General features: G+C 47.3%; 1 protein-coding gene across 1 annotated transcript; it reads right to left on the bottom strand.

Moving 5' to 3' along the window:
* Positions 1-54,274: 54,274 nt before the first annotated feature.
* Positions 54,275-271,290, bottom strand: XKR5 (XK related 5). The gene is made up of 7 exons (XM_085610441.1): positions 271,082-271,290; positions 183,009-183,192; positions 121,322-121,509; positions 97,774-97,983; positions 88,133-88,302; positions 60,961-61,072; positions 54,275-59,312 (listed from the first exon to the last, which is right to left on the bottom strand). Exons 1-7 carry the CDS (start codon positions 271,137-271,139, stop codon positions 58,090-58,092), a joined length of 2,145 nt encoding a protein of 714 aa, XP_085466567.1. The 5' UTR covers positions 271,140-271,290; the 3' UTR covers positions 54,275-58,089.
* Positions 271,291-288,358: the final 17,068 nt, after the last annotated feature.

The raw sequence follows: 288,358 nt of genomic DNA, 5'->3' as shown, positions 1-288,358 counted from the left end.
CGCGGCCTGCCACCACCTCGAGGTGCTGTCTGCAGCGGCGGCTGGCAAACTAGGCAGTCCGGCCTCACTCGCCTTCCTTCCCTGCACACACGGAGGGGGGGGGGGGGAGGGGAGAGGCACTTCACGCCGGATGGCTCACCAGCAGCCTCTGTAGTGCGGGGTGGGCTCGCTCTTCCGCCCCCAGGGCTCTTCTCACGCCCCGCGGGCTGTCGGGCATTTCCTCACAGGGGGTGCCCTAGATACGGGCAACACACATTCTCCCTTGTCACCACCATCACAAACGGCGGCTGCACACACGGGCAAGTCCCGCTCGTCGCCAGTGTTATGTTCTGGGCCTTAGGCCCACATGTCAGAGAAAGGACGACACAGACACAGCGTATATGGTACTGTGAACTAGCCACGAGCACGTGCACTCGGGCCCTTTTATTCGCGGGGTCACCTGACTGGTGACGTCCGTGTTGGATGGGTGAGGAGGTGTGTGTGTGGGCCAGCCCTCGGGGGAGTGGCTGGCAGAAACACTAGACTGTGTCCAGCAGGACACAACAGGCAGTAACCTCAGACTGAAAATCCCAACAAGCACAGTTATGCAATGTACTATTAGTGCCGCCCCCCCCCCCTCACTTAGCAGTAATTGGTCGCGCTGCACAAAATAATCACACAGCTGCCAACGTTTCAGATTGCTATGTGTGGCATTTTCATAATTTCATTGTAATTATGAGGGACATTTCAACAACTATGAGTGACACTTTCTGGCGAGCAAAATCATGCAGTGAACATGAGGGAAACTACATATGAATATCAGTAATTACACTCGTTTGAGTAACGAGAACCTCTACAAAGATCTTAAAACTACTACAAAGCAAGCGCAATGGAAGGGCAGTAAGAGACTGTGTGTCTGCAGTTCATTCTCAGTAGAAAAATGCAGGCAGGCACTGATGCTACTCTGAGGAGCGAAGTTCATAGCATAGCAAGTGCAACTAAGAGATTATACCGTAAACCAGGCTTCTCTGAGACGGGTCAATCTGAAAGAGAAACTAACTTTGTTTTTCATTTCTGTTCGAGAACTGACTAGAGAAAATGCTGAACATTTAACACAGCAGACACGATGGTAAATGCATACATCTGCTAAGGCGCCACTTTCAATACTGGGAGCCAGGGGCCCAGTCGCACTCCGAGGGTAGAGGGGGTGTAGTTATGCCCCTGCCAAACCCTAAATAGTCCCTGGATATTAGTGCACATTGTTATTACAGCCCTTCTTTCACCCTGTGTTATACAATTTGAAAATAATGACATGCATAGTTATAGTGCTGCAAGAGGCTGGGACTTCGTAGCACTTCAAATACATGTCACTAATCTACAATGCATTAACCAGGGATCAATTCTGTGTCAATGATGTTACAAACACACAGCTGCAGTGATTACATTAACCAGCTGACCTGCTACACTAGGAACCCAACCGCCGTCTCAGTGCACCATAATTCTGATCTGCAACATTCTCTGTTCGTCCAGTACTGGAAGCCATACACATCTCTGCGGGGATACTTCTGTCTTGACATGCTACGCCCTCTACTGATCTGGTAGGGGAATGGGGCTCAGTACAGGTCGGAGCTGGTTCACCACCTGCTACTTGAGTTTTGTTTCCAACCTCGGTCCAGACATGAGCGCCACCTGCTGTTCCAGAACTGGGGCCAACCCATACCCCTCACTGTCCGTTATCTCCCTCTTATAATGCTCCGGTGGTGCTAACATGCATAGGCCACTGCTACTTATAGCACTCGTAGCTTGCGTTTCTGAGTTGAAAAAACCCAGCATTTTACAGCATGTAACATGGTGCGAAATGCCACCTTTATGTTATCCGACCCTTAAATGCAAGTACTGAGACCCAGCACAGTTTTGTCATTGTCAAAACTCCTCACTCGGACGCCCTGTAAGTAGAGCTGTCAGTGCATCTAAATCCTCAGATGTGTCCTGTGAGTACTGGGGCTCAGCAGGGCATTGTCAATGCGCCTCACAATCCTCACCTGCACTTAAACGAGCCGAGGATTTGTCAAATGCAGAAAAAGCAGAAGTTGACACCATTGGCCAGGTGACAGTCCCCCGCCGCTTTTGCCTCACTTCCTCTTTCTCTGGATGTGACAGCACTAGTACGGTCACATCTGGTAATCTCGAGCCCCCATGGCGTGCCACAGTGACAGCCAGTAGCAACCACTGCTGAGAGGGCAGGCCCCCACCTTCGGTAATTGGCAGCAGTGTGTCAAAGCCGCGCGGCACCGCAGTAATTAATATGCAGCCTGGAGCCAGGCACGACACAGGCTGGGCAGATTTGTTACATTGTAACGCTCTCAGCCACTCCAGAGCTGAGAGCAGACAATCTAACTATTTGGGCACTTACTGAGCCCAGCAAGCAGCTACTGGCAGCATCTCGGAGCAGCAGAGCCGGTGCACAGGCTCCGCCAGTGGCGCATGCTAGGGAACGGCAATAAATGCGTGACAATGCATTTCAGTGCGGTACACCACACTGAAATGCGTGACACCTGATGCGTGATACTTGACAGGCATGTAATCAGTCCACTCAAATTTTCTGGAAAAGTTTGCTGCAGGTTTATTTCATACAAGAAGAATGCCAACGTGGTGGGTTAACTTATGGACGATCCAAGGGCAGGCAGCGGTGACTAACCTAATTTGCCCTGCCCACCTGATGAGCCAAACTGCAGTGGCCAACCCAATCGGTGCTACCATTTATGTAGGGATTATCCCCCTTACATCAATGAACCACCAATCCATAACTTTACTCATGCCTTTTAGGGGCAGAGCGTTGCAAGGCCAGACCCCGATTGCTCAGGCTTACAACCGCCCGAAGGACTAGCGGGGTGCCGATGTTTTTATCCAGGGTCCTGCCGTTAAGACTCCTGGGGTTTCGCATAAGGCACCACTCTGTGCTCCTGGAAGGGTACCCCTTTGTACCAATCAGCCTCCGAATCGCCCTATAACTCCGCCAGCAACACAAATCCATACATTAATAGGTTCTATTCCTTTGCCCGCTGACACGCAGGGTAAGCGGTTGGGAGGGTGACAGCATGTCCAGAGGGGAACAGAGGATGGGTAATGGGTGGGGGCAGGTGTAAACTCCTGTCCACAGCTCACTGAGCACCGGAAATGACGCCGCAGAGGCAGCAGACATAGGCGGGACTCCCGTGGGAAGGGGTACCGGCAGCTGGTCCCCGGCGATGTGCCTAATGAGGCACTAAGTGGTCCGCCCTCTTACAAGGCCCACTGCGTGCCCCACAGGAAGCCGCATAGTGCTGATATCAGCAACCCCCGCTTAGCAGTAATTGGTCGCGCTGCACAAAATAATAAGTCCACACAAATTCTCTTAGAAAACAGTTTGCTGCACATTTATTTCATACAGGAAGTATGCCAACGTGGTGGGTTAATTTACGGGCGATCCAAGGGCAGGCAGCGGTGGCTAACCTAATCTGCCCTGCCAGCCTGATGAGCCATACTGCACTGTGGCCAACCAAATCGGAGCTACCATTTATGTGGGGATTATCCTCCTTACATCAATGGCCCACCAGTCCATAACTTTACTCATGCCTTTTAGAGGCGGAGCGTTGCAAGACCAGCCCCAGTTGCTCAGGCTTACAACCGCCCAAAGGACTAGCGGGACGCCAACGTTTTCATCCAGGGTCCTGCCATAAAGACTCCTGCGGTTTGGCATACGGAACAACTCTGTGCTCCTGAAACTGTACCCCTTTGTTCCAATCAGCCTCCGAATCGCCCTGTAACTCCGCCAACGCCCAGGATGAGACCAGCATCATATCTGCCCCCCCCCCACTATGGCATGCTCCATAACCACCTGCAACCTGCTTTTAGTCCTTCTCGGTAGACTATTTTCTTATCTACCTCTGACAAGTGTGCCCCGTCCCTATCAGAGTACCATGTGGTGTTACAAGAAAGAGGCCATGCCTAATTTACCAAGCCCTTCTTATTTTATATTGAATTTGAGTTGAACCATGCCCGCCTGTTCAGTGGGCTTGTCCATGGCTTTATTTTCCTTTCTGTAGGAATGCGATGGCCTCCCCAGAAGGGGGATCTACTGTTTTCTTCTTTAACCACAGCTTTATTAGCCCTTCAAGTTATTGCAGGCTCCATAAACTCCTGCAACCTGCAGTTACTAGTACTTCTATCTGGGCCATTTCCCTATCTACCTCTGATAGGTGTGCCCTGTCCCTATCGGGGTACCGTGTGGTGTTTGCACAAAAGAGGCCATGCCTATTTTACCAAGCCCTTCAACTTGATTTGAATTGAACCAAGCCCACCTGCTTGGTGGGCTTATACATGGCTTAATTTACCCTTTTGTAGGACTGTTCAATGGCGTACCCGGAAGTTGGGAACTACTGTTCTCTTCTTTAGCCACAGCTTTGTTTCCCCTTCAAGTTATTGCTTGGGGCCAACCAATACCCTTATCTCTACCCACTGACCTCCAATTGTATGGGAGCGCAGTGCCAACAGGAGATAGGACCCCAAGAACATTACAAAACTACTGCTCTCTTCGTAACCACAGTCATGTGTCATATAATCCATTGTGCACTGTGTGTAAGAATATGCATTTACATTTAGCGGTTGACTAAGCCCTTGTTCACCCCCCCCCCCAACCCCCTACATGGCGAGTCCCAAATCTGAGGGTTCAGACTAATATCCATCTGCTGAACCAGCAGGTGCATTATGGACCTTCGGAGAGGGTCACTGGGCGAAGACAGGGTAGAGTCTTGTGACCAATGGTACTCTTCCCTGCTTGAACTAGCGCCTTGGCATGACCCTCTCACCCATCTGAAACATATGACATTTATCGAATTTAAGCTTTGTCATGCCTTCCTAGGATGGCAGGTGGACCTCCCCACCTAACCAAGACAAAGGTGGATCTAACCACGGTGGGGTGTCCTGAGGTCCCCTAAGGGTACTCCAAATATACTGCACCAACACATGTCCTTCTTGCCTGGACCACACATCAGTCTGACTGCGAACTTCAGATGCTGTGTTGCCATGCTGGTGACCCCATAAAGCATAAATGGCCTATAGCCAGCTTTTGCTGCAGGTATGCCAGGTGCCGAAAAAGAGGCCAATGCTTTTAGATTGTGAGGACATGGAGTTAATTATATGAGCATATTTACCTGCACCTTCTTAGATAGGAGCGCAGTATGTGCTCTGGAATTTTCAGCAGTGATGCTCCAAACCCATATTTCTCGACACTATTGGAGCCACGGCACACTTTCTGGCATGACAAACTAAGGCAACCCACCTGGCTGACTGGCCGCTGATGTTTTTAATTTTTAAAATCAGGATCTGTTCGCCATGCTCTCATGTTTACCCGGTGCTCACCTTCTATAGGACTGGCCCCCACTCTACACAGATTCCTGCACTATACCCTTCTGCCCCTGTATGGGTGAATAGAACGCCTCTAGCATTGCAATTCCCACCTCCCTAACATCTTAGTGTGATTGGGGGGAAGGGGTCTGTACCCCTAGATTCTGCTTCAACTACATGGCCTTATTGCCTGCAAGCCCCTCCTCGTCTGACAGCGATCTTTACCTGCAAATTTTGCCTGCCCTCTCCTAAATTATAGAAATGTGAATTGCTTTAATGCACTTTGTCAGCCATTGTCTTCCAAACAAGTGTTCACCACACCTTGAGAACCCTGCCCTCTTTCCAGGCACCCACTCTTACACCACCTGGCTGTACCAGCCATAGGGCAGGCAGTCTCTAACTTTAAGCGAAGCGTCCTCTGGTACACACTGGTTTTGCTGAGAGCACATTCCCGTTAACTGGCCACTAGGTTTTTACCTCACCTGTTTTTTTGATGCAACTCTATTGAACCAATATTGCGTCATAATCCAGGACCAGTTGGTACTTGTCTTTTGTGCAGCACCAAGTCAGTCCCTTGCTTGGTTAAACTGTATCAAAATCCTGCAGTTTTTTTCCTCTTTCTATTACTTCTCCAACTGCACCGATATGTCCAGGCCTGTCCTCCAATTCGACTTCTATAGCGGAGATATCTAACTTGATCGGCTAGCTGGGATACCTTAAGTGGTAAATTGTAATCAACCCATGATGTTGTAACAGCCAGGGTCGTGGCTGCATGAAAACCCATCATGTGCCCATAGTTTCACCTTGTGACACCTCTGCTAGCTCTGCTTACCCTTCTGCCCGGGTACAACGGGAGGAAACTTAAATCCACCATTAATGCATTGTAGGGGGAGGAGTGCCACAGGCCTGTACTGGATTCCTGCACCCATGGCAGTACCAATACCAACCGTACCTCTAGAGGTGGCTGACCGACCTGGTTGAAATGGCACGACCACATCCTCCCCTTAGCCTCCATGCCGCTCATCTGCTCCTGAAAATGCACTATTGCACCGCCAGACAGGTCAAACAGTCAGGAGGCCAGAGAACCAGCTCCTTAAGGGGTGTGGGGGAGTGATAAAAGGCCCCAAACTCACTGGACAGCGTGTCCAGTGGGGAAGTGACTGAGCAATTTGTGGCAGGACGCGCTACTACATTCGGGTCCCAGCAATCGGCAGTTGGAGCTCGAGGTACCACAAGGCAATCGGTCATGACGGCTCCATGACACTCCACCCCCGCAGCCTGGCAAGACATGGATGCAACAAACCTTGTTGCGATTTCTAGATTTCTACCAGCCCCGCGTGCCCTGGAAACACCCGGACGCATCACTCACTCGTGGCAAGTTGAGGACTGATGGGCAGCCGTCCATCTCATTGAATGCGAACGGAGGTGCCCACTATCACACTAGGAAACTGCAACCACCACACCCCAAGGGGGGGGGGAAGAGGCCCAGACCCCCCAGGATTCCCGACGCATCCGGGCCACCGCCGGGCTCGGGCACAACACAACACCAAACGGCCAGACATGGACACAGCATGTCCGGCGGGGAACAAAGAGGATGGGCAATAGGTGGGGGCAGGTATAAATACTTGTTCCCAGCCCACTGTGCACCGGGAATGATGCAGCAGAGGTACCGGACATAAGCGGGACTCCCATGGGAAGGGGTCCCGGCAGCTGCTCCTTGGGGATGTGCCTAATGCGGCACTAAAAGGGCCGCCCTCCTACAGGGCCCCCAACATGCGCCGCAGGCAGCCACAATGTATAGCGCTTACTCCAATTAGTATGGCATCACAGCACATTTTCAAGCTGGGGACGGGTTCCCTTTCTTGTGGATGTGGGATTGCCATGAATTGATTGTATATGGTGGGTTTGGTTGTGTGAAGTTACTAGAGAGCTTGTTCAGTGCTTAATTTAGATGTGAGTTGAATAAGGTACAGTGAAAAAAAAAGGGAGTTAATTCTTGGATAAACCTTGTAGTGTCAGATATGTGTACCGAAACATTTTTCAGTTACACATGGAATGCATAGTATGTCGATGCCGGAACGGCATTGCTGAATGTCAGGGAGCGGCCAGGAAATACAAGAGGCCAAGCCTCTCGAGGGTGTCATGATGCCTTGCTGCAAGAATGCAAGTCGGTAGGTAAACTCCTTTTATGGAAGATAAGAAAACAGCAGGACCATCGCACAGCTCTCAGCTCGGTACCCATTTTACGAGCGCCGCGCTTCATCTTTTACTTTCCTGCTTGTTTTGTGTTACTGTCTATTCCATGCTCCACCCTGCCCACTGCGTGTATTTTCATTACTATTGGATGAATACAAACCTAATCACGTGAGTAAAACCCTTCGCAGGACGGCGATTAGTACGGCAGACGCATTCGGCGATGTTTGAATCGGGGATAAAAAGATTCAATTAGTAAGCAACTCTTAATTGACTCGAACATAGGCATGGACTTACTAAATACGAAGGGTAGCATGCTCGGTTAACATTCACTTCTATTTCAGAGAGCACTCAGCACTCTTTATAATGTGCACCTAATAAATTCATCATGAATGTAATGTCGTGACCCTGACGCGATACGCCTAGCGCGTACGCCTCAGGTCACGTGACTATAGTTAATAAAAAACGGTCATGCACGTACGTACGCCACTAGGGCTATGACGGCGGACCTTACACCAACACATCTCCTGGTCTGCTTGTCTTTGTGTCCCAGCCCAGGCCCCTAGTCACGGCTTCCCGGCGGTCGCGTCCCCGTGTACCAACGGCGGGAGCCGGAGAACACCACATAAACTGACGACGAGGGTGGGGGCGTGCCTTCGCCGACGTGTGGTGCGCTGGTGTGGCGGCCGCGAGCGCTACTCTTGGCTCGCGGCGCTCGTGCCCCAGTGCACGGCGCGGAGTGCTGTTTCCTGCGCACCTCGTGGTGCGCCTGGTGTGCGGTGCAGTCGCGTTGCCCTGTGGAAGCTCTGCAGAGATCGCGCACGAGGCGCGTGAAGCGTCGGTCTGCCAGCCACGTGGTCTAGGCCTCGAAGGGTGCCGGTCGTGGCGCCCCAACGCGTTTGAGCCCTGCAGGTGCCTGCTGATCATGATGCCAAGGGGAGGCAGCTCCTAAGAAGCCCTGTGAGGAGCTGTGGCCCCAATCACTGGGAACACTGGGGGAAAAAGCCCACCTCACAGTGCAGAGGTCTAGCCCTCAATAACCTTACACCGGAGGGAGACCTATGAGTCAGGGGCAGGCCTAGTGAACAGTGGAGAATCCCAAGCACACGCGCATACGGAGAAAGGGGGAGCGCCCCAGACAAGGGGAAGGCCCACGAGGACTGTAGGCAAAGCAGGCAGTATACACACACGCAGAGGCCAGGGAGGACCACGCACAGCGCTGAGCATTAGCCATGGCCACGATACCACCAATAGAACTCTTCATAGTAGAGGGATCACATTCGTCGATTGCGGCCAAGTGGAAGGACTGGGAAGATCGCCTGCGAATATTCTTCGAGGCCACCAAGGTCCATAGGGATAAGAAAAGAGCAATGATTATACACCTGGGTGGAAAAGACATTCACAGCATCGTCAAAACGCTAGCGGAGGCCACTCCCAGAACACACCTGACACGGATAGCCGCCCTTAATGTACACATTTTAACCGATGGCCAACCAAGACTATGAGAGGTTCATCTTCCGACAAGCGCGCCAGCTTCCGGAAGAATCGCTAGATACGTATCACGCCCGCCTGAAGAAGCTTGCAGCCACGTGCGGCTTCCGGGATGAGACCGAAGAAATCAGGGGGCAGATCATCCAGGGCTGTGCATCAGCCAAGCTGCGAGAGCGCATACTAGAAGAGTCGGTCAAGCCGTTGGCGGAAATCCTGACGATGGGTCGGACCAAAGAGCTGTCGAAAGTGCGGGCGGCGCACATGGAAGCCGCTCTTCAAGCACCGGTAAAAACCGAACCGGTGAACGCGGTGTCGACCAGACCCACACAGATGTGGGGCAAGAAAGGAGCGGGAACGCCCTCCCCAGGTCAGTCGAAGTCGTGTGGGTACTGCGGAGGATCGCCGCACTCAGCAGCAGAGTGTCCTGCGAAAGGTAGAAGGTGCTCGGGGTGCAGAAGATTCAATATCTTCGAAAAAGTATGCCGGTCAAAAAAGTACCGCAAGCCCCTACAAGTGGGAAACACTCTCAAGGAGGAAGAACCAGCTCCCAGCGACATGGATGACGATGAGGAGGAAGAGAGAGTGGTGCACAAAATCCACATGATTGGCACCACCACACGCAAGGCAAGACGCCTACCACAATGCAGTATCCGAGTAGGGTCTCAGGAGGTCATCGCAGTTGTGGATACAGGCGCCACCATTAACATCATGGCCGTAGCCCTACACGGCACCATGAACCCGAAGCCGGCCTTACACCCCTCAACGATAACAGTGTTTGCGTATGGCCAAGATGCTCCTTTGAAAATACGCAGACAGTTCCGGACGGTAATCTCCCACGGCCCACAGTCGGTTACCACCAACGTCTACGTCACAGAAGATGGCCAGGGGATGCTGCTGGGGTGCCGAGCGGCCGAAGACCTGGGAGTCGTGACATTTGCCTTCGGAGTGCACCAGGAGTCCCTGCAGCACATCTTGGGCGAATTCGAGGAAGTCTTCCAGGGGATCGGGAAGTTCCGTGGAAAAGAAATCCACCTCCACATCGACCCAACGGTCCAGCCTGTCGCCCTGCGACATCGGCAGATAGCGTTTCATCTGAGGCCACTGGTGGAGGAGGAGCTCAGGAAGCGGGAATTATCGAAAAAGTGTCCGGTCCCACACCGTGGGTATCCCCCATCGTCGTCGCCCGGAAGCCCACACAGCCGGGCGCGGTGAGAATCTGTGTCAACATGAGACTTCCCAACGTCGCGATCAAGCGGGAACGCCACATTACTCCCACGATAGACGATCTCATCGGAGAAATGGCAGGAGCCCGTTGGTTTTCAAAACTGGACCTGAGATCCGGATATCACCAACTGGTGCTAGACGAAGCCTCCCGCAACATCATCACATTTTCTACACATGTGGATCTCCGGAGGTACACCAGGTTAAGTTTTGGAGTATCCAGTGCCGCAGAGGTATTCCAAAATGTGATACAGGAATTAATTGCAGGCGTCCCGGGGGTCATCAATGTCAGCGATGACCTCATGATACACGCCAAAACCATCCAAGAGCACAATGAGCGACTGCTTCAATAACTACGCCGGGTACGGGATGCAGGCCTCACCCATCACCGAGAGAAATGCGAGCTTCTATGCCAAAAACTGCAATTCTTTGGCTATACCTTCTCCACGGAAGGGGTCAACCCGGACCCTGAGAAAGTTCGGGACATTAAAGAAGCTGTCGCTCCCACCAACGTCACGGAAGTCCGCAGCTTCCTTGGGATGGTCAATTACTGTGGAAGATTCATCCAGGACTTGGCCACCCTGACGGCACCGCTGAGGGAGCTGACCAAGGAGTCCATCACCTGGAAGTGGGGCGGTGAACAAGCCCAGGCCTTCAAGAAAATCAAGGAGTCTCTCTCTGAAGCCACCACCCTAGCGTTCTTTGACCCCACGAAGTTAACACTGGTCGCCGTGCATGCTGGTCCGGTCGGCCTTGAAGCCGTCCTCCTGCAAAGAAGGAATCCTCAAGAAGAGTGGGCCCCGTGGCATTCGCCAGCAGGTCCCTTACCGCAACTGAACAGAGATACTCACAAACAGAAAAGGAAGCCATCGCTATCCACTGGGGGTGCCGCCACTTCCATTTGTACTTATACGGAAAACCGTTCGTAATAGCAACAGACCACAAGCCGCTGGTGGCGCTCTTTTCAGGAACCTCAACCAAGCCGCCGGCACAAATTGAGAAGTGGATGCTACAACTCCAGAACTATAACTTTAAAATAGAGTATCAGCCCGGGTCCAAGAATCCGGCCGGCTACCTGTCCCGCCATCCTCGGAAAGTCACGGCCCAGGAAATGGAGGATGCCGCTGACACTGAAGAATATGTTAGGTGTTTGTAAATAAAGGGACCCCCTCTAGAGGCGTATGAGGTCTAGGAGTAAGAGGGGAAAGATAAACAACTACATGAAGAATAACTTCTCTCAAACCTATATTACTTTTACCCAAGAATGAATCTGCGCATGGGTTGGTCACTGCTTATAGTGCATACATAGTTTACAATTTAATACATGAATACATAGTCTTTTTTTATTTTTTGTAAAAATATTCCTTTTATTTTATTTGTTGATTTTCAAATATTGTCATTATGTGACCGTTATACATCAGTCTCCATTATTTTCTAAGACAGTACAAATCATTTCATATTTGAATAAACACAATTTTTATAGAAAACGTTTTTTATATCTAATACATATGAAAAGCAACACCCTACTCAAAAAAGCAATCAATTCTCAGACACACTCATGACTCTAAGGTTGTTGCCATCTAAAACCAAATATTGGAGATGTCTTTATATCTTGATGCTCCCTGTACCCATTGAGTATATGTGTTATGTGTGATTGAGAGTGAGTTAGAGTCATGAGTGTGTCTGAGAATTGATTGCTTTTTTGAGTAGGGTGTTGCTTTTCATATGTATTAGATATAAAAAACGTTTTCTATAAAAATTGTGTTTATTCAAATATGAAATGATTTGTACTGTCTTAGAAAATAATGGAGACTGATGTATAACGGTCACATAATGACAATATTTGAAAATCAACAAATAAAATAAAAGGAATATTTTTACAAAAAATAAAAAAGACTATGTATTCATGTATTAAATTGTAAACTATGTATGCACTATAAGCAGTGACCAACCCATGCGCAGATTCATTCTTGGGTAAAAGTAATATAGGTCTGAGAGGAGTTATTCTTCATATAGAATATGTTAGGTGTGTCACCGCTCGATCATGCCCTATACCCATCTCCATGACAAGCCTACGGGAAGCCACAGATCACGATGAGTGTCTGCAGCGCGCCAAGGGAGCCATCCGGAGCAGTAGCTGGCACAAAGCTAAGGAGGAGTGGAAGAGTTTAACAGCCACGGCACAACGAATAATGGACAGGTTGTACCATGTCCGGGACGAGCTCACCGAGGATGATAAAGGGTGCCTGTTAAGAGGACATAGGTTAGTAATTCCGACATCTCTAACACAGAGGGTGGTGGAACTTGCCCATGTAGGACATCAGGGCATGGTTAAAACAAAATTGCGGCTTTGCACAAAAGTTTGGTTCCCACTAATGGACGACATGGTAGAGGCCACTGTCCGTGCTTGCCCATCGTGCCAGGTCACCGGGGAGGCACCCCCACCTGCACCTGTCATCGTGGAACCTCGGCCGATGGTCCCATGGTCCAGAGTGAGTGTAGACTTTGGCAGTCTTCCAGATGGACGCCATACCCTGGTTGCTATCGATGACCATTCTAAATATCCTGAAGTGGAGATACTGTCAGCACTCAGCGCTACTGAAGTTATACCAAAACTCGAGAAGATCAAGGCTGCCCATTGACTCATGCAAGAGATAAGAACTGACAATGGATCTCCTTTCAAAGTCAAGAATTTGCATCATACCTGCAAGTGCTGGGTATCCATCATCGCCGGATCACTCCACGCTGGCCGCAAGCGAATGGGGAAGCTGAAAGATTTATGCGTACACTTAACAAAGTCATACGCATTGCACATGACAAGGCTCAATCTGTAGAATTGGCCATATCCACCTTTCTCCGGAGTCATCGCCAGACACCCCACACGACCACTGGTGTGGCTCCAGCGCATCTACTAATGGGAAGAGTAGTCACTGACACTATCCCTCATCACCCCGAGTGGCAACCGGAAACTCCCGAGGACAGTATCATTGATGCCCGGCGACGGAAAGCACACGCTCATGTTAGTCTCCGGCGGAGGGCCGCCCTACCAAACATCCGCCGAGGGGACGCTGTACTGCTCAAGAACCGAGCTCAGGGAAGCAAATTTCGCTTGAGTTTTGAAAAGGAACCCTGGACGGTGGTGTCCGTCAGGGGAACGTGCTTCACTGCCACTTGCGGGAGAGAGAGAATAAGCAGAAACGTGCCGCATTTTAAAAAGTATCACCCGCAGCGAGCAGAAGTAGTCCTTGACCATGTAGGAGACAACCTCAACACAAGGCGGGTGGAAGACGTCAAAACTGGTGGCGGAGAAATGGAACCAGCCATGGAGGACACGGGAGAATCGGACATCCTCCGGTCGTCTCCGCAGAGAGCGTCGTATGGTACAGCGGTGAGTCCTGGGCTACAGCCTCACAAGGCTGTGACTCCTGTCGAGGGGCAAGGTGGAGATACTGGAGACTCACAAAGCCGGGGTACGTCGCAGTACAGCCTGAGGAACAATCCTGAGCCATCCTGTCGTTTAAAAGACTACCTCACGTAAGATTGTTCCATGTTATATTATTTGGAGTTTTGGAATGCTCTGTTAACGGTGAACGCTGGGCGGGGAGTCCAGTGTAAGGAAGGTTGCAGCTATGTTTTGGTTTTCATGTTTGTTGGGGAGGAATGTAATGTCGTGACCGTGACGCGATACGCCTAGCGCGTACGCCTCAGGTCACGTGACTATAGTTAATAAGAAACGGTCACGCACGTACGTACGCCACTAGGGCTACGACGGCGGACCTTACACCAACACATCTCCTGGTCTGCTTGTCTTTGTGTCCCAGCCCAGGCCCCTAGTCGCGGCCTCCCGGCGGTCGCGTCCCCGTCTACCAACGGCGGGAGCCGGAGAACACCACACATGAACACCTTTGTGGGATGGCGGACTTACAAAAACAAAAAGCTCAGTTAACATTCAGTTTTAATACTGAGACCACCCAGCATTCTTTAATATGTGCATGCAAACACATTAATTACAGTCACCGTGAGCACCTTCACGGAATGGCCATTAAAATGGGGAGCGCGTTCGGCGTTGTTTGAAGTGGAAATTTGATGATTCCATAGTAAAAACAATAAGGATTTAAAATACGGGCATGAGTAGCATGAGGGAAAAGAACAGTCACCATTCACCTTCAGTTTTTAAGCGCACTCACAATTTTTCATTATGTGCATACTAACACGGCCATCACAGTTTCCACTTTAAAAGAGCTCTTGAATAGGAGAATCTCGGCTCCAGGCATGTTTAACTTTACAAGATATGCATTTGAGTTGAAACAACACAAGTGGGAGCGCAGCAACTAGTTTACAAATACTCACCCTGAGATAATTGTATTTGAAATTATTAGAATTTCAAGCATTAGAGCAGTTATACCATATTACGGAGCACAAATATCAGATCTAAATAGTCATGTTTAGAGGAATGATTCACTCATTGTTTCATAAATATAATTTGCAGTTTCCCATTGATACATAACAGGATGTTTGTACAAGGAGTACAATAATAAAATTGTACAATAACAAATTATACTGAGCATGTAAGGCGCTTTCTAACTTCCACGAGACGTTTGTGGAGGATTCTAGAAGAGCTCACTACCATGCCACGAATCAGTGGAAATTCTGCTGTGGTGCTTGCATTGAACATTGTGTTTTTTTATCTGCTTTTGGTACAGTTTTCTGTCCTAATTAGTGTTACACATATAGCGTTGCCAGCACTTTTTGCCTTAAATGTGTAGCACTACGTGTATGCACTGACAACTACACCCTCTCATTCCTCCATCACATTACCTATCTCCTCTTTATACTACTTACTAACACATACAACCTTGCTATACCTCCTCACACTATACACTAATCCACCTTTCCCATTCCCTCTCTCTCCATATACCCCTTTCACTTATCAATCGGGGTTTAATAAAGCGCGCTACTCACCGGTGAGGGTCTCAAGGCGTGGGGGTGGGAGGGTGCCGCTCCAGATCAGTCAAAGAGCCAGGTCTTGAGGCTCTTCCTGAAGTTGTGCAGAGTGTGGGGAAGCATCTGATGTTGACTGGGAGCTCGTTCCAGGTCTTTGCTGCAACGTAGGAGAAGGCTCTTCCGCCTGCTCTGGTTCTGCAGATGTGTGGGGTGTCTGCCAGGGCGAGGTCGGAGAAGCAGAGGTTCCTTTTGGGTACGTGGAAGGAGACTCTTTCGTTGAGGTATTTGAGTCCAATGTTGTGGAGGGATTTATAGGCGTGGGTGAGTAGCTTGAAGGTTACTCTCTTCTCGATGGGGAGCCAGTGGAGGTCTCGTAGGTGTTGGGTCATGTGCTTGTGTCGTGGGGTTCCGAGGACGAGTCTGGCTGAGGTGTTCTGGATGGTTTGGAGCTTGTGTAGCAGGGTTTTGTTGATTCCGGCGTAGAGGGCGTTACCATAGTCCAGTCTGCTGGTTATGAGTGCGTGGGTGACGGTCTTTCTGCATTCGGGGGGATTCACTTGAAGGTCTTGCAGAGGGAGTTGAAGCAGGTGGAGGCGACGGCGTTGATCTGGCGGGTCAGGGTGAGGGAGGAGTCTAGAATGATGCCGAGGTTCTGGGCATGGACCGTCGGGATGGGTGGGTTTCCGAGGGCAGGGGGCCACCAGGAGCTGTCCCATGTGGTGGGGGAGGGTCCGAGGACGGGAACCTCTGTCTTCTCGGAGTTCAGTTTTAGGCAGCTGTCGCTCATCCAGGCTACAACGTCTTTCATTCCTTCTTGGAAGCTGAGTCTGGTGTCTTCGGGGTTCTTTGTGAGAGAGAGGATGAGCTGCCTTGTTAGACCTAGACATCTATTTCACAGCGTTTGTGTATAGCTATTGAAATATATAATTTCTTCTACAGGAAACAAGAATGGGGAAAAAGCTTAGTTTATTATCTAGATTATGTATCTTCACTTAAAAAAATGTCCATTACCAGCATATTTGAAACTTTACAAGACAAAGTCTTAAGAGACCAAATTATTATGTATGTCACTAATGAAGTTCAAGAGAGGTTATGAGTTTATGGGGAAGGAGAATTAAAATATGTGAAAGCTGTGGTACGCAAAGCTGAAGTTTCAAGCAAGTGTACAACAGCTATTGTAAATGACGAAGGCAAAGATGTTGTTAGCAAAGGCGCAAGGAAATGATACAAGCAGAAAGTGTGTCCAAACAAACTTTAAGGAAAGACAAATATGTACACATAGCTTATTAAAATAATTACCCGATTTTAAACTAGAAATGTTAATTTTGTGGTATCAGAGGTAATTTTGCCAGGGTCTGTAAGCGTAACCTGGGCAAAGTGAAAGTAGTAAAATAATGTGAATCATCTTCTGACTATTTGCTCAGTATTGGTAATGAAAAAGTGTAAGAATTTAGGGGCTGATTACAAATGGTCTCCCCACCATCGTAACCAACTTTTCTGCCCGCCATATTATGATGGCGATTGACGTGTGGCAGTCGTTAAGTCCGACCTCCACATATCCGCCGGGCTCGTAGTCCCTACAATGCTGGCGGTGCCTACCAGGAATTACGATGTCCCTTTCAATCATAGCGGGCCCCCTTCCCCTTGGTTGTGGGTGTTGGGAGGCACCTATGGTGCCCCCCTAAATATCCCTGTTCCATGTGGCAGGCACTGCATGGTGCCTGCTATGTAGAGCAAGAATATGTGCAGTGTCCCGTTTTTACATTGTGGCGGGTGCTGCAGCCAGCAACACCTGCCGCAATGTAAAGTATAGGCATTGCGACCGCTGTGGTGGCGGTCACATTGTAATGCCTACTATGTCAGGTGGGCCCAATCCCTGGTACGAAGGTGTTCATCAGCCCCTTAGTACAATGTCTAGGAGCAAACATGTTAGTAAGATCAAATTGGGAGGTGTGGAAATGTGGAAATGTTGATTGTTTCGGATTCAGGGTCCCAGTATACCATTGTTGATACAGATACCTGGAAAGACAAATGTGTAAAAGTTTTAGGTAAAAACTTGTTACCACCAGATGTAAGACCTGAAAGTTTCAATGGTGACCCTATACCTATGATGAGGTATAGAAGAGTTTCCTTTGAGTTCAAAAACAGACGAGCATATGGGAAGTTATATGTTGCAGAATAAGGTCCTTGGGTGGATTACAGTATACAGTATGTTCATGGAATTAAAAATAAAACAGCAGATTGTCTGAGGCAGATTACCTTTACCGGTGGAAGAGAGCCATGTAGAAACGTCTGAGGATTTAAATTTGGCTTGTCTGCACAATGAAGTGGGGAAGAGGATTTTGAAGAATGGGACAAGAAGAGTTTGGAAGATCAAATTTTGATGAAGGTGTGTGAGCATGTAAAGGGTGGTTGGCCTATTAAGTGCTCTGGGACTAAGAATTACTTGTATTAAGAATATTTGGGAAGTGAGACGCGTACTTTCATTGGAAGATTCTAAACTAGAGAGAGAGAGTTGTACCTCCAGTGAATTTGACAGAAAAGATTTAGAAGATCTGTCATGAAGTACACCTGGGCATTGTGAAGTGCAAGAAACGAGTGAAATATTTTATTGGTGGGCAGGGTTGGATAAGAAGTGAAAATTCTCGTAAGGTCATGTGTTGAGTGTGAGGTGGCTTATAAATCACAGACTATGTTAAGACCACCTTTTTACCCTGTTGAGTGTCCTAAGATGGTTTAGGAAACAGTGGGGATTGATATAATAGGTCCTGTGGTACAGAAAGATGGCAGAAAGGTAATTGTAGAGGGACTTATAGATACTTTTTTCGCAAAAAAGGCCTGAAATTAAATTTGTGGAGTCTGCTGATGGTTTTCTACTCCTGCAATTTTTGGATTAATTGTTCTATAGGGAAGGTCTTCCTAGAATTATTATTTCTGCTAATGGTCTGCAATTTACTGTTGTGGAGTTTACTTTTTTAAAAAAGAAATGGTATTGATAATAAATTTACCAGAGTATATCATCCTAAGGTTAATGGTGAAATTGAAAGATTTAACAGAGTCATCAAGGGAACACTACAGTTAGTGACAAGTAGGAATTTTAACTGGAAGAAAGAAGTGGAAAAAAATTGTTTTGGCATCTAGTAGTCGATTGTAGTACAATGGGTATCACCCATTTTCCATCATGAGAAGGAGGACTCCTTTTACTAAGGAAAGTTGGGTGTTGGAGACCAAAATTGTTCAATGGTCCCCTGAAGTAGTGAAAAACAATATAATTGGTGTGCAGTTTATTATAAGAAGGAATTTGATAGAAGGAGGACCGTGAAGGAAAGCTCTGTGTCCTCATCAGATGCAATGAGCTTTCATCTGAATGTAACTTGCCCAAACTACTTATGAAACATCTCCTTCCAACCTATTGGCTAACGCTACCTGTCCTCATCTCGCTACACCAAGGATTGCTGGATTTCACATGGCTTTGTCTGCTCTGCACCATCAAGCAACACTAACCAGCTTTAACAGATTCTATTTTGCTTTGCCATGGACCACCTCTGAAACATCATCTTCAGACTCTAAGAATGCCACCATCATGTTTCTTTACACGAGAACTAAACCATGAAGAACATACCGTGTACGGTCCTGTTCTCCACTGCCACATGGCATATCTCCAAAAATATTCAGATTCAAATATTGTTGAAATTCTTTGGTTAATACGATTTCCTTTACAGGTTGTGTAGTTGGGTATCACAAGATACCAGCATTCTTTTAGTGCCAATCTCAGGTACAAAATCATGTACCAGTGTTTTCCTTTTAGGTTTTTTCAGTGTGGTCTAGAGGGGGGTATATGTGTACTTAGGCGTACTTTGAAAGGCAAAAGTATTGGGTCTCCAATTGATCGGTCTATAACCATATTTGCACAATGGAAACTATCTCATCACTTCCCTTTTTCTTGGTTCCATCTAGTGAGCCTATTTTAAGGTGGTCAAAAAGGAAGAAAGTGTTTTTTCAATCATTGAAAGTATGCCGATCAAATCTTACAGATGAAATGGAAGCATCTCTGCTAGAACATTGTTAGGACCAAGAGAGGCAGGATGTTTTTGGAAATCTACCAGACTTAAAGGATCACGATGAGGATAATGTCACTGCAAGGTTGAACGAGTATTAATTCTATGTTAAAAAACATAACAAGACTATATAAGCAATATAGCCCTAAGGTATCCACAGTTCTAGAGAGACATAATTTTGTAATGGGCATTCAATGGGATGGTATATCTCTTGAAGTACAAGTTACTTACCTTCGGTAACGATGTATCTGGTAGAGACAATTCTAGCAGCAGAATCCTTAACGTAGAATTATCCCCAGGCGTGAGACTGGATCCGGAAAGCTTTCTTGCTCAGCATCACTGCGCGCCTGGGGGGGGGGGGGCGGTACCATGCGACTCCGCCCCTACATCCTCCGCGGGCGTGACATCAGCGAGGTCACATAAGGCACAAGCATGTGAAAGCACCGTGACAGAAAGAGAGAGAGAGAGAGAGAGAGAGAGACTGCAACCACAACCACAAGGGGAAGGGCCACAAGCCCGGAACAGAGGAGCAACAGCAATCCATCCCCAGACTACACTGCCAAGGATGGCCATACCCCCTGAAAGGAGTAGGAGGGCAAAGGACAGGTAATCCATCCGCAGACTACAGTGCCAAGGAGGGCTATAACCTCTGAAAAGTGTGGGAAGTCAAAGGACAGGTAAAAGAACCCCTAACGAGGAAGACTGGGTGGGGATCAGAAACTCTAACAACAGAGGGAAGGAGCAAAAGTAGGCCTTCACGCTGGAGAGAAACCAGCTGGAGGGATGCCTGACCGGAAGAAAACGAAGTGGACACCCACAGAAGACAAGTCACCCAGAAGGAGGCGACTGCAGAAACCCAAGCAGAGGGTCCTCGCAGAACGGGGAAAAAGGGCGGGTCGTGTAGGAATCTGCAGCTAGAATCGTCTCTACCAAATACATCGTTACCGAAGGTAAGTAACTTGTACATCTGATAGAGACTACTAGCCGCAGATTCCTTAACGTAAAATAGATACCCTAGCCATACCCAGAAGGGCGGAGGAGGGCCTGCGAGAGAGCCTCCCCACTAGGAGAGACACAGGGCCCCAGTAGGGGACATATCACAGGGACAAGAAGGGAAAGGCCAGGAAAACCTAAGCCCAACCAAGGGAGAACTGCCCAATACCCTGTAGGGGCAGACAGCGGCCGAAAACCTCAAGGAATACAAGGGCCACCTCAACCCCTAGGGAGAAGAGGGAGAACCGGAGGCAGGGCCCACCTGAAGAAACACATACACAGGCACAGAAGAGCTGCACACCCTCAGCCGCAACAGCAGACAAGGCAGGGACGGCTGCACCGCCAAAAGTGCAGACGGAAGAAGAAAGGCACAAGAGAATACATCAAAGGCCACAACGGCGTAGCAGAACAAACAGGCCTGCACTGGCATGCACAGCCAGCAGCAGACAACACCACGGAACGCTGCACCCAGGACAAGCTAGACGCCGGCCGAAGGCAGAGGCCAGGAAGGGCCAAGAAGGGCCTGGACACACCTCAGGGGTGGGGCCGGCACACACCAACCCACGAATGAAGAGGAACCAGACAGAAAGAAAGATGGGGACGGACCAAGCCGTCCACCCGAACACAAAAAACGGGGAAACCATTCCCCTCCCCGGAACACCAGACAGAGGACCAAGGGGGACAGAAGTTCAAAACCGCAACAACGTAATGCCGCAGACAGCAGGCCGGACTAGGCCAGCGACACAGTGATCCAGGAGAAGGACGGACCATGGCGCAATGCAAGCCACTCTAAAACTATCAGCAAGAAGATCGCACCAGCGACATACCGTGACGCCACGGAGAGCAGAAGCCCGAAGGACGACCACACCTCCCCAGCACAGGATAAAGCTATACAATAGCTACCATTACCCCACATAGGGCATGTTACGTCCCAGAACATGGGAACTTTCTTAGGAAAAATCTTCCGCAGCAGAGGACAAACAGAAAGACCTGTGGAGAAAACCGCAGACGGCTTGCCAATCAGCCAATAAAGAATACACAGAAGGCCTAATCTCAGGACCTACACGGCTTACCAACAGCCAAAACCACAAGTCAAAAAAGGGCCGGACTACCAGCCAACAGCATCAAGGTCCTAACAAAACAACCACACAGAACACACAACCGGGCTACTCGCTACAAGGCCCCAGGAAAACATCAGAAGAACACCTCCCAAAACACACACCGACTTACAGGTCACTGAGGGGAAGGAGGAGGAGGAGGAGGAGAGGGAGGACGAAGCCCCGCAAGAAACCTCTGAATGTCAGAATCCGCAGGGGCGTGGAACAAAAGAGTGCCATCAAAGGGAAGGTCCACCAGCCGTTCCCTAACATTTTCCGGGAACACACTATCCCGTAGCCAGGCATGTCGACAAAGGGCCACCGATGAAGCCATGGCACGACCAAGCACCTCCGAAATGTCCAGAGGCGAGCGAAGAATAAATGCCGCCAGCTCCCGGCCATCCAACACATGGTGCCTCAGATCAACACAGGCACACGACTGAGAAGTGGCAGACCTAAGGGACCCTAGCCAATACACAAAGAGTGTTAAGGGCCCGCAAAGACGCACTGGTGGAGGCGAAGATATTGCGCCCCCAGGGATCTAACCAGCGGGCCTCCTGCGACGCGGGAGACAACACCGACGGCAGGGATTGAAAGGCAGTCTGTAAAAGAGGGCCCCTGGTAGAGGGGTGGAGGGAAAGGCAGACAGGATCATGTGACGCAGGACGGTGGCGGTGCTGAAGTTGCTGGGGCACCAGGTCCCCTGTGGCGGGCCGCCCCCAAGCCCCCAAAAGAGAAGTGTGGAGCGAAGCCTTGAAGGGAAGAAGCAGCTCCCGACCACCAGAACACTGATGGAGGACCTCCAGAAGATGATCCGTGGGGAAATGGGCAGCTGGATCGCCCATGCGCAAGATTCCCGCAGCCGTGGAAACAGCTCGAGCGAAGGCAGCACTCGCCTCCATAGGGCACCGCGGCGAGGAAAGCAGTTCCTCTGTGGGCGACGGCTGAAAGCTTAGGTGGCCGTCCCCCAGTCCAACCGGAGGAAGGAAAGGCCAAGCCCGAAAAGGGGGAATGGGGACCGAGGAATGGGGAACCTGAGGCGCCTCCAGCGAAGACTGCGGGCGCGGCGACGGCGAAGAGCCGTCCTTAGAAGATGCCGGAGAAAAAGCCACGACTCGGCGACCCGTCTCCGACCCGTCTCCGTAGAAGATGAAACCAACAGAGCTGAACCAAACCTCCTACGGTTCAGAAAATCCCTCAAAACTCTTCTTTTCCCTTGACTCGTCAGCAGCCTCTCTTTGCCCCCTCCTTAGGAGTCTGAGGTTTCAGCGCTGGGATACTCAAGGGTGACTACGCGCTCTATAAAAACCTTAAATAAATAAATAAATAAATAAATAAATAAACAACCGCCGAAGAAGAGGGGGTGTCCGAAGACGAATCAACGACCAGACGCCGGCCCCGGCGCCGTAGAGTCCGCGACCGGCGTCAGGTCAACGTCGAATGGCGCCGAAGGAGACGCCGGAATGACCTCCGCCACAACACGCGCGCAGGAGACCGAGGCTGGGTCGGAGCCAGGGCGGCTAAGGAACGGCGCCGAAAAGGCATCGACTCGACCTCTGACAAGGCAGCCGCCTGCGTGGAGGGACGAGGGGGGCCCGGGGACACGCCCCGACACCTAGCTGGCCCCGCCAGGGCCAGCAGCCGCCGGCGCCTGAGCAGTGTCACCTCGGACAAGGCCGCCGCCTGCCCCGAGGACTGAGGGGGACTCGAGGACACGCCCAAGCCCCGGCAACCTCCCACGACACCACAGGGACCCCCATGGGGGTTTGTGGCGAGGCAGAGGCGCCGTGGTCCGAAGGAGGGAACCCCGAAGGGCCGCACCCCGGCGGCACCACATCCTCCGAACCTGGATCCGAATCTGTCGGCGCTGGAGCCGCCGCAGAAGTCCCCGCACATGGCAAGGGATCCGCAGACATCCCAGGAAGAGAAGGAGGAGAAGGAAGAGCCAACGAGGCCTGCAAGGCCGCCGCATAGGCCTCCATCTGGGCTCTCGTCTCCCCCGCACCGGGAAACGGTGGATACGGTGGCGATGCGTGGGGCCGCACCACCCGCGGAGAACCCACACCCCCAACAGGCCGGGGACCAGGCCTTGGGGACAAACTGCGACACTTACCAACAGGTGAGCGACGCCTTTGCGGCCTGGGAGAAGGACAATGTCGGAGACGGAGGTTCTTGAAGCCGTCCGAGGGGGACGGACACGACGACGATGTTGACCTGGACATGCGTGCCGAAAGGAGTTTCATCCGGCGCTCCCGCCTTCATTTGCTGACACGCCTCACAGTCTGTGGAGTCGTGGTGCTCCCCCAAACACCACATGCAGATGGGGTGAGGATCCGTCGCCGACATCTGGCACGCACAAGACGAGCACGTCTTGAAGCCCGAAGGCATTCGCACACTGTTCCCAAGAAAAACGCTCAGAAGCGGAAAAAGAAGGCCTGAAACAGGCCAGGAACACGATCCGGATCCGCGTTGCACGCGGAAAAGAAGAAAACTGACGTCAGCGCACCGGGGTGGGGCTTATGTCACCTCGCTGACGTCACACCCGCGGAGGACGTCGGACGGAGTTGCGTGGTACGGCCCCCGGCACGCAGAGATGCTGTGCAAGAAAGCTTTCCGGGTCCAGTCTCACGCCTGGGGATAATTCTACGTTAAGGAATCTGCGGTCAGTTGTCTCTATCAGATTATTATGTCTAAGCACTATAAAAACTAGCCTTGACACAACTTTGGGAGAATACTGATGAGTAAATCAGAGATCAGCTCATGTTGAGGAATAAAATGATAGTAATAGAGAAGAGCTGTGGCTTCGAGGAGACCCTAAGTTACAAGAAATTATGTTAATTGCCAAACAGTTAGAGCATTTATCAAAATTTGCGGAATAAGTGAGCAAAAAAGAAAGCCTTAGTTGAATGCATCCAAACTATTGATCTGGGTCTAAATCATGGGTACTCACAAACTTTCTCTCGGGGGCCAAATTTACAGTGTGGTTTGTGGCTGAGGGCCGCAACGTGGGGGAGGGGTCATTGGGGGAGGGGGCGGGGCTAGAGTAACAAAAAAAAACTGTGACCATGAGGTGGAACAAAGGCCCCTGCAGCGGACGCCTTCGTCCACTGAGCCACCGGACCCGGCATACACATCTCTCTCTCTCTCTGTCCCCCTCTCTCTCTCTATCTGCCTCTCTCTATCTCTCCCTCCCTCTCTGCCTCCCTCCCTCTCTCTGTCTCCCTCCCTCTGTCTCCCTCCCTCTTTCTCCCTCCCCCTCTGTCTCCCTCCCTCTCCGACTCCCTCTCTCTCCGACTCCCTCTCTCTCCATCCCCCTCTCTCTCTCGGTCTGTCTCTATCTCTGTCTGTCTCTGCCTCTGTCTGTCTCTGCCTCTATGTGTCTCTGCCTCTATGTGTCTCTATGTGTCTCTGCCTCTATCTTTGTCTCTCTCTCTCTGTCTCTATCGCTGTCTATCTCTACCTCTATCCCTCTCTGCCTCTATCTGTCTCTGTCAGTCTGTCCCTGTCTCTGCCTCTATCTAGCTCTGTCTGCCCCTGTCTCTATCTGTCTCTGCCTCTATCTGCCCTTGTCTCTGCCCTCTGTCACCTCACCCGACTCTCACACCCTGCTGTCCTCTGTCATTCTTTGTCCGCTAACCCCCCACCCCCCTTGTGTGGCAGCTTGAGGCAGCTTCCCTTCCTGGGCACACACACAGCCCCACCGGAGTACTTCACGGGTCATTAAGAGACCATTTGCATGATAACGAGGCTTTGTTGTATTTCACCTCTTCTTAGTCCAAGCGGAGCTGCAGGGGCGCTATCACTTGAATCACCCGGCCCCCACAGAGCAGAGTCTGTTTGCTGACACTGTAAAAAAAAAACAAACACAAAAACACCGGTACGATGTTTGCAAGGTCCGCGGGCCGCCAAGAAAGGCTTGCCGGGCCGCTGGCGGCCCGCGGGCCGTACTATGAATACCCGTGGTCTAAATCAACAAACAAATCTAGGAATCTACAGCAATTCAGAGGGATTTTCTTCAAGTGTGGAAACTCTGGACAGATGGCCAACAGCAAACAATGCCCTGCCATTAAGTGTGTTTGCAAGCTATTTGGGGAAAGGGACATTTTGGCAAGTGACTGTGAATGGGGTAGCTAACAATGGTGAAGGTAACCTCTGACGTGTCTTCTGTGAGTGGGGTTGGCACAAAAATGATGATGTATTCTGAAACATATGTCATGCTGATATCAGATACTGTTTATTAAAAACAATTTGAAGGCAAAGCATATTAAGTGAGCCTTATGTGAACCCCTGTGACTATGGTGGCAAAACGAGAGATAGGCTTGGTTATTTATTGCACGTTTAAAGTTTAGAGGAAATAAAGCTCAATGGAAGGTATACGTATAGGTGAAACGGTCACAAGTTGGCCACATCAAAAAACTGTTATAAAGTCACACTACAAGTCAACAGTATCTGCTCGGTACAAAATAAATTGACCACAAAATTTCCTGAAGTTTTTACAGAAATACTGGATATATGCAGATGTATATGTATCAAATCAGCCTCAAAGAAGGTGCAGTTATTTCTTGTAAAGTGTGGAATATTCCTTATTGTGTTAGAGATGCCCTCAAGACAGAACTGGATCACCTGTGTACAGAGCATGTCATGGAGCACGTTGAAGCTACTGAGTGGCTGACACAGGTTGTGAGCGTGCAAATAGCCAAAGTTCAGATAAGGCTTTGTGTAGATTTGGAAAACTCAAATAAGAGTTGTCGGGGACAATAATATTCCTTAGCCTCACACAGTTGAAATTAGGTTTATGCTGTCAGTGGCAATAACTTTACCACACTTGATCTCACACCCATAACATCAACCGGTTATGTTGACCGATGAATCAAATAATTTAACTTTGTTTATTATGTATTATGGCACTTTTCAGTTTAGGAATTGGACAAAGATTTGGCCGTTACAAAAGTGTCTATGAGAAAGTTTAACAAGGCAATTATTTGCCAGGATCTAATAAGGCAGAGAGAATCAAAGATTTGTCAGTGCAAAACAAATTTGTTTTTAGAGGCTCACAATTAGTGCCACCCGATAGTCTGAGGGCATGCCTCACTGAATTTGCACACAAAGGATATCTGGGACTGCGCAAAACAAAGGAAATGTTGAAGAGCAGTTATTAGTGGGCATGTATGTTTCTTCAGATTAACGTGCAAAGTGAGGGAGCGTTTAGAGTGCTATTGAAGTGATAAGATTAAGAAGGTGCAGACTTGGGGTGAGATTGCATTGAACTTTCTGGGCCATTTGCCTCTTGGTATGGTTCCCATTTAGCTATTAGTGTTAATGGAAATACACTTTAGGGGGCCTGAAATAGCCATTGGTAAGTGAAATCACCATGTGATCTGTGATCACATTTCTAGAGGTGTTTCATAGGGAGAGTAATCTGAAAATTAATTTGACCAACATTAACGTCCAGCTGGCCTATACGGAGATGGAAACCTTTATTAAGAAAAGGGATGTTGTACAAAAAATAATGCTCCCTCCATCACCCTCAAACAAATGGGACAGTGGTAGGATTTTACAGGACGTTAAATGAATGCATACAGATGCCAAAAAGTGTTGGAAATAACGGGAAAATTGGTATTTGGAACAGGGTGGAAGCTTACGTGTTCAAATCGCATGCTACCATGGGGGTAACGCCTTTTTTAAATTCTTTGGAAAAGAAGACCATATATGGTAATTTGTTTGTTATCGAGTGTGATTATGGTACGGAGAGTGACTGAGGCGAAATTAAAGGTTTAGAGATGCATGTTTGAGGAAAGAAGCTACTGAACAATAGAAAAGAAAGGTGAATAATGATGTGAGGAGAGGAGGCTGATATAAAAGTCATTGGAAAGGACTTGATCATTGTGAAATCACATGTTAATAAATGGGGCGTTTCCAAATTCAGCAAACCCTTCAAAGTTATTAAATTGTTTCCATTCGGAACTTCAATCATATTTCAGTAATTAGGACTGGTACCATTGTTTTGTTCTTTTGTTTTCCAATGCTTTAAAAATAAAATCTTTTTTCTGGTGGGTATCGTTCACTGTGTTGTGTGCGAGTCTTGTTTGATTCTGTTCCTCTCCTGTTTTTCCTCTGCTACGTTGTCAGGGGTGGTATCTTGGTTAGAGGATTAGATGATCTCAGGAACTTTAAGTGTTCTACATTTTAATGTTTGGTTCAATATTTAGGTTTAGCTTTGCCCTAATGAGTTTGTGTTTTGTTCAGATGGCTGATGGATGGAGCTTCTTTTGGGAGTGAATTGGAGCTACTGTATCATCAGAACAAGGAGTCACCATAGACAAGCCCATAGCTCTAATATTCCTACTGTTAAGAACACAAGGATAAAAGGAACACTCAAACCCAACAAATGTGCTAACATGATGCAAATGAAAGCAATTGCTACTACAAGTAGTAGCACCCAACCCTGCCTATCTTGCATAATTTCATGCTGGGGTGAAACACGCTTTGTAGACATATGACTTGATCATGCTAAATAACCTAGATCTACTTATTTTGAAGGAAACACCGCAACAAACACAATTAAAAATGCAGGTTGGGGCGTGGCTTGGACGCCCATTTAGATGGAGAGCGTCTCGCTTCCTACCTAACTTTGCAGAAATTTGACTTTGAAAGACATTGGTGAGCGTTTGAATGCACTGCTTGTTGTTTTAGGTTAATTTCAGCTTATCGTGACATTTTCTTCAAGTAACAGACGCCATTTTGTCTCACTCTCAGTGCGCTGATTAACCCTTTCAGAGGGCGCTGCTTTTCCCTCAGGAAGCATTTGGTTGTAATTCTGAAAGAGGCAAACGGAGTTCTTAATTTAATGGAAGCTGCTTTAGTATTCTCCTCTGTGAAACGTCAGGCATTGTAGTTGACTATTTCTGTGAACAGCTGCCATTTTGTCTCCCTCTCAGCACGCTGCCTAACCCCTTCATAGTGCACTGCTTTCCCCTCAGGAAGGCTTTTATCACTAAATACTATCACTTTTAGTAAAGCTCTTATACCCAAGTTTACCTTGATGATCCATTTTATGGGGAGCGTACGTTACTGTAACCCTCCAAATATATATTCCACTGCCTTTTTGCTGGATCGTTGCCATTTTCTGTCGAGAAATACATCCACATTATCTATGGCAGAACCAGAGATCAACATGGCTTACCCAATGCCTATGGTGGTGACTCCTAAGTTTCAAATTACTACCATCTTTGCCTTACTCTTCAAATAAACGATCCAAGAAAGAAACTCCTTCTACAGTAAAACCATCTCCCTTATCTATGAAACTAATACAGGAAGAAATACGAGTACTGAAACCTTTCATGGAGGATACTGCCAAGTCACTTCACAACCTAGAAGACAAATGGTTATTTTTTGGACAAAACTTGTTTCAGATTTAGACCAACGGGTCAGTGATATCTAAGATTCCGCATCTGCAATTCACAAAATGCAACTGGAAATAAACTATTTAAAGAGACAGTCAGAAGATCTTGAAACTAGAAACAACCTCTGAATTTATGGTTTGCTGGAAAATGTGGAGGGCAGTGACCCTCTCCAATTCTTCAAAGCATTTATCACTAACGTTCTAGATCCTCCGGTGTCTACTTCGCTCAACATACTGCATGCTTATAGACTGGGGTCTAAAACTACTTAAAAACCCAGAGGTGTCATCATCTTGTTTTTGGAACACACCGACTTCATCAATGTTCTTAAAGCAGTAAAAAGGATAAGCAAAAAATATGGTCCACACATAAGCTTTATTTTTCACAGGATGTTGCAAGGATTACGTTAAAAAAAAACAAAAAACGTGTGTCTAGATCTTCACCCATGCCTCTAACGCTTGTTATGGCCTCTTCACCCATGCCATTTCAAAGTGAACTATAAGGACATCACAACAATGTACAATGATCCTGCGAAATCAATATCTTTTCTGCATCAATGTACAGTAGATTCAATGGGATAACTAAAAAGCTAACTGCTCCTCTATTCTTCTACATCGGGTTTGCATATATGTTGTCTTATATGTCTTACATCTTTGATTACCATTTTCTTGCCTTTACAGTATCTCTCCATGCCATGACGTATTTCCCTGATGGTCTTATCGTTTGGAGTTCTCTCGTGTTACTCTCGTCTTTCATGGTCTACCCGCACCTTATAGACATGGATCCTTTATCCTAGGTATGTCTTACAGTCAACAGTTTAATGACTTGTACTGTCTTTTTCTTGATTACTTACTTTTCTCAACTATTTCTCTCCTTTTTCTTACTTTCTTACACTACACTCTTTTTTGCATTGTGTATATTTCAGAAGATTTCTTTTACTTTCCAAGATGAGTATTTCATATTCTAATCCAATGTTTGTTCATTGGAAGCACTACTTTATATATCATCAATTCTGTATTGATACCATTCAGAGTAACTTCCTGGAATGTTAAAGGTTTAAACAACCCAATTAAACAACAAAGAATTATCTTGCATTTATCCAAGTTGCACATAGACTGCTCTGCTTCAGGATACACATTTAACTGATAGGGAAGCCTTGAAATGAAAACTGGGTTGGTAATATATTTTCCTCACCTGCAGTAAAGAAGAAAAATTGTACTTTAATTCATAAGAAACAATGTTATCACCATTTCCCAATCTGTAGTGACAGAGGGTAGATGGAATGTAGTTGATTTCTTAATAGACTGAATTCCTCTCTCAATTTGTAATGTATATGGCCCTTCAGTAGTAAACAACTCTCTTCGGATTGATATTACTTAATAACTCATGAATATCTCTGCTGACTATTTTCTTGGGAGGTGATTGCAATCAACTTGCTGATCCAATTTTAGATAGACTTTCCAAAGTTACTTGAATTCCTTCCAAAATGCACAAAGCTTTTTGTTCAGCCATAATGCAAGGAGCTTTGACTGATTCTTGGATAATAGCCAACCCAACTACAAGGGAATACACTTCTTCCCACCACATGGCACTCAATCTAGAATTAAATCACTAGCTCGAAACATGACAAATGCTGAAATTGGTTCTATTTTGATTTCCAATCACGCTCCCACTATTGCCGACTCTGATTTATTATCAATTTGCCATCACCCAAAATGGAGATTCAATAATAATTTCCTTCTTTTAGACCCTTTATTTAATACATAATTTACCAATTTTATCAATGAATTCTTCACTCTTAATGACTCAGGATATCCCAACGCAAACATCATGGGCCTCTTTTACAGTTTCAGCAAGATGATACATCATTCATTATGTTCAAGGTAAAAGGTAAAAAGCTGAAAATGCCTCGAAATCCCTATTTAAACACAGAAGATGTTTGGTTGGAGTGAGGGGATCTTCCCTATTGGCGCGTGTTGCCCTCACACACCCATAAGGGTATCATTCTTCATCATAGGACATAGCACTTTACATAAGATTGTCACGCTTTGTTACCTTGTCTTGACAATCTACACCCACCTGCTTTTAATCTCTCCAAGGGGACACCTGATTAAATATATCTCTAGGTGCCCCCTGAGGTAGTTTTAAATCACTTTTTTCACTACACTCACCACTGAGTCCCCAAACACCTGCGCGCATCATCACTGCTAAAACAAAAGATATCCGCTAAAGATCCCTCTCGCAGGGCCCATTGTCGTACTTTAGAATTTGGGACCGCGTAGGAGGCAGGGCCCTACCCCTGTCTATCCCGGTATTAGTGAACCGCGAATGGTTGATGCGGTATGTACAAGTGCTTTTTGTAATGTTTTAGCTATGAATGCACTGTGTATACGCTATTATACATCACTACGTGGGTTCCATTTTAGAAGCGGTGGCCATCTTATGGTTGCCCTCACATAGGCTACATAGCATGAAGCAAATACGGGCCTTTTAGAGCACATGTGCCTTTCTTTGACTTTTCTGTGACCTGGGCAGCTTGGCTCCGCTGCCCCAGGTCAGTCCGGTCTCACGAGCTCCCCGTCCTCTGGCCACCTGTGATTAGCATCAGGGCTTGACACACCATAAAGTCTTTTCATCCTACACGAGCCTCCAGCTAATCTCTTTTTCACCTGACTGTTCCTGCTTTATGGCTTGTTTTCCAAACAGGAGATGCTCATGTTTATTGGGGCCTATCGATATCCGATGTGGGATCTGAGCCTTGCTGGGTAAATAATTACGGGCTGGCTTAACTGGAATGTGGGATGGTCATCATGACTCTGCCTTTTTCGTTTGTAATGTATACATGTAATGGCCATATCGTAAACTAAGGAATGTATGCCTGAAGCAGGATATTCTGTATTTAAGAAGAAGCCCGTTTCTGTGATTTTCAGCAGTCTCCTGAGAACATACACGCTGTTGTACTTCTAGGACGCCTGTAATTGGTCTGCAGCCAATAAACTGATCTTTGACTTCACCCAGAAGACTCTGTGTTTCTGTAGGTCTGAAACAGGAAGAACCCGAAGTCATAGGGTGTGTTCCCCTGCACCGCTGGGCTTAAAATACCCAGTACTTCAGTTTGGCGCCCAACTCGGCGCGATTTCAGCGGTACCGGTCCAAGCCAGAGGTTCGTGAGGAGCTTCGTGTGGAAATTCTGGAGGAAGGCCGCCACTTCATCGACCCCTGCATGTCGACGTGGTCCGAAAGTCTTTTCTGCGAGGTTCTCCGCATCCCGACAGCTACGAAGGACTGCTGCCCTGATTAATCGCCCTGTTTTGGACCCTTGACGATTTTTTGGTAGAGCGAAACAATCAAGAGAGTCTTCTGGTGACGCCATCGATCATCAATATTCAGTTAAGTATAAGTGGAGCGTCTCCTAGTTTGAATTTGGTATCCTTCGGGATAATTTTGATTTGGTGCTTGCAAGTCCCAAAGCCAGAGGACTCGTGTATTCACGAGACTATCGTATTCGATAATCCTTTGACGTTTGAAACTAGACTAGTGAGCGAAGATGCCTGGTTCTAGTGTATTTTGTAGATTGTTTTGTTTGGGTTGCGGAAGGGATTTCCAGTTAGAGGATTCATGTCCGGTTCCTCCAATTGGAACTCCAACTTATGAGCTTTATGTAAAACATGGCGTGGGCCCCATTGCATATAATGAAATATGGATCCGATACACCAGAAAGGACGGTGTTTTCAAATGGCCCCAAAATGGTAGTTTCGATACAGATATCTTAGATAATTTGGAAGTTAAATTGTTTAAAAAGAAAGCCCGGCCGGCGATGTTTGATTCTTTCCGCCTATGGCGAAAGGAAGCCAAACAGAAGGAAATTAAGCTAGCGAAAAGAAATAAGAGAGAGAGAGGTATGTCAGTGATGCAAGCAGCTGTGCAATTTAAAGATAATGAGGAGGAACAAATGAAGGAACAGTTACATAGACAGCGCAAACTAGGGATTGATAAATGTTACCCTGTTTTGTCACCCCTTGTGCAAGATGAGACAAAAGAGAATGAGAAAGATTCCCTAATGTCCCATTTGCTAAGTTCGCCACCCCCATATGCGCAAAATGCCACCGCACCTCTACAGCTTGTAAATGCGCAGCCTCCAGTACATATGCCGCAAGCCTTCCCGCAGCAGCCAGCTCCTCTTCAGCCGGCTCCTATCCCTGCAGTGCAGCCCTCTCAAGGGCCGCCAGTTTTGCTACCTGTTGCCCCTGCGCTTCCTGCGACTTTGCCTAGCACGCCAGCGGCCTCCTCTGGCGCTCCTTCTTGCACTACCCCGATACCTGTATCTGAATCCGTTTTTCTTCCCTCTGTCTATCCCCCTGTTTTCGCCTCAACTTCTCCTTCAGCACGACAACGACTAGCTAATGTAGTTACTAGTTTAATGTCGCCTCTCTTTGGGTCATCTAGTGCGACTCCTGATTTACAGCGTAAGCAATTGCGCAGTCAGCTGCCTGATCCTGAAGAGAAAAAGACATTAGATCATATGTCGCGTAGGTGGATTATTTTTTCATCACTCTATGATGTGGAATCAGTTGTTGACGTGTTTCATCAATGGGATGCCCCGAAACAGAGGTATGTGTTCGAGAAAATGTGTGAAATCCTCTGTGAGGAATTGGATGATCATGGTAGAGATCCAAGCCCGCAGGAGTTGTGTCAAGTGAGATTCGATTTTGGAAAAGGTACGATTGTGGGCCCCGATGTCAATAGAGCAGTTGCGATCTTATTATCCTTGAGGAATGATGATTGTCAACAGTCGTTGTTTGCACAAGATTTCCCTGTGGGGAGAAAGGGAAAAGCGCGACAATACCCTATGAGAGAAGTCCCTCCGGTATGGAAGGAAGCTGTTGCGGCTGATGCCGCTCATGGTATTGCTGCTATGCCAGCACATTTTCAGCGTGTTTGGGTGCATGTCCCTTGGAAACGATCTGAAGTAATAGCGCTTTAAACAGACATTGCCTGATCCCCGTAAAAACGCTGCAGGATATTATAAGGAGTTATCACAAACTGCAGGATCATGTATCATGAATTTAGCTGACATTGATATGTTGTTTGGAAATGTTGTTCCACAGCCTTTGTGGGGGTCAATTCGCAATGTAGATCACGATGCAGAACTAGGTGCTACATGGGCTAATATTATTGCCGCAGACACTAGACAAATTGGTGGTGCAAAACCTGAGCCTTTGGTAGCAGAGCTCCCTGGTCGAATTATTACCTACATGAAAACTATAATGCCCGCGATGCGCGTAAATTGGGATAAACTATCCGCATGTAAGCAGAAGAAAGATGAGACAGTGTCTGATTTCTTTACCAGGTTTGAAGAAACGTTTATCGACCACAGTGGTCAAGACATGAGCACTGAAGGTGGCCAACGGTTATTTGTTGATAAATTTGTGCAGAATCTACTTCCTGAGTTGTGTAAGAAATTAAAAGACTCAGAAAGTTCTTGGGCTGTTTCCTCTTCAGCGCAAATACTGGCTACTGCACAGTATTATGAGAATAGAGACAAAGATGAGAAGGATAGAACAGATAAGAAAACGAAAGAACTAAAGACAAAGGTCCTTTTTCAGCAGGCCTATCCGCCACGTGGAGGACAGAGTAATTATAGGCAAACACAAGGTATCTATCAGCAACCCCAACAATTTCAGAATAGTCAGCAAATGAATGGGTATTATCAACCACGAATCCCTGTAGGGCCCAACCAATGTTCATATTGCAAAGAGGAAGGTCATTTTAAATATAGTTGCCCTAAATTAATGCAGCGTAACAGTAATGCGTACGGCACAAGAGGTAGAGGTGGTCAGCAAGCTCCTAGAGGCAGAGGGCGTGGAAATGTTCTCCAGAACGCGCGTCCTCTTCCGCCTCAAAATACCATAAATAGCTTTGATCAGCAAGCCAACGCGACTGATAATACAGCTCAGTACTACAATATTGATTATTATGCGGAAGACGACAATGTAGAAGATAATGATTACTAGGACAGCCATAGACAGAGAGAGGGAGTTGTTTCAGTGCCAGTGGATCAGAGTGGACCCTATGTTAAAGTAACTACAGCAAATGTAACGGAGCCCTTTCTGCTGGATACTGGTGCTGCAAAAAGTTCAATCATGCATTCAAAACTCCCTGGCGCGCCTTTGTCTGGCAAAATGAATGTCTCAGTAGGTTTTTCTGGCGCCCCAGTTAGGAACCCGATTTCTAGTCCTATGTCACTTTCTGTTGGACCTTGTGAGCTAAAAGCACCCCTCATTCTAACAACAGGTTGTGGTGAAAATTTACTACGATTAGATTTGCTAAAAAGATTGCATGCGACGCTATATTGTTCCCCCTCAGGAGTACAACTTACATTAGGCAAGAAAGTGATTTCCCCGATGTATTTGTCTAAAAACGCAATGCCACCTGAATTGTCATCCCTTCCGGATGTCCTTTGGGCTACTGGTCCCAATGATGTGGGTCTTTTGGAAATACCGCCATATGTGGTCACTTTAAAAGCCAATGTCAGATTGCCACGCATTCCCCAGTACAAGATCCCCAATGAAGGTCAGAAAGCATTGTTAGCAATTGTCGGTGATTTGATTAAAAAGGGTGTAATTGAAGAGACAAGAGGCAACGTTTGCAATAGTCCTGTTTTACCTGTCTTAAAACGAACGGACCCTTCACAGCCACCTGTTTACAGATTTGTGATTGATCTTAGAGAGGTTAATAAGATTGTTGTGCCACAGTTTCCAGTTGTCCCTGATATAACTGCCTTATTAACCATGATTCCAGCCTCCGCTGCATGGTTCTCAGTGATCGATCTGAAGAATGCTTTCTTTAGCATCCCAATTGCAGAGGAGAGCAGAGACATTTTTGGCTTTAGTTTAGGAGGTCGAAGCTTCAGCTTTAAACGCGCTCCCCAGGGCTACTGTGAAAGTCCATCAATATACAGTCAGGCTTTAAAAGCGCAGCTTGATGCACTTGTTTTACCAAGTGGCGCTATCCTCATTCAGTACGTTGACGATTTACTAATCGCCGCGGATACTGAAAAGATTTGCAAAAACGCTACCTTGTCATTGTTGCGTCATTTGTCTGCCTTCCATCACAAAGTGTCTCTCTCAAAGCTGCAATATTGTCGACAAGAAGTGACCTACTTAGGTCATCTCTTATCGAAGGAGGGAAGGAAACTGACCCCAGAAAGAATTCAAGCCATTGCACAGTTGAGTGTGCCAAGAACACAAAGAGAAGTGCGTGCTTTCTTGGGCATTACTTCATACTGTAGGCATTGGATTCACAATTTTTCCTTGTTGGCAAAACCTTTGTTAGCATTAACATGCAAAGATACACCGAATCCTATTCCATAGTCTGAAGAGTGTCAGAAAAGTTTTTGGGAATTGCGTAATGCATTGTGTTCAGCTCCTGTGTTGGGTACCCCTGACTACAGCAAGCCTTTTACATTGTATGTTCATGAGAAAGATGGTAGCGCATTATCAGTGTTAACACAGCCTTTTGGCGACTGACCGCGTCCATGCGCGTATTTTTCGTCAACCTTGGACCCGGTAGCGAGGGCATTGCCAAGTTGTCTGAGAGCCACAGCCGCTGCAGCTATGTCTATTCGACAGTCTGCTGGCCTAGTAATGGATAATACATTGATTGTTATGGTTCCACATGCTGTGGACACATTGTTAAACAGGACCAAGACACAGCACTTAACTAGTGCGCGATTATCTGGTTATGAGCTGACACTGTTAGCAAACCATATACACATAAAGAGATGTAACACGTTGAATCCAGCTACACTATTACCAATCCCAGCAGACCTAGATGAGATTGAGCAACATGATTGTCTGTTCAGAACAGAAGAAGAGACGAAAGGGAGAGTAGATCTTAAAGATACTCCCCTGACTGAGTGTGATGGTACTTTATGGGTGGATGGTTTGTGTTTCAAGCTTCCGAATGGTGATACGACTGCTGCATATGCTATCACGACTTTGCACACGATTGTTGAAACTGCACGTGTGCCACAAAATTCGGCTCAAGCAGCAGAATTGATTGCCCTTACGAGAGCATGCGTGTTGTCTGAAGGAATGAAAGTGAACATATATACGGATAGCCAGTACGCCTTTGGCGTGGCTCATAGTTTTGGGCGATTGTGGAAGGAATGTGGGTTCCTGACTTCGCATGGAGCTAAGATTCTGAATGGCAAGTTGGTGAATGATCTCCTTGAGTCGCTGACCCTACCATCACAAGTTGCGATTATGAAATGCAGTGCGCACAAGAAAATCACTGATGATGTTGGTCGTGGTAACGCGTTTGCTGATGAAGTCGCGAAAGAAACAGCAAAAGATGTAAAGACTCAAATGTATGTTGCAGGCCCTGCCAGATGGGTTGGTGATGTTGGAATGTGTGAAAACACAATAGAGAGTGTGAAGTCCCTTAAAGCTGAAGCCACAGAGAAAGAGTTAAGCAAGTGGAGAGAAAGTATGGGTAAGTTGGATGAGAATGGTTGTTGGATTGATTTGTCAGAACATAGGCGATGGTTGTTACCTGATGCATATGTGCTTCCAGTGGTTACTATGGCACATGGAATGGCACACATCAGTACGAAAGGAATCTGTAAGTTGTTGGCTCCAGTATGGCAGAATGCTGGAATTCCTAAGTGTGCAGAGAATGTGGTCAAGAATTGTATGGTATGCTTGAAGTACAACCCTGGTAGGGGAACCCCAACTCCAGCTGGTCATTTTGCGCCTCCATCATATCCATTTGAAGTTTTGCAGTTGGATTTTATCCACATGGAAAGATGCAACAACCTGAAATATGTATTGGTGGTTGTTTGCGCTTTCTCAAAATGGATAGAGGCCTATCCTCTAAAAGATAACACTGCTCTGTCCACAGCCAAAGCCCTTGTGAAGGAATTTTTCCCTAGGTTTGGAATGCCAAGAATGGTGTGGAGTGATAATGGGAGTGAGTTTGTGGGCCAAGTGATGAAGAATGTGTGTGAGGGACTAGGTATAAAGCAGAAATTTCACGCTGCAAATCACCCCCAATCAGCTGGATTAGTAGAGCGCTACAATGGCGCTCTAAAACTCAAACTGGCCAAAATCCAAGCGAGCTCAGGTCTTAAATGGCCTGACGCTCTGCCTCTAGCACTCCTGTCCACCAGAATGACCGTGCATTCACGAGTGGGACTTAGTCCCTACGAGGTCGTTTTTGGCCGCCCGGCTAATGTATGGGGTGTGCCAAGACCGACGAAATTCAGTGAAATCGAGCATCCAGTACTGCTTGATTACTTGTATGATTTGACGGTTAAACTGCGTGTTTTACACCAACAGGTGCACGATACTCTTCCCCAGGCCTCTGAGGCTCCAGGACACCCTATCGACCCAGGCACGTGGGTCTTGGTGAAAAACTTTCAGCGCAAGAGCAATGATGAGCCTCGTTGGATCGGCCCTCATCTCGTGCTCCTATCCACAAGATCAGCTGTTCGAGTAAAGGGGAAAAAGAACTGGATCCACGGCGCCCACGTGAAGAGGATCCCTTTGCCTCTGCCGTATGACCAGTGGGTCCAGGAGGGTATCGCTGACTCTGAAACAGACACTGTACCTCGTTTTGTGCCGTTCAGTGATGCACGCATAAAAGGCACAACTTCAGCACAGGAAAGTGACGATATCTTGCAAGAAGCTGTGCCACCGTCAATTCGATTGGACACCACAGAGCCTGAACTCTTGTTCCAAGATCAAACAGTACCTGGCCGTCTCCATTACAATCTAAGACCAAGGCCTATGGACAAATAAATATTATTTTTCTTTTACCTTTTAATTTTTTGATAACCAGAGCTTTCCCATCTGAAGGACTTTCTTGATTTTTGTTTTTCGAACCACCATCCGGGTTCAGCCGCAGGGTCGCGGTGCCAAGACTTTGGGGTACAGGCCGAAGACGTTAGGTCGACGGTTCTGGTTGGTCTAGGGCGGCGTACTCCTTAGCAGAAGATACTCACCCGCCGCGAGCGGCACGATTAGAGGATGGAGTTTTTTAAGATGGAGAGACTCACTGAGGAAATGAACTTTAAAGCAAGAATGTGTAAAATAATGAAGAGCAAACGTTTTTTATTTTTATGCCTGTTTGTATTATGTAGTATGGTAGTGTTTACTGTAGGATTTGTATTCTTCTGCTCTCAAGAGCCCATTGCACCCACTGTACAGCCTATACCTCCTCCTACTGTCTCCTCACACTCTTTTCACCCACTGCCTGAACATGAACAAGCTAGACGGTCCGAATTTGTAAACAACTCATTTATCCAGCTCCTGCACCAGCACTAGTTATGAATACAACCAATTGCTGGGTGTGTGGTTTAATGCCACATACCATTAATAAGGGTATTCCCTATCTAGGTCGGTTCTGTTTGCAAGGTAATGGTCAGAGAGCTCAACTGGGAAGAAGTGACTGTACTGAAACGTACACTTTTCCGTCACAGTTTTCCCCTGCGTTTTGGGCTGCCAAGGGTACATATTTTATCTGCAATGACCGAGCATATACATGGTTGCCCCCTGATTTCTCGGGCACATGCTTTATTGCAAATCTGCTACCGCCAACATTTACTGCTGCCTCCGACTATCACAAGACCAGAGTTGTGAGAGGCGTGATTAGTAAGGAGGATACTGCCGGTCAGGAAGCGGGAGATTTCTTTTTGGGTTTCCTGCCGTTTTGGGGACCTATGGTCAATAGTAGGAACCTGAGACAACTGACTCGTGTGGTTGAATCCACTGTTAATGTTACGGCTGGTGCCCTTGGTAATTTGACAGCTGAGCTCCAAGCGGATCGCCTCATGACTTTGCAGAACCGCATGGTTCTAGACGTCATACTTGCAGACCGCGGTGGGGTATGTAAGGTTATCCAATCTAGTTGTTGCATTTTCATACCAGACAATGCTCCAACAGTTTATCAAGCCATCTCCAAACTACATAAAATATCTGAGTCCATACACGTGGACAAAGGAGATTGGTCACTGGTGGGGTGGTTCTGGGAACTGATATCTGCCTGGGGTTGGAAAGTTCTGATGGTCATTGGAATGATCTTAGCCATCCTTTTCCTGTTCTGTCTGTGCGTACAGTGTGCTCCTGCGATATGTGGCCTCTGTGCTACATTATGTGTAAGGAAACCTGTATCGAGGGACGAGCTAAGTAATAGGATGATGCTACAGCAACATCTCCATGACTTCGTGAATATTGACCTAGACTCGGATTGAAATGAGTATAGTTATTGCCTATGTAAGGGCAAAAGGAGGGTCTGTCGTACTTTAGAATTTGGGACCGCGTAGGAGGCAGGGCCCTACCCCTGTCTATCCCGGTATTAGTAAACCGCGAATGGTTAATGCGGTATGTACAAGTGCTTTTTGTAACGTTTTAGCTATGAATGCACTGTGTATACGCTATTATACATCACTACGTGGGTTCCATTTTAGAAGCGGTGGCCATCTTATGGTTGCCCTCACATAGGCTACATAGCATGAAGCAAATACGGGCCTTTTAGAGCACATGTGCCTTTCTTTGACTTTTCTGTGACCTGGGCAGCTTGGCTCCGCTGCCCCAGGTCAGTCCGGTCTCACGAGCTCCCCGTCCTCTGGCCACCTGTGATTCGCATCAGGGCTTGACACACCATAAAGTCTTTTCATCCTACACGAGCCTCCAGCTAATCTCTTTTTCACCTGACTGTTCCTGCTTTATGGCTTGTTTTCCAAACAGGAGATGATCATGTTTATTGGGGCCTATCGATATCCGATGTGGGATCTGAGCCTTGCTGGGTAAATAATTACGGGCTGGCTTAACTGGAATGTGGGATGGTCATTATGACTCTGCCTTTTTCGTTTGTAATGTATACATGTAATGGCCATATCGTAAACTAAGGAATGTATGCCTGAAGCAGGATATTCTGTATTTAAGAAGAAGCCCGTTTCTGTGATTTTCAGCAGTCTCCTGAGAACATACACGCTGTTGTACTTCTAGGACGCCTGTAATTGGTCTGCAGCCAATAAACTGATCTTTGACTTCACCCAGAAGACTCTGTGTTTCTGTAGGTCTGAAACAGGAAGAACCCGAAGTCATAGGGTGTGTTCCCCTGCACCGCTGGGCTTAAAATACCCAGTACTTCACCATGGGGCAATGCAGTGCTGGCCCCATGAGGAACTAAGCCCGATGATGAAGCATGACACCAACATGGTGTGGGAGGGCAACACCTTCCAATAAGGAGGATCCCCTCACTCCAACAAACCATCTTCTATAAAGGAACAGCTACCCATTTGTGTTTATATATTTATCTTTATTTGGGAGCATGGGTGCTAGACCAAGAAATGCTCTTTCTCCCTTTCTCTTGCATTAATGATCTAAAGCCCTATTGACAGAATTCAGAAAGCTGGAGCACACATGCTATCATTCCAAATCTTCTGAATCTCTTCAAAATCTTATAAAAGTGAAATTTCAATGTAATAAGTTATCCACTGAACAAGTTCTTCAACATTACTCTGACAAAGTGCCAGATATAGTGGAGGCCAAAATAAGACAGGTAAACATTTAGCTAATTATGTCCAGAATCATAGGATTTTTGGTAAAGTATCAAATCAAAGATAAGAGTACAGTCTCCCGGTCCCAAGGTCCTGAACTAGATCATATGACTTATTTACACAGTAGCACAAAAGAAAAATTACAACCTTTTTGCATAAGCACATTTCTCAATACATCCTGCATGCTGTGTGATTTTCAGAGCTGCAGCAGAAGCTTCTGTTTCGAAGTGTTGAAATGGTAATACTGTGGGATATACTCACCTTTCTCATCAAAAAATAACTACTACAACGAGAAAACTACATGCTATTATGTTATTTTCAACTTACAGTCAAAAAACACACAGACGTAAATCACTTAAAAAACATTTCTTCTTTATATTAGGTCTTATAAATTGGAACAGCATAAATGAAATACTTGCACATACAATCTGGCGCTTGAACTACATTTCAATTCTACACAGATACAGTATTGAATACATAGCTGTATGTAAGAAAGTACCAAATTATATTTTTATAACAAAAAGAATTGTCCAATGTAAACCATACACATGAAAATGCATTTGTAAAACGAATTTAACAACAGTTTTGCGAAAGGCAATTTTACTTTGTTGGCCAAAGTACTTTGTCCGTTCAACTAAAGAAACAACACCTTCAACAAAAGTTATGTATTTTGCTTCTACCTTTAATCAGGATGCCTTCCGGTGCCAAAAATAAACTATTTCCGTTGAGGCCAAACTCTGTAGCTCCTCATAATAACCCATGTTAGGGCATAGCAGCTAAATGGCACCATCCAAACATCTTTTTAGCCAGCAGCACTTTATACCCTGAAACTTATATTTTCTACTTTTATGAATGGGCCTACAATCTCAGTGTTCAGAGTGCTGCAAACTACAAATCCAGGACTGATTAAAGGTGTTTCACAGAATATAGGGCAGCTATGTAAAAGACTTATATGAATGTAAACATCATAACAGCAGCATCAAACCAAAGCAATTAATGAGCGATTAAATATGAAAAAGAAATACTGGTTTTTGCACACCTGGCTTAGAAATGCAGCTCCTTTTAGGAGAAAATATAGTGGTTTTTAAAATCCAACTAATTGTCAAGTCACTTGCATTCTATCATGGGCTTTTTTATTACACTCTTTAAAAGTTCAGAGTAAGGAAAGCCCCAATGCCCTCCTACATAGTAGATTATTGGTCAGTAAACATTATTTATTCCCTGCGCATACTTCTGAGATGTCTCCACATGGAAAAAGTGGTGTTCTACTATGTTATAACATTTGTCTTTTAAACAAGCACTGAACATTCAAATAGGTCTAGCTATTTTTAAAGCCAGTCGCATTCAGATTTTCATGCTCCTCTAAAGCTCCAAATGAGCACTATCCTTATGCAGTACCTAAGGCAGTTACTTGACGTCCCTCATATTCGACACAAATTCTTTCCGTAGCAGAATTTAGTACCTATGCCATTATTTGAAATCCCTTTGACAAAACATTCACCTTTTTCTGAAATCTGCCACCTTAGGGCAGGCATAAAATATAGCACTGCAAAAGTGAAAATAAGTTAGGTATGGAAGATTATGTATGTTAGGGATGCTTAGTAGGTAGGATTAGGTTATGGTAGGTAGGAAATTGAGTGTGTGTATGAAAGCTGTTACTTCTTGGTAGCCTCCTTTTTTTCTTACAAGACTAAAGACCACTATTAGTCTGCGCTTCGAACCCTTTGCATATTCCCCGAAGGTGAACTACTAATTGCAAACAAAACGCTGCTGAACAGATGGCTAACTAGGTGTTCACTGTCATAACATGACTATGCCCAAGGATTTCTCTAGTATTTCTTTTTAAACTGGTAAGAAGACAAGAATATCAGTGGAATTCTCATTTCAACACCTTTTCAAATTTTTTATCAGAAATGTAAGTGTACACTGCAGGGGGAAACTGCAGCAGCAGTAAGCTATCTAGGAGCATTGGATTCAAAGATTGTCCTAAGGGGATGTCAAACCCTTTATTAAGAGTGTTCGAGTAGAAAGTAATCATTAAATTCATCACACAATTTTTGTTAACAAAAGAAATGACAGATAAATAAAGGAAGACCAATTATCCATGTTTACTAAATGTAGCATTTTTCAGGAAAAAGCAGGGGTACCAGTTATTTTCTGAAATGCTAAAACAAAATGCCTTTCACAAAGTTCAATTCTAAGCATCCAGGCCGAAATAAGCAATGTGGTGGAGAGAAGTTGGTTTCAAAACATACCGAAAGCTCTGCCAAGTATCAAATGTAGGTTGCAGTTATTCCCGAAGGCGAACGTTGTTTAGAAAGCATCTATGGCTCAGCAGAACTCTGTTTAGACAACATCTACGGTTGAGCAGAAACAAATACCTCCATTGCTTATGTTTGACCATTGCTGCACTCTTTATACGTTCTGGTCAAAAACAGAAATCCTAAATGTTTTTCAAACTGGGACCACTTGCTCCGAGCCTTGAAGCGATTTCCTCTGATTCCCCCTTTTGGGTCTCGCCTAGGCAGCGCGCATGCGCTGCTCTAGGAGATGACCTTTAGAAATTGGTCAGCTCCCTCTTTTCAAGCACTCGTGCTTATGCTGGCATCCACCTTGCGGGAGCGAGCAGCGACGCGCATGCTAATAGAAAACAAATGGCCTGCATGCCGCTGCTCGCTCTTGCGGATGCCAGCACAAGCGCTTCACTAGGCTTGTCATCTCGCCATCCCGGCGCTTGGTGTCTTTTACGCCATCACTTTTGCCGCATCCCACCTCATGGCTCACCTCAGGGAACATGCAGCGCTGGAACCTATCAGCAAATACAATGAAAAAATGTGAGCAAACAGACGGTTCTGCACTACATCTACCATGATGCATCTGGAGAGAACTCTCCTGCAGAGTTGATATTAAGTGTGCAACACATCTGTTGAAGAATTTCATGGTAGTCCAGCTCCCCACTGGTTCTCTATAACCGCACAGGATTCAAGCCTGCTAGCTGAAATCGCAACTCGTGAATGTCTCCAGTTTGAAGTACTTGTTCTGATCTGGACAGCTTACAAGGTGCATCAGTCGCTCGTCACTACCGCTGCACTGCAAAAAGGGAAGATTTTTGCTTCGATCAAAACACTGATGCTCTGCGTATGTCTTCCATGATCCAGCCATAAAATAAACAAAGCTCCTGACATTCAGAAAAGCCTGTGACAAGCTTGTTTTTGTTTGTGGCATGTCTGCGCCTGACCAGACAGCTGAGCAGCAGCAAAGGCTGGATTACAAACGTTAAGTGACTGAACATGTGATAATATTTGCATCTGGGACAAGATTACTTTGATTTCAGTCAAGCAATGTTAGACTCTAGATTGCATAGGTTCAAATGTGCCCTGACGTTTGCACCACGGGATATGGTCAAAATCGGCGTAAATTCACTCCAAATGCCTGAGAAAGAATGCAGTGCAATATGTAATAAACAGGACATGAAAATGTCAGTGCGAAATTGCACCGCTGCAAACCACATAATCCCGCTCAAAGTATGCTGCACCATACACCGCGCTTTGCAAATGTTATCAGTCTGCCACTAAGAAACACACTGGCTCCCCCGGCACTGAGTAATTGACTGCCAGCTCACTGCTTCCTGTACAGTCGTGGAGCGTTCGCTTGATTACTCCCAAGCGTTCAGTCCCTGGAGCAGGACTTCACTGTCCACGTGAAAAACGAAGCGCTTGATGCACCATCCCGCCTTTAGGAGCTATTGGAGTGAGGAACACAGAGCAGCACCGCGGCCTGTCAGCAGGTGGGACTTGAAATATAAACCACATTCAGTGCAGGAGCTATCAGGATGAGAGGCTGGTAGCAAAGCTACCTAACATCAGCAGGGGCGTGAAATATGAAACGCTTGTAGCGCGTCTCATTCAGGAGCTACCAAAGTGAGTAGCGCCGAGAACCACCGCGGCCTGATACCAGCTGGGACTTAAAATATGACGCGTGCAGTATTTGGGATTTGCCAGAGTGAGCAGCAAAGGGCTGCGGTGTCGGCCTGTCGCCAGATGAGACTTGAAATATAAAGCGCCTGGTTCAGTTTCCTTAATTCAGGAGCTACCAGAGTGAGCACCAATGCGTGGCAATGCTGCCGGATATGAGCTGGGGCGTGGATGGGTCCTTGGGGCTGCTGCCAGTGCCACCCATGGAGATCTGACCTCAGAGACTCACTTGGCGCCCTTACAGAGCACTCAAGTGCTTTACAGAGAGTTGCTTGCTCTCGTTAAAGAACTATCAATGCTATAAGTCTCTGCGTCAGCTTAAGATCCTGTGATTCTGGACACTTCACGTAATCGCATAATCGTCCCATGCCTTCAAAAGAAAATGAATGTGAACGTGTGTAATCTAACTGGTGCTCATGTATATTGCTCAAATACCTTCAGGTCGAACTTGCGCTGTACAAAACTGCGAAAGGCACCAAAGGTTTTGTTTGATCTTCTTAATGGTGTGATCTGCGCGCTGGGACTTTTTCTCCCCACTGCTATCTCTAATCTGGACATCTGTGTTTTGGTCGTCAACACAAAGGAGTAGAAGCGGGGCACTCCGAAGATTACATTATTCTCACTCACAAACACTGTACGCTGCACAAAGCCTGCAATTACATCAAGCGCTGCTGTGTTGTTCCACATTTGGTTTCTATTGATAAGACCCCTCAGGACAACAGGGCTGTGCTTATAAACAAACACAGCTTTTCAATGCTTGCTTTCTTTAAACCGCTATTGGTGCTATTAGTCTCGGCGTCAGCTTAAGATCCTGTGATTCTGGACACATCACGTAATCTTCCTATGCCTTTAAAAAAAAATGAATGTGACCATGTGTAATGTAACTGGCGCTCGTGTATAGTGCTCCAATACATTCAGGTCAAATTTGAACTATACAAAACTGTGACAGGCAGCGAAGGTTTTGTTTGTTCTTGGTAATGGTGGGACCTGCGTGCGGGGACTTTTTCTCCCCACTGCCATTTCTACTCTGGACATCTGTGTTAGGGTCGACACAAAGGAGCAGAAGTGGGACACTCTGAAGATTACATAATTCTCACCCACAGTCCACTGCACAAAGCCGCCATTACATCAAGCGCTGTTGTTTTGTTACATGTTTGTTTTATACTGATAAAACCCCTCAGGATAACAGGCTTAGCTTATAAACAAATGCAGCTTTTCAATGCTTGCTCTCTTTAAACCACTATCGGTGCTATTAGTCTCAGCGTCACCTTACCATCCTGTGTTTCTGGACATATCACGTAATCTTCCCGTGCCTTAAATAGAAAATGAATTTAACTGGTGGTCATGTAGCGAGACTCTAGTTCCTTCAGGTCGAGTTTGCGCTATACAAAACTGCAAGAAAGAAAAACAGGCATTGGCATAGCAAATAGGTCTCGCCTTTGGGACCTTATAAGTATTTAGTTATATAGCACAATATCCTTGGAGCAACTACATCAACTGTTGCATGGCTAAACACTTATAAGGTCCCAAAGGCGAGACCTACTGGCTATGCCAATGCTTGTTCCTTTTGAAGGCAGGGCCATGGGCATAGCCATCAATGGTACAGCAAGTGCAGTGGCATCAGTGCCCAGCAGCCTGAGAGGCTTACTGAATTCCAAACACTGCTGAATTTTGCTACTAAACAGCAGTCAGGGGCCCATTTCCTTTTCTTACACTAGAGACCATAGCACCCTTGCTAAGCCACTGGGTAGAGTGACACGGTGCAGAGTTGACCTATGAAAGGGCAGTATTGTCCATAGAGATGAAAGTTCACAGATGACTGTGAAGAAAGAAATCAAGCTGATTTCCGTTCAATCGTGAAGGCTGTCTGACTTAGAAAAGGTGCAGGTAAGGAGAAGATGTGCTCCCAGGAACTCACTACAGGCAACTGTTTTGAGGTGCTCTGAAGAAGAGTGGGATTTCTCAAACATAAACCTATTGGATCACATTGAAATGTATTTCCTTTCATAAGGAAGAGTGGAGTCTTAGGAAGAGTACACAATGCAAATCCCTTTTTGTTTTTCATTCCCAGTAGTATAGATGGAAACAGCACTCCCACATCCCGTGGACGTCGACAGTTTACCTTTGGATTTACGAATAAAAAAATGTTCATAGTTAAATAAAGTGTTAAAATCAGAGGCCATTAATTTGAAACACTGGCTGGTTCAATGTCATATTAGAAACCTAAGAATCAGTCAGTGGTACGAAATATTGTGTGACAGTTTCTGTTTTTAAGTAACCCACTGAACGTTGATGCCTAATATGTGATCTTTTTGCCTGGAAATGACAAATTTCCCAAATAAGATGTTTACATTTTCAAATTACTGAATTGGTCGTTATCAATTAGGAAATGTTTACAAGGAATCAAGCTATCATATAAACTATTTTAAAGTGTCATGCAATTGCATTGTTAACCATCTCATTTAGAAGGGAAACTGAATTAAATAACTTGGGGCATGATTTAGATTTTAGCGGACAGGTTACAAACGTAACGGATACCCCATCCTCACTATTACAATTGCCATAGGATATAATGCACTTGTAATAAGGTGGACGGGATAATCATCACATTTGTGACGGAGTGTTCCTTCTTCCGATATCTAAATTGGGCCCTTAATCCCTACATGCTTTGGAAGTCAGGAAGATAAGTCCCTCTATTGAGTTTCCTCTGCCACCCTTTGCATTGATGGGGGGAGGTGGGTGTGTGTGTGTGTGTGTGTGTGTGTGTGTTAGAAGTGTGGAACTTGGCATAAAACAGCATCCAGCTGTATCAAATGCAGAGCTTCATACCGAAGCACAAGCATCTATGAGGAAGTATAAACAGATGCTGCTCACGCGTTGCGACATGTTGGTGTAGCAGTGCTTGAGATGACCGATGTTGAATGATTCACATAGTCAGCTTAGAGTGGAAACTAAACGCGAGCAGCATGATGAGAAAGCAGCACTGCACTGGTTCCACAGCTCTAATCAGAGCCAGGGATGTATCCCAGAGCACCACACACTGCTTGTGGCATGCAGTGCAGGTGGGCTCTAAGCATGGAACACAGCCTGCAGCAAACACAAATGTATTCAGGATCTGCCAGAGCCTGACCGGCAAGATGTCAGTGCCTGTCACATGGGAGAGGGATGAGTGTCGGGTAAAACTGTATGTCAAGACGGAGGCAAGGATTATGCCTTTTCTTTATTTTGCAGAATCAGCAGCTGATATAACAATGAAACAACTCCAGCGAGTCATCAGTGAAGCATGACATAAATAACATACAAGTGCAGCCAATCAGAAACGTAAGAGACACATAAAAGAACTTTCTGCTACCCAACAGTCCTCTTCTCTAGATGCTCAGCAGCAGAGATAAATGCCTCTTAATTGATTGGTGTGTTTAACTTTTGGTTTGATTTTCTTGATATAAAGTGATCTTACTACCTTGCCTTTTGTTGTGACTTTACTGTTGCCATTTCTTTTCCTAAGCCACATCTTCCTTACTGCTGAGGCAGGATGGGTGCTGGAGGGCTTGGTGATGAGTGGAATGCTGAATGCTTGGTGATGTCATAGAATGACAATGCGCTGAGTGTCAGTTGGAGTGAGCAGCAGGGAGGCTGCTCCTGGAGGCGTTATCTGTTATCATCTAACTACTTACCTGGAACTTACCTTGAAACTAAGCTTAAATAAACCATCTATCTAATGTACACCTTGGCTAATGGACTTTGTATTACACCTTCCTCCTCAGCTCCAAGCCGTAAGCTCTTCTCTCAGCACTAACAGGCAGCTTTCACGTCCATTGTGCCTGACTCCCCACCGCTACAGCTGAGTTTGGCTTCATCCTTGTTTTCCCTTGGGTGATTTAGTCCACTTAATTCACCCAAATTGAAGCATCGAGTCTGCGCTGAGCCACTTTTGCTTCCGCTTGGCCACCCAGACTCCGTTCCCCTGATACCTGGAGCGTGACCTCCCTCAGAGCAGCGGGTGCCATTTTGTAATCTACAGGCCACGGAGGGATGGTTTGTTTTATAGAGTAGGTGTTACCCAATCTATAGGCTTGTATGAACTATGTTCTCAGCAGGAACCACAAAGGTATAAGGGCTTTGCTTTGAGAAAGAGCAATTGGCCCAGAACCCCTACTATTGGGCATAGGCTTTTGAGGAGTCTGCTGCCTGGGATGTTGCTCTCCCCATCCATTCTTCTACTACATCGTTAGGCGGCGGCCTCCATAGACCAAAGCGGTAGACCAAGTGCCTTCCTCTCTATCTACTGGTAAGTGTAGGCAGAGCATCTTAGGGTCATCTCACACTGTGAACAGTCATTACCCCCAGTGTCTCTGGTGCAATTTAGCCTGGTCTTGACTGCCAGAACACGTTTTAGTGTATTGCAGGGTAAGGTTGTGGAGGAAGAGCGTAACTACTCTGTGGATAACCCCTGTCTGTCTAAGGCTACTGGTGCCTCTGCACAGGCCATAGGGCTACCTCCACTGCCTTGAAACCTATCAGGGACAATTTCAAGGCTATCTAGGCGCTTTCGAATATTCTGCCTGTACAACGGGATGGAGGTCTGATGCCCCCTTGTGAGGGTTGCGGGCTAAAGGTACCAAGTCTCATAGACTTTAAAGTCTTGACTAAATCTAAGCACTCTGTGCATTCCAAGCAAGGACGGCTTTAGGGCGGTGCGGCCAGTGCAGCCGCACCAGGCGCTGACTTTGGTGGGGACACTGTATAAAAATAACTTATAAGTTTAAAAGCAATATAACTTCATTGTGCGTCCAGCAGTTTTCAGGCAACAATGAAAACGTCAAGATAACTCTGGTGATTGATGTTACTGCTGGTGACAGATGGAATTCTGTCTAGTGGTAGTTTTGACTCATCATAAAGTAGCACAGAGGGTTAATGTGGATGCTGCAAAGAACTTGTAGCAGGCAGATCACAAAACTGAGCGTGAGTGACTATGAGTAGCACTTTAAATAAAATTAAATGTATGTCTGAGGGGGAAATGGAGAGGCAAGGAGCACTGTTGGAGAGTGGCAGCGAGGGAATTCATTCAGAATGAGGTAAGGGGTGTGCCAAAAAAGCCTGACGCACCAGGTGCCACCAGGGCTGAAGCCAGCCCTGATTCCAAGGTATGACAAGTTACAAGCAACCTCTGTAGCTAAATCTAAAGATATGCATCCATATAAGATAGGTTCATGAGAACCAGATTTGAATGGCGTGGAGTCCTCTACGGTCGAGATTCAGACTGATGAATATTTAGATAAAGGATGCTTACATTTGCAAGGTGCTGATACTTTGGGATCCGACGAAGGCTTCGGAAATATTGGCAACCCCCTCCATCAGAATTATATCATAAAGGACGGTTGGATGATGGAGCAGATGATGGGGGAGAATTTTCTAGGGACAAAGTCTAAAATGCCCTCTTGGAAATGATTGCACCTGGAGACTTGGTGCACCCCAGTTCTGCTGACTGCACCTCCTCTATTAAGGTGGCACTATATGTGAAGTCTTGTCTCAGGAACATCCTGGGCAGGGATGTTAGGAATAAACTTCAAGCAGAATGTTCAAGACTATCTTTACCAGGTAAGGTAGCAGTGACCCCTGAAGTAGCCCTGAAAATGTCTACATTTATAGAGAATGTTCTAGAGACCCAAGAAGGGTATTAGTAGGGCATGGTGTGGCTGCCAAGAGCAGCTCCTCGATCTGGAAGGTGCCTTTACAAAGATCATAAGTCAAGCCATTTCAGCTAAGGATGAAAGACAAATAATAAACCCTGAGATACAGGGCAGAGGACCATCGCTTCCTTTTAAATTCAAATTGCGCCTTTACCGCAGAAAGGTGATATTGCATCATCTATACCGTCAATCTCAAACCGAGCGACATACCGTCCTCCGAAGGTGGTCTTGTAGTGGATGGGCTTCTTTTCAGAGACCTCATTCATTAAGGAGTTGGGTAAATTTGTGAACACTTCCACAGCCCTGGATAAAGACCAGCTCTTCAATCAGGGTGTTTTCGGGAAGGCTGGTCGATTTTGGGGAATACTTGGTTCGCTCTTTCCAGCACCCCTGTCGCTTTTAAAGGGCAGGCTTTAGGAGAAGAAATGTCTGGGACGATCACAGAAGATGTGACTTCTTCCATTCCCAGGTAAAGAACAGCAGAGACCAGTTCCCAAGAGGGAACTGCAGAGGAGCCAACCGCTGTGGCTACACTGGGAATTACAGGTGAGAAATTATCCATATTCGAAATGCTGGAGTGTTAGTCTGAGCAGGATTGTTGATCATTGGTGAAAACTGATGAAAGATGCATGGGTTGAGCAGGCAATGCAAGGTTTTTTGCTGGAGTTCATTGGTTTGCCAAACCAGTCCTGGTGGGCGATGTTTACGAGGATTGCTACCATCGGAGGATGTCATCTCAAAGGAAGTGTCTCAACTCCATCAGAGAGGAGCTATTCAGGAGACTCTGTCTCATCCAAAAGGTTTTCTCAGCAATATTTTTGTGGTAGACAAAAAAGGAGGAGGCCACAGAGTGGTAATAAAGCTAAGGGAATGCAACTCCTCGTTAAAGTATCAACTTTCCAAAATAAAGGTGACTCAGCTCTTCAAAAAAATATTTCGTCAAGATGGTTCGTTTCGACTTGACAAATGTTTCCTTAACCATACCAATTTTCAAGCCTCATCACAGAGTCCTGCAGTTTCACTTATGGATTCGGACCTACAAGTTCACACCTCTCCCGTTCTGACTCCCTTCCTCCCCATGGTGCTTCACCAAACTGATAAAGCAGGCGACTGAAGCTTTCAGAGCCAAAGTGATCTTTCAATGACAGTCAGCTGCTTATAGGAGCCTGGGTTCCTGATCAATGTTCAGAAATCACAGTTGTCTCCAACCTGACAGCTGATCTTCTTGGGGCTCCAGACTGACTCAGGGAGATTATCTCTTTGTTTCACCAATGTTTACATTGGGGTAAAAAAGAAGGAGCTATGGAAGGTCTTAGCACAGTCAGTCTTCTCTGAGACACACTGTGGGGATAGTAGGGCTCCATTCAGACTCAGTGTAGACCATCTTTCCCAGTCTCCTTCACTTTCGAGCCTTCCAGTGGTTGAAGATATCTCTTCTAAACAAAGGTATTTCTTACAGCGACATGGTTCTCCTGTTAGAAGGCACCAAACAGGAGTTGCTTTGGGCTTACTCACATTGAGGTGAGGACCAACTGAGCAATTAACGATTATCTCACAGAGTTGTTGATATAATTTGACAACAGAAGGCTGGGGCCCCAGGTGTGGAAAGCTCTCCAAAGGAGGAAAATGGTAATCAAAGTAGATGGAAATGCATTTCAATTGTCTGAGCATCTAGAGGGGTTACTTAACAGTGAAATCCCTGACAAAAGACTGGTCGAAATGTTGTGTCATCCTAAAGGCAAAATTTCATCAATCGAGAAGTTAAACAAATTAAGGGGCACAAAGTCCAAGATGCTGGCCAACGAATGTTGGCACTAATGCCTTCACTGCAAATTTGCAGTCAGAGTAGAGCATTTGTCGGGCAACACCAATCTAGTTGCAGTTTGGAACTCCAGGTTCTTGTTAAACTAGCTGCTGAAGACCAAGATCTTCTTGACTCTAAAATATCATTAATTGCTACCTACATCGGTTTGTCTCCCGCAGATGTTTCATGTGGAAGCCAGATCTGGGAGCGAAAGTGACAGATGCCTTCCTCTAGCACTGGTCAGGAGCACTGTAGTATGCCTTTCTGCCCTTCACCATACTCCCAAGGGTAAAAGCTCAAGTTCACAGACAAGCAGCAGAGCTGGTCCTGATTGCAAGGGTTTGGTGATCACAAGAAAGTTTTTCAATTCTGATTGAACTCTGGTGCGACTGCTCAGTCCCCCTGCCGAGAGTTGGGGACCTGTTCACAAAATCCTCAGGGCATTATTAATCCCTTGATACTGGAGGGTAGGCTGAGTCTGGCAAGACTTGTTCTGGACATTCCCAGGAAACAATCCGCCAGGAAGGGACTAGAATCCCTGCACTGGCTCCCTATCGAAAAACGCATTAGCTTCAAATCACTCTGCATGGTACACAAGTCACTGCATCTCCCTTACCCGTCAAGATTTAAAAAAATGTTCAAATGGCACTCCCCCAGTAGACCCCTGCGATCCTTGCTCCAAATGCAACTGGTGGTACCACGAACCAAAAAGAGGAATTGTGGGGACAAAGCTTTCTCGGCGACAGCGAGTAGACTTTGGAACTCCCTTACCCTTGCTCTAAGGTCTATTCTTCTTCTGTTTCCGTTCAGAAAAGCTCTAAAGACCTGGCTTTTCTCAGCTGAGCATTTATCAGGATTTCTTTTTCTTTTTTCCATCCCTCTTCTGGACAGTAGGATGGTAGGGCTCCAGCGCCTTGATGCCCTAGGGTAAATGTTGCGCTTTACAAATTACAATAAAAATTACAAAATTACAAATGACAACGTCTGGTTGTCTGAAGGATGTCCGAGACTGATGGCAAACGTCGGGTCTTTCAGACAAGGAATCAGCATTCATTTAGGACACTTGGTGGACTGCACTCGCAAACACTACAACTCTTTATGGGGATGCTGGCATTGTTTCTGTCAGAACTGACAGAATCAGACATGGCATACAGATCCTTATGTAACTTTATATCTGCCCTTTAGGTAGGGCATACTCCAATAACTGTGTCCTTATTGGTAAACAGCCATTGGTATTTAAGCTTCTGAAGGACGTTAGGTGCACAGCAGCCCCACCATCAAGCTCCAGTACACATTGGGATGCTAACAGTGTGCAGAGATTCCTGCAACAGTGGCCCTCGATTGAGGATTTGTCCTGAAAACAATGATCTGCCAAGTTGGCGGTGCTTCTTCACTTGACCTCATATAGGAGAGTGTCAGATGTCAGCATCCTGGACATCTCTAGAATGATTTTTACTCCGAAGGAGTGACTTTCAACACTGGGGAAAGAACAAAGACTTCTTCTAGGTCAATCCCTTACTTGTGCTTTCCCGCACAATGAATCCTTTGTGTTGTCAATGCTTGAAGAAATATGCTTCCCACTCTCGCGGGTACAGCCCTGGTAATGCATATCAGCAGTCGCCAGCCACCTCGTCCCGGTGGATAGGATGGATCATGCCTGAGGCAGGTATCGATATTCCTGCTCTTGATGCGCACTAAGTTAGAGGGGCTATGGCTTTGAAGTCTTTAACGACTGTTATCCACTGGCGGTGGGTAAGAAATGAGTGGACTGGATCTCTGAGTCTGTTTTCAAGTGCGTTTACTTTAAGCCTGCATCAGCAACAGCCTAATTGGTTATTAGTAAGCTTTAAAAAGGCACAATCCTTGCCTCAGGTCCCAATATAAAATGTAATAGCTTTCACATTTAAAGTTTTCAGTTCTATTAAGGACACAGAGGTGAGTATCATCCCACCATGGGGTTCTTGCACTTGTTACAGGTTCATTCTCTCGCATGGCATAACAGGATGGGTGATATGTTTTGCTTTGTCGAACATGGTGATTGTAATGACTTGTTAAACAGTGAATTTTCAGTTACTAATAGTATGGTGATACTGGTTCATAAGGTTCAGCAAATGTGTTCTGCTGTAGGTATGGACAACAAAAAGGAGTAACTTGAGTCGTCAATTCACTGTTCAGCTGTTTTGCAGTTAAAAGAGGGCGACTGGGTAGCAGAAGTTTCCTTTCCGTGCCTCATTACGTCCTGATTGGCTGCAATGCTATTTTGCTTTGTGTCATGCGTCACAGAAGTCTCATGAGACTTGCAGTTTTTGTTTTACACCTGCGGTGCGAGCATAGCAACAAGAGTGGTAATCAGGAGAAAGGAACTGAGGTGGACGATGGGGAGTGAGAGCCAATTGGGAATGAACAGGAAAGCCAGGGGGAATTGGAGATATGGGTAGGGAGGGCTACTTCACCAATGCAACCTTCGGCAGAATGTCATGGGCTTGCAGGAGAGTCCGGCCGGCCAATTGCAAAGTATGAAAGCTTAATTAGAGCCCGTGGCTGATAGGAGCTGCTCCAAGTCCACCCCTCTCAGTAATATATATTGTATAGTACTATTGGAGTATATTTGTAACACGAGGTCACTAGCAATCTAGAGCTGTTTGTAAACAAGACCTAAAAAGACTATTTTACAGTACAGAAGAAAAAACCAAAAGCAAATAAATACATTTTCAGTTTTACAAAGCTTCAAATTGCCGCTCATGTTAAAAGTGAGTGAAAAGCCCCTTGAGGGGATTAAAGTTTATTTCAAAAGTAAATGAACTCCTTAAAGATACTTTTCACACACTAAAATGCCAGGATTTACATACTAGGATCTATTCTTGGGGAATTCCCCTGTTTAAGGCTACAATTTATGGGAATTGCTATAAAATTTGCATGAATACTTGTGGCTATATCTTGGAGATACTGGAAAAATTAAGACCTTAAATCTACAATACAAAATCCCATAAATTCCCCCCAAACAAAAAAAATGTTAATGCTGATCAGTGCATCAGAGTAGTTATACGCGATGGACATTGGTGCAATAGGGCCAGAACTATACTGCAGTTTCAGTTTCAGGATGTCCACTAAACATTTGAGTGAGTTCCATTTCTATTCATTGGACATAAATATATGTTTTGGGGACATCCTGATATCTGGCATGGATCCAGCCCTAAAGGTCGTCTAATGGGAACAGCTGTTTCGGACTGAAAGTTATCACGGCACAAGTACTAAATATCTGTGGACAAATATTAACTCTGCTAAGTGCATTGATAAAGTCTGGATTGACAGCTAAGTATGAGCAACAAAAAACTGCTTCATTAATAAATATTATACAGGTTTGAATACCTTAGTTACAATAGTACGGACAAATCTCATTATCATCATAAAAAAAACTCTATAAACGCATGCTAACTATATTTTATGAACTCACACTTGCATTATATTTTGAGGTTTCCCTCTTTAAGGCACTATTATTATTGCAGACGAAAGACTTCAGTTTGTACCCCATAGATCAGTACAGTTAATGTCTTCGAGAGCTTTGGTCATAAAGAACTGAATGAGACGTGTGAGCTGGGGCAACTGTGACTCGAGTTGTGGAAGTTTTCACATTTGGTTAGTTGCAGAATTTAAAATACATATGTTAACAAACTATTAGTGTGAGAGTACGTTCGTAGAAATCTGCAGCTCTTAACTCTTTATGTAGTGGTAAAACCTCTGAAGGATAGTCGCGCGCTGCAAAGACCATACATTACCTGATGCCGCGGCACTCTCATCTAGCTCAAAAGACTGGGCGAGGCATGAAGTGATCACACCGGCTTCATATAGCCGGATGTTTTGCTAGTCTGGGCTGTTTAGCATCATTCATCAAATAAATGATGAAAGCGTGTGTTATTGACGGGCAGAGCACATTTGCTTGACGCGCCTGCGCAACTGAGACTCAGGAAGCTCCACCCATAGTAGTAAATTCATCTGTTAAGGCCTAGGTGGAACCTAACACCCTACTGCAAAATGTAAAGAAAACCGGGTTCACTTTAGAAGGGAGATATTTTGGCGGTCTATTTTTTTGAATAGATGTTTTTTTGAATATGTTTTGCAGTCTAGGTTTTCAAAAACAGGAGAAACACCAGTGCGTTGACACTGCATGTTTGGGCACTAAGTTGCATTTATGAAAGCAATGGGACTTCAAGTACAAGGTGAAGCATGTAGTAAGGCCTGACATCGTCCCCATCAAGCTGGGGTGGCTGGGCGCTCCCCTACAATAGGCTAATGGTTCCTTCCTCCTCCGTTAAGTGGACCCAGTGACATAGACAGATATACAGCCTCCTTAAAAGACACTGGGTATGGCCAAGGTTTGTTCAGAGAACAATAAATAGAGCCAAGGAAAGGTGTGTACCCACCCCTCTCTCCCCCGGTGATGTGGACTAGGAAATAACATTGTTAGGTAATGAATAAATGCGGAAACCCCTGAATAAACCCACGCTCCCCTCGAGCAAACAAGATGAACTGCCAAGTACCTTGTGCTCCTCTAAGAGAGCGGCCTTGCCCATTTCCAGGTGGAGTACAACCAACACCGAAGCACACGGCGTGCAGGCCAAGCACCATCACAATGACTCCTCTCCCTGCACCGGGCACAGGGACGTTACAATGTGTGTACACCAGGATATTCTGCAATCGCTACGGACGATCCGCACAAAGATGTGTATGTGTGCGTTTAGCTAACACATGCAGACTTTTTGTACGTGAGAAATGCCCTGAAAGTACATGTCCATTGATATACCTGTGTGTGGATAGCTGCAGAATTCTTGCGTGACCCTTGGCCATGTCGGAAGAAGATTTACTCATGTTGGAGTAGGAGTAAATCCATGTCCAGGATGGGAATTGGGAGGGATTCTTCCAAAGGAGGAAATATTTCCCCATTGAGAGAAAAAAAAAAACAATGGGCAAATATGCATGTGCTCCTGAAAAGTGGAATTCACGAAACGATTTAAAGAGTTCTGCTCAGAAAAGTGTAACAATCTCAGCTTTTCAGGATTACTTGTGGGAGCGCTTGTGAACCCCACAAAAAAGTGGGGGAAAAATCTACATGAGTAGATTCATGATTACTTTAGTGATTTGGGTCCAAGGTTATCATGAAGGTGTTTGGAATGTGCGGGGTGCCTCGGCATTATGCACAGCAGGATATAACCTGATAGGGACGCATTCAATCAAGTCAAAAACATTTGAGTGAAGTCTCTGCAAGGCACTTTAGCACAATTCTTCATAGCATAGTGCTCATTTTGCATCTTTCAACTCTTCCAGCTCTATGAGCTTTTTCCGAGCTTTCAGTTCACATGTCCCAAACTTCTTCACCACCTGTTCTGGTTTAGGAGTGGACGTGAAGCATGGCTCCTCCTCCTGCTTTATCCTACTCTGCACGGAAGCCGCCAGACTCCCAAGGACCTTGAGATGGCTGTACTGCACCCCCACAACACCCTCCTTCTCCATCAGTTCGGAGGCGTCAGTGGACACATCACACTGGCTGCTCAAGTCTAAGGCAGCACTTCTTCTAAAGTTGCTGTTTGATGTCCCACACACGATCGGGCTGATGCCAGATACCGGGAAGAGGACTTCTTGGATCTCCTCACTTCCCGCTCCAAGTGCGCTCTCATCCTCCAGTCTCAGCGCACCTTTGTTTACCTTCTGATATGTATCTCGCTGAACACCTGAGGGCAACGCACCTTCCATATCCGCGCTAAAGTACAAGGTGGAATTGTTACAGGTCTCCATTCTTTTAGTGTAGAGTCCAACCATCTCCTGTCCTCTTGAAGATGAGCCATCTGTAGGTGTGGTGACAATATCTTGGGATCCATCCTCTTTCTGGATGTCACTATGAGTCCTTGGACCACTGACGCAGACCTCAGCCGCTTTAACACATGAGTTCTGTTCTTCATTTACAGTCGGCAAGGCTTTGATATAGTTTGTACCTTCATGATCACTTTCTATAGTGATGTAATCCGAGGTTTCCCAGAGATCTCTCTTTTTAAAACTGTCATCCATATTCCCGGCCAAGTACCTTCGACCTGTGGCAGCTACAGGCCCCGGCGCACCTGGGACTCTTCCTTCGGGAGACCCAGCATTAGATGTCAGCCATTCACAAGGAAACAGATCATCAATGCCCCCGTCCCCAAACGCAGCATAGATCTTCGGCAAATTCCCAGTTTTTAAGGCAAGCTTTAACAGCAGCCAGTGGTGGTGGCCTCCATACATTTCGAACCAGGTTGTGTGCCCGTCGATGTTGGGATCTGCCGCTCCAGCGTTGGTGTGATTAATGTGCGTTTCATCCAATGTTTCAATGCCACCCTCAGAGGTCTCATTCTTTGGTTTACGCTGAAAAAACGACGTGTCAGCTGTTTCTTTCCAAGTTTGAGGTTGGCACAGCTTGCTTTTGAAATTCTGATAGATCTGAGTGGATTTGGGATGCAAGAGACTATAATATATCATCAAGGCCGCCGCACCTGCAAAAAATGAGAATTTGTGTTACTTGACACCTGTAGACTATTTCGTAGGAAATAGTTTTAAAACTTGCAATAGTACGATTTGCATTTCTGATAGTAATGATAAAACATATTAAAAAAGGAGTCTGTGTGAACATTCCATACCAAGTTATTTGGATGGAATTCCTTTGGATAAACTGATACATAGGAAAGGAAGCAGAGTTGTAAAATAATTGTTTGACTTACCTACAACATACTACATCATTTTTTCTCCTTCACTTTAAAAAGCTACATACTTGTGAGTAGTGCAGCAGTTTTGTAAAATCCAAGTAGCTTAAATATTGGACTATCCAAACCTGGAAGAAAGACCCATGGGTCCTGTGAATTATATCACATTGTTGACTGAGTACTAGAAAGCACATGCACCAGTGACACTGATGAATCGGTGCAATATGGACACTTCCTGGTTTTCGGAAGTTGTGGTTCCCGAACACGGATTATTTTTTGAGGTACACAAAATAAAGAGAAAGAAAAATGCTCATTGGCGCTCAGAGTGTGTTAGGGAGTCATTCAGACCAATGCATTCAGTAGTGACCTTATTTTAATATATTTTTTAAAGGGTATGATGGATTTTTTTAAAATAAAGCTCATGCTTATTCAAGGGGTTGTACTCGCACTAGGCAAACCCAACACACGTTAGAAAGCAACATCTGACTTAGCTGGTTGCCAGAAAGCAACTGGTATGACCACCGCCAAAAAGAATGGAAATGAACATTGTATTTTTGCCAGGGTCTAATTTAAGAAAAAAAAAACATTCACTGCACTTTTATACCAAATGCTATCGCTGCATGACTACTGCCTAATAAACCGTAACGAAAGGGATAACATTTGTGGATTGATAGAACTCCTCACTGCAAACGTGCTCGTAGGGATGGTGAAATAGGTTCAACTTCTTGGCAATTTTAAATCAGGGTTTAGGTCCTAAGATGGCACAGAAGCGGTCCTTGTGGACATAAGTGATTGAAAAGAGGAAATTCACCTCCCCCTGCCATGGCGAATCTTTCAGTGGTCTTTTAAATTAATGACTATGAAGTACCCTTGTGGAGCCAGGACACAGACGGAGTAGATCTCTAGGGGGAAGGGGAAATTCTATATACAGGATTTTATAACAATTAAGTTACAAGCCAATGAACATGGGGACAGCTTTGAATACTTTAGTTACTGTTTGAAAAGGAACTGTGATGGCGCGCAGGGGGCGGTAGGATAGATACAGAGGCTGAGCAAAGGCTGCATGAATAACTAGGACTGAAACGCAAAGCGGAAAGACAGGCAAGAGTAAGAGACACTGCAGGTGGACACCCCACCACACGCCTCCACCAATGAGAAACAACCGAGACCTACACCTGACCCATGCCCGGCCGTGCCCCACTGGGGCACCTGCAGGAAAATAGCACAGAGGTGTTGCATATGTTGTGCATGCACAGATTCGTTTTGGCACAAAGCAGTCCCCCCACCCCCAGCTATGCCACATATACAATTATGTCAATCCTCTCTAAAATTCATCCAGATTTACCATGCAGCTCAATTCCTTCCAGATTCAGTTTACAAGGCTCTCTGCTGTAGGTTTACTTAGTGAACAAAATCAAAGAATGAACCCAACAAGCCTCACCAATAAGGAATCCAGCCATGACAACCAGGGTCATCCAAACACTACTCCATAGCGCCTCTTGCAGGAAGTCTGTGGCCAGCAACAGAAGGATGAGGTTCTCCAAGAGCATGACCTGTGGGATCAAAGGGAAACGTCTCCAGTAACGAGGCGGTGACACGTGCATACTTACACAACCATTGCATGGAGATCATAAACTAAAGCCCAAAAGGTAATGCAACAATATGACAAACCCACTGCTGACCAACCAAGCCATTTTCATTCTCATATCCAGGTCCCTACAGAGAGCAGTAGGTGGTGTGGCCGGCTGGACATATAGGAGCTGTGTGAGTGTACTAGATGCCGTGTAGAACAGAGCACAGGGAAACCCATGAGTAACGAGGCCCTGGAAGACGCTGAAATTGTAGCTCCTCCAGGAAGGCAGCCAATGCAGACAGCAGCAATCTAACCGATGCCAAATCGAGAACTGCTGTTGTCCGATTTGCAAACCTTGCCTATTCCACAGTGTAGGAGTGAGTGGAACTTTCCAGTAGGCGCAGTTAGGTGCGAACAGGTCCCAAAGAAACAGGAGAGGAGCGGGAAGGCACTGCCTGCAGGACAGTTCTGTGGTGCTATGCCGGTCAAGCCTAGTATTGGTGGCAGGGTATTGACATCTCTTCTGCAAGGGGCCCAGCTGCCACAGGCCACTACCTGAGGGGGTCGGCCTTGACCTGAGGAGCCCAATAAATTGACGTTCAGGCACTCGACCTCGTTGATGTCCCGGGGGACAATATCCAGATGCTTATCAAGTCAGGATAGCCATCTTTGTGAGGCACAGAGAAGAACAGCCGGTTGCTGATGTCTTTAGTAGGCAGCAAGGAAGCAATGTGTAGCGAATCAAAACTAACACCCTTGTGGTGTGGTGTGTCAGGTGGCATTCTCTTTTATTGACAAAGAGAATAAGCTCTCCTACCCTCATACTTTAAAGGCAGTAATTTCAGGCATAAGCTGACACATATGAGAACGCAAGAGGGCCACGGGGTAGGGGTTAATCTCACATGATACAGTTACGGCCACACTGGCTGCACCAGCACCCACAGAAAGAATGGGATACTCCATGTTTACCTCTTTAGGGAGAGAGGCTGTGCCTGTGCCTATGGTGGAATGATTGTTACCTATGTGAGCAGCTTGAGCAGAAGAAGAGAGAGGTGTAACATGAACATTTAAGTATTCCATGTACAAGAATCTGTTCAATGATTTCTAGAAAGCCGTGTGAAGAGTGAGGTGTGACATTGTTTGAGCAATGTTTGATTTGCTTTTCTGTATCTGAGGTTATTTGTAATAAAACTTCCAGAGTATGGCACCGAGCTAGCTTTGTATGTGCAATTCCTTATTAAGCAAGACAGTGGCTACAACATTTCTGAGAATCACAACCGGTGTGAGAAGTTGGCCTGGTATATGCTGTCCACTAATTGAAGTGGGCACCTTGCACCAGTCCAAGCAACCCTTATGGTGATTTAAGAGGTCAAAGATACCCTTAGAAAGCTATCCAAGTAGTAGCTGTGGAGAGCAGCCTTCAGGCTTAGTCTTGCGGACTCCTAAGACTCCAGCAACACACGAGGTGGGTTCCTACGTTCCTTGAGGTTGAGCTGCCCTCTCACCGAGTTTGAGGCCAGTATCCCTCGTGGGGACCGAATAACCCGAACCCCTGTGAACCGCCTACTTTTGCAAGTGCATATGCTTGTTGCCGTTCCGCAAGTAAGAGCATTGGGCTATCGATAGCCCCAACCTCAGCGCACATTTCATACAAAGGACTTCGGCCTCCTCGCACTCTGTGCCCTGCAAGCTGTGACTTTGTGAAACTGCTAGAGGTCCCCTTGGTCCCCTTGGGACTCCTCTTGCAGGAATGTTAAGCAGCTTGTTTTACCAGAATGCAACCTTATAGTATTGGTTAAATGAAAGGAGAACCACACAGTAGTTATAAAAATATGTATTTATTATTATAACACACCTTAAATACCTCAAAGTATCTGCTACACGCAGATAAACACAAAGCACATAATATTGTAGCACAGAAACAATCGTAAGTAGCACTAATACACAGTGGGCTCCAGGGGGAGACCGAACCATATACTAAAATAGTGGTATAAGAACCACGACTCGAGTCAAGGCAGTCTCTGGAGGGTGTAGAATTGCTGGGACCCCGAAGGAACCAACCAAGGTGAGTAAGTAGGGACCCCACAGAGGACGGGTGCAGTGTGAGAACACGACCGCCTGCTACATACAATTCAATGGGAGAGTCGTGGTTGCAGTTTTAAAGTTTAAGGACCCTTTCCAGTGGATTATGAGGAAACTCTTTGGAACATAGAAGGTTGGAGAGCCACCCCACCCGTGGATACCGAAGTACCAGAGTTACCTACATCGTTCTCAATGGGAGTCTTCAAAGAAATGCCACTGCTGGAAAGAAGAAAAGTGTCCGGTGAAACCCACAGGAAGATTACTGATGGAGGGAACCTGAAAGCAGAGGGGAAAGAGTCTGGGTCACTCAGAAGTGATCAGGGGCTCGGTAGATGAATGCCCACGATGTCGGGTGCTTCAGGTGTGAAGATGGAGGCCTTGACTCTACAGCTGCAGGGACCAGGAGACGTCAAGGACGACCAGGAGCTGGATACGAGCTGTCCCACGAAGGATGTCGAGTGCTTAGGGGTCGGCGGGCGCACCAACAAGCCTTGGCAGCAGCAACCCACGAAGAAGGTCAAGGAAGGTTACAGTCTGGCACAGCAAGGACCAGAGGACTCACCACAGCAAGAAGAGTCAGGGCAGGCCAGGATCAACCAGGGGAGCCCAAGAAAAGCAGTGTTGTCCCTCAAGTGGACCCACAGGCTGAAGGCACAGGAGTCGCAAGGGGACCTCTAGAACTTTCACAAAGTCACAGCTTGCAGGGCACAGAGTGCGAGGAGGCAGAGATCCTATGTATGAAATGTGCGCTGAGGTTGGGGCTAACGATAGCCCAAAGCACTTATTTGCGGAACGGCAATAAGCATATGCACTTGCAAAAGTAGGCAGTGCACAGGGGTCCTTCACCCCAAGGGAGATACTTCAGTTGTCCTTGATCCTCCACAGGTCCTACATGGAGCCTGTATGGTGCACGGGCACAGACGATGCTTTGGACGGAGAAGGAGAAGAAGTCGGGCCCAGTCGAAGTCTAGAGTGTCCAGACGGTCGAAGGTCAGTGGTTTCTTGATCAGAATCTTGTCCACTTAGAATCTAGGGTCTTACAGCCAGGAGAGGGTTGGACAGATTCAGGGGACCCTCCCAGGGGAGGGTCAGGACAGTGGGGAGGTTACTCCTATGTCCATTGTCCAGATCGCGCCAGAGCAGGAGCCAACAGATCCCATGACTGGTTTGAACTGGACTATGCGCAGGGACACCAAATGTGCCCCTCATGCAGACTTTCAGGCACTTTGGAAGTGCACCCACCCAGCCCCAATACACTAAATCCTGTCTGGGAGGTGGTCACACCTCCCTGTGACAGGATGCCTATTGTGCTGCCTTCCTCTGCTCGAGCTTGGTTCAGCAGTAGGAGGGCAGAAATGTGTCTCTGGTCGGCAGCAACCATTTTGTGCTGTACGGGTCGAGAAGGCTGGTACCGGGAAGACCAGGGACCCCACGAAGCTTGCTTCAGAAGGGTGGAATCAACCCTCTCACACCGGTTACCGGTGTGGAGATATGATTTCAAGGTGTTTGATACCAAACATTACATGGTTTGTTGCAGCCATTTTCGAGATAGCATTTTACGCATATAATGCACCTCTACCTTTATGTCGGACTGCATCACTGACAGCCCGGGAGAATGGTCTCCGAAGGCTGCAGGTGTGCTTTGCTCATGCAGAGGCACCTTCTCACGCATAACCCAGCACCCTGCCTTCAGGTTTGTCAAAGCCTGCTACAGGGGTGACTTATAGGTTTTAAGTGCAGTGACCTATAGATTACGTAAACCTATATCTAAAGTAAGTGGTGCATGCACCATCTTACACAGACTGCAATGGCAGGCCTGTAGTTCCATTTTGCATGGCCTCTCATGGGTGGCATAATACATGCATCAGCCCATGGGAGGCCTCTGGGGTACCTATGCCCTGGGTACATGTGTACCATATACTAGGGACTGACAAGGGTACCCCAGTATCCAATCTGGAGTGTACCTAAGTACATGACAAAACATTTTAGGGAGAAAGCAGATAGACTGGGGTCCTGATTAGCAGGATCCCAGTCAGACTAGTCAAAAACAGTATAACATCAGCAAAAAGTGGGGGTAACCATAAGAAGCAGATCCTACTTTTCTACAACCGGAAGAGAGACAGTATCAGCCAGATTAAAACAGCCTGCTGAAGTGCGATCCTCGTGCCAACTGTTTGTGCAGAGATCGTAATTATAAGGGGTTCGATGTTCACCGCACCCGGTAATTACCTGTTGCGATAAAGTTCATATCCTTTGTTAAATTCAAGCAAGATTGATCTACTGAAATTTAACGGGAAAAGATCCATTACTTTCTAGGAAATGTAGACTTTTGTGTGCTAAGCATCAAAATCTGCATGTTAATCCCCAAAAATACACAACAGTTGCAGTTTATCTCACCTGATAATTTTCAAACCCCGGATGTCAATTTTATCTGTGCATTAATGCAGACTATCCCTACAGGCACTCATAATCACGCCCAATTATTTTTTTTCATAGAAGAGCTGCATTCTTATAGCACATATTAAACATGAAGACAATTATGCGAGCCTGCTCCAGTGCATGTTAATGTCAAACCAGACCCACACAACTAGGAGTGCCACCAAATGGGGGCAAGGATGTACATGGCACAAGTGGGGAAAACACAGTTACACAAGTGTTAATAAATCACTATTTCATTATATTTCCCAATGGTGAACTGATTCTGCAGATCAAGGTACCTTCTTCCTGTTCTTGTTGTAGGAAAGAGTATCCTTCAGGAAGAGGGAGGTTCATGAGTCTGATGAGGAGGCGATCCAGGCCGCTGTCAGGATAAGTTATGGGAGTATATACTGTAAATTGGCGTTCCTGAATTATATGTAGTTCGCCAGATTACCACACAAGAAGGATTGACAACTGCAACGCTGTTTGAAGTATAACTTCTGAAAGTCAGCATTGTAGGGGGGCGTGGCCAAGCCGGCGGCTAAGATGGCCGCTTGCTAGAGAAGCTCTGGAGATCGGCCAGGCCCATCGGCGATTTCCCCCTCACAATGTCAGCAATTCAGCACTGAAGTCGACGCAGCAGACAGCGGAAATGGCGCTGCATCAGATAATGCAGTCGCCGATCGCCAGTCTCCATTCCAGCCGGAGAAATATTGTTCCGTGAGCAGCAGGGGATCGGCCTGCGTCACCACACCCGGCGCCCTCGGCGAGCCGGCATGGAAGAACATCCTGCGGAAGTGCGGCAGTGCCGCGCGAAATAATCAGAGGGCGATCTGGTGAGTCGCGTCTGCGCTGGTGGCAATTCCCCTCCCCCCCCTATCTGCCTGCGCCCGCTATCAACTGCCTGGCCGACGGCCCTGCCCCGTGCCCCAGCGTGCGAATGCCAGACGTGGATGGGGATAGGGCCCACACGCGGCGGCCATCGGGGGCTTGGGCGCTGGCCGGGCGCTGTTGCGGCCGAGGCGCACGCGGCAGAGCGAAGCGGACGGACAACCTGCACGGCTTCCCCAGTGAATGCGGGGCCCCGTCCGGACGACGTGGGTTCGCCTCGGGCGCTTTAGCGCGTAATTACAATGCGCTCCTTCACTGCCCACATAGCGCCTTTGATTGAAGGCATCCAGCGCTGCTAAGCCACCCAGTGCCCATACACGGAGCATTTACAGCCGACCTGTCCAGCTGACCACCACTCCTCTTCAGTAGCGTGTACAGCCCCCTGAGTGGACACCGCCATTTACTCACCCTTGCGGCCACACTCAGCATCTAACCGGCATGCTACATGCTTGTACAGGCCTACCATCTTGGGAGCCTACAGTGTTTGAGGGAATAGCAGATTGTATTTGTTGAATGAGGTGCCTACAGACTATTGCCCAAGCCTGCCCCTCCTCACCAGTGGCGCCATCACAGCAGAATGGGATGAAGGGATCCCAGGCAAAGAACCCTCCCCTCTGAAAAAATGGCTGAGGGAACATCGTCACACACCTCGGAGATGGCCGATAACGCGCATACCGCGGAACCCCCTGCACCCTCAGAGGCGTCTGTTGCATCCCTGCTGCTTGAGATGAAGGCTGGATTTAGGGCGCTGGACTCCCGCTTCGACACCCTTGACAGGACCATCGCGTCTCTGGGTGCCATAATACAGGTACAAGATAGGCGCCTAGACGTGGTGGAAGCTCGCATATCCGACATAGAAGATGGGACAGCCCAGTCCCTGAAAAGGCTAGAACGGGTGGAATGCCTGCTCAAAGAAGTAGCTATCAAAAACGAGGACTTGGCAGCACGCGGGCGCCGCAACAACGTCCGCATCATGGGGGTTCTGGAGACGACATCTACCGGCCGGATGGACCTCTTTGTGGAGAAACTGCTCACAGACTTGTTTGGCGGCGAGGCCTTCACACCTGGCTTTGTGGTTGAGAGAGCCCACAGATCACTGGGCCCTAGGACTAACCCAGGCCTCCCCCTCGACCCATCATAGCCGCCTCCTGAACTTTAGGGACCGAGACACTGCATTGCGACTGGCGAGGGAACGCGGTGTAGTTGAATGGCAAGGGTCAAAACTTTCCTTCTATCCAGACTTTACACCGATGGTCCACGAGGCCCGCCGCAAGTTTCAGGGGGTGAAGGCTACGCTACGCAACCTTGGACTCAAATCTGGCATGCTATACCCAGCGAGACTCAGAGTGGATGTTGGCGGCAGATCTCGAATATTCGACACTCCATCGGAAGCACAGGACTTTTGCCGTACACATAAGCAGTGGAGCACACAGAACACGATGGAGGGAGCACTCGCTTCCCCACCTCACAGCGGCTCGGATGCAAGTGCAGAGCTCTTTTCGAACACTGGCACTGGGTGATGACTTTGATTGACCTCGCACTATCAAATTATTCCATAGGGGAAATTATTATGTTTTGTATTTTTCAAAGATATGACAATTGGCTGGATCGATCCTGTGCTGCCACCCCCCGGTGTATCCACTGATTTGGTTCATTTTCACCTTGGGGCCCACTTCTTGGACCTCATTTGCTAACCCGGTGGTCCCTATGACACCCGGGAGGGAATGTTTGCTGAGGGATGGCCTCCTTGGGGTTGGAAGGCAGCTGGGTGGGGGGGGGGGAGGGGAGGGGAAGGGACCGTATGTTACATTTGTTGTTGTTCACACTTTAGTTCAGCATTGCAAGCCAAGTTTTAGAATCACCGTAGTTCTGACAGGAGAGTTCATATCCTTTGCTTAGATGACACGGTTAGGTAATATACAGGGGCCCTCGGCCATCACCCTGATGTCCTGGAATGTCAGAGGCCTCAACGACACCCGCAAGAGGAGGCAGGTGCTTCATTATCTTCTCCGACACAAGGTCGACATAGCATATAGTTACAACAGACACATCTCCCCCCCCCCCCCCCCCCCCACGGACTCGGCTCGCTTTGGTGCCAGCTGGGGCGCACATAGGTTATTCGCTAATTATAGCAACTACGCTAGAGGCACTGCAATATTGATTCATAGGAGAATCCCCTGCACCTCTATAGATGTAACCCGGGACCCGGTGGGTAGGTATGTGATAGTCACGGGCACCCTGCATGGTCACAGGGTCACCTTGGTCAACGTTTATGCTCCAAATGTAGATGCCCCTGAGTTTTTCCACGACTTGAACGCCCAGATCGCAAAACATGCACCTCATGCGCTGCTTTTGGGAGGGGACCTCAACTTGTTAATAGACCCCACGCTTGACAGCACTTCTAATGCACCTGACACTAAACCGCGGGCGAGGCGGGCCATGAGGGACCTCTGTGATCAATATACACTGATTGACGTGTGGCGACACTATAATCCCACCTCCACCAAATACACCAATCACTCTGGCCCACACGGCACTTGGACCAGGATTGACTATTGGCTGATCTCTCCCATAGTTACGGATTGGTTTCACTCCCACATTACGCTCCCTATCACATATTCAGATCACTCCCTGATAGCTTTACATTTGAAACTTCCACGTCCGGAAGGGTATGAGAGATAATGGCGTTTCCCAAGCCGGGCCCCCCAAGATGGCTTGTTCAAGGCAGAAATGTGTGACGCAATAGAGGACTATTTTGAGCTCAATACAGGCTCGGTGGACACCAGGGCGGTATTATGGGAGGGCTTCAAGGCCGTCATCAGAGGGGTATGCATCTCCAAACAGGCAGGAGTATTTAGTTATCGCCGTAACACGATGGCCCGTATCGAACGAGATATACCCACATTAGACTCCCAAACATCGAACTCCCCTGACCCAGATGACTAGGCGAAGAGACTCGCCCTTTTGTCCGAATATAGAGATACGGTCGACCGGGAGATCCTGTACCTAGGAAAGTACCACACTGCATGACGATACGGAGAGGGGAAGCATCCGGGAAGGGTGCTAGCGCATACGCTGAGGCCGCCTTACAGCAAAACTTACATTACTGAACTACACTCTACTACCGGTGCTACTCTTACCTCGACATCTGCTATTCGGGACGAGTTCCTGGACTATTATACCACGCTGTACTCTTCCAGGGTGGAACCTGACAGCACTGCCCAGACTGCATACCTAGATAATAGACTTTATGGCGGAACCAATATCACTTGCAGATGTTACCCTGGCCATAGATACCTTACGGGGCTCCACTGCTCCGGGGACGGATGGTTTCACAGGTGACTTTTACAAGGAATTCAAGGACCTCCTGGCCCCTCAGCTAATTGAGGTCTATGCGGAAGCGTTAGAGAAACAAACTCTCCCTCTCACACTGCGTGAAGCCGTAATAATACTTCTTCCGAAACCCGGCAAAGATCACAAACAATGCGGCTCGTATCGGCCGCTGTCCTTATTAAATCTGAACTATAAAATCTTGGCGAAAGTACTCACAAACAGACTGTCACAGCTGATGGAGTACATTATCTCCCCGGTACAATCTGGCTTTGTCCCACGCCGCTCAACATCCCTGAATCTCCATACACTGTTTGCTGTGTTACACAGAAAACGGCCTGGCGTTCCAGCGGCGGCAGTATTACTCAACGCAGAGAAAGCGTTTGATTCCCTGAAATGGCCTTTCCTCGTTGAAGAGATGCAGCGCATGGGACTGCCTCATAGCTTCATTGCCACTGTCTCCCTGCTTTATAGTAGCCCCTCGGCACGCCTCCGTTTGAATGGCAACCTTTCAAGATCATTTCGGCTCCATCAAGGAAATAGGCAGGGCTGCCCCTTATCCCCGCTCTTATTCATCCTTGTCATGGACCCACCAATCAGGTATTTTCAAGAGAACCACTTACAAAGAGGACTGCAGTTTAATATGGGCCCACTCCTGGCTTCCCTATATGCGGACGACACTATCCTCTATGTCCGGGTACCGCACCTCAACCTGTCGCCTCTCATCCGGGAAATCATCCGTTTTGGTAGATTCTCGGGACTGGGAATAAACTGGCACAAGTCCATCATATTCCCCCTAACCGCGAGCACGGTCCAATAGGACTGCGAATTCCCCCTCGAGTGGTGCCACGATTCGGTGAAATATCTCAGAATACATATTCACCTTGACACCACTCACATCGTCCGCTTAAATTATGGACAGACCATCCAAAACCTAGAGGATCACATCGACAGATGGCTGAGATTGCCCTTGTCTCTGGCAGGCCGAGTGGCTATATTGAAAATGGTGGTCCTTCACAAATTTTTGTATCTCTTTAACAATATCCCAATACCCCTCTCGGACGGCTTCTTTCGTACTTTGCAAACGCTCATGACCCGCCTGGTCTGGGGCGAGAAAAGGCCACGCGTTCGCTGTTCCACACCGACCTTACCGTATGACAGAGGCGGGTTCAATGTCCCTTATTTCCAATTGTATTATTTGGTAGCGCAATGCCGCTATGCGTTCGCTTGGTTTCATCCAGATGCGCGTATTCCGTTTCTACGGCCAGAGGCTGACCTGGTTCTCCCTGACAAATTGTACGAAGTACTACCGGGGGGCTTCCCGCGAGATAGGCGCGACATCCAGACAGTGTCCACCACCTCCTGGGCGTGGGGAAAATTGAGGAAGCGCCCCGACGCCACGATCCTATATTCTTCTACCCTGCCATTACCTAACACCAGATGGTTCCCAATCACTGGGGAGGGACTAGTACAGCGTACACTGACCACATTAGACATTGTCCGGATGGGCGATCTCTTCCCGGGGGTCATATCTTCTCAATAGACGAAGACGCTAGGTTCGCAGACTGCAGCTTCATGACACGTTTTTTTATGAGCTGAATGAGATCCGCGCTGCGGGCTGCGCTCCCCACATACCCGGTTGAGCCCGACTCTCCCCCCCCACTCACTCTAGTGTTAGAGAACCCAAATGGTGCACGCCTCATTTCCAAAATGTACAAAGCCTGTGCCAAAATGCAACTTGTGGACGATTCAAAACTTCGACAGGCCTGAGAAGCGGACACAGGAGGGCCTATAATGGATGATCAATGGGTAAAATGTTGCGAAGCCACCAAGGAAATTTCACTCAACAGCCGCCATAAGCTGCTGCATTTTTTATTTCTTCGCCGCGCCTATTGTACACCAGCCATGGCGCATAGGATAGACGCCACTAGGCCTCACACATGTTCAAAATGCACTGCCCCACACGCCGACTTTCTGCATCTGACGTGGTCCTGCCCCCGCTTGCAGACCTACTGGTTGGCTGTACACAGGACGCTAGGGAAAATGATCGGCCTTCCACTTGATTCTCTCCCTGAAATTGCGCTTTTAGGATACACGGTTCAGATCCCCAAAACAGTAAGAAGACGGGCATCGCTGGGACTACTTCCGGCTAAAAGGGAAATTGCCATCCATTGGGGCGGGTAAACCGCTCCTAAGTTACAAGACTGGCTAAATAGTTTAGTGTATTGCAACACCAATGCTGAAACATACGCCAGTCTTATGCCATCAATATCACGTCCCAAAGACATATGGGGGCCGCTGAGGAACTATTTAGACGCCGCTAAGCAGGCTTCCAACACGCAGGCAGATAACGGCATAGTGCCGGAGGGAGTGGGCTGTGGGGGAGGTTCTTAAGCCCCGGAGCCTTTTCCGCACATAATACTCCGGGGGATGTGCAGTCGAATAGCTTCCCTTGGGATGTACGGCTGGCTGTAGTGTCTATAAACTTGAAACGGGGTTGGGGGAGGGGGTGGGGGGCGAGTCGGGGACAGGGTGAAGTAACATACGTGACCACTGTGCAGACTGCTATCGAAACCTCTACTGTTATGAAACTGTCAGGAGCAATATGCTTTGATGGAAAAGTGATTATTTGCAATACTATGTAACTCATATTCTTTATTTGAAAAATAAAGTGTTTATAAAAAAAGTCAGCATTGTAGAAAGAGGTGTGTCCCTTCTTGGGGGGACAATCTTACTTGAAATTAGTAATTTTTTAACAGTTTACTGGGACCCTAGGTATTGGAGTTTCATTTACAAAATGGATAAGCAACATTTTCTTTATTATTGAATACAAATGTTTTACCCCCACATACAACAGCTATGCTGGCAGCTAGTTTTAGAATCACAAGCGTCAAATATACATTTCTAGCTTTAGCGGGCGATTTTAATAATATGTGCGATATTCAAAACCTGGAGTCTAGGTGTTATGTTTTTTAAACAACTATTTAAGGTGTTACGTGTGCCTCAAGCAACCAATTCATTATTATCTTTATGGATCATGGAAGGATTAGTTTACTTACCTGTAATCCTAGTTCTTTTTTCCGGCTCCTTCTATGAGGATCCTGGAGCTTGAGCTCTTCAGTTTTTTGACTGAAAGTGATTTAATTGATATTTTCTCAGAAAACTCGACATTTTCTGACTCCTAAAGGCTTATTCTACTGGTTTTTTGGTCTTACCATAATTTTTTTCCAGTCAGAATGCCTGCCTTATTCAGGAAACGTCCTTCCTGTGGCAATAAGATGGCAGTGGCAGATTCACACTCTGTGTGTATTGTGTGTCTTCCATCCTCACACAATCCTGACCAGTGTCCCCACTGCCAGAAATTTTCCAGGCGGACTCTACGTGACAGAGAACGCATAAAACTTCATGCCCAGCTGGAGAAGGACAGAAACCATCATGGAGGTGGCCATGGAGTCTTCAAACCACCTGAGTCCAGAAAGAAGAAGGTAACAGGAGATTCGCCGTCGAAGAGACCCAGACACTCTTCAGCGTCGAGGGACGAATCACCATCTCGAAGTCGAGATTCTCCGCCGCATGCAAGTAAGTCGGCGTTGAGGCACAGCACTTCGGGCTCGAAGGCTGTGGGTCCTGAGAGACCTGAAAAGTCTCCGTCGACGTCGAGGCTTCCGTCGACGTCGAGGCACTCTCCGCCACCCTCGAGGGGGTCGGTGTCGAGAGTCACAACGGCGAACATCTCGCCGCAAGTCGGCTTGTCGACGTCGAGAGCTTCGTCGAAGTCCCATCACTCGACGTCAAGAAGATCGACGCCAACTCGGCGCCAGGGGAGATCGACGTCGAGATCACCAGGCTGACGGCAAAAGTCGACGTCGAGGTCTCCACATCGCCATAGGCGATCGGCGTCGAGATCCCCAAGCCGACGGCGAAGGTCGACGTCGAGGTCTCCACATCGCTGTAGGCGATCGACGTCGAGAGCGGGACGGCGTTCCCATAGCAGATCCCCTCGATCGACGCCGATGGTGATGCAGACTTCATCGACGTCGAGGCATTCGACGTCGAGGAAAAAAAGTGCAGCGGCCACAGAGGAGACGTCATCTGGGGACCACTCATCATCCCCAGGACTGCATATTGTGCAAATTTCACTGGAGAAATCTCCCAAAGCTGGAGAGAAGTACGGTCTGTTGCCTCAATGGCTGGAAGGTGTCGGGACAGGTGACTGCAGAAGTTCGGGCTCGGACTACTCTCACACTTACTCGCCTTCTAGGATCTCTCCTCAGAGAAGGAAGTCTCCCCTCAGAAGACCAAGATCACCGTCCACGCACCGATCACGGTCCAGGGGTCGTCCGTCTCCCCCAGCTCTCATCACGACCGTCCCCATAAGAGAAGACGCACAAGATCGCCCACATGGTCTTCCTCCACGAGGTCCTAGGTCCGGGACTATTCTCCGACCTTCTCCTCGACTCCTCCATCGCGGGTGTCTCCCATCGATGACATCACGACCTTCTCAGATGTCCTGGGTAGAGGTGCGAAGAAACTAAACATCACTTTGCATACCCCTGTAGTTCCCACATCTATCATCTTCGACACCTTACACCATCGGTGCCAGGACTCTTGGAACCAGCTTGGAACCAGCTATGGCCACATTCCTCACCCCTGCAACGGTGGGCATCCAGGATTGCCAAAAAGTATAAGGCCCCAGCCGAGGATCCCTTATTTCTCAGAGCTGATCCACCAGCGGACTCCGTCATTGTGGCAGCAGCTATGAGGTCTCATTCGGCGTTTGGGTCATCTTCTGTCCCCCCAGATTAGGACAGTAAGCAGATGGACTCCTATGGCAGGAAAATGTGCAATACGTCGGCTTCTTCCATGAAGATTGCAAGTGCCTAAGCCCTTCTCGGGCGATATGACAGGTCTCTTTGGGACTCCCTGTCAAGGTTCACTGAAAAGCTCCCCAAAGAGGACTGGCAGGACTTCAGCGAAATTCTGCTAGAAGGTGGGCTAGCAGCCAATCAAGTTATAAGTGTGGCAGCGGACGCTTCAGATCTCGCCGCTCATGGTTACTCCCAAGGCGTCTGTTCCCGTCGCTCAGACTGGCTGCGCCTCACAGGCCTCAAGCCTGATGCACAGAAAAAGATTCTGAATATTCCATTTAACGGCTCCTCCTTGTTCAGGGCTCATGCCGATGAGAAAATGAATAAAATGAAGACAGAGCTGGATACTGTCAAGGCTGTAGGTCTGGAGAAGCGCAAAGAATACCGGAAGCGCTTTCGTCAGGGCGACAAACGTTCCTTCCAGCAGAGGGTTCAAACCCCTCAATGGTCCTCCCAGAACCAGCAGAGGCCTCAATTCCAGCAGAGGGGTCGTGGCAGAGGAAGAGGGAATAACAAGCAGCAACAGTCCACCACTAAGCAGCTTCCCAAACAGTGAGGCATTGCTTCCTCCGCACCCGTTCGCCACTCCGGTAGAAGGGAGTATCGTTTTTCACCTGGAAGAGTGGGAAACCATAACAAGAGACAAATGGGTGCTGAATATTGTGCAGCATGGTTACTTGCTGAGGTTCAAGTCACCCCCTCCGCAAGTGCCCCCGCAATTGAAGCGCCTTCCTCAACTTCAAATTTGGCTTTTACAGGATGAAGTATCTATCCTCCTCTCCAAGAGGGCCATAGAGGAGGTCCCACCTCTCCAAAGAAACCCGGGGGTATACTCCCGCAACTTCCTAGTCCAAAAGCGAGGAGTAACCAAAGAGTATAGACCTATCCTCGACCCGCGCCTGCTGAACAGGTTTATCAGAAAGGAAAAATTCCGAATGCTAGCCCTGCTTCAAATCTTTCCGCACCTTCACCAGGGAGACTGGATGTGTGCCATCGACCTGCAGGGCGCCTACTTTGACATTCCTGTCTCAGTGAAACATCGCAAATTTCTCAGGTTTCAGGTCTCTTGTCACCACTACCAGTATCTAGTGCTTCTGTTCGGCCTCAAATCCGCCCAACGGACATTCTCCATGGCGGTGGTGGTTGCCTTCCTCCGCAGGTGGAAGATCTTAGTCTATCCATACCTAGACGACTGGCTCCTGAAAAGTTCCACAACTGTGCTACTCCAGAGCCATCTCTCATACTGCATCAACCTGCTGCATTCCTTGGGGCAGCAAGTCAACTACAAGAAGTCGGTCCTCAACCCCACTCAACGGATACACTATCTGGGTGCCTCCCTGGACTCCGCAGAGGCAAGCGTGTGTCCTTCGGAGGAGAGGTTGTCATCAATGCTTCTCAAGTGCCACACTCTTCTCGACACTGCACTTCCCACAGCCAGGCAAGTGTCTTCACTACTGGGATCATTGGCCTCGTTCATCTACATTGTGCCCAATGCACGCCTTCACATGCGGCCTCTACAACAGGCACTCGAAGATCAATGGTCTCAGAGGTCAGGTCGCTGGGAAGATCGTGTCTCTCTCCACCAAGCTGCCAGGGACACCATCAAATAGTGGATGAAACGTTCTCACCTGCTGCAAGGGGTCCCTTTTCATCAGACGCCTCCAACACAGACAGTGGTCACAGATGCCTCAATACAAGGCTGGGGAGCTCATATGGGCCAGCTTCAGGTACAAGGTCTCTGGTCCGAGAAGTTATCACATCAACTTCTTGAAGCTGCGGGTCGGTCCATCTGGCGCTCAAATCCTTGTATCCGTCTCTTCAATCCAGCGACATTCAGATTCAGACAGACAACACAACATCGATGTTCTATCTGAACAAGCAAGGAGGCACCAGGTCACGAGTCCTGTCTCTGGAATCCCAATCTATTTGGCAGTGGCTGCTGGGCAGAGGTCTCTCAATCGTCGCAGTCCACCTTCCAGGAACCCTGAACGTGCAGGCAGACGGCCTCAGCAGAGACTTCGTAGAAGCGCACGACTGGGTGCTCAACGAAGACGTCCCTCAGGAGGTCTTTCGGCAATGGGGAGTGCCGGACATCGATCTGTTCGAAGACGCGGCAAACATGAAATGCCCCGTCTTCGCGTCCAGATTCCCCCAGCAGGGATCAAGGGGGAATGCACTTTTGATCAGCTGGTCGCAGACATTGCTGTACGCTTTTCCTCCGCTCCCTCTAATCTCGGCGGTCATACAGAAGTTCTACAGGACCAACACCAGAATGATCCTGATAGCGCCTGAGTGGCCACGCCAGTGGTGGTACCCGGATCTCCTCCAACTGTCAGAGGTTCCACACCGGAGGCTGCCCTGCCGCCCGGACTTACTGACCAAGAACGAGGGGAGAGTGTTTCATCCCAACCTCCCCTCCCTCCGGTTGACTGCATGGCTCCTGAAGTCATCCAGTACGGACATCTAGACCTTTCAGCTGACTGTATGGACATTCTTAGAGAAGCAAAGAGGCCCTCCACCAGCAAGTCTTATGCTTTCAAGTGGAAGAGATTTTACCTTTGGTGTAGGGACAACGCTCTTGATCCGACTCAAGGTCAAGAGCAAGTGATTCTTCCATACTTACTGCACTTGGCAAGGTCAGGCCTGAAGCACCCCTCTACCAGGATCCACTTAGCTGCTATCACAGCTTATAGAAAGTCTCCTACACAGACCTCATTCTTTCAACTGCCTGTAGTCAAAGATTTCCTAGAGGGGCTTAAGAAAGTGTTTCTACCACTGAGGTCCCCTTCACCTCCCTGGGAGCTTAACATTGTCCTCACCAAATTGATGGGTGCTCCTTTCGAGCCTATTCATAAGGCATCTTTGCAGCATTTGACCTGAAAGGCTGCTTTCTTAGTAGCCATCACTTCAGCCCGCAGGGTAAGTGAGATTCAGGCCCTGTGCTGCAAGGAGCCTTACACGGTTTTCCACGCCAATAGAGTGGTGCTGCGGACTCATCCGAGTTTCCTGCCCAAGGTGGTCTCGGATTTCCACATCAATCAGATTATCACGTTGCCCACTTTCTTTCCTCAGCCAACCACTCCCCCGGAGAGAGCTTTACATTCTCTAGACCTCCGGAGGGTATTGAAGTTTTACCTTGATAAATCCCTTCCACCAAGGAAGTCGGACCGGCGCTTTGTCAATTATGGTTCAACAAATACCGGGCTGGCTGCTTCCAAAAGATCTATTTCTAGATGGATCGTCTCCTGTATAGCCTTGCCATACCATCTAGCCAACAAGGTTCTGCAGGGCAGACCACGAGCACACTCTACCAGAGGGAAAGCTTTTACTACAGCTCTCCTTCGCAAAATTCCTATTTTTGAGATTTGCAAGGCAGCTACATGGCGCTCGATACATACCTTTACACGCCATTACTGCCTAGATTCAGATGCACAGGCTGATGCCCAGGTGGGGCAGGCCTCTTTGAGAAATTGCATAACTGCTGTTTGATTTTGATGTTACTTCATGTTCTATATGCTCTGTTGCTCGTCTGCGAGACTTTGGGTATGGGCTTGCTACTCTATTCATAGATTATGACTATTGATGAGTATCCCCTGGAGTAGAAGGATTAGTTACTTACCTGTAATCCTAGTTCTCATCCAGAGGTATACTCATCAAAGTCATAAGCGACCCACCCACCTCCCCGGACGAGCATTCTCTTCAAGTTATTGTTTATTGATTGCAGATCTACTCAGGTCAGGTGCATATGCACCGTCAAAAAGAACTGACCTAACTGCCACCTGTGGTGCATCATGGGAGCAAGGGGTCTCCTGCAGGTTTTAAAGGCACGGTACCTCTATTCTAATGTCTTAAAGGCAAGGTGTCAGTTTTTCTTTGTTTCTTAGTACTCTGCTGGAGCCTACAGGCAAATGCCTGCAATTACAAGTTTGCTTTATGGCAATAATGCATTATTGTATGACAATTGTTTAGTGCTTCCATTTTTCCTTATGGGTTAGGAAGGTAGGGGTACTACAATACAAAACTATGTAATTTCAGCATTTTTGCCATGTTGGAAACATTTTAGGCTGCATGTATATGTTTTCACATATGCGTATATATATGTATATATATGTATTTTCTATATGCTCCGGGATCCAGCACATGGGCGGGGATTATTCATAGATTATGACTTTGATGAGTATACCCCTGGATGAGAACTGAGTTTATCTAAGACTAAACATTCTTTTCATCACAGACCATTTCATTGGTCTCTCCGACATCACCCTCCACTCTAACAAACTGACAAGAATGAAGCGTTATCATCTGCTACTACTAAAACTGCCTCTTTCTAGGTTTATTCTTTTGATATGGGTAGAATTTGGTGGACTACTCTTGACATCTAGTGACGTGTGAAGTTCTTCTTTTACCCTCTATGCAGAGGTCTGTAGACAAGTTCGCAACTTTGCAAAAGTTTATGTTTTGCCACATCTGTGTATAAAATGTGCCTTTTACAACACTATGCCTCGCATAAATCCTTATTTAACTCCACTAAACTGTTGCGTGTGGCAGGGCGTTCATATGATAATGCATGTTGCATGCAAGACAGGTCTGATTGCATATAAACATGACTGCATCTAATATGAACAAATGTGTGTACTAAGCATAAGGCTTTGAAAAGCAGACTCATCACTTGAATGGTAATGGTAACAATAGGTTCTTGATTGCCATATTTTCTGTACAGAATATTCCACATTTTTGACAACGTTCAAGCTAGCACACCAGAGTAGTGGAATGATTTTCTTTTCTCTACTGGGTATGACAGCCTGCAAGAAGATGATCGTGAAAGGAAGAAAACAGAAGTTAACCTTGCACTGTCTCCCGATAACCTTGCACTGGCTCCCGATCCAATCGAGGGTCAGGTTCAAAACCTTATGTCTAGCTCACAGAGCCATCCAGCCCTGTTAAAAACCATGGGCACTCCCTATGTCCCCAATATATCTCTCAGGTCCTCATCAGACCACCTCATGAACACCTTAAGGATCAAGGGCCATATGTAGGAAGCCCAATACCGGTCGGTAACGGCCGATTTTCGGTAAATATCCCGTTACCGACCGGTATTCAGGCTTTTGGTATGTAAATACCGAATCCTGAAATGATATGTAGGGGGAGTGTGTGGTTGTTGTGGGGATTCGTTATTTACCACCAACTAAAAGTTGGTGGTAAATGACGAATAGCTGGAAAAAAGCATTTTTTTGCACTTTGAAGTGTGCAATGTTGTAGACATACATGCCCTTAGGGCATGTATGTGTGCCACATGTGCACACATGCAGGAATCAGGGGTGCAACAGGGTGTCACTGTGACACCCTGCCACCCTTGATTGTGCTCCCCCCATTACCGAATCGGTATTTACCGATTCGGTAATGGTAACTGGCTTCCCATTGATTCCTATGGGCCTCCTGGCCCATAGGAATCAATGGGAAGCCAGTTACCATTACCGAATCGGTAAATACCGATTCTAAATTACCGACCCCTTCCGAATCGGTAAATATTACCGATGGATTACCTACATATCATTTACCACTTCATAAATACTGAATCGGTAAAATTCGGTATTTATGAAGTGGTAAATGTTAGGCTACCTACATATGGCCCAAAGAGAGCTAAATGGGGAGGGAGATCCTTTTCATACCTTGCTCCAAAACTCTGGAATTCTACGACTAAGGAATTTGCTGGGAAGCTCCTGGGCAGCCAAGCGCTTTACAAATTCTATAAATAAAATAAATACATGAACTGGTTGTTGAAGCGATGCTGAAGAACTGTATTCCGACTGCTGACTCTGTGTCAGCATAAAATATGCAGGGACATTACATATGGATGCATGTTAGACAGCTGTCAGCGTTTAGAATATTACGTAGGGAACAGACTAGTAGAATAGGGATGTGTGATTAAATAAGATCGGGATTTACCTATCATTCTCCTTGATTTGCATATCATCGGCTGAGTTTAGTTTATAACAATCTGATCATTTTGATCAAACACTGCATAAAATATAATCAAATATTAAAATGAAATCATTGATGTGTTGACACTGATTTTGGGGTACAAGGCCAATGGTTCCACTTTATCATCACTTGAAAATAAGAGATTCTCAGAAATATTTGTATGACTCCTGGCGCTCCCTGTCTAAAAGGGCATAATACCCCGAGTTGGAAGTGAGAGACACCTGCCAGTTCCTCTTTTCTTTAAACAGGGCACATTTCCTTTTGGATCCAAGGGGAATCAACTGGATGTTAACCCAATAATATTGTGGACAACATGACAAAGCAGGTCTCCATAAGATATACTTTAAAAAAACTGCCTCGTTTTAAGTTTGGTGGCCTAGCAACCGCAAAAATGAACAATGTCTGCTGCTTTGACATATATTTTATGGGAAACATCGGTTACATCGCGGTGTTTACACCGCAATACCTTTACAACGCAGGTATTGCAACGCAAGTCATTACAATGAGTTGCGCTGGATGGTGCTCTAAGATAAGGAATAGTAAGATTTACTATTCCAACACCTTCCCTACTGTATCGTAGGCTGGAGTTGGGATAGTAAATCATACTATTCCGAAGTCCAGTGCCCTCCAGAGCAAGTCGTTGTAACGACTTGCGTTGTAATGCCTGGGTTGTAAAGGTATCGCGGTGTAAACACCGCGATGTAACGTTGTATTTTCATATTTTACCCCCTCAAATGCCTCCCACATGCATGCCTAAAGTCACTGTGGTAGAGGCATGAAAAACATACCCCTAGCAGCAAGTCGACAATGTCAGAACTGTTATCATGTATCCGAGTCAGGGAGAATTTCCCAAAAGGTGGGGGCGGTTCTGACTTGTATAACAAATGGCTCTGATGTGCTGAGCACTTCTCCCTAGAAAGTGGAGGACATCTGAACTTTTTTCATTTCGGGACCACCATGGCTTCAATGATGGCCGGGGACAGAAGAGACTGTGTTAGATATAGTTGAAAGAGCAATCCTTCATGGAGCAAATACTGCTCAGCCCTTTTTCATGGAGCCAGGTCTACCAAGCAAAATTGTTCCCTGTGCTAGTTAGTGCTCCACACAGGTAACAACACAAATGACCACCCTCTAAATGGCACTGTGATTCCGAGAGGATGGACAGTTTTTGGAAGAAGCGAATTTAACACACATCTTTCTTGTTCTTCTCCTGTACAATGCCATTGTACATAGGAACGCACCGCAAACAGTAAGATTGGAGAGAGCAATTCAAACATTTCCAACTTGGCTGGGTTCAATTAGAGTGAAAAATAATCTGGCTATTTTGCAAAAATTCAGATCAGAAAAACGTGGCATGTGTGAAAGTAAATAAGATATTGTAATCTAATTATTCTATCTTTTTCATTGTGTGCTACCTTGTGCCCTGACCTGCTCCTGTCAGGCTGTAATATCTACAAATGAATGGGTACAGATCCCGCCACATGTAACAAGGTATGTCCTTGTTATATGTGGCGGGATCTGTACACATTCTTTTGTGGATAAATGTGAAAGTAACCCATGAATCCTTGCAAACTGCAGAGAGTACAAATCACTGCCCCCCCCCCCTAAAAAACACCAGTGAAATAAAAAAGCCACTCTTCAGAAAGTTCTTTTATTTCAGAAACTATATCAATCTCTCTGCACCTTTTTTTTTTAAATTAAGTTTACTGGAGTAACAGAAAAATACCGAAAAGGATGCACTTCCTAGGAAACAAGCAATCTCCGCAAACAAGCAAGCATACACTAGAAGGAGTCAGACCAAATGAACATGAAAATGAAACAAGGAGCACTTTGAGCACTGAACCTTAGTAAATCCTCGGGGTGCTCAGTGCACGACAGATCCGTAAGCCTTTATTTGACTTGGTCCCCTACGCTCATGCTAAACACCTTAATGGGAACAGACACTACTTTCATTTCCGTGCTGTTTGTCCTGTGCATTAGCTCACTGCAGATCCTTCTTTCCAAAAGCATCGCTTATGCTTTAATCGCTTGTGAAACAGTAAATCACAGCTCAAGGCGCTGGAGTCAGCAAACTGCACAGCAAAGATCTCAGAGGGGCCTGGAGTCTGCTGGGAATGACTGCAATCAACACAGCGACTGCCTCTATTATGCACCAGAAGAAAACTATGGAGGGCTTGGTTACTATCCAGGAAACTCTTTGCATCTTAGACATGGTGGGTGAGGAGTAGGGGAAGAACCAAAAAAGAAGGGTGCCACCCATTTTGTTCAATACAAGTCTGCTGGGTGGAATTGGGTTGAGGCTTGATTTGTAGTGTTGGTTGGAGGCTGGGAACAATTAGATGTACGTCTCATTGCAAGAAAACCCTCAGGCGACCGCCCAAGAGCCCGAATGGCCAAAAAGGCCTGATGAAGCTCGACCGGAGCAAAAAGAAATGGATAATTGGAAGTTCTGAAAGCCATATGAGACTGTGCTGTAGGGCTATGAATCAGCGCTCATAAATGGCAGATGTCCACTGGCATTTATTCTCGTCTGCAATCCTCAGGTCATCTTGAGAGCAGTCTCAACACGCCGGCTGTGTGAGATGTGGTAAGCACTAGGGTCCTGAATTTGAGGATAATTAGGCATTTGCTCCCAATCCAGTCAGCCCCAGGCGTTGAATAATTTATTCTAGTGCACCAAGAGACTACATCATTTGTAGATAATATCTTGAAAATGTAACACCACTTCAATGTTTTCCAAACACAAACTTCCAATGGTTCCATGTTTTAAGAAGTTACGCTCTGGAGGTAGAGCATTCTCTGTATACAGCCTCTAGGTACCAAGGCGGCAGAAGATCACCGGCTGAAACGATGCTACAATGCCAGGTACAGCAAAGCCTATTCGATAGTAAGCGGCACACCTAAAAACTATGTATAGAATCAATGGCTGGAACACAGTAATTCCCTAGAACATATCTTTATGTGGTGTCTGTTTTGAGAAGCCTGTCCAACCATCACCTGCTTTTTAAGTGGGCGGGTTTCAGCGCACAAGGCCTTGTATAGACAGTGTTGGTATCAAGCTGTTGACGCTTCCTCTTCTCTAAGACCGCTTTGCCGAGCATGGCAGCAGGAGGCGAGTGACTGGTCTGTGCTGCTGTCCCCACTCTGGTTCTCCTCCAGAATGTGGCTTTCTCTGCCAGTGTTGCTCCCTAATTTATCATTTTATTTTGCACATCCTTGTTTGCTTTTGCTTGGACCCAGGTCCTCGTGCATACCTCTGTCTCCTGAATGGGTGGTTCTCTGGTGTCAGACCTTCGCCTGGTGAGTCACAATATTTTTACCGCTTTTTCAGCTAGACTAAGCCGACTCTTCATTATTCCACTTTGTTTTCTATTAATGGGTTTATCAGACTTTGCCAGTCGGTGATTTAATCCTTTTTCATCCCGAATCAGTAAGTTGTGCTTATTATGACATAACTTACCAAAAACATAACTGGAATTTATCTGTCTATAGATTTTTATTAATCCACTATTATTTATCTTACCCAGATGCTCCATCTGCCTCATATATTCATCATCATCATACTTTATTTCGGCTGGGATGGCATAAATGTTTTCCACATTCACAGTTTTGCACCAACATACAGTGTATGAAGCTACAAAAGTGAACTGTGGATGGATAACGGCATAGCTTAATAAAAAAGACAGATGGACAAATAGATAAAATGCATATGAATACCAATATTGCAGTTAAAATTTCGATGTATAAATACTAAGAGGACCGAGCACCTGGAGGATATCCTGGTTAAACCGTGTCTGCCTGGTTCTCATTAGCGCCTCTTAAGGTAGCATATGTCTGTTGTCCAACATTTTATAAGAGCACTATGAGGGAAATATCCAAGTAGAAATTGTGTTAGACCCGTCGTAGTTCTCCCGGTCCACAGACCATAAAAAGTGCAAATGCATACAGTATAGTGAAATTAAGGTGCTTACAGTTTCACATCAAAAGTTCTATTACATAAATAAGCTGTGCAAGGTTAAAACTAAGGGATGAAAAAGTTAAAATCAATAAGCTCAGTAAATATCTGCCTAAGATACTCAGCAATTTTCAGAAAGGATCTTCGGATAGCCCACAACTTGCCTAAGAATTTGGCAGCGGCGCATACTATCAGCAGGCTGGTATCAGATTTTAAAATGTGCAGTTCTACTCTATGACAATGAGTACCGAGGCTCTTACAGAGAGGGGCTAACCATCTCAACATTGGGGCTCTACAAAGTGGACAAGCGAATAGTATGTGGGCTATTGACTAGGCAGCTAAGGGACATCCTGGGAGACATTCGCCAGGAGGCTGTAAGGGAATTCACCGGAATGGAGCAGAATCTAAATTGCATGTAGAGCTTTCTCTCCAACGGAACTGTAATGGCCTCTAATATAGCTCATATTTTCTTGTCATTTTGAACTAAAGAAAATCCGATGTAAGACAGCCCCATTATTGATAACTTAAAGAAGACTGGGCCACCCAGTCCCAGTATTGTTTTGTAATTAGGACCTTACTGGGAAGTAGTGCAGGGTCCCTAACATCCCATAGTCCCTTAAGCCCTATTGAGGTAAGCAGGCTTTTCAATTTGTTAAACCAGCCAATTTTCTTAAAGCGGTCGAGGGCAATTACCTCAGATAGAGCAGCGCCATACGGGAGCAACTAAGGAGTACTCCTAAGACGCAACCAAAACAGAAGGAGGCGGAGCTTGGCCTTCTCAGTGATAAGAGGTTCTGCCCATATCCAGCCTAAGAGAATGCAGAGGGGTGCTTTGTGGGAGTGAGACCAAGGCTCTCAAGAATTTGTTCTCAGTGATCGGGAGACCATTCAAGGTTTCATACCCCCACAGTTCAGCACCATCATAAATGTGAAGCAGAGCAATAGGTCTGCTAGAGGAGGTCCTATACTCCTTTATCAGAGCCTCTGTGATCTGTCGGTGTTGCAAGGTTCGCTTTACTATATGGGGGTTCCATGAATGATCATCGGAGAGGGTGATCCCCAAGTACTCAAAGGTATTCACTCTCCCCAGGGCAACCCCCACTCCAGTGTGAGCTTCCCATTAAAGATTTTTTGGGGATTGATCATTAACAAGGTAGCTTTCGAAGTGTTAATCTCCAGCCCACGTATAGTACAAAAGGCCTCAAAGCGAGCAAGGAGCATCTGTAGACCACTCGGGGTTTTGGACACCGACAGCGTATCGTCGGCAAATAAAAGTATTACTACATAAGAACACCCCCAAAGGTAGGAGCGTCTGCAAGAATTTTAGAGAGGTATTGAACGACTCCATTGATGAAGAGCGAAAAGAGTGTGGGGGCGAGTACTCAGCCCTGCCCAACCCTTTTGTTGACTTGACTCGGGTCTGTTGACTGTCCTTGGCTGCCCCAACGGACTCTTACATAATTGGTCTCATGGAGACAGATGACTAGTGATAAGATGTCAGATGGAAGTCACATCTCGTTTAAGACTGACCAAAGCTCATGCTTTGGGACCAGGTCAAAGGCAGACCGTAAATCGATAAAAGCAACATAAAGGCTTCCCTGACCTATGACCACAGTTTTCCATACCAATAAAAGGAAGCAAAATGCCTGATCAGTAGTACTGATATTTTGCCTGATTCCAGCCTGGAAGGGGGACAGAATGTTAAAGTCACTACACCAGGCCGGTATTTTCATGAGAAGAGCGCGAGCAAACACCTTCTGAACACAGTCTATCAAACTGATAGGCCTGTAGTTTGTAGGCGAGGATCGACTTTTTCTTCTAGATTTGGATTACCTCAGCTCCCTTCCAAGAAGGTGGAATAGGGGCGCCCGCTGCAATAACATTTGCAAGATCTAGAATATAGGTAGTCCAGTTCTCAACGTCGTTAAGGAAAACATGTACCAGAAAGCCATCAGGTCCCGCTGCCCTGGCCCTTCTGATGGAATTTATACTGGACCTGATTTCAGCTCCTGTAAAGAAATCAGCAGAATATAGATGCCGATGGTCAAGAGTATAGGCTATACCATCGGGATTATGGAGCTCGGAGTATAATGTAGATAAATGATCTTGCCAGGCTGCGATGGAGATGTTGTTAGTCGGAGACAAGGGCATGGTGGAGTCCCCTTAGTGACTAATAGCTAAAATTGTTTTGAATCGTGTCTATTACAGGCGTCCCTGAATCAACAACAAATCGGTTCTCCTCACATTCCCTCTTTGCTCTGGGCCGAGCTGCCTTATAGGCATTTCCTACTTCTCTCAACTCGATCAAGTTATTTGCCCTAATAGAAACTACTAGTTGGTGTCTAAGGCTGCTGCACTCCTTGTTGTACCAGGCAAACTGTGACCTAGTCTTCCTAGTGGTATTCTTAGAACGTGACAGTTCTCTAAAGCGGGAGGCCAACAGACTAAAAAGGTGGCTATGGCATCTCGTGACTTTGCCCAGCATCCCGTGTTTGCAGCTAGATATCTTAGTGATGCTGTCAAGAACGTTTGATTTGATTACTTCGAGTATGTCTCATTAAGAGATATCCGAGCCCAATTGATTCGTCTGTTGTCATTGGAAGGACATACCAACCAACGGGACTGGTTGAATTCGTACACTTATCCCAAGATTATACCAGGGAAAGCTCTAAGGCATTATGGTCGCTCTCTGTGGTGGTCCCCGCCACCATATCATCCATCATATTAGCATGTGCTCCACATTAATTGTGTCACACCTTTGTTCCAAAGTTAGTCTTCTTCACAAGTGGACGTGACTTCTATAGTTCCCAAGTCCCTTGGATACTTCCACTCATGACTTCTTTCTCATTCTGTAGGGCTGCTTCATTCAAAATATTGGTTATACCTTTTACGTCATAAAATGAGTTTCAAACGATGACGGCGCTATAACTTTGGACTATCGTAACTTCTACCGGATTATTACAGCTGGAAGGATAGACCTAAACTGAGGAACACTTCACATGCACACTTGCAAGAATTTTGACAGCCATTTATTTTATATGCGGCTCAAATGAATTACACTATTTCCTGCACATTTGACTTACACCATCATTGTGTAATTTCAGCTTTCATATCTGCAGCAACTTTCGTAAGATATGAATAGATCTAATGGTCTTCAACACAAAAAGTATTTTTAAAATTAGAACATAAATATGCTGTTACATTGTACTTTGTCTGTATCAATGTGATAAAAAGATTACCACTGAACATTTTTTTTAGAAAACACACTTGGCCCGTATGACCTATAAAGTGTTATGCAGTCAAAAGACTGCATGACACTTTATAGGTCATACGGGCCAAGTTTGTTTATCTCTGAATTATTAAGCAACTTACTACTTACGATACTCGAAGGAGCCCTTGTGCCAGATGATGTATAGAGTGCAATAAATAAGCCAATGTTTGAAAATGAAAATCACAAGTGTCTCAAAACAACATACATGGTATCCATATAGAGAAAACACCAATGCGGACTTACGGAGTAAAACATGAGGACTCTGCATCTGGATGCGCCGTCGCGGAGGTTTATGTAACAGAAAATATACACTGCGCCCACGAGGATATTGAAAATCTTCCAGTAACAGGCCTTATGAATAATATCCGTCTGCTGAGATGCGAGCCAGAAGGACATCACCAACCAGTGAAGACCTGCCAGAAAGAATGGGAGAAAGGGGCACGTGAAAAGCAGCACACGCACACACGGATCTGCGGGACTGGAAACCATGTATGAGAGGAGAGGCAAAATGCAAGCTAAGCAGCGAATTGAATAACCAGTTAGGAGGAAGACAATCGGAAGAACGTGACATGCACTGAGAATTGTGAATTTAAGGAAGCATGGTTTAATCAAACATCATTCTAGATCATCTTTTTCAGCACGTGCGTGGGTTGCAATGATCTGGCATTTCAGGTGCACCAGTGACAAATTACATAAAAAATGTTTTGTTTGTATATTAACTACTGGATTTCAGGATACAATAAATCAAGCAAAAGACATATCCACTGTATGAATGCCTAAAGTTAACAAAGCTTACCAGGCACAAGAGACAACTATTTTGAAAGAAATAAAAAATAAAGTTAGGCACACTTCATATTGCACAACTTTATGTCCAATAGCATTTAATAGCAAGTCATACTGAGTAAAACATTCATGTTTCAAGAGCACCTTAACATGGTAATAATCTGATAGGAACTGCTTCTTAAGGACATTTCACCACAACTATTCAAATATCTCCACATCACAGGAGCAGACACCACTCCACCTGCTTGCTATATGGGGGTGCAATCCCCTGGGGGCTCCCTCCAGCTATGAAGGTAGTCCTTGCAACCAAGAGGGAGGCTGAGGCGACCATGGGATTGAGTGGACAAATCACCCGGAAGACCCCGCCCACCCCCTCTTTGGGGTGGCATGGGCCTGCACCAGGTGGTGGGATTACAGGGGTTTCAACACTAGGCCATTATCGGTATCTCCCGACTGGAAGATGTGCTCAAGGGGAATTAATAAAAAACTGTTGCCAACCTGCAGGAGGAGTTCCAACTCCACAAGACTCAATTCAATAAATCTCTTCATCTCTGCCATGCCCTCACACCATACTTAGCCCGTCTGGAGGAGATTCCAGAGTTCAATCCTCCAGAAGGTAAAATACTGCTGACACACATTACAGATCACAAGATCTCTGCCGTATACCGGTCCTTAGTCAATAATGCTCCAGATACGTATGGGCCCGCGACCTGGGTCCCATGGACTGGAAGGATGCGCTGGCCTCTGCCAGAGAGGCGGCCATTGCTTGCCAGTACCACCTCATTCGGCTGTGGCACCTACATAGAGTGTACTATACAAGGGAGCGGCTCTGGAAGAGGGGGATGATTGCATCCGCAGTCTGTGCTACCGGGAGGACAGAGGTGACATTTTGGATAGGTGTTTTTGACTGTTGGGGAGGGGTATGGGAGTTCTGGAGCTGGCATTGCCACAGACCCCAAGGTGCGCCTTGCTTCATATATCAGACGACATAGTTGGAAAAAGGTAAGTGCGGGTACTGCTGTGGCTGGGCCTGGTAATGCCCAAACGGGACATCATGCATCCTTAAAAGAAGCCAGTGCTCCTACACTGGAGCTGTGGAAGTCAGGTTTGGACCACTGCTTGAGTTTGGAACACCCTATTTATATAGCGCCACGTTGCCCCCAGAAGTATAAAAAAAATCTGGGAGAAATGGGTTACTCACTGCAGGACTTAGAGGCGTGCCCCGGGTGACGCTCGAGGCATAGATCAGAACCTTCATTGTATGACTGCATTTTCTGGGGTGGAGGAGGAGTTGGGCCGGGGGTAGGCGTGGGCAGATGTGGAACACTGACTAAGGTGTTTCACCCATGATGTGGTGTTATAAGAGGGTGTTTTGTTAGTATTTTTGGTTTGAAAACCCATTTTAACTGATGAAAATGTTGTCATTATAGGTCACGGAGCAATACCTGTCGATGTCCATGATCTGTTTGCATACCAATTTATATGCAACTGCGGTTGTTGATGGACGGATATATATGTATGGGTTTGTTTGTTTAAAAAAACCTAATAAAAAGCTAAGGTGTTTCACCCATGATGTGGTGTTGTGAGAGGGTGTTTTGTTAGTATTTTTGGTTTGAACACCCATTGTAACGGATGAAAATGTTGTCATTATAGGTCACGGGGCGATACCTGTTGATGTCCATGATCTGTTTACATACCAATTTATATGCGACTGCAGTCGTTGAAGGCTGGATATATATGTATGGGTTTGTTTGTCTGAAAAAACCTAATAAAAAGCATTTGAAAGAAAACATATCTCCACATCACTGGGAAAGACGATGAGTGGAGTAACTTTGTTTTTTTAATCGGATGGGACAGAGAATAAAAATCCATATTCTCTCGCTCTTGGTCCACAATGTATGGAGTGGTGGCTACCTGTCCAATCAAAGTCCTTTGTCATTGGCATAAAACATTAAATTAATGTAATTGTAAGTGCAAAAACAGTGCAAAGATTGATATGCAGTACCTACACTTTGGCCTACCCAATTTTACTGATTTTTACCAGTACTCACATTCTTTGGGGGGAAGCGGGGGTTCCAGATGTCTATGGTTACACCATTACAGCTTTTAGATCTTGTCTCCAATGTTCACAATGATAGCCAAGATGTATAAAGCAAGACTCCGGACTACTAAAGATACATTAATGACTATTCTACAATGTATTGCCATGAGACAATTGTCCAAATACGTAAATAGGAATCCTGTGTGGTATTCATTAATGCTGATATAACATGTTTCGTTCAAGAAGCAGTGGATTAAAAACATTTTCTGTGGTTTAATTAAAATAAACTTACACGAACTATGGGTTTTTGCCTAATGTACCAGTGCTATAAATTGGGTTATTAATAGTTAAGGGTGTGATGCCTGCACACGTAACAGGTCCACAACTTTCCCTTACTGGGAAACAAGCATCCCATTGTAGTGCTTGACTCTGTGGGTAAAAGACACACAATTGATGGATGGAATGCAGAACAAATCAAAACATTCACCCCCAGTCAAGAGATCTGGGTTAAATCCATCATTCTTTTGCTCACCATGCCACCCCAGTTTAGACCTGGCCATATGCAAATCAGTCTTGACCCTGTGCCTCATGGGAACAGTCCCACCCAAACTGCCAAGCCAGGTCCTCCCTGGACCGGAAACAAGCATCCTATGACCAGTTTCGGGGTTTCACCCCTCTTCAGCCAGGACAGCTTGAATCCAGTGGCATAGTGAGCCCGGGACCTACGTCTAGGCATACCCAGCGCACTTAGGGCGAGAAAGCAAAAGACACAGGGCCCGATTCACAGAACTAACTTAAGACAAAATCCTAAACTTACTACTTTTGGTATTCACAGAAGTTAGGATTTTGTCTTAAGTTTGTCTTAAGACAAACTTAAGACAGACTTAAGACAGTCTTAAGACAGACTTAAGTTAGGATTTTGTCTTAAGTTTGTCTTAAGTCTGTCTTAAGACTGTCTTAAGTCTGTCTTAAGTCTGTCTTAAGTCTGTCTTAAGACTGTCTTAAGTCTGTCTTAAGACTGTCTTAAGTTTGTCTTAGGACAAACTTAAGACAAAATCCTAACTTAAGTTAGTTCTGTGAATCGGCCCCACACAATTGATGACTCTGTGGGTAGCAATTCAGAGCAGTCCAAGGCCTACTTAATGGAGGAGGTCTCAGTTAGTAATCACCATTCACTGGCATGCAATATTAACACTCAATAAATGATTGTCCAAACAGTGTTTTTCTTTGAAAAAGGAAAAGCACACTTATTACACACACAACTAAATACTGCACAATTAATTTCAAATATACTCATCAGGCACATAGAAATACCTTTGATGTCATACTTAAATCACATTTGACACCAAATATCACAGTACCTCCCCACCACCTATACCAGATAAAACATCATTATATAGGGGGTACCACTTTGGTGTCTCAAACAAGGCCATCGTGAGATACCAGTAGCACCCAGACACCTTCAGAGTAGCTCACAGTCTTAAGTTAATTTCTAAATAAGCACAGGGTCACATTTTCCTGTTAAGTTAAAGAAAGGCTGTGTTTATTTTACAGTATTATCATCAGGCTGCAGATAGCAGGGCTTTCTAATGAGCAGTGTGCAGTCAGATTTATGACCCAGGCTGGAGGGAAGGCACAGATGTGAAGAACTGAAGCACTGAGATATTGAACTCTTGAATAAAAGTCCTTGTAAACTCAATATTGGAGCGTGAGAACAAAATGATGTTTCTGAATGCTTTTAAATGGGAGAACATTAAAATGAAAAGTTACCTTAATGATTAAGTTAATGCTTCATTTTATTTTTTGACCATTTCAAAGTGTCGTATTTACAAACAGCAGGCCTCTTGCTTCTAATGGCCAGTAGACAATGTGCCATATTTAGAACTGAAATATACAGTTGTTTTTTAAATGGGAGAAATTTAAAGTGCAGAAAAATGTTCTGTATTTTAAATATTTTTGCAGAAGTTCTTTCTACACTTTTAATTTCCACAAGTACATATGACTCAGACTCTCATTCCCTCATACACAAATATGCCATTTATATGCTCATATGTTCATACATCCCCAAAGACCACACTCTCACTGACACACAAGGCAGCCTTGTCATAGTGCCCATAGTCAAACTATTCTTTTTCAAACCATAGCATCTGGCTCTATGGATATTAGCCTTAAAGTCAATGAAGCTGGGCATGGGGGTGTCTGGTAACATTGTGTGAGTTGTTTTGCTTTTAGTAGCTCACAATGATTTTCACTGATCAGAAGCAGCTCTCGCTACAGAAAACGTGGGAGACTCTAAATAACGCAGGCCTACTGGCTTTTTTAAAGGGTCATCACAACAATTTATAAGACAAGCCTATTGGCTTTGTCAAAGATTACTACATCAATAATATAAAGCCAGCTTTGTCAAGTGTTCATCATTAAAAGACCAATAATCATGTCATCAAATTAATAATCATGCTTGTTGTCAAAAATGCATTTGCAATGTTTGTGAAAAATCACTGTCAACAATACACTCTTAAGAAAGCATTTAAAATCAACATAACATGTATCTGGGTCTTCTTATGCACTTTTTAGGCCACTTACCAAAAACAAAGAAAAAGTCTAACCAGGTCATGCATCCTTTGAATTGGGAGACATAGGGTTAATTTTGAAAGGTAGCCAGAGAGAGACTGCTGCAAACTGACAGCCCCCAAACACACCCTTAGGGCTGTTGGTGGTGCCTCTGTCCAACTGAAGCCACCACTAGCAAGAGCCATGTATGCAAATTAAAACCAACAGAGCTTTATGAGGAACTCCCTCAAGAGCAGTAAATATTTGATTAGAAGTTCTCCCATTGCGATCGAGAGAGCCATGTGCCTTTTATTTATTTTTTCATTGAAATGGGGGTGCCTAGTCCCACTCGGGACACCCCCAAGGCAAATTTTGAGTTGGGGGGGGGGGGGAGCCCCGAGGCCTTAACGACCCCGTCTAGCCAACCGCGCACAACTGCATTGCTGAGCGGGAGCCGGCAACATCCATTTTCTTGCTCATGCTGCATGGGAGCACTTTCTTTGTGATCCCACAGTGGTTGGCAGCTTCCTTTCTTCTGGGTAGCAGGACCCGTGATTTGTCTTTGGGCCCGGTGTTGGGGTCCCAGGCCCCCTTTAATTGATGCTGGCCCGGGGGATGGGTCCCCTCTCTGGAAGAAATAGTTAGATACATTTTGGGCTGACCCCCGGGCACTGGCCTACCCGGGGGATAATTACTTAGAAGAGTGGCCGTGGCCCACGTGCTCCATTTCAGCGAAAGGTCTTACTGATGAGATATTTACAAGGCCGTAACTCAAGCGTGTTATGCCAATTTTGACAATCCTGGGCTCATTTTACTCCCAGTGGAGAGCTCTAGCCACCAGGAGCATTCTCAGTAGGTCCCCTGGGTTGCACTCTGCTGGGAGCTGATTTTGCTGGCTACCTGCGCAAGCCTTCTCCTCTGTTGTCTTCTCCACAGACCCCATGGCCTTCTGGTCATCTTGCAGGGCACCTGGGGGTAGTGGAGTACAAGTCTTCCCTATCTCGTTCTCCGGGGGTTTCAGAGGGTCAGCAGCACTGGTCTTTGGAGAGACCCACTAGTCCTGGGGTCAGCTATAGACAGAGTCCTTCGTCCATTAGGGCATCAAGAGTCTTGTCCTTCAAACTGTCCCTGGTGTTTCTGATGTTGCAGTCCATGTCCAGCTCTTCTTCATGTTCTGTGATGCCACTTACAGCTTGTTGGGTGGGGGATTTTCCTTTGTCTAACCATTCCCCTTTCCTGGGTTTGGCTCCGACAAGGCTAGTGACACAAAAAGCTGTTGTCATTCCTCTTTGTGTGTGCTGGGGAAAGTCCCTTTGAAGTGTAATCAGGGCAGGGCTCAAGTCCTTCCCAAACATTCTGTCAGAAAGACCCACTCCCTTTACACCCAGGTCCCTTTGTGCATTGTCTGGCTCCTATATGCATTTCCCAGTGTGGAAAGCCATTACCAGCCACGGTAGCTGGAAACTCCCAGAAACTTTGGGCACAAAAATGCCAACATTCTAAAAGTGGCATTTTTAACATGAGAATTTCAAATACGACCTCACCATTAAAGAGGACTTTATGTTACAATTCAAAAGAGTGTGAGAAGTATTTTTCTAGCAGCTACCAATCCGAATTTAGCATTTAATAAATGCAGCAATGTAGCCCAATTATTCCCTGTGGTATCCACCAGCTTAGTCACAGGGAAAATCGTTTTTGTTGATACTTCACTGTAAGGACATGTAAGTAGCAAGTCAGGTCTCTAAACTGGAATACAAGCAACCTAAGACCGGTTTCAGTCTAGTTGGGTCTCTTAAGTCAGGTGCAGCTTGCTTCGAGTGGCACAGTGATCACAGGACCCCGATCTGGGCATACCTGTCGCACTTTGAGTGTCACACTGAAAAATACAAAAAGAGGTGGCCTGAATACTTGAATTATTCTCAGTCACTGATAAGGACTCGGGCCACATCCCAGGCCATCGTTTTTATGCCCATCATGCCACCTTCAGATCAGACTCAACCATAAGCAAATCAGCCATGGCCCTGCTCCAAAGAAACAGTCCAACCTGACCTGCCAACACAGGTCCTCTCGGAACTGCTAATATTTACCTTCAAGTACTTTAGCAGCGACTGGCAAAAAAAAAACAATGACATCATAGCTTTTCAGTTAAAGTACATTTTAGGCATTACCTTGACAGTTGGGTCTACAATATAAACAAAAGTGCTTGGTATACATTAAAAACTGAGAGATACGGTTAATTTAGTTGAGTATCTACACATGGGAATCCATTGTGAAACTTCAACAAATAAGGAACTCATTCAGCATAATGTTCAAAGGGACATTGCTTTGCTGTGGAATAAGTCAATAGTATTTTTCTAATTATTAGAAGTTATGAGCGAGCAGTGGCATATCCTATCTAGGACAATAGAGAGTGAAAGATTGACTATTTTATTTCAATTGAGCCTTGTTTTATTGAGAATCTAGGAGGCTGTTAACTTTAGTTTTTCTGCAGATATATATGAAGTGGGGAAAGTTGTCATGCCTAACACATTAAGTCGTTTATAATACCCGTATTAAAATGGGAGTGTGTTTGTATGATGTGTGAGCTGACTTCAGTTCAAAAGGAATTAGTAAATTCAGGGAAAATGTGTTTTCCAGCAGGATGTAAAATGTTTACGTTGACACTACTAATGATATGAGATTACATGATCGGTCACTATACTAGGGTGGCTTCTACAATCGTACTCAACGATAAGCGGTTAAGAATATTATCCACTGTATCGTTTAAAAACAAATTATCTAATTAAATACTTGATTTAGTAATTTTAATATAAACAATGAATGGGCACTTCGAAATAATAACCCTAAGTGAGTCATTCAAACCATTCCCAACCTGGACAAAACATCTAGGTTAGTCCAAGTTTTTGCAGATGAGGAACAGAGGCATCGCATTCACTTAATTACAGATTCCACCAGTGGTAAGGCCAGAATTGTTCCTCTTTTGGGGGACCCAACCAATGAGGCAGCACACTACCACACTCATTCAGCCGTACTCGTGGTAATTGAACAATAGCTCATAGACCAAGATTTAAACCTTCATGACTGCAACATCCACCTGGTGGACAATCCTCTGCGGAGACAGGCAGCAAGTAGAGTGCAACAAAACCCGAAATAAATAACGCCATCCGACAGTAACGCCTACTAAAAGCATAATGCCATCCGACAGGAACGCCTACTAAAAGTGTGAAAACACACACACACGCACGGACACACACACACACTTTTTTGCTCTGAACATTTCATGCAACGCAGTGTTACTTAACTGTGTGTAGATGTTGAAGACTGATTGTTGAATGTGCGCCAGGGGATATTGGAAAATATGTATATGTGTCCATTACTTTTGACAATCTGCCAACAAACCCTGCTTTAACCCCATTCCACTTGACATATGCTTCATCGCACACACTGAAATCCTTACTGTGCCCCATATATTACCACAGCCCTTTACTTTCAACAGAAAGGTATAGCAAACCTTGAGGCACAAGCCCTGGACATGGGAATTACAGTACTACCATAAAGGGACATCAGAGAGCGAACTCAGGGTGGTTAAAAAGTGATATACAAAAAATGAACATTTCATAACATAATCGGAATATGGATCAACTTGTACATAATGATTATACTCCAAGATCTTAATCGTATATTAATATAATTTTTCAGCATAAAAAAAGAACCAGGCCCACTTTTGAAAACCAGAATCCCCATTAAGTTGGAAACATTTTGCTAATTAAATAGCAGCTCTGTAGAACACATATACCACTTTACTTCACAGCGGAAAGCGTCACAGCTACTATTCACAACCCAGACTTTACCCCTCGGCAGCTGGTTATTAAAGATGAAACCTTTTTCGGATCATCTCGGAACTGACTCTTTTTTGGGTGGTAAAGCTACCATTTTCAAGGAGAGCATTGATTCCTGAATGGAGAAGCCTGGGGTAGTGCCTACACCACTAGAGGTATAGCATGTGTGGTGACTGCACCACTGTTGGCAACCTGGCAGAGTAGATGGTTTCTCCAAAGAGTATTTACCACATTCCTAACGGGTGGCATTTTAACATGTGCAGTGATTGCCAGTCGCTGCCAGCCGAACACCTCCCATCATTCCTGCAAAAATCCGTCTTAACATTTGATGACTCAACTTTACCAATGTGTTTTTAATAGAGCTGCAATCAGCAAAATAAACCCAACCAATAGTGCATAAATTAACTATGGTAGCATGGACATCACTTAGTCTGAGTGAAAATGTAATCAGCGCCTTGATACCTTCGAGTTTAGAGCGCAATATAAGTTTCTTTTTCATTTCAATTTCATAATATAAACCTACATTAAAAAAAAGGATTTCCAGTTTCTCAGTTTTCTAAACCGGTTTCTACTATTTAATATGTTTCTTAATTAAGTTTCTCGGGCATCTGTAGGTACTTGAAATACCACCAGTTTTATTAAGACAAAAAGCACACAATCAGTGGTCATACCTGCGACTGCAAAAGTCCAGAAATGGTGCACCCTGGCAAACACAGCTAGGGCCATGACGCGGGTGCCAAGCATCCCCATCCGCCAGAGCATCTGGCACAGCAGGGCGGCCCACGGCATGTAGAGGTGCCCCGGCTTTAGGAGGCACATGAAGCGGCTGTAGGACACCAGGGCCCAGGAGAGGGACAGCAAGGACAAGCCGGCACTCACACCTGCGAACACCAAGCAACATGAGAAAGTGGATATGACAAAAACTGCTATAACAATACCTGCCAATTTTAACAATTGCAATTTATTGTTTACACACTTAACCATTCATTTTCAAAAAACAAACCTGCCTTGTTTCATGATGAAACTGCATTGCTTGAGAAATACTGAAAAAATTACAAATGAACCTGACAATTAATATTTGAGTCAGGGCTAGTGGTGGAATTGAGGACAAAGGCTGATAAAAGAGGAAGCAATTGTAGGACCTGTGCTGATTTGATGTAAACCCCTGGAGACGTCTTCTGCTGCATCGCTTACACAGTTCCGGGTACCAAGTACCGCCTGATCAAATGACACAAGAAGATGCAAATACAAGATTTGTGTCACAGGGTGAAAAAGAGAGAGTTACTGACTTGAATCCAGACATGACTTCACAGTATCCTGGCTGCAGGTACAGAAATGACCGGACTAAAACCTAAACTTCCTCGATCCCAGGCTGTGGACCTGTCATTACATTGCAGTTGGGTATAGGGGGCTTGCTGGAGGAATCCTCCCACCTGTTTGCCACAAACACAGGATAAATCTGTAGAGGCGAGGACCCAGGAGCAAACAGCACAACCAGAGGGAAGACCATATAGGGCCATCCTGACCTAGTGGAACCCTGTAACAGCATTCCCCCTCCATCATGATGAAAGATTGGAGTAGCGCCATAAAAACAACTCACATAAGCACTAACTGCACAGACCTCATAAATGGAGGTGGAATGACTGGCAGATTGCCTGTGGAACGGTGGACACAGAACACTCAAGGCCAGTGCGTTACGAGGCAGTTCGGTAAGGCGGTCAGATGAAGCGGTTTATAAATAGAAGCACTGGCTGCACCAACAATGGTAAAAACTAAAGACATTCAACTAAAGTGAGTGTAGTTATGCACTGCTTTTACCACAATGCATCTCGGCAAATTGTGTGCTGGGAGGCCAGGCAGTATGCTTCCTCCCCCATTTGTGACTGGCTCTTAGTTGAGCTGACAGGCTCAGGGATGCACCCGTGCTCTGGGAGGGGTACAGAAATTTGAGAAGACTGTGAGCAGCTTTGCCAGCATTCACAAATTCAAGTTGCTACTCTCTACTGAAGAAGGACAAATATCCTGCAAAACGTGTTTAGAGATACACAGCACTGACAGCACCAACAATGTTGAAAACAATACTTTCAACTAAAGTGCTGCAGTGCATTTACCACAATCCATATGGGTGAACTGTGTGCTGATTTGCCAGGTAGTCTCCCGCCTCCCCCTTTTGTAAAAATAGAAGGTGAGTGCAAAACTGACAGGCTTATGGCATCTACTGGTGACAGCCACCACCCAGAATTTAAGACGATGTGATCTTGGGACATGGAGCGAAGAGAGAAATTGTTGGGCCACTGGTAAAGATTGAACCTTTCTGGCTTCATAAGTGGCAACTTATATTACCCCCCAGAACAGTGTAAAGATAGGCTCAATAATTGCAAAGAGGCAAAGAAGACACCAAAAACACTGCAGCATGGTGCGGGACAAGATGCGCCCATTGCCCCAGTAAGCAACAAATAGCTAAATATTCTAAACTCACGCTGGCAACGGACACACACCCACACTCTTAAACGACATGACATCGCAGGCCGGAACGACTACACCAATATCTTACAACAGCAACCCTACAGGTAATAGGGAGCACCAGAAAAGCCCTTGAAAGAAGGATCAGTAATGTGGGGTCAGATGTAACCCTCATACGGCAGGATATAAGGAATGTAGTGTAGAGAGTGACCGAGGCAGAGGGACGACTCAGGGAACACAGACACCGTGAAGGAAATGCAGACGAAGTTTAGGAAACATCAAGCATGACTACAATTCTAATGGCAAGAGAGAAGGATGCAGAACCTGGAGCAAAAAAGAAATAACCATCGCTTTTCTGGAAAGGGTGAAAGGCAACCAACAAGACTAATTCATACACAACGGACTCATCTCTTGGATGCTCCCAAGGAAATTATCAAGAAAGAGGTCACCAAAACTTTGACTCGGAGACCTCGGCTAGGGCCACCCCTTCACCCATCTTTTTCCCCACCAGATCATCATCAGGGTGCTTAACTTTAAAGATAGAGACTCGATCCTTTGAATGGCTTGCACGAAGGGCACGGTCCATTATGAATCCTCTCAGATGCTCATTTTTCCAGACTACACAAGGAATGTCCATCACCAACGGATAGGATTTGCGGAGTAAAACAGAACCTACGGGCAATGAACTAGACTGATCTACCTGGTGAAAATAAGGACTTTATTCCAGGGCAAAACATATTTTTGCAAAACATGAGACTGCATGGGATTGGGCAGCTGAAAAGAAACAATAAATGAAGGCCACCGGACAGAAAATGATCTATGGGCAGAGGGCCTGGACGTCCACAGGGACCTCTGGGGGATGTGGGTGGCATTTGACAAGGATTGGAAAGGCGAAGCAGACCATCTCAATCCAGAGGTGGAGGGGTGGAGGGTGCAACACAGAGGCTCCCACTAAGAGGAGACTCTGGCCGATGCAGGTATGACAGTATCCAGGTCACCTCACAGAAATCTCAGAAAAACTGAGACGTAGAGACATATCTACCCAAAGTAATGCATGTATATACAGAGATGATCAAACTGAATCAATACAATACAAATGCATTTATTTTGATGAAATGGAGCTTCTATGCTTATCTGATCAACAAACACAATTGATAGAGATGTGGAAAATGATCTAAATGAGATTTTATAATATTTTTCTATCCATTATACCAAAGTCAGCCTAAGGAATAATTAGGCTGGGCAAATTATAGTTAATTCGTTACATGACAATATTGGGGCAACAGCCATGCCATGCACTGGTGTGTGTGTGTGTGTGTGTGTGTGTGGGGGGGGAGGGGGTCGAAGTTCCAAAACCGCTGCATGGTAATATGGGTGGGGGGTACAGCTGGGAAAATATTGTTCTGTTTTTTTGTCAAATGGGTAAATTAAACAAACTGCATATACTGGCGTCTACCTTACCAATGGCACAGAGTCTACAAATCTGAGTAGACATAACAAAATGACACGTACATTGACCCTTGATGTGGAATGTAAATGGCTTAGGGAACAAAATTGAGAAGCACTACTACACCAAAAAGCAAACCTGGTGTTCCTGAAAGAGACACACCTGGGAGGTAAATTCATCAATAGTTTGAAATATAATGTCCTAAGTCGTTAAAGATTCACTACTGGGTCTTGAGGCAAAGGAATCCTACAAATAAATAAATGAGGAAAGAATTGACATCTTTTCATCACATGGAACCATGGACAGACACAAGTAAAAGATACACTGCGGTAGGGGGAGAATTGGAGGGAGAAAAGGTACTGTCACTAAATATGTACATGCCATCAGGGCAGCAAAACAACATTACAAATAATCATTTCACAATGGGCGGTGCTATCGCAAGCACTAACAATAGCGGGAACATGAGACAAGATAGATTCATAGACTCTGTAGTAAACAAACACTGGGAAACCAATTAGCAAACTATGCAACTTGCCCCTGCAATGGATTTAGTCATTGTTTGGCAATCAGTACACACCTATGATGAATGTCCCCTATATTACTCTGAGGTACACAGCTCCTATTCTTACATACCAACCTCAACAATGTACAGATTCCCCCCCCCTCCCAAGAGACTGCACGATTCAGGTAGAGGAGGACGGTTTTCGGTATCTAGGTATATTTATAACCACTGATGTCGGGAAGCGATATGAACGAAACCTGGTGCCTCCATTGCAGAGACTCCGAAGAGATGTAGATGTCTGGTAGAAGCTGCCCCTGTCCCTGCTTGGGAGAGTGGCGCTGTTTAAAATGATGGCATTGCCTAGATTCTTATATGCCCTCCAAAACTACCCAGACATGGTACCGCAAGCCTTCTTTAAGGAGGTCGAGTCCCTGCAGAGAGACTTACTATGGGATGGTAGACCTCGAATAGCTCTAGGCAAGCTCACGTTGGGGTGGTATGATGGGGGTATAGCTCTGCCAGACATCAGGAAGTACTATTGGGCAGCGCACCTGGCTGCGATTAACCAATGCCAGTACGGAAGCGGAGATGACCCTGCATACGGAATGGATAAGTGGTTGCTGCCGGGTGGTGACTTCATGAGAACACTTTACTCCCGACCTACTAGGTACAAGCTCACAGGCCCCACTAAACACACAGTCCAGATATGGCACGGGGCCAACAAAGCTTTGGGATGGGCCAATAAACTCACATTGGCCACCCCCCTCTGGGATACGGAACGGTTGGGGACTCTGGGGAGAACCAAAGGGTTTGACAAGTGGGACCTCATCGGTATTTCGCATATTAGGGACATGTGGGGTCGGGATGGAGTGGTGACGTTTGCTGCACTGCAACAAACATACGAAATGGCAGCATCAGAACACTTCCGTTATGCACAGATTCGGTATGCTCTGCAGGCCAACATCCCGTCAGGCACGGAGCTACCTGAGGCATCACCGCTCGAGGACAGACTACTTGATGGGCATCTACCAGACAAATGTATATCCCTCACGTATAAAAAAACTCATCCACCACACCCCTGATCCCCTTACTACACTTAGGGAGAAATGGGTACGGGATGGTCTAGAAGTAGACGATGAGGAATGGCAGGAGGCACTTTCCTCACCCAAAGAAGTGGCTATATCGGCAAAATTAAAACTAATACAGCTAAAGATTCTGCATAGAGTCTACCTCTCAGGGACCCAACTGATTCACATGGGGAGCAGTGTTGACGGGCTATGCAGGAGAGGATGTGGAATGCAGGGCGAATTCCTACACGTTCTCTGGGAATGCCCATTAGTTCAAGTCTATTGGCAGAAGATCCTGAAAGTTATGAGTACGGTTTGGGGGGTGCCCTTACTGCCTGAGGCCAAGAGATGCCTTCTGAATATTTGGGAGCCCACGGATTTAAATGTAAAAGGGAGGCTATGGGTCACACTTGGGCAGACGGTTGCCAAGCGCAACATAGCACAGTTATGGGGGGCCTCTGCACCACCTACGTTAAAGAAATGGAAGGAAGATATGGACTGGTGTATGGTTCGCGAGAAAACTGTATACGTTGCACGGGGATGTCCCAAAAAATGGTTAGCAATTTGGACTAAATGGAATGTGTACCGTGGGGGGCTATGTGAACCACCTATCGTCTCGTCCCCAGAGGACCACTGTACAGTGTAAACTGTAGGGCAAAGTATTGTAACTATGCCCGCTAAATGGAAAATTATGTACTGATACGTGTGACAAATGGATGCAAATGTAATATACGAGATGCAGAGCTGTATAACATGACCACTGTTTCTCTGAGTTAAATAAACAGAGTTTTATAAATAAACAATGTACAGATTCACAAAAGTTGATTAGAAGCCTTAGGGAATATCTGACCACTCCCCACTAGTCACTACACTGACCTCATAGAAAAAGTGAGAACCTGGAGACTGGAGAATATGCAGAATGGAGCATTTTGAATGACAAAACCTAGAAAGTAGCAACAGAAAATTACTACACAGAGAATACAGAGTCCGTACAAAGTGCTGAAACACTATGGAGTTTTATAAATCCTCAATTAGAGGGAAAATTACACGGAGGAAGTAGGAAGCAAAAAGGAAAGAGGGAGGTAGTTCAAAAGCATAAAACAGGAACTCCTAAATCTTGAAAAGGATTACATCTGGCAACCCAGGGATGGGAAAAAGAAAGAATATGTGAAAAATGCAAAAATATATACAGCCAGCAATGATCTCAAATGTATCAGTCATTTTTAGGTCTCGCCTAGCTATTGCGTTTACGCAATCTCTATGCGAGACTCTAGTAAAGGGGCATTTCAAAGTGCTCCCAAAAGTGGATTGCATGGCGAGCACGCGCACAATCACGTGCATCGTGCCGCCATGCAATCCGTCATACTCCAAAGGGTCCGCTCCCCCGCCCCCGCCAAGCGCGCGCGCCACGCACCGCTGGGCTTGTTATCCTCTGTAAAGATTTAGCGCCGCTGCAGAATTTCCATTCACCTGATCTTCGAGAATTAGAAACAAGCGCTAATTGGCCAAATCCCATCGAACATAAAATCAATACGGATCAATATCAATATATCTCCTCCGTCGGCAGCGCTCGATGCTCGTGCGCGACAATCTACAGAAAGCAGTCCGTGGAGGCACGGAAACACGGATGCTTCTTCTGCCTTCAATGGCACGAGGACGCCAAACCTGAATGCAGGAGGTAACACGGGCCCCCTACAGCGAGGGCTTCAGCTATTCAGCCTGAAGACTATGAGCACCACTGAGACACGGGTGTCTCAGGGACACCTCACAACGTTCTGCGCGGGGAGCGGACATCATTTTATTTTAGACTACTGCCCGAGTGGTAATAATAATGAGGTATCGCACCATGCTCCCGTAAACAGCGCCTAGGCGCTTTAAAACGTTAGATACAATTTCTAGTGCCTGATCCTTGCGTTAATAACCTCGCATGGTTTAAGATTATGTCAGGTCTGCTGGGACTTGTCCAAAACCTGGAAGTTGCCATAGACCTCTGCAGTAAGTGCATGAACTCACTAAGCTCCCAAGTGATGTTTGTAAGGTAGAATACGTTACACTTTGATGCTTACTCTGTCCTGAGACAGTACAATCTGAGGGATACCAATACGTACAGTATTAGGGTTTGGTTCCTTGTCACTTGACACTTTTTATGTCTCGGCATTGTGACGCTTGGCAGAATGAGTTCAAAATCTTTGACTCCCCGTGATTGGCTGCCTTACTACTCTGCATTAAATATCCATGTTGAGACGAAGCTTTTTATTACATAACCAATGTCATCCGTTTGCTCACCTGAAACATTAATGCAAAGAAATGTTGGAAAAACAGCTGTAAATTGTGATGAAAATACATACAAAGCTGTTTGCAATAACATTTTACCTAGCACGTTTTAAAGATTTGTGCAGTGACTAACTTTAACAATCGTTGGCAAACCCAATAGGTCTCTCCTATGGCCAAGTTCCTGGCTTTGGCAAGCGGGTGGGTAATGGGAGGGCGGGTAGGGGGGATGGATAATGAGATGATTTTTAAACAAGCATTTGCAATGCAATAGGTCTCGAATTATTAAAGTTTGAGCTATTGGCATTGCTAAATAATGCAACACCAATAGCTCAAACTTTAATAATGTGAGACCTATTGTATTGCAAATGCTTGTTGGTGTTTGTAGGTTATTTACACTTACTCACGACCACTGTGCCTTTACTACGCACCTGTCTTTTTACGGCACCTTGTTTGATGTGTTTAACTTTATCTACAATGTTGAAAGTGGCTAATTATCCCAATTAATTATTCCTTAAAGCATTGGTCTGTGTACAATTTATTTGTTAGATAATTTGGGTTGGGTAGGAGATTTTTCCAGACTCTTGCATGATAGGAAAAACTCTAAAGATATTTTAGAACTGTTGTTCAATTCAGTGCACTTCCCTCACACCAGTCTCCCCTCGCCGCCTCCTGGAAAAATGTTCCAGAGAAACAGGACATACAGCGAAAAGGACTAAAAGATATGTCGGGTGCACACAACCCATAAACCGAAATGTTGGGAAGTTGGGGCTAATGAACACTAACTATGCTAATTACACGATGTCAAAACCTAAATATATGTTTCAAATGATGTATGGAATAATGGCCTGACACAAAGGTCAATGTTTCTTTTGGTTAAAAAACTGAAAATAGTAAAAATATTGCTTAAAAAAAGAAGAATCACAAAACAAGCATGCATCAAAGCGCATGATTTAGTGTTTACCTCTTAGCATCTGTAATAAAGAGGAACTAAATAGCCTCAATTTAGGGCCAGGAAAAAGGGCCTTGAAATTCTTGGAACATTTTAATTAAGGGAGCAGTATCATAGTTTATTGTTTATTTGAGTTTTATTTAGCGCTGGCTAGACCCGGAGGTATCAGAGCGCTTTGCATAAGGTTCCACAGAATTACACAATTATATCAGTTAAAACAAGTTACAGGAAAACATTTCAAGAGCGTCGGAAGACGAAATAATTGGAGCTTAGAAGGGTAACGGGGTGGGGAAAAGGTGTAGGAGGGAGAAAGGTTGGAGATACGATGGACGGAGAGACGAAGGAGAGTCTGCCCAAAGTCCGGCTGGGTAGGTGACGGCCGAGGGGGAAGTCCACAGCCCATCTCCTCTATAGCTATCAGGTAGCTCCACCGGGCATCAGTCAAGCGACTAGGTCTGAATGAGAAAACAATTAGAGAGCAAAGAGGAGGGATAAATGGAGCGTAAAGGAGAAAGTGGGTGGAGTAAAGGGGTAGGAGGGAGAGTAAGACGGAGAGACGAAGTAAGGTCTGCCCAATGTCCGGCTGGGTAGGTGATGGCCGCAGCCCATCTCCTCTATAGCTATCAAGTAGCTCCACCGGGCATCGGCCAACAAGCTAGGTCTCCACGGTCGATGGCCGCCGTATCATGTGTTATATACCTTTCTTTGCTCACTCATAGGTATCTAAGATGGATGTAATGAACCTTTTCCTGGTACCGAAGACTTAGAAAAGCTAGAGCTGTGCAACTACACCCTCTGGCTTGGGCATGGATGTTCAATTGAGCAGCAGGTAAAAAGCTGAGTTATAGAGAAGGAGGTGAGTAACAAAAATGTGGGTGGAGATGTGGCCTAATTACTCGAGTTGGTGCCTTCCGAACTGGAAGACTCAGGTTTAAATTGCGTCCTCTGCACTAGACTCAATATCATGTTGATTCTATGAAAATCACTCAATCTCCCTGTGCCTAAATATATTCGTGTAATCCCCTCTTAATGTGCACGATCTTATGGATTGTCTCCTGACCTATCACGCAATATACAGCGCTCTGTTACTTCACAGCTAGGCGTGTTCTCTCTCTCTCATTTGTTTTAACATCCCCGCTTTATAGGAGGTATTTTATCATGTTGAGAACGATGTCCCGCAGTTGAATACTATAAGATGGAGGATGTTGGAGAAAATATATTGGGAGATCCCCAGTTTTGGGTCTGTACGAACATAGAACACTTATCTGATGAGGTTTCTCTCCTGCTTTGTGTAGCACTTCATTTTTAATCTACGTAGCATTGCATATTGTAATCCACACCGTCCACTGACCTTTCATGTTCCTTAGCAGACAGGAGGTCAGGAAGAGGCTCAGTCTCCTCTTCCATTCCAGCATCTGTCGCCAGGAGGAAGCTCCCTTCGGACCTCTCCAAGTGGGGCTTAAAGCAGTTCACATGCAGGACCCGCAAAGGGTTTCTTGGAGACTGCAAGTCCACCAGATAGGTGACTTTACTCTTGCGCTCCACCACCTCAAATGGCCCAGTCCACTTACCTTGGAGCGCACAAGACTCCACGGAGGTCATGACCCACACTTTCTGACCAGGCTGAAATTCGATCAGAGTGGTATTCTGATCATTCCATCTCTTCCTGGCTGGCTTCCAGATTCGCCAGGGTGTGCTGCTGGAAGCGCTTAGTCTGGTTCCTGAAGGCCAGCATGTAGCTATATACATCCTGGGGAGGTTTACTGGGAGCTTTCTCCCAATCTTCTTTGACCATACTGGAGGTCCTCTTACAGGATACACAGTTCAAAGGGACTGAACCCTAAGGACTTCTGTGATACCTCCCTGTAAGCAAACAATAGGCATGGCAAGAGGACGTCCCACTTATGCCTCATGGGTTCACCAAGACCCATAATCATGCCCTTCAGGGTCCGGTTGAATCTCTCAACCAACTCATTACCTTGGGGGTGGTAAGGGTAGTTAACTTGTACGTAACAGCGCACTCCTGCCACAGGGAATTCATATACTTGGATATGAAGTTGGTAGCCCGGTCAGACACTACCTCTCTGGGGAATCCAACACGGCAGAAAATCTCAATCAACGCCCGACCCACCAAGGGGGCCATCACATTCTGGAGCGGGATGGCCTCAGCATACCGGGTGGCATGGTCCACCAAGACCAGGATGAACCTGTTGCCCATGGCTGTCTTGGGATCCAGAGGCCTCACAATGTCAATACCAACCTTCTCAAAGGGGGTGCTGACTACAGGGAAAGGTTGGGGAGCAACCTTGCACTTCGCCCACTCTTATCACGTGCCTGGCAAGTCTGGCAAGACCTACAGAGGGTGTCGGAGTTCTTACACATTTGGAGCTAGTAAAAGTGGGTGACAAGCCTGTCAAAGGTCTTGTCTTACCCCAAATGCCCTGCCAAAGGCACATTATGAGCCAGGCTCAGTAGGAAGGCTCTGAAGCGCTGGGATAACACCAGCACACGAGCTGACTCAGGTTCAGCAACCTTAGGCTCACTATACAGGAGGCCATTCTCCCATTAAATTCAATGTGATCCAGACTGATCACTTGCTGCCTCGTTTGCAGCCTGCTGCCGCACACCAACAAGAGAAGGGCATTTCTGCTGCTCCAGGCAGAATTCCACCCTGGAGGGCCCCCCTTCCTGCTGACAATGGGTCAGTTCAGGCTGGTCTCCCAGTTCGGCCACTTGTGCCCCTGTAGGCTCCAAGGCATCCCCCTCAAAGTTTATCTCCTCCTGGACCATGGGAACTTCGGGGTCCAGTTTCCCGCGCCCCTTGTCTCTTCTCTTTCTGGGAGGTTCCAGGGCCAATGTCTGAGGTTCCAGGGCCTCTTGATTGCCCTTACCGACTGCCATAGTACGGAGTGGTCACACACGCCCACTCAGGCAGACCCAACATCTCCAAATGAGACTTCCGCTACACCTTCGCCCAAGGGGAACTCTCCAAATCATTGCCTAGCTCACAGCTACTTTCAAGGTATCCGAAACCCCCCTACCCCCACTCAAAGGGACCCTGTGCCACTTTGCAGAGGCACTCCGAATTGTCAGCTGCAACTACAGGGTAGAATGTGTTGGGAACCACCTGCTCCTCAAACACTAGCCAACAACTGACAGCTGTCACACTGGCCCCAGTGTCTCTCAGAGCTTCCACACTATGGCCATTGATGGTCACCCACTGATGTATTTTTTATTGTTGTCAGGCAGATGAGCCCTTGGGACCATCTCACTGTCTCCTAAAGAGATCAGGGTCATTTCTGCAGACCCCCACCCTCCTGGAACCCGGCTCCTCCCCCAAGGCTAAACTACCCAACTTATGGGCTGGAGCACCTGTGGGTGCAGTAGGGGCTTTCTTGGACACCTAGGATCCCCTATAGCATGGCCCACCTGACCACAAGCATAACATGCCCATGGGCCCTTCTGGGCAGGCTTACCTCCTGGGACCCATGGCTTCTTCTCACTGGGACAGATAGCCTTTCAACAGTGAAAAACGAAATTGGCAGTATTTCACTATCAGGACATGCCACACACATCAGGGCATGCCACACACATCAGGGCATGTCCTACCTTTCACATACACTGCACCCTGCCCACAGGGGTACCTTGGGCCAACCTTAGGGGCGACTCACATGTAAGTAAAGGGAAGGTTAGGGCCTGGCAAGTGGGTGCACTTGCCAAGTCAACATGGCAGTACCAAACTGCGCACAGACACTGCAGTGGCAGGTCTGAGTTACATTTACAGGCTGCTTATGTGGGTGGCACAATCAGTGCTGCAGGCCCACTGACAGTATTTGATTTACAGGCCCTGTGCACTGTAATAGGGACTGAATAGTAAATCAAATATGCCAATCATGGAATCCAATCCATAACAACAATTTACAGGGAGCCCATGCACTTTGGCACTACCCAGCAGTGGCAAAGTGCCCAAAGCATCTAGACCTGCAAAAACGAAGTCCAATACACAGCAAAATAACAGGAGCCAAGGCCAAAAATACAGGGGAAACCCACGCCAATGATACCAGGTTTAACACTTTTAAAAGTAAAAGGGAGGGGGGGCCGAGTGGTCCCCCTCCCAGGCCTATTTTAACCCTGGTGACCCTATCCCCCAGGGCCTGGCCTGTGGTGTGGGTGCCCTGGACTCATCCAGGGCATCCACTTTTTACAGTTGGGGACCACGGGGGAGCTTGGAGGCCCCCGCGGTCCCTGCCGATTCCCCGAAACCAGCAGGAGCCAGCATTGCTTTTCCTTACTGGAGGTAACTGGAGGAGTTGTTAGCCTGAAAGGATGTCCTTAGGGGCCAACTACCCCTCTTGTTACCTTCAGTAAGTTGCACACAACAAGATTGCTAAGAGGTCTTCATGGCTCACCCCCTTTCTCCACCACTCTGCAAACACACCTCCTAGTGCAATACTAGTTGGGGGATGAAGTCCCCTTGGCTGCTGAGGGTCCTTGGAGCAAACAACCCCTCCTGTTACCTCCAGTAAGTCCCACCCAGCAGGATTGCTAAGAGGCTTTCGGGGGCCACGCCTTCTTTCTCCACCACTCTGCAAACGTGCCTCCTGGTGCACTACTGGTTGGGCAATGAAGTTCTCTTGGATACCGAGGGAACTTGTGGACAAAGAAGTCCTCCTGGTAACACCTGTAAGCCCTACACAGCGGGTTTCCCGAGACCTGTTTGGAGGCCTGCCCCCTTTCTCCACTACTTTGCAAACATGATTACTAGTTTAAAAAAAAACATAGAAATTCACTGAAAAGACTTTATAGTTAGGACTTAGCATTTAAAAAACCTTGGAAAATCACTGGAAAAAACGAAAAGGTTACAGAGACGTAATACTTAGGACATGGAATAAAAAAAAAAAACGTAGAAATTCACTGAAAAAAACAAAGGTTACAGTGACGTTAAAGTTAGGCTCAGGTTTCACTCATACAAAACCAGTGAAATTCAGCAGTTCTAGTTAGCTGAGCTAACTATAACTCATGTCCGGCAATGCACTGCTTATGACCTTACATATTACATCACTCATGACATGGTCAGTGACATCGCTGATGACATCACTGATTACATCATCCGGTGACTGTGAGTGTTTTTAAAAAGTTTATGAGTGTTAAATATATATACCAAGGTGTATTGGTGAATCAGTGGGTGTACGAGTACCTGTATGAATGATTCAAAGGGTGTGTGACTGTATAAGTGAGTGATTAGGTGTCTCAGTTAATGTATATGTGAGGGACTGGTTGTGTGAATCAGTCTGTCAGTTGGTGTCCAAGTGGCTGTATGGGTGAGCCAGTGGACTTTTGAGTGGCTGGTTGTCTCAGTACCTGTATGGGTTTCTGAGCGCCTCTGTGGGTGGGTGATGGGGTTTGTGATTGCCTGTATTGCAGTGGCGGCTTGTAGGTAAGAGTGGCGGGGTGACGGGTAGGAGGGGTTAGAAAGAAATAAAAGACTTACATGCTTGTCGTGTCGCCAGTGACCAGCTGAAGCCTCTTCTTAGTCCTCGAAGTCCTGCTTGCTCCCGGCAGCACCCAGGCTCCCCTAAGCCAATTGCAACGCTGCTGTCACCATGACAGCATCCTTGTGATTGGTCTGAGTGCTGTGATTTGGTGTTCAGACAGGGACTGACAGCCTGTGCATGTTCTCCACCCAGGCTGTGAATTACAGCCCCGGTGAAGAAAATGCAAGCTATGCATGACTGTTTGGCCGGCATAAGATGGCTGGCCAAACCGTCATGTGCACTTCATGCAGCCGCAACCACTCCTCCTCCCTCCACATCACTGGAGCCCGGCCCGCCATAACCTGGCTAGAAGATTCTAGAAATAAAATGATAATGACTTTTGTTATTATCATATAATCTTTAATTTTTTACTGCTCCGAGAGCAGTGGGGTGACGCTCCTCCACCTTAGCAGAGGAGCCACCACTGCTGTATGGATGAGCCAGTGGCTGTATGGGTTAGTGAGTGTGTGTGTGTGAGGGGCTGTATGGGTGAGTGAATGTGTGTGTATGGCTGTGTGGGTGAGCAATTGAATGTGTCGGTGGTATATGGTTGAGCAACTGGGTATGTGAAAGGCAGTGTATGTGAGTGATAAGGTATAGGAGTGACTGTATGGGTGAGAGTGAATGTGAGAGTGGCTGTATGGGTGAATGTGTGGTTGTGTCAGTGACTGTATAGGTGAGTATATAGTCCTAACAATGGTTCAAGAAGCAATTTGCTTAAAGATACAATGTTTACAAACAAAACCAAGTCACAAACAAGACAAATACACAACAATATAGAAAAAGTGAGGAAAGAGAATACCCATATGCAGAAGATAATTCTAGAAAATGACAAATGTATTACATATTATGAAACAATTAAGACAATTGCGCTCAATACAATGTGCTGGTACAAAACAATAAATATTACAAACCAGACGGGTGGCAAACGAGAAAATGCACATTACAAGGTCGGGAACAACATAAACAAAATGAATGTGTCCTTCGTTAGTTTTATGGCCACATAAGCGTAGACGGCGCTTCGACCACTGTAAAGTTACACGGTCATCATCAGGACTGAAGAGTCCATTGAGCGTCCACAAATTCTGTATGATAAAAAATGCATATGGGTCACATTTGTTAAAAAGTAAGCTCCTTCTATAAGAAAAGCCTACAGAGAAAAAAGTCAGAAAAAAAGGTGAAATTAGTAAAAGAGATGTTAGAAAGCCTTTAGAATGTCTGATATATTATATTTCCACTTTATATAGATGCCCTTGATTGGTACTATATAGTTATCTATACATTTAGGTTGTCTCCTTGTCTTTCATTTTTTAGCCCATTGCGGTGTGGAAGCACATCAGTGATTTGTTCACCTGGCTCTTGCCATGATCTACCAAATTATAAGGACAGATACAGCCATTTTGAAAGTTCAAATTCTTTGGGACAGTTTCAATTCATGCTCGCCCATTTTAAGTAAGGGGCCGATAATTTAGGACTGTTTGTTTCAGTCTTTTATTGACATACGGAATTGTTTCTTATTTAAATTTTTTCTTTTTAGTGATATTTTGGAACTTTATTCCAACCCACGCAAGTAAATAGGGTTGGATTGTTGTTTTAAACAGGTGAATTTTCGTATTCACTAGTGATACTTTGGTGATGGTAATTTCTTTGTTCTTTCACTTTTCACTGGGTGTGGGTGATAGAGCATTGACAAGGTCTTCTACTTTTTTGTGTTTTTTTTAAAACTATTTTCCTTACACTAAAGGCTTTCTATGGATGGATGTATGAGCGGATATGTCAGTCAATTCTTCCCCTCTCGTGGGGTCTGCGCCAACTCCGGTAATTGATTTATTAATACATAGCCCTCCAGAGGGCCTCCAAATACAACTTGCACAGTTTATTAACAATTTCCTCTGCTTGTCTGCAGTGCCGCATTTCAGGCTCGAGTAATTCCAACCCTGTGGCCTCTCAGTTGATTTCCTGGTGGTGCAGCCTTCTCCGGCAGGACAGCCGCAATAAATGTTCCCACAGTTTATCCTTATTTGAAGACGCACTCAACTGCTAGCCAATTTTCAGAATTCTTTTATTTACAAGCTAAACCGGCAACTTGCCTCCAGATCACATTTGTGCCTAACGCGTTTCGGAGCAAGCAGCTCCTTGTTCACTGGCTTGCCAATCTTTGCAGAAACGCTGAGAAAACAACTTGTCTGCATGCCAATTAGATGTTTATGGCCCTCTGGTGGGCCTCTCAGGTGAGTGTTTCCTTCTATGCATGCTGGGGGACCCGTAGTGTCTCTCAGACAATTCTTCCCTTCTCGTGGGGTCTGCGCCAACTCTGGTAATTGATTTATTATGACATAGCACTCCACTGGGCTTCCAAATACAACTTGCACAGTTTATTAACACATTTCTCTGCTTGTCTGCAGTCCCGCATTTCAGGCTAGAGTAATTCCAACCCCTCCGAACCTTTTATGGCCAGCCTGTTAGAGGGCCCCTCAGCCTTGTGAAGGAGTGGGAGCAAGCTCTTAACTGCCTCAAGCCCCACTTCCAGAGGTTCAAATTCACCATGCTCTTGAAGACAGGTGGTGGTAAAGAGGAGAAGAGTAAACCTTTCCCAGCTCTCCTCTCCTCTAAAGACAAGGATGGTTCAGTTGAGGGTGTGAAACTCTCCCTCTCTCTGACTCCAAGCCAAGAGAGGGAGAATGCCAGTTGCTGGAGCAATTCTTCTCGATGTTCTCACTTACCCCCAAGCTGCCACTTGATGCACCCATGACACGACAAGCATGCTTGTGAAGAATAAAAACTGCAGTCTAGCTGATAAGGTGAGCGCCAGTATCCAGGATGAGTTGTCCAAGAAGCTGGAGTTGGGAGTGATTGTGTACTCCAACAGCCCACCTCCCCCCTTACCACACCATCCCAAAACTCCGCTTCTGTGTGGATTACATAGGGCTCACCTCGGTCACCAAGACTGATGCACACCCCATCCCTGAGCTGATGAGCTCATTGATCGGTTGGAAGCTGCCAAGTACTTTCAACCCAACGTCAGTGTACTGGCAGGTTGTCTTCACTGAGGGGACTAGTGTGAAGCCCTACTTCTCTAACCCAGACAGACACTTTTAATGCAGAGTAGATTGATGCCCTTTGGATGGAAGTATGCCCCTGCCACTTTACAGAGGTAGGTCAACCAGGACCTACCCTGGTTGGAGGACTTCAGCACCACCTACCTAGAGAACATTACTATCTTCCCCACTAACTGGGATGACCAACTGTACCAAGCTTTAGGCCTTGCAGAGGGCTGGGCTAACTATCAAGGCCAGTAAGTGCCAGAGAGGGCAGGATCAGTTTTATACCTGGGCCACCAATTCTGTGGGGACAAAATGAGACCCCTTCAGCCTAAGATACAAACCGTCCTGGCTTGAGAGCCCTTCAAGACCCAGAAAGAGTTGACAGCCTTCTTAGGCCTCACCAGCTATTACAGGAGATTTGTTAGGGGATATGGCACCCTTGTTGCCCCCCCTTAACAAAGTTGACTTCTAAAAAGCAGCCCAAAAAAGGTGATCTGGACAAAGGTGTGCAGAAGCATTCGACATCTTGAAAAAGGCAATGTGCATAGCACCAGTGCTCAAGGCACCGGACTTCTCCAAAGAATTCATAGAGCAGACGGATGGATCACAGCATGGCACTGGGGCTGTTCTCTCACAGCTGAACCATGAGGGTGTGGACCAACCTGTGGCGTTCATCACCCACAGATTACTTCTCAGGGAACAGAGCTGGAGTGTCATTGAAAGAGAGGCATATGAAGGCACTGAAGACCACACTTGTCTGGGACTCACTTCCAAGTTCAGTCAGACACAGATCCCTCAGATGGCTGATGCAGATGAGAGGTGAGAATCCTAACTTGTTGAGGTGGTCCATTTTCTTACAGGGAATGGATTTTACAGTGGAATATTGCCCTGGGACTAACCATGCCAATGATGGTGGTCTTTCCAGGTTTTTATTTCTTAGAGATGAGAACTCCCATGAAGGTGGGTAGTTCTCCCTGCTTTCTGCTGAGGGTGAGTACACGTTAGACCAGACATCTTTGGTGTGGTATTCCTCCAGACTTTTTTGCCTTCACTACCCTGTTTTTGTGAAACCCGTTTTCATTGGCATTAAGACTCTGGTCAAGTGCTTCTGCTCCCCCCCTTAAACATGGGAAAATTGGTATACACCTAAGTGGCACATTTAATTTACTTATACGTCCCTGGTATATACTACTACATGTACCCAGGGCCTGTAAATTAAATGCTATAACTGGGCTGCAGCATGCATTGTGCCAATCACCCAGGTGGCACTGTTAAACATGTATCAGGTCTACAACTTCATCCTGTAGTGCACTTTTAAACTGCCATTTTGACATGGCAAAATAAACTTTGCCCGGCTCAAACCTTCTTTTTTTAATACTTATAAGTCACCCCTAAGGAAGGCCCTGATGGCTCAAATGGCAAGGTGCATGGTATTTAAAAAGTAGAACATGTCTTCTTAAATCTTACAAGTCCTGGCAGTTAAAAAAAAACTCCACAAGTCGTTTTTCACTGCAGCAAAAATAACTCTGACGGGCTAACACTGAGATACCATAGTACAGCTACTGATCCTGCATTTTAGGTCTGACGCTAGCCAAGACATTTTGTTTATACTAAAATTATATATATGATATGCTCATAGAGGCTTTCAGCCAGTCTTCACTCATTGGTCTGTTGCTGTGTCATTCACGTTTGTTCCACTCACAATAGATTACAGCATGGGAAAAACGGTCATACTACTTCATCCACTGGCGAACTTTACTGTGAATGATGGCATTTTGCTCCTCAACACGGAGCAAATCTGCAAACATAGTAGTTCCCTTCAGTGCGAGGGACTCCTATAGCAATGTTTGCTTTTTGAGACCAAAATCGTACCCTCAAGTACCCTGCTCCCACTCCGATCCCTTATTCACAGAAAGCAGGCTGCAATGCTGCATTTCAGGTGACAATCGTGCACAATGTCAGCCTTTCCTATGACCCCTTTGCACACTATCAAGCAACACTCCTGCATCGACCACCACTCGGCCCCTGTCATCACAGACAGCATGATGACCTCCATAAGTACTGTGTTTTCACTGTAAATGCTAGCATGTGGCAGTAGGTGTGCTGTGTAGACTTCATCCACAGATCCTCTGTGCTTATCTCACTTGTGACAGTATGAGTTTGTGCAGCAATGAGTGCTAAACTGATACTTTAAATTCCAACATGACCTCCTCTATGAAACTCACTAGTATTGTTCAGCACAAGGTCTAGCCTTTCATTTGTAATGTACTAGTACGGCTCCAATAGGGCCAATCTGATTCAGCACCATTTGAGTACTTCATAAGGAAACTGCTATCTGGCACATAAAAATGTATTTTGCTTGGGATATACAAATTTATTTTGACAGGGAGCGCGTAGGGGGTGGGTGTAGGAAAATGGCTCTTTTTGTATGGTCAATGCAATTTTATCTGGACTGATGCTGCTGTTTTTTTTACTCTAAACTGGGACACTGCTAACCAGGCTCTAGTGCCTATCCTCAGACCGCTAAAGCATGTTAAAATTGGCTACAATCCTGATTGGCATATTTAACTTAGCTAGAAGTTCCTACTATATGGTACAAAAGTGCACCCTGGGGGTGTAAGATAAATGTCACTAGCGGACTTCAGCACATAGTGCCACCACTAAAGTGGCAATGCAAAACATACTTCCAGGCCTGCACCTGCTGTCTTAATACACAGTTTAAAAACAGCCAATTCGACCTGGCAAAATAAACCATCTGCCAGGCACAAACCTTCCTTTTTAATACCTTAACGTCAACCCTAAGATAGGACCTAAATGGCTCTAGGGCATGGTATTTCAAAGGTAGGCCATGTGTATATATGTTTCACAGGTCCTGGCACTGAAAAACACACAAAGTCGTTTTTTCCCTGTGGCAAGGCTGGCTCTCCCATAGAAATGCACTGGACTACATTATACCTTATAATGTTTCACTTCAGTTTGGGAGTGGGAAGAAAAAATATTCAAGGGCTCATTTTAATCGCAATTTAAAATCCAATTTAATGGCCAAGTCGGATTTTATATTACTATTTTGAAAATGACACTTTTAGAAAGATGTCATTTTCCTGCCTAAGCCACATGTGCCTCTCTGCTAGCATTCACTGTTACCCAGGAGCTGAATGGCTCCTTCATTAGGTGTGTAGTGGGTCCCAGAGCAGAGACAAAGTGAGCAGGGCTGATGTTCCCCTAACATGATTGCCATCCGGGCTCTGTAAGGAAAGTAATTAACTTCTAAGGGTGCCTACCCTGTCACACGCAAATGTAGCTCACAGTTGGGGCTGACCCCTCTATTGTCCTGCTAACTATAGCCAGGCACCAATTCTAGTAGGAGAGCAACTGCCCCCGGAACTGGTTCAATGTGGCCACGAGGGAGGGTTTTTCCATTATCATAGGTACATCTCTAGGTGGGCACAGAGGGCTCTGCACAGGAGAAGAAAGGTTCTGCCAACATGGTTTTAGGAAGAGAGGTGTACTGTGGGTTAGTTTACAGTTAAGGACACATAATGTGCTGCAAAAGTGAGTAGGGTTGACCTAGTACCGTTTACCACATTGGTTAGGAAGTGGCAAAGAGATTTCAGTGGCACCAGGCAGAAATCTGGCACTAGGCATAAATGTGCCACCCCCAGTATCCTCTCCCGGACACCTTTGGACCTGTAGCAGACATACGAAGGATTACACCTGCTGTTTAGACCTGTAAGGAGAACCCCAAGGGCTGGACCTGCTCCCTCTTGTACCCAGGACTGAGAAGGAGACTCAAGGGTCAGTTGGATGATCTTTCATTAAGATACAGGGACACAAAAGCTGCAAAAAACCCACTTTCCTGAAGAACCCAGCTTACCAGTTGCAACTGGACCTGCCCTGGACCCTGCTGGTGGCTTATACTCGAGTGAGTCCAGACCTCTAAGTAGTGCATCTAAGATCCTTGGATGAAAAGTGTCAGGATGTACTCCCCCTGCCGAACCTTAAAAGCTGGGACTTAGAAACTTTCTCAAGGATTTTTGCCTGGAGAACAGAGAGCAGACCGGGACAAACTTGCCAAGTCAATCCAACAAAGGTGTGTTACTGCTGGGACAAAGATTCGGGTTGCTCCCACTCAAAGCTTTTCGGCAGCAGTAAATCAGCGGGACGTCGCAGAGAAGGTACCTTGCCTTGCGCAGCCCTGTTCGGCTGCAGCAGGTAGCCTTACCCTGCTGGAAGAATCTAAGCTCCAAAACAGAGACTAAGTCCGAAGGTAGAAATCTTCACCGTACGAAGGCGCCAAAAGTTTCCAGGGACCTTTCTTGGGCACGAACTTTGATTTCTCCAGCTTGGAGCTTTCCAGAAAAAGTCAATGTCTTAATCTGGACTTCATCCGACGACTATCTGTTCTTATGGAACCCATCTCAGCCATTGCCTGCAGCCCTGCTGAGGATTTTTCACTTTTATTTCAGAGACTAAGTCAGAAGGTAAAACTACTGACCGGGACGAACCTGGTCTCTGTACTCGACCCGCATTCCAGTATGGTTGGCCTTAAACCATACCTATGTCTCGGTCTAGCGTGGCCAGTTGCCTGCTGTTAACACTTTGCAGTGTTATTTTTTTTAAACTTTAATAATTCATATCTCCAAGTCCACATAATGGATTTTTGTTTTTTGGTGTAATTTTGTTTATTTAATTCTTCTCTATTTTTATACACTGGAGTGGGATATTTATTGTGTGTGTGTTTCAAATGTTTTGGTACTTCTGAATGCTTTACACATATTCCTAGGTTAAGCCTGTCTGCTCTGTGCCTGCCAAGGGTTTAGCTCAGGCTTGAATTACTGAAACTAATTAAAATAGTGAAATTATTACTTGTGGAGGACTACCATCCATTCTAGCTTATAATTATCTCTCTAATAGGGTGCACGTATCTTGAACTTCTAATTTTTTGGAACACAGAAGTAAACACATTTAGAACAAACAAGCACACAAGATACAACCTGTGTTCCAGTGCATTTTTTACGTGCCTTTGCTAGGTTGAGAGCGCACTGCTTTCAGAGTTAGGCTGGCTGTTCATTCTAGCACTGAAATAGGATGACAGCCATGGGCATTGCCAGCCCATCCCTGCAAAGTATTCTTACCGTCTTTTCGTATGCTTTCGCTGTACACCTACACAGCTGCAACCAGGACATGACTGGTGGACTGTGCAGCTGCAGTGAATTGAATTGTAATTGCATTTATGTAGTGCTTACAACCCCTGACAAGAACTTGAAGTATTCTAGATAACGCCCCGCTTTTCACTTTCATGCTATTAGAAAGCTGCCTTGTTTTTCACATTGATAACAATGCTAGTAGCACCTCCACAGGGCCTTCCAGAAAACAATTTTATAGTGACTACTTTACCTAAGGTGAGGCATAGGGGTTACTGCTTATCTGAGGTGCTTCATATGTATGGGGCTTGCAGTGTGTAGCATGTCTGTAATGTCATTCCGAAGCACATGACCATGGAGAGATGGAAAGCCTACACAGCTGCAACCAGGACATCACTGGTGGGCTGTGCAGCTGCACTGAACTGAGAACACTTACTCCTTACGCGTACCCACTACAGTTGTTGGAACTGCAAAGGGTTTTAATTTGTTGTGGGGCGATTCCCCCAAAACTGCACCCATGAGCAATACCTACACTACAAAGCATTCACTGATTTAATCTAAAACAATGAGCGCACCACGATAAAAAGCGAACAACTGTTTTCGATTCTTTATTAACTACAATTACCAATGGTTGAAATAAAAATATATATGTACCATTTCTGCTTTGAAACGTTTTTCATTCACTCCCTTATTCTATCAATAAAACCAAAGTCACTAATCCATCTGCCCAGACCTCTTTCCCCCAGCCAACTATTAGCATCTTATATCCATCCATCCATCCATCCATCCATCCATCATTCTCAACAAGCAATCCGGTAACTTCGGAGAGCTGGAGAGATTAGTAGTTTGATGGGACCTGCTGCAACCCATTTTCAGGGTGGCACTTACCACCGTTTCAATTGTTTTTCACACCAATGAGGAATAAGTGTGCAAACTGGACGTGAACATTCCCATACTCCATAAATTCATAGAAGAAAAGTGATGGGTAGAATGCTTGAATTAACCTCATTCACTGGCAATAACTCGGGAACAGTCCAGCTACCAGGCCAGGTCTTCCCTGACCCGGAACACTAGCAACCCAGGACTAGTTTTCGCCCTCGTTAGGTCTCATCAGCCAGGTGTAGCTTGGTTCCAGTGACCCAGTATGCAAGGGACCCACATCTTAGCATACCCTTTCCACTTACAGTGACACACAATGATGGATGGAATGCTTGAGTTAATCTCAGCCGCGGGTGATAACTCTGGGTCACATCCAAATCCATTGCTTTTTTGCACACCATGATACCTCAGTTTGGACCCAGTCACGATGGACCTGAGTAATTCAAGCAGTCCATCCATCACTCTTTTGTGTACTTTTTATATTTTCATAGGGAGGCAGAGGAATAAGTGGAGGGATTACTCCCATTAAAAAAAAAATTCAACGTGGAGAGATAAAAGGTAGAAACCTTTTGCATTTTTACCTTAACCATAAAACTCTGGATTTTTCACTAGTGGATAATACGCCTGTTTAGGAGAAGTTGTTCGCAAAGTATACTGAGTTTTTGTAGATTCCGGCAAGTAAACTTTGTGATTGTAGATACCAATAAAGTTACTTCATGGAAACTGTAGACGTGAGCCTATAAATTGTGAAGTTACATTTGTGTGTGAAAGTGATGATTTGGGCGTTACCTCTAGACAAGGCTCTGTGCTTTTTGGACCAACTACTGCAATTTAGTTCATGATCCAGTCATCCTCATAGACATCTTTAATCAAATAATTTTTTATGCTTTAATGCTGTTTAAAGTTCGAGTCCTACCTGGAAAAAGGTCAGTTTCTTCTAGTGCCAGATAAATATAAGCTTGCAGTAAAAGATGGGGTAAAGTCTGGAGCAGAGCTTCAAGAAGCCGTAGGACAGAGAGGTCTCCCAGCTTCATCAGCTGCTCTCCGCTGTTCGATGCTACCCTGTCTCCTCCTTTCACAGCTGCTAAAAGGGAATCCCAGTACCTGATCAAATAAAAAATAAAAATGGGCTTGTTATGTAAATACTTATCGGTTACTTTATCTAGCTTACATTTTAGTACAATGTATTTTAAAGAATTAACAACATTTCCATGGTTATTAAGCTCTGAAGATAGTATTTAAGACAGGACATAAAAATACAAGTACTGAATAGTGAACATTTACAAAATAAGGTACTAACAATCTAACAGTACAGTTTAAAATATGTAGTCTTAAATCGCTTTCTGAGCTGTAGCGCACCTCTTCTAAAATGTCAACCAATCGATCATATCTCCTGCTGTCTTCAATTTTCAACTTCCAAAGACTCCTTTAACTTTCAGTGTGTAATCTAGCTGTGTATTGCGTACTATCGCATGTAGTTCCTTTCAGTTAGTAAAATGTATAGGTGGCGGTGCTCATTCCTCTGTTGCTTCTCTCCCCAGCTTTGATTACAGTGGATTTTATCTCTTGGTCCCCTTTGTCTATACTATCATCCCTCACTGGGCAATTCTAATTCCTTCAGTCCGCATTAAGTTTGAACAACCAAGTTAAACGAAAACGTCGCTGTAACTCCATATTTGCTCCAAATACTTTTCAAAATATGGGCCAGTCTTCAAAGCCATGGAACTGATCCTAAACCTCCCCATCCCATATCAAACCTTTACATTATGCTACATTAAAAGCTAATTATTGAGTGCAGGGAGTGAACATAACCTGCTCGACAAGCAGCTCTCCTCACGCAGTCAGGTTTTCAAAGCTTCGAGTTAGGTCATGAGAAGATTAAAAGGAAGTGCATTCCAGACAGAGGAAACCAGCACCAAAGAGCTGCACATGACTGTGCGAGAACAACCGAATTTGTGAATTGTGATAAGAAGAGCTGAAGAGGATCTGGGAGTGCTCCCTCAGCGGTGGTGTCAATGAGACTGGAAATACAAGTTGAAGCAGGACCATATAACGCACGGTGGGCTTTGCCCAGAACTTTAAAGTTATGAAGTATTTCATTGTAAGCCAACTGAGGGTGACCCATAAACTAATTCAATAAGAGATGCAATAAAAGTTAGCTTCCAGAGAATATTGTGGAAGTAAAGTTTTTGAAAGAGTGCTCAGGATTACTGCTCACAATGTGTAAAAGAATCATGTAGGCAACAACTGTGGTTATGAGTCACTCCCCTTTATCTTATGGATCATTAAGATTGCAGGTTGCTTTCATAGACCTTCCAACTCCCTGTGGGGAATACCGATATGTTTCGACTGCGATTTGTAAGTTCTTGAAATACTTGAAGGCACAGCCAACGCAGATGTGATTAAACGAACCGTGGCAAAGTTGTTGCTGAAGGCACTAATTCCACAGTACAGAGTACCAATGTTCATTAAGAAAGACAAAGAAGGACATTCCAAGAAATAAATAATTAAACTAATCTGTGAGAACTGGGGGCATCACTCAGAGATTGCATTGTGCATATAACCTCCAACCCCCTGGCCTAGTGGAGATACTTAGTGCTGTCATAACGAACAAGCTGGAAAATTATGTGCATCCACCACCTTGAAGAGGCCTCTGGTGCTAATAAGTAGGCCTGGGCTAAAATGTTGTTCCGTTCGCGGAAATTACGATAATTTGACATTTTCGCGTTCCGCGGAAAGCGCGAAAATGTCCAAATTTCCGCATTCCGCAGCTTTCCGATAATTTGGTTCTTGCTCGCGCTGTAAAATAATACATTCTCGCGCGCACGCGATCGCCTTACCTGAATCCCTGCGTTCGCCGACAAGTTTTCTTGATCCGGTCGCGTTCTCCATGAGATGTTGTATTGTTTTTAGCCATTTGCGCTGTCTCGCGACAGTTCGCGCCCGCAGTGACGTCATGCGTCGCGCGATCACGTCTTTCTTCTCGCGATCATGCACCGCGAGACAACTGAAAACAAGATGGCCGCGCCCGCGAGCAACTGCATGGGTAAGTTGGCGAGCCGCAATCATGCAGAAAATCTCGCGAACATGCGGGAAAAAAACTTCCGCATCTTCGCGATATTTCCGCGTGTTTGCGACAATTTTTTACATTTTCGCGATAATTTGCGAAAGTGGATTTCGCAAATTCTGCCCACCCCTACTAATAAGTATCTGATGCACTCCAAATAGGACTGTCAGCACATGCCGTTCCAATGGGAAGATCAATGAGAGGTCCTGGTGTATTTACTGCTACACTGTTGCAATAACTGATGTTTCGATCCTGGACTATTACAAGATACTATCTGATGTGGTGTGCTCAGTGTCCTATCATGCCCAACAAGCGGCTTCCTTCCCAACAGCTGCTGCTCTATTTCATTGTCTGGAGATTAGATTCTAGTGAAGAGCAAAAAACATGTCTACAACCAAGGTGGATAGGCCATAGCAGGTCTTTTTGGTTAAAAATTCTATTCTAAAATGTGAGAAGCTGCTGACGTTAGTGCACGAGTTACACTCAAAGACCCTGGAACCCCTGCAAAACCTGTTCCAGCCAAGAATTGCTGCAAGTGTCAGCAAGTTAGAAAAACACTCAAGTTACAAGAAGCCAGCAAAAGAAAGAGTTGCAGTGGAGAAAAAAAAAGAAAGAGGCAATGGAGCTCCGTAGTCTTATACGGTCTGGATCATCATGGGGGCTGCATTTGATACCTGCACCATCAGACGGATTTTGGCATTGCTGATGCTAAAGATTCATCCATTAGGGTACGGTAAGTCCTCCACCCCAACGATGCTCTGTAAAATTAAGTGATGAGAACGACATACGCACACCGCATCAAAATGAATACCGAGAAAACGTACGTCCAGCTGGTCCAGACCTACTACTTGACAGTAAATGTATCAAACTGTTGGGTGTGCACTTGTGTGCACACCAACAGAGGGAATTACTTATGCGCAAAGACCTCTTTCTTTGCCGTTATCATGTGTTCTATACCTTTCTTTGCTCACTCATAGGTATCCCGGATATTTCACTAGAGGTCAAAAATCTAAAGGATTAGACGAGAAATGAAAACAAACTAGGTTAACAATGCTTAAAGATGTACAATGGAGGCGCTCCGAAATGGAAAAATAATTTTTGTTAGAATATCAAAATAATAGTAGACATTTTACCATAACTACAAGATGGGGTGTTGTGGTTTTACAATAAACCAGTACCATGAGCGAACGCTTCGCTGCTGACACCTCCAGTTCTGAATTTGTGGCATGAAAGGGCAGCCACGCTTTGTATTTGCATGCACATTTTAACCTGGCCAAGAATTCTATGCGTTATAACAAAGTAAGAAGTTATAGAAATATCTCCTATAGCTGCGGAAAGAGAGCTTATTACTCATTACCAGTCTGTTGGAGAGCATACTGTTATTTAGCTTAGGTGTTCCCACGAATATATCATACAAAACAACATAATTCACTTTTACGGTCAAAGGAAGGATGCCAGGGAGGACACTTTAGATATTTTTTCAGCAATGCTTATACAAAACAAAATGCCTTAGATTTGATCCTGTTATGCAAGGTTATAAATAGTGTTGCACTTTTATTCTTGATAATACCCTGAATGTGCAAGATCTTATATTTGACTTCTCCAAGGTATTACATATCAAACTGAAGTAAATCAGTAATTCATAATTAGAAAGGTAAAAAGATTTACGGCCTAGCAGCTAATTTAAAATACAATATATCATAAAAAGCAGCAAAGCACATTAATTTAAAACAATACACGTAATCCTCCTTCTGTGCTCAGACGACAAGATGATTTAGTATGTAAACAAAGAATAATACGACATTCCATTCTCACAAGTCATAATTCTCCAATATTGCCAGTGTTGCACAAATAATACATAGATATGTTGGAGCATTAACTAAGAAATCTGACAATAAATGGAGGTCTTAATGTTATTTTTCGTACTGCAGTTTTGCTTATGAATGATTTTATTTTTATTTATACATAAATCACATGTTTCATTTCCCAAAGGACAAAAGCCAAATAATTCTCATGCCAACTAGTTCACTTCAAAACGGCTTTGTGTAAGACTTTTTACAATAGAACTAACCTTGACAAATACATCCTGCAGTGTCTCATTGATGTTGCACTCTACATGCAGTAATATTCCATTGTCTTGTCAAAATATTTCTAAGGAACTGAGGACATTTTGAAAACTATACTGTCGCTTCATTTCTTGGTGTCTCTCTTTCGGTACCTAAAGGCCTCTCCCTTAAGAGATAGAGCTTTAAATATAGCTTTCTGAACAGTGTTTCCATAGTGGAAGTCCCTTGGATAAAATCAGAGAATTACATCTGGCACTGATCATCTATAAATCGCACCAAATGGAATAGTCGCTTTTAGTTTAGGTGGATTAGAACGGTGAGCATGTAAACATCGAATTAGTGGCAGTGTAAACAATCATTCTCCAAAAACAATAACAGGTCAAGAAATTCTTTTCTGGCAAAACTATTGCTATAGGTAAAATGAAGGTTGAAGTAATTACTGGGGTGATAGACGGCCCTAAACAAGATGGCTGCGTTGTAACAAGCATTTGCAATGCAACAGGTCTCGCATTTACGCGAGTTTCAGCAATTGACATTGCAAATAACAAGGCCTTTTATTATTTTTTTCGTTTTTAAAACATAAATAAAAGGCATTGTCGTTTACAATGCCAATAGCTTAAACTCGCGTAAATACGGGACCTATTGCATTGCAAATGCTTGTTTTTCATGTTATGGCTTCTCTGTAGTCCCCACCAGGGCAGTAGATTTGATAACCCGCAGTTGGTGATGGTTAATGTTTTATAAACATGTGCATGGTTTGTTTACAGAGGACAGCACGTGTTCACAATGGGTAACCATCGTTTACGCTTCCAAATTTTGCACTTTGTTTTAAATGGGCCAAAAACCATGGGGAATTATTGGAATGTATGACATCCCACATTCCAAGTGAAACAGCACAAATATTGAGGGGTGCAACCGTAAAGGGGTTACATAAATTCTAAGCCCCCTGCCACTCTTCACTCTGCATGGCATAAGTGACTATTTGTTCCCCTTGTCAAAAAGGGAATGCTGTGTGAAATGCACATAAAATGTAGCACAAGTGCCCTTGTGTTCACGTGACACAGATTCCGTTCTGCGCCCCCTCCTACAAGAAGCTTCACATGTAAGGACATTGAATCCTCGCCACGTGCCAGGAAGCGGAAACCTGGCACTGCCTCAACACACAAGCACAGCCTGCAGATTTCTGAACGAGCCAGAATAAGCCGAGCGGCACCCTGCAGCTGACCCTGAAGAAAGGGGGGCAACCTTTTATAATGAGGAAGCAGCTAGCGGCGCGAACCTGGACGCAGGCAGAGCCGGCGGAAGGACTGACAGACAGCAGCAGGCGAGATGGAACCCTCTATTCACTCTTAAGCTTTCTTTATGAAAATTCAACAAAGTCCCGTGAACTGTATTTAGATCTGGACTTCACATAATAACAAGCAGCCTATACCTGATCGCTTCAAGCCGCCCACAAGAGCCTGCATTTGAGCATTACCGCAATCTCACGCCCTCGACTATATCACACCTCTCGAATACACTAACCTTTGAGGGTCTTTGACGGCATGTAACATGGTACGAAATACGAATTAAACATGACAGTATGTAGAGAGGGGTACGGTATTTGACAAAACATTGTGTAGGGCTTGGTCTTTCTACCCGAACAAGCCCACACAGCGAAATGTACTCAAACGTGCACAAACAGTATCCGGGGAAGGCGCTGCGTAATAAAACAAACAATAAAAAGGTTGAAGTTGTGATTCGATCAAGTTTGGACGGATCAGAAATAAATAACAAAAACATTACTGAAACAAAAACACACACGAGAGAAGTAACGGTGTAAACATATCAAAATTATATATATATTTCAAACACAATGTAAGACTAAACATCTGTAGTTTATATCAAACGGGCATGCAACCGAATGCCTTCTGCAAACAAATTGTGTTTGATGAGGATATCAGGCAAAAAAACGACGGAATGAACTGCCCCTTAATGGGCGCGGATGCCTGGTGGATAGAGCTGACACACTAGACCTAAACCAAAAAAAAAGCATTACAGCCTGTAACAAAGGTAAAATGGGGAATGGCTTGGAGAACTCACAAGCGCAAATAGGGCAGTGCAGCCCGCCTCTGCCTCTTGCTTCTCTTCTGTGTGACCCGAGCCTCTGACCGCTCGGCACTCTCTGCCTGGTGTTAAGGCCAGAGCTGCCAACTATGATGGAGCTGAAAACCGGGTTGGAGTCTTGGCGTCGGCACAACATCCTGTGAACTTGGGAAAATCACAAAATCAACATGTTCCTGCAAAAACAAACGTTTCCTTCTGCAAAGTAACCGGCGCGCATGTAAAGCCCTCTAAGTAATACATTTGAGTGGCATTCCCCCATATAAAACTGTTTTTTTTTTAAAACAAGTTATTTTTTTTAAAACGAGAGGTCTGAAAATACGAGCACTGCACGGGGTGCTCCAAGTCAAAGCAAGCTTTAGAATAAATCATGAGGAACTGACAGAGAGGCCCATGACTGATTTGAAGGGAGGGGGAGGGACAGCAGGGAGTGTAGAGTGGAGGAGCGAGGGAGAAGACAGAAGAGGGAAAGCAAAACCAGTGCAGCGCTCATGAAAGGGCACTGCGCAGATACAAAGAGCCTGCCTTCCAGAAGATCGATGTAATACAAACAAGCGCCGTGTGACCCGAAACAAATGCCCCCTGCGCACCGCTGTTAATTAAAACAAGTGCTAGCGGCCGAAAACTGTAGTTAGGCGCCGCTGCTTCCGGACTACACGGAAGTTACGTATGGGATCAACAGCAAACAGAAAGCAAGATAAGAACAGCAATGCCACAGTTAAATGAATCGCAAGCGGTATGACAAATTACACGGAGTTTCACCCAATATACAGACTACTTTATGTCTCGCTGAGGCAGCGCATGCACCACCAAGGCGAGACCTAAAAAAATTGCAGAGACCATAATATCAATACATTAATCCCAGCCTTTAAGTGCTGTCATCTGGCGCTGAAATGTAGAAAACAGAGCGTCTGAAACTCTAATGATACTGTTGAATGGTTTCCGTGACAAGGCCAATCACACAAGATCGTGGGACCAGACAGGTCCCAGAAGGGTAGAGAGGTCCTCAACCACGAGGTTTAGAAGGGACAAGTCCTACCTAATTCATATACACACAACTAAATAGGAGTCCCTTCGGAAAGGTACTTCTCGATCCTCCAGGGATTGAGGAGGCAGGGGGGTTCCTAAGTGTGTGATGGTAAGTCTCGCAAGTGCAGATTGCTGAGAGAGTCTGATATGTGACCAACCCGTTGCTACGGGTGGGAAGGGAAAGAGACCCTTTTCCTTATATAGCCCTCACTCACTCTAGTAGTGACATGCTTCATCATCGGGCTCACCCCAACTCCTAAAGGTCGGGGTGGGCTCAACCATTTTCCAGGGAGCACTTCGAGATATGGTGTATGGGGGCGTACCGTTAAAGATAAAATTCCTCACCCACTCCTAAAGTATTCTTTATTGATGGAGAGGGAGGGATGTAAAGAGGTTACTTCCCCCAAAGGCGAGAGTGTGTGTATGCAATTTGCATAGGGCACATCTAGGTGTGAAAAATAGGAACAAGCCTAATACTTGCCACCTGCTGCAGATGAGAAATTACATATATATGAACAAGGAGACATACTTTACAGTTGTCATTATGTACATTTTAGGAAAGCGATATTGACGCTCAATTACCATCTTCACAGGGCCCCCTTTGGTGCCGTTGCTGTGACGGTGTCGGGGGTTGTGTTTTGTCACCCCACCCCAACTTCAAAACATGCTGCTACGGTGTACCAACATGTGGGTCATGCTTTCCATACCATGTGCACTTTTGTGACTTTCACAAGTGCTATGAGTTATCCATACATGCATTATTTCATTCACAATAAACATACATTTTGTATAATTTCACCTCATCATACATACTTGTATCTAAGACATAGTTTGTAAGATCAAAGGCACTCACCCCATGTAATCAGGGCTATTGGGTCTCAAGGGAGCACAGGAGGGAGGCCTTGTAGTCGCACACTATAGGTAAGGAAATAGTGGCCATATCGGTATTGAGATTTTGTAAAATTGCCGGGATATGCAATAAAACGAACTCCATGGGCTACCACAAGCCTATGCTGTCCGTTTATGCGGGACAGGGATCACTTACTTCGTCAAAGGTCCTGCCCTGCTATAAACTACTTGCTGCTCTGCTCCCCGTCTTGTCCAAATGTTGAGTGGAGTTATCGCCATTAAATGCCGATGTTAGCACGCTTTGCTGGCAGGTCCCGGCAAGTGGCTGGTTACGCCCTCCTGTCAAAGGCTATCCAGTGATTGGGCCCTGTCGGGGGCTCAGCTTATGTTGTGGTGGCTATGTCATGACACGCTAGTTTGTCACGACGGGCGCGCCCCTCATCTATTTTGACAAAGCGCCGGTGGCTGCACATAAGCGTACTGTCACGTGCAACGGGCCCGAAGGCGAGGCACGTGCACCGGGCCCGGAGGCAAGGCACGTGTATATAGTATTTCCACCTTACAGAGCTTGACGTTCTGTAATTCTCGAGACTGACTCCATTTTATTGTGCCACCATTTTGTGTTGCCCTCACGTAGGCCTGTGAAGGTAGCCTGGCGAACAAAGTGGCCTGGCCTTCTTAGTCCATGTATACATTAACTAGGTTTCTTTCTGACTCTGGAATGAACTGCAAGAAACTGACCTCTCCACCTGAAACTGACCTTGCAAAGCCAATTTCCCTGATCGATCTTTGTCTGAGATTGCCAATCAAGATACTGTACATGTAATCATGCCATGCCCTGCAGTGCATTCTAAATCAGATTAACCTTTGTGAACTATGTAATTATAATGTTTTGCCCATATCCTGCTAAAACCCCAAAGGCTACTCACCTGCTGACCCTCCAGATTTTCCATTTGTTTAGGAATGTAATTGGTACCACTCCCTTACATGCCTGGGGCAGGATAAAGAGTATATAAGACGTGAAGTAAGACCATTCTAGGGACTACCTCATTCAGTTGCTACGGCTTCTGTGTGACGTAGTCACACTCATTTGAGTTTAATACAAATTTTCTTTTATATTTCAGCTTCTGTGCCAAATTATTTATTATTGGTTTGAATGGACTAAGTATCAGTGAGACCCCTGAGAAGGAAATCATATTTCTTCAATTGGCGCGGCCAAGGTGGGCCTCATCAGAGAAGTGGCTATCTGAGGGAGTGATCTTGTCAGAAGACAGAAATCTACTGAGGAGGACAGGACCGACTCTACTAAGGAGGTACTCTGTGCACGGAGATTCTGGGGATTTTTTGTCTCTGCAGCCCAGTATATTTCTGATCTTCCTGATTTTGATCCTCCACATGATGTCACCTCTGACTGAGAACATTTTTGGCGTGAGTATTTTAAAAAAAGACCGTTAGGTCATTTAGAACTTGCAGTTAGAATTTGGACAACCATTTGTTTGGTAAAAGTCGTTATGCGACTCTTACTGTTGGTTTTTGCCTTGGATTGGTAAGGTAGTTTAGTAACACTGACTATAGCTTTGGAATTTTGGAATTTGTGTTGGCCAACTTTGGATTTGTATAGGTTTGTATATGCAAATTGCAATTTGTGTAGGCAGGTAATGAGGAGATTTTTCTCTATCTGGTTTTGTTGAACGGTGCAACGTACGAAGAGTACCTTAGGCACTACTTTGATTATAATATTGCATATTCTGCAGTATTTTTGGCATGCCTGTTTTCAAAGCTCACATTGAAGAATGTGTTGCTTTTTCTTGGTGTGATGTGAAGTAAATTAGCCGGCTCCCCTAGAGGGAATACCTAAATAGGTTTAGGTATAAAAACATATTTCTTCCTTGGTGATTCTGTATCCCCAGGGAATTAAAATATGGACATAATACATACCAGGATCCTTTGTTCTGCGCAATCTTATGAATGGAGATATGCAGAGCGATTTTTGGTGTTCTGCCAGCCAAAGCTAGTGAATTGAGTGTATCTTGGCTTCTTGGAAATAAAGGTCAGTGGGGCTGTTTTTGCAGTCTTTTGGAACACTATTGAGAAGCGCTTCTTGTAAATATGACTTACAACTAGTATTTACAAATGGTTTGGTTTAATTACAGTCTGTGGGCTGTCCTTTGTTTCTGTCTTGAGTATTGATCTGTGGGTTAAATGTGTGTTTAAATGTCTATGTGGTTTTCCCATTAGTGCAACTTCTGTAAGTAAATAGCGATGGCGCTATTTATGAAATAAATGACTAAAACGTGCTGTATTGTGTGTCCTGAGTATTTGACCCCTTTCTGTTTATGTCTGAAATGAGCTCAATGTGTGTTTGTGGTTTTTTCTTGATATTTTCAGTCTGTTAAGCAAAATGTCAGTTAATTAATTAAGTAGAAATTAAATAAAAATCCGGAAATGAACCATGTGATATGCTACAATAGCTATATGTTGCTATTTAATTTATAGAGTAAGCAATTATGCATATGTACAAACTGTTAAATGATTAAAAGATCAAATTAAAATTCACATTCACTAGGAATAAAAAGGCATCAAAAACGAAATTGTGTGTTTTGTAGAAAAATAAACTTATAGTATTTTTTTACTTACATACATTGTATTAGATATTAACAGGCAAACACTTCAGCTGAAGTAAATATTTGCTGAACTCAAACGCAACACGCATTGATATGTCAGAGTTTGAAAAAGACTGACACCGTGCTCATGTTATAACACTGAGAGACAAGCTTTTACTGCCGCGGAGCAAATAGCAGGTCACAAATAGACAGGAATGTTTACTCAAGCCAGGACTTCCCCCTCAGTTAAACACGGGTGGAACTTTGCATTTCAGGCTGTTGTTTTAAAAAAGGTTCCAAAACTACGGTTCATTATTTTGTATTACAAGAAGACATTTCAATTAAGGGTTTCCTCTCTTTAGGCATTTTTATAAGCATATTCTTGGTTCTAATGTTAGAATAATTGTTCTTTTTAAAAAAAAAAAAAAGTGGCGCAAGAATTTGTCATGTTTCAAGTTAAGCTTCTGTGTTTAGGCTTATAAATAAATGCGTCTAAAATGATAGGCAAGGGATGCAGCTTGCTTTTATATATGGACCTATCAAAAATGATTGGGTTTATTAAAAATAATTATTAATTATGAAAAAGAATTATTAAAAATAAGTGCTGCTAAATTCGTTTTTTTATATTTATAAAGCTTAATACTCATACTGTGACCTCCTAGCATTAAAATTTAATTTAAGTTGTGTTGAACCGCAAAAATGAGAACATTTGCATATGGAATTTCACTTGGCGCAGGCGTAAAAAACTAATTTTTCTAAGGATTTAAATGAGATATGTCTAATGTCCAATGTCTGCAATTTGTAAAGAACATTCTGAGGATGATTAATATGTAGCACAATTATAGGATATTTATTTTTAAGTGCCCCAGGTGTCAAAGTCGAAATTGGGTAAGGGCACTATTTAGGCAGCATTTTTTTTCATTTAGAGTAGCTTTTAAAGTGCCTTAGGCTTCAGTAAATGCATACATTTAGGTATAATACAAATTTGCAGGTTGTTCTCATTTGGGGTTGCTTTTAATGGCTCTGTGGTAAATATTCTTTTTACCTTGACTGAATTTCATACTGAATCTGAAATAAAGTAGAATAGCTCAAAATAACAAGAGGCAGAATCCGTGGTATAAGAGATTTTCTGAATGGGCTTTATTCCAAAATGGCCGACTCGAGTGGCGGCCTTCAGGTTCCGTCACCACGAGGGTTCAGGAAGTGAAGTACAATACTTTATTGACAAGAAGTAACTTTTATAGCTCATACATTACAATGAAATGAATGCAAAAGGCGTAACAATTGATAAGAGAAATGACAGAGTGGTACGTAATCGAAACTAGGCGTAATAAGGAGCAGAAAGAAACATGATTGGCTCTGATTATCATGCATAGGTGGATCTATAAGATAATACTTAACATAGATGCGCGCGCAGCAGCATGACGTGTGATTGACGTGCAACTAGGGGGTGAAGGGGACTTGACATTTAGCTCTACATGTGGAGACGAGAAGTCTGGGGGGTCAAGTCAACCTAATCCCAAATCATATCTAACATCCTATGTTTAGAGAACTATGTTATCCACAAGAAAAGACTCTCGGACAGAATCTATTCTATACTGACTGTGTGTGCGTGTACAAGCGTCTAAGTGTCTATATGAGATGCGAGGGGCAGAAAACTTTCCATGGCAACAGGGCTATGAATTACTTGCAGGAGGACGGAAAGGCCGAGTCCTTTGCTTGTGAGCTAAAGGAAATGTTTACCTAAATCACTGGACAGGAATGCATCGGCTGAAGAGCAAAGTAGATAATTCGAAGGTGAAATACAGCTTCTTGGCAGGCAGGCAAAACTGGCCGAGGCAGGCACCGTTAGCTGCACAGGGAGTAGGACAAAGTTCATGGATACAGATGCGAGCTCAAGCTGAAGCTGTCAGAGACAGAGAGCAGGGAAGGCTTTAAGGACAGAATCGGGCCTACTTGCCTGAACTGTAAAAATGGAGTAACTTAGCCATATAAAGTCGGTGGCCTTTCATACTTAGGAATCGAATATCCAGCCCATTGATGGCGGATCTGACAGAGAACATGTTGACGGTGGACGCACATATGTTTGCGTTTGGAAACTGAAACTGGAGGGAACATACACGTACTTGTGACATGCACATAGAACCGTTGGGGTCCAAGATAGGGGACATAACTGGTCAGGAAAATCCACATTTCCACATTCCCTCCTTGTCCCCTACTTGCCCTTCAAGAGATATCAATCTTCATCATTCCATCGATTTGCTCATGGAGCATCATTTCTTCTTCCTTCTTCTTCCGGCATTTTGAACGAGAACCTTGATATGGAATGCATGATGTGGCACACAGACCACAAATCGCTGGTCCACATTGCAGGCATAAACAACAACTGAAGAGCATAAGAAGGCCAATACCTAGGAAGGATAGAACTCTCCATCCCCAGGCTGATATCACACTCCAAAACCACCCGGACCACGTCCAAGTGCCTGGATTCTCGTGTATCTGGCTCACAATCTTATGAAGGCGTGTTATAGCTTTATATACAGATGGCGAATTTTCTGGTATGAATATGCAGCAGCTGGATCCGATGACCCTGCAAGCTCCGCCCCTATCGGCCAGGATGACGTCAAGGACAAGACGATTCTGGAGAACAACAATTCTCATCACTGATTGTTCCTCTGTCAGATTGCCTAGGGCGGCTATAGTCTCGTTTACTACAGCTTCGAGAGTCTTGGTTAGTCTACGTATCAGCTTACTATTTGATATTGTACCTATATAGGGAAAGATACCTTTATTGAAATCTACATACTTGTCCCATGCCGTCTCAGTATAATCGACAACTGGGAGATCTCTTCGCTCTCTATTGTGTACTAAATGAACATTCCGATAATAATCAGGGGGAGCTAGGAAAACAGGTGGCAGAAGGAATGCTATGTAACAGGTACCATCCCAATCCAGAGGCAGACGCATATATGCCGTCTGACCACATATAAAGTAAGAATGGCGAGAAGCTCTAAATGAAGATTTACCTTGATCACTATATTCTACTGTAGTAACGCATTGGCTATGGCCCATATGTATGGAACCAACTTTTCTTACACATAATTCACCCTTAACTGGAAATACTGACATAGTGGGCAGAATTAGTTCAACTTCGGTTTTGACATTCAGAATCATAAGATTAGGTGTAAAATTACCTAATTTATACACTTCATTTTCTAGATCAGTTCCTGTTCTACTGGGGTGACCCTCCTTATTAGGATGACAGACTTTGAATAAAACTAGATTCAGATTTCCCCATATCCAATGTTGTTGATAAACTGCTGTGTCTGGGTCTATGGAATTTAGTAAACTAAACCATGCTCCACAGGAGCCATTGTGTGTGAACGGATGTGGAAAGAAAGGCAGAACTCCTTTGTTATTCTGATAGGGAGGGAGTCGGCCACACACCCAACAATTGGTGGCATTACTAGTCTGATGGGAATGATGTAACATACTAATGAAAGTGTTATTGCGCAGCGCAAGTCTATAAGATAATTCATGTGGCGGTAGGTCACTAAAAGAATGTTCAGTAGCAACATTATAAACATGTCTAGAAATAGGATGATATATGTGCAAAATCACACTCGTAATAATTATTAAAACACTCAATAAAAACAAAATTAATAATGTCCTCATACAGTAGCTACGCAGTGATTTACAATACGCCTGTCGTTTCAACATTTCTCGAGTATTTTCTCTACTCAGGTCCAAGGGATACATGTCGGAGACAATTCAACCGCTTCACCTTGGAGAGGACTTAAACAATCAAATTGCTCGACTGTTTGGGCCTAAGCTTTAATTTATAGCACTGAGAGTCATTCTGTTCAACAAAAGGAAGTTTTGAATCAGTCTGTGAGGGAGTGCAGGGCACAGTGTCTATATCCGAGGATAGTCCATGAAATTTCTTAATATGGCTGGAATGTATCCAGCCCTTGCGGCCCTCAACTTTCACGGCTGTTCTTGTGGTCAGCAGGACTAGCTTCGGTGCTTTCCACCTGGGCTCCAACTGGGTCTTCCGATCAAAATTTCTCACAAACACCAGATCCCCCGGAGCAACGTCATGGGGTTTCACCTCAGTGTTGTCAGGAAAAGCTGCAGCTACCTGTGAACGACAAGATTGTAGTGCAGACATCAAGGAAGCCAAGTAATCTGTCAGCATATTACAATTAACATCAGTTATTTTACGTGGTATAGGCGTCCCCCACATATTTGGTGGTCTTCCGAAGATCACCTCATACGGGGATAGCCCTGTTCGAGAGTGTGCTACCATTCTTATGTAAAATAGTGCAACTGGTAATGCTACTATCCAGTCAACACCTTTCTCCTTACATATTTTAGACAATCTGATTTTCAAAATTTGATTATGTCGTTCCACGAGACCTGCTGCCTCGGGGTGTCGGACACAGTGGAATTTCCACTGATATCCCAACAAAAGTGAGACATGTTTCATTAATTCGGATGAGAAAGGCTGGCCGTTATCTGAATATACAACACGTGGTAAACCGTACCGCGGGAAGAATTCTCGAACTAACTGTTTGGCAGTAGTCGGGGCCGTGTAATCTGAAACCGGGTACGCCTCTGTCCAACGGGACAGAGCGCAGACAACTACCAGAACATATTTGAATCCTCGACATCGTTCCATCTGGATATAATCCATTTGGAGCACTTCAAAAGGATGGTCAGGAGTCTGGAATCCACCCTGTTCTACGGGAACACTTTTTCCTGGGTTGAACTGACAACATATCATACAGGTACGGACTTTTTGTTTAGCTGCTGCTCGTAAATGTTTGTTGAACCAAATGTGTTGAATGCTATCTAGCATAGCTTTCTCTCCTAAATGCGCTGGGCTGTGAATTGTAGCTATAATGGCTTGGACCATAGAGTCAGGAAGAAACCATACAGATTTCTCCTTCGTCATCCATCCCTGATCTGTCTGGATCCCTCCTAGTTCAGTCCATTTCTTTAATTCTTCTGCAGTAGCATGTGTCTGTATGTCAATTACGTCAAGTGCGGGATCCTTAATTGTCATACACTGTGTTGGTGTCTGAACTATTGGCTTTGTCATGTCTAATGTGCGATTCTGAGCAGTCTGTTTAGCTGTTCTGTCAGCTAAATCATTGCCTTGAGAAATGATATCAGTAACCTTCGTGTGTGCTTTACATTTCATAATCGATATGGCAGTTGGTAGATGTATTGCGTCTAACAAGGCATGAATGAGGGTTCCGTGCTGAATGTGGGCACCATGGGAGGTTAAATAACCTCTCTCTCGCCACAGCACGCCGAAGTCGTGTACAACTCCGAATGCATAACGTGAGTCAGTGTATACATTAACTTTCTTATTTGTGGCTTGAATACAGGCTTGTGTTAGAGCAATAAGTTCTGCTGCTTGGGCTGACAAAGTATCTATACAATTTGTCTCAATAACTTCAGTGTCTGTTGTGACTGCATACGCGGCCACTAAGTCTCCTGTACTTGCTCTCATGCACGATCCGTCTACATACAACGTCAGGTCTGGATCTAACAATGGAACGTCTGTCAAGTCTTGTCTAGGTTTCGTCTTTATTTCAATAATTTCAACACAATCATGAGCTAGTGGGTCTGTTCCAATTACAGGTAATAGTGTAGCAGGATTCAATGTATTACACCGTCGGATCTCTATGTGTGGCTGAAACAATGTCAGTTCATAACCGGTAAGTCTTGCTATGGTCAAGTGTTGTGTTTGTGTTCGGTTCACAAGAACTTCTACTGCATGTGGTACTTGTACTGTCAATGGATGTCCTAACACTATGGCATCGCTTTGTCTGATTGCTAAAGCTGTTGCTGCCACTGATTTTAGGCACGCGGGCAAAGCCTGAGCTACGGGATCTAATGTACTGGAAAAATAAGCACATGGCTTGCGTGATCCTGCTTGATCCTGAGTGAGTACTGACAAAGCAGTACCTTCGCGTTCTGTGACAAAAAGTGTAAAATGTTTGCTATAACATGGTGTTGCTAAAACAGGTGCTTGACATAAAGCTTCCTTTAAGCTTTCAAAAGCTTGTGTATGTTCCTGAGTCCAAGGGAGAACAGTCGATGTGGCTGCCTCCTGTGTGGTTAACTGAATGAGTGGTTTTGCTAGAAATGCGTACTGAGGGATCCACTGCCTACAATATGAAGTGAGGCCTATGAAAGCCCGCACCTCCTTTTGTGTCTGGGGTATTGACATGTTAGCAATTAACTGGATGCGATCTGGTGTAAGCTGCCTTCCCTCCTTGGACAGCGAGTGACCAAGATAAATAACTCGCTGGACACAGAATTGCAGCTTAGAAGGAGACACCTTGTGCCCCTTATCGGCTAGAAAATGTAAAACTGTCAGGGAAGCCTTTTCACATTCAGGTTCGCTTCTCGCGGTGATCAGCAGATCATCGACATATTGAAGCAGTGCAGTATTGACTGGCATGTGGATACTGTCAAGTTCTCGTTTCAGTGCTTGGCTGTAGATGCTGGGGCTTTCTGTGAATCCTTGGGGAGCGCGTGAGAATTTAAAGCTGCGCCCATTTAAACTGAATCCGAACAAATATTGGCTTTCCGGATCTATTGGGACGCTAAAAAAGGCATTCTTGAGATCAATTACAGTAAAGAATGTTGCTTCGGAATCAATTGCTGTCAATAATGATGATATATCGGGGACCACAGGAAATTGTGGCACAATGCACTTGTTTAGTTCACGCAAATCAATAACCAATCGGTATACTGGCGGAGCAGTAGGGTCAGTTCGTTTAAGAATCGGAATTATCGGCGAATTACATACATTGGAGTCTGTTTCTACAACTACTCCTTGGGCAATTAACTCATCAATGATTTTCAGCAAAGCCACTACAGCATCTTGCGGTAACTTGTATTGTCGCATTCGTGGTAATACCACTCCTGCCTTGAGTGTAACTCGGTATGGTGTAATGTTCATGCAACCAACATCAGTAGGGCCTTGTGCCCATAGATGTGCTGGTAAAGTCTGTAGTCGGGGATCCATGTCTCTAGACACATAGTGACCTTTAAAATCACGTAAAAACAACCTTATTCCTCCCGGAGAACAACATATTATGGCTCCTAGGGCTTTCAGAGTTTTAATTCCTAACAGATTTTCTGGGCATGATTTAGTAAGCAATAAATCTGTAGTTCGTGTCAAAGGTCCTATCGTAAGTGGAAGAGGCTGTGATACTTCATTAACAATAGGTTTTCCTGAAAAACCAAGGGAAACATTTTGAGAGCCTGAGAGGGGTGCCCCTGGAACTTCACTACGTTTTATAGTTGTTCGACTTGCCCCTGTATCGAGTAAGAATTTTCTATCTTGACCTAATAATTCACTATGTACATAAGGTCCTTCTTGATCTACAGGAATCTCGATAAGCGGTAAGTCAACTTCCCTCTCTAGGCTGTTTCATGCGTAACGCTGATACTCAGGATATTCATACTGTGCAGTCTGATACATTTGTCGTGTGGTGGTTTGTGTGGCAGTAACAGGCAACGGTGGTGCAGCTGGCACAAACTGTATTGGCTGTTGTGCGGCTGGCATGGCCTGGGAATGTGGCATAGCTCCTTGTTCATTCTGATCTTGTCTGAGTGGCCGTGATCTTTCTTGTGTTTTACCTATGGCGATATTGTGTTTTAAAACTGGACAATCGTGTACATAATGACCTGGCTTTTTGCAATAATTGCATGTCCCTTTTACCAGTCCTGCTGAATCGGAATGTGTCATACCCTTTTTATGTCCTTCAGCCGGTACTGTCTGAGACACTAGCATTTTCATTTTTGTATCTTTCATACGTCTTTGTTCGTGTTCTTGTTCATCTCTAATTCTATTGTGATGATACTGTAACATTTGTAGCATTTGTGACGGAGTGTTACTTTGCCAGGTACTCTCGAATTTCAATATTCTATTCTTTACTGGAGGTAATGCATTTTCTACTAATTTTGTCACAAATAAATGTGGATACGACTCGCTACTTGTTTTTATACCACTATTTATTCCAAAACATTTTTCAAATCAGGCATAATAGTCACTTGTGTCTTCATCATGCTTTTGTTTACAGGCCGTGATTGCACCCCAATCTTCCTTTTTCGTAGTTAACAAACGTGGCAGTACTTGTACTAGTAAACCTGGTAATGCTTTGACTTTATCCCCGAGCCCTGAACCTGCAGCTCGGGCCTTTTCTTCCGTTTCTAATGCTGTCCAATCTATCTTTTGGTCTCCCACTTCCCACTCTTTTTCTTTCAGTTTTTCATAAATGCCAGCAGGTAAGAGCACCTTTAATATCGTCATAATATCAGGATAGGTATACTCTCCCATCAGCAACATGTCCTTAATTTCTCGGTGGAAACCCGCTGGGTCTTTGTCATGACTTGGTACTACTTTCTTCATTTCTAACAATTCAATTTTTGATATGGGTGTGTATACAAATACACGGTGAAACTCATTGTCTTCGCCTTTTATTGGGTGCACTTCTCGTAAGGGATTTTGTCTATCCATATAATACGGCGTTCTTTCTCTGCGGGGCAGCGGGAAAGAATCCGGATTTACAAAAAGGACATACTGTTTACGTGACACTAATATTTCTTTAATTAACTTGTTACTAGAACCTCTCCATCTGTTCGTGAGTAGTTCCGTTAATATATCAGGTAAGGGACCAGGGTCAGCATGTTGGCTCTTATATAGTATAAGGAGTTGCTGAATCATATAGATTCCAGCTAAACGTTGTTCATCTGCACTAAGGTTAAAAAACGTGTGTGCTACGGTCTCATCACCGTATTTTTCAGGACTGTCAATCCAGTGAACGGCTGATCTGGCCAATTCTTGCTCATCCATGGAATCGAGGAGGTGGTAACCCCTTCGTTCTCGTAGTAGTTTATCTGCGGCTTGGAACAGATGTTCAGGAGACTTTAAATTTATTACAGGCGTCGGATACGTTCTGCTATTATTTGGACATACAGAGTGTATGGGATCAGAAAAGCATCTAGTATTATCACAGGATCTTCCTCTGCCTACGTATGCTATGGTTTCTGACTGTCTTGCGGAATTCCCTGATTCGGAGACTTCATCTTGCTCGAACTCGTCTGTTTCCAATCTTTCTTCGTGAATACGTTCTATTTCTCTACGGATTTTTCGGCACATGGCTATTATACAGTTTTTCTTATCGTGTCTCCCTTCTGATATATTCTGGCTCCATCTTGTAAGAATAAGCATTGTATTCGGGTCTACCCCCGGACGGTCTTGATTTCTGATCACGCAGTTTATGAGGAAACGTAACAGTTCCCCCTGTATCTCTACTTTCTGGAATTCCATAGCTCTGTTAATACATTCTGGGTCTCGCCCTGTTTGGACAAAATGATATATGTTATCTAGATGCGTAGTCATTCCTGGTAACCTCGCTAAATACTCTGCGGCTCGTCTGATACGTAATGATGCCAGGACCATTTCGTCCTCTTTACCGACCACCGGGTCATATCTACAATCTATAAGGAGTTCCTTAAGCGTGCGTTCACTTACGAATTTGGGTGTACGTGAATGCGCTGATTCTTGAAAAACAAGTTTATTTATTCTAGGTGGCGTGAAAGTATTGCTTGCACCTCCCGTGGCCCCTTCAGGGGCGTCGGGTGTGAATGGATTCGTCGAACGTGACACAGCAACTATAGGTGTCGATACCACTGTAGAATCGATTGCGGGGACAGATGCGGAAACAGATGTGCTTGCCGGAGCTCGTGTCGGGACTTGCTGTTGCACGGGGACAGATACCTGATCCTGACGTTGAACCCCTCTGCCAGACGGTCTATGTGGTGTGGGGTTAGCATACTCGGGAGCTGCGTCATCTAGATATGAGGAAAGAAAAACATCTTCTGCCGTTCTCGGATGCCCTTTTGGATGTACCTTAATTGGAAATAATGGGGGTGGCAAGTCTTTTGGCATCTCTGGAACAGCCTTAGGTAGTCCTTCGGCTAGGAGGGGATACATACCACTCATAAGAGCGTTTCTTTGTCTATCTACTTGTTCTGATTTCACTCGGATACCTTCCTCAATTAATATATTTTCTTGAACTTCCTTTGAACTCTCTTTACTCCTCTCTTCTTGTCTACGTGCTTTTTCTGTACGTCTATGAGATTCTTTACGCCATAACTCAACAGCGTCTTTCTGTGACTGTCTGACTTTTCTTTTCCATAACTCTTCCTCCACTTTCATGATGCACTCTGCATCCCAGGTTCCCGCTGCGGGCCACCTTTGACTTTCCGGCAATCCCTTGGTATAATCTACCCATAGATCAAGAAACAATATGGCATCTAAGCCATGCTTGTGATACATAAAATGCCCTGGGGTGTCCCTAGGAGGAATAGGAACTGCTTCTTCGAGCACCCCTTTTCTGGTAGTAATCTGTCTTAACTTCGAGAAGAGCGGCATCTTGACAACTGATCTGATACTTACTCTTGAATTCACTTAATACGAAAAACACAATAATGAACGGTGAACAATGAACAATCATTCATACCACAATATGCAAGACATTTGAACACTTTAAACATTTAAACATTAAACATTTTAAAAATGACCGACGATGATGACAGTCTGCATAACTAATCACCAAGCTGAATTCTTGACAATAACTGAATACTTCGGAATACTTGATATACTGCTAAACAGTACATATACACTGCTAAACAGTGCAGACCGGATTTGTGTACCCAAATCCGTCTTGACCGGCACAACCTATGTGCGCGTCAACACGCCTCCCCGGCGATGGTACTCACCGAGTAGCTCCTTGAAACGGAAGGCCTCAGAGAATGAACGGGACTCGATGACTGCGGACAGCGGACCCTCTGGACATCGGGATTTCGAAAACCTGGTGGGCCTCTGTATACCTCGGATCTTGCTCTCTCAGCTAGGCTCTGGTCGGGATACTTCGCACTTCTCACCGCCTCGTCTGGGTTGATCGCAGCCTCAGTCGCCCCCGCTTGACCGGAGGGAGCTTACAGGAAATCCTGCTGGTACGCGTTTATGGTCCGTCCAGCTGTGGCAGGAGACCGGGCCTGCAACGCACCGCCGGCGCGTGAGATGAGAAAGTGTCCCTGTTCGGGCGCCATTATGTGGTAAATATTCTTTTTACCTTGACTGAATTTCATACTGAATCTGAAATAAAGTAGAATAGCTCAAAATAACAAGAGGCAGAATCCGTGGTATAAGAGATTTTCTGAATGGGCTTTATTCCAAAATGGCCGACTCGAGTGGCGGCCTTCAGGTTCCGTCACCACGAGGGTTCAGGAAGTGAAGTACAATACTTTATTGACAAGAAGTAACTTTTATAGCTCATACATTACAATGAAATGAATGCAAAAGGCGTAACAATTGATAAGAGAAATGACAGAGTGGTACGTAATCGAAACTAGGCGTAATAAGGAGCAGAAAGAAACATGATTGGCTCTGATTATCATGCATAGGTGGATCTATAAGATAATACTTAACATAGATGCGCGCGCAGCAGCATGACGTGTGATTGACGTGCAACTAGGGGGTGAAGGGGACTTGACATTTAGCTCTACATGTGGAGACGAGAAGTCTGGGGGGTCAAGTCAACCTAATCCCAAATCATATCTAACATCCTATGTTTAGAGAACTATGTTATCCACAAGAAAAGACTCTCGGACAGAATCTATTCTATACTGACTGTGTGTGCGTGTACAAGCGTCTAAGTGTCTATATGAGATGCGAGGGGCAGAAAACTTTCCATGGCAACAGGGCTATGAATTACTTGCAGGAGGACGGAAAGGCCGAGTCCTTTGCTTGTGAGCTAAAGGAAATGTTTACCTAAATCACTGGACAGGAATGCATCGGCTGAAGAGCAAAGTAGATAATTCGAAGGTGAAATACAGCTTCTTGGCAGGCAGGCAAAACTGGCCGAGGCAGGCACCGTTAGCTGCACAGGGAGTAGGACAAAGTTCATGGATACAGATGCGAGCTCAAGCTGAAGCTGTCAGAGACAGAGAGCAGGGAAGGCTTTAAGGACAGAATCGGGCCTACTTGCCTGAACTGTAAAAATGGAGTAACTTAGCCATATAAAGTCGGTGGCCTTTCATACTTAGGAATCGAATATCCAGCCCATTGATGGCGGATCTGACAGAGAACATGTTGACGGTGGACGCACATATGTTTGCGTTTGGAAACTGAAACTGGAGGGAACATACATGTACTTGTGACATGCACATAGAACCGTTGGGGTCCAAGATAGGGGACATAACTGGTCAGGAAAATCCACATTTCCACAGCTCAGTGAGCCAATGTGCCCGGTGCAGAGGTTTGAGTTTAATATCAGGGTTGAAGGTTTTAACTCCAGCTGGACCTACTGAGACGTTCATCCATTTAAGGTCGATGAAATGAGTACCATTGCATAGGGTGGTAAAAAGCATTTGTTCTAAAGCTGGTATGTTGAGTTGTTGTGTTCTGTGAATTATTCACAGTAGATGTTTTTGAGTCTGGGAATAGGAGTGGATTGTGGCCCCTAAAGGGAGTAATATATATGGTATGTGGTTTTGGATAAGGGTTGGTTATTGCAAGTTAGAAAGAGTTAGGAAGGCTTTTTGTCTTTGACAGCTTCAGGGTGAAGAGAGAGAGGGCTGAGGAGAGGCAGATTTTGACCTTGAGGTCAGTAAGGTGGGGGTTAGCAGTATGTTGAAACAAGATGAGTTTTTGTATGACTCCTTTGAAGAAAAAATGTTTGTGTGTTTTTCACGTTTTTGCATTTTGTCCTTCTATGAATTGTTCCTGCTGGTCCTGGGTGTCAGAAGCGACACAGTAAGTTGTATTTGACAGCTGATCACCACTAACTGGTGACCAGTTGTCAAAAGGAGGGTGAGGAAAGTAAAAGAAAGTGTACTTTTAATTTTAAGCCTGACAAATTAAGCAGGCCCGAATATTGGGTTTTGGGCTGCATGAAGTGCGTGCGTCACCGCTCATTTACATGTGCTATTGTAATTGGTCTATGAAGTGCGTGCGTCACCGCTCATTTATATGTGCTATTGTAATTTGTCTATGCTTTTTGTGCTTGGTATACAGCACGTATATCTGATGGCTTGACATGTTTGTTTTTTATTTTATGTATGTTTTTGTTTTATGTTGTTGCTTCTGATACTATTACAAGCTCCCCTGTGTTGTGAGGGGATGGTCATGACGATGCCCATCGCTACGCAACAGTTGGTTGGACTTGTTCTGGTTACTAAATTTCACAGATATGATATTTCATGCTGTGAATATGACAGACAACACTTCACCAGTGCATGTCTATTTGGCTATAATGGTATTGAAAAATAAATAAATAAACAAAAGAGATATACAGGATTAAAAGTGTGTCACCTGCAGTTAGTCATGTTACTGCTCCTTCCTTTAAGGGACGAGCAGCCTAGATTGATGTTCCCTGATTAGACCCTAAGGATGAACTATAAATCTGTGGCTCTTGCTAAAGGTGACCTAACTTTCATTATGATATTGCACTTCTACATGTAGTCATAGGAGACACCAAGAGTTTCTTATTTGCTGTCCTGAGTAGCAGGATTGTGATTTTAAGTGGGTATAGTGCCCCCTCCGGACAGGTGACTAGGGAAAGGAAAAATTGTAGATCAGACACCAGAGACCTGAGAATTATTAGACTAGGGTGACAGGTATTCTCAGTAATCATGAGGAGATATTGATTAGCCGGTGTATTGCATGGTGCACTTGCTGCACAATTACTAAAGGGGGGTATCTGCATGCCCCTGATAATTTGTATCATGCGTTTCCCCTTTTGAGGTGTTCTAGATAGGGAATAAAGGAACACACAGATGTAGTAATTTAAGAGATGTTTATCCCATTAGAAAATCATGAAATGAATATTTGTAAATCAATAAGGGAATGGCCTATCTGTAAAACTGGTGCCACTATGAACTACGTCCATTTTTACTAATGATACCAGAATGTTTAATTGATTGGTTATTGAATTTGCCTTTTGAATTCCCCTCCTTTATATCTGTCCTACCTCATGAGCACTTTCTTTTTTCACACTCCCCTTGGAGCAACCTCTTTCTCTATTAGGAGCATTTAATATGGTGACCTGTTCTAAAAGTCTCTTAGTTTTCTCTGGTCTGTATCATACCCCGTTCTCCTCACGTTTTGAGCTGATCATGCATCTAAACTGACACATTTTCACTCTGACTCCTGCAGTCCCGCATTTTGGTGGGTCAGCACTGATTACAGCTCAGGCTACTGCTGCCATACCTTTTTTGATGGTGCACTGTTCACACACATGTTGTGACTGATAAAGGAGAGACTGCAACATGGTCAATCTCCTTGTGGCTTAATTATATTGAGATTGGATACACACTGTCATGTAGCAGATCCTATAGGCTGGCACACTGTGTGTTGGTATGAGTTACTGTGATACGTTTGGCTGGCTGTCACTCTTAGGGTCTTGAGATGATCAGTGCTGCCTTCTTTAATAGGCACCTACTCTGAAATTGATTCTGGGCTTAACTTCACCTCAGAGAGCTACTTTGAAGGTACTGGTGAGCTACCAGTGGCTCCCGAGCTACTCGTTGGAGACCCCTGGACTAGAAGTACTGCCTTTGCCTTTGCATCTTATGAGAGTGACAGTGCATTCTAAACCAGAGTTGTCCCATGGCTTCTGGCCACTCCCTTGAAGATTGCAGGCCACCTGCTTGCAGTCCTATTGTTAAATACAATGAACTGTTTTTATACTAAACGGAAGAAAACTAACAACTGTGTCACATTTCCTACGTCACTAGGTTCTGCGCTATCAAGTCATAATAACCTGCAGAACGCTGATTTAAGCCTAATTCCCATCAGTGACAGCTACAGATGAGGGCCGGAGGTCTTGGCCCTACAGTCCCAGCACCCAGAAAAGTAGCAAGGCTGCCAAAGCATCGTGCTTGCTTCATCAGAAGGCGTTGAGCATCAGAAAAGAAGGAGGAGCTGTTGATGGCAGGGTTGATTTGAGCCTTGCGTTTTCTACCTGTCATGTGCTGGTAACCTCTGACAGTGTGCAGTCCCTTGAACCCCTTGGCCTGAGTTTTGGCCACAGACCCACCCCCTCTTTTTCTTTGCTCCAATGGAAGGGCAGTGCACCGGAGGATCTAAGATTGACAAAAGGCACTACATTATGGTGCCCATGAAAGAGCAGCCTGAACGTCCTTTGACACTGAATAATGAGTGTTGGAGCCTGAGAATGTAGACCCGGGTCTGCACAAGATGATCTGTGCCCATGACCAATGAAGAGCACATTATTTGTAGTGTCTGCCGCAGAGGAGAGACACTGGTGCAGTGCCTTGAGACATTGAGGCTTTCGAGTGAGCTGTGAGTGTTTGCCAGGAGGGCACTCCAACTAAGCAGTACTATTTTCATGAAGAGGCCTGAATCTAGAGGCCCAATGCGGAAGAAGACAATGGAAGCAGATTTGATGGACGATAGAAGCCTGCCAGAGAGGCTTTGAACGGACTTTGGGCACAGTTGCACAAGCGATTCCAGTGCAATTGTATAAAGTAAATGTTAATTAAGTTCTCATTTGACTGAATTGCCATGGAAGAGGAAGTGGCTCCGCCTCTAGCATCCAAAAATGGTCCCCAGAAGTGAGTCTTTGTGCTACTATGTGTGTTTGGAGACCTGTCCCGAGAGGAGTAGAGAATAATAAGATGATGTTACAGCAACACCTTGACGACCTAATGAATATCGATATAGACCTAGATTCAGATTAACATGAGTCTTAGGTTATTGCCTACGTAATGGCAAAAGGAGGGTCTGAGGTTCTGTAATTCTCGAGACTGACATTTTATTGTGCCACCATTTTGTGTTGCCCTCACGTAGGCCTGTGAAGGTAGCCTGGCGAACAAAGTGGCCTGGCCTTCTTAGTCCATGTATACATTAACTAGGTTTCTTTCTGACTCTGGAATGAACTGCAAGAAACTGACCTCTTCACCTGAAACTGACCTCGCAAAGCCAATTTCCCTGATCGATCTTTGTCTGAGATTGCCAATCAAGATACTGTACATGTAATCATGCCATGCCCTGCAGTGCCATCTAAATCAGATTAACCTTTGTGAACTATGTAATTATAATGTTTTGCCCATATCCTGCTAAAACCTCAAAGGCTACTCACCTGCTGACCTTCCAGATTTTCCATTTGTTTAGGAATGTAATTGGTACAACTCCCTTACATGCCTGGGGCAGGATAAAGAGTATATAAGACGTGAAGTAAGACCATTCTAGGGACTACCTCATTCAGTTGCTACGGCTTCTGTGTGACGTAGTCACACTCATTTGAGTTTAATAAAAATGTTCTTTTATATTTCTGTGCCAAATTCTTTATTATTGGTTTGAATGGACTAAGTATCAGTGAGACCCCTGAGAAGGAAATCATATGCCTCGTGTTACAATGTTATTACTGTAACTTCACTGTGGCCTTTGCTTATACCCAATATGTGGAATAACCTCTTGGATATCTCACTCAGGTGTGTGGCGGACCTAGCCAACCAGGTCTTGTTAAATGAACATAATTTGGGGATGCAGAGACTGCGGTAAACTCATTGGTGCTATGGGACCGGTGTATCCTTTATCAGATTAGGGCCTGACGGCCATATCGAGCTTGCTCTATGGTGGTTATTTCTTGTAGTATTTTGAAAGACAGAACCGTATTGATCCACATTAGAGTTTGAAATGACAGGGTCAAGAAATTCTCACCAATGTGTATCAGCTCGCTTAGTATCATCTATTCAGGTTATTGAGCTGGTTCCATGATATGTCCTCATTAAGGCCCAGTATGTGGGTCTTAAGAATGTGTACCCATCTCTGTTCTTTTAGTAACAGTGTGTCCCATTGGTGGGTGTGACATTTTCTATAATGATCCAGTGTATGTCCGTGTCGGTTGGAATTTTTTTTTCGAGAGAGTGTGTGGTCAGTTTGGTGTTTACTCGTCTACATCTTATGGTGCTCCTGTGTTCGTTAATGCGGATTTTGATTTTACGGGTGGTCATTCCGATGTACCTGAGACCGCAGGGGCATACAATGATGTATATAACATTGTTACTATTACTTTTAATGGTGAGATCTCTGTTCCCATGAGGTCTTCAGTCCTAGGTCAATTGTGTTTGTGTGGGATGTAAAAGGGCATATAGCGCAATTCCCACAGGAAAAATAGCCCTGGACAGGAGGTAGGTTCCACAGTGTACTTTGTCCCATGGGTGTTTTGTTGCTGGTATCGCTGTGGACCAAACTGTCTCGGATGCTTTGTTTTTATTTTTAAACGAAAATATGGGTTTCTCAAACTTAAGTTTGTTCGATGTGAGTATGTGCCAATGTTTATTGATTGTTTGTTTCACAAAATTGGATCCTGTGTTATAGGTTGTGACACAGATCAGGTTGGTGTTCTGTGGTCTAGTGGTTTGTTCCAGAAGGGAATCTTTAGGAATGTTGCGTACTCTCTTCTTAGCCTTGTTCATGATATGGACAGGATGCTGCCGGGATTGCAGTTTCTTAGCCAGTGCATCTGCTTCTCTTTTGTAGTGGTCTAGTTTAGAGCAGTTGCAACGTATGAGCATAAATTGTCCCAAAGGGAGATTTTCCCGGAGTGCTCTTGGATGTGCACTTTCAAAGTGTAACAAGGCGGTTTCGATCTGCGGGCAGCCGCGGTCGGTAGTAGGAGTTCCTGCAGGGCGGTGACGTGGGGAGGGTGTGGGGCAGGGTGGGGGGTAGTAAACTATGGATTACGGAGTTTTACAGGTAAGTAAACATATAAATTAATAAAACGAATTTCGTTGCGTGCACTGCATCGCATTTGGGGATGCAGTGCACGCAACGAAATTCGTTTGATTAATTTATATGTTTACTTACCTGTAAACCTCCGTAATCCATAGTTTACTACCCCCCACCCTGCCCCTCCCCACGTCACCGCCCTGCAGGAACTCCTACTACCGACCGCGGCTGTCTGCGGGTTTTGTGAACAGGGATGTGCTGAGTTTCCCTTCTTCTGCTATGACATATACATCTAGGAAAGACACTTTGCTGTTGTTATGGGTCATAGGGAACTTTAGGAACGTGTTTCTTCCATTTATCCAGTTGTTTAAGGATTCGGGGGAGGTATTATGGTCGTTCCATATGACCAGAATGTTGTCAATAAATCTAACCCATAACCATAACTGGTCGGAAAATGGATTATTGTTCCAAATGTTGTGATCCTCAAACCATCCAATGTACAGACATGCCACGCTCGGGGCAAAAGTGCTGCCCATAGAAGTACCATGGCGTTGCAGGTAGATCTTGTCCTCGAAGCTGAAGAAGTTTTCAGTTAGTGCTAATTTGGCTAGTTGCTTTACCCAGTCTACTGGTGCGTTCCATTTCCACTCTTCATATAGTAGAAGGTCATGGATGACTTGGAGGCTTTCCTCTTGGGGGATACTCGTATAGAGAAACTCTACGTCCAGGCATTTCAATGTTTCTTTTTCAGGATCGAAGGTTATGTCTCGGAGTATGGTCAGTAGATGAGTGGTATCTTTTACATATGATTTTGCTTTTGTGACTTAAGGTCTCAGGTACCAGTCCACAAACTGTGAAAGGGGTTCCAAGATGGATCCAATGCCTGAGACTATAGGTCTTCCTGGCCGCGGGCTGCGTCCCTTGTGAATCTTTTGTGTTCAAGAATTCCTTCTCTTTATGATTAATCCATCCTCTGTCATGTGCTGTGTCCAGGAGTAGTTTGATTTTTTGTTGGATATTGCTTGTCGGGTCTGCGCGTAGGACAGTGTAGTTCCTGTCCTTCTGTAGCAGTGACAAACAGGCCGTCCTGTAGTCTTTCTTATCCTGCATCACAATGGCGCCCCCTTTGTCCGCCGGTTTTATCACAATGTTGTTTCTAGTGTTCAATGTTTTCAGGGCGATTGAAAAGATTGTGATACCCATTCGGTTTTGGTTGGTGGGTCTCTATGTCCTTTATGACCGCTTCCTCAAATGCCACAATTTCAGGGGGAACTGTGGAAGGTGGTGGACTGTAGGTAGATTTTTTCTTTTGATTTGTGTAGCCTTCTTCCTCGGGTTGTCGTGGTTGGTTCATAAAAAAGGTCTTGATGCGGAATTTCCAAAAAAACTCTGCCAGTTCACATCTGATGGTGAATTTGTCCATAGTTGTAGTGGGGACAAATACTTGTCCCTTATTAAGGACACTGAGTCGTCTTCCGAAAGTAGTTCTTTTGAAAGGCTGACTACCAGATCTACTGGTTGCTTCGGCCCACCTGTCCCTGGTCCCTCGTTCTGCTCCCGGTGTTGGTTCTGTCTAGCAAGTCCTCTTGCCACTGTACTCGTCGTCCACTCCGGCCGCTTCTCCCACGTCGGCCACCATACCCTAAAAAATGTTGTTTATTGTGGTTTTGTTGTTAGAATGGTATGTTCTGTGGCATTGGTGGGCCTTGGCATGGTGGGGGGGATGTAACCCCCTGGCCAGTACATCATCTGTTGGTTATGGAATGAGGGGTTAGCGAAATTGCCCCATTGGTATCGCCGGCGGCCTCTCTTGTTTCTGCTGGAGGCTGAGTTGTCACTTGACCACTCATCGGTAAATATATTGATCCATTGTTACTTTTTTCCGATAGGTCTGTGTCAGATTTGTCCTTCTTGTTGTACCCATCTTTATGTCTTTGGGGGAAGTAACCTCTTTACATCTCACCCGGACGAAAGCTCAGGACTTATTTAGGCCATTAAGTAGGGCTGAAACATCCATTTTAGGATCATAGGACCATCACATCCCGATACCCGATTTTATTGTTTTTAATCTTCCCTTCCGCTCCATCAATAAAGAATACTTTAGGAGTGGTTGAGGAATTTTATCTATAACGGTACGCCCCCCATACACCATATCTTTAAGTGCTCCCTGGAAAATGGTTGAGCCGAACCAGACCTTTAGGTGTTGGGGTGAGCCCGATGATGAAGCATGTCACTACTAGAGTGAGTGAGGGCTATATAAAAAAAAAGGGTCTCTTTCCCTTCCCACCCGTAGCAACGGGTTGGTCACATATCAGACTCTCTCAGCAATCCGCACTTGAGAGACTTACCATTACACACTTAGGAACCCCCCTGCCTCCTCTATCCTTGGAGGATCGTGCAGTAGCTTTCTGAAGGGACACTTATTTAGTTGTGAGTTCCATGACAGGGCACCTGTGGGGGGTCATGCGAGGGGAGCTGGGGGAAGTGTGGCAGACATGGCCTGGGTAGCAGCATGAGGGCCTACACTGAAGGCAGTTGAAAGGCACTGTATTAGATTAGATTCCTGTGATGGAGTAATTAGATCTGCCGGCCCTGCGCTTTCAGCTCTGTAGGCGGCTTCCCCGGCTGGTGGCAGCTTGACCCACTAGTACCAGCCCCCCTCCCCCAACCAAAGGTTGGAAATTGTTGAAAATGAGGGCACCTGGGGGTGTCATTAGAAGAATGTCCACCCCCGGGCAGCTTTGGGCGATTGGAACGGTCTAGGACAGGCGTTTGCGTGTGACTGGTGGTGCGCGGGCTTAGGCAGTTAGAACGCGACCGTTGGGGTTCGTTAGAAAAGGCAGGCGTAGGCGGTGAGGTGGGACCTGCTATTCAAATGCGGTCGAAATTTTGCACTGCGAATAATAAATTAATTTAACGTTTTGATGTCTGAGTCAGCCGCTGCAGTCAGGAAGGCTTTAAAAGTATTCTGTGACGCGGGAAGAGATGGTTTGGCACAGCCTGGTGTGCTTTCGCAGGCTTGGACTGGTTTTAGAGCGTATGAAGCGTGTTGGGGCCAACGGTGTATCCGCCACAGTTCTGGCATGTTCGTCTACCGATACCTCCCCCAGGTCAGTCAGCTTCGTTAGTAGTGAGCGCAAGAGTGCGGGCGAGATTCGAATGGGAAAGGCTGCCCTTACCTCCTCAGCGCTCGGTGTCTCCGCATTTGTGATTCGAGGGAGGGGCTGGGCGCACACACACGCGTTGCAAGTCTATAGTTCAAGCAGTGGCAAGCTCCTTAAAGGAGCCAGAAGATTTAAAGGGAAGTGTAAAACAACGCCAGTAAGCTCAGCTTTGCCCCCTAGTGGGCTTTTATCGAATGAGAACCTTTTTGATAATTTTAATGAATTTGACTAAGAAACAAATCATGCCTATCTTTGGGAAAGTGTCTAAAGTTAAAGAAAGTGAGAATTTGATTAAACCAGTGGAGAGGCTTCTATCCCCTATGCTATGGTATGCAGTGTTGCAGGCGACAGAATATTGTAGCCAAGCCATTCTCAGGCTGTTATTACAAAAGCTGAGGCGAATAAGAATTTTTCAGATAATAGAAGCAAAATAAATAAACAAAAGAAGTCAGAAGGACAAGAGAAAGAAACTGTTCAAGCCAAAGGTGAGGTAAAAAAGAGATATGCAGTGCTTAGCAAGGATATTAACGCACCAAATTTTTGGAGAAATAGAATTGGGTACCTAGTGAAATTCCAGAGTCAGCAAGTTTCAGCGACTTGCTGACACACGCTGGGAAAACGCTGCAGAAAGATACAAAGGGCAGCAACAGTTTAATGGCAGATTAAAAACGTTCTGCGGTACCCAGGTTGAAGAGAGGGAAGATTTTGATGCGATCTTCCCTACGTCGTTGGACCCCAAAAGTTAATCACAGTTTGAAAGGGCAATTGATTGGAGGGTATTTGATGGTGGGGTGGGGGAAGGCGAATGCCCGGGTGGAAGCAAGTTTAATAAGGAGTTACAACTTGAAGGGGTGGTAGAGTGTGATGAGGACGTTGAAAATTTGGAGGAAGGGGAAATTTGCGATGACAATAAAGCGAGATTTTCCATGGGTGGTAATAGGACGGTGGGGGGAGGGGGGGGGCGGATTTCTAAATATTTGTCCAAAGATTGCATGTTACAGGAAAAAGAGAACGGGAATTATTGATTTGGACACAGCAGGGGAAAAAGATGCCAAGACTGGGAGAAAACTAAAATTTCAGCGATGGAAATAGGCAGCACATTACGAACAGGTGAGACCCAAGGAAGGGAGTTAAGTAAATGATTATGCCTTAAGAAAGTGAAACCGTCAGAATTTAACGTGGCAGATAAGAATGTGGGGACTGATTGTTTGACAAATGATGCTGAGCTAAGTAAACAAATTATTAAAGATAAATCAAGCAAGATAGCAAAGCAAATGGGAATTGTGCTGATCTATCCAAGTCTGAGGGCTCAGAAAAAAGCGATGAAAAGGAAGAGAAGTCCAAAATTAAAGGTTTAAAACATCAGCCGTACATGGGGCTTTCTATGCCATTAGGAGCACATTTGAACAAGGGGACCAAGGATAAAATAAGGAAGGGAGAGTTTGTGGATGTGTTTAAGCTACTTCACAGAGAGAATCAATCGAAGGAGGGATTTAGGGAGGAGGCATGGGAGTTAGCGAAAAGGCCAAGGGTACCTACAAATATTGATACGTGGACATGGGCATTTTTATTATTCGCAAGTGTCTATTGCAGAAAATTCCCTGAAAGAACAGTGGCAATATTAAAATATATGGACACCATTAGGAAAGCTCATATGGAATTTTGGGGTTTTGCTTGGCAGAGGGAGAGGCAACACATTTCAGCCTAGTTACAAGGGTTTCTACGCCAATTGACTTGGAAAAGTTAAGCTTTTGGCTAAAATTCTACCCCTATAAAGAAGCAGCTAGACTGGAATGGGGGTTTAAAGAGGGTTTTAGATTGGGCTATCAGGGACCTAGGTGTCATAGATTTGCTAAGAATCTGAAGTCAGAAAATGAGTATCCACAAGTAGTAAGACAAAAACTATAGAACAGAAGTTGCAGAAGGGAGAATGGCTGAACCCCTTTTCTTCACGGCCCTTACCTGATCTCATTGTATCCCCATTGGGGGTAATACCTAAGAAAGCAACAGGTGAATTTATAATGATCCAAAACCTTTCTTGGCCACAAGCTTGCTCTGTTAATGATTTCATAGCAAAGGATGATACCATGGTTCAATTTGCATCAATAGACATAGCCTTGGGCCTGATACGAAAAGTGGGCACTAATGCAGAATTGGCTAAATGCGATGTTAAATCAGCTTTTAGGCTCCTACCAGTTCATCCTTTAGACTTTAAATTGCTTGGCATTCATTTAGATGATCAGTTTTTTGTGGACAAGGTATTACCCATGGGTTGTGTCATTTCCTGCAATCTTTTCGAAGCATTCAGTACTTTCATCCAGTGGTGTTTTTCATTCAAGACAGGACATGTTAATGTCACTGATTACTTATATGATTTTTTATTCATTGGTGCAGCGGGTACTCAAAAGTGCAAGAGAGCTTTAAGGAGTTTTGAGTTGTTGGCTAAGAATCTGGGGGTACCGTTGGCAGCTGAGAAGACGGAAGGTCCTGCAAAATGTTTAGTTTTTCTAGGCACTGAGCTAGATACTGTTAAAATGGAAGCAAGATTACCGGACAAAAAAAGGAAAAGAAATGATAGTTTTGCTGGAACACGCCAAATTGTCCCCTAAATTAACTTTCAATGAAATTCAATGTCTGCTGGGGCATTTGAATTTTGCTTGCCTTGTGGTAAAAGCAGAAAGAACATTTTGTAGAAGACTAGGCTTCGCTATGTCTGGGGCCAAGTTACCACATCACAGAATCAGAATTTCAGCAGCAATGAGGGCTGATTTTGACGTTTGGTTGATGTTCTTGAGAGCTTTCAATGGTGTCACTATATGGTCTCTGGACGAGGAATTTGGCTTAGTTGATACAAATTTTCTCAGACGCCTCAGGCGCTAATGTATTTGGACTCTTCTGGGAAGGCAGATGGTGTGCCGAGAAATGGCCAGAGAGATGGATTTCTGAAAGAAGAAGCATAGCATTTTTTGAATTTTTTCCCTTGTTGGTAGCCTTAGCGGTATGGGGTACTGAACTAGCAAACAAAACGGTTATCTTTTATATTGACAACAGAACAGTGGTGGATGTGATCAATGGCCAGAAAGCTAAAGAAAGACATCTGCTGAAACTGCTGCAAAGATTTATGTTAGGTTGTCTGATGCATAACATAATTTTTAAAGCTAAGCATGTACCAGGAGCAGATAATAATATAGCAGATGCATTATCTCGTTCCCAGTGGCAGAGATTCCTTGGTTTGGCGCCCAGAGCAGAACTGTGGAAAACTCAGGTTCCTCAAGAGGCATGGGAATTAGCAGAGGAAAAATGCAGCAGCTAGTTGGAAAATCGCTTGCATACAGTACCAAGCTAGCTTACAGAAGGGCATGGAATTTCGGGAATCAGGTGCTGGTTACAGTGCTAAAGGCCTCGAGAAACGTAGGAGGGATGTACTTCATTTCATCATGGCTAACATAGAAAGAAACATTTCAGCTACCACCATAGCTGGTAAACTGGCAGGCCTCAATTCTTATGGGAAATAATTTTGGGGCTATGAGCTGTCAGCAGGTGAGATAGGAAGGAGGCTTCTGCAAGAAGAGAGGTCAATTCGTCCCTGAGCCCATTTCCCTGAAGTTGTTATAGGACACGAAAAAAATGTTACCCGTTATTTGTTTCTCTCAATTTGAGTTCTTATTACTTAAGCTATGCATAAGTTGCCTATTTTTTGGAGCCTTTAGAATTTCAGAACTGTTAGGTAAAGGTAATAACGATGATCTTAGAGTTAGGAATGTGATCAGTTCCAAATTAACAATAGGAATTTTCCTGGAAAAGTCCAAGACAGACCAGGTGAGTAAAGGAGCTAAAGTGACCCTCCAAAGAATTGATGGTCCATTGTGCCCCATAAAAGCTTGGCTGGAATTTAAGGCTGCAGGTGGCACTTCGTCAGAGTTCGTTTTTAGACATCATGATGATTCTCGCCTTAAGGCGTCTCAGGTGTTGGCAATGAGAAAAGCCTTGTGCAATTTGGGAGAGAATTTTTACCGTTTTGGTACACACTCTTTCAGAATAGGCGCCGCCTCTGAAGCAGCCCATGTTGGGTTTCTCCATCAAGGAGGTTAAGAATTTATGTCATTGGTCTTCTGACTGCTGTTTGAGACATATTACAAGGTTAGAAGTCTTATAAATCTCAGTATAAATATTTAACATCATGTTTCTTTTTAGGTCATATTTCGGGTCCTCCGGTGGCTTTCGTGACCATTTGGATAATTGGACACTCTTTTGTAAAGTGGCCGGCGAAACAAGCTGAAAAAATACATTTTGGGAGGAATCTAGGTTTCCATTCTGACGAAATAAAAATTGATTGGTGGGGCAAAGGGGGCATGAAATGGGGACAGTTAATGCCATATTTTTTTTTTTTGTTAAAATTTTTATTAGAAACCGTTGGTACACAATAAAATACAGACAAGGACCTACAACCACCAGGGCCGGCCGCTATAGAGCCCGAGGGCCCGCAGTGCAACGCCACACATTCAAATGAGCCAGAGGCAAAGCTCCCGGCAGTTCGTGAGCACATGTAACAGGCCGTGGCCATAGGCCAGGAGCATTCGGAATAAACAGTTTCATTTTTTATTAAATATAAAACACACTCAAGGCAATGAGAGTCTGAAATAGCAGCGTGCTCTTCCCAGGACGGGGAATAACGTACAGTGTCCAAAGCAGGTCTTGTCTGGAAGCGGTAGAGGGGGGCAACGGGAGAACAAAGCATGGAACACACCTCACACCATCCCGCGGAATGCGTGGCTAGGGGGACAAAGCAATATCGATCTCTAATGGCAGAGGCGGGGTGCAGATACGTCCTCGATATAAATTCCATGGACCCCATACCTTAGCCCATTTCCCTGGCTTGCCTCTCGCCACATACACCGTCTTTTCCCTAAACATACACCAGTCCATATTCTCCTTCCATACCTCGATCGTGGGCGGCCTCGGGGAGCCCCACAGCTGTGCAATGTTACGCTTAGCCACCATGTACCCCAAGGTCACCCACTGCGTCTGTGCCGCATTACAATCATTCGGTTCCCAGACATTCAACAAGCACCTCCTAGCCTCTGGCAACAGAGCAACGTGCGTGACCTCCTCCATTACGGTGTGGATACAGTTCCAAAATCGCACAACCTCCGAACATTCCCATAAGATATGGAGAAAGGTACCCGACAGGCCACATCCACGCTTACACTGTCCATCCATCGAGTAACCCATACGCAGCAAACCGGGCCCCGTGACATACACTCTATGAAGGATCTTCAGCTGTACGAATCGTAAGCGGGCCGGGATCGCCACCTCTTTCGGGGAGGCCACCGCCGATACCCAGTCCTCATCGTCCAATTCCAAGCCATCGCCTGTCCATGCGTCCCGCAGACGGAGCAGCAAGTCCGCGCGATCATTAATGAGTTTCTTATAAATCAGAGAAATAGTGCTATCGGGCACGTAGCCATCCAACACTCTATCCTCCAGTGGGGAGTACTCGGGGATAGCAGCAACGTCTGGAAAAACCGAACACAGCGCATGGTAGACTTGAGCATACCGGAAGTACTCTCTATCGTTTAATTTATATTCAGTTTTAAGCATTTCAAACGTTTTGAAAGACCCCTTCGCCCAAAGATCACCCACCTTACATATACCAATCATATCCCATTACTCAAAGCCTTTCGATCTCCACAAACAGCCCAACCGCTCAGAGGCATACAACGGCGTCGCCCGAGTCAAGCGATCCCTCCACCCCATCGCAGCATTCGCCGCGTGCCACACACGTACCGCAACATGCGTGGGTCCTGTCAACCGCGTGCCCGGAGTCACCGAGTACAGCACCATATTATAGTCCCCACCCGGGAGCAGAAATTTATCCATCTCGAAGGCCGGATTCAAGGCAGGACCGTATATCCCGTGGTTCACCGCCGCCAACTGAGACGCCCAATAGTATCGTTTAATATCGGGGAGGGCGACCCCCCCATCGTACCAAGGGAGCGTCAACTTGGCGAGAGCAATCCGCGGCCGCCCGTCCCAAAACAGTTGGCGCTGAAGACCCTCCACCTTCCGGAAATAACGGGCTGGCACGACATCTAGAGTATTTTGCAAAGCGTACAAGAAGCGAGGTAGTGACATAATTTTAAACAATGCCGCCCGTCCAAGTGGCGAGAGCGGAAGTCGTCGCCACCTCGCGACGTCGGCCTTCAATCGCTGGAGGGGAGGGAGAAGGTTTCGCTCATAGCGGACCGCGGGATCCAGTGAGATAAAGATTCCCAAATATTTGAACCCCAGGGTAGCAATCTGGATAGGGCAATCCCGTGGCAGGAGGGGGGCCTCACCCGAGAGGACGTAAACACACGACTTGGCCCAGTTGATGACCAGGCCGGAGTTGCGACCAAAGGAATTCAGTACGTCCACCAATACAATCAGCGACTGTCGGGGAGAGGTGAGAGGTGAGATACAGAAGGATGTCATCCGCGTAAAGGGAGACACGGTCTTCAAACTCCGGCGTCCATCTAATGCCTCGCAACGACGGCTCCCAACGCAACCAGGCGGCGAGAGGCTCCAAAGAAAGTGCAAAGAGAAGGGGTGATAACGGACATCCCTGCCGCGTACCTCTCCCCAGTGCGAAGGGAGCCGACACCCTACCATTCACCACCACCTGAGCCAGAGGGTCAGCATATAGTAATTTTACCCAACCAATAAATTCAGGGCCGAACCCAAATTTCGCCAACACGGCCCAAATATATGGCCACTCCAAAGTGTCGAACGCCATAGTAGCATCTAAAGATGCCAAGATGGCCGGCTCACGTATAAATTCCGCTCTAGCCAGCACGCCGTGCAACCGCCTCAAATTTAGAGCGGTGTTCCGATGAGGTATGAAACCGGACTGATCCTGATGAATCAAGTCGCCCACGACCCGAGCCAGTCGATTAGCCAATACCTTAGCCAGAATTTTGGGTTCTGCGTTCAGTAGCGAAATGGGCCTATAGGAGGCGCAGCGATCTCGCGGCTTCCCCTCTTTGTGTATCACAACTATGTTGGCGAGGCGTTGGTCAGGGGGGAGGAAGCCCGCCGCACGTGCCGCGAAAAACATGTCCCGAAGATGCGGCGCTATCTTATCGGGACGTAACTTATATAGTTCGATGGGAAGACCATTAGGACCCACCGCTTTACCCGATGCGATCGAGCGAGTGGCCAGAGCGATCTCATCTGACGACATCTTCGCCTCCATCAATACTGCATCAGCCTCCGATAGGGTTGGCAATGCAATGTCTCTAAGCAACAGATGAGAATCCTCCTCCGAACGCACAGATACCGGAGAGTATACCCCGCGGAAATGAGCCGCGAAGCAGTCAACGATCTCCACCGGGTCAGTCACACGCACTCCATCCATTCTCTCCACCACGGGCACCACCCTGCTCGCTCTCTCCTTCTTATCCAACCAAGCAATCAACTTTCCGGCCTTGTCCCCCATATCATACAGTCGTCCTTGCTGCTCTCTACTCATCCCTTTAGCGGCTTCCGTGACTAGCGCTCTATAATCTGATTGTTTGAGGCTGAGAACATGCACTTTCTCATCAGTAACTCCCCGCTCCAAGTCCTCCTCCATTTCAGCTATTTCAGTTTCCAGGCGAACCACCTCTGCTCTCTCGCACCTCTTAGCATGGGAGATAAGGGACAGGGCCTGCCCCCTGATCACCACTTTATAAGCCTCCCATAGGGAGACGGCCGACGGCACCGACACCACATTATCATTGAAGTAGCGATCAGTGGACTTGACCAGCTCCGCGCGGATCTTAGGGTTACGTAGATACCAGGGGCTAATGGGTGCCACTCTCCCCTCTGCCCCAGGGACAACCTTCAGTTGCAACCATATAGGGGAATGATCAGAAATACCTCGGGCTAAATTACGCACCTCCCCAATCATCCCAGCCTGGATCGCTGGCATAAGCATGTGATCAAGTTTCGAGAGACTCCCATGGGCCCCCGAGTGAAAGGTATACTGCACCTGACCCGGGTGCATCAATCTCCAGCAATCTACAAGTCCCAAAGTGTCCAAAAAGCCACCCAACCAGGCCTGAGCCCTAGGGAGATCCCTGGGGGGGTGACGGTCCTCCAACCCGGAGACAACGGCATTAAAGTCACCCCCCAACACCAAAACCCCCCCAGGGAGTCCCAGGACCAAACGCCCCAAATCAGCAAATGTAGCCGTCTGCAACCCCGGAGGCACATACACAGCGACGAGCGAGATAGTCCTACCCTCCCATCTCCCCACCAGTGCCACATAGCGCCCCCTATCATCGTGAAGCACCTCATCAACTTCCAATGGGAGAGAGGCCCTAACCAAAATGCCCACTCCCCTAGAGCCAGAAGTGAAACCAGAGTGAGCGGCAAGGCGGTAGCCCCTCCTATTTAGGGCATGGAAGGAGTTCCCAATCAAATGTGTCTCCTGCAGGAAAACAATGTCGGGCGAAATCCGCTTCAAGAACTGCAACACCACCCCGCGCTTGATCCTGTCCCCAAGTCCATTCACATTCCACGAAAGGATTCTCAATCCCCTACCCCCCATCCCACTCCCGTGCATGATACCCACATCCCGGAAAGCACAACCCGGATAAGTCAGCATGGAACTTCACATTGCCTTTGCGAAACAAACAAACAATCCCCAACAACCCCCCTCCCCCACAATCCCCAAACCACAACTCCCCCCTCCCTGCACCCCTGCTTGAGCCCAAACAGCCCCCCCAACTCGCAGTGTGCCTGTCGCCCTAACACATACCACAAAAAGAACCCCAGAAGGAGGAAAGGACCCCAATAAGCTCCCCACAACCCCCGGGCATTTGGAGGGCATATTGTGTCAATCTAGGGTCCAGTTGAGCCAAGGTACAAAACGTCACCAGTTCAATCCATCACCAGGAACCAAGTTCTAATCCTGCTCCACCAAATCCCGTCCGCTCTCCGCCATCCGACTGTCTCGATCCTGTCCCCGAGGCAGGGCATCCAACCAGTCTCCAACCGCCTCCGGCCGGTCGAAAAAGTGGGAACGACCCTGGAACTCAGCCCGCAGCCTCGCCGGGAATAACATCGCATATTTCAGCTCCATGTCCCTCAAGCGCCGTTTGACACCCAAAAAACCCAGCCGTTGTTCCTGGACCGCTTGCGTGAAGTCCGGGTAAAAGCTGACATTGGAGTTCTCAAACTTCAGCGGCCCGGCAACCCTCGACGCCTGAAGGATAGCATCCCTATCCCGAAAGTTAAAGAGTCGGGCGATTATAGGCCACGGGGGAGCACCCACCTTGGGCGCACCACCCGGAATCCTGTGGGCCCGCTCCACCGCAAAGAACTTGCTCAGTCCCTTAGGCGCGAGACGATTGGTCACCAGGTCCTCAACAAAGAGATCCGCAGCAGATTCCTCCGATCTTTCCGGCACTCCAATGATACGAACATTGTTCCGTCTAGCCCTGCTTTCAGAGTCCTCAAGTCGACGGTCCGTCAGATCACTGGCTAGCCGCAACGTACGGACCTCCGTCTGCAGGGCGGCCACGTCCACAGTTAGACTCGACGCCACTTGACTCAAGGAGTCGACCCGCTCGTTAGTTTTGGACAGGTCTGCCCTGACCAAATTCACATCGATCAGGACCGCGTCCAGTTTATGAGCCAGGGTATCAAACTGCTGACCCACAGCGGTCTTCATCTCCTCAATGGCGCCCATGACGTCCAGCAGGGTCAATTCCGATGATGGGCCGGAGACCTCCTTAGACTTCTCAGGCGATTTATGCGAGCCACCAGGGGTTCCCTTTGCCTGCGCATATCGATCCATGTTATTGACCTGGGTATAGGCACCCCTCCGGGTTGACTTGGGTTTCGACTTTTCTCCGTCTAGTCTCGCCGCCATCGTCCGGAGGCCACCAAGGCCGGCACCCGCCTGCACCAGGAAAAAAGGGGACCAGGTAGCTAATTCAATTGAGCACAGCCGTCGCCGACAGTCAGCCCATGTAGAATGCGAGAGTCAGGCCAGACACTTCGCCGTCCGCGCAACTCTGAAACACCAGAGTCTCTCGGCCGATATCAGAGAGCAAGCTTGAAAACGAAAGTGAAAGTGCAGGGTCCGTGGCAGGGCAAGCCCAGCGAGCCGCTGTTGTTCACTTCGTACCCGGGCACTTCACCAGCTCGAGATCGGGACCAAGGCAAGAGCAGGCCGCAAACTTCTGAGTGCAACCATTCCGGGTCCCGGCGTCCGATCTGAATTCGGAAAACGGGTGACACCTCAGCGCAAGTTCATCTGCAAAAGCCCGTCAAATAAACAAGGATTAAGTCAGGATAGACGTGGGAGGTTGCGGAGGCCCTCGGGAGCCGTAAGCCTACGCGGCCATCTTGGTTGCGCGCTAGGCTCCTCCAATGCCATATTTAAGTGAATTAATATAAGTAAGGAGATGGCCTGATGTTTTGTTCATTCCTTTAGGGGAAAACTACTTAGTTCAGTTGTCATTCTTAGGTTTATTAATAGAAATGAAATCTGATTTAGAATTGATCATCAGATCTTGGGCGAAAACAAAATAGATTTTAACAGTGCTTGTGCATAGAAGGGTTTGGAGGGGAGCAGAGAAGTTCACAGCATTGAAAGAGATAGGAGAAAGGTTAATAGAGAGTTGCATCGTTTTTGCAGCATCAATGGGATAAGCTGGTTCGCGCATAAGGACATAAAGAAGATTTTCAATTTTTTCGCCAGGACGGGGTTCACTTCTCCTTTATAGGCAACGAGCTATATATATTGAATATAAAAGAGAAGTTAACAGTTTCATTAGAGTTAAAGACATGGTGTTGACAGGCGGGCTGTTTAGGCTACAGCTCCTTTATCCGACTGGTGAGGACGATGGCGAGTAGAGGCAGCCACTGAAAATGACTAGAGACGAGACATGGTGTAGAAGCGCTGGTGCTCTCTACAATGATGGTGTACTTGGCACCCATATAAAACAAAATCCTATAAACTGCATTTTGGACTACTGATAGGGCCCACATCGGAGGAAGCAAACTGATGCAAATTCCCATTACGCTTAAGGGCAGCGTGACTGATGTAGCTGCCCCCAACTGTGAGTGCAAATTGACTGGGCAGCACGGTAACTAGCAGCTGCAAAATCCTGATGGCCGCATTACTGTGCGAATGATATGACCACAACTAACTATGAGTGGTCTAGCTAGGCGGCACGTCTTGTGTGCATGCGGAATTATACATCACAGTCAGCAAACAAATTGATACTAAAAAGTGGGAGCAAGCTTTGGGTTTCGACATTACCAAAGCTTAATGGCTAAATTGCTGCTGTCAAATTAGAGAGGTCTCTCCCAATGGTGGATTTAGGCTTAGTCAGTTGAAATATATTCACAGTGCCTACTACACACCTGTCACCAACCTGCGTTATGAGATGGCTGAAGATGCAAATTGCTAGAGGAGCTCAGATGCAGAAGCCGGCTTCCTTCATATGTCCTGTTCCTGTCCTCTAGTGCGTACTGGCAACAAATCTCTGGTGTGCTGCAGAAGATTACTGGAGCTAGACATAATCCCCCTTATGGCCCTTCTGAATTAGGTAAAGTTATTTCCCATTATGACTGGGGAAACGTAGAGCCACCACGCATTGGAGGGGATGGTCTGCATTGAAGTCCAGTCGCTTGCGGTCTGACCTCACAACAAGTTCTATAGATTCAGACACGTATGGTTCACTAAAATGGGTGCGATCCGGGCCAAGGAACATATGGTCACCCCTAAGGTCATATCTTGCATGGAAGCATACATAAATCAGCATTTCATTTTATCAGATGGTAAGTTCTGTACTCCCCCCCCCCATGCTACCCTTTAAATGTATTGATATATCATGCACAAACGTCAACACATTTTCATTGCTCCACTCCTGTACAAGATTATGTGCTGCCAAATTGTATCCATTTGTGGAAATGTATGACTGTCACATTGTCCAGTATTGTTGATATTGCCTGTGCTATTATAAAATAAAACACAAATAAAGAATTGTTATTGAGAATATTCATATACTATTCATATACTCTCTTAAATCATTGATCCTTCGTTCACATATGAGAAGGAGGATATTAATGTATCTTAACCACAAAACAATGACCTTAGTAACATTCTGCTGCCAAAACTCCTTATAACGTTTGCAAAACTAGGGGCTACACAGGAACCCATGGGAGTTCTGTTTTTCTGTCAGAAATATTTGACATAAAATTGAAGAAATTGTTATTCAAAACAAATCCCATCATTGCTATGATAATTTTGTTATGCAGATTAAATGACCCTGGCCTGTCCGGCAGAAATTATTCAATCATTCAGAGGCCATGCAAGTATAGAATAGGGGCATAAAAGGATGCAAGATCAATTGTCACTACACAATAAATTAAAGTGGCAGAAGTGCCCAAGAAGGGCAAAACCAGAGTAAAAACCTGAAAAGGAAAAAGGACAATACAGATAAAGATTGGATGTGGAGAGATTTGAATAAGCAGTGTATCAACCTCAGGGATAGCAGGATGAGATTTATTGGAAGAAGCAAAAGAAGATCTAACTATGGCAGCGGCACTGCAACCCTTAGTATCAGCAGGACAGTCAACTTGGAAAAAACTGGAACCACTTCTGCAACTTCTTTATGAGTTGTCAGAGAGAGGCAGGTCTCCAATGCCATCAAGATACATAACTGCTCATCTAAGACAGAACTGCATAGCTGCATAATGTGAGTTCATGTAACCAACCTTGAGGTCATGTTCGGTAGGTGCATCACATGTAGTGGGTACATTGATACAGCCCTAGGAAGATCCGATCCCCAGTGTGGTAAGGCTGTTTTAAAAAGGAATCTTGCAGTCATATTGACCCCTGGCGCCACTCAGGCCTAGACAGGCTAGCCCTACTTCTGCCTACAGCACTAACACCTAATAGGTCTAATAGGGCCAATTTAATCCCAAAAGTTCTCTGCTGTTACCCTGAAGCCCTCCATATTTAATTCTTGGGATGCGTTCTGCCTTCATTTTTCTTACTCCTCCGTACAAATGCAGGAATTCTAACTTTCCCACATTATTTGACACACACCCAACTTTGTAAAATCATGCACCTTTTCTTTTCCAGCTCCTGTCACTTTACCAATCATATCCACCTCAGTTAAAATATAAATACAGCCATAAATAAAATAATACAAACAGTCTGGCAACACGGAGGCACTAGCTAATTCTACTGTACCAGATTTTTCTCAAGCAAAAAAAAAGGTAGCAAGGTAAAGGGTGGTTTAAGTGCATTACAACAGGGTCATATTCCAAGGCAGACACTGGGTGTGATCCTTAGTGGATTACTGCAGGTACTGTAGAGATTTATGTTTGACCCTTCAGCCTTAGGCTCCAACCACATTTAAAGGGTCGAGGCGGAAGTTGAAACGAGGTGTGAGGGCGCAGTGGACATCTGGTTGCACTGGAGAGATCTGACTTTTAGGCTCATAGACACAGTTTAGAATTTGCTCCATTCACAAGTACTTTATTCGGCCATTAAAAGCCATAAAAGTAAACAAATAAGACACATTAAAACTTTACAGTACAATTGAAACACTGAGAGAGCATGCATTTGTCCACTGCAGAGAACCTATCATACAAATAATACATGTACTACAATTAATTCAGGAAGCACATTTTTAAAAGTCAAGCAACAAAACTCAGTACATTAATGAGAATACGACAAAATAAGATGCATAAAGGGAGTACTTAATTAAAAAACAACCTTAATCATACATATAAAATATGTTTAAAAAAAATATATAATAATATTATTACGTTGCTACTGCGAGGACATATTCTTTCTAAGTCTCATGGCCCCACACCACAGGAGAGGGTAACATTTGCAGAAATAATAATGCAGGCCTAACTTGGACGAAGTTGGCCTCTCTCAATAATGACAGTATGAATTTCTTACGAAGGGGGACATAGAATTCACAAAAGAAAGTAAAATGCAAAACATCCTGTTCCAAGAAACTGTCACAGGGACACGGCTTTAAGGTACCTGGCATTGAGTATCCCTAGGGAAAGGTTAAAATCCAGGATACCTGTTTCAACCGAAATCTTGTTAAGACAAAGCAATGTTGTGCGTTGGTAACTAATGACAGGTAGGACTGTAACTGTGTGGTCAAACGTATAGTAACATAACCTCTCACTGATGGCTTAGCTAATTCCAGGCCCTCCCTAGTCGCCTGCTGCCTGGCCAAAAACTTCAATTTGACATCCCTGATGGCTGCCGGACCCAACGGTCTGGGTTTTCTGTACATATCCGGACAGCCCAGCTCCCTCATTTGCTCCCTAATATATTTCAACCACGGGCTACGAAGCGCCCCATCAAGGGAAATGCAGTCCACTAAGACCATCTCGTTCAGGGTGGTAGAGCGGCTCGACCAAATCCTTAACCAATTTACCAATGGTGCAACAGCGATGTGATCAGAGATGTACCCCAGGCCAAGCTCTTAATGCAAAATAAAGGCTGGGGTACTTGAAGGGACAGCAAGGAGGCAGCACATACATTTATTCTCAACCCCCTGGATATCCCTCGCATCCTTATAGGCCCATACATCACAACCATATGTCGCCATGGGTATACACTTTTCTTTATAAACCTTAAGTAGGGCGGGTATAGGTTTAGACCCCAACCTTTTGGCAAAATCCCATACAGCCCCAACTGCTCTTGCCAATCTGTTCTTTTTTAGTTGCCTTTGTGCAGCCCAGGTCCTGTGATCATCGAACAACACCCCCAAGTAAGGAAAGGTAGACACTTTTGACAATTCAACCCCCTTGCAGAAAAACTTAGTCTTGGGGGCCACTTTACTGCCTATTGTCATTACGTGAGATTTTGAGAAGTTGGTTGCCAGGTCAAGTGACTCCATAAAATCGATAAAAGCATTTAAAAGGTTTTGGAGGCCTATGGCAGTCCTTGTAAACAATACTGCATCATCAGAATACAGTAGAGCAGGGACCAATTTGGCCCCTGCTCTTGGAATATCTTTAGCGCTGGCTGATAGGATGTCACCAAGTTTATTTATGTAAAGCGTAAATATCAAAGGGGCCAGAATGCACCCCTGACGTACCCCTCGCTTAAGCTCCCAGGAGTCCGTCAAGCTGCCATCTTCCTTAAACCTTACCGCCGCAGTGGTGTTATTATGGGCATAATGTAAAAAAGATACTAAGCTCGACTCCATACCCAACTTCTCCAGGATCTGCCACAGTTTTGATCAGTTGACTCAATCAACGGCCGATGTTAGGTCCATAAATCCCATGTGCAATGTACCCCTTTTTGCAATAGTGTACTTCCCAAATCACCAAGCTCAAATTGATACATTGGTCAAGTGTCCCCCTCCCTTGCCTAAAACCGTACTGTAAATCCCTAATAACATTACAATTTTCTAGCCGCGAAGTTAAACGATTCAGAATCACCTTGCCCATGATTTTAGCACCTGAGTCCAGGAGTGAGATGGGTCTATCGCAGGAAGGTTCATTTTTAGCGCCCTTTTTAAAAATTTAAATAATAATAGCCTTCGCCCATGATAAAGGGCCGCATTAAAAACCCGCGCCACTATAGTTGCCCATAACTGGGGGTCTGCCTTATACAAGTCAGCTGGCACCCCATCTGGGACGGGTGCCTTTTCCCCCCGCTGTAGCAAGGATGGCTGCATAAACCTAAGTAGCCTTAAAGTGAAGTGATTCCAGAGATAGACAAGGGCCCCCCTGTATATCCGTCCTCTCTAACTCACCATCGCTGTACATGCGGCCAAAAAACTCGACCCACCGTTCTGGTGCTACAATGCAACCTGTACTTTCATTTCCAGTCTCTGAGAAAACGTGCTATTGACCACAGCCCAAAACCTAATGCTGTCGGAGTATGTACTAGCTAGTCCGAGGTCCTCCTGTTGCAGGGATTCTGCTCATGCACAGAACTATGCGCAGTAAATCAGGACCTCAGTGAATTGTGGTGTACCAAAAAACTCACCTCAGTACCTAGAACCCCTATCTGACTAGCATCAGTGTCTCATTCATTCTCCGTTCTACAGCAAAGCTACCAATGATTAGACAACTCAGATCAAGCGACTTAGGTTACTCTCAGGAATGGTGGGAATCAAGAACACTCTTTCGTCTTTATTCTCATACAAGTCCACAACATGAGTAATCAGAGACACGGAAAGCTTAAAATGTTTATTTTTAACTACGTGCTCTAAGATGCAATATTTTGGCTAACATAAACAGACAAATGATTAGAAATAAAACCATAAGTATTGTTACAATTCCATAAAACACAAAGGGAGAAATCATATTATAATGATAGTGGAAACAGGTCTTATAGCGCCTTGTGTACCACCCTCCCCTGGCTAGAAGCTAGTTTTATGATAATAGAAAGTCTCAAGGTTTGAATGGGGAATCCCATACCTCCAAGATCAGCTTAGGTGAATCACATCACAGGATCAGCAACGCTCTCTGTGTCTGGAAAGGTTTTCTCCAAGTGCCAGCATCATGCATGCAATGCAATATTAAAGGCGCCCGAGTTTCAGATATTTGCAGCTGTGTGCTTGTTGTGTCTAGAGCGTGGGCCGATCAACCTGAATTCAACAGCATACATTATTATTTGACCTTGAAGGCTTCTGCACACAGTGTTGAGACTAAGGTCGTGGTGTAAGTCTAGGGATGTGAAAAACAGACCGTTTTCATGTGAAGAAAAAGCAAGCAGTTTTACTTATTATAAGAGTTGCGTGTAGTATCGTGTGCAAAAGCGGCAAAGTGGCAAGATGGCGTTTAACTTCTAAAACGCTTATGCTAACATAGCAATGTGTGCAGGCAAAACCCAGTTTTCACTACACTCCCAGGCCTTTTCCCTGATAGCTTTCTTCCTTTCATATATGGCCGGTTTATAAACCCTTCTGCATACCCTAATCTAGCTCTCATTTCTTAACGTTTGTTCAAGAGCCAACATTAACTTCCTGTGGGCGACAGAACAGGTGCCATCGAACCACCTCTTCACTTTATGTCCATCAACCCTGCACGGGACAGTTAGATTAATAGCTATCTGGCTGGCTAGAACTCCAAAAGCGTTTAGTACCACTCTGTCCTGGATATTAACAACCACACCTACTGAGACCTCAGCTGCAAGCTCCGCATACAGGTTATCTAAAAACCTTTCAGGTACAACCTTTGTCCACTTCAATCTGCGTGACTGATACTTAATGCTAATGTCAGAGCTGGGGATACCCCTATTCTCTATTTTATGAAAAGCAGATGAATATAGTAGATGAAGTATAAGGGGGTTATGGTCGCTGAAATTACTCCATGCTATGTCCATGCTACAGACTGCAGGAGCTAGGGACGTGGAGATCATTATGAAGTCAATAGTACTAGAGCATCTCCTGCCAGTAAAGGTGGGAATAGGGGTATTCCGTCCGTTTGCGCTAAACAGTACAAATTGTTTGCTGAAAGTAGCCTTTCTATGAGTCTGCCTGACTGTGTGTTCAAAATGTATATTTAAAGGTATACAATCCCCATAGGCCTCAGTTGGGTTACGAATTAAGGTTACACAAATGTGTGTTACAATCACCCGAGATTACAATCTCAAAATAGGTAGATTTACTTTTTCTATAGGTGTCAAAGAAACACTCCACGCCATCTAGATGTTCAATTGCCGAGGATCTGGTATAGGAATTATAGAAATTTACTAATAACGGGTAGTGGTTCTTGAATAAATCTATTGCTAAGATATGTGGGGACTGATGCTCTATGCGGATCGTTTTACAGCATAAGTCAAGTAAAACTAATAAAAGGAGACCTCCCTGGCACTTCCCGATGGAGAGGGGGTTGCATGCTTGGCAAAAGAGGTGAACCCATCCAAGTAGAAGCTGTCACCAGTATCCCATGTTTCTTGTAGGGCAATCAGTTGACAGCCCTGGAAAGTCCTCTGCCAGAGAACATCATCTCCCTTAGTCCCTATGCCTTGGGCATTCCATGAGAGTACCCTCAGACAGGCAGAATCTACCATAATGGGTGTTATACTAGGGGAAAGAATGGGTTCTGCTTTCCCTGGGGAAGAACCCTTATCAGCTCCAATGGGAACAAGACTTAAAGATAGGGCACCAGAAGTGGCTAGGCAGATGACTTGGCTAAGTTGAGGGGCAGATTCTACATTTCAATAAGGGGATACTGTTATCAGACAGATCATGTATTCTTAGCCCCTGTCGATCAGCTTCAGATGATACTTGTCAGTCTACGACTTTAAGATCCTGTAGAGTCTGCAGCAGTTCGTACCTATTAGATAGATATAGTACCGGACCACAATTATCAGATTTGCTTGGCTTTGACGTACTGGGTGCCTGGAGCCAGGGGCTTTTAAAGGAAAAAGGATTAACAGGGGGTAAAAATACTGGAGGGGGGCTATCCTAATCATAGTTTTAGAGCTACCCCTAAGCTAACATTCTGTCAGTACATTAACTTGAGTAGGATGTCTCATGTTTACTATCACACAGTCCCCGTCAATATTTTTCCCCACCCTGCAGCCTACCCAGCCTACTCTTCTGGCCGTAATATCCAGAGATATCCGGTGGCCATTCACAATGTTCGTATTACACCAATGTGTAACCTTGTGTATCAGGTCCAGTGTAGATTCTTTACTTCCCTGCGCGATCGGAGGGACGCCCACCAGGACTATGGCCAAGGGTGCTGCTTCCGGAGGCAAGTCAATGGTCTCATTACTGATCACTGGGGGTTTTGAAGATTTATTTAAATTAACACTTTCCCATATTAGTGAGGCCACTCAGAATGGAAATCAAAGTAAATCAAGAAAAGAAACCCACCCTCACACATATATGGAAGGGCCTACAACATAGGTCCCTATGTCAAAGACACTAAATATGAACTGAGACCACAATCTGACATGTATAAAGAATTAAACAGAACAAAGAGTTAGACAATATGACTGGATGCAAAAATATACATTTCTGATTTATTTTATTCTTTTTTAGTTTACATATAATACAAAGTTTATATAAACGGATTATTTTTGTACTTTTTTTTTAAATTGAAAACAATTAATGACATACAACAAATGGGAAAAACAATACACAGTATTGATATATCAGAAATAGCAACATGTCCCGCTCAACATTCAACACACAATCATTCATCACAACTCAATTGACATAAAACAGTAGGAGTGGCAAAATTCCAATGCGATGGTTGTATGGGAGATGAACTAATGTGTCATCAAGATGGAAAACATACAGATGGAATACAATAGTGCCAGGAGTACAAGCGCCAACGCGCGTTTCGGTGTAAAACCACGACCGGGGTCACACCTTCATCAGGGCGCAAATTGATAAGCAGAGGGGGACATGCGCGATACGCGTTTTAATTGAGGCGTAGCCCTCAACAATGGAGGTTTGGGTATACGTCAATAAAAAGAGAGTGTGCCTCGATTAAGTAGTTCATCTCAGGGCCGAGGTGGTCGAATGACTCATTTCTGAAAGATGTGCTCAAATGACCACAGGGCGGGTCATAACTGGTAAGCTTCAAATTAGGTAGCAGACGTGAACTTAAACTCCCGTGGTGGATGCTGGTTAATCTGTTAATAAAGTGCGCCGTCGTTGTATTAAAGATCAACCTGTTTGATAGTCAAGACGTGTTCAGCAGACCAGGGATGGTATAAAGAAACATGGCACGAACTTCTGGCTAGCAGGTCGTCTCAGATATACTAGAGCAGTGTCATTCGTTCGTCAAGGTCCTGCCGGATGTGAGTGCGATGATCAGCCACTCGGAATGGAACTACCTGGGCCGTATCCCCCGCCTGCATCACGTGTGGCGGGCTACCAGTTGGGTTACAGGTCACAATTGACAACCTAGCCCCTTTGGTCTTGATACACATTCCTTTGAGTATTGCAGGGGTATTGTGGATCAGGATTGACCTGGATAGGACAACCGGGCCCTGCGTCTTTGTCTCGTGTACCTGTTTCTGACGCTTGCGACTTGGTGAGCCCAACATGATCAGTATACACCTCCCACAGATCCCCTTACAGCCAGTTGACATAGTATTTTCGGAAAAACAGCATCAAGTCTTCCATCCAAACCCTCCTGTTTTTTCCGTATCTGGGCTAAATAGTTATCAAATATACATTCCAGTCTTGGTAAAAGTAATTCAATAAAATGTTCCACATCAGGGTTAGCTGATGTTAAAGGCCTTTTAGGTGGGGAATTACGGGGGGCTTTTTTATAGCCTGTTTTCTTCCTCTTGGTGTGGGGGCTAGGTAAATCATCTTCCACCAGTGTCATCGTTGTTTCAGCATGAGAGTCTACTGTAACTGTGGGTGATAAAACAGGTCCAGGGTTAACTCCTTCCAATCCTGGGCTGTCCACTTGAGATTGGGCCAAAGTGGCTTTGTCTATCTCCAAGGAGAGCCTTCTTTACGTCTGGGCTACCTCTTTCGAGATGACACTGGCCACCCTAGTTAAAAATGAGTCGATGGTTACGGTGTTGTTACCCCCCAGTACTCCAGCTCCTGCTTTCCTTTTGACCATGGTCGGTGGTCTTTAAAATTAACTGCTCTTGGTAGACACGAAGAAGGACAAATCAGGCCTGTGCCCAACAATGGATACTTGATCTTGGAACAGTCACATAAGGGAATCACATTGCTTATGAATTGAAGGCTATTAACTTAATAGCTACTAAGTGAAATTTTGGAAAACTGTGACAATACCTTGATTCTTATGTCCAAAATGCAGGGCCAAGAGACCTGGCCCAGCCCGGCCTCCTCCTGGCGCAGATGGTCCTGCTCTTAGCCCAGGCCATGCCCGGGCGCAGCTCGGGCACGCCCGCGCGCGTCCCATGCTGCGGGAGCCCGAGACGGCTTTTAAGCGCCTCTGGCGCGTCAAGGATCACGTGGGCGCCTCCTGGCACATTGGATGTTGGGGGATGCAGTCCCCTAGCAAGGGCAAAAGTGCTGGTGCTTCTCTGTCATTTGTGGACTCCCGCGAGAGCCCAAGATTGCTTTTAAGCGCCTCCAGCGTGGCAAGGATCACCTGGGCGCCTCCTGGCGCGTTGGATGTTGGGGATGCAGTCCCCTAGACAAGGGCAAAGTGCTCTATCATTCCAGACTAATAATGGGTCCAACAGAGAGGGATAACAATCATGTTCAACAAATACTTCACTTTCATAGGGTGCAAAGCTACTTCCCCTACGAGGCTACGTGGCATCACTGCCGTGAGCCTAACTATACTCTTGAATTACAATGCATGGCGCACATTTGTCAGATGCATTATGAAGATGCTAACTCTAAAACCTAGACCTGAAACTATGAATCATATTTTGGAGTAAAAAAAATGTAGGCAGAGATCTGCTTTTAGCTCAGAAACTCCAGATGCAAACACTTTGGCTACACCAAGAATAAAAGGCCTGGTACTCGGCCGTTTAATGCTTGAGATTTGGAAAACGAACTCATTACGCGTGTACAGCTCACAAGGACAGCTTTCTCAATGGCAGTGATAGTGTGGAACTGCACCATTCAGGACAAGAACTCTGAACAAGTAGCCTGTTGTTCACAGCAGATAGCCCTTTGCATCGCAGAAAGAGACATCACTAAGCCAAGCCCTGCATGATGGATGGGCTATTATTTGATATTAAATTATATTGATTAAATTTAAGAATGTATGTATGTTAACCGTGATCTTTACCCTATACGGATAAAATTAAATAGCATACGTGTTATAAGAGATCAGCATGTAGATCAGGTACAAGATACAGATACAAGTCCTGAATATCAAAATCTCGTGAAAAATGGCCGCAAATTTCTCCAATAGGAACACTCCGGTATAGAGGGCATATGTCTGACACCCACCCCACCCCCCCAACAATTCCAGGACTAGTCATAGATTTCCTTCAGTATTCGCATGTGTGAAATTTCAGCATATGGAAATTTAACCAGGCCTACAATGCTTTTATTGAGCAAAACATGCACTGACACATGTAGTTTTCTTTTTTTTAAATTTCTTCCCGGGGGTGAAATTACTTCCCCTACATCTCCAGGGAATATGGGGATGTAACTGGTGTAGCAAGGGTGCCATGGACTGTAATGTATGCAAGAAAATCGGTAGTAAAAACTAACCACTAACTGTGGTGGAATGGACTCTTGACATCCCCGATTCCATGGGCCACTGCACCTGCTGCACTATTGGTAGCCACTGGTTCAGGTGATGTTCCCTCCTCACTCCCACCATGGAGAGGCGCTTAAGATGGCCCTTGGCAGGAGTAGATTGCCTGTGTTTTTCGGGTAGGAAACTATACTTCACATTGGGAGTTTCAAGTTTAAAATGTTGACCTCAGATATGCAACCTGCTCTGAACTCCTTGCCCAGAGGTATGAAACTAAGTCCAACTAGATGGCACAGTGACTGCCAGGGGGGAAAGGGGGTGAAATCAGGGATGGAGCAGAAGTCAATCTTGGATTTTTGGGGAGATGCAGTTTCTATAGCTCAAGGAGGACAGATGCCTCAGACACAGGATTCAGTCTCAGAGGAAATACTGCCTGGGGGAAATAACACCAATTTTATAGCCCATTGCTGTATTACATTTCCATTCCAAGTTTTGTAGGGTGGAATGAGGGACAATGCAAACTACACACTACCTGCATGAGGCTGCAAAACATATATTCTTGTGTTCTTTATCTGGACTTACTTGGCCAGGCTTTACACCATACATTATATTTTTCCTGCAGGCAGTATTTACCTGACAGTATTTCCAGAGGGAAACATGCTGACTCATGCACACCACTAGGAATCCTGATTCGACTGCAAAAACACATTTGTGCCAGCGGCAGTTTTACTGTGGCCACTGCAATGAAGAGTACTCTTTTTTTGTGTTTGGTGCAGGATCATATAAGGAGAGAATTGGCTAACATTCAATATCTGTATACTATTTGGCTACAGCTTCTACACTTGCTACATACATCACTCACATGATATTGACAATGATGTGCCTAAAACTGAATGATCAGTGGAGTTTGTACATGTTTTTATTCTGCATGGTCACCTCAAAAGTGTGCTTTAATCAGAAGGACAAAATTTGCACTTTTTTGTTTCAATACCATCATCTTATGAAATAGTTTTCAGATACGCGCTTTTGAAACGTGAGATACAAAAAAAGTCCAATTTCTATAGAATACGTAAAAACTAGTGCCAGTGCTGATTTTACTAACACTGGATCATCATTGCCCCTGTAGGATAGCAGCAGGGATAGGGGAATCATTTTTCTTAAGTCTATCTAGTAGCTCAGCCCTTTGAACGAGAAATCAGTGCTACAAGCAATACAATATCACACAAACAACTTGATGTTCAATTATAATTTAAAATCAACAGATCAGGCAGTGAATCAAAGGGGTCACATGGCGTGCCTTGAAATATCATGTGCAGCACCAGCGTGGTTACAACTAACAAGAGACATTGACACTTTCCTCTCCTTCTATAACCTGTTTTGTCCAACAAGATGTCTAGATGGATATCAAATAGCAGTGGTGATAAAAATGTGGGATACTGCAGGTTATCACAAGGGGAAGAAGTCCCAGCTACAGAAGTGCAGGCAGGGATTGGTGTGTTCAAGCTGGAAATCAACCTAAACCATTGGAACAAAACCTCTGAATATCTCAGGAAATATTTTCTTTTTGATTCAATAGAGTTTTCTGTGAATCCATGTGTCCAAGACTGAAATCATCCTGGCGGGAACAGCTCAAACAGCTACCGCTTCTCTTGACTGGCCATCTGAACTAGGGCCAATCCTGGTTCCCAACGACAACACAAAGAATTTAGTTTAGTTCTATTCAGACCCATCATTGTTTTAAAGGGATCGCAGCTGGTGCGCAAAGCAGAAACCTCCCCAGCATGCTGCAAACTCAGCATAGGATAAAGCCTGAGAAGATTACTGATATTATCCCAACTAGACTACTGCCAATATTGGCAACTACGTCTTGCCACATCACTTTTTAATCTGACTCAATTTGTAGCAAGGTCTGCTTGCTCGTTTTCATTCATATGGCAGTAGCGACACAGTCCTCATTTCTTTTCTTGTTCTGCTTCCTTTGTGACTTTCTTCGATTGTACCTTGATTCACAAGAGATGTTTTTGCATTTGCACCCAAAGGTCAATTAGATCCGGGGTAGTATTTTATCTAGCACTGTCAGAATCTGATCTTTTCCCCCTCACTCTGCCAGCTTTGCTCCTCTCTCATACATATCAAGACTGCATAGCAGACTACCTTTTAACTGATCATGTGCATTGGAATATGTTTCTAGCTGGCTGGACCTATGAAAGGACCTGTGTATTCATTTTTTAAATCCATATTTAACATAGGAACTTAAAGAAAATTATTTAAAGGATTGATCATACTATCAATTTTAAAATGTAAAAGTGAAAACGTCTAAATTCTATTTCTGGGACGAATATCCACAAAATAGCTTCTCTCCAGGAGGAATTAATTTATTTGCACAACAATGTGTCTCAAAAATCCTAATTTCCATAAAAACGTACAAGCAGAAACACAAATAAGCTTAAATAAACATCTTGCCACCTTCATGTAAGATGTGTGAGAAGACTGGAATACTTTATTAAAAGTTCTGCTGTGCAAACCAATCATGGGAAACTTTAAGACAGCTGATGTCACCCATGGAGTTGGGCCACTTACAATAAAACCAAATCGAAATTTAAATATATCAATTTTCAAGCTTTTAGAATATCTTTACGAAACAAAAACCATTGAAAAATGTTAACAGTCTCACGGGGTGCTGCGGTGTGATCGTACTTTTGTTTAATTATTGTTGGACCCATGTGCATGATAGTGCTAAAATGCAACATCATTTCTATATTGCTCTGAATACATGGGTTAAGCATGCCACTGTACCTCACAAGCAAGCTCAAGGTCTCTGATGCCCTTGATCCCCAGGTGCGACATCACATGGGTCAATACCAAGAAGGGCAAGAAGATATCCCCAACAAGCATTTTCCTTCGGTGCATTAAGAAATATTTTAAGGAATATCACATCCATAAATAAACTGACCTACTGCACGATAGAGAGATTTCCCTTCCAGAAGTAAAATATAGTTGCTCTTTAATATAGTCTCTCTCCTATCCTTTATAGTGTTCCAATGCATTATTGCTAGGTTTGGGCAATACAATTGCCCATATAGTTTAACTCACAGGACACATTCATGTGGTAAAAACAAAGACATAAATCACACAATGAAGAACAAGGTCTTAAGCAGTAGACTCCACAGCTTGCTTTGACATCCAGCAATGTCTAAAATCCTCTTTATGTCCATACACCCATGACCACAGCAGCAGAATGTAGAGAAATATTTGCATTATATTCTGTTACTAATTTAAAATTATTTCTTATGTCTGGGGTTCATAGCTTAGCAGCTTGCTTGACCCAGTGAAACTTATTCTTAAACATCATAGTGAACAGAATATGATAATCTCCATTACACAGACCTAGTACAGAAGATATTTGACAGAGTCGAAATTAAAGCAGCTCGTAGACAATAATCGTTCAGGCAAACCACATCAAAGACGACTCCGGTTGCCAAATGTAGGTACAAGAATGTTGGAATTGGCCCTTTTTTGCAGGGTTATCCCCAAACCTTTTGCTTCTTCCTCCTATTTGTTCCTGACCTGTCTTTGTTGGTTTTAGGACTCTGGGCACTTTATCACTGTTGATCAGTGCTAACGTGCATATGCTCTCTGGGTGAATTGTGTTATGGTGAGGTGTTTCCATGATTGGTATATTTGATTTACTTGTCAGTCCCTAGTAAAGTGCACTGAGTGTGCCAGAACCTGTAAATCAAATGCTACTAGTGGGACTGGAGCACTGATTGTGCCACCCACATGAGTAGCCCTGAAAAAGTAACTCAGACCTGCCACTGCAGAGTCTGCGCGCAGTTTGTAACTGCCATGTCAACTTGGCAAGTGCACCCACTTGACAGGCCCTAACCTTCCCTTTTCTTACATGTGAGTCACCCCCAAGGTAGGCCCAAGGTACCTCTGTGGGTAGGGTGCAGTGTATGTGAAAGGTAGGACATGAACTGATGTGTGTGACATATCCTGGTAGTGAATTACAGTGCATTTCGTTTTTCACTATTGACCCATAGGAAAGCATGGGAGTTAATTTATAACATCTTATAAATATAACTTCCCATTGGGACCAGATAGGAAAATAAAGTTTAGTATGCCTGAACTCAGAATGTTAAAATGCATCTTTTAGTGAGGGTGATTTTTACATTCTGTGTTTGAAAATACCACTTTTAGAAAGTAGGTATTTTCTTCCTTAGCCATCCAGTGTGCCTCTGCTAGGATGTGAATTGAATGTCTGGCTGTGGAGTGACAGGGGCTGGGGATGTGCAGTGGCTCCAGAGACTCTGGATGAGTCAGGGCTGGGCTGAATAGAGCTGGATTGAATTCGGAGAAGTGGGAGGAGTTGTCACTAGCACCCGAATAGGAGTTATCACTAGCACCTGAATAGGCCCGGTCTGCATTTAGAGTGGTGGGAGGAGATTTCCCTTGCATCTGAATAGATCCTGTCTACCTTGGACAATGCGGTCTCCGCCTCCGGCACGCAAGCTGCACTAGAGAGGACAGAACTGGTTCTGGCTGGGCAGACACTCACTGTCTCCAGAGAACAAAGGATTTTGTGGTATAAATATTGGGGCCTTGACCCCAGAATTTTAGAACTCTTTTGGACCAAGAAGACTGCCAAGAAGAAGAACTGGAGAACCTGTGAGGAGGAACTACCACTTTGCTGAGTGCTTTGCTGTGTTGGCCTGCAGTGGCTGCTTCTGTCTTGGGCAGTGAAAGGACTGCACTTGAACTTTCTACAACTTATTTATTGAGTTTCTCCAAGGGCTTGAGGTAGAGCTTGCCCCCTATTCAAGAAGTCTCAGGAACATCAAAGACTTCAAGCTCTTCTGCCATCCGCACTGGGGACTGTGTGTTTTTGTGCTGCAAAAGAAGAAAAGCAACTCTACGCCATCTATGACGTCGCTGCCGACTCCGTGTCCTGAAGGCACTGCAGGGGGCACCACAACGATGTTCTCACCAACGCCGCCTCTGAGCCGCTGCTGGCACCGCAACCTGTGGGCACTGCACTCCGCTTCGTTTCACTACGTCGCCCTGGTATCCCCGACGACCCCGCTCCATGCCGACATCGACGCCACTGCTTGCACCGTGATTCGAGGTCACCGCTTGTAAGTTACATAACGCACCGTCCTCATCCTGCCTTGGCCTACCAGCGCCAGTTTGTCAGCCGAGGACAGCGCTTCAGCAACAACGATGCTGCTGCTTGCACCGTGACCTGCCAGCACCGTGACGAGCACCGCATCACTTCGCACCACAGCCATGGTCTCACCGATGCCGCTGAACGACCTTTGCTGAGGCGCTACCTGCAATGCGACCTGATGGCACTGCATGCCGCACCGCTGCACTTTTCACCACAGCATCCGACACCTGCGCTCCTAACTTCAACCGCGAGGAGTTCGATCTGCAATGCGTGTGACTTCATGGGCCCTACGACTCCTGCACCGACCTCTGTGGATGCGGTGCTTTTGGAGTTCAATGAGAGGTCACCGACACCCTGCATTTCTAAAGGTACGGTTTTGTGGGTCTTCCAGACACCGTAGCTGGCCCGTGATGCTGCGGTCAGCCAGAAGTGTTTGAATTGTTTGTTCACGACGCAGTGATAGTCCCAGACGAAGCTATCGACTTCAAGGAACTGTATTTCAAGTTAATTTTGATAACTGAAGATTTCTAAGTACTGTATTGTGGATTTTTACCAGTTTTGGTCTTGTTTTAAGTATATAAAAATATTGGATATTTTTCTAAACTGGTGTGGTGTCCTTTTGTAGTGCTTACACTGTATTACTGTTGGTTATGTGCAAATGCTTTACACACTGCCTCTAAGATAAGCCTGACTGATCGTGCCAAGCTACCAAGGGGGTGAGCAGGGGTTATTTAGGAGTGTAACTCCCTTATAGTGACTAGAAGGAAGGGTCCCTACTTGGACAAAGATGCAAACCTTTGCCAACTAGAGACCCCCATTTCTAACAAGGAGGCACTGAGAATATGAAGGAGGCTCTTGTGCTCTGTGGCACTAAAGGAGATCCCTTATAAACACATCTTTATCAGGAAAGGAAAGTCTTCAGGGCTGAAATATATTAAAAGATGGAAGACAAAGGGTATAAATAGAAACTAGAAGAGGTTACTCTACAACAATTTTTTTGGGCAAATTAAATAGACTGCATAATTTTAGGAGAAGTATATAAAAACCATTTCCAGCATTACCTGTTATTTTGAGAGACATTATTGCACTCTGTAAATACCAATACAACTTGGTGTGGAATACACAGAGGGTGGTACTACCTCCTCAATCCAAGTTCCGCACCTTGGAGAGGTAGCATGGTCACATTGCATATTTTCCCCAGCAAAATTCAGACTACTATTTTCCATGTACAAATTCTGCTATATTTTACATGGTGTCAGGTGCAGGTGCCCACAAGGGATTTTTTTACATGCAACTTTGCTTGATTTCGAACAAAATAGTTCCGAGAACCCAAATCAGTGCCCTCAATCAAATGAATTGTTAAACTTAATTCGAAAAAATTCTAAAAGACAAAATCAAAACAAAGATTTACTAACATACTAAAGTAAAAGAAAACAAAATAGGACAAAAGGGTGTATTATTTTCCTAAACAAATTTATATAGATAACTTGAGGGCACAAAAGACAATTCACATATACAAAAATGAATGAAAAAATTAGTCTTTACAATAATCTCATCTCATTGTCCTTTTCGTAACAACTTCAAATTTCATAAATTTGAAGGGATTGCCATTGAACATATTCAGCTTAATTCAGAATGCCGATCGATGACAGCCATATGGACTATTAAAAATTGAGCATTGTCACAAATAGGACTTATCGATACAGATAAATATAATGCTTCGTCAATAACAATACTGGAGGATAATTCACTAAATCCAGTCAAAACTGAGTTTGTCAATTTGTGCCAAATATGTAGGAGCTCATAATTATTCATACTCTAAGGGTCTTCAGTTTACATGTGTATTTTTGGTCCTGAAGATGGTCTTCCTGATTGTTATAAGATAAGACCGAAATGTCGATAATTATAGCCCATTTTCTCTATCATTGTTATATAGGAGATGATCCTCAAATGTTCAATGACCATTTCTTCAAATGTACAAAATGGGCTGTTACAAAAATGACAATGAAATTAGATTATTGTAAAGACTAATTTTCTCATTCATTTTTGTATACGTGAATTGACTTTTGTACCCTCAAGTTATTTATTTATATAATTTGTTTAGGAAAACAATACACCCTTTTGTCCTATTTTGTTTTCTTTTACTTTAACGTGTTAGTCAATCTTTGTTTTAATTTTGTCTTTTAACATTTTTTAGAATTAAGTTTAACAATTCATTTGATTAAGGCCACTGGTTTGGGTTCTCAGAATGATTTTGTTAGAAATCAAACAAAGTTGTATGTAAAAAAAAACACCTGCACCTTACATTAAGTCTTACCCAAGCCCTCAAGGGTAAATTGGGTTACCCAATTTCGGAGAAATATTTTACATGGTGACATTTTTGCAGGGAAAAAAATGTGGTATTTATGTACAAAATTTAAATTCTAATCAAATTGAGATCATACATCCTCCTAGAATATTGGCTTCTGTCTGAATTTAGAGATGGCAATTCAACTCATTTAAACCAACAGAAAAGGAACAAAAGCAGAAACAACTCAAAACATGAAAGAGAGCTGCCAAAGGACATAGGAGTACAAAACAACAAAGGTTGTGTAACTGAAAAGCATACTAGCTTTTCTTACCTCTTCATTATCCCCAACTGTAGGACATGGATGACAACGAGGGAGCAGCATTGTTTATGCCCATCTATCCAGAACCATTTAAAACTCAGGAACTGAACCAAACATGCCGGCAGCAGAAAAGCAACAGTCCACCAGGCCCACAGATGTTGGTTGGTCTGTAAATAGTGAATCACTGTGCTGACCTCTATAAAAAAAAATACAAACAATAGATTTGCATTCACTGTAAGAGTGACAGTAATGTTTTATTAAGATATACTATATAGGTGTACACGACAAATCTAATGCTAAAGACTGTCATTATACAAGCCTCATAGAACTCGTTTGAATGCATATCCCCTATCTAATGTCACCAAATTAATTCTAATTGTATGCTCTCTGCGTTGAGAGCACTAATATATGTTGGTGGTGTAGTGCTGTAGAAAACTGTGTACATAAAAATGAAGGACCACCTCACCTTTCAGTAAAATAACATAAAATTGCCAGCTCTACAGAGCAAAATGTCAGAATGTGGATGGGAAGGCCTGCAGAGGAGTGGGCCTGGACTCTTGGGGAATGGATATGGACGGCAATTGCATTGGAGCAAAAGTGCCCTCTACAAATAACAGATAACTTAACATTACAGACTTGGGGGCTGATTATGGTGGCGGGTGCCATCGTGCGGCCCTTCTCTGCCTGCCAGATAAGGATGGCGGGCGGAGTGCTGGCAAACGGAAAGCCCATCCGCCACAGGTCCGACACAGGCAATCATTACGATTGCCTGTCAGACCAGGCCAGCATACCTAGAATGGTGGCGGTGCCTAGCGGGCACCGTCCGCCACATTAGGATGCTGCATTACGCCTGCCTTTGAATGGCAGTTGATCCGACATTTAAAGGTTGGCGGAGGTTGGCTTTGGGGGCCCGTTGCGGGCCACCCTTGTGCAGGGGCAATGCAATTATGCACTTGGGGGGCACCTATGGTGTTCCCATACAGTTCCCTGCACCAGGTGGCAGGCACCACGTGGTGCCAGCCACGTAGTACAGGGAAACGCTAAACATGCTTTTTTGGCATTGCAGCGGCTGCTGCAACCAGCAGCACCCGCCGCAATGGTAACATGCACAATGTGACCACCACAGTAGCGGTCGCATTATAATTGCATGTGCGGGACCGCTGCCACATGGCCGGGTGGTCCCGATTCCTGTGACGATGGTGGACGGACTCAAGTCCGCCCGCCATCGTAATCATCCCCTTAGATAGGGCCTGTTGCAAACTAAAGCAGTACAAAGAATTTTTTCATATTGATTTTCTCTCTATAGTAACCAGAGCTACTAGGCCAAAAATATTGACAATGGAGCTGTAAAGTTATGAAAAGGAATGGTGGGATCATTAAGCGATATAAATGAACCCGTAGTTTAATGTGTGAAATACTGGGATAAGTTGGTCTTGCTCGGTCACTAGTTTCTACCGACGTTGTCACTTTCCTTGTGTAACCTAGATCAAGAAAGTAAATCTCAAAACAGAAAGCTGCATTGTTTGACCAGGTCAGAGGTAGGAATATGGCCAAAGATATCATGTAAAGTGATGCAAAATAAATACATTTAATGTACGGCTCTATTATGAGCCATCCCTGAAACAAACTGAGAAATTCCACAATTGGTGAGATTGACTGTAACATACACTACTCAGGTTGCCTGGTGGTTCCTAACCCAAACAGCATGGTCCCCAAGCAAAACTATATGGAGTGATGAAAGATGCAATCATCTTATCGTGTAAAAAGCCAAAGAATGCACCATATTCCAGAAGCCTAATGAGAGACTTAAATCAATTTTGAAGTTGCAACTAATAGGTTTAACAGAATTTCAGTAGACAGAGAATATATTTTTTTAAGTAGCTGAAACACTTTACGTTTATGGCAAGACAGGAGACTAGCATTATGCATTAGCACCTTTATTTACCATTCTGAGCAGCACTTCTAAAAAAGCATTATAATTTAGAACCTTGAAAGAACACAAACAAAATAGAAATCTCCAGTCCCAGATAAAGCCCTGTATCCTCCGTGATCTTTCTCTTTTGTTTGCTGCTCTGAAAAGATAAGTGTGACACTATTAGAATTCTGTTTTTCATGGAATATATTTATTGTGTTGAGTCCTTTGTTTTTGTTACATTTCCCACTTTAAGGATTTCCAGTTAACTAATGTAAGCAAGTTTGATTTAATCTAATTATTTGTGATACAAGTGCTAGAATGTTATGAGACACTGGGTTACTGGCGGAGAGGGATGGAAGTCCCACTCAAATAATAAAAACAATCCTTCTCAGGGTGAACCATAAAACTCACTAAATTAACCTGTGCTTAGCTCTCTGGTAGCTTGGCCCAAAAGCAGTCACACTTAACACAGAGGCAATGTATACAATTTATGGAGCAGACAAATAGTAATAAAGTGATAACACAACACAAGAAACATCCCAAATCAATTTAGAAAAAAAAGAGTACATTTTCATAAATACAATATCTCCAAAACAATAAAAATCCAATCTGTAGAAATAGAGATATCAATTTTGAAAGTTTTAGGTGTAAATATCGGCAAGATGCAAAAAGCACCACTCCTGGTTATCTGATCGTATAGGACCAAGGAAAGTCGCAAGTTCAGGCTGACCATTATGGAGTGCGAGTCACATGCAGGGACCAGGTTAGTTTCGTTGAGGAGTGAAGTCCAGGGCAAAGGGTGCCATTTGCGTTGATGGGGGCCACAAAAAGGACGCTTTTGGTGACAGGAGCAGGTCTGATGTGGTGGACGGTAGTAGGTGTAGCGCGAAGAGTCAGTCGTTACTGGAGCTTCGCATTGGTTGTCGTTGACGGTCGCTGTTGGCTTGAAGCGCAGGTCCCACTGAAACTGGCCAGCAGGTTCAATCTTGCTTTTTCAGAAGTGTTCTGATGACGGGTTCTGAAAGTCCCCCTTTTATAACTGGTGACAGTATTTGTGTGGGGAAATTCCCTGGCCTATTCTCAATACTGGTTCTGGTCAGTTCTTTCTCTTTCCGTGGTCCTGGCTGCAAACTGTCTAGGGTGACATAGGCAAGGCAGGGCTTGAAAAAATCATAAAAACTTTCCTAGACCTGCAGGTCTAGTAACTTTAATAATCTACTTGAACAAACCGTAATGTACTTGACCCGTGAACTGGTCTCAAATTTGTGATCATAGGCAAATATTTTGTCTTCTAGAGCCGCCTTTTTTTTATTATCACAAGAGAGAGCACCTTCAAATATGCAAGTTCACTATTTCTGCTGTACAAAAAAACTCTTTATTTACTAGACTAAATGTTTGCTCCATGTATAACAAGAATCAAGCTTATATATAGGGTACACATGATTCCTGGCTTGCCTCTTAGTTCACTAATAGCATTGCCATCTGGGCAGGAGCAGCAATAGTTCCCAGTTCATGTTTAAAAACTCACTTTTCATAAATATATTACCAAAGCATGATGTGGTACTGCATTGTCATTTACAGATAGCATATTTTCCATTGAAAGGGCCACAAAACGTTTCCACTAACATGTAGTTTTACTGATAATTGCGCATAAACGATTTTGGGAAATTGCGTTTCAACAAAAATATTCGAAATTTGTGCGTCACCAATTAAAGTGTTCTCATTTGTTTTGATCCTATAATAATATTTTTTTCACCACACAATTACAAATATGGGTCTTCATAACTAGTGAAATATATCTGAAATGTTTGAACAGTTCACTTAGCTAATTCAGTGGTGTTAGAAAAAAAAGCCTGACATCTTACAGCCTTTCATTAAGCATGCTTTGCACAGTTCAATTGCCACACAGTCCACTTTACAAAAACCTCTAACTTGAGATACACAGAAAGAAAAATAAAATGTAATAAGATAAGCTGACTTTTGACCTCTGTTTCTGAAATCCAGCAAATGTGACAAGATACCAAGATTTAATGGCATTTTTATTGCTCTTTCACTTTGTGAGCAATAAAGATGCCTTTAAATCTTGTCATCTTGTCACATTTGCCCCACAGAGACAGAGGTCAAAAGGCAGTTTGTCTTCCCTGAAGTTAGAGGATTTTGAACTCCCCAGAAAGGGTCAGTAGTCCCTAAAAATAGCTCCTCCTGAAAACATATTGCTGGAAAATGCAGGTGAAATTTTGAGCCCTGCAAGGGCAGGCCTGGTGTCAGGTTCCTTTTTAGTTCTCGCCTAGGCAGCGCATGCGCTGTCTCGACGAGAGATGCTATATACACTATATGATGTTGGTAACCACCTCTTTTTTCTTCGGACTTTCTATTCATTTGTTTGTGTGTCACTTAAACCGTCCGAGTTCCCTCCGAGTTGTGGTTGGTGCAATCAGTCAATAAAGTCCCTCCTTTTTGGAAATTGTTCACGCCTAGAGCTATTGGCCCCTTTATCCGTATTACTTTGTGGTTTGAAGAGATACGGTTGCGTTGTTGGACTTTTTTTCAGGCTTTGTTTTGGTTTGTTTCCGAAGGCAATGCATTTCTTGTCCTTTTTGGAGACACGTTGTCACGTTGTTTGCTTTTTACTTTCTTTATGGATTTTGTTATTAGTGGTGAGCTCTGTTTACTTTAATGTGAATCCAGCGAATGTAATACAACCAAGTGCGTATTTTGGGGATGGGATTTGAGTGTGTCTTTTTTTTTTTTAGAGAAGGGCTTTACGTTCCAGTTTCCTTATGGATTTCGTTATTAGCGGTGACCTTTGTTTATTTTAATATTAATCCAGCAAAGGTATTTTAGTTTAGCCGCAAACTGGATGTACCTTTTCTGATAATTTAATGCAAACCGAGCGCGCATTTTAGGGATGGGATTTTTTTACATTTCGTTATTATCGGTGACCTCTGTTTACTTTTATGTAAATCCAGCGAAGGTATTTTAGTTTCTCAGCAAACTGGATGTACTTCTTCAGATAATTTAATGCAAACCGAGCACGCATTTTGGTGATAAGATTTTTTTTTTTTTTTATCAAACGGCTTTATTTTGAGCTAAGATGTTTGATTAGCAAATCTAGCTAAGGGATTAATTGTTTGCTACGATGCAAACAGAGGGTGCATTTTTGTGTAATTTACTGCAAACCCAGCAGTATATTTGTAACGGGGGTTATTTTACTTTTTTTGCTCGAAGAACTTTAAGATTAACTGAAATCTGTGTTTACATAGTCATAGTCATAGTCAAAAAGCTTTATTTCGATAAGAATTATCATAAATGCATATACATACAGGCATAGTAAAAATAGAAGTTCATCAAGGGAACAATTTTTACAGCAAATCATAATGGAAGCTTAATGACTGGGTTAAAAAAAAACACACTAAAATATTTTTAAAATTGATTTAAAATACAGTTAAAAAGACATATAAAAAAAAGCAATTTGCTAAATCAACTAGTGGAGCTACTAAATTTGCTTCTAATAGTCCAGGACCAGCCCAGAAATTTGGCCACGGCACAGACTAGCACCAAACTTGTGTCAGAGCGAAGAATGCGTAAGGCGACACGATAGTTCGAAATGCCCAGGAGACGGCAAGCAGGGCCTAGCCATCTTTTTCTCGGGTTTGTGTACGCTGGGCATTCAACCATAATGTGGGCTATGCTTTCTACTTTTTCTGTGCATATCGGGCAAGAGTCGGGGGTCTGATAGGGAGGCTTCCATTTGCTGGTGAATTCACGAGTAGGGAGAATCTCGAGTCTGAATTGAAGATACAGTGATCTGTCCCTGGGTTTTTGTATAAACTCAAGGTAAGGCTCAAAACTAACAGACTGTTTGTAGGTGTAAAAAGCTTCTGTTAACCTACCTAGGTTGGGATAACCAAGATCCTGATTATCAATCCAGGCCCAGTATGCTCTTTTGAGATCCAACTTACTCACAGGGGCTCCATGCTCCCAGGCATCGTTTAGTCCAAGCTGGATTAGGGATTTTTTGACATTACGAAGCCAGCTTATTTTGTGGGAGCCTGCAGTGTTCATAATTTCTCTCAGGCCCTCAGTGTATTTTGCTAGCTCCGGGGTGCGCCATAGGCGGGCCCAAAAGAGCAGAGGGCGTAGCCTTGCAATGTCTTTAAACGAGCGCCTACCCAAATCACTGAAAAGAGGTTTCAGAGGGGTACCCCTTGGCATTGAAACTAGTTCTCTCAGAAATTTGTTCTCAGACAGAGTAATTTCTTCTAAATTGTCAAAACCCCAGAGTTCGGCTCCATATAGGGCCGAACCTACTGCTTTGGCCTGATAGATCACTAGTGCGGGAGTGATTGGCTTGCTCCTCGAGGAGCGATGTTCTTTAGCAATTACCCCCGTGGCTCGTTTGTAATTAAGCAGCATTTTGTGAATATGGGGTCTCCAGCTCAAAGTGTCAGAAATTCTGATGCCTAGATAGTCAAATAATTTGACATATTCTAGGGGGACTCCATCAGACATGATGGGAACGCTGGGTGATTTGCGTGATTTGAAAGAGAGCAGCTTGGTTTTTGTTGTGTTAATAACCAGGCCTCTCATTGAGCAAAACAAGTAAAATCTGTCTAAGAGCTTCTGTAACCCTGCTGGTGTCTTGGAAATCAGCAGGGTATCGTCCGCAAATAGGAGAGTGGGAACTTTTTCCCCCGCCCAGGGCAGGAGCGTCCGCTGGGACTTCTAGCAAGAATTTCACCACTCCAGTCACAAAAAGTGAAAAAAGAGTGGGCGCTAGTACACAGCCCTGGCGGACTCCTCTACTAACTGGAATCTTTTCAGTTCTCTGAGCCTGGGTTCCCCATCTCACCCTGGCGAAATTCCCCTCATGGAGACGGACCAAAAGGTCAAGGACAGGAGGCGGAAGAACCAGATCCTGGAGAACAGACCATAGACGGTCACGAGGGACCAGGTCAAAGGCTGACTTCAGATCGATGAAGGCTAGATGGAGGTTGCCCCTGCCAATCAGAACGATTTTCCAATATAACAATAGCAGCCTGAAGACCTGGTCAATCGTGCTCGTACATGGTCTGAACCCGGCTTGATAGTGTGACAGGATACTATTTTCAGTAGCCCAGGATAGAATTCGCTCCAGCAGAACCCTACCAACCACCTTCTGGCTAACGTCAATAAGACTTATTGGTCGGTAGTTAGCAGGGTCCTCCCTGGAGCCCTTCTTAAATATTGGTATAACCTCCGCTCCCCTACATGACTCGGGGATAGGTGACCCCCTGAGAAGAGCATTAAGTAAGATGGTAAAATACACGGCCCAAGATTTAGGATCGGAGCGGAACAAGTCTCCGGGCAGGCCGTCAGGGCCTGCGGCTTTGGCTAGGACCAATCTATTAATGGCAGATGTAACTTCTAATTCTGTGAAAGGGTCATAGTTTGCCAAGGTGGGAACTATAGGGATAAAAGAAAGGAAAGCACTGGTGCCTTGAGTATTGTCACCCGAGTAGAGATTCGAGAAATGGGTGAACCATTCATGATTGGTAATATGGTTGGAAATTGTATCGGGGTCTGTGCCTCGCGAATATCTGCAGAGGTTCCAAAATGTGGTCCCATCCCTTGCTAGACTGGCATTTTTCAAGGCCAACCAATGAGATTCTTCCCAAGTACACTTTGCGTTATTAATTAGAGAGCAATCCTTAGATTTAATAGCGATTGCAAGCTCTTTCCTGCTGGATCTGCACTCAGAGTTGAACCAAGAACCAGGTGATTTGTGTTTATGAGTGTTATTAGTGGAAGAGGATATGAAAAAAGACCCGATTGACTCAATAGTGGCTGCGTGAATGGACGCGGCCCTTGAATTCTCATTGGTGTCTTCACATGCTTGCCTAAATTCTGCAGTTTTTAGTAGCAGTATTTCTTTTATAGAAGACAATTTTTGTTAATCTAATGCAATTTTAGGCCATTTGAGATATCTTTTACAATTAGATGGAATGACATCTCTAGTAAGCAATGTGGGACGACGGTCGGAGGTTGGTTGGTCAGGGGTCCATAAGTTCTTTAAAGTCAGGCACAGGGGATTATGGTCACTATCGGTGGTGGGGACAATAACCATGTCCACTGCATAGTGCCAAAGTCTGCGATCAATTAAAATGTAATCGATGCGTGATGGGCTGGAGGTTCTATTAAAAGTAAATGCTGCGTGAAGGTCGGAAGGAAGTCGGCCATTAGCAGCTCTCAGCCCATATTCCATAACCAGGGCATTCAGTTGGATTATCACCGGCGACCATCTCCTTACTGGGGGAACAGTGAGAGAGGGTATACCCCACCTGGCATCTTCCTCTTCGACCTCCAGAATGTCTTCAGAGGCGAGGGGTTCATAGGTACAATTCAGGTCTCCAGCGACCAATATGAGTGAATTGGAAGGACAGGAGTTCCTCTTCTAAGATGGTAACAATGGGAGACTTAGATCCTCCTTGGGTGCCCCTGATATAGATATTAAACAGCTCAATAGTAGGCCCCCCATTCAGCCCACTCAAGGTTAACTGCAGCACGTCCGGAGATGGGCTTTGTACATGGCGGACTCTGCAAGAGAGGGCAATATTTATCAATATCATGAGGCCTCCAGAGGGGCGTCCACGACCAGTGGACACCGCAGGAACACAATGACAGGTGAAACCAGATTTGAATAGAGGTGTAATGCTCCAGGTCTCTTGGAATATACAAAAATCGAAGGTGGCAATAAAAGTTATTCCAGTCTGGCAGTGGGAGTTTTGCTTTCAGACCAGCGATGTTCCATGAAATAATTTTAAAGTTCGTGTTTGAGGCTAAGGAAGGGGAAGTGACAGGGTCCAATGAGTGTGAGATTGGGACTACAGATTGTGTTCCACCATCCCCCCTAGCCCCACGGGAAATAACAAAGGAGGATGTTTCAGGGGACAATCTACAGTTAGAAATCGGGACAGCATGGGATACTTCATTTGGAATTGATGATGTATTGGACGCAAGGGTTAGTCAATCGATTTGTCCCAAAGTAGATATGCCCTCAAGCCTTTGTAAGGCAACCCACCCCTCCTCCCTACAAGATCGTGACTCGGTGTAGGAAAATGTCTAAATTGGATGGAAGACGAGTCAGGGGAGGAAGATCTAAACTCAAGTGCAATAAGGCCGTCAGCTAAGTTATGATTGGCTAGGGTCAACTCGATTGTGTCCGTGGGAGAGTTGTTGAATCTTAATCTACGGGCTCTTAAAAGGTCGTCTCTAATAAGAGATCGGCAGCCTCTGGTATGGCGGATCCAGTGGGTAACTTTGTTCTTTAGAGATTCTTCGCTCTCGTACCCATCAATCGTGGGAACACCCACCATTTGAACAATAGGCTGAGAGATAGCCCTAGGTCTTTGCACTACAGGAGATTGAGGAAGCAAGTCGTGGGCTGAAGATTTTTGAGAGGGATGAGGCTGGCTAATTGTAGCGTTATGATGCAAGGTTGGATGAGTTTTTTTGTTGTGATTGGACAAGTTAGTCCCAGCTCTAGTGGGTGGTAGGGAATTTGGTCTAACTTGCAGGGATGATGGTGGCAGTTGAGGTGGTATGGGTGTGCTAGAATCGATGTTATTAAAGGAAGAAGTTATTGGTAAATGTGAGTGGTAGGCAGTATTGGGTGAAATAGTTGGTAATTGCAAAGGTTGCATAGAAGGTCTTTTAACTATAAATAGTAATTTCTTTACTAGGGCTTTTAGATCGCTGATTTCAAGCTTCAATGCCTCAATGGTTTCCATGATTAGACCTGTAGCTGGGGCAGTTTCTTCCACTACTTCTTGTTGTTGGCTACCCCCTTGTGATGAGGGTCCAAGACCAAGAACTCGATCACTACAGGGGTTAGAAACAACAAGTACAGCAGGGCTAGTAATAGTGTCAGGGCACTCCACAAAATCATTATCAATATCAGATAGTAGCTCAAAGCGATTTGTACAAACAATGACGGTGGGATCAAGGGGTACCAAGTTAGCCACAGGGGCACAAGGGCTTACAACTTCAGTAGTTACCCCAGGGATGGCACTGTGACTCTGCGTACCGTCCTGAGCAGTTGCCATTGATGAACTTGGGGCGAATTTTTTACTAAACATCTGGGGGGATAGTAACAGGACCTGGACGAAGGCTACTTGGAGGCAGTGGGGATAAAAGCATAGCAGCTGGGTCAGAATCTAGAATGGAAGTACATTCACCGACTAAGGAGTCGATGCGTTCTAGCGTAGTAGGTGGCATAGGTTTTTTACTAGATTTTCTGGCCTTGTTCCTTTTTGCCATGCTGCCAGTTAAACTAGCAGAACCTCCATTGGCATCCGACATTTTCCTTTTGCCCATCGTGACCCTCAAACTGCCACACGATCAATGGCAGGGTGGTGTACAGACAGTTTATAACGAAGACGTGGCAGGGGGCCCCGCAGCAACAACACAGTACCTTATGATGGAGTCAGTATAGATGTTGAAAGGCGCCACACCCGCCTCAGGACTCAGATGAAAGGGGAATGGCCCGGCCCAGCCTTCTCCTGCCCCGGGCGGCCACAGATGGCCCGCCCTCTGCCCGGGCTCAGCCCGGCGCCGCCCGCGCGCGTCCCGCGACGCGGAGGGAGCCGCTGTTTAAGAAGCGCCTCCGGGCGCGCTACTGGCCGGAAGGGAGGCGGGATTCTGAGGCAAAGGATGACAGGAGCTGTAGTCCCCCCCAACTGCGGCCAACGATGAAGAGTGGCGGCGGGGGGACACACAGCGTCAGCGTCCCGTGTGCGGTCCGGTGAAGTGCGCCTGGTAAGTCCTGCTGCCAAAGTTTCACAAAGAAATGCCCCCCGCTCCACCGAGGGAGCCGCTGTTTAAGAAGCGCCTCTGGGCGCGCTACTGGCCGGAAGGGAGGCGGGATTCTGAGGCAAAGGATGACGGGAGCTGTAGTCTCCCCCAACTGCGGCAAACGATGAAGAGTGGCGGCGGGGGGGGGCACACAGCGTCAGCGTCCCGTGTGCGGTCCGGTGAAGTGCGCCTGGTAAGTCCTGCTGCCAAGGTTCACAAAGAAATGCCCCCCGCTCCACCGAGGGAGCCGCTGTTTAAGAAGCGCCTCCGGGCGCGCTACTGGCCGGAAGGGAGGCGGGACTCTGAGGCAAAGGATGACGGGAGCTGTAGTCCCCCCCAACTGCGGCCAACGATGAAGAGTGGCGGCGGGGGGACACACAGCGTCAGCGTCCCGTGTACGGTCCGGTGAAGTGCGCCTGGTAAGTCCTGCTGCCAAGGTTCTCAAACTTTAAAGCCAATCCAGCTAAGGGATTAACGTTTCGCTGCGATCTTTGCTTACTATAATACAAACCAAGGAGACATTTTTATAATGAATTTTGTTTGCTACATTATTGGACGTATTTATGTTCGGCTGCCATCTCTGTAGAATTTAATTTAAATTCAGCAGAGGTATTTTAGTTTGGCAACAATCTCCGTGCACCTTTATGGTAATTCACTGCAAACCAAGCCACATTTTTGTAATGGGGGTTGTTTTCGGTTTTTTTTAATGGAAAGGCTTTTAACAGAGGGTGCATTTTTGTGAAGTGAAACATACACCAAACATTCCATTTCTTGGTCGCCTTTTTAGAAAGGGGCACTTTTCGTAATTTAGGCAGAGCAGTTTGTATGCTGGACTTTAACGGATTTGGTTACTGGGCCAGAGAACCAGTTCAGCGAACCAGGTCAGCAGAGGTGTTGTAGAGCCAGAGAACCAGGTTAGCAACCTACTGTAGAGCCACAGAACTAGGTCAGCAGAGCTGTTGTAGAGCCTGAGACCCAGGACAGCAGAGCTGCTGTGGAGCCAGAGTATCAGGTCAGCAGAGCCGCTCTAGAGCCAGAGAACCAGGTCAGCAGAGCCGCTCTAGAGCCAGAGAACCAGGTCAGCAGAGCTGCTGTAGAGCCAGAGAAGCAGGTCAGCAGAGCTGCTGTAGAGCCAGAGAACCAGGTCAGCAGAGCTGCTGTAGAGCCATAGAACCAGGTCAGCAGAGCCGTTGTACAGCCTGAGACCCAGGTCAGCAGAGCTGCTGTGGAGCCAGAGAATCAGGTCAGCAGAGCCACACCAGAGCCAGAGAACCAGGTCAGCAGAGCTGTTGTAGAGCCAGAGAACCAGGTCAGCCGAGCTTATGTAGAGCCATAGAATCAGGTCAGCAGACATGCTCCGGAGCCAGAGAACCAATTCAGCAGAGCTGCTCTAAAGCCTCAGAACCAGGTCAGCAGAGCCGCTCTAGAGCCAGAGAGCCAGGTCAGCAGAGCCGTTGTACAGCCTGAGACCCAGGTCAGCAGAGCTGATGTGGAGCCAGAGAATCAGGTCAGCAGAGCCACACCAGAGCCAGAGAACCAGGTCAGCAGAGCTGTTGTAGAGCCAGAGAACCAGGTCAGCCGAGCTTATGTAGAGCCATAGAACCAGGTCAGCAGACACGCTCCGGAGCCAGAGAACCAATTCAGCAGAGCTGCTCTAAAGCCTCAGAACCAGGTCAGCAGAGCCGCTCTAGAGCCAGAGAGCCAGGTCAGCAGAGCCACTCTAGAGCCAGAGAATCAGGCCAGCAGAGCCGCTCTAAAGCCAGAGAAGCAGGTCAGCAGAGCTGCAGTAGAGCCAGAGAACCAGGCCAGCAGAGCCGCTCTAGAGCCAGAGAACCAGGCCAGCAGAGCCACTCTAGAGCCAGAGAACCAGACCAGCAGAGTCGCTCTAGAGCCAGAGAAGTAGGTCAGCAGAGCTGCTGTAGAGCCAGAGAACCAGGTCAGCAGAGTTTTTGTAGAGCCAGAGAAACAGGTCGGCAAAGCCGTCATAGAGCCGGAGAACCGGGACAGCAGAGCTGTTGTAAAGCCAGAGAACCAGGTCAGCAGAGCTGCTGTAGAGCCAGAGAACCAGGTCAGCAGAGCTGCTCTAGAGCCAGAGAACCAGGTCAGCAAAGCTGCTGTAGAGTCAGAGAACCAGGTCAGCAGAGCTGCTGTAGAGCCAGAGAACCAGGTCAGCAGAGCCGCACTAGAGCCAGAGAACCAGGTCAGCAGATCGGCTCTAGAGCCAGAGAACCAGGTCAGCAGAGCCGCTCTAGAGACAGAGATCCAGCTCAGCAGAGCTGCTGTAGAGCCAGAGAACCAGGTCAGCAAAGCCGCTGTAGAGCCAGAGAACCAGGTCAGCAGAGCTGCTGTAGAGCCAGAGAACCAGGTCAGCAGAGCTGTTGTAGAGCCAGAGAAGCAGGACAGGAGAGCTGCTCTAGAGCCAGAGAACCAAGTCACTAGAGCCGCTCTAGAGGCAGAGAACAAGGTCAACAGAGCTGCTGTAGAGCCAGAGAACCAGGTCAGCAAGCTGCTCTGGAGCCTGAAAACCAGGTCAGCAGAGCCATTGTAGAGCCATAGAACCAGGTCAGCAGAGCTACTGTAGAGCCAGAGAACCAGGTCAGCAGTGCTTCTGTAAAGCCAAAGAACTTGGTCAGCAGAGACGCTCTAGAGCCAGAGAACCAGATCAGCTGAGATGCTCTAGAGCCAGAGAACCAGGTCAGCAGAGTAGCTGTAGAGCCAGAGAACCAGGTCGGCAGAGCCGCTCTAGAGCCAGGTCAGCAGAGCCGCTCTAGAGCCAGAGAACCAGGCCAGCAGAGCTGCTCTAGAGCCAGACAAGCAGGTCAGCAGAGCTGCTGTGGAGCCAGAGAAGCAGGCCAGCAGAGCCGCTCTAGAGACAAAGAACCAGGCCAGCAGAGCCGCTCTAGAGCCAGAGAACCTAGAGCCAGAGAAGCAGGTCAGCAGAGCTGCTGTAGAGCCAGAGAACCAGGTCAGCAGAGCCGTTGTAGAGCCAGAGAACCAGGTCAGCAGAGCTGTTGTAGAGCCAGAGAACCAGGCCAGCAGACCTGCTCTAGAGCCAGAAAACCAGGTCAGCAAAGCCGCCATAGAGCCAGAGAACTGGGACAGCAGAGCTGTTGTAAAGCCTCAGAACCAGGTCAGCAGAGCTGCTCTAGAGCCAGAGAACAAGGTCAGCAGAGATGCTCTAGAGCCAGAGAACCAGGTCAGCAAAGCTGCTGTAGAGCCAGAGAACCAGGTCAGCAGAGCCGCTCTAGAGCCAGAGAACCAGGTCAGCAGAGCTGCTGTAGAGCCAGAGAACCAGATCAGCAGAGCGCATGTGGAGCCAGAGAGCCAGGTCAGAAGAGCCGCTCTAGAGCCAGAGAACCTAGAGCCAGAGAAGCAGGTCAGCTGAGCTGCTGTAGAGCCAGAGAAGCAGGTCAGCAGAGCCGCTCTAGAGCCAGAGAACCAGGTCAGCAGAGCTGCTGTAGAGCCAGAGAACCAGGTCAGCAGAGCGCCTGTGGAGCCAGAGAACCAGGTCAGAAGAGCCGCTCTAGAGCCAGAGAACCAAGTCAGCAGAGCTGCTCTAGAGCCAGAGAACCAGGTCAGCAGAGCTGCTCTAGAGCCAGAGAACCTGGTCACCAGAGCCGCTCTAGAGCCAGAGAACAAGGTCAACAGAGCTGCTGTAGAGCAAGAGAACCAGGTCAGCAAGCTGCTGTAGAGCCTGAGAACCAGGTCAGCAGAGCCATTGTAGAGCCAGAGAACCAGGTCAGCAGAGCTGCTGTAGAGCCAGAGAACCAGGCCAGCAGAGCTGCTCTAGAGCCATAGAAGCAGGTCAGCAGAGCTGCTGTAGAGCCAGAGAACCAGGTCAGCAAGCTGCTGTAGAGCCTGAGAACCAGGTCAGCAGAGCCATTGTAGAGCCAGAGAACCAGGTCAGCAGAGCCATTGTAGAGCCAGAGAACCAGGTCAGCAGAGCTGCTGTAGAGCCAGAGAACCAGGTCAGCAGTGCTTCTGTAGAGCCAGAGAACCAGGTCAGCAGAGCCGCTCTAGAGCCAGAGAACCAGGTCAGCAGAGCTGCTGTAGAGCCAGAGAACCAGGTCAGCAGAGCCGCTCTAGAGACAGAGAACCAGGTCAGCAGAGACGCTCTAGAGCCAGAGAACCAGGCCAGCAGAGCCACTCTAGAGCCAGAGAACCTAGAGCCAGAGAAGCAGGTCAGCAGAGCTGCTGTAGACCCAGAGACCCAGAACAGCAGAGCCATTGTAGAGCCAGAGAACCAGGTCAGCAGAGCCGCTCTAGAGCCAGAGAACCAGGTCAGCAGAGCTGCTGTAGAGCCAGAGAACCAGGTCAGCAGAGCCCATGTGGAGCCAGAGAACCAGGTCAGAAGAGCCGCTCTAGAGCCAGAGAACCAAGTCAGCAGAGCTGCTCTAGAGCCAGAGAACCTAGAGCCAGAGAAGCAGGTCAGCAGAGCTGCTGTAGAGCCAGAGAACCAGGTCAGCAGAGTTGCTCTAGAGCCAGAGAACCAGGTCAGCAGAGCTGCTGTAGAGCCAGAGAACCAGGTCAGCAGAGCGCCTGTGGAGCCAGAGAACCAGGTCAGAAGACCTGCTCTAGAGCCAGAGAACCAGGTCAGCAGAGCTGCTCTAGAGCCAGAGAACCAGGTCAGCAGAGCTGCTCTAGAGCCAGAGAACCTGGTCACCAGAGCCGCTCTAGAGCCAGAGAACAAGGTCAACAGAGCTGCTGTAGAGCAAGAGAACCAGGTCAGCAAGCTGCTGTAGAGCCTGAGAACCAGGTCAGCAGAGCCATTGTAGAGCCAGAGAACCAGGTCAGCAGAGCTGCTGTAGAGCCAGAGAACCAGGCCAGCAGAGCTGCTCTAGAGCCATAGAAGCAGGTCAACAGAGCTGCTGTAGAGCCAGAGAACCAGGTCAGCAGAGCCATTGTAGAGCCAGAGAACCAGGTCAGCAGTGCTTCTGTAGAGCCAGAGAACCAGGTCAGCAGAGCCGCTCTAGAGCCAGAGAACCAGATCAGCAGAGCTGCTCTAGAGACAGAGAACCAGGTCAGCAGAGACGCTCTAGAGCCAGAGAACCAGGCCAGCAGAGCCACTCTAGAGCCAGAGAACCTAGAGCCAGAGAAGCAGGTCAGCAGAGCTGCTGTAGACCCAGAGAACCAGGTCAGAAAAGCCGCCATAGAGCCAGAGAACCGGGACAGCAGAGCTGCTCTAGAGCCAGAGAACTAGGTCAGCAGAGCTGCTCTAGAGCCAGAGAACCAGGTCAGCAGAGCTGCTGTAGAGCCAGCGAACCACGTCAGCAGAGCTGCTGTAGAGCCAGAGAACCGGATAAGCAGAGCTGCTGTAGAGCCAGAGAACCAGGTCAGCAGCGTCACTCTAAAGCCAGAGAACCAGGTCAGCAGAGCTGCTGTAGAGCCAGAGAACCAGGTCAGCAGTGCTTCTGTAGAGCCAGAGAACCAGGTCAGCAGAGCCGCTCTAAAGCCAGAGAACCAGGTCAGCAGAGACGTTCTAGAGCCAGAGAACCAGGTCAGCAGAGCCGCTCTAGAGCCAGGTCAGCAGAGCCGCTCTAGAGCCAGAGAACCAGGCCAACACAGCCGCTCTAGACCCAGAGAAGCAGGTCAGCAGAGCTGCTGTAGAGCCAGAGAACCAGGCCAGCAGAGCAGCTCTAGAGCCAGAGAACCAGGCCAGCAGAGCGGCTCTAGTGCCAGAGAACCTAGAGCCAGAGAAGCAGGTCATCAGAGCTGCTGTAGAGCCAGAGAACCAGGTCAGCAGAGCCGTTGTAGAGCCAGAGAACCAGGTCAGCAGAGCTGCTCTAGAGCCAGAGAAGCAGGTCGGCAAAGCCGTCATAGAGCCAGAGAACAGGGTAAGCAGAGCTGCTGTAGAGCCAGAGAACAAGATCAGCAGAGTCACTCTAAAGCCAGAGAACCAGGTCAGCAGAGCTGCTGTAGAGCCAGAGAATCAGGTCAGCAGAGCCGTTGTAGAGCCAGAGAACCAGGTCAGCAGAGCTGCTGTAGAGCCAGAGAACCAGGACAGCAGAGAAGCACTAGAGCCAGAGAACCAGGTCAGCAGATCGGCTCTAGAGCCAGAGAACCAGGTCAGCAGAGCCGCTCTAGAGCCAGAGATCCAGGTCAGCAGAGCTGCTGTAGAGCCAGAGAACCAGGTCAGCAAAGCCGCTCTAGAGCCAGAGAACCAGGTCAGCAGAGCTGCTGTAGAGCCAGAGAACCAGGTCAGCAGAGCTGCTGTGGAGCCAGAGAACCAGGTCAGTAGAGCCGCTCTAAAGTCAGAGAACCAGGTCAGCAGAGCTGCTGTAGAGCCAGAGAACCAGGACAGAAGAGCTGCTCTAGAGCCAGAGAACCAGGTCAGCAGAGCTGCTCTAGAGCCAGAGAACCTGGTCACTAGAGCCACTCTAGAGCCAGAGAACAAGGTCAACAGAGCTGCTGTAGAGCCAGAGAACCAGGTCAGCAAGCTGCTCTGGAGCCTGAGAAACAGGTCAGCAGAGCCATTGTGGAGCCATAGAACCAGGTCCGCAGAGCTGCTGTAGACCCAGAGAACCAGGCCAGCAGTGCTTCTGTAAAGCCAAAGAACTTGGTCAGCAGAGACGCTCTAGAGCCAGAGAACCAGATCAGCTGAGATGCTCTAGAGCCAGAGCACCAGGTCAGCAGAGTAGTTGTAGAGCCAGAGAACCAGGTCGGCAGAGCCGCTCTAGAGCCAGGTCAGCAGAGCCGCTCTAGAGCCAGAGAACCAGGCCAGCAGAGCTGTGCTAGAGCCAGACAAGCAGGTCAGCAGAGCTGCTGTGGAGCCAGAGAAGCAGGCCAGCAGAGCGGCTCTAGAGACAGAGAACCAGGCCAGCAGAGCCGCTCTAGAGCCAGGGAACCTAGAGCCAGAGAAGCAGGTCAGCAGAGCTGCTGTAGAGCCAGAGAACCAGGTCAGCAGAGCTGTTGTAGAGCCAGAGAACCAGGCCAGCAGACCTGCTCTAGAGCCAGGAAACCAGGTCAGCAAAGCCGCCATAGAGCCAGAGAACCGCGACAGCAGAGCTGTTGTAAAGCCTGAGAACCAGGTCAGCAGAGCTACTCTAGAGCAAGAGAACCAGGTCAGCAGAGATGCACTAGAGCCAGAGAACCAGGTCAGCAAAGCTGCTGTAGAGCCAGAGAACCAGATCAGCAGAGCCGCTGTAGAGCCAGAGAACCAGGTCAGCAGAGCTGCTGTAGAGCCAGAGAACCAGGTCAGTAGAGCGCCTGTGGAGCCAGAGAACCAGGTCAGAAGAGCCGCTCTAGCGCCAGAGAACCAGGTCAGCAGAGCTGCTCTAGAGCCATAGAACCTAGAGCCAGAGAAGCAGGTCAGCAAAGCTGCTCTAGAGTCATAGAAGCAGGTCAGGAGAGCTGCTGTAGAGCCAGAGAACCAGGTCAGCAAGCTGCTGAAGAGCCTGAGAACCAGGTCAGCAGAGCCATTCTAGAGCCAGAGAACCAGGTCAGCAGAGCTGCTGTAGAGCCAGAGAACCAGGTCAGCAGTGCTTCTGTAGAGCCAGAGAACCAGGTCGGCAGAGCTGCTCTAGAGCCAGAGAACCAGGTCAGCAGAGCTGCTGTAGAGCCAGAGAACCAGGTCAGCAGAGCCGCTCTAGAGCCAGAGAACCAGGTCAGCAGAGACGCTCTAGAGCCAGAGAACCAGGCCAGCAGAGCCACTCTAGAGCCAGAGAACCTAGAGCCAGAGAAGCAGGTCAGCAGAGCTGCTGTAGAGTCAGAGACCCAGAACAGCAGAGCCGTTGTAGAGCCAGAGAACCAGGTCAGCAGAGCTGCTCTAGAGCCAGAGAACCAGGTCAGAAAAGCCGCCATAGAGCCAGAGAACCGGGACAGCAGAGCTGTTGTAAAGCCTGAGAACCAGGCCAGCAGAGCTGCTCTAGAGCCAGAGAACTAGGTCAGCAGAGCTGCTCTAGAGCCAGAGAACCAGGTCAGCAAAGCTGCTCTAGAGCCAGAGAACCAGGTCAGCAAAGCTGCTCTAGAGCCAGCGAACCACGTCAGCAGAGCTGCTGTAGAGCCAGAGAACCAGATAAGCAGAGCTGCTGTAGAGCCAGAGAACCAGGTCAGCAGCGTCACTCTAAAGCCAGAGAACCAGGTCAGCAGAGCTGCTGTAGAACCAGAGAACCAGGTCAGTAGTGCTTCTGTAGAGCCAGAGAACCAGGTCAGCAGAGCCGCTCTAAAGCCAGAGAATTAGGTCAGCAGAGACGCTCTAGAGCCAGGTCAGCAGAGCCGCTCTAGAGCCAGAGAACCAGGCCAACACAGCCGCTCTAGACCCAGAGAAGCAGGTCAGCAGAGCTGTTGTAGAGCCAGAGAACCAGGCCAACAGCGCGGCTCTAGAGCCAGAGAACCAGGCCAGCAGAGCGGCTCTAGAGACAGAGAACCTAGAGCCAGAGAAGCAGGTCATCAGAGCTGCTGTAGAGCCAGAGAACCAGGTCAGCAGAGCTGCTCTAGAGCCAGAGAAGCAGGTCAGCAAAGCCGCCATAGAGCCAGAGAACCGGGACAGCAGAGCTGTTGTAAAGCCTGAGAACCAGGTCAGCAGAGCTGCTCTAGAGCCAGAGAACCAGGTCAGCAGAGCTGCTCTAGAGGCAGAGAACCAGGTCAGCAAAGCTGCTCTAGAGCCAGAGAACCAGGTCAGCAGAGCTGCTCTAGAGCCAGGGAAGCAGGTCAGCAGAGCTGCTGTACAGCCAGCGAACCACATCAGCAGAGCTGCTGTACAGCCAGAGAACCAGATAAGCAGAGCTGCTGTAGAGTCAGAGAACAAGGTCAGCACCGTCACTCTAGAGCCAGAGAACCAGGTCAGCAGAGCTGGTGTGGAGCCGGAGAACCAGGTCAGCAGAGCTGCTGAAGAGCCAGAGAACCAGGACAGCAGAGCCGCTCTAGAGCCAGAGAACAAGGTCAACAGAGCTGCTGTAGAGCCAGAGAACCAGGTCAGCAAGCTGCTGTAGAGCCTGAGAACCAAGTCAGCAGAGCTGCTGTAGAGCCAGAGAACCAGGTCAGCAGAGCTGCTGTAAAGCCAGAGAACCAGGTCAGCAGAGCCGCTCTAGAGCCAGAGAACCAGGTCAGCAAAGCTGCTCTAGAGCCAGGGAAGCAGGTCAGCAGAGCTGCTGTAGAGCCAGCGAACCACGTCAGCAGAGCTGCTGTAGAGCCAGAGAACCAGATAAGCAGAGCTGCTGTAGAGCCAGAGAACCAGGTCAGCAGCGTCACTCTAAAGCCAGAGAACTAGGTCAGAAGAGCTGCTGTAGAACCAGAGAACCAGGTCAGTAGTGCTTCTGTAGAGCCAGAGAACCAGGTCAGCAGAGCCGCTCTAAAGCCAGAGAATTAGGTCAGCAGAGACGCTCTAGAGCCAGGTCAGCAGAGCTGCTCTAGAGCCAGAGAACCAGGTCAGCAGAGCTGCTCTAGAGCCAGAGAACCAGGTCAGCAAAGCTGCTCTAGAGCCAGAGAACCAGGTCAGCAGAGCTGCTCTAGAGCCAGGGAAGCAGGTCAGCAGAGCTGCTGTACAGCCAGCGAACCACATCAGCAGAGCTGCTGTACAGCCAGAGAACCAGATAAGCAGAGCAGCTGTAGAGTCAGAGAACAAGGTCAGCACCGTCACTCTAGAGCCAGAGAACCAGGTCAGCAGAGCTGGTGTGGAGCCGGAGAACCAGGTCAGCAGAGCTGCTGAAGAGCCAGAGAACCAGGACAGCAGAGCCGCTCTAGAGCCAGAGAACAAGGTCAACAGAGCTGCTGTAGAGCCAGAGAACCAGGTCAGCAAGCTGCTGTAGAGCCTGAGAACCAAGTCAGCAGAGCTGTTCTAGAGCCAGAGAACCAGGTCAGCAGAGCTGCTGTAGAGCCAGAGAACCAGGTCAGCAGAGCTGCTGTAAAGCCAGAGAACCAGGTCAGCAGAGCCGCTCTAGAGCCAGAGAACCAGGTCAGCAAAGCTGCTCTAGAGCCAGGGAAGCAGGTCAGCAGAGCTGCTGTAGAGCCAGCGAACCACGTCAGCAGAGCTGCTGTAGAGCCAGAGAACCAGATAAGCAGAGCTGCTGTAGAGCCAGAGAACCAGGTCAGCAGCGTCACTCTAAAGCCAGAGAACCAGGTCAGAAGAGCTGCTGTAGAACCAGAGAACCAGGTCAGTAGTGCTTCTGTAGAGCCAGAGAACCAGGTCAGCAGAGCCGCTCTAAAGCCAGAGAATTAGGTCAGCAGAGACGCTCTAGAGCCAGGTCAGCAGAGCCGCTCTAGAGCCAGAGAACCAGGCCAACACAGCCGCTCTAGACCCAGAGAACCAGGCCAGCAGAGCGGCTCTAGAGACAGAGAACCTAGAGCCAGAGAAGCAGGTCATCAGAGCTGCTGTAGAGCCAGAGAACCAGGTCAGCAGAGCCGTTGTAGAGCCAGAGAACCAGGTCAGCAGAGCTGCTCTAGAGCCAGAGAAGCAGGTCAGCAAAGCCGCCATAGAGCCAGAGAACCTGGACAGCAGAGATGTTGTAAAGCCTGAGAACCAGGTCAGCAGAGCTGCTCTAGAGCCAGAGAACCAGGTCAGCAGAGCTGCTCTAGAGCCAGAGAACCAGGTCAGCAAAGCTGCTCTAGAGCCAGAGAACCAGGTCAGCAGAGCTGCTCTAGAGCCAGGGAAGCAGGTCAGCAGAGCTGCTGTACAGCCAGCGAACCACATCAGCAGAGCTGCTGTACAGCCAGAGAACCAGATAAGCAGAGCTGCTGTAGAGTCAGAGAACAAGGTCAGCACCGTCACTCTAGAGCCAGAGAACCAGGTCAGCAGAGCTGGTGTGAAGCCAGAGAACCAGGTCAGCAGAGCTGCTGAAGAGCCAGAGAACCAGGACAGCAGAGCCGCTCTAGAGCCAGAGAACAAGGTCAACAGAGCTGCTGTAGAGCCAGAGAACCAGGTCAGCAAGCTGCTGTAGAGCCTGAGAACCAAGTCAGCAGAGCTGTTCTAGAGCCAGAGAACCAGGTCAGCAGAGCTGCTGTAGAGCCAGAGAACCAGGTCTGCAGAGCTGCTGTAAAGCCAGAGAACCAGGTCAGCAGAGCCGCTCTAGAGCCAGAGAACCAGGTCAGCAGAGCTGCTCTCGAGCCAGAGAACCAGGTCAGCAGAGCTGCTCTCGAGCCAGAGAACCAGGTCAGCAGAGCTGTTGTAGAGCCAGAGAACCAGGCCAGCAGACCTGCTCTAGAGCCAGGAAACCAGGTCAGCAAAGCCGCCATAGAGCCAGAGAACCGCGACAGCAGAGCTGTTGTAAAGCCTCAGAACTAGGTCAGCAGAGCTGCTCTAGAGCCAGAGAACCAGGTCAGCAGAGATGCTCTAGAGCCAGAGAACCAGGTCAGCAAAGCTGCTGTAGAGCCAGAGAACCAGATCAGCAGAGCCGCTGTAGAGCCAGAGAACCAGGTCAGCAGAGCTGCTGTAGAGCCAGAGAACCAGATCAGCAGAGCGCCTGTGGAGCCAGAGAACCAGGTCAGAAGAGCCACTATAGCGCCAGAGAACCAGGTCAGCAGAGCTGCTGTAGAGCCATAGAACCTAGAGCCAGAGAAGCAGGTCAGCAAAGCTGCTCTAGAGTCATAGAAGCAGGTCAGGAGAGCTGCTGTAGAGCCAGAGAACCAGGTCAGCAAGCTGCTGTAGAGCCTGAGAACCAGATCAGCAGAGCCATTCTAGAGCTAGAGAACCAGGTCAGCAGAGCTGCTGTAGAGCCAGAGAACTAGGTCAGCAGTGCTTCTGTAGAGCCAGAGAACCAGGTCGGCAGAGCTGCTCTAGAGCCAGAGAACCAGGTCAGCAGAGCTGCTGTAGAGCCAGAGAACCAGGTCAGCAGAGCCGCTCTAGAGCCAGAGAACCAGGTCAGCAGAGACGCTCTAGAGCCAGAGAACCAGGGCAGCAGAGCCACTCTAGAGACAGAGAACCTAGAGCCAGAGAAGCAGGTCAGCAGAGCTGCTGTAGAGTCAGAGACCCAGAACAGCAGAGCCGTTGTAGAGCCGGAGAACCAGGTCAGCAGAGCTGCTCTAGAGCCAGAGAACCAGGTCAGAAAAGCCGCCATAGAGCCAGAGAACCGGGACAGCAGAGCTGTTGTAAAGCCTGAGAACCAGGCCAGCAGAGCTGCTCTAGAGCCAGAGAACTAGGTCAGCAGAGCTGCTCTAGAGCCAGAGAACCAGGTCAGCAAAGCTGCTCTAGAGCCAGAGAACCAGGTCAGCAAAGCTGCTCTAGAGCCAGGGAAGCAGGTCAGCAGAGCTGCTGTAGAGCCAGCGAACCACGTCAGCAGAGCTGCTGTAGAGCCAGAGAACCAGATAAGCAGAGCTGCTGTAGAGCCAGAGAACCAGGTCAGCAGCGTCACTCTAAAGCCAGAGAACCAGGTCAGCAGAGCTGCTGTAGAACCAGAGAACCAGGTCAGTAGTGCTTCTGTAGAGCCAGAGAACCAGGTCAGCAGAGCCGCTCTAAAGCCAGAGAATTAGGTCAGCAGAGACGCTCTAGAGCCAGGTCAGCAGAGCCGCTCTAGAGCCAGAGAACCAGGCCAACACAGCCGCTCTAGACCCAGAGAGCAGGTCAGCAGAGCTGTTGTAGAGCCAGAGAACCAGGCCAGCAGAGCGGCTCTAGAGCCAGAGAACCAGGCCAGCAGAGCGGCTCTAGAGACAGAGAACCTAGAGCCAGAGAAGCAGGTCATCAGAGCTGCTGTAGAGCCAGAGAACCAGGTCAGCAGAGCCGTTGTAGAGCCAGAGAACCAGGTCAGCAGAGCTGTTGTAAAGCCTGAGAACCAGGTCAGCAGAGCTGCTCTAGAGCCAGAGAACCAGGTCAGCAGAGCTGCTCTAGAGCCAGAGAACCAGGTCAGCAAAGCTGCTCTAGAGCCAGAGAACCAGGTCGGCAGAGCTGCTCTAGAGCCAGAGAACCAGGTCAGCAGAGCTGCTCTAGAGCCAGGGAAGCAGGTCAGCCGAGCTGCTGTACAGCCAGCGAACCACATCAGCGGAGCTGCTGTACAGCCAGAGAACCAGATAAGCAGAGCTGCTGTAGAGCCAGAGAACCAGGTCAGCAGAGCTGCTGTAAAGCCTGAGAACCAGGTCAGCAGAGCTGCTCTAGAGCCAGAGAACCAGGTCAGGAGAGCTGCTCTAGAGCCAGAGAACAAGGTCAGCACCGTCACTCTAGAGCCAGAGAACCAGGTCAGCAGAGCTGGTGTGGAGCCGGAGACCCAGGTCAGCAGAGCTGCTGAAGAGCCAGAGAACCAGGACAGCAGAGCCGCTCTAGAGCCAGAGAACAAGGTCAACAGAGCTGCTGTCGAGCCAGAGAACCAGGTCAGCAAGCTGCTGTAGAGCCTGAGAACCAAGTCAGCAGAGCTGTTCTAGAGCCAGAGAACCAGGTCAGCAGAGCTGCTGTAGAGCCAGAGAACCAGGTCAGCAGAGCTGCTGTAAAGCCAGAGAACCAGGTCAGCAGAGCCGCTCTAGAGCCAGAGAACCAGGTCAGCAGAGCTGCTGTAGAGCCAGAGAACCAGGTCAGCAGAGCTGCTGTAAAGCCAGAGAACCAGGTCAGCAGAGCCGCTCTAGAGCCAGAGAACCAGGTCAGCAGAGCTGCTCTCGAGCCAGAGAACCAGGTCAGCAGAGCTGTTGTAGAGCCAGAGAACCAGGCCAGCAGACCTGCTCTAGAGCCAGGAAACCAGGTCAGCAAAGCCGCCATAGAGCCAGAGAACCGCGACAGCAGAGCTGTTGTAAAGCCTCAGAACCAGGTCAGCAGAGCTGCTCTAGAGCCAGAGAACCAGGTCAGCAGAGATGCTCTAGAGCCAGAGAACCAGGTCAGCAAAGCTGCTGTAGAGCCAGAGAACCAGATCAGCAGAGCCGCTGTAGAGCCAGAGAACCAGGTCAGCAGAGCTGCTGTAGGGCCAGAGAACCAGGTCAGCAGAGCGCCTGTGGAGCCAGAGAACCAGGTCAGAAGACCCGCTCTAGCGCCAGAGAACCAGGTCAGCAGAGCTGCTGTAGAGCCATAGAACCTAGAGCCAGAGAAGCAGGTCAGCAAAGCTGCTCTAGAGTCATAGAAGCAGGTCAGGAGAGCTGCTGTAGAGCCAGAGAACCAGGTCAGCAAGCTGCTGTAGAGCCTGAGAACCAGGTCAGCAGAGCCATTCTAGAGCCAGAGAACCAGGTCAGCAGAGCTGCTGTAGAGCCAGAGAACTAGGTCAGCAGTGCTTCTGTAGAGCCAGAGAACCAGGTCGGCAGAGCTGCTCTAGAGCCAGAGAACCAGGTCAGCAGAGCTGCTGTAGAGCCAGAGAACCAGGTCAGCAGAGCCGCTCTAGAGCCAGAGAACCAGGTCAGCAAAGACGCTCTAGAGCCAGAGAACCAGGCCAGCAGAGCCACTCTAGAGCCAGAGAACCTAGAGCCAGAGAAGCAGGTCAGCAGAGCTGCTGTAGAGTCAGAGACCCAGAACAGCAGAGCCGTTGTAGAGCCAGAGAACCAGGTCAGCAGAGCTGCTCTAGAGCCAGAGAACCAGGTCAGAAAAGCAGCCATAGAGCCAGAGAACCGGGACAGCAGAGCTGTTGTAAAGCCTGAGAACCAGGCCAGCAGAGCTGCTCTAGAGCCAGAGAACTAGGTCAGCAGAGCTGCTCTAGAGCCAGAGAACCAGGTCAGCAAAGCTGCTCTAGAGCCAGAGAACCAGGTCAGCAAAGCTGCTCTAGAGCCAGGGAAGCAGGTCAGCAGAGCTGCTGTAGAGCCAGCGAACCACGTCAGCAGAGCTGCTGTAGAGCCAGAGAACCAGATAAGCAGAGCTGCTGTAGAGCCAGAGAACCAGGTCAGCAGCGTCACTCTAAAGCCAGAGAACCAGGTCAGCAGAGCTGCTGTAGAACCAGAGAACCAGGTCAGTAGTGCTTCTGTAGAGCCAGAGAACCAGGTCAGCAGAGCCGCTCTAAAGCCAGAGAATTAGGTCAGCAGAGACGCTCTAGAGCCAGGTCAGCAGAGCCGCTCTAGAGCCAGAGAACCAGGCCAACACAGCCGCTCTAGACCCAGAGAAGCAGGTCAGCAGAGCTGTTGTAGTGCCAGAGAACCAGGCCAGCAGAGCGGCTCTAGAGCCAGAGAACCAGGCCAGCAGAGCGGCTCTAGAGACAGAGAACCTAGAGCCAGAGAAGCAGGTCATCAGAGCTGCTGTAGAGCCAGAGAACCAGGTCAGCAGAGCCGTTGTAGAGCCAGAGAACCAGGTCAGCAGAGCTGCTCTAGAGCCAGAGAAGCAGGTCAGCAAAGCCGCCATAGAGCCAGAGAACCGGGACAGCAGAGCTGTTGTAAAGCCTGAGAACCAGGTCAGCAGAGCTGCTCTAGAGCCAGAGAACCAGGTCAGCACAGCTGCTCTAGAGCCAGAGAACCAGGTCAGCAAAGCTGCTCTAGAGCCAGAGAACCAGGTCAGCAGAGCTGCTCTAGAGCCAGGGAAGCAGGTCAGCAGAGCTGCTGTACAGCCAGAGAACCACATCAGCAGAGCTGCTGTACAGCCAGAGAACCAGATAAGCAGAGCTGCTGTAGAGCCAGAGAACCAGGTCAGCAGAGCTGCTGTAAAGCCTGAGAACCAGGTCAGCAGAGCTGCTCTAGAGCCAGAGAACCAGGTCAGGAGAGCTGCTCTAGAGCCAGAGAACAAGGTCAGCACCGTCACTCTAGAGCCAGAGAACCAGGTCAGCAGAGCTGGTGTGGAGCCGGAGAACCAGGTCAGCAGAGCTGCTGAAGAGCCAGAGAACCAGGACAGCAGAGCCGCTCTAGAGCCAGAGAACAAGGTCAACAGAGCTGCTGTCGGGCCAGAGAACCAGGTCAGCAAGCTGCTGTAGAGCCTGAGAACCAAGTCAGCAGAGCTGTTCTAGAGCCAGAGAACCAGGTCAGCAGAGCTGCTGTAGAGCCAGAGAACCAGGTCAGCAGAGCTGCTGTAAAGCCAGAGAACCAGGTCAGCAGAGCCGCTCTAGAGCCAGAGAACCAGGTCAGCAGAGCTGCTCTCGAGCCAGAGAACCAGGTCAGCAGAGCTGTTGTAGAGCCAGAGAACCAGGCCAGCAGACCTGCTCTAAAGCCAGGAAACCAGGTCAGCAAAGCCGCCATAGAGCCAGAGAACCGCGACAGCAGAGCTGTTGTAAAGCCTCAGAACCAGGTCAGCAGAGCTGCTCTAGAGCCAGAGAACCAGGTCAGCAGAGATGCTCTAGAGCCAGAGAAGCAGGTCAGCAAAGCTGCTGTAGAGCCAGAGAACCAGATCAGCAGAGCCGCTGTAGAGCCAGAGAACCAGGTCAGCAGAGCTGCTGTAGAGCCAGAGAACCAGGTCAGCAGAGCGCCTGTGGAGCCAGAGAACCAGGTCAGAAGAGCCGCTCTAGCGCCAGAGAACCAGGTCAGCAGAGCTGCTCTAGAGCCATAGAACCTAGAGCCAGAGAAGCAGGTCAGCAAAGCTGCTCTAGAGTCATAGAAGCAGGTCAGGAGAGCTGCTGTAGAGCCAGAGAACCAGGTCAGCAAGCTGCTGTAGAGCCTGAGAACCAGGTCAGCAGAGCCATTCTAGAGCCAGAGAACCAGGCCAGCAGAGCTGCTGTAGAGCCAGAGAACTAGGTCAGCAGTGCTTCTGTAGAGCCAGAGAACCAGGTCGGCAGAGCTGCTCTAGAGCCAGAGAACCAGGTCAGCAGAGCTGCTGTAGAGCCAGAGAACCAGGTCAGCAGAGCCGCTCTAGAGCCAGAGAACCAGGTCAGCAGAGACGCTCTAGAGCCAGAGAACCAGGCCAGCAGAGCCACTCTAGAGCCAGAGAACCTAGAGCCAGAGAAGCAGGTCAGCAGAGCTGCTGTAGAGTCAGAGACCCAGAACAGCAGAGCCGTTGTAGAGCCAGAGAACCAGGTCAGCAGAGCTGCTCTAGAGCCAGAGAACCAGGTCAGAAAAGCCGCCATAGAGCCAGAGAACCGGGACAGCAGAGCTGTTGTAAAGCCTGAGAACCAGGCCAGCAGAGCTGCTCTAGAGCCAGAGAACTAGGTCAGCAGAGCTGCTCTAGAGCCAGAGAACCAGGTCAGCAAAGCTGCTCTAGAGCCAGAGAACCAGGTCAGCAAAGCTGCTCTAGAGCCAGGGAAGCAGGTCAGCAGAGCTGCTGTAGAGCCAGCGAACCACGTCAGCAGAGCTGCTGTAGAGCCAGAGAACCAGATAAGCAGAGCTGCTGTAGAGCCAGAGAACCAGGTCAGCAGCGTTACTCTAAAGCCAGAGAACCAGGTCAGCAGAGCTGCTGTAGAACCAGAGAACCAGGTCAGCAGAGCTGCTCTAGAGCCATAGAACCTAGAGCCAGAGAAGCAGGTCAGCAAAGCCGCTCTAGAGTCATAGAAGCAGGTCAGGAGAGCTGCTGTAGAGCCAGAGAACCAGGTCAGCAGAGCCGCTCTAAAGCCAGAGAATTAGGTCAGCAGAGACGCTCTAGAGCCAGGTCAGCAGAGCCGCTCTAGAGCCAGAGAACCAGGCCAACACAGCCGCTCTAGACCCAGAGAAGCAGGTCAGCAGAGCTGTTGTAGAGCCAGAGAACCAGGCCAGCAGAGCGGCTCTAGAGCCAGAGAACCAGGCCAGCAGAGCGGCTCTAGAGACAGAGAACCTAGAGCCAGAGAAGCAGGTCATCAGAGCTGCTGTAGAGCCAGAGAACCAGGTCAGCAGAGCCGTTGTAGAGCCAGAGAACCAGGTCAGCAGAGCTGCTCTAGAGCCAGAGAAGCAGGTCAGCAAAGCCGCCATAGAGCCAGAGAACCGGGACAGCAGAGCTGTTGTAAAGCCTGAGAACCAGGTCAGCAGAGCTGCTCTAGAGCCAGAGAACCAGGTCAGCAGAGCTGCTCTAGAGCCAGAGAACCAGGTCAGCAAAGCTGCTCTAGAGCCAGAGAACCAGGTCAGCAGAGCTGCTCTAGAGCCAGGGAAGCAGGTCAGCAGAGCTGCTGTACAGCCAGCGAACCACATCAGCGGAGCTGCTGTACAGCCAGAGAACCAGATAAGCAGAGCTGCTGTAGAGCCAGAGAACCAGGTCAGCAGAGCTGCTGTAAAGCCTGAGAACCAGGTCAGCAGAGCTGCTGTAAAGCCTGAGAACCAGGTCAGCAGAGCTGCTCTAGAGCCAGAGAACCAGGTCAGCAGAGCTGCTATAGAGCCAGAGAACAAGGTCAGCACCGTCACTCTGGAGCCAGAGAACGAGGTCAGCAGAGCTGGTGTGGAGCCGGAGAACCAGGTCAGCAGAGCTGCTGAAGAGCCAGAGAACCAGGACAGCAGAGCCGCTCTAGAGCCAGAGAACAAGGTCAACAGAGCTGCTGTAGAGCCAGAGAACCAGGTCAGCAAGCTGCTGTAGAGCCTGAGAACCAAGTCAGCAGAGCTGTTCTAGAGCCAGAGAACCAGGTCAGCAGAGCTGCTGTAGAGCCAGAGAACCAGGTCAGCAGAGCTGCTGTAAAGCCAGAGAACCAGGTCAGCAGAGCCGCTCTAGAGCCAGAGAACCAGGTCAGCAGAGCTGCTCTCGAGCCAGAGAACCAGGTCAGCAGAGTCGTTGTAGAGCCAGAGAACCAGGTCAGCAGAGTCGTTGTAGAGCCAGAGAACCAGGTCAGCAGAGCCGCTCTAGAGCCAGAGAACCAGGTCAGCAGAGCTGCTCTAGAGCCAGAGAACCAGGTCAGCAGAGTGCTCTAGAGCCAGGGAACCAGGACAGCAGAGCTGCTCTAGATCCAGAGAACCAGGTAAGCAGAGCTGCTCTAGAGCCAGAGAACCAGGTAAGCAGAGCTGCTCTAGAGCCAGAGAACCAGGTCAGCAGAGCTGCTCTAGAGCCAGAGAACAAGGTCAACAGAGCCGCTGTAGAGCCAGAGAACAAGGTCAACAGAGCTGCTGTAGAGCCAGAGAACAAGGTCAGGAAGCTGCTGTAGAGCCTGAGAACCAGGTCAGCAGAGCCATTGTAGAGCCAGAGAACCAGGTCAGCAGAGCTGCTGTAGAGCCAGAGAACAAGGTCAGTAGAGCTGCTGTAGAGCCAGAGAACCAGGTCAGCAGAGCCGCTCTAGAGCCAGGTCAGCAGAGCCGCTCTAGAGCCAGAGAACCAGGTCAGCAGAGCTGCTGTGGAGCCAGAGAACCAGGTCAGCAGAGCTGCTGTAGAGCCAGAGAACCAGGTCAGCAGTGCTTCTGTGGAGCCAGAGAACCAGGTCAGCAGAGTCGCTCTAAAGCCAGAGAACCAGGTCAGAAGAGACGCTCTAGAGCCAGAGAACCAGGTCAGCAGAGCTGCTGTAGAGGCAGAGAACCAGGTCAGCAGAGCCGCTCTAGAGCCAGTTCAGTAGAGCCGCTCTAGAGCCAGAGAAGCAGGTCAGCAGAGCTGCTGTAGAGCCAGAGAAGCAGATCAGCAGAGCTGCTGTAGAGCCAGAGAACCAGGCCAGCAGAGCGGCTCAAGAGCCAGAGAACCAGGTCAGCAGACCGGCTCTAGAGCCAGAGAACCTAGAGCCAGAGAAGCAGGTCCTCAGAGCTGCTCTAGAGCCAGAGAACCAGGTCAGCAAAGCCACCATAGAGCCAGAGAACCGGGACAGCAGAGCTGTTGTAAAGACTGAGAACCAGGTCAGCAGAGCTGCTCTAGAGCCAGAGAACCAGGTCAGCAGAGCTGCTCTAGAGCCAGAGAACCAGGTCAGCAGAGCTGCTCTAGAGCCAGGGAAGCAGGTCAGCAGAGCTGCTGTACAGCCTGCAAACCGCGTCAGCAGAGCTGCTGTAGAGCCAGTGAACCAGATAAGTAGAGCTGCTGTAGAGCCAGAGAACAAGGTCAGCAGCGTCACTCTAGAGCCAGAGAACCAGGTCAGCAGAGCTGGTGTGCAGCCAGAGAACCAGGTCAGCAGAGCTGCTCTAGAGCCAGAGAACCAGGTTAGCAGAGCTGCTGTAGAGCCAGAGAACCAGGTCAGCAGTGCTTCTGTTGAGCCAGAGAACCAGGTCAGCAGAGCCGCTCTAGAGCCAGAGAACAGGGTCAGCAGAGCTGCTGTAGAGCCAGAGAACCAGGTCAGCAGAGCCGCTCTAGAGCCAGGTCAGCAGAGCCGCTCTAGAGCCAGAGAACCAGGTCAGCAGAGCTGCTGTGGAGCCAGAGAACCAGGTCAGCAGAGCTGCTGTAGAGCCAGTGTGAGAAGTTGGCCTGGCATATACTGGTCACTAGTTATAGTGGCCACCTTGCACCAGTCCAATTCGACTCTAGGTAGATAGGTTTAAAGACAACCTTTTAAAGAAAGCTATCCTAGTGGTAGGTGTGGAGAGCAGCCTTCAGGCTAAGTCTCTGAGGAATGTAAAGCAGCTTGTTTTACCTTATAATCTCTTGAATTACCAAATGAAAAGACACTACACAGGTATATATATCAAATATATATGTATTTATTTCTAAATATACTCTACTAATCTCTTTATGAGATTAGAGCCAGGTAAACATTCAAAAGATCAACAGTTCTCAATAAATTAAGCACAAATATGGATGTAGCCCTAGGGGCGTACCAGACCATATACTAAAATAGTGGTATAACAAACTCGACTTGCAATATGAAGAGGCCTAGGGCCTTGGGAATCGCTGGGGCTTCACTGCTGCAGTGTTTACAGGTAAGTAATCAGCCCACAGGAGGCGCGTGCAGTGTCTAAACACACACGTGGGTTTCTCATTGGTTTCAATGGCAAAATGTCGCGGTTTGTAATTTACAGTTCTATGGCACTTCGGAGTGGACAACAAGCAAACAACTTACAGGGTAAGTACTTCGATAGCCAATGCACACTTGGGCACCATAATGCCAGAGTTACCTCACCCAGGGAAGCCGGGTGCATAGGTGTCCTTTGGTGTCGGGTCGCGATACTGTTTTCAATGGAGATCGGGGAAGTCTTGCTGCTTGTGTCGTCGAGAGAAGTGTCCGCTTGAATCCGACGATGGATTGGAGTTGCAGGAGACCTAGAAATTGAGGGGACAGAGTTCAAAGTCACTTGCCAGTGACTGGTGGCCAGCAGGATAGATGACCACAGCTGTCGCGTCTCTTCAGATCGCTGATGTCGTTTTGTCTCTTCACTCACGTGGTCCAGGAGGGATCGATAAAGACCAGCAGCTGGATTCCGGAGGTCCCACGACGTCTGCAGCTGTTGGCGGTGTCGGCACTCGGATTGGAGTCAACAAACCTTGGCAACTGCAAGTCTTGTGTGGATGGAAGATTGTCGATGGATCAGACCAGCAAGGTCCGATGGACTTACCCAGCGAGGGTAAGTGAGGGCAGGCCCAGAGCAACCAGGCGAGCCCTTGAAGTGGATGTGAGAGTCTTCTGGAGGGCTGCTAGCCAACGGGCAAGCAACCGCGAAGACGCCTTTGCAGGAAAAGTTTAACAACAGCCCACGGTCACTCGGGACGGGGTAGGCCGCTGAAATTCGGTACCAGACCTGCTCAGGACTTGGACAACAAATGTTCCAAAGCACAACTTCGTTGGACGTAGTTTAGGGCTTGCACTCGAAATCAGTGCAAGGTTCCCTGGTATTGCCGTTCCTCGTCACTCGTGGGGTCCAGATGCCACAGCTTCGCTGGGGACTCAAAATGGCCGACGAGAGGTCAGGAAATCCGCTTCAGGGGACGCAGGGACTTCGGGCTCCGGCGGGAGCGGTAAAGTTTGCAACCGTAGTTCAGTAGTTTTGGTGCCTGCCAAGCAGGGGAGTCACTCCTTGACTCCAAGGGAGATCCTTCGGTCTTCTAAAGATAGTAGAAAATTGAAGGGCCAGGATTCTTCGTAGAGCGTCGTCCTGGTGTAATCTCAGTTGCATTGGCAAGCTTTGGTATCTTATAGTGAAAAGATGGGCGGGACTAGCGCTATGGCCACTCCTCTAGGAGGGCCAGGGTAGTGGGTGGTTACACCCACTTCCCTTTGTCCAGTTTCGCGCCAGGACAGGGGCAAGCAGCCCCTGAACCGGTTTGAGCTGGCATATGCACAGAGGAGCCTACTGCTCCCCCAGTGCAGGACTTCAAAGCACTCTAAGAGTGCACCCACCCAGCTCCAATACACTAAATCCTGTCTGAGAGGTGATGACACCTCCCTGTGACAGGAAACCCTTTGTTGGGCTCCCTCCACTGCGAGTTTCGGCCAGCAGCAGGAGGGCCGCCCGATGTCTGTGCTGGTGGCATCCATTTTGTGATGCCAGGGCCTTAGAAGATTTCTACCGGTTAGTACAGTGTGTGCATGTCGTCCCCTCTAGAAGGGTGGGATCCTACTCCCACACCAGTTACTGGTGTGGGGGTAGGATTCCAAGTTGTTTGACACCAAACACGACATGTTTTGATGCAGTCATTCCAAAGTTAGCATTTACCGCGTGGTTATAATGCACTTAAGAGTATATGGTTTAACCGCATCCACAAACAGCAGCAGAGAATAGACTCTGCCAGCTGCAGAGGGGTCCTGCTCAGGCAGAAGCACCCCCTCACATAGTAAACCAAGCACCCTGCCCTTGGGATTGATAGGGCCTACCATAGGGGTGACTGATAGGTTTATATGTGTGTGTATGGTGAGATATAGGAACCTATACCTCAGTGAGGAGTGCTAACACTACCTCACACAGGCTGCAGTAGCAGGCATGTGGTGTCAGATTGTGAGTGCTTCCCAGGGGTGGCATAATACATACTGCAGCCCCTGGTAGGCCTGTGAAGTAACAATGCCCTAGGTACCTAAGGTACCATATACTAGGGGCTCATAAGGCACCACAGTATCCAATCACTACTGCATCTAATATGCACACCAATCATTTAAGGGAGTAAGCAGATAGGCTGGAGTCCTGGATAGCAGGATCCCAGCCAGACTAGTCAAAAACCATTCAAACACCAGGAAAACAGTGGGGGCAACCATATAGTCAGATTCCACCTTCCTACAGCCAGAGAACCAGGTCAGCAGTGCTTCTGTAGAGCCAGAGAACCAGGTCAGCAGAGCTGCTCTAAAGCCAGAGAACCAGGTCAGCGGAGACGCTCTAGAGCCAGAGAACCAGGTCAGCAGAGCTGCTGTGGAGCCAGAGAACCAGATCAGCAGAGCCGCTCTAGAGCCAGAGAACCAGGTCAGCAGAGCTGCTGTAGAGGCAAAGAACCAGGTCAGCAGAGCTGCTCTAAAGCCAGAGAACCAGGTCAGCGGAGACGCTCTAGAGCCAGAGAACCAGGTCAGCAGAGCTGCTGTGGAGCCAGAGAACCAGATCAGCAGAGCTGCTGTAGAGCCAGAGAACCAGGTCAGCAGTGCTTCTGTAGAGCCAGAGAACCAGGTCAGCAGAGCTGCTCTAAAGCCAGAGAACCAGGTCAGCAGAGACACTCTAGAGCCAGAGACCCAGGTCAGCAGAGCTGCTGTAGAGGCAAAGAACCAGGTCAGCAGAGCCGCTCTAGAGCCAGAGAACCAGGTCAGCAGAGCTGCTGTAGAGCAAGAGAACCAGGTCAGCAGAGCTGCTCTAGAGCCAGAGAAGCAGGTCAGCAAAGCCGCCATAGAGCCAGAGAACCGGGACAGCAGAGCTGTTGTAAAGCCTGAGAACCAGGTCAGCAGAGCTGCTCTAGAGCCAGAGAACCAGGTCAGCAGAGCTGCTCTAGAGCCAGAGAACCAGGTCAGCAAAGCTGCTCTAGAGCCAGAGAACCAGGTCAGCAGAGCTGCTCTAGAGCCAGGGAAGCAGGTCAGCAGAGCTGCTGTACAGCCAGCGAACCACATCAGCGGAGCTGCTGTACAGCCAGAGAACCAGATAAGCAGAGCTGCTGTAGAGCCAGAGAACCAGGTCAGCAGAGCTGCTGTAAAGCCTGAGAACCAGGTCAGCAGAGCTGCTGTAAAGCCTGAGAACCAGGTCAGCAGAGCTGCTCTAGAGCCAGAGAACCAGGTCAGCAGAGCTGCTATAGAGCCAGAGAACAAGGTCAGCACCGTCACTCTGGAGCCAGAGAACGAGGTCAGCAGAGCTGGTGTGGAGCCGGAGAACCAGGTCAGCAGAGCTGCTGAAGAGCCAGAGAACCAGGACAGCAGAGCCGCTCTAGAGCCAGAGAACAAGGTCAACAGAGCTGCTGTAGAGCCAGAGAACCAGGTCAGCAAGCTGCTGTAGAGCCTGAGAACCAAGTCAGCAGAGCTGTTCTAGAGCCAGAGAACCAGGTCAGCAGAGCTGCTGTAGAGCCAGAGAACCAGGTCAGCAGAGCTGCTGTAAAGCCAGAGAACCAGGTCAGCAGAGCCGCTCTAGAGCCAGAGAACCAGGTCAGCAGAGCTGCTCTCGAGCCAGAGAACCAGGTCAGCAGAGTCGTTGTAGAGCCAGAGAACCAGGTCAGCAGAGTCGTTGTAGAGCCAGAGAACCAGGTCAGCAGAGCCGCTCTAGAGCCAGAGAACCAGGTCAGCAGAGCTGCTCTAGAGCCAGAGAACCAGGTCAGCAGAGTGCTCTAGAGCCAGGGAACCAGGACAGCAGAGCTGCTCTAGATCCAGAGAACCAGGTAAGCAGAGCTGCTCTAGAGCCAGAGAACCAGGTCAGCAGAGCTGCTCTAGAGCCAGAGAACAAGGTCAACAGAGCCGCTGTAGAGCCAGAGAACAAGGTCAACAGAGCTGCTGTAGAGCCAGAGAACAAGGTCAGGAAGCTGCTGTAGAGCCTGAGAACCAGGTCAGCAGAGCCATTGTAGAGCCAGAGAACCAGGTCAGCAGAGCTGCTGTAGAGCCAGAGAACAAGGTCAGTAGAGCTGCTGTAGAGCCAGAGAACCAGGTCAGCAGAGCCGCTCTAGAGCCAGGTCAGCAGAGCCGCTCTAGAGCCAGAGAACCAGGTCAGCAGAGCTGCTGTGGAGCCAGAGAACCAGGTCAGCAGAGCTGCTGTAGAGCCAGAGAACCAGGTCAGCAGTGCTTCTGTGGAGCCAGAGAACCAGGTCAGCAGAGTCGCTCTAAAGCCAGAGAACCAGGTCAGAAGAGACGCTCTAGAGCCAGAGAACCAGGTCAGCAGAGCTGCTGTAGAGGCAGAGAACCAGGTCAGCAGAGCCGCTCTAGAGCCAGTTCAGTAGAGCCGCTCTAGAGCCAGAGAAGCAGGTCAGCAGAGCTGCTGTAGAGCCAGAGAAGCAGATCAGCAGAGCTGCTGTAGAGCCAGAGAACCAGGCCAGCAGAGCGGCTCAAGAGCCAGAGAACCAGGTCAGCAGACCGGCTCTAGAGCCAGAGAACCTAGAGCCAGAGAAGCAGGTCCTCAGAGCTGCTCTAGAGCCAGAGAACCAGGTCAGCAAAGCCACCATAGAGCCAGAGAACCGGGACAGCAGAGCTGTTGTAAAGACTGAGAACCAGGTCAGCAGAGCTGCTCTAGAGCCAGAGAACCAGGTCAGCAGAGCTGCTCTAGAGCCAGAGAACCAGGTCAGCAGAGCTGCTGTAGAGCCAGAGAACCAGGTCAGCAGTGCTTCTGTTGAGCCAGAGAACCAGGTCAGCAGAGCCGCTCTAGAGCCAGAGAACAGGGTCAGCAGAGCTGCTGTAGAGCCAGAGAACCAGGTCAGCAGAGCCGCTCTAGAGCCAGGTCAGCAGAGCCGCTCTAGAGCCAGAGAACCAGGTCAGCAGAGCTGCTGTGGAGCCAGAGAACCAGGTCAGCAGAGCTGCTGTAGAGCCAGTGTGAGAAGTTGGCCTGGCATATACTGGTCACTAGTTATAGTGGCCACCTTGCACCAGTCCAATTCGACTCTAGGTAGATAGGTTTAAAGACAACCTTTTAAAGAAAGCTATCCTAGTGGTAGCTGTGGAGAGCAGCCTTCAGGCTAAGTCTCTGAGGAATGTAAAGCAGCTTGTTTTACCTTATAATCTCTTGAATTACCAAATGAAAAGACACTACACAGGTATATATATCAAATATATATGTATTTATTTCTAAATATACTCTACTAATCTCTTTATGAGATTAGAGCCAGGTAAACATTCAAAAGATCAACAGTTCTCAATAAATTAAGCACAAATATGGATGTAGCCCTAGGGGCGTACCAGACCATATACTAAAATAGTGGTATAACAAACTCGACTTGCAATATGAAGAGGCCTAGGGCCTTGGGAATCGCTGGGGCTTCACTGCTGCAGTGTTTACAGGTAAGTAATCAGCCCACAGGAGGCGCGTGCAGTGTCTAAACACACACGTGGGTTTCTCATTGGTTTCAATGGCAAAATGTCGCGGTTTGTAATTTACAGTTCTAGGGCACTTCGGAGTGGACAACAAGCAAACAACTTACAGGGTAAGTACTTCGATAGCCAATGCACACTTGGGCACCATAATGCCAGAGTTACCTCACCCAGGGAAGCCGGGTGCATAGGTGTCCTTTGGTGTCGGGTCGCGATACTGTTTTCAATGGAGATCGGGGAAGTCTTGCTGCTTGTGTCGTCGAGAGAAGTGTCCGCTTGAATCCGACGATGGATTGGAGTTGCAGGAGACCTAGAAATTGAGGGGACAGAGTTCAAAGTCACTTGCCAGTGACTGGTGGCCAGCAGGATAGATGACCACAGCTGTCGCGTCTCTTCAGATCGCTGATGTCGTTTTGTCTCTTCACTCACGTGGTCCAGGAGGGATCGATAAAGACCAGCAGCTGGATTCCGGAGGTCCCACGACGTCTGCAGCTGTTGGCGGTGTCGGCACTCGGATTGGAGTCAACAAACCTTGGCAACTGCAAGTCTTGTGTGGATGGAAGATTGTCGATGGATCAGACCAGCAAGGTCCGATGGACTTACCCAGCGAGGGTAAGTGAGGGCAGGCCCAGAGCAACCAGGCGAGCCCTTGAAGTGGATGTGAGAGTCTTCTGGAGGGCTGCTAGCCAACGGGCAAGCAACCGCGAAGACGCCTTTGCAGGAAAAGTTTAACAACAGCCCACGGTCACTCGGGACGGGGTAGGCCGCTGAAATTCGGTACCAGACCTGCTCAGGACTTGGACAACAAATGTTCCAAAGCACAACTTCGTTGGACGTAGTTTAGGGCTTGCACTCGAAATCAGTGCAAGGTTCCCTGGTATTGCCGTTCCTCGTCACTCGTGGGGTCCAGATGCCACAGCTTCGCTGGGGACTCAAAATGGCCGACGAGAGGTCAGGAAATCCGCTTCAGGGGACGCAGGGACTTCGGGCTCCGGCGGGAGCGGTAAAGTTTGCAACCGTAGTTCAGTAGTTTTGGTGCCTGCCAAGCAGGGGAGTCACTCCTTGACTCCAAGGGAGATCCTTCGGTCTTCTAAAGATAGTAGAAAATTGAAGGGCCAGGATTCTTCGTAGAGCGTCGTCCTGGTGTAATCTCAGTTGCATTGGCAAGCTTTGGTATCTTATAGTGAAAAGATGGGCGGGACTAGCGCTATGGCCACTCCTCTAGGAGGGCCAGGGTAGTGGGTGGTTACACCCACTTCCCTTTGTCCAGTTTCGCGCCAGGACAGGGGCAAGCAGCCCCTGAACCGGTTTGAGCTGGCATATGCACAGAGGAGCCTACTGCTCCCCCAGTGCAGGACTTCAAAGCACTCTAAGAGTGCACCCACCCAGCTCCAATACACTAAATCCTGTCTGAGAGGTGATGACACCTCCCTGTGACAGGAAACCCTTTGTTGGGCTCCCTCCACTGCGAGTTTCGGCCAGCAGCAGGAGGGCCGCCCGATGTCTGTGCTGGTGGCATCCATTTTGTGATGCCAGGGCCTTAGAAGATTTCTACCGGTTAGTACAGTGTGTGCATGTCGTCCCCTCTAGAAGGGTGGGATCCTACTCCCACACCAGTTACTGGTGTGGGGGTAGGATTCCAAGTTGTTTGACACCAAACACGACATGTTTTGATGCAGTCATTCCAAAGTTAGCATTTACCGCGTGGTTATAATGCACTTAAGAGTATATGGTTTAACCGCATCCACAAACAGCAGCAGAGAATAGACTCTGCCAGCTGCAGAGGGGTCCTGCTCAGGCAGAAGCACCCCCTCACATAGTAAACCAAGCACCCTGCCCTTGGGATTGATAGGGCCTACCATAGGGGTGACTGATAGGTTTATATGTGTGTGTATGGTGAGATATAGGAACCTATACCTCAGTGAGGAGTGCTAACACTACCTCACACAGGCTGCAGTAGCAGGCATGTGGTGTCAGATTGTGAGTGCTTCCCAGGGGTGGCATAATACATACTGCAGCCCCTGGTAGGCCTGTGAAGTAACAATGCCCTAGGTACCTAAGGTACCATATACTAGGGGCTCATAAGGCACCACAGTATCCAATCACTACTGCATCTAATATGCACACCAATCATTTAAGGGAGTAAGCAGATAGGCTGGAGTCCTGGATAGCAGGATCCCAGCCAGACTAGTCAAAAACCATTCAAACACCAGGAAAACAGTGGGGGCAACCATATAGTCAGATTCCACCTTCCTACAGCCAGAGAACCAGGTCAGCAGTGCTTCTGTAGAGCCAGAGAACCAGGTCAGCAGAGCTGCTCTAAAGCCAGAGAACCAGGTCAGCGGAGACGCTCTAGAGCCAGAGAACCAGGTCAGCAGAGCTGCTGTGGAGCCAGAGAACCAGATCAGCAGAGCCGCTCTAGAGCCAGAGAACCAGGTCAGCAGAGCTGCTGTAGAGGCAAAGAACCAGGTCAGCAGAGCTGCTCTAAAGCCAGAGAACCAGGTCAGCGGAGACGCTCTAGAGCCAGAGAACCAGGTCAGCAGAGCTGCTGTGGAGCCAGAGAACCAGATCAGCAGAGCTGCTGTAGAGCCAGAGAACCAGGTCAGCAGTGCTTCTGTAGAGCCAGAGAACCAGGTCAGCAGAGCTGCTCTAAAGCCAGAGAACCAGGTCAGCAGAGACACTCTAGAGCCAGAGACCCAGGTCAGCAGAGCTGCTGTAGAGGCAAAGAACCAGGTCAGCAGAGCCGCTCTAGAGCCAGAGAACCAGGTCAGCAGAGCTGCTGTAGAGCAAGAGAACCAGGTCAGCAGAGCTGCTCTAGAGCCAGAGAAGCAGGTCAGCAAAGCCGCCATAGAGCCAGAGAACCGGGACAGCAGAGCTGTTGTAAAGCCTGAGAACCAGGTCAGCAGAGCTGCTCTAGAGCCAGAGAACCAGGTCAGCAGAGCTGCTCTAGAGCCAGAGAACCAGGTCAGCAAAGCTGCTCTAGAGCCAGAGAACCAGGTCAGCAGAGCTGCTCTAGAGCCAGGGAAGCAGGTCAGCAGAGCTGCTGTACAGCCAGCGAACCACATCAGCGGAGCTGCTGTACAGCCAGAGAACCAGATAAGCAGAGCTGCTGTAGAGCCAGAGAACCAGGTCAGCAGAGCTGCTGTAAAGCCTGAGAACCAGGTCAGCAGAGCTGCTGTAAAGCCTGAGAACCAGGTCAGCAGAGCTGCTCTAGAGCCAGAGAACCAGGTCAGCAGAGCTGCTATAGAGCCAGAGAACAAGGTCAGCACCGTCACTCTGGAGCCAGAGAACGAGGTCAGCAGAGCTGGTGTGGAGCCGGAGAACCAGGTCAGCAGAGCTGCTGAAGAGCCAGAGAACCAGGACAGCAGAGCCGCTCTAGAGCCAGAGAACAAGGTCAACAGAGCTGCTGTAGAGCCAGAGAACCAGGTCAGCAAGCTGCTGTAGAGCCTGAGAACCAAGTCAGCAGAGCTGTTCTAGAGCCAGAGAACCAGGTCAGCAGAGCTGCTGTAGAGCCAGAGAACCAGGTCAGCAGAGCTGCTGTAAAGCCAGAGAACCAGGTCAGCAGAGCCGCTCTAGAGCCAGAGAACCAGGTCAGCAGAGCTGCTCTCGAGCCAGAGAACCAGGTCAGCAGAGTCGTTGTAGAGCCAGAGAACCAGGTCAGCAGAGTCGTTGTAGAGCCAGAGAACCAGGTCAGCAGAGCCGCTCTAGAGCCAGAGAACCAGGTCAGCAGAGCTGCTCTAGAGCCAGAGAACCAGGTCAGCAGAGTGCTCTAGAGCCAGGGAACCAGGACAGCAGAGCTGCTCTAGATCCAGAGAACCAGGTAAGCAGAGCTGCTCTAGAGCCAGAGAACCAGGTCAGCAGAGCTGCTCTAGAGCCAGAGAACAAGGTCAACAGAGCCGCTGTAGAGCCAGAGAACAAGGTCAACAGAGCTGCTGTAGAGCCAGAGAACAAGGTCAGGAAGCTGCTGTAGAGCCTGAGAACCAGGTCAGCAGAGCCATTGTAGAGCCAGAGAACCAGGTCAGCAGAGCTGCTGTAGAGCCAGAGAACAAGGTCAGTAGAGCTGCTGTAGAGCCAGAGAACCAGGTCAGCAGAGCCGCTCTAGAGCCAGGTCAGCAGAGCCGCTCTAGAGCCAGAGAACCAGGTCAGCAGAGCTGCTGTGGAGCCAGAGAACCAGGTCAGCAGAGCTGCTGTAGAGCCAGAGAACCAGGTCAGCAGTGCTTCTGTGGAGCCAGAGAACCAGGTCAGCAGAGTCGCTCTAAAGCCAGAGAACCAGGTCAGAAGAGACGCTCTAGAGCCAGAGAACCAGGTCAGCAGAGCTGCTGTAGAGGCAGAGAACCAGGTCAGCAGAGCCGCTCTAGAGCCAGTTCAGTAGAGCCGCTCTAGAGCCAGAGAAGCAGGTCAGCAGAGCTGCTGTAGAGCCAGAGAAGCAGATCAGCAGAGCTGCTGTAGAGCCAGAGAACCAGGCCAGCAGAGCGGCTCAAGAGCCAGAGAACCAGGTCAGCAGACCGGCTCTAGAGCCAGAGAACCTAGAGCCAGAGAAGCAGGTCCTCAGAGCTGCTCTAGAGCCAGAGAACCAGGTCAGCAAAGCCACCATAGAGCCAGAGAACCGGGACAGCAGAGCTGTTGTAAAGACTGAGAACCAGGTCAGCAGAGCTGCTCTAGAGCCAGAGAACCAGGTCAGCAGAGCTGCTCTAGAGCCAGAGAACCAGGTCAGCAGAGCTGCTGTAGAGCCAGAGAACCAGGTCAGCAGTGCTTCTGTTGAGCCAGAGAACCAGGTCAGCAGAGCCGCTCTAGAGCCAGAGAACAGGGTCAGCAGAGCTGCTGTAGAGCCAGAGAACCAGGTCAGCAGAGCCGCTCTAGAGCCAGGTCAGCAGAGCCGCTCTAGAGCCAGAGAACCAGGTCAGCAGAGCTGCTGTGGAGCCAGAGAACCAGGTCAGCAGAGCTGCTGTAGAGCCAGTGTGAGAAGTTGGCCTGGCATATACTGGTCACTAGTTATAGTGGCCACCTTGCACCAGTCCAATTCGACTCTAGGTAGATAGGTTTAAAGACAACCTTTTAAAGAAAGCTATCCTAGTGGTAGCTGTGGAGAGCAGCCTTCAGGCTAAGTCTCTGAGGAATGTAAAGCAGCTTGTTTTACCTTATAATCTCTTGAATTACCAAATGAAAAGACACTACACAGGTATATATATCAAATATATATGTATTTATTTCTAAATATACTCTACTAATCTCTTTATGAGATTAGAGCCAGGTAAACATTCAAAAGATCAACAGTTCTCAATAAATTAAGCACAAATATGGATGTAGCCCTAGGGGCGTACCAGACCATATACTAAAATAGTGGTATAACAAACTCGACTTGCAATATGAAGAGGCCTAGGGCCTTGGGAATCGCTGGGGCTTCACTGCTGCAGTGTTTACAGGTAAGTAATCAGCCCACAGGAGGCGCGTGCAGTGTCTAAACACACACGTGGGTTTCTCATTGGTTTCAATGGCAAAATGTCGCGGTTTGTAATTTACAGTTCTAGGGCACTTCGGAGTGGACAACAAGCAAACAACTTACAGGGTAAGTACTTCGATAGCCAATGCACACTTGGGCACCATAATGCCAGAGTTACCTCACCCAGGGAAGCCGGGTGCATAGGTGTCCTTTGGTGTCGGGTCGCGATACTGTTTTCAATGGAGATCGGGGAAGTCTTGCTGCTTGTGTCGTCGAGAGAAGTGTCCGCTTGAATCCGACGATGGATTGGAGTTGCAGGAGACCTAGAAATTGAGGGGACAGAGTTCAAAGTCACTTGCCAGTGACTGGTGGCCAGCAGGATAGATGACCACAGCTGTCGCGTCTCTTCAGATCGCTGATGTCGTTTTGTCTCTTCACTCACGTGGTCCAGGAGGGATCGATAAAGACCAGCAGCTGGATTCCGGAGGTCCCACGACGTCTGCAGCTGTTGGCGGTGTCGGCACTCGGATTGGAGTCAACAAACCTTGGCAACTGCAAGTCTTGTGTGGATGGAAGATTGTCGATGGATCAGACCAGCAAGGTCCGATGGACTTACCCAGCGAGGGTAAGTGAGGGCAGGCCCAGAGCAACCAGGCGAGCCCTTGAAGTGGATGTGAGAGTCTTCTGGAGGGCTGCTAGCCAACGGGCAAGCAACCGCGAAGACGCCTTTGCAGGAAAAGTTTAACAACAGCCCACGGTCACTCGGGACGGGGTAGGCCGCTGAAATTCGGTACCAGACCTGCTCAGGACTTGGACAACAAATGTTCCAAAGCACAACTTCGTTGGACGTAGTTTAGGGCTTGCACTCGAAATCAGTGCAAGGTTCCCTGGTATTGCCGTTCCTCGTCACTCGTGGGGTCCAGATGCCACAGCTTCGCTGGGGACTCAAAATGGCCGACGAGAGGTCAGGAAATCCGCTTCAGGGGACGCAGGGACTTCGGGCTCCGGCGGGAGCGGTAAAGTTTGCAACCGTAGTTCAGTAGTTTTGGTGCCTGCCAAGCAGGGGAGTCACTCCTTGACTCCAAGGGAGATCCTTCGGTCTTCTAAAGATAGTAGAAAATTGAAGGGCCAGGATTCTTCGTAGAGCGTCGTCCTGGTGTAATCTCAGTTGCATTGGCAAGCTTTGGTATCTTATAGTGAAAAGATGGGCGGGACTAGCGCTATGGCCACTCCTCTAGGAGGGCCAGGGTAGTGGGTGGTTACACCCACTTCCCTTTGTCCAGTTTCGCGCCAGGACAGGGGCAAGCAGCCCCTGAACCGGTTTGAGCTGGCATATGCACAGAGGAGCCTACTGCTCCCCCAGTGCAGGACTTCAAAGCACTCTAAGAGTGCACCCACCCAGCTCCAATACACTAAATCCTGTCTGAGAGGTGATGACACCTCCCTGTGACAGGAAACCCTTTGTTGGGCTCCCTCCACTGCGAGTTTCGGCCAGCAGCAGGAGGGCCGCCCGATGTCTGTGCTGGTGGCATCCATTTTGTGATGCCAGGGCCTTAGAAGATTTCTACCGGTTAGTACAGTGTGTGCATGTCGTCCCCTCTAGAAGGGTGGGATCCTACTCCCACACCAGTTACTGGTGTGGGGGTAGGATTCCAAGTTGTTTGACACCAAACACGACATGTTTTGATGCAGTCATTCCAAAGTTAGCATTTACCGCGTGGTTATAATGCACTTAAGAGTATATGGTTTAACCGCATCCACAAACAGCAGCAGAGAATAGACTCTGCCAGCTGCAGAGGGGTCCTGCTCAGGCAGAAGCACCCCCTCACATAGTAAACCAAGCACCCTGCCCTTGGGATTGATAGGGCCTACCATAGGGGTGACTGATAGGTTTATATGTGTGTGTATGGTGAGATATAGGAACCTATACCTCAGTGAGGAGTGCTAACACTACCTCACACAGGCTGCAGTAGCAGGCATGTGGTGTCAGATTGTGAGTGCTTCCCAGGGGTGGCATAATACATACTGCAGCCCCTGGTAGGCCTGTGAAGTAACAATGCCCTAGGTACCTAAGGTACCATATACTAGGGGCTCATAAGGCACCACAGTATCCAATCACTACTGCATCTAATATGCACACCAATCATTTAAGGGAGTAAGCAGATAGGCTGGAGTCCTGGATAGCAGGATCCCAGCCAGACTAGTCAAAAACCATTCAAACACCAGGAAAACAGTGGGGGCAACCATATAGTCAGATTCCACCTTCCTACAGCCAGAGAACCAGGTCAGCAGTGCTTCTGTAGAGCCAGAGAACCAGGTCAGCAGAGCTGCTCTAAAGCCAGAGAACCAGGTCAGCGGAGACGCTCTAGAGCCAGAGAACCAGGTCAGCAGAGCTGCTGTGGAGCCAGAGAACCAGATCAGCAGAGCCGCTCTAGAGCCAGAGAACCAGGTCAGCAGAGCTGCTGTAGAGGCAAAGAACCAGGTCAGCAGAGCTGCTCTAAAGCCAGAGAACCAGGTCAGCGGAGACGCTCTAGAGCCAGAGAACCAGGTCAGCAGAGCTGCTGTGGAGCCAGAGAACCAGATCAGCAGAGCTGCTGTAGAGCCAGAGAACCAGGTCAGCAGTGCTTCTGTAGAGCCAGAGAACCAGGTCAGCAGAGCTGCTCTAAAGCCAGAGAACCAGGTCAGCAGAGACACTCTAGAGCCAGAGACCCAGGTCAGCAGAGCTGCTGTAGAGGCAAAGAACCAGGTCAGCAGAGCCGCTCTAGAGCCAGAGAACCAGGTCAGCAGAGCTGCTGTAGAGCAAGAGAACCAGGTCAGCAGAGCCGCTGTAGAGCCAGGTCAGCAGAGCCGCTCTAGAGCCAGAGAACCAGGCCAACACAGCCGCTCTAGAGCCATTGAAGCAGGTCAGCAGAGCTGCTGTAGAGCCAGAGAACCAGGTCAGCAGAGCCGTTCTAGAGCCAGAGAACCAGGTCAGCAGAGCTGCTCTAGAGCCAGAGAACCAGGTCAGCAAAGCTGCCATAGAGCCAGAGAACCGGGACAGCAAAGCCGCCATAGAGCCAGAGAACCGGGACAGCAGAGCTGCTCTAGAACCAGAGAACCAGGTCAGCAGAGCTGCTGTAGAGCCAGAGAACCAGGTCAGCAGAGCCGCTCTAGAGCCAGAGAACCAGGTCAGCAGAGCCGCTCTAGAGCCAGAGAACCAGGTCAGCAGAGCTGCTGTAGAGCCAGAGAACCAGGACAGCAGAGCTGCTCTAGAGCCAGAGATCAGGTCAGCAGAGCTGCTCTAGAGCCAGAGAACCTGGTCACCAGAGCCGCTCTAGAGCCAGAGAACAAGGTCAACAGAGCTGCTGTAGAGCCAGAGAACCAGGTCAGCAAGCTGCTGTAGAGCCTGAGAACCAGGTCAGCAGAGCTGCTGTAGAGCCAGAGAACCACGTCAGCAGAGCCGTTCTAGAGCCAGAGAACCAGGTCAGTAGAGCTGCTGTAGAGCCAGAGAACCAGGTCAGCAGAGCCGCTCTAGAGCCAGAGAACCAGGTCAGCAGAGCCGCTGTAGAGCCAGAGAACCAGGACAGCAGAGCTGCTCTAGAGCCAGAGATTAGGTCAGCAGAGCTGCTCTAGAGCCAGAGAACCTGGTCACCAGAGCCGCTCTAGAGCCAGAGAACAAGGTCAACAGAGCTGCTGTAGAGCCAGAGAACCAGGTCAGCAAGCTGCTGTGAGCCTGAGAACCAGGTCAGCAGAGCTGCTGTAGAGCCAGAGAACCAGGTCAGCAGAGCCGTTCTAGAGCCTGAGAACCAGGTCAGCAGAGCCATTGTAGAGCCAGAGAACCAGGTCAGCAGAGCTGCTGTAGAGCCAGAGAACCAGGTCAGCAGTGCTTCTGTAGAGCCAGAGAACCAGGTCAGCAGAGCCTCTCTAGAGCCAGAGAACCAGGTCAGCAGAGACGCTCTAGAACCAGAGAACCAGGTCAGCAGAGCTGCTGTAGAGCCAGAGAACCAGGTCAGCAGAGCCGCTGTAGAGCCAGGTCAGCAGAGCCGCTCTAGAGTCAGAGAACCAGGCCAACACAGCCGCTCTAGAGCCAGAGAAGCAGGTCAGCAGAGCTGCTGTAGAGCCAGAGAACCAGGTCAGCAGAGCCGTTCTAGAGCCAGAGAACCAGGTCAGCAGAGCTGCTCTAGAGCCAGAGAACCAGGTCAGCAAAGCCGCCATAGAGCCAGAGAACCGGGACAGCAAAGCCGCCATAGAGCCAGAGAACCGGGACAGCAAAGCCGCCATAGAGCCAGAGAACCGGGACAGCAGAGCTGCTCTAGAGCCAGAGAACCAGGTCAGCAGAGCTGCTGTAGAGCCAGAGAACCAGGTCAGCAGAGCCGCTCTAGAGCCAGAGAACCAGGTCAGCAGAGCCGCTCTAGAGCCAGAGAACCAGGTCAGCAGAGCTGCTGTAGAGCCAGAGAACCAGGACAGCAGAGCTGCTCTAGAGCCAGAGATCAGGTCAGCAGAGCTGCTCTAGAGCCAGAGAACCTGGTCACCAGAGCCGCTCTAGAGCCAGAGAACAAGGTCAACAGAGCTGCTGTAGAGCCAGAGAACCAGGTCAGCAAGCTACTGTAGAGCCTGAGAACCAGGTCAGCAGAGCTGCTGTAGAGCCAGAGAACCAGGTCAGCAGAGCCGTTCTAGAGCCAGAGAACCAGGTCAGTAGAGCTGCTGTAGAGTCAGAGAACCAGGTCAGCAGAGGCACTCTAGACCCAGAGAACCAGGTCAGCAGAGTCGTTGTAGAGCCAGAGTACCAGGTCAGCAGTGTTGCTGTAGAGCTAGAAAGCCAGGTCAGCAGAGCCTCTCTAGAGCCTGAGAACCAGGTCAGCAGAGCTTTTGTAGAGCCAGAGAACCAGGTCAGCAGAGCTTTTGTAGAGCCAGAGAACCAGGTCAGCAGAGCTGCTGTAGAGCCAGAGAACCAGGTCTGCAGAGCTGCTGTAGAGCCAGAGAACCAGGTCAGCAGAGCTGCTGTAGAGCCAGAGAACCAGGTCAGCAGAGCTGCTGTAGAGCCAGAGAACCAGGTCAGCAGAGCTGTTGTAGAGCCTGAGACGCAGGTCAGTACAGGTGCTGCAGGGACTGGAGAGGTACAAACGTAATCAGACACAGAAGAGGTGCAATGATGCAGCGTAATATGGCACATTCTGTCGCAATATTTTAATATTTTGCTATTTTGTCATTTTACAAAACAGTAGTAATGTCTTTGCAAACGTTTCTCCTCATTAACAGCACTCTAACACCCAAATACAGCCGTCAGCAACAAGTGTCTGTCCCATCGGGGGACCACGGCTGATGCTTTCTAAAGCCTCTTTTGATCCACCTGAGCTAGAATCAATGTTTGCAACTGATACAAAAGATCTAAATTATGCGGCAAGTGTGGAAATTATGAAAATACTCCAACAACGCGGCGGCCACAATATTGCGTCATTCCAGTGGTCCTGCCTATGCAAAGACTTGTAATGTAATGGCCTTGATTTACTGACTGTGTTGTAAAACCATGGAACTGTTGCCTAGAAGAATATTTGGGCAAAAAATAACCTTGAAGTACTGATTCTGTGGTACTGATAAAGTAAGGGTAAAAGTGGAGGCCATGCAAGGCCACGGAAGTCAGGAAAGAATGGGCAGTTCTGGACAGCATTGTCATTCTCCAGTCAGGAATTTCCATGCAGGGCAGCGCCAAGTAGCTAGAATGAAACAAGCATTTGCAATGCAAGAGGCCCTCATTTACGTGAGTTGAAACTATTGGTATTGTAAATGACAATGTCTTTTATTTATGTTTTAAAAACCAAAACATAAATAAAAAAGGCATTGTCATTTACAATGCCAATAGCTCAAACTTGGGTAAATGCGAGACCTATTGCATTGCAAATGCTTGTTTATATACTGCAGGCAAGGCCCCTTGAAGTTTATAAGGGTAGGGCACAGCTCCACCCCAGCCATCCGGTCAGGAAGAACTTCTCCCCTCACACCAAGGCTTCCTTTGTCTCGCTGTCTGGAAGCAATACACAACCCACACCAGCAGAGCCATTCACAGCCACGTGACTCAAGACACTGGCAGAAAGGCACAGTTGGTTTGGTAGGAAAATGCCAACTTTCTAAAAGTGGTATTTTCTAAATTTTAACTTAAAACCCAATTTCACCCTTATAGAGGATTTTCAATTACAATTAATTTAAAAACATGTGAATGTGCCAGAGGTTTCAGGTTTGAGAGTGTGGGATCCTAAACAGCTCACACGGAATGGTTGTCCTAATCAACACGCAAAGAGAGCAGCATATCTATGCACAAGATGGGGCACTTCAATGGACTTTGATGAAAGATGACCTGAATAGGGATATGGATGCAAATATATGGGGCTTGAATACACTAATTTGGCAAATGTGATGAATTAAAATCACAAGCTTCTAGAACAGTGAAAGACCCCTTAGGTCATAAACTGTTTGACCCAAGAGATATAAGACGTCCTCATACTTTAGATTGGTGGCCATGGGAAAATGTGGCAGAATTAATAGGTTTTTGCATTAGGAGAGCCTGGGAAAGAAAAGAAAGAGGTGTGGTGAGTGCAATATGTTCATACCCTGCTATCAGTTAAAAAGAGTCGAAGACACCTAATTTGAACCCAGAGTTAATTTTTTACTTATTCAAACATGGCAGGGACCTAAAAAAGGTTTGGGACATTCCCTCAAACAATGAAAGGACAAGTTATTAAACGTACTGGGACCACTTGCCAGAATTTTTGATTTGGTGGTGGAGGCCAATATTTAGGGCGCGGGCATTGATTTGAATTTACGAAGAGGTGCATCTACTAAAGTTAAGGCAACCCAATGTTTTCTTTGCCTACAGGCATTTCCAAATGGAGGACATGAATCTACTGAAAGATTAGTTACACGAAGAGACTGGATGTGGACATTAGACTTCAAGGATGCATATTTCACAGACCTCAGATTTGGACAGTCAAGCATTTTGGCAATCCAGATGTACCGTTATACTAATTCCAGAGTTTGCCGTTTTGCCTTTTATCGACACCCTGGTGATTTACCAAGATTCTGAGACAAATGGTAAGGTATCTAAAGAAATGTTGAGTAAGAATTATTATAGATTTGGAAAAAAAATTGACAATGAATCAGGATACAGCTCTGCAGAAGTGTCATTTAATTTTGGTGAAGTCTCTTTTCGAGGGGGCGTGGCCAAGTTGCCGACCAAGATGGTCGCATAGGCTTGCAGGCCACCGACATCCCTGGGAACAATGACCGCTCCTGACTTCCTGAATTACCATCCTCACGGCACTGTGCTGAGTAACTATCGCTGTTTACATCCTGAAGCCGTAGGCTGAAAAGGAAGCGGCTCCGCGCTGCCTATACCCTGCGATGAGTCCTCTGGGCCTGGGAGTTGGACCGCGGCCTACCACGGCAGAGTGGCTGGAGCAGCCCTGCTACTACGGAGGTGCGGAGAAGTACCAAACTGGGGGGGCTGGTGCGAAGATTGCTGGAACGGGCCTCCACGACACCCTATACGGGGAGAGGAGCTAAATGAGTCGACATGCGGGCCTGAAATCGCTGTGCAACGAGCAGGGCCGTGGTTGGAGCCACTCCGACTGGAGACCCGTGGCTGCGAAGGAAGAGGCAGGGGGGCGTCAACAGCACTAGTGAACCGAGAGACTGAGGTGCCTCGCCAAAGATGTAAGCACGGCCCGCCTTCTCCCCGGAGGCCCCGCAGTGACTGGGGCCGCGGGTGAGCCCTGGGGAGACGGCTAGGAACGCCAGAGAGCACTGAGCTACAGGCCCATCCCAGATTGACTATAGGCCTGACAGGGCGGTGAAAGTGGGCCCGGGACCGTGGACCTGCACCGCCCCCCACACTGGCTAAGGACAACGCAAACCCTGACTTTTTGCAGTGCAGAAAGAGCTCACTGTGACAAACTCCTGGGAAGCAGCTAGGAAACTATGGGTACAGCGACCAAAACCCCCACTTACCTGTATTGCGGGGTGCCCCCCTGCACCCACCTGCCTGCCCCCCATACTGCCCTCCCCCCCGGCCCCGCAGGGCCTGAACTATGGTGAGCAGAGACCCCAATGTCGCCTCACTTTTAACAAAGCTAAAGCCTCGAGAACTACGCAGGTGCCCACAATAGCGGAGGGAGTTGAGAGAGAGTCAGGAACCTCCACATCACAACCGGCTGGACTGGATGCCATCATGGATGAACTGCGATCTGGATTTCAGTCGATGGAGAGCAACTTTGACGTCCTAGACAGGAGACTGGACGCAATGGGCGAGCGAATAAACCGCCATGAGCATAGGCTAGACGATGCGGAGGGCAGGATATCGGACCTGGAGGACGGGTTGTCACAAGCCACCAAAACAATGGAAAGCCTAGAGAAAGTTATGAAGACACTGGCCCTCAAAAATGAAGATTTGGATGAGAGGGCCATGAGGAACAATATACGTATTCTTGGCCTTGCAGAGACCACAAACACTGGCCGGTTGGACCAGTTCGAAGAGAGCCTGCAAGTGGACCTATTTGGCAGCGACCCCTTCCCATCTACCTTCGTTGTGGAGATTGCACATCGCTCCCAGGGGGTGCGGCCCAACCCTGCCTGCCCACCGAAACCGCTCATTGCCTGCCTATTGAACTTTAGGGCCCGAGACACGGTCCTGCGCCTGGCACGTGATAAGGGACTGCTACAATGGCAGGGCTACACACTATCTTTCCTGACTTTACAGCAATTGTGCAGGAAGCCAGACTGAAATATACTGGGGTTAAGGTTACACTTCGTAACCTAGGCCTACGATAGGGAATGATTTACCCAGCACGACTCCGGGTCGATGTGAATGGCAAATCAAGCGTCTTTGAAACACCCACCTTGGTGCAGGAATTTTTCCTTACATCAGGACGAGAACCCATTATCACACTAGCAACTTGGAACATATGGATACTTAATAAACAACGCAAAGGCAAACAGGTTCTGCGCTACCTACAAGGCCACCAGGCCATCCTACTAGAAACTCACTTGCCACCTAAGACATCCCATACTTTTGCCACAACATGGGGCCAACACCGTTTTGTTCCCAATTATAGCTCCTGTGCCAGAGGGGTTTCCATATTGATTCACCTGTTAGACCTCCATCCAGACGCCGACGGGCGGTATTTAATAGTAACGGGGCATCTTCTAGGACATCGTGTCACACTGGTAAATGTGTACTCCCCAAATACAGATGGCCTGGAATTCTATACCCACCTACAGACTTCAATAGAAATTGGCATTGGCATAGCCAATAGGTCTCGCTTTTGGGACCTTATGGGACCTTATAAGTATTTAGTTATGCAGCACAATATCCTTGGTGCAACAACATTAACTGTTGCATGGTTAAACACTTATAAGGCCCTAAAGGCGAGACCTATAGAGAGAGAGAGGTGTGTAGAGAGAGAGGGAGGTGTGCAGAGAAAGGTGTGTAGAGAGAGGGGTGTAGAGAGAGGGGTGTAGAGAGGTAGAGAGAGAGGTAGAGAGGGAGGTAGAGAAGGGTAGACCGGTAGAGAGGAAGAGGAAGAGGTAGAGAGCAAGGTAGAGGTAGAGAGCGAGGTAGAGGTAGAGAGGGGTAGAGAGAGAGGTAGAGGTAGAGAGAGAGAGGTAGAGAGAGTGGTGGGTAAACCGAGTACCCGTATTTACATAACAGTAATGAGTAAAGGATGGAGAGCCTCGCTGTCATTAAAGCGGGAAAATGTTGGTGATGGGGAGAGACCCTGGGCAGCTGCCAGTGGTTAAAGCGGCGTTCACCCTTGTTTGCTAACGAGACTTGGGATAGACCCGAATTATCTGAACGGGACAACACCTATCAAGCTGACATTTCGTCCCAGAAAGGTCACAGATTACATCCTGAAAAACTGTGTAGAAAATAAGTTGTGAAAATAAATTCGGTGCAACCACACACCTGCGATGTGAATTTGAGGACCACAGCTGCAGAACAGGTTCACGGTGACATTACTTGTGTCTGAACTACCGTCAAATTTAGAATGAAAGAGCACGTTTGTTGATTGGGGGAACAATGCTCCAGTTAGGCGTTTTAAATACAGAAAAAGTCAAAAGCACTCACCCAAAATGTTTTACATGGAAGCACTTAGACTTTTTTTTAAATACGATTTAACTGGCATCCCTAATAGGAATATATTTGAAGAGTGCTTTTCCAAAAACGTTAACGAAAACTCTAGCTGTGGCTAGTCCACGTTTTTTGCCTTTTTGTCTGCATTGGCTCTTTCCTAATGACCATAAAATAGTTGGGTGCAGGCACGATATTAAGACACAACCTGGATTGTACACTGCTGTGCTCAGAGAAGCCGAGCCCCGTAGCACAATGAAGGACAAAGTCAGTGACTGGCTGCTTTGGGGGTGGGGCCTATTTTACAAAAGTACGGGGCCTGCAAAGCCAACACGCTCTTTAAACAAGCATTGGCCGCGCACGCGCCTCGCGCGCAAAGTTAAAAAAGCAAAGCCAACGCGCTATTTAAACAAGCATTGGCGTCGCTTGCAAAGTTAAACAAGCATTGGTCGCGCGGTCATGTCATTTTCACGGCCGCGCGGACGCGATCAAGCACGGCGGAGGTACTCATGGTGACTGCGGGCGTGCACGCAGCCTTTAGGCCACAGGCAGCACTTGGAAAACTCGCATACAAATTGTCTCGGCCAGACCAGCGCATGCGCTGGATCAGGCGAGACCTAAAAATGGAAGCGGATATCTGCATGGGTGGAGACCTTAACATACTACTTAAGCCAGACTTCGACAGTACCTTTCAAGCCCCATCCACAAATCTGCGCATGAGGAGATCATTACAAGAGCTATGCTGCAATCTCCTATTAATAGACATTCACACACCACTCATCTTACTATGATACATGGACTCAGCTTGATTACTGGTTACTAACCCCTCACCTCCTTCCATGGGTCACCTCTATATCACACCTTTTGCTTATGTTATCAGATCACTCCCCTGCAAAACTTAAACTACGGGTCCCCAGGGCGGAGGGATTAGAGAGAACTTGGAGATTCCCAAGAATGACTCTACATGACGAGCTGTTCTGATCAGAACTCCGTGCCGCTATAGTGGATTATTTTTTAATTAATAAGGGATCGGTAAGCTCCTGGTCGACACTGTGGGAAGTCTTCAAGGCATATGCCAGAGGGGTATGCATCTTCAAACCCGTGGGTATACCACGAGACCTTCGCAACACCCTTGCCCGCATTGAAAACAAACTAGCAGCTCTGCAATGTGAGCAACGGCACAGTCCGGCTCCAAACGATCTTCAAAAGCATGCGCATTTGCTTGAAGATTTCCGAGAGGCCGCTGAGAGGGAAACTCGCTACCTAGGGAAATATGCTGCAGCTAGGCGATATGGTGGAAGGGGAAAGAGCCGGGAGAACCCTTGCAAACCTACTGCACCCGCCTCATGGACAACCATACATCCCCATTATCAAAATGCAATATTGTACACTTACCATCGATACCACCAATATCTAGACCGCTATACTTGCATACTACACTGATTTGTACACCACTAGAGTATACCTAGATGCTCAATGCCGTACGCAGTACCTGGAAGAGATTACAATGGTGTGGCTCCCTAAGGCGCACCAATTTTTTTTGCCAAAACCTTCACATTAGAAGAGATTGAACAGGCCATTGATTCCATGGGTGGCCCCATAGCGCCTGGGCTAGATGGTTATACAGTCAACCCTCTACAAAACATATAAACAGCTCTTGGCACCCCACCTCCTGGAGGTGCCTAAGGAAGAGATGGAACTGGGCGAGCTTCCACTTACCGTTCATGAAGCAGTGATTATCCTACTTCTCAAACCCAGGAAGGACCCAGCGCTATGCGGATCGTACCGGCCCTTATCGCTGCTGAATTGCAATAATAAAATCTTGGCAAAAATGTTAGCCACTTGCCTCTTGCTCCTCATGGAACAAATAATCTCCCCTGCTCAGTCTGGGTTCATCCCGCACAGATCTACGGCCCTGAATCTATGCTCCCTATTTGCGGTCACACACAGAATTCATCCCTCAGTACTTGTGGTGGTGGCGCTATTAAATGCCGAAAAGGCATTTAATTCAACTGAGTGGTATTTCTGGCATGCCACATTACAATAACTGGGGATTCCCCTCGTATTCTCCTCCCTCATCCGGTTATTGTACACATGACTCACAGCGCGAATTCAACTAACTGGCACGATCACACAAACATTTCCTTTATCACAGGGAACCAGGCACGGGTGCCCATTGTCGCCTTTGTTATTCATTTTAGCGCAAGACCCACTAATGCGACAACTACAAATGAAACATATACATAGGGGATTGCAATTCAAACCCGGTCCGCTATTAGTTACAGCATATGCTGATGATATTATCCTTAACATATGACACCCAAATGACAACCTGACACAAATACTTCGGGAGATAACGCGTTGCGGGGCCTTATCAGGCCTACATGTTAACTGGGGCAAGTCTGAACTATTCCCCCTGGCAGCTGCAACGAAACCAGTGGGGAGTGAGTTTCCACTAGTGTGGAGCGACGCCTCCACGAAATATTTGGGGATACACATACACATGGAAAAATAGCACATATTGCGACTTAACTACGGCCCGGCGATGGATACGTTGATGGAGCGAGTAGAGCATTGGATCAGACTCCCTCTAACGATGGCGGGTCGAATCGCCATCATCAAAATGGTAGTTTTAACTCTGTTTTTATATCTCTTTCAGAATATGCCTATACCATTAACAAATGCGTTCTTTAACACGCTCCACTCTACTCTTACAAGGCTGGTGGAGGGGGCAAGCAACCATGCATAGGGTGGACCACATTGACTCTTCCATATGAGCGAGGAGGATTCAAAGTCCCTAATTTGCATATATATACTATTTGGTAGCTCAATGTAGCTTCGTGAGACACTGGTACCATCTGGACGTACGCATACCTTATGCCAAGACTGAGGCGGATCTGGCTTCCCCTTTGGCGTTGTCTGCAATGAGTTTGAGTTTAAAACATTTGTAGAGCGCACGTACACCTGGCGGTTTCATGGCACTTTGAGGTACTGGGCCCGGGAAGATAAAGGGATCCGGGAGGAGGGGGAGAGTATGATGATTAAAGTGGGAAAGCATTTGAGAAAAGGAAGGTTTTGAGCGCCTTTCGGAAATGAGAATATTGAGTGAAGGATCTAAGGTGGACGGGGAGAGAGTTCCAAAAGGCAGGGGCAAGTGTGGAAAATTTCGTGCCCCCCCACTTTTTGCGCCGAAAGCGGGGGACTGTCAGTAGATGTTGGACGGATGAACGTAATTCCCTAACGGGGGCGTAGGCTTTGATTTCAGAGGAAATAAAAGCCGGAGCTGCGCCGACTGGGGCCTGAAAGATGATACATCTCATCTTGAACTGGACTCGCTCTTGAATAGGGAGCCAATGCAAGGACTTAAGAAGGGGCTTAGCATGGTGGAATTTGGCCAGATTGTAGACCAGGCGGGCGGCCTGGTTTTGGACCAGCTGTAAACGTCGCATACTGTAGGCAGGCATGCCACAATATAGAGCGTTGCCATAGTCTATGCGGGAGATTACCATCTGCGCCGACTCGGGCCTGAAAGATGATACATCCCATCTTGAACTGGACTCGCTCTTGAATAGGGAGCCAATGCAAGGACTTAAGAAGGGGCTTAGCATGGTGGAATTTGGCCAGATTGTAGACCAGGCTGGCGGCCTGGTTTTGGACCAGCTGTAAACGTCGCATACTGTAGGCAGGCATGCCACAATATAGAGCGTTGCCATAGTCTATGCGGGAGATTACCATCGCCAGGACAATGAGTTTAAGGGCAGAAAAAGAAAAAAAGCGTGAGACTTTACGGATGGTGCGAAGTGAGAAAAAGGAGGAGGACACCACAGAGCTAACCTGGGAGTGCAAGGTGAGTTGATCGTTCAGCTTAATCCCAAGAGTTCTCACCGAGGAAGAAGGAAGTGGGAGGGGACCTAGGGAGGGGGGCCAAAAGAGAGAGGTCCAGGGACTGGAGCAACCACCTGTCAAAACCAGCTCGGTTTTGTCCGGATTTAGCTTCAGGTGGTTGTAATTCATCCAGTCCCGGATAAAAATCATAACAGACTGGAACTTCACCTTAGACTCTGGGGATGGGGACAGGGTAAAAATAAGCTGCAGGTCATCCGCATAGTTGTAGACGGAGACCTCCATTTGCTGGAGGGCAAAAATCAAGGGAGCAATGTACAAGTTAAATAGGAGGGGGGAGAGGGAGGAGCCCTGGGGGACCCCGCATTGCACCTTCCGGAAGTCCGCTGAGAAGTCGCCCAAGCGTACTGCCTGGGTGCGGTCCCTCAGGAAGGAAGACAGCCAGACCAAGGCTGAACCTCCAATCCCCGCCGCTCCGACACGAGAGAGAAGGATGGAATAATCAACCGTGTCAAAAGCGGCGGAGAAGTCAAGGAGGACCAAGGCCTGGGGGTGGTTGGTGTCCATACCCTCTCTGAGGTTGTCAATGACCGATGGCACCACGGACTCCGTGGAATGTGCCGGGCGGAATCCAGCCTGGCGGGAGGCTAATATCCCGTTCTCCTCCACAAAGGTGCTGAGCGTTCTAGTGATGTGACGCTCCAGTACCTTCCCCAGAAAGGGTAATAATGAGATGGGACGGTAGTTTGCAAGAGCGGAAGGGTCGGCGCCCGGTTTTTTAAGGATAGGAACAATGATGGCCGTTTTTAAGGATTGAGTAACAATGCCCTGGGACAGTGAACTGTTGAGAAGATTGAGAGGGGGCTGCACACAAACAGAGAAGATGTGCCTAAGGATGTGGGCAGGGCAGGGGTCCAGGGGTGAGCCTGATTTGACCATAGGGAGGAGGGAGAGGAAAGCCTCCTCTGTCAAAAGAGGGAAGGAATAGAGGCGTGCCCCGACTGACGGACACTGGGGGTCAACAAAGGAAGGGGAGGGAGGAGGGATGTTTACTTTGATGTTTGAGATTTTGTCCAGGAAATAAGTGTTAAGAGAGTCGCATAGATCCCGGGAGGGAAAGGGTTTAAGGATGGCTCTATCTGAATAGGCAAGGTCGTGAACCACGGAGAAAATTTCTCTAGTCTGATTTTCGGCAGCCAGAATTTTTGAAGAGAAGTAGGAAGTCTTTGTAGCCAGAATAGATTTTTTGTATTGGGACAGGAGGGAGGTATACTGGGTTTTGAGATTAGGGCAATAGTCTTGCCTCCAGGCCCGCTCGGCATGGCGCACAGTGAGCTTAAGGGCTTTAAGTTCCTCATTAAACCAACGGTTCGCGTCGTTCGGACGTCTGGAGGACACCCGCCTGAGGGGGGCGACAGAGTCGCAGCCTGACAAGAGCCAAGAGTTGATAGAGTCGGCTTGTGCGAGAGATGACAGGCCGTGTAGATCCAGACTGGATGCGAGGAGTGTGGCGGAGAGAGCGGCCACATCCAGCTGGCTCCAAGAGCGCGCCCAGATGTTTTTGGGGGGAGAGTGCTTAGTGACTGGGCTAAGGTGTAGAGAGAAGGATATCAAGGAGTGATCGGACCAGGTGCAGGGGGAAATGGACAGAGAAGTTATGGGACAATTAAGAGACCAAATCTGATCGAGGATATGGCCCTTAGTGTGGGTAGGGGAGTGAACATGGGAGACAAAGTTAAGAAAGCAGAGAGTGTCCGAGAATTCTTTAGAGGTCGAACATTCTGCAGGGTCGGAGGGCCAAAGGTTGAAGTCTCCAAGAATTAAAATGTAAGAGTTGTTGACCACAAGGGTGGCCACTAGATCTTGGAAACCTGGGAGGAAGAGTTGAGAGGGTTGGGGGGGACGATACATAAGCACGCAGGTAAGTGGGACCCTGAAAGATAGTGAGCGGGCAACAAAAAAATCTGACGATCCAATAGAGGAAAAGGTTAAAGACTGAAAGGGGAGTTCTCTACGGGCGATCAGAGCGACGCCGCCTCCCGGTTTTCCGGGAGGTCGGTCAGCGCGCAAGGCGAAGTATGCGACAGGAAGGGCAGCTAACAGACAAGGAAGGGAGTTGTCACAAAACCAAGTCTCTGTAAGAAGTAAGAGATCTGGTTTGTGCAAGTCTAGTAAGACAAAGAGTTTGTGACAGTGCTTAACTGCTGACCTGGTGTTAAGATAATAGACGGATAGGGTGGTTGGCACAGTAGGGACAGGGGGGACGGGAGCTGGATCGGGGGGGAGGGGGGGAAGGGAGGGTAGGGAAGGGAGAGGGCATGAGGCCATCAATCCCAATCTACCAATGTGCAAAATCACAGAGTCGTCCAAAGGCCACGATCCTTGAGGGTTGTGGAGTTGCGCAGACGAGCAATGAGCAAACTGGGCATGGTGGGGAGCCCCTAGGCCCGGTCGGGCGCGGACAGGTGCAGACGGGCTTACCTTTGGCACACCTTCGGCGCGCAGACATCGCGCCCGCTGCGCTCGTCCGCTGCGCGTCCGGAAGATGCACATACTTTATGAGTGAGTGGGGCGGAGGTGGGGTGGCGTGGCCTCTGAGAAAGGGGCGTGGCCTCCGGGATCGCCGGAATGGCGGCAAGAAGTGCTTGCAGCTGAGGCAGGTAAGGGTTTGCCAAAAACGCTCGAGTGCATACAAGTGAGGTTAAAAACAGAATGAGAACAACACGTCTCGCTCCCGGCTTCCGCCTCAAGAGCACAGTACAACAATGAGAAGCGCTAGTAGTCAGCCTCTATATGTGGGCTCGGCGGGGGCGTGGCCTCTGAGAAAGGGGCGTGGCCTCCGGGATAGCCGGAATGGCGGCAAGAAGTGTTTGCAGCTGAGGCAGGCAAGGGTTTGCCAAAAACGCTCGAGTGCATACAAGTGAGGTTAAAAACAGAATGAGAACAACACGTCTCGCTCCCGGCTTCCGCCTCAAGAGCACAGTACAACAATGAGAAGCGCTAGTAGTCAGCGTCTATATGTGGGCTCAGCGGGGGGCGTGGCCTCTGAGAAAGGGGCGTGGCCTCCGGGATCGCCGGAATGGCGGCAAGAAGTGCTTGCAGCTGAGGCAGGTAAGGGTTTGCCAAAAACGCTCGAGTGCATACAAGTGAGGTTAAAAACAGAATGAGAACAACACGTCTCGCTCCCGGCTTCCGCCTCAAGAGCACAGTACAACAATGAGAAGCGCTAGCAGTCAGCCTCTATATGTGGGATTGGCGGGGGCGTGGCCTCTGAGAAAGGGGCGTGGCCTCCGGGATAGCCGGAATGGCGGCAAGAAGTGCTTGCAGCTGAGGCAGGTAAGGGTTTGCCAAAAACGCTCGAGTGCATACAAGTGAGGTTAAAAACAGAATGAGAACAACACGTCTCGCTCCCGGCTTCCGCCTCAAGAGCACAGTACAACAATGAGAAGCGCTAGTAGTCAGCGTCTATATGTGGGCTCGGCGGGGGCGTGGCCTCTGAGAAAGGGGCGTGGCCACCGGGATCGCCGGAATGGCGACAAGAAGTGCTTGCAGCTGAGGCAGGTAAGGGTTTGCCAAAAACGCTTGAGTGCATACAAGTGAGGTTAAAAACAGAATGAGAACAACACGTCTCGCTCCCGGCTTCCGCCTCAAGAGCACAGTACACTACCAGCAGGCTTGCCACGTGACCCACAAGACATACAAACTGTATCTATTACCAGCTGCGCATGGACGAGACTGTTGCCTATGCTGGGTGGACAATTGCTATATTCACGGCAATCCCCTTACCGGCCAACCCCTGGGTACCCATCACCGAGGAATTGTTAGCCCACCGCACCTTAGCAAGATACTCATTAAAAACATTTGGGGATCTCTTCACTGATAGGCAAGTCTTCTTGTGTACTGAAGACATAGGCTTCCAAAATGCCCCCCTAATAGACCACTTTGTCCTGCGACGGCTGCAAGGCGCGATCAGAGCTCAGATGCCAACTTACCCATTAGAACCAGAGGAGTTCCCACCACTGACAATACTCATCACCCACACAAATGGGGACCATCTCATCTCTAAATTATACCACGCAAGTTTAGCACTAACCCCACAACCTTACAACCACCTACATCCAGACCCCGAGACATATGGCAGCTGCTGCGTTCCTATCTACTTACTCTAGACAGCGACGAAAATGAACAGATAAGGCAGAGAACACAGACCTAATTGAGGAACCTGTAAGTAGTACTGAGACATCACCGCTCTGCGATGACCTGAATTATCTTGAGCCCTTTGCACTAGAATCAGTTTGTGTGTAATACCTGTTGTAATATTCGAACTGCATAGCTATGCTCATGCAACTCTGTAGACAATATTGGGCCCATGACATACCGCTCCAACTGCTTATATTTGTATGCTCTTATTTTTGTTTTCTTTTTCTGAATTTTTTTTAAAAAAGGTTGTTTTTTTTAAAGTATCTCTTAGAGAATTTAGGATTCATTGTGAACACGAAAAGTCTATTTAGATTCCCTCTCAGAGTTTGGATCAAGTTAGACACTGTGAGATTCAGATTTTGTTACCAGAGGAAAAGGTGAATCATTTATTTAAAAAACAGAAGAAGAAAAGAAGAAGTGGATGTGAGTTTAAGGGAGTTGGCTCAGAGATCGACCTGTTATCTTCCTCAATCTACATGGTGTTCCCTGGACCGTTGCATCACAGGACATTATTGAAGAACAGGTTTGTCAAAGGGTCTCTGGTATAGGGACAGAATAGTTCTGTCAGAGAAAGTAAGAGAAGAGTTGATTTGATGGTCAGAAATCTTAGAGGCATAGAATGGTTGTGCGAGTTTTGGAATGCCTGCAGTTTTTGTTTAAGAAATGGAAGTATGCAGTGTAGGATGGGGGACAATGTTGCTAAAGCAAGCGACAGATGGAAAGTGGAGAAAAGGGAGCACTTCAATTCCTTGGAAATTACAGTTTTAAGAGGTAGGCTCAAGGTTGTTCTTTGTAGATGGACAACATGATTGCTTTGACTTCTATAAACAAAATGGGGGGGGGGGGGGGGGGAAGCAGGTCAATGAAACTGCCAGAAGTTGTGAAAGGGATGTGGGAATTTTTTCTCGAAACCAAGAAAGGTTTGAGAGCACAATACTTACCAGGTAAGGAGAATGGAGTGACATAAGAGAATTCAAGTCATTGGATGGATTACAGCAATTGGCGACTCAACAGCAAGTTTTTTTTCTGAAAATATAAGAGATTTTGGGTCCCGTGGGAGGTGGATTTGTTTCCCTCCAATTAAACGTATAAGTTGGAAATATGCATTAGTTGGTGTCCTACTCCAGGCACTTAAGCAGTGGATGCATTCAGTCAGGTCTGAAAAAGGATTTAGGGTGGTGTAACATGTGAGATGGCAGAATTGCCAGATAGCTCAAGTGACTCCTTTTTGGACAAATCGGGCATGGTTTCCTTCCATTCTGAAATTGGCAGTCGAAATTCCTTTTCGAATTTCACCCTGCTAGGGTTTGCTAGTATACATTAAAAGAGAGAAACATACCTTAGTAGAATCAGAACTGCTCAAACTTCTGGTCTGAAAGATTTCAGGAATTTAGGAACATTCAAATCTCTTTCAGTAGAGGCTCTGAAGCTCCTGTGGTGAATCTTTTGCACCAGGAACAAATAATAGATAAAAAGTGCCTGGAAAGTCTGGTTATGTTGGAGCTTGGAAAGGAAATTAGATCCCACAGAGACTGATAAAATAATGTTTTTTGGCACAGTGTTTTAAGAAAGGTATTAGTTACCGGACAGTAAATAGTTACGGGTCAGCTATAGCCACCGCACATTTTCTATTGGGAAGTATATTTGTAGGAAGAAGTTCAAGATTTGCAGAGTTATGAAGGAAATTTGGTATGAAAAGTCACCATGAGCTAGGTATGAAAGTTCATGAGTTACTGGTTTAATTTTTAATTTACTTGGGAAATGGCCAGAAAATAAGTTCTTGGCTCTCTGAGAATTCAAATGAAAGTTATCCAAGTTACTTTGTCTGATATCATTCAAGAGGGTCTCTGACTTAAAGACCTCGGAGTTCAGTAATAGATTTTTCCAACCAAATGATGAGTGGCGTGAAATTTGGAAAAGAACCAAAACTATGTCCGGATCCGTTATTTTAGCGTAAATTAGATGAACATTGTTGGAAACAGCCCACTCCCACTCCGCAGGGTGGTGGTGGACTCCCCGAACACACTGTGGTAGCTTGGCTCGAGTGGTCAGGAAACAGGCGCAGTGCTAAGCATACAATATACCCATACAATAACCATGCGTGCATCCGTTCCAAAAACGACTCTACACCGTAAAAATTATGAAAATATTCTTTCTTTATCTTTTTCTCTTAGTTGCTGATTGGAAAAATAAATAGGTCAATCACAATATACAAGTTTCAATTAGTGCAGGTCAAATAAATATTGGCTGTTTGATGAAATAAATAGGGGTGATCATAAATAACAGGGCATAAATACAAGTGCAATATATACAGACAATTAAATACTTTGAGGCAATAAATACTGTACCAATAAATATTGTACACCAACAAGTCCTGTGGACCTATAAATATAGTGCAGCAATAAATAGGTAAAAACTCAATAAATACAGTATCCCCAATAAATAATTAAAAGTATACCGCAACCCTCATATAATCAGATGACACTTCAATTCTTAAGGGCTGATATGGCCCAGGCACAGCTTGTAGGGTTGTGGAAGGCTTGAGGGGGGCTACTCCCTGGCTGGGACAAGGCTGAGGCCTAATCTGAGGTAGATCAAAGGGGGGAATACCAGTGCCCTGGCTTTCTCTCTCCACACAACCTCTCTAGGTTAGTCCCAGTTCACCCCTTGCACAGTCAGGTTGGTTTCAGCACCTCCCTAGCCCCTTAGAGCAGTCTCTCAGGTCTCCACAGGGCCTTAGGCGCCCTCTACTCCACTTACTGCCCTTTTTCTGATGTTCCGACGCCGCTGGAGTCGTGTCGACGCCGTGAGGCGGTTCCGGTTCGGTCTCGGCGGCCTCGGCACAATGTCAGTTCTTTGACGACGCCGGCAGGCGGTTCCGGTCCGATGTCGGTGGCCTCGGTTCGATCTCGACCTCCGATTCGACGGCGTCGGGCAGTCTCTTCACGATGTCGACTTCGGGCGGCTCCGGTCCGATGGCGCTCTCGGCTCCGATGACGTCGGCCGGCCTGGCCTCGATGTCGACTTCCGGCGACTCCGGGGTGCGATCCTCACCCCCGACCTCCGGTGCTCCTCCTCACAGGCTCCGGGCGACTCCGGAGTGCGATCCTCACTCCCGACCTCCGGTGCTCCTCTACCTCGGTCTCCGACGACTCCGGAGGGCGGACTTCACTCCTCCGATGACGCCGCTCGCTCGACCTCGGTTCACTTCCTCCTCGACCTCTGGTATTCCTCACGACCTCCGTCGGCGCCCTCTCACGACCTCAGGCGGCTCCGGGTATGACGTCTGCTACTTCAGTCAGCGCCGCTTCTCCACCTCGGGCTCCAGGTCTTCAGGCTACTCGACGCCGGACTCCAGGGAAACCAGTTCTCAGGTCAGAATCTTGCTGTTTTCTTGGTTCTAAGGCCTGTTCCTGCTGTCCAGGTCCTTAGGATAAGTTTCTTCTGTCTTCTTCCCACACAGGGCTATAGGCTGGGATCCATCAGTAGGGACAAGTATCAAGGGTGGGTTTATGGACCCCACTCCAGGCACAAGTTTCCACCCCTGCTGCTTCACTCCTTCCTCCTTCACTGTTGTGCTCCTCTCTCTTCACCAGTCAGGTGCCAACTGCCAGCTCCAACTGCCAACTGCCTCTCTTATCCTCCCAACATTCTAAACGGTCTCCAACTGTCACAGAGTTCTGGAATCTCCTGGAATGTTCTGGAAGGTGCTGGTAGGTTCCAGTGGATGCTGGTGATGTCACAGGTGGCCACCATTTTGTGCTCCAGGCCCTCAGACAGAAGTTTCAGGGGTAGCTAAAATGGCTCCCTGAATCTGCAGCAACACGAAAAAGTCTGGTGGTTCCCAAAAAGGAAAAATTCAAACAGGGTTTGAGGCAAAAGTGGGACAAAATAAATAATGATGAGGAGGGACCACCCAAAGGGCTGACAGGTCTAACACGCGTCCCCCCCAGCTGAAAGTGGGGAGAGCTACCCAACCCCTTGGGAGTTCTCATCACTAAGGCGGAAATACCTTGAGAGACCGTCTGCATTGGCGTGGTCCACTCCAGGCCGATGTTCCACCTGAAAGTCCATCCCCTGTAGGGAAATAGACCACCTCAACAACTTGGGATTCTCCCCCTTCATCTGCATCAGCCAACGAAGGGGTCTGTGGTCGGTCTGAACAAGGAAGTGCGAGCCAAACAGGTATGGCCGCAGCTTCTTCAGAGCCCATACCACTGCAAAGGCTTCACGCTCTATTGCACTCCACTTCTGTTCCCTGGGAAGTAGTCTCCGGGATAGGAAGACCACGGGTTGATCCAGACCCTCTTCGTTAAGTTGCGATAACACTGCCCCAATGCCATGTTCTGATGCATCTGTCTGGACAATAAACTTCTTGGAAAAGTCTGGGGCCCTTAAGACCGGGGCCTCGCACATGGCTTTCTTCAATTTCTCAAAGGCTTGCTGACAAGCCTCCGTCCAGACTACCCGTCGAGGTTGTTTCTTGGACGTGAGCTCCGTGAGAGGGGCTACGATGGTACCGTACCCCTTCACGAAGCGGCGATAGTATCCCGTGAGGCCCAAAAATGCTCGGACCTCAGTCTGTGTCTTGGGGGGTTCCCAGGCCATGATGGCCTCGATCTTCGCCTGGAGGGGTTGCACCGTTCCCCTACCCACCAAGTGTCCAAGGTACACTACCGACCCCTGCCCGATCTGGCACTTGCTGGCCTTGATCGTCAATCCAGCTTGTCTCAGGGCCTGGAGAACAGCTTGCAGGTGACGCAAGTGATCCTCCCAGCTGTTACTGAAGACGGCTATGTCATCCAGATAAGCAGCAGAGAAACTCTCCATCCCGGTGAGGATCTGGTTTACCAGGCGCTGAAACGTGGCAGGTGCGTTCTTGAGCCCAAAGGGCATCACACAGAACTGGTAGTGGCCATTGGGCGTGGAGAAGGCTGACCTTTCCCTTGCTCCGTCAGTCAAAGAGATCTGCCAGTACCCCGAAGTAAGGTCAAAGGTACTTAGATATTGGGCAGCTCCCAGCCGGTCAATCAATTCATCCGCCCTAGGGATCGGATGAGCATCAGTTTTTGTCACTGAATTCAGTCCCCGGTAGTCCACACAGAACCTCAGTTCTGGTTGGGCACCCGGTGGTGCAGCTTTTGGTACTAACACCACCGGACTGGACCAGGGGCTGCTAGAAGGTTCAATCACTCCTAGCTCCAGCATCTTAGTGACCTCACTATGAATGCTGGCCTTCACCTTGTCTGACATCCGGTAGATCTTGGACTTCACAGGTGGGCTGTCTCCTGTGTCCACGTCATGGACGCACAGGTGAGTCCTACCCGGGACAAGGGAGAACAACGCAGAGTACTGCCCCAGGGCCTGGCGACAGTCCTCCTGCTGTTCAGGAGTTAGAGATGGGGAGAGAATCACTCCCTCCACCGACCCATCCTTTTCCTGAGACGCAAACAGATCAGGGAGAGGCTCGCTTTCCACGTCCTCTCCTCCGTCAGTCACCATCATCAAGATGACTTCGGGCCTCTCGTGGTGGGGTTTGAGGCGGTTGGCATGCAGCACCCGCAGGGGCTGACGAGGGGTCTTCAGGTCCACCAAGTAGGTAGCCTTACCCTTCTTCTCCAACACCTCAAAGGGTCCTGACCAGCGATCCTGGAGGGCACTAAGCTCTCCTGGTTCGATCACCCACACCTTCTGGCCAGGCTCCAACTCCACCGGGTGAGCGTTGTGGTCATACCACGCCTTCATTACTGCTTGGCTGGCTTCCAAGTTGTCAGAAGCTTGCTTCCACAACTTAGCCATTTGGCTCCGGAAGGCCAGCATGTAGCTCACCACATCCTGGGGAAGCTTTCTGGGAGTTCTTTCCCATCCGTCTCTCACCAGGTTGAGAGGTCCACGTACAGGGTGCCCATACAGAAGCTCGAAGGGGCTGAAGCCCACTCCCTTCTGTGGCACTTCCCTGTATGAAAAAAGTAAACAGGGTAGGAGGACGTCCCATTTCCTCCGCAGGCTTTCAGGCAGACTTCTGATCATGCCTTTCAAGGTTTTATTAAACCTCTCCACCAGACCATTGGTCTGGGGGTGGTAAGGAGTCGTGAACCGGTAGGTCACTCCACACTCCTTCCACATTGCCCGCATATACGCTGACATGAAGTTGGTCCCCCTGTCGGACACAACTTCCTTGGGAAAACCCACTCGGGTAAAGATTCCCATCAGGGCCCTAGCCACAACAGGTGCTGTTATGGTCCTCAGAGGTATTGCCTCTGGGTACCTTGTGGCATGATCCACCAGAACCAGGATAAACCTGTGACCAGCTGTAGTTGGTGGATCTAATGGACCCACAATGTCGATGCCCACCCTTTCAAAGGGGGTGCTAACGACAGGAAGTGGTTCCAGGGGAGCTTTCAGCTTCACCCCTGTTTTCCCACTGGCTTGGCAAGACACACATGTCCGGCAGTAGGTATCGGACGACACTTTCATCTGAGGCCAATAAAAGTGTGGGACAAGACGGGCGAAGGTCTTGTCTTGCCCCAGGTGTCCTGCCAATGGTATCTCGTGAGCCAACTCCAGAAGGAAGGCTCGATAACGTTGAGGAACTACCAAGGCTCGTGACGATCCATGTAGGGGTGCCTTGGGTTCACTGTAGAGGAGGCCATCCTCCCAGTAAACACTGTAGTTCCCTTCAACGTTCCCTGCTGCCTGGGCTTCGGCCTGTCGCCTCAGCCCCTCAAGGGTAGGGCACTCCCTCTGGCCCTGGCAGAATTCCTCCCTGGACGGGCCTCCCTCCACGTGCCACTCGGCCGGGATGGGTAGGTCCTCCAGGTTGGTAACGTCCCCCTCCGCAGACTCCTGGTCCACCACCTCCGGTGGCCTATCCGTCCTACGGGGTGGAGACGCCGAGGCAGGCTCCTCCTGTCCTCGGTTCTTCCCTTGACTGGCAGCTGGCTGGGCCTTTGTTCCAGGCTCCAGCCGAAATGAACTCCCTCTTCGGGTAGTCGCGGACCTTGTGCTAACACAGGCCCAGTCAGGTGTACCCAGCATCTCGGTGTGAGTCCGGTATTCCACCTCCTTCCAAGCGTTGTGCTCCATGTCATTGCCCAGCAGACAATCGACTGGCACGGCAGGGCTTACGGCAACTCGAAGTGAACCTGCAACCCCCCCCCATTCAAAGGGAACCTCGGCCACGGGATAGTGACCTGTTCTGCCGTCAGCCATCGCGGCTGGGTGGAGTACATCGGGAACTACCTGCTCTGGAGACACCAGCTGGCTACGCACCATAGTCATACTGGCTCCTGTGTCTCTCAGAGCCTCCCCTCTTTGGCCGTTGATGGTGATCCACTGCCCATACTTTGCGGTATTTGCGGGCACCTGGATCTTAGGAACCATCTCCCGTTCTCCCAGGGACACTAAAGTGACACCCGCCCACTCCCTTCCCTTAGTTAAGGGCATCTCCTCCCCGAGCACTACACTAGCTACTCCGGGGGGCTTTCCTCCAGTGGGAGGGGGTGATCGTTTCTGACACTTCGGATCTCCTTTATAGTGTCCAACGCCACCGCACTCGTAGCAATGGACAACCCTTGGCTGCTGACTCTGGCCAGGATTAGGGTTTCTGGGTGGGTTAGCCTTAGAGGTGAATCCTGTTCCCTTCCCTTGGAAGTTATTTTGGGGGCCTTTGGAGAACTCCTTTTTCTTTTCCCCTCCCTCTTTCTTCTGGGGGGCGCCCTGTCCGGCCTTTTGAGTATCCCCTCCAGTCCCCCTTGTGGACACCCGGGTACTAGCCCAAATGTCCGCCTCCTCAGCAAGCTTCCGGGGACTGGTCAGCTTGCTATCCACCAGGTGTTGCCGCAGTTCAGGGAAACATTTCTCGAGTAGGTGTTCCTTCAGTACTAGGTCAAACAGCTCCTCGTAGTTCCTTACTTCACTGCCCTGAATCCAACCTTCCAGTGCCTTCTTTGCATAGTCCAGGAAGTCCACCCAATTCTGTGTGCCCAGCTTGTGACTACCCCTGAACTTCTGTCTGTACTTTTCAGGTGTTAGTCCAAACTTTCTGATGAGCGCCAGTTTCATGGTGGGGTAGTGGGTCTGCTCATCCTCTTCGAGGGCCAATAAAGCATCCCTACCAGCTGGAGGCATGTACTTATACAATCCCCCTCCCCAGTACTTCACTGGAACCCCATGGGCCCTCAACGAGACCTCATAGGCTGCTAGCCACTTGGCGATGTCGTCACCCGCCCCATAGCTAGCTACTATGTCCTTTGGCAGGTAAGGTTTGGGTTCCCTGGTGGACTCTTGGATTTGGCTGCCACCATTAGGAACAGTTGGTGCCCCAATTCTTAGGATCTGAAGCTCTATCTCTTTCAGTCTTATCTCATGAGCCATCCTCTCTTTCTCCGTCTCATGAGCCAACCTCTGTTCCTCCTTCTCCTTCTCCAGCTTTGCTAAATCCCATGTGAGCTGTCTTTTCTCTCTCCGATCTGCTAACTCCACGCTGGATAAGCCCCCGCTAGAGACAGTGCTGCCCTTCCTAGAAAGTGTCCTGGGCCCTGCTGACAGGTTCCCCACCTCAGGTTGGTACATCTCAGCCCCCTCGGGGTCAGGCTCTCCATCCCTGTCTTCCTCCTCAGCCTTGCTTTCTCGGCGTGCCTCCCCCCAAGCCCTTAAGCTGGTTTGGAGTGCACCCTTCTTTGCTCCTGGGGGACAGTACACCCCCTCCCGCTGGCAAAACTCCCTGAGTTGGGCCACAGTGTACGTTTCTAGATTCTCTAGTACAAACTCCATCTTGCCCACTCAGGTTAGAGGACAGGTTTTGTGCAGTAACAATGCAGGGGGGTACCTTTAATAATACCTCCTCCCACCACCAGAGTAAATTTGGAAAAAACAAAAACCCACAATTAGGAAGGCCGCTGTGAGAAAACTCCCGGTGTAGGCCTATGGACTACCCACAGTTATTGTTGAGTATATGTAGGCACAGCTCTATCCCACCACTGAACACCAATTTATGTTGGAAACAGCCCACTCCCACTCCGCAGGGTGGTGGTGGACTCCCCGAACACACTGTGGTAGCTTGGCTCGAGTGGTCAGGAAACAGGCGCAGTGCTAAGCATACAATATACCCATACAATAACCATGCGTGCATCCGTTCCAAAAACGACTCTACACCGTAAAAATTATGAAAATATTCTTTCTTTATCTTTTTCTCTTAGTTGCTGATTGGAAAAATAAATAGGTCAATCACAATATACAAGTTTCAATTAGTGCAGGTCAAATAAATATTGGCTGTTTGATGAAATAAATAGGGGTGATCATAAATAACAGGGCATAAATACAAGTGCAATATATACAGACAATTAAATACTTTGAGGCAATAAATACTGTACCAATAAATATTGTACACCAACAAGTCCTGTGGACCTATAAATATAGTGCAGCAATAAATAGGTAAAAACTCAATAAATACAGTATCCCCAATAAATAATTAAAAGTATACCGCAACCCTCATATAATCAGATGACACTTCAATTCTTAAGGGCTGATATGGCCCAGGCACAGCTTGTAGGGTTGTGGAAGGCTTGAGGGGGGCTACTCCCTGGCTGGGACAAGGCTGAGGCCTAATCTGAGGTAGATCAAAGGGGGGAATACCAGTGCCCTGGCTTTCTCTCTCCACACAACCTCTCTAGGTTAGTCCCAGTTCACCCCTTGCACAGTCAGGTTGGTTTCAGCACCTCCCTAGCCCCTTAGAGCAGTCTCTCAGGTCTCCACAGGGCCTTAGGCGCCCTCTACTCCACTTACTGCCCTTTTTCTGATGTTCCGACGCCGCTGGAGTCGTGTCGACGCCGTGAGGCGGTTCCGGTTCGGTCTCGGCGGCCTCGGCACAATGTCAGTTCTTTGACGACGCCGGCAGGCGGTTCCGGTCCGATGTCGGTGGCCTCGGTTCGATCTCGACCTCCGATTCGACGGCGTCGGGCAGTCTCTTCACGATGTCGACTTCGGGCGGCTCCGGTCCGATGGCGCTCTCGGCTCCGATGACGTCGGCCGGCCTGGCCTCGATGTCGACTTCCGGCGACTCCGGGGTGCGATCCTCACCCCCGACCTCCGGTGCTCCTCCTCACAGGCTCCGGGCGACTCCGGAGTGCGATCCTCACTCCCGACCTCCGGTGCTCCTCTACCTCGGTCTCCGACGACTCCGGAGGGCGGACTTCACTCCTCCGATGACGCCGCTCGCTCGACCTCGGTTCACTTCCTCCTCGACCTCTGGTATTCCTCACGACCTCCGTCGGCGCCCTCTCACGACCTCAGGCGGCTCCGGGTATGACGTCTGCTACTTCAGTCAGCGCCGCTTCTCCACCTCGGGCTCCAGGTCTTCAGGCTACTCGACGCCGGACTCCAGGGAAACCAGTTCTCAGGTCAGAATCTTGCTGTTTTCTTGGTTCTAAGGCCTGTTCCTGCTGTCCAGGTCCTTAGGATAAGTTTCTTCTGTCTTCTTCCCACACAGGGCTATAGGCTGGGATCCATCAGTAGGGACAAGTATCAAGGGTGGGTTTATGGACCCCACTCCAGGCACAAGTTTCCACCCCTGCTGCTTCACTCCTTCCTCCTTCACTGTTGTGCTCCTCTCTCTTCACCAGTCAGGTGCCAACTGCCAGCTCCAACTGCCAACTGCCTCTCTTATCCTCCCAACATTCTAAACGGTCTCCAACTGTCACAGAGTTCTGGAATCTCCTGGAATGTTCTGGAAGGTGCTGGTAGGTTCCAGTGGATGCTGGTGATGTCACAGGTGGCCACCATTTTGTGCTCCAGGCCCTCAGACAGAAGTTTCAGGGGTAGCTAAAATGGCTCCCTGAATCTGCAGCAACACGAAAAAGTCTGGTGGTTCCCAAAAAGGAAAAATTCAAACAGGGTTTGAGGCAAAAGTGGGACAAAATAAATAATGATGAGGAGGGACCACCCAAAGGGCTGACAGGTCTAACAAACATCTAAAGTTGTGTGCAGTGAGACGTATTAAGGCGCATTAAAGAGTTCTAGAGAATAGCGGTACAGGTGGCTCCTTCAACAACTATGGTAACTATTTCCCTAAAGCATTCCATAAATTAACTATTAAAAAATGTGCTTGCCAGTTTACTGAGTAAGTGAGGTATAGTTCCTAAACTGGCTAGATCTGATATAATTAAAAAGTGATGGCCTCTCCTAAGGCGCACACTCCAAGTGTGACCATGCATGGAGCAGTGGTGCGAGTGGGAGTCTCAAGCAGCAGCCCCATCAAGAAGCGATGCCCACTTAGAACATGAGAGTGTTGCTGCATCAGAGATAGAACGTGCTGAGGAAAGTAACAAAGGCAATATATACTCGACCGGCAGCACCAAGGCACGTACAGGGAAGTGAAGGCATGCTAAGTAATTTTTTAAAAAGCTGTTTCAAATAAAACAATGGAGACGAAAGCAACAAAGATCATGCTGATGAATTAACACGCATATATGAGACCAGGCACTCACACCTACATAGAAATCAAAATGTCCAAAATAAAGCTAAAAGCGGTTTTAACATTAGCTGATAAAACATGGCTGGTTTAATAGAGCACTACACTGCATAACAGCATATTATTGTATTTCGTTTTTTAGGTCGTCCTGGAGACCATTTTAACAGCCTGCCAGTGCTCCTGTAATCACTAAAAATGTTGTGTGCTAGCCCACCTATACATTAGTTCCTTTGCTCATAAAGAGAAACACCATATGAAGGAGCTCTACGTTGTCTAGCACTGAAACTCCATTTTACACGCATCTTGTTCAGAAGTGCTAGGTATGTCTAGTTTTTATTGTGTACATTTATAATTTTATGCTTCACGTTTTATGTGAGGATTAAAGCACTTTTTTCTTTTTAAAAGTATAAACACTGGCCGGACATTGATTTATTAAGTGTTACTGTGAACTTTGTTGAGTCAACAGTTACTAGCCCTCACTGCTCTTTATGTAAGTTTTAGAATATTCAGATTTGCTAGCCTCAGTATAAAGGGCTAAATGAGTGCACTTGGGTGACGACTCAGTTTTTTGGGTCCATTAGCAAGGTGGCCCCAGTGTATTGGCTCTACACCATTTTTTATTAGATCTCGCTGAGCCCAGCACATGCGCTGGCTCGGAGATACATTTTGGAGGTGAGTTTTCAAAGTGCTGCTGGCTGGCCTAGCGCTTGCATTCATGCGACCGTGCACACGCGAACCGCTAGCCTTCAACAGCACTTTGAAAACTCGTGCTTAAGCGCGTCATTGCGATGACTTTCGCTTTCAGAGCGATCGCGATGACTTTCGCTTTTACGGCCGCGCTGTGCTACTTTTACTGCCGTGCGGCCAATGCTTGTTCTCCTTTTGCCACACTTCCCTGGCTTTCTCTGACTTATTTCTCGTTTAGCTGGAGAGACAACTCAGTGAGCTGAACGTTCACCACTGGACAAAAATGGGAGATCGGCAGGTCACTGGTTTGAATTCGGGCTAGGCCAGCTCAGCCTGCCATTTCTCAAAGATCGGTAAAATGAGATCCATGACTGTGTAATAACACTTAATATCTACAGTGCTCAAAAACTACAGAAGTTGTGCATGAAGCGCTATATATAAACAAGTAATCTCCCTCTGGGTTTAAGGTTAATGATGGTTCAAGTGCGACCACTGGCCATTTTCAGCACCGCTTCATTCACACCTGGGTCGGAGCCACTAGAATGGGAAGTAACCTAGAGGCGGTCACTTTGCTATCAATTACTTCTCGCCACCTGGGAGAGTTCAGAACCCGTGCCGCAGATATTCACAGCGCTATGAACTGGGTCCGTGCGCTCGAGTCTCACAGATACTCTTTTTCAGTGAGCTGAATCGCAATCATAAAGCAGATTATTTGCTAGGAGACTGTACCTCAGACAAAACATCACGCGACAGCCCCGCATCTGATAAAGGTCACTTTTGCCTCGGTTATGTAGGAGTTGTTTGTCTCGTAAAGGGCAGAACCTACTTTATTACAAATCCCCTGTAGAAGCATTACAGGGTCAGCGGCTAAACCACAGGAAGAAGGCGGATAAACACCGACGGAGCTCTGGCCATTTATTGAAAAATGCTCACAGGGCCACAAAAGCACAACTCACACACAAGATTAAATGGGCTTCTAAGATGGAGTGGGATTGCGCCTACAAGGCTGATCGAGAGAAGTGTTAAATATGCTCTCATGATGGACGCTGTGGGATGGTGATCTGATCGCGTTTTGATGGCGGGGATCTCAGGCCCAATGGGATGCTATTATGTTCCGAGTGGGGTTAAGTGAAGAAGACCACGGCAGAGATTGTTAAAACGTACATGTTCTGTGCCATGTAGGGGACCACATTTGCAAACAAAGCATCAATTAACATCAATCACACGACTTGAGAGACGACGCCAAGATCCATTGGGAATGTCACCCAGAGTAGTCTCCCGACGGATGCACAGCATAATTAATTAATAACCCTGATGCACAGGCACATTGCACACCCAGGTGATATTTAGGGGTAAAAAAAGGTGCCCACGGCATGAGCCTCAGGATATGCAGTCAGTTACACCCGCTGATGGAACTTAATGTGGAAAATCCACAAGTATACAATTTTCGTAGCTGTAAATTCAGAGTTGCTTTATAGGCAGTGCTTAAAATGGAACAATAGGACTGCAGGTACTCTGTATCTGAGAACCTGCCTGTTTCTGAGAAGTGCTGGTACTCTCCAATTAAAAGTATTAACTCTCTTGAGAAGCCCAGGTACTTGCCCTCTCAAAGTAAAACAAGCATTGGCATAGCCAATAGGTCTCGCCATTGGGACCTTATAAGTGTTTAGTTATCCAGCACAATATCCTTGGTGCAATAACATCAACTGTTGCATTGCTAAACACTTATAAGGTCCCAAAGGCGAGACCTATTGGCTTTGCCAATGCTTGTCTAAATAGGCATATGATTTGGCAGGAGTTATGTTAGCCCATCCATGAAGTCGTTGCATTGCTCATAATTGATATTGTTAACTAAGACCCCATGTATCAAAAAACAATATGAAGGGATGTAATTAAATATATTAGGTAGGTGGGTTTAATTTTGCGACCTCCGGCAAATTAAATGGGAGAGGGTTTTACATTGTGAATTAGCGCCGAGACACCCACGGGTATTTGCGCGCTTTATAAATCTCACAAACATAAACATAAACAATTCTGTGTCTGTGTCATATGCAATAGCAAGGGGTTTTGAACTGAGAGCTCTCTGACAAATACAAGGGCCTAATGTTGTTTAATAAGGAGAGAGCCTCTTACACTGAGCTCTAGTTCAGTAGGGGCTAAGGAAGCCAGGTTTTCATTGCGTAGATTTGCCAATTTTAGTATTTGGGTGTGTGATTTAAAGTGCTTTTTCTTTATAAAAGCAAACGCACAGCCTGGAGATTGATGTATTAGGTGTTACTGTTTGCTTTGTGGAATTCTAGGTTTTTAGAGTAAGCCCTGAACTCTGCTTCGCTCCCCCCAGGGCTCCTGTACAAAACAAGAGTACTTGGCGCTCGGTTTGGGTTCAATGGGCAGGTAGCCCCATGACATCAGAGGTAAAAAGTAATATTTTACAACTAGAGCCAGGAACCACTTATTGTCCTTAGTCCTTTAATCAGTTCCCATATCCCTGTATGAACTGCAATGGAGGAGCACTGTTATTGCGGTTCTGCTTTCGTCCATCTCCGCCAGGACGCCCTGATGTGTCACCATAGGCTACAACAGTGGCAGTGCTAAATGTTGTTGGGGGGGGGTGACAATAATAGTGTCATGCAGCATGTGCCAGCAGCAGTAGTCGGGAACATTTCAGTTTGAGGAGTCCAAACATAATTAAGTGGCAGAGTTAGCAGGTGGCACTGGGAACTTTCCTGCTTAAAACTACTGTGGAACTGTTCAGGTCAAACGGAACACAGTCACAGAGCATATGGGTGCACAAGGGGAGTGTTAAACTCTATTAACTGGTATAACGTGTGTCTATCCATACATTTGGTTGCGTACATGATGGAGGGGGAGGGGGGGGGCTCAGATGTCCTTACAAGGACGTTAGTGGCTTAGGGAGGTCTGTCAGTGGTCAAAGGCACACTTGTTAAGGAAAGCAGACTGTTACGGTTCACAGAAGAAGAGAATTTTGCTTTGCAGTGTTGTACTAAGAGTTAGGCCCTCATTACAAGCTAGGCGGAATAGGGTGGGGTCATTACCCCGGGGTGGGGTATTTACCAGGTTTTATTTGCAAAGGGATCAGAAGTTATCCATGCACTTGTAATGAGGGCCTAAGACTTGCTCATAGATGAACTGCGTGCCTTCAGAAACGACCTCAACGAAAACATGAGAACTGTTTAAATAAGCCTTTATGGTAGAAAAGCAAAAAAAACTAAATACTGATAGCACTCTCACCCCTCAAAGACAACCAATCAGACAATACCTGTAGCACTTTCACACCCGTCACCGAGAACAAATCATACCCCATTGGAAGCCTTTTTACAATCCATATTTACTAGCCATTTCACGCTAGCAACAGTACTCCCACAACCAACAGAGTAGCTAGCAACATGACTCCCACAACCAACAGAGTAGCAATCACACTATCAGAAACACTCACCCACCTCACATAGTAGTGTCACACTACTGAGAGCACTCACACGCCGGCACTTTCACACCCATCAGACTGTCAGTCTACTTAAGTGTTGAAAAACAGTTTAAGGGTTGACTTCACTGTAATCTTATTGCATTATGTAATAACGAAGTACTCGGGTGCGTGCGGTTGTTTAACAGTAAGTTTATTACTACATGTAAGGATCAGTCAACTATCGCAGTCAGCAACTGAGGTCTCTCTTCCACTCTAACACCTTTCTAACAACCCTCTCAACCTTCTCTATCATACCATTCCACCCGCATATTACACCTCCCAGGTCCCAAGAAGTGGACTATAACACATATCTCTCCTTTAACAAATAATACATTGACACAAGTAACATTAACAGAAAATATAAAACTTAATTAAAAAATATATATGTATATTTATTTTTAATTTTGTAGACCGTGCATAAATAATACAGCCTATCACCGGTACAGAGCACGTTTAAAATTCATATTTAACATACTAAGAAAATTTGGCAAGTGAATGTTTAATTCTTGAACTTCTCAATACTTCTTCAACTCCCTTTCAATGCATCCTGTTTTTTGATACATTTTCAGATTAATTCAACATCACACCATTATCACACAGTGGCACATCCATGAAGATGTTACTTTCATCCTCTTTCATAGGAAGCCGCTCAATACCACTCAAACGCATGCAAGGAACTCCTACAACAGAAACCCAGGTCATATTCCAAATTTTCCATCCTTGGACCTTCACAGCTCTATCACAAACCTCCACAATCTTGATGGCATCTTACCATTTGGGTAACTCTTTTCCCATTACTATTGGCTTTCTGACACGAACCCAGTCACCAGGACAAATTTGAACACTGGAATGTTTTCCACTGTTATTATTCAGAACTTTCCTTGTTTTTTTCATAAGCTTCCACACGCTCCCTGGTTTTCTTATAATACATGTTAGAAGGTGGTTCTGACCATTTGAGCTGCCCGGATTTTTCACTTTTTGAACACCTAATTGTTGAGCTTTTACTGTGGGAGAGATTCATAAGGTGGGACTCACCCACAGTGAACTCATGATGAAAGAGATTGCAAGTGGATTTTACCGGTGTCCCCCTGGTGAGGGTAGGCCGCTGTGCTGCAGCTGGAGTAAGGGGCACCGGGCAGGTTACATGCAGACATGTGTGTACATGCGTGTACACACGTGCAGGGGCTGTGCAGAGGAGATTCCTGGCGTGCACAGCCCAAGAGCAGGTACAGATAGAATGGTGTGGCAGGAATTATGCAGAGCTGGGTGGTGACATGGAATAGGCTTTAAACTATGGGAAGAAACATGCCAGGGAAAGGCAGTGTGCTTTACTGTTTTAACTGAGGGACCACTCCATTATTCTCCTATGAGGATGGGGATCACATGGGGTTTCACTTCCCTAGGGCCTACAAATTCCAGACACACACTAAAGTCCACTGTAACTTATATGAGAAGAAGTATTCTGCTGAATTCAAAGCCATATCTGTACTGCTTTTGGGTCATCCAGAAATGTCATATTCCTCTGACTCAGCTCATAACCACAGCCTGGCTGGGTTTGACCCTGCCAGGCTGGATTAATGACCTTCCTCCCCAAGCTGTAGCATCAGAGACCTGGCCCTTAACGGCAAGCATTCCAAGAGCAAGGGTCTCCTCTCCAAGAGGGAGAGATGGTGGGCAGAGCTGGAGGTTATCCATCAGCAGCTGTCACCTGGTGCCCGGCACCAAGCTGCTCTGGAGAGAAGGCAGCAAAGGGGGAAGGGGGCTTTTCAGAGACCATGTGGCATGAAACCCCCTGGACGACGCCATTTTGAACTATCCCAGAGGCCTGGGCAAGAAGGAGGGACCGGGGGCAGAGAGGTGATGTGTCGCTGCCCGATAGGGCAGTGGAGCCTTCCTGCCAGCTTCCTCCAAATTCTTTTAAAAGGTCTTGCACAGGAAGAGGAGCTCTCTCTGGGGTGTGGTCTGCTGATAAAGACTGGTGCTGAGCCTGGCACCATGGGCAGTTGGAAGGAAGAACCCCCTGCCTGTCCCGGGACCCTTAATTGTGCCATGAGGGGAGTCCAGGACCAGGGAGCCGAAGCCTGGGCCTCTGAGCAAGAAGAGAGGCCCAGGAGGAGAGCCAGGCGAAAGGCCGGCGCAGGGAGCCAGTAAAGACAGCTCCTTGCTGAGTTCACCCTCCATGAAACCGGGAGGGCGAAATAAAGTGCTCCCAGTGGCTGGGGCGCGCCACCAGGAGCAAGAAGAGGCCAAAATGGAGCAAAATCGCCCACCTGGGGGCCAAGATACGCCCCCGAGAAGGTAGGCGACCTTTGACCTCAGTGAGGACCGACGACAAAGCACGTGGGGCTCTGCCGCCGGTCCAAGATGTGCCCCCGGGGTGGGTCATGTCCCGGGGCTGCCCTCACAAAAAGTTAAGTCGGGGACCGCCGTCGTGTTCCCCATGAAAATGCCCCAGTGGGGTGCCAGGAGCCCACCATGGCCCCGACAAAGAGAAATTCGGGGAGCACCGTTGCGCTCCCCATGAAGATGCTCAGGGGTACCAGGAGCCTACCCTGGCCCCCGAAGAAGCGGAAGCCGGGGAGCGCCGTCGCGCTCCCCGTGAAGTGAGCTTCAGGGTCCCGGGACCCCCAACTTCGGGCCTCGGTGGTTGCAGAATGGAGGGGGGAGCGCCGTTGTGCTCCCCGTGAAGACTTCAGAGGAGCCCGGGACCCCCAACTCCAGGCCCTAGTGATGCCACGAGGAGGGGGGGTGCCGCAGCACTCCCCTGCTGCAGGAGGAAGGCGGGAAGAGTGCCGTTGCACTCGCCCCTAGGACCTGTCGGTCAGGATGCAGCCGCCGTGTCTGCATGCCGGAGCGGGCAGACCAGAAAAAAGCGTTGGCTCCTGCGATCACCTCTCATGCGCCAGAGATGTAGGGTTCCCGAGTGGGACCGGGCCCCCGCGAAGAGGAGAGAGAGGTGGTAGGAGCAGCCAGGGGTGGGTTTCCCGAGCTGCCATAACTCACCTGGGGGTCCGGGTGGGACTGGGCCCCCCCCACGAGGATCTGAAGCAGCGTGAGGCCGCCCACCGGGTAGCGCAGCTCTCTCTGGAGCACTGGGGGAGCCGCTGCTCAGTTATAAAGGAAAAAGAAGAAAGCACCCCATAATGCCCTGCAGTGCTCGTGAAGGCCTGCAGAGAAAAGCAGCTTATGCTCAGCTTGTGGTGGCCCCAGGTGGATGGGGTCACCGCCAAATGCCTGCAAAACTGCAGGGGGGGTTGCAGAAGCAACACAGACTCCCCCAGCACGAATAGGAGAAGCCCCCCCCCCCCCAAGTCTCTAGGGGACCTAAAAGAAACAACCCCTCAACGGCTCAGCCAGCAGTCAACACCATTTGGGGGCTTGAACTTTTGTTCTACAGCTGGGGGTGCGTTAGGGACTGCACCAAGGTATGAAGGGCTGAGCTGGGTATGTCTGGAGAAGGGCATCCCTTGGAAATGAAGAGGTGTAATTGCTTGAGAGGTGCATCTACCAATGTTATTTTTTTAGAGGGACCGAAAGTCACATATGTAATGTGAAGTCATAAGCAAAGTGGGGTTATGTTGCTGAACATCCCTGCTAGGGTATCTGGCTGTACATGCTTAATCCTGTGATTTTAACTGTGATGCCTTTTAGGGGCTTTAATTGCAATGCATTATAACGTATCAACTATTTTGAGTACTGTCATTCTAAGTGATGCCTAAACATGTATTCTTGCTACTGCGTTACGTGAGGAACAACCCAGACTGTTAGCCACTAAGATGTAGAGGTGTATACTGTATGGTCAGTATGAGAAGCTCAGTCAGTGTTATGTGTCACAAGGGCAGGGGTACCTATTTTAAATGCTTGTTGAGATAATGGGGTGTGTCGCCACTGGGATGGTGCCAGTGGGCAAGGCCCTCGCTCCAGGTTATGTTCAACCCACTGCATTAGGGGGCAAGATGTGCATACATGGGAGTGGTGGTACTAGACCCCCCTACCCCTGCGGAAGGGGTGGAGATGTTATGCAATGTCACAAACTAATTCCGACAGATTATGTATATTTGTAAATTGTTGCATAGTATTGAGTAGTATGTGTGGTTAATAAATGTACTCTTACTTTTATAAAGCAAGGTACAGACTGGACAATCAATTATTGAGTGTTATTTCTGCGTACTGGTAAATGGCGATTACTAGGCCACACCACCTCCCTTGAGTAAGCCTCAGACTGCTCTGCAACGCTACCCTCTGAGAGTCAAGTGCTACAATGGGGTGTTTGGTTCCCAGTGAAGGACAAATGTAGTCATGTTATTTGTGCAGGCCTCACAGATACTGCCTCATTTCCCAACAATACACACATCTGAATCTCCACTACAATCCTTCAACCACCACAGAGATAACTTGTTTCCTGTCACAAATTAATTCAAAAAGAGAGCAACCAGGCCTGGGGGGGAGGAGCCTAGCGCTTGACCAAGATGGCCGCGTGAGCTTTGAGCTCCCGGGACCCACGCGTCCTCCGTCGTTTATCCTGTCTTAAATCCTGTTTTGCATGCACGGCATCCTGCAGATGACTCATTGCTGAGGCGATTGATGCTGCCCGGGTCCGGATCGCCCACCGGTAACCGGAGTTGTGCACGGCGGAAGATTGAGGCCTATCTCCGAGGGATGCCAGGGGCTGGCGTTGGCAGGATGCCCGGCCACTAATTGAACAACAGCGGCCTGGCGAGGTGTGAACTGGCGGACGGAGAACGCCATACTTTCACTTTCACTTTCTCGCCCTTTGTTTGCCTAGGCCCGGGAGTGCCTCCTGATGCTTCACTATCCTCTGGACGCCTTGCGCCCTACTCTGACTGGCTATTGCAGATCTGGCTTCTCCTGTACCCTCTGACTGAGAGAGGGTCGTCTCTTTGCACCGGATTGCTCTGTGCCAGAAATAACGGGTAAAGCAGAGGTGGATAGGCTGAAACCCAAGGCTACCAGGCGGGGAGCCTATACCCAATCCAACAATATGGATCGCTATGCCCAGCAGAAGGGATCGCCTGGTGGATCGGGCCAGTCGCTGGACGTACAGAAGGCTGCCTCATCCCCGACCTCGGAGCTCTCGTTGCAGGATGTCATGGGTGCGCTCGAGGGGATGCAGGCCTCGATTGGGAGACAGTTTGATGCCCTGGCGCATAAAGTGGATACTATCTTGGTGGATGTCAACCTGATCCGCGCGGATTTGGGCAAAACCAATGAGCGGGTTAAGTCCCTTGATCTCAAGACCACAGGCCTCGCTGATGATGTCTCGGAACTTCAGACCGAAGTTCGTAAGCTGCGGGCCGAGAACGACCTCTCCGCCCGCCGGCTGGAGGACTTTGAGGGCCGGGCCAGGCGCAACAACGTGCGCATTATTGGGGTCCCGGAATCCTCGGACGAGATCTCCGTAGATCTGCTCGTGGAGGACTTGGTGCTTAACCATCTGAAGCCTAAGGGCCTTGGGGAGTTTTTTGCAGTCGAGCGGGCTCACAGAGTTCCTGGCGGGAGGCCCAGGGCGGGAGCCCCTCCGAGACCGATTGTCGCCCGGCTCTTTCGCTTCCGAGATCGGGTCGCTATCCTGCAAGCATCGCGGGTGACGGGCCCGGTCCCTTTTCAGAACGCCTCAGTGAGTTTCTATCCTGACTTCACCCAGTTGGTGCAAAAGCAAAGGCAGAGATTCCTGGGGGTGAATAGACGTCTTCGGGAGAGGGACCTGAAGTATGCTATGCTTTTCCCTGCCAGATTACGTGTGGTGTATGAGGACCGGACTTTCTTCTTCGAGTCGCCTGCTATGGCCGGAGACTGGTTGGACGCTTTGCCCCGGCGACGGACTGGCGGGGATGCTGCCACAGACGTGGAGGGTGACCGGGATGGGCAGGGTTGATGCCTTTGGAGCCAGGCTGACTTGCTTTGGTCCCGGACAATGACTTGCGCTGATTGCAGTAATACGGAGGGTTGCGGGAGGAAGATGGGAGCTCTTTCCTCCCTCAGGGTACTTTTTGTAGTTTTGTGTTTTGGTAGGGCGACAGGCACACTGCAAGTTGGGGGGGCTTTGTAAGCTGCAGCAGGGGTGCAGGGTGGGGGGGAGAGTTGGGATGTTGGGGTTGTTGTTGGGGGGTTTGTTTTTGCAAGGCGTAGTAATGGTTGTCAGGGTTGTTCAATGGTGGCTCTTCGGGTGGGGGGTGGGCCTCTTTGTGTGTGGGGATGGGGGGTAGGGGCTTAAATATTATTAGCTGGAATGTTAATGGCTTGGGAGATCGTATTAAGCGGGGGATAGTCTTGCAGTTCTTGAAACGGTCTTTGCCGGATGTGGCCCTACTGCAGGAGACACACCTTATAGGTAATACTTGCTATGCTCTTAATAGAAAAGGTTACAAATTCATCGCTCACTCGGGATTCTCCTCAGGCTCCAGGGGTGTGGGCATCCTTGTTAGAGCTTCACTACCTTTCGAGGTGGACTCCACCATTGTTGATGATAGGGGGAGGTTTGTGGCGGTGGCGGGGAGGTGGGAGGGAAGAACGTTGGTGTTGGTTTCGGTTTATGTCCCTCCTGCCCTGCAGGCCTCCACGTTTGCAGATCTGGGTAGGGCCTTGTTGGACCTCCCGGAGGGTATGCTAGTGGTGGGGGGAGACTTTAATGCTGTCGGCTCTGGGTTGCTGGATAGGTACCCGCCCAGGGACACCGGGGGGGCTCAGAAGTGGCTTCCAGACTTTATAGATACTCTCGGCTTGGTAGACTGCTGGAGGCTCCGGCACCCCACACAGAGCCAATATACCTTCCACTCCGGGGCGCATGGTAGTCTCTCTCGGATTGATTACCTGCTCACTCTGGCTGCGCATGCCTCATTGGTATCTGAGGCTAGGCATATGGCGCGGGGCATATCTGATCATTCGCCAGTGTGGGTCCGGCTGGATGTCGGCCGCGAGGGAGGGGGCAGGGTTGCTCCTATTAACCCCTGGTACTTTCGTGATCCCAAGATGCGCAGTGCGCTGCTGAAGACAGTTGATCACTATTTTAAGGACAATCAGGGTTCCGTTGACTCGGCTGTGTCGTTGTGGGAAGCATTTAAGACCGTGTTGAGAGGGGAGGCCCTCTCCTTGGTAGTGGCCGCCAAGCGACGGAGAGATGGCGAGGTTATACAGGTTGAGGATGAGATCGCGGCTTTAGAGGTGGCCCTGGAGGGGGAGGTTACAGCGGCCTCACTGCATAATCTGAGCTTGAAGCAAGCGGAATATAGGGACCTGGTGGCGAATGCCGCCAAGACCCTCAGTAGGGAACAGCAGGGTTAATAGTACGATGTTGGCGATAAGGCCGGGAAACTCCTAGCGTGGCTGGATAAAAAAGAACGTGTTAATAGAGTGGTGCCGGAGCTGACGAGAGAGGGGGGAGAGGTGGTTGTTGATCCCGAGGGTATAGTACAGTGTTTTTCGGATTGTTTCCGTATGGTTTACGCCTCGGTTTCGGATAGGCCAACTGAGGATTCGTGTGACCTCCTGCGTGACATCGCTCTGCCCTGCCTTTCTGACGTAGATAGAGATGACCTCGATGGAGATATAACGGTTGAAGAGGTGGCGGGTGCTATCCGCGCGCTGAACTCGGGCAAGGCCTCAGGCCCAAATGGTTTGCCGATTGACTTGTATAAGCTGTTTCCGGATAGGGTCGCTCCTCACCTGCGCGCCATGTTCGTGGAGGCGCGGGGGAGTGGGTCCCTTCCGTTGGACCAGCGACTGGCGACGATTGTTGTGATACATAAGGATGGTAAACCCCGGGACAAGTGTGCCTCCTATCGGCCAATATCACTCCTTAATGCTGAGCCGAAAATTCTGGCTAAAATCCTGGCGGGCCGCTTGGTCCGGGTACTTGGAGACCTGATCCACCCGGATCAATCGGGTTTTATCCCGCACCGTAACACTGCGTTAAACCTTAGGCGTCTTCATGGAGTGATTGCCAGGGCGAGCACGCTGCGAGAACCAGCTATTGTGGCGTCTCTTGATGCCACGATGGCTTTTGATACGGTGGAATGGGCATATCTGTGGGCTGTGCTTGCCAAGTTCGGCTTTGGCCCTGGTTTTGTGAGCTGGGTGAGGTTGCTTTATGAGGGTCCCCTTGCGAGTGTTGTGGTAAACGGGCGGGCGTCGACTCCGTTCCAGCTTGGGAGGGGCACCCGGCAGGGTTGCCCCCTGTCGCCTTTGTTGTTCGCCCTTGCTCTCGAGCCGCTGGCGGCGTGGATACGCTGGCACCCGGATATACGTGGACTTAGATGGTCGCCCGATCACGAGGACCGTATTTCGCTCTATGCCGATGATATCCTGTTATATCTCGCCTCGCCCAAGAACTCGCTTATAGTGGTTTGTGACGTTCTGACATCTTTTGGTAAGAACTCTGGTCTTGTCATCAATTGGAGTAAGTCATATCTGTATGTTCTGAGCGGCGATGTTCCACCTGTCCTGCGAACTTGTTCGATCCAGATCGCCCAGCAGGGTTTCTTGTACCTGGGGATTTTTATCTCCACTGATTCCACTTTGCGGTATGAGAGGAACCTGCTCCCTCCCCTGGCGCGTTTGCGGCGGGATGTTGCGGGCTGGCGGAGGATGCCGATCTCCCTCCTCGGACGCGCCGCCTTGTTCAAAATGATGTCTCTTCCCCGTTTCCTCTACGCCTTGCAGAATACTCTTGACTGGGTCCCGGACAGTTACTTTCGGGAGGTCGAAAGCCTCCAACGATCGTTGTTGTGGGATGGGCGGCCGCGCATAGCGATTGCTAAGTTGACGCTTCCGTGGTACGACGGGGGTATTGCGCTTCCGGACATTCGACGCTATTACTGGGCCACCCAGTTGAGCGCGATTAATCATGGTTTCTATGGTCCGGCTCTAAGCCCCGGCTACGCCATGGACCGATGGTTGTTGCGCGGCGGTAATTATCACAGAGCGTTGTACTCGAGGTCGCTGGACTCGTCCCTCACAGGGCCCACTGGGGTGGCGGTGCGGGTGTGGAAGTTGGCGACTGACTCGCTGGGCTGGAAGGATAGGCTCACCCTTGCTACCCCGTTGTTTGACTTTGAAAAATTGGGGAAGCTTTGGCATACAAAAGGCTTTGAGAAATGGGACTTGATCGGTATCTCCAGGGTTGGAGATTTGCTGATTAAGGGCAGGGTGAAGTCCTTTGAAGAGCTGCAGAAGGAGTATGAGTTGGGGAAATCCGAGTTTTTCCGCTATGTTCAGGTGCGTCATGCCCTGCGGTCAGTTCTCGTAGAAGGTGAGAAGGTGCCTGAGTCCTCTCCATTGGAGGACCGGATCCTCGATGGCCATATGCCAGAGAGTACGATCTCTCTTATCTATAAGAAATTGATTAATGTTCGGGCTGACCTGCTATTGGGGTTGCGGGATCAATGGACTAGGGACGGTCTTGAGCTGGATGACGAGGACTGGCAGTCTGCGGTTTCCTCTCCTAAGGAGGTCGCGATTCCGTCGCGTCTGCGGCTGGTGCAGCTCAAAATACTCCACAGAGTCTATGTTACGGGGCCAAGGCTGGTTCGTATGGGATTTTCTGAGGAGGGCTTATGTAGGAGGGGCTGTGGTATGGTGGGTACCTTCCTGCATATCATTTGGGAATGTGGCGTCATCATGGAATTTTGGAGGAGAGTCCATGCGGTAATGGGGGAGGTGACGGGCATTGTTATGCAGCCGGAGGCGCGGAGTTGTCTCCTGAATGTTTGGGGGCCTACTGATCATGATGAGGCACAGACCCAGTGGGTGACTCTGGGTAACATGGTGGCTAAGCGAGACATCACGCGCCTGTGGGGCTCCGCGGGACCCCCCACATTGGCTGCGTGGAAGGAAAACATGGACTGGAGTATGTTTAGGGAAAAGACAGTATATTGCGCTAGAGGGCACCCTCGGAAGTGGCATGCCATTTGGGGGCGGTGGAACCAATATAGGGGGGGCATATGCCTTGCCCCTGATCTGGATCCCCCCGAGGAGCAGCTCTCTCCTTAGCATTCTTTCCAGCTCTGTACATATTTTTGATTGTTAATTGACTTATTGGGTCTCTGCTTTTCCCCTTTTTCCTCTTATCACAGCACTGTGACTGATAGACGAGGGGGGTCCGGTCTCCCCTGAGGGGCAATCACCAGGTGTATTCAGTGTTTTTCGCCTTGCTTGGGTTTGGTTTGTGTTTGTGTTTATTTAAAATAGAACCTTTTTGTTTCTCCTTTCTGTGCACTGTGGACGCTCATTTGTACTGCTCTCTTGAAGCTGCCGAACCTCCGGGTTGTCGGCTGAATAGCTGTGTCCCTGATTTTTGATGAATAAAGGTTTTTTTTAAAAAAAAAAAAAGAGAGAGCAACCTGTAACAGATTTCAACATTGCACGATATGACAATAATGTGACCTGCAAAGTTTTCCTCCAATGTAAACCACCCTAACAGGCCATATGAATGGACTGTCCAGCAACTCTGTTAAATCTCTCAGTCTGACCACTAAATTGGGGATAATTGACAGTGTTCTTATGTTGTACACCACACCTTGACAAATAGTCTTCAAATGCCTTACTTACAAATTTGGGGCTCATTGTCAGAGACCAACTCTTCCAGTAGCCCCTCTCTGTAAACTTTATCCTCCATAAACTCAAAGATGGATTCTAAAGTCATTTTCTCAGCCATCTTAACTTCAGGCCGCATACTAAGACAATGGCAAAAGCTTCTTAAAGAGCAGCCAACTATCACAGCCAGCAACAGAGGACTCTAACCGCCTTTCTAAGAAACCTCTCAACCACACCATTTCACCCACATCCTACCACTCCCAGGTCCCAAGATGCAGAATATAACACATTAGCCAACACATTTCAATATATTTTTAAGCCACTCGGTGGAGGTTCTGAGTTCACGTGGGAATAAGGAAGCTTGCAAGTTATCAGCAGTCCAACCGTTATATTGTGCTTTTTGATTATATCATGCATGTTTCTTTGAAAAACTGTTGGGGGTTGTCCGAAAAGTAATGTTGCTGATTTTAGAAGCAAAGTAAATTACGTTATTTTCCCCGAAAACGGCAGTTAATTATTAATGTTTTGGCTCGTTGTTCAGTGTAGAAAGGCAGGTTGTGATTTATAAACCAATTTATTTGCACTTCTGAGCAGAGATATTTTTATTACCCTTTTATTTGCAGGCCTAACTCGGAAACTCTCGCGTTTAGTCACACTTTACAGAGGATGAATGCAAACAAAAGCATTTTTACAGACCACGGCTCTAAATGTATTTTTAGCTAAATAAACGTTAGTGGAGGGTTAAATGTTTAAATGGAGGGCTGGTTAGAGCGGGACAACAGTGAAAGGAAATTGAGGTGAGGCAGTCAGTTTGGTTACCAGTGATCTCGCCAGAGCGTACTACAATTAATTGCCACCATCTGTACAGCTGACGTTGCGAAAGCTAATTAACAATTCTAAACCCAGTCCAACGGCATTTTGACTAAATGTACCACTCCAGGGGTAATTGTATCCTTGAGCCTTTCTGTGTCAGTTTAACAACTCAGTAGATCAAAACTGCCACGAACGGAAAAGTCTCGCTCATCAGAGGAGAAAGTTGAACCGAGGAGGCGGCACCCTGCAAACAAAGAGCTAGTGTTCTAGACTGTGACCCTTCCAGCCAGGGCCCCGGTATAACCGCGCCCAAGCCTCAAGTGCGGTACCAAAAAAAAGGCACCTACCCACCCCCTAGCCTAAACAAGCAAGGGGCGTGTATCGCGTCCAGATTTTGCCAAAAACAAATCACGGTTGCAGCTTTTATTTTGAGTTACAGAAAAAACAATTCAAAAATAATTAGGCTCTTTGATGGCTCACAGACGTATTTAAATTGCGGCAACACGCAATGAGTACGCCGTGACGTAGGGACGGCATTTATTCCTGTACTACGCTGCTTCAATCTGATACGCTATGACGCGTTTAAGAGTCTGGTTGATTTACGACACACAGTGCATCTTCGCCGCATCCGAACCTGTACAATAAAGTGTCGTTGCCCATGTGATGGTGGCTTACTTATGACGTAAGAACGAAAACCTCGCGTGGCCAACAGCAGTTTATAGCAGGCAATATAGCCGCCCTTTGTGCGCATGCATGATTATTTGCACAACAAGCTCGCGCGTGCAGACTCATTTAACAAACTTACGCGCGCCTTTTTCAGCCAGCAGCACCAAGATGGAAAGCGCCGCGAACAACCCCCGCATCCTTCCGGGGACACAGAGGATCCCCGCTCCGTTTCTTTGCAGGAAGACCCGAATGTTCCGGAGCGCATCGGCTTTCGCTCGGAAACCCGGTTTATTTTTTCACCCCCTCGGGAAACCATGCCATGCAGGGCGCCAGACTCAAATTCCCGCTACTCGCCTTGCGCTGAAGTTTCAGTTGCTTCTTCCCCCGCCCCTTAAAGAGCCAAGCTCTGCCTCTCACGGGCTCTAGCCCTACACAGTGCCTGGTCTTTTGCAGTTTGATCGATAGACTGCTTAAACATGCCATGTTTTGAGAAGTATTGAGCGGCGAGCGCATTTTCAGATTGTTCTGATATCATGTTTAAATGTAAATACAGTATATTCCTTGCGGTTTTGTGCTTTGTTTTGTTGCTGAAAGTAAACAACGGCAATACAAAAAAAAGACGTGTTTTCCGAATTAAAAAACAGCTATTCTATGACACAAATATAACAGCAAATTATTGTAAAGCATATTTTCGTATCGAATACAGTTTACATTTCGTGGTTGTGAAGCAATGCAACGATAGACTGAAAAGTTAAATTGAAAATACCTTGTAATGAGAGAAACCAACAAAGTAGTGTTACCCATTTGTGAGTTCGCAATTGATGGATTACAGGGGTTTTAAGAAGCATATGATCAGGATGTGATTCACAAAGTAGGTTATTCAGCTCTTACACAAGACTGGCCAGGTCCTCAGCTACTGTCCAAGCCTCTCTCATCTCCTTCTCTATTGCAGAATAGAAGCATGGTGGTTGCCAAGGAGCACCTGAACCATCACAAGGTGCATTCTACTTTACACTATCATATTACAAATATGCAGACCCTATTTAACAAGATATAATGCATCCCTTTTTCTTAAACATAAAAACAACATTTAACTGTTTATTTAATTCATAGTCCACTCACATATAGAATCCTTATGCCACACAGGTTTGCATTTTCTCTGTACATCCAGCTCTATTCCATCTTTCCCGTTCTCTAATTTATCTTCCCCCACTGCTTCTTTTTTGTTCATCCACACTCTCTTCAGTTTTGCCACAAATAGAAACCCTCCTAGAATTCCACCATTTGCCGTCAGAAAGTAACAAAGCATTGACTTTCACCATAACCACCCTTCATGGAGAAAGACATTTAGAAACCCCTTTTTAGGTCTCGCTAGAGTCCGCGCATGCACTACTCTTGACGAGAAATTTTATAGCTGGCTTTTAAAAGTTCTGCTTTTGCCGGCCAACAGTTGCTGTTACGCGCACATCTGGCTTGTAATGGCTCAGTGCACGCGCGCAGACGTCATCTGCTGCGCGCGCACATACTCGCGATCGCTTTCACCGTGATCACTTTCGTGGCCGTTACTTTTACGGCCGTGCGGCCAATGCTTGTTAACTTTTATAGTCATTCATTGTGGCTCTGTCGTGCTTACTACCTGTGAGTGTGCCACTCCCCACCCAGAAACACTTCATTACCTCTTCGTTAGTCTTCCTCGCCACATGATTACAAAGTGAGCTTCAGCTCCACACCAGAACCCTCCAAAGCAAAAAAGTCAGCCTCCCATCCCCTCCCAATATGGCCGACCCAGTATACCATGACCTCTATAAGAGGCGGGTCGGCCCAACCCATCAGCCTGTTTTTTTCGTTTTGCGCTGCAGATTCTCCTGAGCATTTCAACAGGTAAGTTGGGCGCCTGGACTTGCTCTAGCAGGTCTTACGGCCCGGGGGACGAGGCCCTGCTCTAGCGGGCTCCTGCTCTGGGTGTTTTCCCCCACCTTGTACCCTTCCCTTGCCCCCTTGGTTTGCCTGCTCTGCTCTAGCAGGTTTCAGGTTGGGGGCTCTGGGTGTTTGTCCAGCCCTGCTCTAGCGGGCTCTCCTTGCTGGGTCTCCCCGTTAAAGGCCTGATGGCTCCAGGGTGTCGCTGGCCTCATCCTCTGTTCCCGCCCCCCACCTTTGTTACCTTGAGTGCCGGGGGTGGGGGCTCTGGTGGGCTGTGGTCGTGGAGGGTCCCCGGTGTTGTTTTGTCTCTGTGGGGCACTTCTCCTGATGGGCTTCCCACGTATGTGGGTTGACTGGCTGCGCTGGATGTCTTGTTTGTCCTTCACTTTTGTCATTTGAGCGCCCCGGTGTTGGGGCTGCATGCTGTGTACTGCTTGCTGCTGTGAGCGGCAGGGGTTTGGGGCGCGTGTCCGTGTGGCCTGCGGGTGTTCCTACCGCCTTCTGTGTGGTTGGGCCTCGGCTCCCCTGGCTGTATCTCGGCCGTAGCCGTTGGTTTACCTTTGTTGCTTCCGGCAGATATCCGCGTTTGCTGCAGGGAGCCGCGCGCAGCTCCAGGCGGAAATCGCACTCTGCTGCCTGGCCGCGGCTCCCCATGTCCTGGTGGTTCCGTGCTGGCTCGTTTCCCCCTGCCGGCGGGCGTCTGGTGAGTTTCGGCCCAGATCTGGGCCCCTTGTCGGCTTGTCTTTGCCGGCGGTACGTTTGTGCGCTCCTCCTGGGTCGAAAGTGGCTCGAAGACGGCAGCCTCCAGCTCTCCAGCCCTATTTTGTGTCAGATCATGTCACTGGAGTCTTCCCCTTTGAAGTTCTTCCCGCTGGATTTGCCAATTTCCCCCCCAAGATGCTGGGGTGACACGGGCAGAGTTCTGCGTCCCTTTTTAAATTGGGTGCTGGTGTTTGCGTGCCTCCTACTATCGAGTCGCTATGTCCTGCTGGTTGGGTCTTGGGCTCTTTCTTTGAGGTTTGGTGCTGAGCTTTCATTGTCGCTGTTTGCTCCGTCTGTCGTGTGGGCATTGGTTTTAACTTCAGTGAGGTTGGTATGTGTTTCCGTCCTCCTTGTATGTGTGCCGCGCGTTTGCACTCCCCTGGAGCGGCTGCATGGTTTTTCATGTGTCCTTTTCTCTGGAGGTCTGCTTTCCTCTCCGGTTGGTAATGGCCCTTGCTGGCGGGTTTTACTTGTGCCTACGTGCCTGTGGTCCGTGTTTTTCACCTATGGGTGTCTCGGACCGTGTTTTGTTTTGTAAGAGTCACTCTGGCCTAATGATTTGTGTCTTAGACTCTTACTCTGAAGATTGGGTGTTCGATCCCTGGTCTTTCAATGTCCCTGTTTGCTCAGTCTCAAGTGTAGACCATGGTATTTCCTTCGGTAAGGTTGGGAATATTTTAAAACTGTTGCTCGGTTGTCACGTTTTTGTCTCTTCCTTCGCAGAGAGTCTCTCTGGCCTGATGGTTGATGTCTTTGACTTATTTAAATTCGAAATAAAGTATCTTTTGACTTGACTTGACTCTTACTCTGGGGGTTTGGTGTTCCATCCCTGGTCTTGCAATATGGCGATCCTGCTGCGGTGCGCTGTGTGTGGATGGACTCCGGTGCTGTGGCTCATGGGTTCGTCTTGTCTGGTGGCTCCAACTCCCTTGGGTCCTAATTGGGGTTCGGTTTCTGCCTTGCTCTTCACCGTTCTGGTTTGGTTGGGGTCCTCTGGCTTCTGCCATTTAGCTGCAGCGTGATCATCTGGGTGGCGCGTCCGCTCATCGTCCTGGCGGCTTTGTCCCTTCCTGGTGGCTTTGTCCCTTCCTGGTTTTCCGGGTGGGGTTCCTTGGGGTTTGATTCCGCCCTGGGAACTCTTGCTCTCTGGTTCGTCTTGTGTCCCTGGTGGCTCAAGCTCTGGCAGGGCGATGGTTCATTTTCCTGCCGCGGTTTTCAGTTTTGCCCCATGTTGTGTCTGTTTTGCTGTCTTGGTTCGTACGTGCGGTGCTTGGTTTCGGCCATTTGCCCTGGGGGTTGTGTTTCCTGCCCCGCTGGGGGTATTTCCTGCCCTGCTGGGGGTATGTCCCGGGGCCTTGGATTCATGTTCCTGTGTTGTCCCTGGCTTTTTCTTCCTTTGCGTGCTTTGGGCCCACCGTCCTTCCGTCCTGTGGGCTCCTGCTCGCCGTTGTGTGGCAATGTCAGTGGGTTCCTGTTGGGCGTCCTCCTTCGCCCTGCTGTTGGTTTTTGCGTCTGGAGATGGGCGTCTGGCTCCTGTCCGCCCTTCGCTGGGCTGTTTTCGGTGGTCTCCTTGCCGGCTCTTGCCGCTCCTCCTGCTCCTGGGGGGGCTTGCCCTTTTTCTTCCTGTCGGGGGCCCCGTCCGTGGTTTCCCCGTCATTTATTGATCCCGGGCTTGTCCGGCAGCTGCGCTGCCCTCTGTCCGGGTCGTTCTTTTCCTCGGCTACGGCCTGCTGTCCGGGTGGTCTCCTCTCGGTTCCGGGACTGTGCCCGCTGCCGGGCCGCTCCATTCTTCGCTGGTTGTTGGGCTGCCCTTCGCGGGTCCGTTGTGCTATGGGCCTCTGGGGCGTGTCGTCTTGGTCGGACCGGAGGTTTGGCACACACCTCTGCAGGGGTGTGCGTTTTGTGTGCTCTTTTTGTGTGTGTCTCCCCCCCTTCCCCCCGACTGTTCATGTTGGGGTTCTCTGCTTTTGGTGGTGCCTTCCTCGGGGTGTGTTTCGAGTGTTTTTGGTCCTGGTGGGCGGGCGGTGCTTGCCCAGTTTGTCCGGTGGTGGTCCTTCCCGTCCTGCTGGTGTCTGCCCTTTTTGTGCCTGCCTTGCTTCTGGTTCCGTTCCGTCTTCGCCTGTGATGGTGGTGGTGTTGGCGGCCTTTGCGTCCTCTCTGTGGGGCCCTCTCGGGTCTCTTTCCATGCTGTGCTTGGGTTGGCTGCTGCGGCCTTTTTGGTGCTGCGCCTTGCCGTTTGGTTGACTCCTCCGGCTTCCTGTACTTGGCATTCCGGGCCCCTTGGCCTTCTTGCACTGTGTGCGTCTGGCCTCCTCTACTCTGGCTGGTTGGCTGGGTCTGGGCTGGTTTGCGCCTTGTTGTTTGACTACCTGGTTCTCTCTGGTGCTTTGGGTTTCCTCACCGGTGGGGTCCTTGTCTTGTGTGTCTTCGGACTTTTCTTTCTTGGACCAGTTTTTCGGTTGGTCGGTTTTCTGTCGCCCGTTCCTTGGCCTCTCTGGGATTTGTCCCGGCCCTGTGGGGGCTTCTTGTTGCTCTCCTGGGCGGATTCTCCCCTGCTTCATGCTCAGGGGTGTTTGCGAGGTTCGCCCCTGTTGGCATTTTGGCACGTTGGGGCTGTCCTTGCCTGGGTCACTTTTCTTCTGGCTCCGGCCGTGCCGCCCGGCCGGCTCCTGTTGTCATCTGCTCTCTTCCTGTTACTGTGGGTCGGCCCTCTTTAGTGACTGGTTGGGGGTTCTCCTGGGGGTGTCTGATGCTGTTTGCTTCATTTTGGGTCCCCGGTGTTGGCTCTTTGGCCTTCTCGTCTGGACTCCCGGCTTTGCGCTTTCCTGGGGTCCTTTTTCTTCCAGGGGTTCTGGGCTTGTTTGGCCTGGCTGGGGTTTTTTGTCCTGTTGGTGGTACTCGCCTGTGTGCGTTTCCATTGGCGTCTGCTGCTGCGGTGGTTGTCTTGGGCATTGTTACTTCTTGGTCCATGTTTTGCCTCTGTGGGCGCAGGTTTTGTGTCCTGCCTCTGCTTTCTGGCTTTCCCTGGCTGGTTTCTGTTCCCTGAGATGTTGGGTGCCCGGGGATGCTGGGTCTCCCGTTTTTTTTTCCCCCTGACAGGGCCCTGTGCTTCCGGTGTGGATTTGTCTTCATCGTTTTTTGTCCCTGGTTTTGGGGTTCTGGGTCCTGTTGGCTCAGTGGCTCCCTGGGAGTTTTGTCTTGGCTCGGGCTTGTTTCGCCCTACCCTTCTGTTGCGCTCCTGTTCCTGTTGGTTCTTCTTTATTCGACAGGGCGGGGCCTGGTTGTTTGCTGGCGGGCTGTGTGCCCTCCTGGGTGCTCGCTTCGGCGGCTCGCTTCCTTCTTGTGGGACGTTCCTGGGTCGTATGGTCCCCTCTCGCTTTTGGCTGTCCGTTGGGCGGTCTTGGTGTGTTCACCGGCTTGCTGCTTTCTCTCTGGGGCCTGTTTGCTGTTGGCGCCGTGCGGTCTGGTTCCGTGCCTTCTCTGTCCTCCTTCGGACTTTGGTTGGGGCGTTTTTTTTTGGGCGTCACTGTGTGTCTCGGGGGGTAAAGGGGGGGGGAGGGTTCGGCCTTCCCGGTGTTTTTCTGTCCCGGGCTAGTTCTTCCGGCTCGTGGGTTGCCTCTCTTGGGTGGGTTTCCACTCTTCTGGTCTGTTGGGTTTCCCTCTTTCCTGGGCGTCCCTTTCAGGTCCGTTGGTTTCTTGTGAGTGTTCATGAAGCAGTTTGTCTTTGGTATGCGCTCACTTTGTAATCATGTGGCGAGGAAGACTAACGAGGAGGTAATGGCCCGATTACTTACCGGTAATCTTCATTACTCCGCGTATAGTCTTCCTCGCCACATGAGTTCCCATCCCTCCCTCACTGTCTGGCTATCGGCTTCATGTTTATGCTTCGTAGTTTCAGGCTGATGGGTTGGGCCGACCCGCCTCTTATAGAGGTCATGGTATACTGGGTCGGCCATATTGGGAAGGGATGGGAGGCTGACTTTTTTGCTTTGGAGGGTTCTGGTGTGGAGCTGAAGCTCACTTTGTAATCATGTGGCGAGGAAGACTATACTCGGAGTAATGAAGATTTCCGGTAAGTAATCGGGGCAGTAGCAGATGTTGGGTTGGGGCCACAGCTTTTGGTGGGTTGGTAAGATTGGAATGCCGGCAGTGGAGCAGCGCAGCAGGAAAGACCACCAGATACAGTGTGGAACGACTCCTGAATTTCTGCGTCTGTGCTGGAATCCTCCGTTTATTGACCCAAATTGCCACCTTTGCCATCGTCAAAGTGAGCACTTCCCTTTCCTCCTACCCTCTTCAGGATCTCCTTTCTTACCCACAGTTACTATTAATACTAATATTTGCATTTCACTGTGTATTAGTTGCTTTGCTATGCCTAGAAGAGCGTTCCAAAAATACTATGCTCGCTGTGAATGACTTCACTGGAACACAGTGCAGGTCGCGTAGTGTTTACTGCTGTGTGTGTTCTGTGTATTTCGGTGTTGGTGTTGGGTCTTGTGCATGCTTCTGAGGTTCAACTGTTGTTGACACTGTGTTCTTTTTGTCACTGTGACTCTGTGGCTGTTCATCTCTTGAGTGGTCGTGTTCGCCTCCATATTTGTGTGACCGATCCTCTCTATGGCTGTGACTCTGCACTGCACCTGTGTGTGCTGTCCGGTAACACACATCGTGTGCCTGCAGTTGTGTATCTTTTGTGCCTTGCATGTCACATGTGCGTGTCTCTGCTCAGCACACGTGTGTGTACCTGCGATTCCCAGCGTGTTCTTGCTTATGCGTAGCTGCCATTTCTGGTGTGTAGCTGTGCTTCTGTGACGTCCCCATGGCATTTATTTGTGTATGTCTGTGATCACCTGTATGTATCCACAGTGTTTTCATGACTCACTGTGTGGGTTTGTGTCTGTGATTTTGTGTTTAGATGTGTTATTCTCTGGATAGCAGCGTGTCTAATGTATCGCCCTGTGTGCTTGTGTGTGTTTGCAGTTGTATGGCTGTGCCTTCCTGATTAATGCTAGCTGCCTGTCGTCCGGTGGTTTAATGCCACACCTCCTCTCTCGTGTAATAAAATATTTGTACGGCTCCTCAAAATGTCATGTTTTCACAATTATGCATACGATTGTCAGCTCTGATAATATTAGCAATGTAAACATTGCAGTAATGTTCATTTATCCATCAAACACGTCATTGATAGCATGCTACGGGCAGCCTGGGCTCCCTGAAGTCCATGTTATCCACAGGGAGATTCTGAATCAGAATTGAGGCACGGACTTCGGGGTTACTTGGATCATTCACCCCCCCCCCCCCCCCACATACATTAAAGAACAGCAGTGGACAATGCTTATCTCACTTTTTACCATCAAAATTACATCCACACACTAAATACAAAAAAAGGTTTTTGCTCAGTTAATGACTTCTGCAGTCCACACCACTGGCTGTTTGCCCTTCCACATCCCCATCAGTGAAAAACTTAGGCAGACTCACGGACTCTGTTCTGTCACACTACAACCCCACGTTCGCAAGGTAGAGGGAAGTGCTTTTGTCAACCACACGCAAATGAATTGGCAGAAATGCTTCTCTGTCCTTGCATAGGACCTAAGGAACAGTCACTCTCTGTACATCAGCTCTATGCTAAATCACTAGCCCTTCTAGTTGTCTCTTAAAATAAAATGAGTGTTCAAACCAACTACCATCTCCGTATTCTGTATGTATGCGGACTGGAGCTGACATTTTACAACTACTGGTATGATTTGTTCAAGCATCCCCAAAACAAGGCTTTGCATCCAACAGACTCGATCCACTGCACCCCCCACACCGCCCACACATTAGCCTCTGCTTAGTACAACTAACTCTTTTTGTTAGGCTAAACATCAAACTGCATACAGGAGACACATTTACTCTCTAAATACATTAAACAGTGTAAAGTAACTATAAAGGCCACACGGATGTTACAGAACTGTCATATAAAATGGTTAAAAGCAAACTTCAGTAGGAGAATTACTCCCATTCCCCAACTACAACAAGCATAGGCATAGCCAATAGGTCTCACCTTTGGGACCTTATAAGTGTTTAGTTTAGCATCACAATATCCATGGTGCAACAACATCAAGTGTTGCATGACTAAACATTTATAAGGTCCCAAAGGCGAGACCTATTGGCTATGCCAATGCTTGTTGGACTGAGTTCCCTGGACACACACTTACCAACATGCCGTCCTCGTATATCCTTTTTTTGTTGCATACTTTGTGGTTGTGTCTTTCTTTGTACTGTTCCTGATACTTCTGTACTTTTTCTCTTATTTCATAGTTTTTAATCTCTCTCTGACCACTCCTACCCATCCATGCTGGTACAGTTACAGTACATGTTTCCCTGCCTCTCAACAAATTGAATGGAGTTGCTCCAGTAGCTGAATGGGGAGTAGTGCGATAACTTCATAACATACCTCTGACCTGTTCTTTCAAATTCAAATTGCTAGACAGAGCTTATTGAATGCATTTACCACAGGCGGTTCAAGCTTTCTATGAGACCTTTGCCCGTTGGATGATTAACCGGCGTTCTATGGTGTTTGATGCCCCATTTCTCCCAAAAATCATTAAATTCTTTCGATATGAATTGAGGCCCGTTATCAATAAGAATTTCTGCTGGACATCCCTGCCTGTGAAAAATCTCTTCCCAGAAATTAATTTCATTATTGGTTTTGATTTCTTTAACAAACGCTACTTCAGGCCATTTGGAATGATAATCCATTAATACAATTGCATACTTTTCATTCCTGCTTAAGTGATCAAAAGGACCGCAGATATCCATTTCACTTTTTCCCATACGCTTTTAGGAAATTTCATGGGAGTTATGGTACTGTTTTGAATGATATGTGACATCACTACAAATGCAGGGAATGCAGTACCTTGTAGTCTAACAATCAATCATATCCTTTCCAGCCCATTGGATCCAGTAATCTTTCTCTTAACTTGACTAGAACCGTATTGCTTCACTGGCCATCGTCCACTCAGTTTTTTCAATGGCGTTGTATGATACCTTACTGACTACCCATGCTTTGTTCTCTTCATCCCTGATCCCTGTCATAACCTTTCCCCCTTCCCGGAGTTTTATATTGCGCGAACTTGACCCGAAGGTATCGGGTATCAGAGCGCTTTACATAGCAACAGTTGCATTACACGAGGACATTCATTTCTGTTAGGCACGGGGAGATTAAGTGATTTGCCCAGAATCACAGGATGTACATCGTCCTTGCCGAGACTCTAAACCGGTTCCCCTGATTCGAGGTGGACCGCCCTAGCCGTGAGTCCAACTCCTCTCGCCTTCTAATGGTAACCTAGACATGCAGTCTGCATTTGGATTTCTTGCTCCTGGAATATGCTTCACTTTAAAATGCAGATTTTCCACAGTTTTAATGGGAAGAAAATCATGATATCATTAAAGGCACGGAGGCTAATATTATGCATAATCCTTTATTGCTCTCAAACACAGAAGCAAAATCAAAACTAGAACACAATAGAACTCTAGAACAATGAGCATGCATATAACGCAAGAACAGTCTGCCATCTTCCTCTTTTAACAGCTGCGAATAAAACAAAGTCCCATCCAAAGAACCAAAAAATCTAGTCCATTTGCGGCCTCCACAGGCTCGTCTCCGATATCCACCTTCTCAGCTTTAACCTAAACAAAAAAGAACAAGAATGTTAAATGGGTTGGGTAAGCGGAGGGATAATATTAGCCTCTGTGCCTTTAATAAAATCATGATTTTCTTTCCATTAAAACTGTGGACAATCTGCATCTAGTGGCAAGGCCCCGAGGACAATATTATGCATGTTCAAAGTTCCTCTAAAACTCTAACACATTTTCCAAAGGTTTAAAATAGAATTTTTTTAAAGTTGAATCATTGGACCAATCAGCCGCCTTTAAAATGCCACTCAGACCGGAACCTCTCAAAAACAATTTACTAGCCATAGCACCCCTAACAGAATGTGCCCCAAAAACACTCACATCCACACCGGCCTTACTCATCACCACCTTCACCCATCTAGCCAAGGTCGGATCTGAAACTGCCCTAAAAGCCTTCCTGAAAGAAATCAACAACTGAGAACAACCAAACTCCCTTAAACCAACTGTTCTCAGTTCATAACCCCCCAAACAACAAACCACACACAAATCACTATGCTGCTCCATAAGAGGATAAAAAGTAGTCCTAGATATAGTCTTTGTCCTTTTACGCAACTCAAAACACACACCCTCAGGCTGGTAGCTCCTAGAATTCAAATCCAAAGCTCTAATATCTGAAACCCTCCTAACAGAGACCAAACACAAAAGCACAGCCAATTTCCAAGACAATAACTTAAGACTCAAGGCTGAATTTGGATCCCAACTGTCCAACTTCTTTAGAACGACTAAAAAACATCCCAAAGAACAGCATACTTGGCCCTAGGCAGCAACTCCAACCCAACACTTTTAACCAACCTTTTATCTTAAGCATGATGACCCACTGGCACACCATCAACCAAAACATGCCCAGCTGAAATTGCAGACCTGCTCAAATTCACTGTATTGTAAGCCAAACCACCTTTATACAGAACCAATAAATAATTCACAATCTCCACTAAAGGTGCTGATACGATCTAAACCCTTCTCAAAACACCAACCACACCATTTCCTCCAAGCTGACCTATAGACCCTTGTTGTTCCTGCAGCCCACAAACTCGCGATAAGCTCAGAAGCCTCCTATGATAATCCACACACTTGCCAAACTCTCCTGAAATCAGCCAAGCCATAAGCCTCAACTGGCCCGTCATCACCAGCTCGTGCATGTTCCCCTGCACATCCAACAGAACGTCGGGGAAAATTGGCTACAAAACAGGATCCTCCGTCAACAAACTCATCACATCTGGGAACCACACTTGGGCCTGCCAAAAAGGCATTATCAAAACCAGCTCTGCCCTCTCTTTCCTCACCTTCGTCAACACTCTGAATCATGGAGAATGGCGTAAATGCAAAAAGCCTCCTCACTCTCCGCTCCTGTAGGAAAGCATCTATCCCCTTTGATTCCAGATCCGGCCTTCAACTGTAAAAATCCACCAACTGTGCATTCAGTCTGTTGTCAAATGAATCCACCTGCAGAGGATCCCACCTCTGCAGTAACCTCAGGAAAACTCCCCTGTCCAATCTCCAATTGCTCACATCCTTGAGATACCTGCACCATAATCTCTTTTGCCAAACAAAACTTCCAAAACTCCTTTGCCAATTCCGCTAACCCCCTTGCCCGAGGACCCCCCAACTTGTTCACATAACGCACTGCCGAAACGTTGTCCATCATCAGTAGAACACAACATTTCACCTGATCCTTCATGAAACCCTTGACCGCAAACGATCCTGCCAGGAGCTCCAGACAATTTATGTGAAGCTCCCTCTCCTCCATGGACCACTGTCCCCCCGTCGACAGTGTCCCACACTTTGCTCCCCAACCAAACAGACTCTCATCCGATTCTATCTCCACCTCTGGAATCTCTCCAAATATTGCTCTTCCGTTCTATGCTTCCAGACTCATCAACCACCAATTCAACTCCTCCTGAGTCATTCTCACTTTCTTGTGAATACTTTGCACCCTGCCTTAAATGAAATGCCTTCAACCTCTGCAATGCTCTGTAATGTAGGGGCGCTAGAAAAATTGCTTAAATAGACGCTGAAAGTAGACCCAGCAATTTTGCCAATTGACTTAACGTGATCCATTCTGCACACTTAACTCTCTACTTCCTTCCAAAAATGTTTCACCTTCTCCCTTGGTAATATCAACACACATTCCAATGTCTGATTCTGAAAACTTAAAAACTGCATCACCTGTGCTGGCTCCACACACAACTTCTCTCTGTTCACAACAAAACCTAGGTCCTCCAGAATTCTCATCGCAAACTCTGTTTGCTCTCTTGCCAAACTTTTCTCTTCTGCCATCATAAGAATGTCGTCCAGATAAACAATCAGCCGAATTCCCCTGGACCTCAACCATGCTACAACCGGCCTCATTACTTTCATAAAGCAACAAGGTGCCGACATCAACCTGAACGGGAGACTTTTGAACCTCCAACAAACTTCTTTCCACCTGAATTGAGGGAAATCCCTGTGCTCCACACACACCGGAACAGTCAGATAAGCATCTTTCAAATCCAAACGGGTCATCCAATCCCCTTTCCTTAACAAGTCACTCAACATATGGATTCCCTCCATTTTGAAATTACTGTAACACACCCAATCGTTCAACTCTGAGATTTAAGACTGGTCTCATGCCCTTGTTCTTTTTTTCCACCAAAAATATATTGCTCACAAAACAAACCGGCACCTCCTTCGCAACCTCTATTGCCTCTTTCTGTGCCAATGCCTCTACCTCCTTTGTAACCAGTTCCTCCAGATCCTTCACAAACCTTAATACAGCGGGACATCTTTCTTGAACTGGAATTTCTAAAAAAATCTTTATGATAACCTGTCACTGTTTTCATGACCCACGGATCCTGAGTTATTTCCTTCCACCTTGAAACAAACTGGGATAGTCTGCCGCCCAATTTTACGTAGATAGAAATAGGGTCTATGAAACATCTTACCTGATGAACCTCTTGTTCTTCTCTCCGCTCACATTCCACGAGACCTCGACCTTTGCCTCTGTGGGTAGAAACTACCCTGATCCAATTTTGTGAAACCATAGCCGAATCCTGATCCATAGGGTCTAAATCCTCTACCAAATGATCCACTGGGCGGGGAATCAACCCTGCATTTTCCCGGCCATACCAAAAACCTTTTGATTAGCTCTCTCTGAGCTGTTTGCAAAGAATTAAAGGTCCCAACTTACCTAGACATATCCTTCACAAACTCCTTTCCGAAGAGCATTCCTTCGCTTTGCTCTCTGAACTCCTTCTTGGCCAAATCCACCAACTTTGGATCAATCTTTAATAAGATGCTCTTACGCCTCTCTAAGCATAAGGCTGCATTTGAATTAGCCAGAAGGCAAATTGCCCTTTGTACCCATTGGTGTAATTCTGGAACATTCACTCCGGTATCATTCGAATGTGCCTCCTCACATAGATCAAAAACTTTGGTGAGGGGACCTAGTACGTCAAGCAACCTATCTTGACATTCTTTCAGACCCTTATCTAGACCCCTTCTTGGATCTTTTCTTATTCAAAAAAGTAATCATCTTTGGGTCCAATTCTTGTGTGTATGCCACCCTGCTCTCCAAACTAGGTTTCGGACACTCAGACCGTAACATTGTCCTCATCTCCTTGGGTATCTCCCTCCTAATCCGGTATCTTACATACCTCGCTACATGCTCCGCAGGAGTCCATTGAGGAGACAGAGGATGCTGAATAAGAAATGGGTCAACCATTTCTTCACCCTAAGGATCCACAAAATCTCCAATCTCCAGCTTAATTATTCTATTTACCACTTTCCTCCTTTTACAGAGTACCTCCTCATCACCATAGTCATCAAAGCTTGTAGAGCAGGTTAACTCTACATCCCCACTGGCAGAAGATGTGTCGCATCTCGCAACACTACGGTTTCTCTTTTGCGCCTTTATAGCGCCACGCTTTGCCTTTATAGCAACATCAATTACCTGAACCTTACGTTCAGCTACCATGTCCATCTTCTTTCTTTCTACATTCCTTTTTTGCGAGCTTTTAATCACATCCATGACCTGATCCACTGGCTACAACCTCCATTTCCTCTGTTGTCCTAAAACTTGCATCCTCACCAGACCTCTTCCTAGAGTCTTTTGCTTGCAAACATTTTTATACAGTACTTTCTATCTTCCTATCAATTGAAGCCGACATTTCTCCAAACATTTTATCCATATACACCTTCATCCTTTCCTCAAAACCTGATCCCTCACTATTTTCCATCTTTTAACAATTTTACTCCTACCAAAAACGACCTCACTATCTTAAAACAATTCTACTCCTTCCAAAAAACTCCCTCACTAACTAACTAACTATCTTTAATACTAAAATATAAATCCTTAAAATATGCTATAAGCAACTTCCTCTAAACAATTTCCAAATTTATTCACCCAGCGCTTAACTCGTCCTGCTCATGAACCGCTGTCAACCCCTGACTGAAACTCAAGCGTTCAGTCAGTTTCTGATCGTTTTCTTTTCCCAAAATATGGCAGTCGGAATGCCTATTCTCCTCTTTATTCTTATCCCAATCCTTCCAAATGGCTGTCGTACGTTGCGTGTGTACGGCGGCTTCACAATGCCAATTACACTCTTCCACTACGCATCCCTCGTGCTCCACAATACGGGAGACGTGAGCCGATGCAACCACACTCGTGCGCTTGCAATGCACTGCGCTAACTTTCCCACGTGCACGACAACAACTTCACGCGCCCGAGTCCACGCTGGATTTCAAATATCAAAAGCAACGGTAAAAGCGATCTTAACCTGCTAAAATCCCCATAACACGCTACCGATCAAAACTAACTTCACCAAAATCATGCCATGTTTTAAACAAACATGTATCCTATTTTTAATCTGCTCAATCTCGTTTTTTCAATTAAGACAGTAAATTAATTCCTGCAATGCTTAAAACCATTAATTATGCGTTTCACACATATCCCCAAATCAATTAACACCAAAATAAATGTCAATATTTAAACCAACCCATACCTCATACAAACACCAAGTTCATTAGATATGAATGTACTTATCTGTGCTTGAGCAGCAATAAAAGAGGAAGATGACTGACTGTTCTTGTGTTATATGCATGTTCAGTGTTCTAGAGTTCTTTGTGTTCTAGTTCTAGTTTTGATGTTGCTGCTGTGTTTGATAGCAATAAAGGATTATGCATAATATTGGCGTCCGGGCCTTACCATACAATGATATTCTTGCATGCAATACAACCACTTTGTTATCCTCGGAGTTGCTTTACCCGCACCCGTTGTAGAAAGTAGATCTACTAATGGCTTGTGATCCTTGCATAGTTCAAAGTGAGTACCCCATACATAAATACGGAAGTTCTGTACTCCCCACCAACATGCCAAGGCCTCTTTTTCGACTGCAGAATACGTGCTATCTGCTCCTGTAAGAATGCGTGATGCAAAGGTCACTACTCTTTCTTTCCCACCATGTTCTTGCATTAGTACTGCACCTAATCCATAGCTACTGGCATCAGTGACTGCAATTGTTTTATCCCTTGGATCAAAAGGTTTGAGTGTTACTGCTTTTGCAATATCCTTTTTTATAAACTGAAAAGCCAATTGGCAGACCACACAAATGTAGCATTTTTTGTTTTCATTTGCTCCCGCAAAACATGCACCCTTTCAGCAAAATGATGTACACACTTTGCATAATATTCTGCAAGACCCAAGAAAGATCTAAGTTGGTCCTTGTCTTTTGGAGATGGAGCCTCCTCAATTGCCTCTATAAGTTTATGCTATTCTCTTAAAAGAACTTTGAAAAATTCCTCAGCGTGTTTGCCTTATTTTCAAAGGTAGATATGCTCGCTCAGTTCGAGGAATAGGCCTCTGGGGCATACTCAGACACCCCCAACTTGCATCTAGAAACTGGAAGGAGTTGGATTTGGCACAATGAGTGCGCTAAAGACATGTCTTCCTGAGCCTCATGTGGCTGTAATGGGAGCCATTAGTAAAGGTTCACTAGGCATGCATTCGGTAATGTTCAGAAAGGATGCGGTTTCTTGACAGGTGGTAAAATGTAGTCAAACTGATTTTATTCTGTCGCGTATGAATGGCCATTGCATGATGGACGGTGATAGGCCTTTGCATGGCTGCGGTATGTTGAAATGAGTGTACTGATCTGCTAGATTGGGCCCGTGTCCGGCGGTATGAAAGTCGTGTGTAGTTTGTGAATGCCGTGTGAATGGACCATAATGTGGTTGGTGCCTTGAAATGGCTTTACGGCTCACCTTCAGAAGGCCTGGTTTCAATATTTAGATACTTTGATAAGTATTTGTGCTTTGAAACCAGCATTTCTGGAGGTGCTAAAACCTACCAGTGTAAGTAGTAGATTAACTCTAACAAATTAGGACCAGATTTATGTCTTTGGCGTTAAGATGGGGACTACATACCCCTAAGGCCACATTGGCCACCCCTGTAGATGTCCCATCAGTGGGTGGTTTCTTAGAACAGACAGCATCCCTCTGCTTGTGTCCTGCCTTAGTATACTCAAAGCAGCGAGGTTGGATATAGTGTGCCCTGGTTCACCGTCCACCGGAGCCACCCCCCCTATTTTTCTAGGACTTGTCTATATCTCTCTGGACCTCCCCATTATCCTGCCTGGGGAAACCAGAGCCACCCTTCTTGAGTTCACTTTCAGGTACTTTCTTATGGACTCTGTTGCTCAGCCAGTGGTCCGCCTCCTTTGTAGACTTCCTGGGACCAATGAGTTTACTACCCACTAGATGTTGGGACAATTGCTGAAAATGTGCTCTCTTGCAAACAAATTGTACAGCCCCTTGTAATCATTTACATCACTTCCCTTCACCCAACCATACAGTGCCTTGCTAAAGTGATCCACAAAATCCACCCAGAACTGTTCAAGCAACTTCTGTCTGTCCCTAAACATCTACATATACTTCTCTGGGGGCAAGCCCATACTTTGTGGTAAGAGTGTGCTTCATGAGTGGATACCTCATACTGTTCTCTTTCCCTAGGGCTGATGGGGCATCCCTCCCTTTACTGCGAATGTGCCTCTCGGGTCTGGCTTCCCAATTCTCCTCATGGACC

Source organism: Triturus cristatus, chromosome 6, assembly GCF_964204655.1.
Source record: "Triturus cristatus chromosome 6, aTriCri1.1, whole genome shotgun sequence".
Lineage (NCBI taxonomy): Eukaryota > Metazoa > Chordata > Amphibia > Caudata > Salamandridae > Triturus > Triturus cristatus.
The sequence above is the reverse complement of the archived record's forward strand: the minus strand, read 5'-3'. Positions and strand labels throughout refer to the sequence as shown.

Excerpts from the sequence above, each read along its gene's own strand:
- XKR5 (XM_085610441.1), bottom strand. The coding sequence starts at position 271,139 with ATGCGGGGGTTGTTCGCGGCGCTTTCCATCTTGGTGCTGCTGGCTGAA. Across the intron at positions 183,193-271,081 it reads GCTGGCTGAAAAAGGCGCGC|AGGTCAGCACAGTGATTCAC; the intron begins GTAAGTTTGTTA and ends TTTTTTTTATAG. Across the intron at positions 61,073-88,132 it reads GAGTCCTCATGTTTTACTCC|GTCATGCTCTTGGAGAACCT; the intron begins GTAAGTCCGCAT and ends TTGATCCCACAG.